Source organism: Onychostruthus taczanowskii, unplaced genomic scaffold (assembly GCF_017590055.1).
Source record: "Onychostruthus taczanowskii isolate IOZ18803 unplaced genomic scaffold, ASM1759005v1 scaffold12, whole genome shotgun sequence".
NCBI lineage: Eukaryota > Metazoa > Chordata > Aves > Passeriformes > Passeridae > Onychostruthus > Onychostruthus taczanowskii.
The window spans coordinates 15,046,441-15,322,884 of NW_024498351.1; the positions used below are offsets into that span (position 1 = coordinate 15,046,441).

Below are 276,444 nucleotides of genomic sequence, written 5' to 3' on the forward strand. Positions count from 1 at the left end.
GGGGCGGGCCGGGGCAGCCGCGCCGCGCCCCGAGCGGCCCGGCGGGAGCCCGGCTTCGGATGCGCCGGGAGCCGATCCCGCTGACGCCACGGGCTGCTGTGAGCCTCCGCGACACTATAAACCACTCACGTGAACGTCTGTTCAGTTTTCTGACAGATGTTGTTTCTAATGTTATGCTTTGACATAAGCATGCGGGTTTTTGCCCTGCTCGTGCTCTCGAGATAAATGCTGTTTATTAAAGCTTGACATTAACATATTAAAACGTGGAAAAATTGGAGTTTCTATTTGTTCTCTGGATATAAAATTGATGTGGAAATTGAGTTATGGTTTATTTATTATGGTTTATACACCTCCAGCTGCTGCTAGGTTTGTAGAAGTCTCCCAGGATGCACAGGTAGCTGAACACACACACACATCCATCTATCTATCTATCTATCTATCTATCTATCTATCTATCTATCTATCTATATCCCATTACAGTGCAAAATAAGAGGTATGATAATAATTATTAAATGTTGGTATGGTGTTCTTGTTCCTCGTGTGAGAAGCTGCCTGCCTTGGCTGGCTGGCTGCCACGAGGGCATTCCTTTGCAGAAGCACTCAAATGGGAGCAAGGTACACATGTTCGCTCCACGGGGCTGCGAGGCATCAAGTGAAGACTGCCCAAACCCAGCCGAACGTGACCAATTCTGTTCCCACTGGAGGCAGTGACAGGGGCAGCGAACTCAGTGATGGACAAAAAGGAAAACACTTGCCTTTGAGAGCATCCCCAAGAGGGGTTTGTGTGTGAAGCCATGGGTTCGCACTGCATGTGAGCTGCACCACTGATCTGAATGCGGTCAGCTAACATGGCTGAGAGAATGGTTTCCTGCAGCCTGGTCAAAAATCTGCCTCTTCATCCATGAGGATGCTTCAGGTTGGAAAACATAATTTTTGGGAAACTGGGTACACAGCATCTCAGAGCTATCTTTATAGTTCCCCCTTCCTGACTATATGCACAGCAAATTGCACAAGTGGGTACCTCACTACACCAACATGAGTGCAAGAAGATGGCTAAGCCAAGGAACTGGCCATGCTCATAGTTATTCTTGAAGCTATGCCAAATCAGAGAGATCCTGCAGTGATCAACACAGAGGAGCATATTGCTAATATGTTTTCATATAAAGATTGCTGTATCAGTTAGCTTTTTTTTAGTCAACTGACAAACTATCAAATATGAAAATGTTACTTAATTTCACAGATATTCCTATTCAGTTGTAACCAGAAAACTTGGCAAAAGCAACCTGTTATATTTCAACTGAACTTTTCCAGCCCTCAGAGTAGGAAAAGATAGCTATTTCAGTCTGCGAGACTTCTACTGGCATAATTTCATATGGACAACAAATGTTCCTATATGGTTTGTTAATGAATGAAAAGGAACTATTTAAATGCAAGAAAAAGAAAACAAATTTAATGAAAGTAGCATTCCTAAGGAAATCATGAGCCTGAAGGTGAAATCAAAGTCCTGATGACGGTTGATCATGAAGACAGTTAAAGAGTGCTCAATTAATCTGGAGAGAAAAAAAAAAAAAAAAAAAAAGAAAACAAAAAACCAAGCTTCAAGAAAGTACAAAAAGTTCTCTACTGTCTATGTATCTGTTTCCGCACTCCTGAAGTATGAATTAAAATTGTAGCACTACAATTGTCCATGCCAAATTTGTTATTTTTCGTAATTAGGATTCTGAGGATAAACCCATAACATCTACTAACTACTACTTATAATACAGTAGTGATATATGGCCTGAGGAGGAAAACTTCTGATGGAGTTTTACTTAGTAGACTCCTGTAATGTTGCTAAGTGACACATCTTCTGGAAACCTTGTTACATTTTTATTTCCCCTATGTTTTTTCAAAGAGTTATACTGAAAACTTCTCTTGTGGCCAAGTTGTGACTGTTCTTCTGACAATGTACTATTGTATCTGATGTAACAGCCTCTTTCTTTAAGCACACATGGGAAGAAGGGTACACCTGGACTAGGCAAGGTTTAGGCCAGGATCCTGTGTTCTAAACACAGTGTTGTGCTGAGGGTAGAGAGCTTGACTTACTGCAGGTGTGGGGCAAAATCATGCTGCTGGCAGATTCCACAAGACTTCTCTGGCTGTTGCCTGCTTTTCAGAAGCAGGGGCCACCCTGGATCAGCTGTCTGAATCCTCCTCATTAAGTATGAGATCCAGAAGTTTATTTGCACCTTTCATCTGCCTCAGAAGCAGTCACATCTCTGTGACAGAACTAGAGGGCTCTAACTCAAAGCCTTTGTTAAGTCAGACATGCATTCAAATAGGCCAAATTTCTTTTAAATTTATGTCTGAACTCTAGTCCTGTCCTTGCACATTTCTCTCTTGTTCCATAGAAGAAGGATGTGTGTCAAAAAGTTTCAAGTATCTCAGGTAATCTTTCATAAGTTATTTTTGTCTTGTCTCATTTCCTAACAAGGTCCCTAGTGTGGACTATCATGACTTTGCTGGATAGATGTCAATAAACAATCTGAGCTGATTACAAATACTTTAGATGCTCTTATTAACGAAAAGTGATACAAGTTTCAAAGACATGCTAAATATATAACCATCTGTCAAGCTGCTTGTATTTTTAGCTTACTTCTTATAAAACATTCACATCTACCTTTTGTCAATTCTGATAAAAGCAAACATAGTTGAGTTTGGGGAACCCCCAGTTTACAGACTCCCCTCCCCACTTTCTTGCTGCTTGCCAACAGACTCTTTTAACTTTGCTGGCAAGCAAGATCTCTCCCCAAATGCACCATATGTATAACTTGTTGCTCAGAGAGTAGTGTTTGCTATTTGGCAGAATATGGAGCATGCAATTTGGTAGTCCACCCTGAAATCAATCTCAAAACTAAAGGGAAAAGTAAAGAGAAATTGCTAATAAGCTGTTGTCTTTCTCTCTAATAGAATGAATTTTTCAGGAACTAATTACTAAGTTTGAAGAGAAAGACAAATAAATATGACAGTATGTCTTTATATCTTTGTCTTATAGAGAAGAAATTGCTCTTGGAGAGAATAATTTTCATAGCTAGAGAACATTATTTTTTTAGGCAAGACTCATCTTCTAAATGTTTTCCCAAATAGGAATTTCTACCTGAGTTAAACCTTTCCATTCATACTTGCTTACAGTTTGAGGAGCACATAAAATACAAATGCTGGTGTACACTGCAGTTCTGAATTTCTATACATAATCTGTTGAGGATTCCCCATGTGTGGAGACACGAGGCTTGACTCCATTTCTCAGAAGGCTGATTTATTATCTTATGATACATATTATATTAAAATACTACATAAAAACTACACTAAAAGAACAGAGAGAAAAGAATGATCAGAAGGCTTGAAAGAACAAGAATAGAACAGAATGTATAACAAAATCTTGTGGCTCTCAGAGTCCCATGAGGCTGCATCTGTGATTGGCTCTTAATTAGCAACAACCAACATGCTCCAATCACAGATGCACCTGTTGCATTCTACCACAGCAGATAGTTATTGTTTACATCTCTTTCCTGAGGCCCTCAGCTTCTCAGGAGGGGAAAATCCTAACAAAGAATTTTTCATAAAATATCATGGCTACAATAATCTCATAAAGAATATGAAGTTGTGGCTTCCTCACTGCTCAAATAACATTTATTGCAATGTCAGGCTTTGTACTGTGAACAAAGTCCTATTTTGGAACCCCCTTGCTGGAAGACCTAAACAGGGCTAGCTGCAGAAGCTTGTTAGCAAACCAGCCCATTAATAGACTGCAATAAACTGTTAGATTTTTATATTGTAGCATTTTCTGTAGGGAGCATAAGTATGTCAGAATTACTGTAGGATTTTCATCTTTAGCATATAATTCTTTATACTATGAATTTTTTGGAACTACTTATTCATAAAGATGGTAAGAAATGCCACTTATTACCAGCCTTTGATTAAAACCAAATAGGTTGATATCATGGTAATTATGGTGCTGATGGAAGCCTGTTGCAAAATCAGTATTTTCAAACTCAGGTGCCAAAATTCAGGACATTGAAATCTGTGTTTAGATGCCTACTTTTTTTACAGATTTATAAGCAGTGAATGCCAGAGATTCTTGTCTATGGTGAGTATCTGTCACAATCAGTTAAGCCAATATTAAGGTATTTTTATGGTTTCTTATGTCCTAATAGGAAATCATTACTCTTCTCTATTCTTAGATTTTGATGGCTTGTTTTTTAGGTTACCTTTCCATAGCATCTGTTCCTTAAAAACTGGAGTATAGTGTTAGATTTAAGTTTTCTTTCTGTCCAAGTGAGATACCATTTTGAGTATCACATTCTCAGTCTTACAGAGAAAATTCTGCAAAATTTCCTAAATCCAGAACTTTTGTGCTTTATTCTCTCTGGGGTCAGAAATGAGTACATAAATTATACTCTTTAAACAGTCGTCTGATCAATTTTTAAAAGAACACAATTTTTCATGTCACATAAAAATTTTATGGACATACAGCAATTTCCGAATTTTGACTGTTTTCTTGTTTTATTCATACTTATGGTTCTAGTTATAGGTAAATATTGTCTTTGCAGTACCTTGAACACCTCACTTTTTCTTTGGTATCAGTATATTCTCCAGCTAGATTTGCTCTTTCTGTATGCTGTGTGTTATTTGCTGATGTTTTCTCTGTTTTTTTTTTCCCTGATGTTTGTATCTATCTCTGACCAGTCCTCTAATTTTGAAACACCTTTTCCATTCATACTCGCCCTTGCATTCAATTCCCCTTTTTATGCAATGTCATACAATTTCATACCAAATCCAAAAGACAGCACTGTACCAGCTACTAAGAAAAAATGTAACTTCATCCCAGCTAAAACCAGGACAACAGAACACAGGTGCTAGAAAAATGGAAGATATTGCTCATGATCTTTTTTCCTATCTCCATCCACAACTGGAAATCACAGATAATCTTGCTAAATTGTACTTTGGAAAGTAAACTGAGACACAAAGTCTCAGACTGCAAGTCATCTGGCAATCCTAGTGATTCCTTCCAAAACATGAATTACCTTCTTTGCCCACCCATACAAGTCTCAATCACAGATACTCCCTAGTTAGAAGTGAGAAATTAATTTTCTGCTTTCAGTATAAAATTTCACTTTTTTGGCATGCTGCTTCTGGACTCAGCAGCTGCCTACATACTTCACAGCTTTTTATTTCTTCTGTTACCTTCCCTTTATTTTTCAAGGCTATTTTTAATTTCTAAGAAGATTATCTTCTATTTCTGTCCCTTATGATTTGGCAAGATTTTCCTGTGATGATGTAGTAGCTTTTCACACTGCATTCATGAATTTTCCCCAAGTTCCCAAATCTCTTGCAGTGTATCAGCTTGCAAAAACTCCAACTGGAAAATAACATTATCTGTAATCATTATATCAGATACATTCTGAAGGCAGAAATTTTTACTCTTCCATACAAATGATATTAAATACACATATCCCTTCATATTTGGGCAAACTAGTTTGTTGTTAGTAATTTTTTCTTTTCTTCTCCTGACACAAATTCCACTTATACTTGTCTTTTTTAATTCAGTGGAACTTCTGTCCAACCTTCTTTTTGTTTATGATAAGCTTTAGATTTTGGCTATAGAGAATTTTCCTATTTTTATGTATAATTTCCTGTCATTTATCTTAACTGTATCTTTAGATTTCATTATTACAGCGTGTTAACCTTCATATAAGAGCTGCTATACAGAATCATTTTCTTATGTCTTTATATGGGATTCAGCACAGAAGGTTTTCAGTCAATGTGCTAAATCCTTTCTGTGATAAGAGATGAATTACCCCTTCAGCTAACCTGTGGATTGGGGGGGGTGGGGGGAGAGGGGGGGGAGAAGACAATATCTTGGTATTCTTAGGTACACTGGCTAATTAAACTAAGTTAAAAAAATTAAAATTAACTGGGTTTGTCCTGTGTCACACCTCAGCACGCTGAAATCCGTTCAACCTACTTGCCTTTCCCACTGCCAATACACCCAGCTCCCCAAATTAGCATCAAACACATTTTCTTTCCTCAGTGGGAGGATAACTGCTCTGTGCCCAGGACATAACACAAGGAGAACAGTGAGACACAAGGCACAATGCCTTCATTTTGTAACATCCTGAGAGTTAGCTTGGCATCAGGGCAGAGGAAGCTCAGGTGGCACTGTCATATTTTATGTGACTACTTTTCATCTCTTCTGCATTCTGGCTGTTTCCTAACCTCATTGAACTAATTACACAAGAGCAGCTAACAGCCACACTGCTCTAACGTATCAATAATGAAAAGTGAGCTGGAGCTGTCAGGAAATACATTTGACATCCTAACTTGGAAGAACAGGAACTCTATGCTCTCTCTGTAGATATGAGGGGAAATATAACCATTAGTAAACTTAATTTATTTCATAAGCAGAGTTGACAGCATGATTCCTCTTCAATATTTCCTGGCACTTTCCTATTATGAGATTCTGCTTTTAGTTGTCTACATCAGACAAACATGATTTGTTCAGACTGAAATAGCCCAAGCTGAGCACTTGCTACTACTAAGATTATTTTTTTATCTTTTAGTTTGTATCCATACTTTTTATGCTATTGTAACTTTAAAACCATTATAAATAAAAACATATTCACATTAAGAAGACATTCAGCCAGATGGCAAAGACAGTATATAGTAAATGAGGAGTTTTAGCATGGAGGCACAGCAGCTCTGAGCTATACAAAAGAGACGATTAGGTAAAGAAGGCAAAGAGCAGGATGTGATCTTTGAAGTAGGGATCATTAAGGAATTCAAAAGTGGAGGGGCTATAGACTGTGGAAAGGGAAGACAGACATTAGTTAAGATTTATCCAATTCTTATTTCTCAGAATACAACAGAATGTTTTTAGGGTTCAAAGTACTGAAGAAAAACTGTCTTTTGAAGCCAGCCTTCACAGCAGCCTAGGGAGATAAAAAAATTAAATAACAGATGTGCTTATTTTTTTTTCAAAACTGAGGAAGCAAAAGGGAACTGATATGCAATACTCCTCCTTTACAGGAAAGTAAACTAAAAAACTCTCTGTTAGTTCTACAAAACTTCAATAGGTTCTATAGGGACAGTAAGAAGGAAAACTCCAAATCACTCTGCTGGTATATAAGTCCTCTGGGGTAAGCATTTTTCTGCAGAAGATGAATGTCCTAAACAGGCAAAAATAAGAATCAGGCAGAAAATCTTAAGAATTTTATGAACTTTGTGAAAACTGGCTACTCTTGTTAGGACAACTTTTTAGAGTAAAAATGGTTTTTATGCAGTGTCTGTTAAATTGACTTTAGTGGTCTTTTAAAGGATTAGGGAACAGAGGATTCTTTGTGGAAGATATTCTATGGGTCAATTTCTTTGTGCATTTTGTGTTAGAAAATTCTTCAGTGTTTTGAACAGCACTTCAGCTGATTTGCAATACAAGAACCTAAAATTAGCACACTGGGATCAATACTGAGCAATATTTTGTCTCCGAAAGAAATTCACTCTGACAGAGAAGAGTAAGAGCAGTATAAGGAAATGGAGACTCTGGCTAAAAAGCTGGATACAGAGATCTCCTACAAAGCAGTACAAATTAGTTGATGTCACCAGAGCAAGAAAACCATAGTGACAGAACAAAATGTTATCCAGGTTCCAGAATACTTTATTATCACCACCCTAGGTCAGTAAGCCTCACAAGCTATATCCATCAAATTTGATAGCAGTATATATACTCACAGCTGAAGCTAGAAGGTGCAGTGCTTTAATGTACTAATGATATACATTAAGACACCTGGGTTCAAAGTCAGTTTATGACAGGAACAAAATGAGTTTGTTGGTCTCAGCCTGCACTCTAGTGGACAATTGCACATAAACCCAACCCTGAGAAGAATCCCAAGAATTACATTTGTTGGCCAAAACATATGATGAAATTCATATTCTTGGTACATTATTAAAAACAAAATATTTTTGCATTTTGTGCTATTCTGAAACAGTGCAAGATGAGACATTTCCATCAGCATGTCTTTATTACTGTGTTCAGTATTCTTGTTACCAGGATTTGAAAGAACACAACAGAAGGTGAAACACTACCATGGAAGGCAGCAAAGGCAACAAGATGCTTCCATGTTAGGGGGAAAATAGAGATATGAGGACATACTGCCATAGCAGACATATGTAATGTTTATGAGTAGGTAAAATATTTATCTTTATTTACCTTTTTTATAATAAAGGACACTGCAAAACAAAACAAAACAAAAAAATACACACATAACAATGATTAAAAAATATTTTCTTGATTAGCTGGTAAACTCAGGTCTGAAAGGCATCTTCGAGGCAAGACCTAAACAGAATTTAAAAAAAAATTATGCTGTTACGTGAAGCAAGGCAAGATAGTATTAAAGGGACTCAATACTAATATGAGGGACTCAAACTCTCATGATTCAAGATATATAACAGATTGCCTTAAGCATGGGTAGAAACTATACCCACAGATGTTTTATTTCTTTAGTGTATTCCATACAAAGTTTGTACATATTTCAGTGGGCAGCCAGTAGAATGCTGGAGTCTCAGATTTGTGTAGTCTGTGCTATTTCCTATTTGAAGAAATTAGCTGCAAACTGTTGTCTGGAACTCTAAGCCCACTTCAGGTTATTGCCCTTTATATTATTTAACTTCTTATCAATCAAGTGAACAATATTGATACCCAAGCACTTACAATTACAGTCATAGGTCAACTACAGAGGCAATGTAAAAAGAATTATTGAGTTATCCTGTCTTTTCAAAATTTTATTTAAATATAAAAAAGGTTAATTATCACTAGCTTAAAATTGACCATTACATATTTTATATATTATATTAACATAAATACATATTATGTTAACACAGTTTTTTAGAGTCTTGTGATCTGTCCTAGTCCAAGCTGACCTTTCCCTCATTTTTCATCATGTCATCTACCGCATTCATTTTCTGGAGTGTTTGAACATTTATAAGCCTACATTTAAAAATCAAGATAAATTGAAAATTCATTTTTTAATACAAATAACATTCACCTTACGGTGTGGCTACTGTTTAGCATGTCTAGAATGTTATATTTATAGCTTTTTCATAACTAAAAAGCAGTCGTTGTCAGTCTTTTAATGACAGAGCAGTCTCTCTGACAGTATTCTGATTCCAAATTTAGAAAGTCATCAATTTTTGTAAAAAAAAAAAAATATTGCCCTCAATTTTGTGAAGAAAAGCACCTCCAGATAAATTTTAAAGTGCAATTTATTAAATATTAATTTCCTAGGTCCCCTCAGTTACTATTATACCATTTGTTCATCAAAACCCTTTCTTCCATGTTGCTTTCATAATTACTACTTCTGATTATTTTATTCCCATTCTTCTGATAGTTCATGGTTTTCCAAAAGGTTGAGCCAATAAATGTTAGTGTGAAAATATGAGTAATCATTTACAAAGCCCCCACTTTTTTTTCTAGATTTTGTAGCTAAAAAGTGAATTTTAACTACTTTTTAAAAGTGAACTAAGTGAATCTGAAAGCTTCTAAAATCACAAAGCAAACAAAGAAATTTTAATCTCTTGTTGAAAGGAGCTAAACTCATAAATTCTGCTTATGCAAAGACAACAATATGCTTCTATGAGTAAAATCTTGCTCCAAAACTATATTTTAATGGAATAGCTTGACAAGAATAATTTCTTTGAAGATTAAAAAAAAAAATAATTAGAAATGTTAAATAGGACCCAAATTTGTCAAGCGTAACACAGAGGAATGAAACCGCTAATGCTCATATAACTTCAAAAGAATTTGAATTATGCACTTAAATTCAGACTTGTGGCATGAACTAAGATAATTACCACAAAACCAGAAGCTTTTGCAGTCAATAACAGTCATTGGATTGAGTTTGTCAATTTTTCTGAGCTGACAAATGAAAGGTGATAGCTGCTGAAATGAGCTGTGCATTATATGAGAAGAGCTAATGCTTTTATTCTCAGAGCCCGAAGCTGAAAAAATATGAATAAAACCATTTATATCTAGCTAGTTTTAGTGCATCAGGTACCCAGGAAAGAAAGGTTTCTTGATAGAGGTAGTCTTTGTTTATACTTGGCATCAAACACAGCTTTCTAAAAATGTTTTTCTGCTCTATTCTCCTGATAATTCAACAGCAGTAGGACCAAGAAAACCTTGTCAGAAGTACCAGCTGCTTGCACAGAATTTCTGTTGTGCTCATGACCACCCGCTGGCAAATACTAATGCACAGAACAAAAATAAGTAAGATAGCTATAGCTCAAAATGGATAGTGCAGGATGTGGGATATAGCAGGTGTACAGACAGAGGAGAAATCCCACCCATATACTAGTGGTGCCTCTCTGCTAGAGAATAAATAAATAAAACCGAGTATTTATGCTATGCAAGATCTTAATCTTTATTTGTGATCTTACAAAAGAGCTTAAAGTCCTTTCCTTTCTGCAGAGCAGAGATCTGTGCATACTGAAGGAGGAACATACTGTAACCATGACTATATATTCCAGGGATATAAACCACTGAATGACAGCTCAGGATCAGTCAAAGCTGATCAAAGCCTCAGGAATTTTATCTCCCAAAATTCTGTGGCAGCCCACTGTGACAAGCTTATCTCTTTGATCCCAAATTTAGAATATGTCAAAATAGGTTAATCCTACATGTTTATTTTCACACTTGACAATATTTTTTAAATTAAAATGGTAGGCAGGACCCCAGCTTTCAATTTTCAATTTTCTCACTGGTTTCTCACTTTTGCTTGGAAAGTGCCATGGCAAAGAGCAAAGCTCTAACTTTTGAATTTCACTTTTTGGCTGAAGCATTTTAATCTTTTCCTAAGGTCTTCAAAAGGTTTCTGAATTGGTTTGCAGAGAAACACGAGTGTTAAAAAACCTTAGAACAAAAGTCTTAAAAAGTGCCATGGAAAAGAAGAACCCCTGGCTGTTACTATTTTTACACCTCATTATTTTGAGAAGTTGTTGATTTTTTAATGCTGTAATTGAATTTTTTCAGCCATGGTACAGATATGGTACAGATTTCCCAGACCAGGCAGTCAGTTCCCTGTACCCAAAGGTAAGGTGCATCCAGACAAGCAGGTCATCACCCTGAGCAATGGATCTTCTCACGAGCCTGACTGGCAGCTGAGTTACCCAAGGCTGATCGTCCCTTACAAGAGGCTGAGGAGAGGGGAACCCGACACTTGCCTTCTGCTCAGTCTCGCAATCATTCCCTGCAGCCTCACAGTTACTTCTGCACAGAGGCCCCGATACTGAGCCATTCCCTTTGGCTCCGCTGGTCCTGGGTGTGCCAGACTCGGGACACATCTGGGTCACTGAACACCCACATGAAGGGTTGTCTCTGGTGCTTTAGCAGGGAAGCTCAAAGCACAGCTACAACCTGACTGTGCACAGCATCACTTTCATTACAACTGTCATTCCAGATGTGATGCCAGTAAGACTGCCACAAAAATACAAACTGGGACAACTGTTCTCTAAAACTGATAGAGCTACGAGAGAGGGAAGCACAGGGTGGCTGCATGAATTTTTCCCCTAGTCCTATCCATAGGACTAGGGGAAAAAAGCAAGGGCAAGTAAGCACACAGGAAGTCCTAGAACAGCACATATTCCCCCATATCTCCCTACATTTTTATTTCTTTGTTCTTTACAGACCCAGCTCTGAGGAAAGGAACCCTGTCAGGAATCTCCTTGAAAAACCTCTAGACTAGATCATGGTCAAGGAACAGCTAGGGGGTTACATGCAGGCACTTCTTCCCTACAGCTCTGTTGTAATTCAGGAAAAAGAGTAACAAAGTAAGAATGAGGAAGTTTGCCAAATGAAGAGAAGGGCAGCTCAGAGTCTCAACTCTGTACAGGCACCAAGGAACCTATTTAAAGATATTGTAGTTGAAGTACGTACTTTCTCTTAAGAAAGACTTCAGAAAGGGCAAAGGAAGCTGGTATAACTAACCAGCAGGGTAAGTAAAGCTGTTCGAAGCAAAAAATCTGTCTTTGAAAATGCTGAAGTCCTGTTCAAATGACACAAGAACAAAGAGTTACAAACTCTGCAAGGTTAAATGTGAAAACATAATAAGGCAGACAAAAAGGATCTGAAGAATACCTAACAAAGGAATCAAAACTAATAATCCTTTTCACCACAAAACACATCAGGAGCAGGAGGTTTGCCAGAATCTGTAAGGCTAGTTTGTTTTCACAGCATAAAAGAGTACTCAGAGAAGTCAAGGTTATTGCAGAGAAGCTAAATGAACCCTTTGCACTGGTGGTCGCTGTGGAAGGAACTGGGAAGATTCCAAAATCAGAACCCTTCTTGGCAGGGAACTCATCTGAAGAGCAGTCTGAAATTGAAGAGATTATGTAACAAACAGATAAAGTGAAAATCACCAGGAATATATAGTATACGCTCCAAATTTCTAAAGGAACTCAAGGACAAAAGAGCTGAATTACTCACTGCAGGATCTAACCTATTGCTTAAAATTGCTTTGCTTCTGGAAGGCAGAAGATGCGAAATTGATTTTTTAAAATGGTCCCAGGGAAAATTTGGAAATAGTAGGAATCTAAGTCTGATGAGTACAGTGTTGAGGTGAACATTCCATGTGTGGAGACATGATGCTTGACTCCATTTTTTCAGAAGGTTGATTTATTACCTTATATATTATACTAAAATGCTACATTAAAACTATACTAAATGAACAGAGAGAAAAGATGATCATCAGAAGGCTACAAAGAACAGGAATAGAATAGAATGCATAACAAAATCTTGTGACTGCTCACAGCCTCGACACAGGTGGTTGTGATTGGTCATCAAGTGAAAACAATCCATATGGACCAATGGAAGATGCACCTGTTGCATTCCACAGCATCAGTTAGTTATTGTTTACATTTCTTTCCTGAGGCCCTCAGCTCCTCAGGAGGGGAAAAATCCTTAGGAAAGGATTTTGCATAAAATATCATAGCTACAGTACAGGACAAATTACTAGAAACTTTGATAAGAAACAGAATCAGGAGACACCTGGATAGATCTGATTTATTTGGGAAGAGTTAGCGTTCTGTTGAAGACACTGCTTTACAATACCGATAGTTCTTCAAAGGACCCAAAAAGGACGTGGATTATATAGGAATGATGATACTGATACAGCATACTTTGATTTTCAAAATACATGAGTTCAGGTAAGAATTAGGGTTTTCTAAACCCAAATGTCTACAAGGGTGGCAAGACTGAAGGCAGAAAAAAAGACCACCAAGACAGGCCTTGGGGATGCTGGTTTATAGGGAGCACATTATGTGAGAGCATCCTAAGCAAGTTCAGCATGGTCTGGCATAGGCCTAGGGGCAAAACTAAGGAACAATTGCTCTAGAGTGTGACTCTTGTTCTCAAATAGAGGAGAAGGCACAGAAAAGCAAAGGCAATGAGAAACTATTCCCTGTGTTGTTATTTTCAGTGCTTTCAGATGTAGCTCAGCAAATAGGATTTTGTCAATACAAGTAAAAGGCTGGACACTGATAGCGACCAGATAGTGCTAGGTTTCAGGAGCTGTCTGGGCTTGTCTTAACATAGGCTGTTTTAATTTGGGGTTTTCTTTTGTGTGTGTGTGTGTGTGTGTGTGTGTGTGTGTGTGTGTCTACGACAATCACCTAGTGGCCAAGAGGGGTATTGCCTACCTGGGTTGACAACAGTCTGTGTATACTTCATATGGTAAAAGCATAACTATCCTGTTGCAACAGTGGCTTTTTACATTGAAAGGAGCCGTGGGGAAAATTTCAGACTTGAGAATCATCCGATCATCCAATGAGAAGGATGCAGACTGCTGTTAAGAAAACCCAAGCAGATCCCAAATCAGAGGGGTAAGAGACTCCTACTGTGAACATCAAAGTCTTTCCATCAAAGGACCCAGGAGGCCAATGACACGTCCATTTCTGAAGCAATCTTTTTAAGGATGATGGAAGTTGTTAACCTTAGGACCCACTGGGACACGCAGAAGGTGAGTACAGCCTCACAGAAAGTGGGAAAAACAAAGTTTATAGGAACAATTTCAGCTGTATTGCTAATGTATTTTTTCTGCATTAATGGGGTAAATTGTACCACTAGATTATTAAAACATTAGCAGGATTAACACTATATTTGTACCTGCTCTTTTAAGGCATGGTCCTTTTAGCCCACAGGATTTGAAAGTAACATGAGTACAGCCTCAAGTTAGGGCAAGTCATAAGGTCTAGGTTTAAAGTTTGAAAAACTAGAAAGCTTACAAAGGGTGATGAGTCTGAGGGTAGAAAAGGGACTCCAAGGAAATGCAGGACAGGTGTCCAGGAGATTCCTAGGTAGAACATTATTCAAGGGACCTTAAGCATGCTAGGAGGTTTTAGCCTAAGCTCAGTGTTAGCTTTTGACAAAGTTCAGAAAGGTGGTTGAAAAGAGTGTGCTTCTTGATTCAACATAGAAGAAAATGTCTGGGAAAAAAAAAGACCTATCACAAGTTATGAAATGTATGTATTTATCTCAGAAGCAATATCTTCTGTATTGCTCTTCATAGATTCATGGAATCATAGAATCATTTAGGTAAGAAAAGACCTTCAAAATCATGAAGCACAGCCATAGGCCACTTTCAGGTTCACTCTTTGAACCTGAGCTCTGGCTAGGTTATGATTAAGGTTTGTTTCAATACAATGCTCACAGGGATGTTGGGACTAAGTAAGAACTAGAACCCCCTGGGAGTAGAGGACAGGCTAAAAGATCCTGCATCTACCTAAACAGTAACAGCTTAAAAAGGGAGGCTTCCTACATGGATAAGTGGATGGTTAAAAGATAAAAGTGAGACCATCAGAGTAAATGGTCAGTATTCATAGTAAAAGAGGTCAAAAGTGGTATTTCACAGTGATCTGTCTAAGATATGTTTTCCAGTATATTTATAGATTATTTTGAAATTAAAGCCAATAATGAGATGGCAGTGTGTGCTGGTGATAATACCATAAAATTAATACTTAGTGGGACAAAAGTTTGTTGTGAAGAATTGCTGCAGTCCCAGAGACCAATGAAGCTCCTAAACATACAATACAAACTGTGTCTCCTCTTTGAAGGGAGTGAAAGAGAATATGCCAGGAGGGACATCGACTGGTCCAAGATTATGTAGAGGGAGATGCCAGCTCTGTCACTTCATTATTTGGCCCCCAGTTACAACTCCATCTAGTAATGGTTCAAGGGGCTTGGGCTTGCATAGTCCAAGAGATCAATTGTCACTATGGAAGTGCCCAGGGGCCACAGACCCTCCAGAAACAACATTGGGATGTATCAGTCAGTGTGGTAAAAGCATTAAGTCACATGAATGGCTGGAGAATCAGCCCTCTAAGGCTCTACCAATATTTATGAAACCATACTTTGCATAGAGAACACAACTATCTCTGCATGGAGAGTCACGAATTCAGGCTGTGTTTTTCAGATTTCAGGATGCCAACAATGAAGATGCTTACATTTTCCTCTTTATTTTTGTCATTATTTAAAATCTGTATCCACTAATAAATCACAAAGAACAGAAATACAAACTATGCAAGGAAAAAATTTTGTTGCAAACAAAGTTCTACATTACCTTTAACATGTCCACAAAATTTTCAGTGAAGTAAAAAACAGGATATGGCAAAAGTCTCAAATCAGACTTCTTTTCACCATGAATCACTGTGGAAATCATTGGAGTTTCAGTGGCAAGACTTTTAAAAGGAATTCCAGTTTTAAATATATAACAGCCTAATAGGTTGGAACAGTAATTCTTCCATCAAATTTAATGGGTATTTTTTAGATTTCATGTGTTTGTGATGTTTTTGCAGACTCATATTTCTTTTGCTGTTTTCACATTGTAATAGAGCTGCACCCCCAGGTACTCACTGAAACTGTAACTGATGTAAAACTTGACTGGCAGACTTTTGTGCAGAAAAGATATGTTTCAGGAATTTTTAAAATATTTCTTGATGGAATCTACTTTGTTCTCTATGAGGCTGTAATTCATTTCTGTTATGTGAAAACATATTTTTGCATTGGGTACAGTACCAAACACATTGCTTTATGTACTGTCTGTAAAATGTTAAGTATTGCTTATGGCAGTATGACAGGTATCTAAAAATACAATAGGAACATTTATATTTTGGTAAACTGCCCAGATATTCCACACAAATAGAATATTTAATAGTTTGGTGTGAAGATTACCAAAATGGAAATCATGCATAACAAACTAGCTTTGTTTCTTTGGGAAAATTACAACAAAAGCAGACAAAAGTAAAGAAGCATATATTATTCACTTGGATTCCAAGGAAGCTTTTAATCCAGTACCAAATACATTATTAATGAACAGGGTAAGAAGGTAAGGAAGTAATTCTCAACTGAACAAAAAAACTGGCTTGCTTTCAAAGTGAAGGAATGGCCATAAATGTGAAAGGAAGATGACAAATGCAGAGAGCTTAGCATTAGATTCACATCTTCATCACACTAAAGAACTGGACAACTGACAGCTTCAAGGTGCACAATTTCATGTGTGAGGAATACAGGTAACAGCTGATCATGAACAGAAACAAGGACAATATAGATCAAACTCAGTGGGGGAAAAAAGGTGGATATTTACATGCCATAAAAATGGCAATTTATAATGTATAAAAGTAAGTATGTTAAAAAAAAATAACAGCGATAATGTCCTAAATTATGGGTTGTACTGAGCATGTCAAAAACCTTATGGTGTTCAATAAAATCAGATAATTAGATAAATTATTATATTAAATTCTGTTTAAACTATTTGGTAAAAATGTACAATACCATTAGTCATTCAAAATCTGGCAGCAGGTAGAAAGGACAAATACTATGTACAGAAGATGGAGAATGCTAGATCCATACTCACAGTACAAAGGAGCATGGCAAGAAAACTACAATATTAGTTTGAATCTATTTCAGGAAGACAAAGATTAACACTTCTTTCACTCAGTTTACTTGTTTGTCTGTGTAGTGTACTGGTAATTAAGCCAGCAGGCACATCAGTGACTAATGGAATTGCAAAATGAATTTTACTCTGAGAATTTTCCAGTTACTGCCAAAAAATCAGAAAGAGTAACAGAGGTAGAGGACAGCCCCTATTGGAAGACTGCTGTGATATTTCTGGGAATAAAGAGAGATTTAGTGCACTGTAATTCAAAAGTGTACATATTAAGCACTAAGTGATGTTCTTTTTTCCTATACCCTCTAACCAGTACAGCATGTGCTAAACTCATGACTGGTGTATATATCCTTGCACTTTGAGTGCTGCAGTGTGAATTCAAAAGTGTGTACTCAAAGTGTGTACTCAAGAACAGGGAGTGGAAGCAGAGCTATTGCTACCAAATCCTCATTTTCCATAAGTCACATGGGGATTTTGTCTCCCATCTGCCTTTTCAGTTTTCACATGCAGAAGAACAATGAGTTAGACAAGATGGTCATAAACTAAAACACATGAAGTTCCACCTAAACATGGGGAAGAACTTCATTATATTGAGGGTAGCAGAGCACTGCCCAGGTAGGTTGTAGAGTCTCCTCTGGAGAGGTTCAACCCACCTGGATACATTCCTGTATAACCTGCTCCAGGTGACCCTGCCTGGGCAGTGGGCTCACACCAGATGGTCTCCAGAGGTCCCTTCCAGCCCAGACAGTTCTGTGATTCTGTGAAGATAAGGCAACAGCAAGCGTAAAGCACACTTCACATATAACCATACTCATTAGAATTAAGATGTTTTATTCTTTTGACAACAGCTCCTAAAGAAACATTTGACTGAAGCTGAAGCAAAGAAATAAGTGATGCTACTTGAAGAGCTCACATAGTCACTAAGTCTACTCTGAACACAAAAAGCAGTAAGTGGACTGAGTGGCCAACTCAGTCCATAATTATGGATGGTTTGTGGGTCCTTGCATCTTTGCATCTGGGATTAATGCTTGCTTTCAGGTAGATCTATTTGTTGAACTGCACTAAATAATAATCTTGCTTTGTTATTCTAACTTCTGTTAAGTAGATACAGCAAACCAGAGTGAAACCTGCACCTTTCCAGACGTTTTAGCCTGTTTCTCATCTTCTGAAATTCAGAGTCAATTCTGGTCACATAAAACTCATTCTGCACTCTTCACACTGCTTTTTCATTGATTTGTAATCTGAAGAGTTTAGATCCCTGTATTCTGCAGCCTCAGTCTAAGCTAACTGAAATCTAGAGGATGACGAATGTGAGATTATGGCTTGAAAGAGATGTGTCATTGCCAGCCTCTATCAAAATAACATCTCCCTGTATGACAGACAAAATTCTGGAAGGAGAGACATAGGAAAAAGAAACAAAAATAGAATCAATTATGGCAGAAAAAAAAGACAATCACACCTGGTCACTACCTTCTGCTTCATCTGCAAGACAAGCTAGACCATAAAACAGACCCTTCCTCAATGACACAAACCAAAATGATGCATACATATATCCCCAGTATTTTTAGGGCAGAGGTTAAATGATACCATACCTCATTATTGAAAGAATTTAAATACCAAGATACTAAATGCAGCATAAGAAAATGAATAGAATAGAATAGAAAAAAAAAGAAAGAAAAGAAAAGAAAAGAAAAGAAAAGAAAAGAAAAGAAAAGAAAAGAAAAGAAAAGAAAAGAAAAGGTCTTTTTTTCACAGTGAGTTCTAACCTTCACTACATACAGCAATGTCTTGCTACTGATGTCAGATGCCTATGGAGAAAATTGGATTGAAAGCAGTGATTGTGAGGGATCCTTCCTGACAGGATTTTTTTGCTGGAGATCAAGGTACTGAAAAGAAAATAAACATTATACTTGTCCCATCTGAATCCTTCTCACAGCAAGGGTATGAACTAATCTCTGCCATGCTGACCTATTATGTGTTGGCCTTCTTTAGCTCCTCTATGTTGTTAAACCTACCTAAGTGGATATAGACAATGCTCATGGTTTTCTTTTATGATTCTTTTGAATTAGCCTGTGTCTGCTCTTGCTTAACTCTTAACATATCTTAGATATTTTCATCATCTTACTGGGTGATGGTAATATAAAGGTGCTGTCAAATGTTCTGATGAATCTTAGATTTATACTTAATATCTAATATTTTCATAAGGAATTTTTCCTCAAAAACTTTTAGATATCCACCTTCAGAAGGTTTCCAGATTTTGTATCCACACATTATGATGCAAACGATCCCTCCTTAAAGCAACCTCCTAATGCTTATTTTCATAATATTTTCAGCTTCTAACTTTTGAATGCTCATTTTGTAATACTAATAATCTTTTTTTTTGGTAGAATATGTAAAATAGAGCAATCTGCAGTTAGCACAATTGGCATTGGTGGCATTATTCCTATTCTTGATGAATACAATGATGAATACGAATAGGCCCAATGCATTTGAGAATAGTTTCTTGGGATCCTGTTCTGGACAATTTTCCACTTAATTGTTTGCTTTATGAAGCTTTCAAGACATCCAGAAATTTTTTATAAGTCTTTCTAATAAGTTGGAAGAAATACAATAATATATTTAATAGGAATGTACTGAATGAAGCTATGAAAATGAAATGAGAGTAGAAGCAGAAATGGAAGTAATCTCACCACTGTACTATTAAAAAAAAAGGACTTACTATGAGTTCTTTGCTTTATGTTATTATATTGAAAATAATTAATATATTATGTGTACTTACTGGTAGCTCATTTATGAGTAAATGGTCATCAGCTATGGTCTATATGGTGGTCTTACATTACTTATTAGCTCCTGCTTCACATCATCCAAATGTAAGCCTTAATCAATACCTCACTTCTTTATTCTATGGGATCTAAATTATGTAGCTTTATATGTATATATATATGCACATACATATACATACATACATACATGTAAAATGCCCAGCCTTTGCAAACCCAACAGAAGTAAACTTATTTCTAATCAGTAAAGACACATGTATCACTTGGGAGCTGTGACTAGTTCTCCATAAAGAGTAAGAAATTTCAATAGCATAAGATAAAATGGCAGAAGTTTGAACTTTGCATTTGAACTTTGCAGCCTTAGAGCTTCAAAGGTGAATGGAACTGGGTCACATGTTTAGGCAATGGTTTTATTTTATTGGGAATTGTGTTCGTGCCATGAGAATAGAGAATGCTCAAGATGTCAAATTTTAGAAGCGAAGAGAAACGGTATAAGTTAAGTCTCACTGAGGTGTAAGTTGGTTTTCTCTGAATTCCTGCAGTAATTTTAAAAGGATAGAATTATGGAATGTGTTGCTACCACAAAGTATCTTTTCCTTCTTGAGTTTGTAAGATTTGAAGTGATTAAAAGGAATGTTAAAACTTAATAAAAACAGGGTTTTTTAAAAATAAACTTCTTCCTTCAGGAAAGTGAGATGGTAAATGACAACAGTAAATGCTGAACGTACAGCTTGACATACTTTCTGTTGTGGAAATCATGTTGGGCTTGTAGTAGGCCTTAGGCTGAATGTTTTAAGTACATTCTTAAGGCAGAAAAAAAGCAAGCCATACTTCACCCACAGGCTTGAATGGAAGTTCAGTTTACTTAGGAATTTAACTTTATTTCAAACCACAGGGAAAAAACCCACAACCTTTAAAACTTCTTACTTTTACCCCTAAACTTATTTTAAAGGTGTCTTTTGAGAAGAAAATCTAACCCATTAATCTGAATGACAATTATTACTGTTCTCAAAATGAAACCACTTAAAGAATTCTTATGGAAAAGTTTAAAACTATTATACTTCAAATTAAATTTGAATGTATTACATATTGAGTTGCCTTTTTCTTTCTCCCAACGATTTTAATTACTAGTACATTTGCATGAAAATAGGATCTTTATTTCTTGAAAGCTCATCAGCTCCTGCTGCTTATTCTTCATTGTAGATATCACATGCAAAGGGTTAGATCTTTAGGTGAGGTAGAAGCAAGAGCAGATGTGCTTAGAAGAAAGGTAGTTTTTTTATGCAAATACTATTTTTAATAAAACAGAAGAGGATAAAAAGTGAAAATACATGCTCTGAAAGCCAAATTCCAATATCTCTTCCAGGATACAGACATCCCTCCAAACAAAAGTAATTTTAAATTTTAAAACTGAATAATAAATGAAAATACAATATGAAACCCTAAAGAATTTTACACCATTGCTTCCTCAAATTTCCCTTCTTGATAATCATGCCTTTATTGTACAAAAAGGAAACATGACACCCAGGCACTCAGGTTCATTTAAACCCTTAAAATAAGATTTTTCCTTCAAAAACTTTCTAATTTTTGATGGTCCTTTCTGAAACAAATGACTGATTTCTACCTTCATACTGTAGAAACCAACAGCCAAATGCTTATGTGAAGAAACTGTGAGCAGCCAATACTGAATGAACACAAACTATGAAGTAATTATTGGCTTCTCCATGTGCAGATCCAGTTGTAATGCAGTGGGGCAACTCTTTTTTAGAGAGTCTGCACCACCACATATTTGTGCTTTCAAAGAAAACTGAAGGCATTTAACAGCATATTTAATATAAGACTCCTGTTTTTGCATCTTGATTATGTAGCTTGATTCCAGCTACCAACAAAACTGAGTATGTGAAAAGAGTAATGAGAGTCTGAGCTGTATTTGCGCTACAGGAAAAGCCATCAAAGGCTCACACACTGCTCTGCTTTAAAAGTGCCATTGTGCTCTACTAAATTTTATTGAATATTAACTGGTCTTCAGATAGCTCTGGCTATTGAGATAATAAATGTGGCAGTTATGTTTGACAATCATTGCAACTGCCTGCAGCCTATCTGGGAAGCACCCTGAGGTTCATCACACTCCAGGCACCAGACTGGTGATGACAGTAAATGAGCTGTTATTCATCAGGTATTCCAAAGCTGTGCACAAAAATTTGGCTCTGTAAATGTTTTGGAATGACAAAAGGACACTAATGACTGTCATGGTCAGATCCCCAGCCTGTGTAGGTAAACTATGGGCAGTACCGCCTCTCTGATGAAAGAGGGCACCACCGGGAAGGGGAAGGGAAAAGGAAAGGGGAAGGGGAAGGGGAAGCGGAAAGGGGAAGGAAAAAAGAAAAGGAAAAGGAAACAGGGTTGGGTTTATAACATGAGTTCTGCTAAGAAAAATACATCTCTGTCAAAGCTCTGGAAGAGGTATTTAGCCTCATTTCTTCTGGTACAGCAAATGGCAAAGAGGCAGAGGTAAGGCCCAGAGAGTATTTCACCTGCAGGCAGGAAATATTGACAGTGCACTCAGATACTTGGATTCAAATCTGCAAAACAAATGTATCGCTATTAATAAAAACAAAGCACAGATTCCCTTTTACATTGTTTTATCCTGTTTAAAAGACAAACATTTGCACGCTGCAAGCCTCAAATGGATAAATGCTACCATGAGAACTTACAAGCCATCTGCTAGCTTCCTAATGAAGCCAGTAACTATTATTGTTTACAGTTGAACACCGGGGGTCATGTGTATTTGCTGTAATGAAAGAATCAATGCATCACTGCAGATGCTAAAAGAGAACTTTTTTTTTTCCAGACGGCTAATTATAAATACAATAAAGTAGCAAATTAAAAAAAAAATCTGTTCATTTCCATAGAGAAATAGTGCTTGGCACACCAATTGCAAAACACAGCACTGCTCTGTTTTCCAGTAGTCTCCACTTGACAGGCTCAGTGTACAGAAACAGAATCACAAAAAGTTACAATTCAATACTTAACAAATAGCCGATCACCAAGGGGTTCTTAGCCCCTATTGCTCTAATCTTTACAAACCTCCTACATTATTTAATTGTATTGTTTATGTGAATGTAATGATGCACCCTGCCAATCCTGCACACCACCCCCTCCCTGCTCCCAGCCTCACATGCCTGCTTGGCTGGATGTCACTGACCATGGGAGGTGCAGGGGCTGGGAACCCCAAGGAGAGAGCCCACTGCAAGCCCTTGCTGAGGTCCCTCCTTGTCCAATGGTCGCACCCTGGGCCCAGTACATGTGGGCAAACCTCTTGTGTGAACTGCCACGTGTTTTCCTGAGGAATGCACATACCACCAGCAAGTGGCCTGAGATGCTGGGTTAAGAGGAGATGGAGGGGCCTCCTTAGTACCCAAAGCTTTGCTTCACTTTGCACTGGCTTATTTTGCCTTGCCCGACTTTGCCTTGCTTTGCTGAGCTTTGCTTTGGCAGACCTCACTGAACCCTCCCAGACAAAATCAGTAGAAAGAGCTCAGTGAGTGGAGCAGAGAAGAGGATGAACACAATAATTGCCCTAGTTTCAGCTGGGATACAGTCAATTTTCTTCCTAGTAGCTGGTACAGTGCTGTCTTTTGATTTAGGGTGAGAATATTGTTGGTAACACGCTGATGTTTTAGTTGTGGCTGAGCAGGGTTTACACTAAGCCATGGAATTTTCAGCTTCTCACCACACCCCAAAGCAGTGAGCAAACTGGGAACAAGAAGCCATGAGGGGACACAGCTGGTACAACTGACCCAAACTGGCCAAGGACATGTCATCATGCTCAGTATATAAACTAGACTTAATTCCTATCAGAGCTGTTGCACTTGTTCTCAGGGTTGTGTTATGTAACGCTTTATTTGCTGTGTATGTTCCCTGTTGTGCTGTTTATTACCTCTGGGGCCTGGATTAAGGGTATAATTTTGTTGTACTTTGTAACACTGGCTTATGATAGGATAAAATTACTGGCCATGAAACTAATCTAGTATTTTTACTCAGCATTACCATCATCTCAGTACTTTGGGAGCCATCTCAGAACTATTAATTATTAATAATTACACTCTTTACCTCTTCAACTCAGAGTGCTAATTTGTGGGGAACACAAGGGAGGACACTTTCCCCTGCTCTTCCACCTTCGCTTTCTCCTTCACCTTCCCATTCTCCTCCAGGCTAGTTAAACCAGCTCTTGAAAATTTTTTATATCCTCAGGATGTTCAAACCAGCACATTCATGTTGATATGTCACCTACTCCTGAATATGTTTCAGGTCATGTTTAAACAACTATTTAAGAATACCTCCCAGAGATCTACCCCAAGGCTGAACAGTTATGGCAGGGTGTGGGGGATAGTAAGAGCAAGTACCTTGGACAGTGCAAACCTCAATGATTCAGAACTTCATTTCTGAACAAGTGGAGAATACTGAATAATTAGTACAGTATTTGGAAAAATTATGCCATCACCCTGACCATTCCAGAGAGACACAAATCACTGCAACATGCTGGGGACTGGCCCAGGCCAACCAAGCCCTGCTCAACACTACTCAGCACCTGCAAGGGGAAAAGAAAGTGTTTGGATCTGATGAGAAAACAACAGGTATTGCAGCTACTCCAACACCTGCAACGTGCACAAGCCCCCTGACAGGCTTGAGCAGACACAGGCACATGGCTACTCCAACCTCCATGACAAGCACTGCAGCTGAACTATTGAACCAATCCTGGCCATTATCAGTTGCCCAATACACAAGTAGAAATGTTGGACGCAAAAGTCAGCTCATCTGGAAAAGGAAGAAACTCTTCCCTTACTAAGGGAAGAAGTGACAAGCAGATTACTCCAGAGCAGGACCATCAGGAGAACATGAGAAAGAGGATGCAGGACTCATAAAGGAGAGGGTAACTTATCCCCAAGTGAGGAGTGAGATATGTGAAAAGATTTCAGCCATCATCCAGGTGAGTACATTGTCACCTCACAGCTTTGCTGCTGAGACAATCCTGAAATTAGAGGGTAGGAAAGCCAAATAGCTGGGATCCTTTTCTAGGGAAGAGGGCATTGAAAATGCAGTAGGAAAAGGGACACAAGTATCCAGCTTCTGAAGCTGACAACTGTTAGGCCCTAGAGAAAGGTATCCATTCAAGAAAGCTGTTATATATCACCCAGACAAATGGAGAAAGGTATGTGTGGAGGTTCATACCGAGCTCAACACCATCGTATGCCAACTCATTGTCAGTAGTTACCTAGAGAGAGACAGAGAGGGACAAACAGTGGGTGAATTGGCTGTCCAGCTCTGGCAATATGAAGAAAGTATCTCTGCCTCATTATGGACCTATGACTCAGCTGTGGAGAAACTGCTCAAAAAACTGTCCTGTGAATTCCAGCAATTCATATATTCTATTCTCCACCACTACAGACCAGTATCTCAGCTATGAGGACTCTGCTCAAGAGAGAGGACAGAGTGACTACACACCATGGGTCACCCTGTGGCTTTATCTGCATGAATTCAGAGAAGACACGAGGAAAACCAACCTCAATCCTAGAGGGATAGGTATGTGAATTGCCAGAGTGCTCAGTATATAAACTAGGGGGAAAGCTGGCCAGGGGGCCACTGCTGGGAACTGGCTGGACATCTGTCAGTGGGTGGTGAGCAATTGCATTGTGCACCACTTGTTTTATATATACCAATTCTCCTCCTATTAATTATTATTATTATTATTATCATCATCATCATCATCACCATAATTATAACCATTATTATTCCTTTCTTTTCTGTTCTATTAAATTGTCTTTCTCTCAACCCATTAATTTTACCTTTTTTTCCCCCCAGTTTTCTTCACTATTCCTGTGGCAGGGGGACAGTGAGCAAACAGCTGTGTGGTGTTCAGCTGCCTGCCAGATTAAACCACAACAATAATTTAATTTCACATCCTACTCTGATAGCGTTTCCATCTTCGTGAACTTAGGTGAATAACTTAATTTATATGTCTTAAGTCTCTATTTCATAACGTGTCTGAAATAATACTTTCTTCCCCTTACCATAGGCAAATGTCTATGAACATACTTGCTTCCCCAAATTACAGGAGAGTCAGTTGCAAGAATTAATTAGTTAATGTTTGCAAAGTGCTCTGAAGGCAGAAAGCACTCTATAAATGCTAATTATTAAATCAAAGGTTTATATTACTTTATTACCAAACAACTAATAAAATAAGTTACATAGCTGTTGCAGGTTGGAAAAAGCACTTTTACTGTCTAAAAGATATAAAGGTTTTAATTAGCAAATATTTTGAAGGCGCTTTGCTGAGGAAAAAAAATGCTAACTGTTAATACAGGTTTTCCCTAATGTAAATGGCTACAAAATATGAACTCCTGGATGCTACTGTAACTTCTGCATATATTATCTAAAGTTTTGTCCCATGGCAACAATATTTTTATTTAAGACCCAATTTTTGTAATATTTATGAAAAAAATCGTGCTTATGTTTGTCAAATAAATGTTTGGATGCAGCAAGAGATTAAAGGTATCATTCTTAGCAGAGAATAGCAAAACCTAATGTATTGTCAAATTATACATATATACACTTACCATTATTTTTGCCATTTAACTTAAAATCATATTTTGCTAAGTTTCCAAGCTTCTGCTGATTCACAAGGCTCAGCTCTTCCAAACACTGTACTGTATCTGCATATATGTGGCCTGTTATCTACATGTGATCACAGCACAAAAAAAATCTAATTGTTTTAGCTTAAAATCTAAGCATGCAAACAGATTTGAAAACTCTTTTGTGCAGGCAGTTAGACTGAATTCTGTGCCTCAAACCTTCTGGAACACTGTAGATCTCTAGCTCCACACAGTTTGATCCTGCCAGGAGAAACCTTTTGCTCACCTGCTTGTGTCACTTGTTTCCCTTCTGGATGTAATAATATAACTTGGGCATAATAATAATAATAATAATAATAATAATAATAATAATAATTTGATTCATTTAGTCTAAAAATTAATGTACTAATATAACTGGTTCTGACGCATCCCCTTCCTACATACATTTTTAATATACACTTTCTTGTAGAGCTTTCCAAATTACTATTATTATTATTATTATTTCTTCAACATTATCAGGCAGTGAGCAGTATTTCTCAAGTACCTGGACTAGTGGCTTGAAAAGAAATTTGAAAGTAGATCATGATAATCTTATTCCTTGTTGTAAAGTCTGCCTGTGACTGCAGAAAATCAGAAACCTTGAGCCATAAAAGTCCTATAAGTCTGCTTTGCTGAAAGAGAAGAAGTGTGACAAAATCCTCCCTCCTTAAAGCTCTGCTGATTGCGGGAGGATAAGGATGCAGCCAGCCAGGCTCATTCAGTGAAGCAATTTGTCTCCTGGTCTGTTTCTGCAGTCCAGGAGACAAAAAAACTCCTGCTGCTCCCAGTGCTCCCAGCAGGAAAGAGAGGTCCAGGTGTTGCTCCTACTGAAATCAAGGGTCTGCACCTTTCCAATGCCACAGACTGGTGGCTCCAAAACACCCAAACACCCCTGGGGAAGGCGGGAGTATGTGTTCATTAATTTGAGCCATAAATCACAACTTCATATGGCAGAAAAATGTCCAGAAAATGATATGCTGCAGGAAAGGGTTATGTCCATTTCTGTGCTCTTACTATAGCTCTTCCAGGCAGATGGGGAGTCGGAGCAGGGATGCCAAACCTTTATTTTGCATCGATTTGTCAAGATGTTCCTGAAGGAAAGGTGACAGATTTTCTGGAAAGGAGGCAGGGTTCAAGGCTGAGGACAGGAAGACCCATCTAGGAATAGATGGGAAATGAAAACTGTCTAGGAGATTTGTCAAAATGTTAAAGGGGCCCTCAGCAAAAGAAACTTAAGATTACTGAACTTCTCTGAGCCCAGGGTTTTTTGATTGTGTTTTCTTGGGTTGCAAATTTACTTTATAAGCCAAAAATTATTATATCTTTACAGAACAATTCTAGACTACCTAATAAAAAGTTCAAATTATTTTGTGGTCAGTCAAAAATTACACATTGTGAAATAAATTGTCAATGACATAAAGCAAGACCAGTAGGGCTGAAGTAAGGTCTTAATGATATTTTTGCTGTTATTGCTATAACTATTAGCCCTTATTTTTAAAAAATCACAGAAAATTGCGGGACCATTCTGGAGAAAGTTTATGGATTTTAAGATTAACTTAATTTATGATATTAACTTAATTTATGGTATTAAGATTGTACTAAATTTTGTGAAAAAAAAAGAATTCCTTTTAAAAATTATTTTTAATACTACATGAATGAAATCTAAATGGTTTAAAATAAAATAAGGGTATATACAAATCCTTGCTTGGAAAACCTTAAAATACATATCAGCTTCCTCAGAATAATTCTGATGACATCAGAGCTCAAAAATAGGGGTCTGCTTTGAGTCCTGTATTTTGAGTTTGTGTAGTTTAGTTTTTCACATTCTGGCAGCACAAGAGATTTTGTTCCATTCATGGATAGCAACAACATAATTAGACATAATGTAGAGGAAAAAAAGGCAGACATGGTGAAGAAATACTTCTGTCTTGTAGCTGGGCAAAAGGCACATTAAATATTAATAAATGATGCAAATAAAATACTGTCTGACAACAAATTATGAAAAAGTGGGAGATGGCACTGGAATGGGCTGAACTTTGGAATATGATGTCAAAAGTAAACAATAGGAATTCAATGGGAAAAAAAAATAGTGTTATTTAGGGAAGAAGTATGCAGGTTATCAGTAGAGGAGGGTGACCTTTGTCCTGGGAATCCTTCTCAGAATAGGAGCTTCAGTCACAGCAGCAATTCTCAGACACAAGCTCATCCCAATGAGGTGGTGTAACAGAAGGAATTTATCCAGTCTATGGCAAAATAAAATGGAAACTGCAGCAAAGGGGGATAGATTCTTCCTATCTCTGTATCTGGTATTAGTGTGACTACTGATGGGGTGTTAGTTCTATTTCTGATATTTCAAAGAGAAAAGAGCTCCTTTAACTGGAGTGGAGTCAGAAGAGAAAAATGAAAATTATTAAGTGATTGGGAAGTGGGCTTTACAGGGAAAACTTACCAAAGAAGAGATTAAGAAGTTATTTGATCATATAATGTACACTTGTAAAATAGAAATATTAATTTCCACTTTTTCAGGAGGAGATTTAAACACGTTTGATAAAATACAAGAGTGAAGAATTCTGTGATGGAAGTGGTATAGCTATGCTTAATTCTGGTATACACAAATTAAAATCTATGGAGGTTTTAGGATGCAAAAATCCCCTGCTTGATTGTTTCAATTAAAAATTCAACAGTTACTAACATTCAGCTCTTTGGGTTTCTTGGAATCATTTGAAGGCAATCCTCCTATTTGGTTTGGTATTCCATTAACCCTTGCTTAGTTTAGCAATGTAGTTTGCTTCCTACTGGTTACATGTCTGCTTTCAAAAAAGTCTGCTCCTGTGACTTGTCCCAGAACAATTTGCTTATACAGGTCCTCATTAAAAATATCAATAGCCTAACTACACATTGAGATAATCTCAGATTTTAGAAATCATCCATGTAACAATTCAAACAGATTATATCCCAGCGTTGCGCAGGAAAAGCAAGGCTTTCCAGAGATGAAGAAGCTCTGTCATGTCCTGGAATTGACACTGTTTGTGCTGCATCCAGGCTGGAAGCCATTTGGAATATGGGATCATGTTTAGAATTGAAATTACTGGACTAGCAGGACTTTGCTTGGTGCTGCAGAAGTATCAACTCTCAGGTACTGCAGCAGAGAAAACAAAGTTTTGATGGGCTCATTACCCTTTGTCCTTCATCCATCATAGCTTGGCTTTGGTTTATTCATTTTTGCTATTTCTTAGTTTTCTGCAGGTCTTTCAGTTTAGTATTTGACATGGTTTCAAAAAATATGACATGAAAAAACCTCATAATTATTCTGTCATTATGGTTTTGTATATTTAAATATATGAATCCTCTGTAAATAAGTAAAAGGTTATGAAAAAGAATTTTAGCTCTGCAGTCTGTTTTTTTATTTTACTTTGATTTGGAAATGTCATGGTTCACTGCAAGCTCACCAGAGTGAGTTTAATGGATTAGAATATATTATTAAAATGAGACTGCTAGAGAAGTATATTGCACAGATGTGGAATTCTGTGAACGTGTTACTGTAAATTCTGCTGCATTCAAAGGCAGCGTACCATTATCTTCTCTTTATTGCCTTATAGGATTATGGGCAAGAACCCCACTGCAAGTTCACTACAGTGGGAATGTTTTATCTATTTTCAGTTTTTCTTCATTTATGTTGATACATCAAAAAAGAGCTCTTAAAGATAAATATATAAAAGCATTGCTCTTTCATGTGGTATTATGGACACAAAATGTGCATATATGTGCTTTTGAGATTTTTATGCTATTTTTTTGTTTTCTGAAACATGATTTAAGGATTTACTTCATTCAAGAAAATCTCTTTTCATACACAACTCATTATCTTCTTCTTCCTTGCCTCAGGGTATTTCCTTGCCTCTTCTATCCAAAATAAAACAAAACAATCTTGTGTTAGATTGCCCATGATCTATGAAAACCATCTAAAATTTTAAAAATCTGGTTTTAATTGGACAGATCTTTGTTTTCTGTAACAGCATCTTGGCACCCGTGATTAGCAATGTTATATGTAGCTTGAGAACAGCTTATTCCCTGAAAATCGTGTAGAAGGCACACCAACGGGAAAGGCGTCAACAGCCCTCAGTCTCCAGTTGCTGCTTCTTACAGTCATAGAATAAGTGAGTTGGAAGGGACTCACAAGGATCATTGACTCCAGCAGCTGGCCCTGCACAGGACAACCCCAAGAATCACATTATGCATCTGGGAGTGTTGTCCAAACGCTTTTTTAACTCTATGGAACCACCGAGTCTTCTTCCAGCTCTCACTGCCAGAGTGGCCATTGGCGCTGCTCTGAGGCCACTGCAGGATGTGCAGCATATTGCCCTTCACTCAGCGCCCTTCCCGAGCAGAGCCCAGGCTAAGAACTCCTGTTTTGGCTTTGACTCTGTTTTTCTGGCTGAGTGGAATGGTTTAAATGACAACCCCAGTTACTGACTCGAACAGCAGATGTCACTGTTGGCAGCATGGTCCTTTGCCGCCTGTGCACAGCAACCAGTACAGAGGGACCACAGCCACTTACAAGACTCTTTCAAGAAGTGGGGGTGTGGGGATGCTCCAGAGAAGGGAGCAGTAAGGTTGGTATAGGTATGACAGTACTCACTGGGAGGCCCAGTGACCATCAGTGATAAATCAAAAATCACCATGAATCCTGGTTTAAGTAGAGGGGGTGAAACTAGGTGGAAGTTGTACCTTGTTCAGTATTTTGAAGATATCCTCCACTTTATTTCCTTGGGTGGAAGACCTAATTATGCAATCTAAAAGAAATACCCAAACTTATTGTTTCTGTGTTCCTGGAGCAGAAAGCACACTGCTGCATAAGAGTATTGCACTTCTTTCACATTTATGTTTGAGGGAAAAAGGTGCCCATGTTAAGTGATCAGAGAATTTCTGAACCAGTATTTGAAAACGCCATTTTTCTTCTTTATATTAACCCCCTCACACTTCAATTTGTTCCAATTACTGAACATGGCATATTGAGTTGTACAGTCACGTAGAAGAACCAAGGTCTTTTACGAGTGATGATGTCCACAACGCTACTGACAGCTGCAGAGACAACAATCTTGAGACAGTTTATCACTTTTCCTGATTGTCTAGAGAGACTAAAAGCAAAGCACCACTGATTCCAAACATCCAGTTGCTTGCTTGCCAGGGCACCTTTGGCCTACAGTTCAAGAAGCTAGTTTGCAGTTCAGCAGATTCTTTGATTTGGTATGTTTGATTTAAAAGGCAATCTTTAAAATCTTTAAACCCTTTAAAGATGTGGAGAAATGAGCAAACAGGAATCTCATAAAGTTCACCAAAAAAAAAAAAAAAAAAAAAAAAAAAAAAAAAAAAAAAAAAAAAGCAAGCAAGGTCCTGTACCTGAGGAGGAATAACTTCATGCACCAGTACACACTCCAGGCCAAGGTGATCCTTGGTGACACAAGGTGACTGAGGAAGGTGATCCTTGTCCTCTGCTCAGCACTGGTCACATCTGGCAGGCTGGGTATAATTATGGGCTTCCCTGTGCAAGAGTTCAGCAAAGCACCACACGAGTATGATTAAGGGACTGGAGTACCTTGCACATGAGTAAAGACTGAGTGAGTAGGAATCTTGAGCCTGGTGAAGAAAAGGCTCTGTTGTATCTCATGAATGTACAGAAATGCGTGAAGAGAGGATGCAAAGAAGATGGAGCAAGGCTCTTTTCAGTAGTACTCAGTGACAGGATCACAGGAAATAGTCATAAACTGAGACAAGGAGCTTCCCTCTGAACATCATGAGACACCTTTTTCCTGTTGGGTGACCAAGCAGTGGAGCATGTTGACTTGAGAGGCTGGGGAATCTCCATTCTTGGAGATACTAAAAAGAATGCCTGGACATAATCCTGGGCAATTGTCTCTAGGGAGCCCTGTGTAATCAGATTGAACAGGATGGCCTCCAGGTGACAGCCTTCCAACCTCCATCATCCCATAATCCTGTGACTCCTTTGGTATAAGCATCAACTACATATCCTTTTGCTTTCACCTTTACAGAACATATGATAATCAGCAACAGTTCTGACATTTCATACCCCAAGGATTATATATTATTTAATACTTAAATTTTGCAGACTTTGACTAGATTCAAAATATTTTTTTAAATTCTTGCTCAGTGTAATCTTTTTATGGTGTGGGAAGCTGTTTCTTTATTAGTGTGTTTCATTTATGAAAACACAAGTGCAGCTAACTAGAATTTATGCTTTTGTTATGTTTTCCACAAAGAAATTCAAAGGAGAGAACTTGAAATATCGTCATGTGTCTTATATGTGGACACAAACATTTCATAACACATGCTTGATCATATGAAATTGATAACTTTTTAACATATTTTACCTGGGAATAAGATACCAAAAAAAGGAATTTTTGTGTGAATTATTTATTTTCTAGTGATAATAAAGCTTATCCCAAGGATTTGTGAGACCACGTACTGAAATCATAAAATTGACATAATTCAGTTCAATAGATTCAGTTCAGGAGCTGAAAGCACCCAACATTCTGATACCTATTCTATTTCATATAGGTATTTTTTACTCCATCATGTCACTTAACACAATTCTTTTTTTGATGCTCACTGAAAAGTGGACATAATAATATCATGCTGTGTTCTTCAAATAGTTTAAATCCTCCAAAAAGTGCAAACATTGGGATTCTGGGTTTTGGATAACCAGACTAGAATGAAAATTGCCATGGAATGATTCATACAATTCAGCAACATCTCTAGCAGTCTAGAAGTGCTAAATCATAGTATTGATGGATCAGTTCCATTTTTGTTATAAATTTGCACAGATTGATTTTATTCTTGCAGCATGGTTTTTAGCCTCACTTAGCAATAAGATAGCATCAAGGTTCCTTTGTTATTGGCTAGTTCAGACATCAAAATACTTCAGATTCATGCAAAGAAACTGCATTTTTGAGGGGAAAGAAGAGATAAAAAGTGTGTAAAAGGGGAAAAGTTCCTGAAAGTGCACGGATAATACAGAGAAGAAATGTGCTTCAGGATGCTACTGCTAAAACATGACATTTCATGTTTTGTCTGCTCCCCCCCCCCCCCCCCCCCCCCAGATACAACACAGCAAATGTACACTAAGTGCTTTCTTCTGGCTGAGGTGGGAACACTTAACTCCTTGCAACAGAAGAGAGGGACTGTTAAAAGCATTAGCTCTGTAAACCTGTGAACTTGAATAATAGTTCATAAAACACCTTAAATACTTCAAGGAATTCACTGCCAAAGGAGCTGTTATTGAGAAGTTCCTCCATCCTTCCCTTCATGCCAATGAGCAGTAATCCTCTATTGCTGGCCAGCTTCTTTCTTACATGAAGCCAAAAGAGAAGACCAGGCTCTTGGGACCCTTCCTGGCTAACCAGACATGCTTTGTGGTTTTCCAAAGCCATTATGCAGCAGTGAATACACAGAGTAATTCCACAGATATGACAAAACATAGGAAACCTAAATGTGTGTACAAGTATCAGAAATACACAAAAGATACAGTGAGACTGTTACTATGGGAGGTTTAATACCAAGACTGCATCAAGAATTTTTTGGGAATATTCATCAGACACTAATTTGGACCTCATCAGTCCTAGGGGTTTTGGAACAACCAAAATTCTCCATCTTCTCCTCTCTTTGTCCACAAAAATTTCAGCAGTATGAATTATGAATCAGAGTTAACAGAATTGAATGCTAAGTCAGTTTAATGAGTGGCTTGGAGTGAGTTTGAGAAGATTTTACCATTAAGTCATTGCTCACATTTCCACAGCTAACTTTGAGGAAAAGCTCATATCACATAATTTCCATTCTAAACTTTTCATTTTCTACTCTAAACTTTTAATCAAACTAACACTAATTTAAAATCATTCTCTGTGCTTACTTTCAGATTCATAGTATGTCTTGACTGAAAACAAGTAATTGCTCAGTACTTTCTCCTATGCATGCCTGAAAGCAAAAAAAAAAAAAAAAAAAGGCCAAAATTCTGGGGAAAAAAGGGCTAGTATATTAATTTGAAGCAGAACCTGGCATAGTCTTTTTTCACTGATACTCTGGGAAATCTTTGTAGAACTGTCTAAGCAGCAAGCTGTTCAAATGTATGTAAGTGGATAGAGCAGGCTTTGGAATAACAAGAAAAGCTGGATGAGCATAAACATTATCTGGCTCCATCGATTCTGCAGACCTTCATCATAAATTCAACCAGAAACAAAGACCTTTTACTGTCAGATATATACATGCATCAGAAGCTGACAACAGGAAAAGCAGCACTCCTCCTCCTTTCCTCCCTCATGCATGTATACAGTTTTTCTCTGCAGGACTTTTAAAACACTTTTTAAAACTAAAAATCTCACTGCATACGGGAGAATTTTTTGGTGCGTGCTTTTTTTCTCTGAAGACATAGCTGTCAGATAAAATTCACCCTTATTAAATTAACAAATATTTATAATGCTGAAAATACTGATTACTTTTTAGAGTTCTACAGTATCTACATGTGACAGAAGTCAGACTCACTGAACATATTTGGTGGTTTAAGTGTTCAAAAAAACCCCAGTGTAACCAATATATATTTTCAAATATTTTTGTCAGATGCTTCTAGAAATTAATTCTGTTGCCATACTTCACAATTCATTCTATACTCAAAATCTGTGTGCAAGCAGTGAAAGCTGAACTATGGAAATTTTCAGGGAAACTGCTGCAGCTCCTGCTTCAGAGCCATTTGTGAATAGTAGAAGTTAGAGCTGTAACAGCTGTACATTTCATCAGGGATGACACTCCAGTGGATCATCAAATTAAGGGAGTCTCCTATTAAGGAAGGACAAGGTACAAACACAGGTTTATTTGATCACAGTCCATTCCAGAGACAGCCTTATTATGAAAGAAGAAGCAAGCGGAGAGTATCAGGAGATTAACTACATTAGCAAAGACTGGAGTGGGTATGTTTCTTGTTATGTGACAGGATACAAGTATAGAGCTTTGAAGACCTCCTTTGGATACAGCCATTTCCATACTTGTGTTCTCAATTTTCACATAGACATTTTTTCTTCTAGTTAACACAAAACAGTTATGATTCTAACTTCCTTTAGCTCAGTTCTTTATGCACTACTTACCACGGGAATTTCTTCAAGCCACTTAAACACGCATATGCAAAGCAAAAGATAGGAATGATTAGCTCTTTCACATTGACTAACTCTTTTTATTTATCATATTTTCTGACAGATACTTAAATCATGCCATAGCTGGATTGTTCTGTGCTTTTGGACACCTCATTCATAGGAACCCTTCTGTGTTTTGAATAAAGCATGCTTACATCTTCTGAACTATGCTGGCTTATGTAATTAAGGCAAACAATCTGTGGTATGCTGTCAGCTGACAATGTCAGCACAACATGCTAGGCAGGTTATCAGTTGAAATACAGGAGGTATACTTCAAAAAATACCTTCAAAAAGCCATATGTTCTCACTGGCAATATTAAAGGTCTGTTTACACAAATAACACCTACTTTTTGTCCATCTGATGTCAAGCACTGTCATGCTTAAGTAGTCCTAAACTGGCATTTTGGACTGTAGACTCTACCAATGGATGGAAACACAGTGAAGTACTCAAATAATGGAAAATAGAGGGAGGAAAGGGAGAGCCTAACACCATGCAACAATTTATACTTCAGTGTAAGCACATCTGTATATAGACACACAAGCATATACATAAAAATTAGACAATTATGCAATGACTTCAGTGTATTCATTTCCATTTATTTAAGAACTACAATTTCCATTTATTTATGAGAATTAAAATATTGCTGTCTTCTTATGAGAAGTATTACATAGGTAGAGATGGTTATAACTCAGATCCACATCCATGTGGATCTCATCTGACCAATAATCAAAGATGTGGGTCTGCTTGCCTTGGGGGTGACAGGGAGTAGGAACTGAGCATTCCCTCAGGTGTTGTGACCACCTTCAGAGGAAGTATTGACACAAATGATGTTCCAGTTTTGTCTTGGTATTACAGATTTTCTACTTTTATTCTTCCTTTTGTGTGAATTATTGAGGGACTAGGAGTACAGGAGTGCTGCTGTATAACAGGCCTATTTTTTCAAGATGAAAAAGGCTATATTGTTATAAAAGCTCCTGGTTAATGCCAAATATAACTGGCAGTTGGTTTCAGAAAGAAATGTATATCCTCTATAGATTTGTATCAACTTACGTAATGAAATGTCTTACTGATAATGCAAAATGAACTTTAAAACAGAAAAAGAAATTCAGTTTATCCTGTCCCGCAACTGCCATATGTAATTTCTCACTATAGGGCAACTCCTATAAACAAATTATAAAATTGAGTAGACTGTTTAAAAGGACACAAACTAAATGCTTGGTAAATGTGGGGATGGTTTTTTACTGATGGACAAGAAAACAAGCCCTTACAAGCCAAAAAGCTCATTGAAACAATATTCTCAATGAAAAGAAATGCACCTGTCTCTTTAATAGGCAATAATCCTGCTGCATTCCCTAAGCAGCTCAACTCTTATGGATATCTAGAAGTTAGCACAGCTCAGTTTTTCTCCACTGGTAACTACCAGGACCTGACTTCACGTACAAAGTACAGTTTCACTGCACATTACCTTAGACGTCAAAATCTTCAAAAAAGTCTGGAGGAGGGAGGCATATGGGTCATTTGGAGACAAGACTGCAGAATAAAATAAGTAGAATGACTAAAATAATGCAGATCTTATCTGTACCAGACTGGCAATTAGCTAAATTTAAAAAATATCTTGCTGGTACATTTTTCTATTTAGGAGCAGACCCAACAGTAGATAGCTGCAAATGAGTTACTTCAGTGCTTGTCAGATATGTGGCCTCTGAAGTGGAATCCAAAAACTTGCTATGCACAGAATAAGTCCAGTACTTAATAAGTGTGTATTGCCCCAGAAGAATAATTTATAGAGCTGAATACTAGAAAGCTATAATGGAGAAGATAAACAGACATTAAAAAAACCCCAAAAACAAACAAATAAAAAACCTAAAAAAACAACAACAATAACAAAAAAAAAAAAAAAAAAAAAAAACCAAAACCAAAACAAACCCCAAAAAACAAAACAAAAAGCCAACAAAAAAACAAGCAAACAAAAAAAAACCACCACAAAACCAGCTCTGGGTTTGAGACTCCCTCTCCCAGGAAAATCTTGTTACTTAAAACCAGTAACTTTAAATAAAAAGAAATAAAACATTCTAGGAAACAGGGACTTAAGTTACCTAGGAGTTCCAGCTGCCAACCTAAAGAGTCATATTCCCCCACTGATGCTCTACTTCTGGTGCCAGATCTTGGAATCAGATACACATGCAAATTAATAGAGCTCATTAAATTACCTTCTATCAGCTGAACCATGGTAACCAGCTTGGGGTACTCTTCTCCTATGGCAAATGAGAGATAAACACTCAGTAACTCACACCTGGCGTCTATACTTAATGCGACTTAGCTGCTTGTTTTTCAGGCCACAAGTCCAGGGCACCCACGGCGCACACATATGCTTCACTGGTGGTTCTGTTAAAAAAAACCCCAAACCAACAAACACAAAAACAAAATTAAAGACACTTAGTTTAGGTACTTCCATGGTGAAAGAGGGGTTCCTATTTGTATTTAAATTTTTAACTCAGTTATTTTAAATATCAAGGTCCTTTTCAGGAACCCTTGAACTTTACTGGACTTTAGCAAGAGTTCACAAGGATGCGAAGGGAGGTTGGCGGAACCTGAACGGCTGGGAGAGGGAACTCGACACCGTCCCGACTTCGGGCATGGAGGCAGCGGCAAAGCTGCCTTTTCCCGGGGCACGTTCCCCGCGCTCCGAGGGCCAGGACGTGCCCCGCGACAAAGCCTCCTGCGCCACCCGATGCAGGGCCGCAGCAAGTTGGCAGACAAAGAATGGGACGCGCGGTGTGTCCCTCATGCCGGGCCGCTGCTGTTCCCCGCGGGGCGGCGGTGACCGCGGGGCCGGGGCTGCGGGGACGCGGCCGGAGCGCCCGGAACCGCCCGTCCCCAGCGGGGGGCTGTCTCCTGCCCCCACGCCGGCCGAGCCCCCGAGCAAAGCTCGATGGAAACAGGCGGGCCCCTCTCGCAGCCTTTCCCCCGTTCCTGCCCGCCGTCCGGCCCTACGCGCTGCCCCGCCGGACGCTTCCGCGCCGGATCCGCGGCCGGGCCTGCCCGGCCCAGCCCGGCGGGCAGCGCGGCCAGGGTTAACCCTGAGGAATGCGGCGGGAGGAATGTGCATGCAGATGAGATGGATGCTAATCTCATGCTAATGAGCGGCGGCCGCGGCCGCCCGGGGCTCAGCCGGGCTCCCCGCGCCCAGACGGCAGCTGGGCTCCGCCGGCAGCCCTGACCCGCCGGCAGCCCGGGCATGGTGGACTGAGACCCGGCAGAGGGCTTCCCTGGGCTCCCGCGAGCCCCCGCTCCCGGCCCCTTCCCCGGCCCGGGTCGGGGCTTTTCCCGCTTCCCGTCTTTCTTTCTGTCCCTATGGAGCAGCTACCCCCGCCGACCGACCATGCCTAGGAAAGCGGGGAATGGGCAGCTTCCCTTACCCGATGGCTGGGAGGAGGCGAGGGATTACGACGGCAAAGTCTTCTACATCGACCACAACACCAAGCAGACCAGCTGGATCGACCCCCGGGACAGGTGGAGCGCGGGCAGGGAGGCGGCGAGGCCCGGGCGGGCGGTGGGCTCGGAGCGCGCCAGAGGATCCCCTCTCGGGACGGGGAGCGGGGGGGCAGGAGAAGCCCTTGCTTGCAGCCGGGCACACCGTGCCCTCCTTCCCGCAGGCACGGGCACAGGCTTGTTTCTAAGCCTGTGGAGTGAATTGGTGTTGGGGCGGGTAGGGAGGGAGAAGCCGGTAGAGTTCCTCTGGGAGCGGCCGGGGGTTGCTGGCATTTGGGGAGTTCCCGACAGGTACCAAAGTTTGCGAGTTCCTCCCAAACCGGAGGCGCTGGCTCCTCGCCCTCCCTCTCCCCCGGGCGCTGCGGAGCGGGGCCGCCTCCCCCCTCCTGGCTGGCGGAGCATCCCGGGCGCGGGGCCCTCCCGTATGCCCCCGCTCCCCGGAGCGGTGTGCGGGGCTGCCGGGGAAGGAGCCGGGGCTGCCGGAGGCCTCGCGTGCTCGCTAGGCCTCAGCGAGCCCAAATCCGCTCAGCCCCCGCCGGCCGCAGCTCGCCGTGTTCGCTGCCCCTGCCGGGGCTGAGCTCTGCAAGACTCAGCCTGTGCAAGTGCTTCAGCCAGTGAAGCAGCCTGCGCGAAGGCTGCTCGTCCCGGAGTGCCCGGGGCAGCTCTGCCGGCTGGACACGGATGCTGGCTCTGTGCCTCGGCTTCAATGACTGTTTTTAATAGCTGGATCACAGGCGCGCAGGATACCTAGTGCAAACCGTATCTTTTGTCCGAAGTGGTGCTGAAAAGTAATTAAACCCCAAAACTTTGTGCATATTATGAAATACGGTGTTGCAATTGGAAACAGTACAGTCTTACTAGGTAAAAAAACAAAAGCAAACCAACTTCTAAAAGACACTATCAATTTATGAAACAAGCAGCACTGAATTATAAATGAAGGCCTTGGTTTATATTTCTCAGGTCGACTTAGAAAAGGTGGTTGTGGCGAAGCTTGCTGGCTGCAAGTTGCAGGGGAAAGTTTTGACGAGCATCATGTGCTGTGTAAGGCCTGCTGCTCAGTCTTACTTGCTATAACAGCACATTCCAGTGGCGGCAAACTTCATGCTTAAATTCCTCTGTACTTCACAACTTGTTAATTACCCTGCAAATATCAGTGAGGTGATAAGGTATACAGGACAATGTTATTTATTACACCTGGCATTCTTGGGTGATTTTTTTTTCTACAGGCAGTATAAAACTTCTGTCTTTACTGTCTCTAGAGATAGTGGATATGTTTTTGTTCAGTTTTAGACCTTAAATGTGTGTTTTCAAAGCAGAATAGAAGATAGTATGATTGAGGTAAAATGTGATATGGAATGAACTTGTAATACTGCCTCAATTAGTATACTACTAATTTAATTTAATACCTTCTGTATTAATAGTTCAAGACTATTCATATTTGATGGTAAAATTTGATGGTAAAATTTGAGTCTTCACTCTCATTAACAGAGCAGACAGTGACATAACAGTTGTGTGTTTGCCATCCTATAGGAATAGGATAAATATTGTTTCATTAATACCTTATAGGTGAAAGGGAAACCAAGTCCTGAGAGCTTACTCCCTTAGTTCTCATTACAGATTATAAAGACCTTTTCAGAAGAGTAGTGTTTGAAATAATTGTTAACCTGCGTCAGTCATGCAAAACAAACAAAAAGGGATTTTGCCCTAGGTACTTAAGAGAATCCATGCTTTAGTGTACATGGCTCAGCTGTGAAGCTGAATTCCCTGCATGGAGGAGAGACTGACAAGCTCATCTGATGTGCAGCTTGCAGTATTTGTATTTATATTGGTGACTTGTTTTGGAAAAGCTAATAAGAAATTCGTGAAAGTCTTGTGATGATTTTGCTTTAGATTCAGTTTTATCTTCCGTCTATTTAGAGAATATGCATTTGGAAACTATACAGAACATTATTTCGGCTTGGTGTCAGAAAAGTTGAAAAGTGGTTTTCCAAGTTTGTCAATACAATAAAATCTGGATTAATGTAGTTTCTAAAACTTATAATAAATTGTCAAAATGAAGGTAATGAATTATAAAGACTGAAAGCATATTGACTTGTCTGGTGATACTTTAGGACTTTCTTCTTCCCCAACTATTTTATCTCATAGAGATCATAAAGTTTTCATGATGTACCTGTGGAATATTATCGTACACAGGCTTCTAAAATATTTCATTGGTAAAGCAAGTGTAAAATAGACAAGTTTTTACTGACAGTATTCCTTCTGCTGTTGTTACACTGCATTCCCTGGATTATTACATAGAAAAGTCATGTTTGATGTTCTAAAATAATTTTTATCCTCTTTGATTTAGAAGATACAAATACTGAAGACTAGTGCTCTGAGACATTAGCCATATGTTTGTAAATTGCCAGGTGTATTTGAGCACAGTTAGGAACTTGTTACTGGTTTAAAATATTCACATTTAGAAATAAGAGGGCAGTTGAAAATGCCATATTTGAAAGCATCTTGGAAAATTGTGTTTGTGGTTCTTGTGTTTTCAAATATTTTTTCTCATGTTCTTTTCTAGAACATATATTTGTTTCTGCTTAGGTGGTGCAGGTCTGTTAATACAATTATAGCCTTGTGTACAACTGTGGAAAAAAACATCACCTTCAAGCTTGGGACTCAGTTTTCGGTTTTGCCCACTTTATGCATCTGAATAGTCCCACTGATGTTAGAGAATCTCACACTTTCAAGGGCAATAGTGACTTAGCTTGTGTTTTTGGGAGTGTTGTGGAAGCTCAGGGGTTTTTAATGTTTTGCAATGTTCACCAGTGATTTTTCTCTTCAAACACTCTTCTGTGCTGATTTGTTTTAGAGGTTAGTGGCCCAAAAGAGAGGGCCACTTGAACTTGAACTTTAAGATCTATAATTGAGATAGACAGAAAGACATAAAGGCAAGAATGTGAGAGTTGTAGCAACATTTTCAGTCATTAAATATATAGATTTAATTTCTCTGTTCATGACTCTCTCAAGCTACAACAAGCTGAGAACTTGCTGGTCATGACAGTTCTTCTGGAACTGGCTTATTGTAAGCAGAGAAATAGCCCAAAGTATGAATTTTATCCTCCTACTACTTGACAAAAATATTAAAAGACAACTATGGACTGAAGAGGTTGAAGCAGATGAAAAGGCGAGAAAGGGTTAGAGGAATGAATACTGTTTTTTGAAGTTCCCTTGAAACTCTTTCATGTTCTTGGAATACTGAGTAATTGTAAAGTATTGCTTTGGGGTTTTTTTCTGATAATTAATAGGGGCTTGGGTGGGACAGGAATTTGAGAAGGAGAATTCTTTTTTTCCATCATTCAACACATTTTAAGTAGGCCTCATGTTTGTTATATTCCTTAGTGGAACCAACAGAGTAACACACCAAGGAGGAATGAAATGGGAGATAGGAATCTCAGTAATCTGAATTTTTCAGAAGTTGGATGATGCTTGGTTTTCTTACTGTGAATTCAGGTCTTTTCTTATCTTGATTTCTACATAATAAATAGTCCAGTGCACACTGCTGATCACCATTGACTAAAAACAGATGTTTTTTTATAGCTTGCCTATAATGAGTTCTGCATCACAAATTCTGAAGCTGCAAGTGATCTTCATTTAAATCTTTATCTGCACTCCTGTCAGTGGTAAGGAATGAGTTGCTATGAAAACAAAATTGCCCTTTCTGTTCTCACTTCACTTTCCACTGAGGTCTAAAATCTTTTAAAAATACATTTGTACATTTGAAATAGTTTATAGTATACTTCTGCTGAAATGTTTCGAGAGTACTTGCTAACTGTATAACTAAGAAAGTGCTTGAGAAGTATTGGATGTCAGAAAACCAGAGAACTTTACAAGTTAAGAGATTGTGAAAGAGGTTGCTTTGTGAGTAGGCAATGCAGTTTCCATTGCTGCTCTCATCTTTTGGGGAGGTGAAAACACTACAAGTTTTAGCATGGGATTTTGTAACTTGTTCTGGATTTGTCTGAATTGGGAAATTTACTAGGTTTCAGCAATTAAGTGTCATTTGCCCTTTTTCCATAGAAAAGAAGGGCAGTTTGTTCCTTACCTTTTCACTGGAACTTGCTTTCTCTTGTCTTGTGGACAGCAGAGACTGTGAGGACTGAAGATAGTGAAGTTGAAGTTATTTAGGCAGGGGGACTTTCATCCTATCTCTTTCCTGGACATTGCTGTAGCTCAGGGGTGCATGGTAGAAGACTTTCAGTCACAGCAGAAACAGGAGTCATATAAGACACAGGGCTCATTAAAGATAGCAAATAAGAGGCAAGCAGAAATGAAATAACATGGTGAGAGGCATCATCAGAGACTCGAAAATACATTTGGATTGATTCTTTAATGCATGTAAGAAAGCTGTGCTGTGGCAGATGAATAAAATAATAAGTGTTAGTTATTACGGTTTGCAAGGGATTGATCTTAATTCTGTTTTAAGTGCTGACCTCAACACTGATCATTTACCACTGCAGCAACTACCTGATAATGGCCTTTCTTTAGGCTGCTGCTTGCTAAGAATGAATTTAATGGCAAAACATCACTGGTTTCTCATATAATTTCTCATTCCCTTTCTATCTTCGCTTCCCTTGTTTGCTAATAACTCAGGAGGGAATGAGGCTTTCATGTTCTGATGGTGTGGAGCTTCTAAATTATTGTTTCAATATACTTTATGACATTTGAGCCTTAATAAGCAATGGTCAACTTGCTCTTTTGAAAAATTAGTTGAGAATCCTTTGATGGCACTCCAAGATGTACAGATTGAAATGATCCTGTAGTGAGATAGGGCAACATTTTTTTCCCCCAAATATCTTTTTCTTCCCTGTTTCATCCTGTAGTACCATTTGCTGTTTTTTATCCCAATTCCACCTAATTTATTTCTGCCTCCTTGGCTGCTCAGGAATGTGCATGCTCCCTGTGAAACTGTCTAGTATCTCATTCTGATTTCAGTGACAGGTTGAGGACTGCTTTTACTTAATTGATCTATATTTATTCAAAATAAAATCCATCATGCAAGTACTGAACATGTAATGAGAGACTAGCTGTGTCTGAAGTTCTGACATCTTCATTTGTTTATCCAGTGTAAAGCAGAATTCTAATACTGCAGTGCTACTGTAACTGTGATAGCATCACACAGTGTTAAAATACAAAGTGATTGTGTATGTGAGTTTTTTAACCAGTCTGTCATTTGCATGGGGCTGTGTGTTGTTGATTTTAGCATTAGTGAAAATGGCTATGGTAACTCCGAGATAACGCTTTTATTCTTTATTTCTCTGGAAGTGATAGACCTGCACTGTGTCTTTCATCTCAGGGCATGTGAAGTTAAGAAGTCAGGAAATGCTGTGGACTATTTGCTTATGTGTGCAAAGTATGTACTGCTGGTCACAGCCAAGAACTGTGACCTGGTATGTGAAGTGGGACAAGTGCTATAGGCTGTGCTTTATCCAGACCTGTGTCTGTAGCGCTTGCCTACTGGAACTATTTTGATTAAAACCTATCTTGACTTACAAAATAGTGTTACAATATGCACAATATAAGACTTAATGAGAAGTTGTACACGTGAAGGAAAATAGCGAGAGTCAATATATAAATCAAATATGAAAAATTATTTATGACTTTAGAGATCTGTACAGATTGCATTAGGAGTTTTTGACTTTTTTTCCAGTTAAATAACCAGTCATCAACTCTTTGGTTAAAATTCTGTGCTTTGAGCATGATACTAAGGTTATTGTAATAAGATAAGAGGATTTCTCTACTTCTACTTACTAATGTTTGTAACATCAACAGATAAGTTGAATTTTGTGAAAAGTGCTTTATTTTGGTTTTTTGCTACCTTCTTCTTTTTAGCCTAAAAAAGTGTTACTGGTATCTGTAATTTAACAATTTATGCATCACACAGGTGACTGAAAACTGGACTAGTAGTCCTGGAAGTAATGAAAATATTGAAAATGGACAAACAAAAATTTACATACAGTAATATTTCCATGGTGATACACTTTCAGAAAGGCATGAATAGAAACTATGCTAAGATTCCACAACTGTTATGCTGTGGTGTTTAAGCTCTTACGGATTTAAGCTACCTGGAAGGAGAGTAGAAAAGTATTCCAGGAGGATAATGCAGCCTCCAAACTGGCATGGTTCTGCTTACGTGTCCTCCTTCTGCCAGCAAAACTGAGCCCAGGAGACGATTTGGCTAAAATGAACCCCATTGTTTTTTAGGGTTGTTTTCCAGCAGAATCAGCGTGTTGTGTTGCTGACTGGGTACTAATGCTAGTGTGAGGCAGGAGGCATGTCCAGAGCTGGGAGCAGAAGGGGAGAATGGTGCTGTAGAAATCAAGATGAAGATCAATCCTAGTTGCCATGGAACTATAGTCTTAGGTGTCCATTTCTGTTGTTGGGCGTTTCCTTTGTTTTCTTGTGCATGTCTTTGTGTTCATCTTTGCTGGGTGAGCCAGCAGAAAAACTGTCACACATGTCCTCATCCTAAATATGTTTTCTATAACCAGGAAACATTTATGATGTTGCAGAATTTTTTACTGACCTTTTAAAAGTTTGTTGCTGTGAAGCTTGTGTTGAAGAGAAATGTTGTCATTGTGTGGTTGCAGAATTAGAAGCTGTTTTTTGAGAATGTGCTGCTGTTGACAGTATGCTTATGAATAGCTAATTTCTGCTGTTTATGAAAGAGATAAGAAAATCTTTTACTTTGATGCATTTAGTTCCTAATTTTTCATAAAATGTGTTTTGTGCTCTGGTGCAAAGTGTCTCACCAGAATGATGGTGTAATTCCAGATTTTTAATGTCTTATTGTGTGAAGCAAAGTGGAGCCATTTGTCTTCATGCATTTGAGATCATCATCTGTATGCACAGTTTGACTTGTCCTTCATTTGGAAGGGGCAGCTAGTGGCTGAAAAGGGAAGTTAGACCTTGGTTACTGTTTTCCTTTTGTGTTTCTTCAGTAATTTGAAGGGATTTGCATTGTGGATGTAGGTTTTGGGTCTTTTAAATAGCACATATTTAGAATTGATGAAGACTGTTGCTCTTCCCAGTGACTTTTTCCTGTGCAAAACCGTTAATGATGGTGAAGTTCCTACCTGATGAAGTCAATCTCTGACTCTTGTTTTTAAAAGAACTTCTTGGGGGAGAGATTGCTTTCCCCCTTTGTTTAAGTGTACTTTTTAAAAGCTAATTTGCTTTTGGATTTTTTTTGTTGGTTAGGACTTGTGGGCTAGAAGCAGTCTGTCAGTTTATTCTGTTGACTGAAACAATCATTTGCATCTTATAGAACAAGATCAGATGCTGTCCTTTGAACTTGGATACTGTTTGTACTTGAAGAAAAGCAACTTTATCTCATCAACTCTGAATACATATTGTATTCAAAGTAATTGTGTGGGTATGGAAAGACACATTATCTTGGGATTGCAAACTTGAACTTCTGTATACTCTTGCTGTGTGCAATACAATGTTTCAAGTTGGACCAGCTTTGATGTCTGTGCTATTTTTCTCAATTCATGAAATAAAACTTAAATCTTTATTTGAAAAGCAAAAAAGAACAACCTACTGGAATGCCTTCCATAATATGCTGATTGATTTGGTAATCATGCTTTCAGTATATCTAGAAATATAAGTATTTTTTGACTATTGGTACAGGGGGAAAGATCTAGGAGAATCTGTATTTTAACTAAGCTCTGTGAGGACACACCAACTTTCTCCTTGTTAATAAAGGAATAGTACTTTACACACCTATTGTTTATTTTTAAAATACTTCTAAGTGCTAAACTGTAGTCTTGTCCAGATAAGCTTATTTTAAGTCTTACAGATCTGACCGGTGAAGAATTCCTACTCTGATTCAATGCCTGGCCCTTCAGCCATAGGAGCTTACCTCCCTCATAGAGCTGGGAATGTCTGCCTGGGAATGGGGCTGGTTTTAATCATATGGCAGATGAACTTTTGATAGTCTGCAAATGTGTACAAGCACATCATGCCATATGGCAGAAAATATGTCCAATGCATGATGAATGTCGCCTGCCTTTTAGCTAAGTGGCAGGCGTATGTCTTAGTACCATCTTGCCGAGATGGGTTTGACCAAAGCACAGGTGTCCCCTGTCGTATAGCTGCATGGCAGTGTTTTTATTGGGATCACACTGTGGAGGAGCAATTCTGGTCTCTTCTGCCTGTCACTCGCTAGGACACTTCTGGGCAGGGTATTTGATGTATTGTTCCCATAGAGCTTCCAAAAGAAGACATATGACCCACTTTGGCTGAAAATGTGGGCATCTTAACTTTACTCGCTGTCTGTGATGGACTGCAGAAAATTGTCAAGGAAAGACATTTATTTATTCTTGATAGAGAAACAATGGGATGGGTTTTTTCCTTTGTCTAGTACTGTCAGTGGTTAAACTGCAGTGTAGCCCAGAAATGTCTGTCTCATGAGAGGCCATGATGATCTGATCTGCAATGAGTGCTCTTACTCAAAACCTAGCCCTTCATTCTTAATGCATATGTTATTGACTATGCAAAAAATGTCTATTTAGAGTTAAACGTTTTGCCTCTTCACCAATGTTAACAAAATGTTTCTGTGAAAACTCTTAATTAATCTTAGAAAACCAATTAAAAACAGTTTGCATCAGAGATGTGATTCAGATTTGTGTGGTAGATTTTTTAAATGCTGTTATTAGACAAATAACTGTATTTTTAAAGTGCTGTTATTTAGCAAGTGATTACAGTGTCATCCTGTGATTTGATTCATGTTTTTTGAGCCATTCTGACTGTAGCCTGACTCTTGCAGAGCCTGACCAAGGGGTTGCTGGTTTTGGCTTCTGTTCCACAAAGTACACAGCAGAGACCAATTGTCAGTGGAGAATGATTTATAGTGCAGGAAGGCTGAAACAGCTGGGAGATGAACTACACAGGGAATATTTGGATGTTATTCTTAGTTTTGGGAAGGCAATGGGAAAAGTAGAACATCTAGAGATACCTAATGGACTTTGTTTCTGTGGAATGGACTGTGGTCACTACTGCTTATGAGGGTTCTTTGACTATGATTTAGTTAGTCTTTGGTGGGTTCATAAGAGATGCTAGTGATACCAAGTTTCCTTGTGAAATAAGTGACATTTTTGTTTCATAGATTATCCACCACTCAAGTGTACTTCAATTGTCATACATGTGTGGTGACGTATACTTGGGACGTGATTTAAATTTTAAGACATTTTGTCTGTCCTGCTTTGCACTGTGAATACCCAGCTTGAGGTATCTCTGTATACGTTATTACTTGGTAGAGCATGAAATAATCTACTTTTATTTTTAAATTATTTTTGAAGAGAGATGGTAAAAATAGTCTTCCCTGAGAATCTCAGGAGACTTCAGAAGTTCAGGAGCTCAAATTTCATATAGGAAGCGTTTTCTCAGTAGAAATGTATTAACACACTACTTGTGTTCTTAATTTATTATTAAAACTGTGACAGAAGTCATGGTCTGCCTAAGGGCTCTATGAGACGTGATAGTGGTTTTGCGTACTCTTGGGAGTGTACTCCTGTGTGTACCTAAGCCCACTGTCCATCCAAATTTGATCCCCCTATTCCCAAGACCCAGTGTATATTCAGTGTAGTCACATGTTACAGAAAAGAAAAATCAGGTGTTTTTCAGTTCATTCTGTTAGTGCTGTCTTAACATGTCCTCATCTTGTACAGTAATTTGTAATAAATTCTAAATTATGAGCTTGAAAATGTTATTTGTGACTGTATTTTTTCTGAGGTTTATTTTAGTTACATTCCCAGTAATGGAAAATTTTATTGTGTGCAGGGTCTGACTCAAATGGTATTTTGGGTGTTTTGTAGCTTGAGACTGTAAGTGTGAATGCAATGACTTGCATGTAGCCCTCCTTTTTAGTTTGGATGGAATGGTACAGTGGAAATAAGTTCTAGTTTGGAATGCTATGGACTTTTCTCAGAAAGATTTACAAAATAAGTTATGGTATGAGTTTAAGACACAAAACTATTTACTATTACATTCAAGAATGAGGTGACAAGCTGACAAAACTGGCATCAGAATGTCCACAGGGTTGGAGTACGATTAAGAAAACAACATAGTCCTCAGATGATGTGATCTCTGAGGGTCTGACTTGAATTTCACCAATTTCACCCTTCTGAAGTAAGTTACAGTGTTCCCTTTAATTTATGGATTAGTTAATTAATTGGTTTGAAATGTAGACATGTTGAGAAACCCCAGAAATCCATGTCTTCTCTCCAGTATTTTTGTGTCTTAATGATGCTGGCCAGTAGGAGTTTTGTCAAAGTTTTTCATATTTCCCACCTTCTTGCAGCTATGTTTTATGCAGAAGTGGCCGGCTGAGGTGGTGCTTTAATGGGCAACAGTGTGAGGAAGGATCATTTGGAATGGAAGTATAAAATATTTAAAATATATTTGGCTTAAGCATTGAGGAGTAAATGGGCATACATAAGAGAATGCAATTCAAGGCAGCAATCTGACAGGGAATTGACATGACCTCTTTCTGTCATGTTGCAATGTTTGAAACGAGCTGCTAACACATTTACAGTCATTCTAATGAGTAGTAGAATGCTATGGATGTGAATAATCATCTGAAGCCTCTACAGGACATTCCTGGAATAGTGTTTAAATGACTAGAGATATTATGGGATGCAGGAAAGTATACAAATACCATAAGCCTTTTAGTCAGGCTAGCCTGGTCAGTGGTTCACGACTGCAGCAAGTAAGGCTGACTATGCAGGATTATTTAGTACACAGCAAGCAGATGCTCTTTCAAGTTTCTGAACTCTGCATATTATTTTCTGGAATTTTTTTTGTTTTGTTTGTTTGTTTTCCTCTGTTATTGATAATCGCTAGGCTCTCATTTTATATCTGCTCTTGGAGAGAAAGTTAGTGAACTGAAGTTTGAAGTTTGCTAAGGGGTTGTTGGTTAAGCAGCTGTTAGCTAAATTAACGATGCTATGGTCTAGAAGATGAATAAATTGTTGATAAGTAAAAGAAATTATTATGGTGATATGAATTATGGGGTTTTGTTCTTGCTTTTGTTCCTGTTTGCTTATGTGGTTGTTCTGGCTCGCTTGCTAGCTTGACTTAGAATGATGTAAAATGAGCCACAGGCTTCTGTGCTGTAGCAGGTTGCTGATTTGCATTCAGGACCTGGCTGGCCTGTTGGCTTATACATGAGAGACATCAAAACTCTATTTTTCCAGGCAAGATTTTGGCAAGAAAGTGAGCTTGGAGGACAAATGTAGAACAGTTAGGGATTTTTAATGCAAAATCCTTAGAACCTCCTAGATTTGATATTTCCTGGTTGGTGGCTTTGTGGGTTTTTTTGTTTGTTTGTTTGTAGGGGTTTTTTTGGTGGTTTTTTTTTTGTTTTGTTTTTTTTTGTTTGTTTTGGGTTTTTTTGTTTGTTTGTTTAGGGTGGGGTTTTGGGGGTTTTTTGCCCTTCTTCAGCCAGGTTTTGATGAAAAATTGTTATGCATCTTCTTTCTGGCTGAAGTTGTGGTGCCTAGTATTTTAAAAAATGTATGCAGAGTACTTTAAAAAAAGAAACAGCAACAACAACAAAACCAATTCAAAAAATGCCCTGAAGTAATGTTCCCATAATCAACACTTAAGATTAATCATTTAATCAATTAAATTATTTTTTATTTTATTCTGAATTTGGCTGGTGTCCTAGTTAGTTAAGCAGCTTCATCCAGCTGCTTGAAATTGCTGAAACACTTTCACTGCAGGTGTCTGATGTCAAGGGATGACAGTATTTAAAGAACCCTTCTTGTGGTAGAACTTATTGAGATAGTAGGTCATTGCTTATTAAGGTAATAGGTTTCTAACAGATCTCTTGAGAATAACCTCTCATAAATAGCTATTTTGTAGTACTGTATTTGAATTTTTTTAAATGGCCAGCATTAGAACTTTGTCCAAATGACCTCTTTTTACTTAGGTGTGGTAAGTACCCATCTGTTTAAGACCTGCAGAAATGTTTAAAGCTGATGTTGCACTGATGATGAACACAGTAACATTCAGATACCATGAAAGGTCTCATGTGGCTTTGATGGTGGTGATGTCCTGATGAGGATTTTGATTTTATTTTTGATAATAACTTAGTACTTGACTTTATGCATGCAATCATTGGATACTTGTAAAAATTTTTGATGTGCAAGAAGCTTAAAGGGTCCTGACTCAAGAATGGTTGCACCTAAACAGAAGTATGAGCACATACCCTGGAAATCTAGTCCCATGGTTACCTGAACTGTAGTTCATGAACTATGACAGGTCATAGGTCTCTTTTGGACCAGCTGATCCAGACGTCAGCCTTGAGAGCTGGGAGCAGCACTTCAGCAAGTTTCACTTCATTGTAGTGTCCGGCAGCCCAGGAGGCTGGAAGCACTCTGAAACCACACTTCTCCCAGTTGAGATGTATCCAAAGAGCATTACCTCTTTATTTGTCCTTGGGCTATCTCCTTTGGCTGTGAATCAGCCTGACGTCACTTGGTGATGAAGGGAAAAAGGAATATTGGGATGGTAAAGTCTTTCAAAGTGCCCATTCTTATACCGTGCGATCTATTGTCTTTTCAAGACACTGATCTAGAGTAATCACTGATCTAAAGTAATCACTGATCAGTGATTACTTTACACTGAAGTAATAGAATTCTGAGCTAATCAAGGAGCATAAATAATCTTTTTACTGCTGTGTACAAACTCATCAAGGTCCAAGTGAGGCAATTTAGGGACAAATTTTTCCTCTAATGTTAAGACCTTTGGCTCTGCTGTAGAACTATCCTAAGAATATACCCAGTAATAGAAATCAGATATTAAGTTGGAAGGCAGGAGATTGGGCAGACAGTCTGTATGATGAATAACAATCTTTATTTTAAATTATTTTTTAAAATAAAAAAAAGCCAGCACAAACTTTTACAAAATCCATGTTTACTCTCCTATTTCAGAGAAAATGTATTAGTGCATTACCATATTTCACTTCTACCTGTTTTCTTGAGACACATTTGATTTTCATGTGAACATATTTATATGTTTCTTTCAGACAATAAAATCGTTCATGGGGCAGTATTTAACTGACAGTTGTCAGTTTGGGAGGTCTGATGAATTCCTGAAAGAGAGAACAGAGGCTAGCAGACTCTGAAGTTTTGAGTTTGTGAGTAAAATTTTGTGCTAGTAAAGGCTGAAGGTATTTCCCTTTCTATGTGTTGCTTCTGTTTGATGCCCATCTTCAGTCATACTACAGATCTGTTTGTGGAAATTTGTTGTGCATCAGAGTAGAAGGGTTTAAAATCAGCATGAACAAAGATGAAAAGATCCCATTAAAGATCATAGCACAACAAAAGCTTATAGTACTTCTGCATCAGTGACAAGTAACCTTTTAACCTTTTTTTATAAAGGTTATTATTATTTTGAAAAGTTTGATCACCTGAACACAATCCCTGCACATTGTGGTGACAAAGGATAAATTAGATATAGAATGTGTACCACATGAGTACTGATTTTGGTCTTCCATACAAATGTTAAAGAAACAGCAGGCAACTGATGAAATTTTTTTTCAATAGAAACCACAATTTTAACATGGAAATACAATTAATACTGTTCATTGTATTGAAACTGATGGGCCAATATATAATCTAATCTGCATCCCAGAAGAGCTTTAAAAATTTTTGCAAATGGAATTGCAATTATTTACTGCATCAGAAAAAAAATTGGCAGTGCAGCCTGAGATTTGTGGGCAAACACTAGAGTAGGTTGCCTTGAATGCTTGTGGGCATGACTCAGAGCACCCTGGTCTGGTTTCAGAATTCTCCTGCATTGGGCAGTATGTTGGACCAGAGAACCTCCAGATGTGCCTTCCCTTCATTTTTTAGCAGGCGTACATAGGTAAATGTGGCTTTATTAGTGTTAGATCATCTGATTAACTAGACATCATATTTTAGAAAAAAACCCTAGTTTTAGCAAGGTGAAGTGTTGATGTAATCTGTTTAAATGCAAGTGAAGTAATTCTTACCCTACCCAACATGAAGTCCTTAATCCCAAACACCTGTGCCTTTAAAGCACAAATTACATAATCATGTAGCTGTGGGACAAGGAGACTAAAATGTGCTGTATTGGAATGGGAATTAGGAGGGTGGTTGGAGGTTTTAAGTGCTGTTTAGCAGTGTAATGGAAGTAACTCAACCACTGTTCACTTCAGTAGTGTCTAAAAAGATTTAAATCTGCAATTTGCTGTAGCTGTCAATTCTGCAAGCAAAAATATAGTAATTAAATTTGTCACTTTCAAAACCAACTCTGCTCTGTTTGTTATCAGTGTAGGTCTCTAACATCCTGAAGTTTCCGTATACTTGTAATAATTTGAATTTTGGAATTTGGTGATGAAAATATGTATTACATCTAATAACTGGCTTATTAAAGAGACCTCTGTGTGGGCTATATTATTTGCAGTGTAATGTTAAAGTTACTACTAAATGTACTAGAAACATCTTGTTACAATTTTTATTTTCCTTGTTCCTTCAAATGTGACTTTGCAAGAGACGGCCTTTTAAAGTTTGTTCCAGAAGGCACTTTGAGAGATGGATGATTGAAAACAACTCTCCTGAATGGCACCTTGCTGTACTTCATAGATCATAACAGCTTTTATTCACCACTGTGATTGTCTTTTAAATTACTACCTGTGGATGAATACTTGAAAGAATTGGTCTGCTGGCTACATATTTGGTTTGATTGAGGGCTATCTTGAAGTTGCCTTTAAATTACATGGGGTTCTTGATGATCCTAGCATTTTCTAATCTTTTTTGTACTACGTGGTCTGTTTTGTTTCTTAAATTCTTGCAATTTTAGGAAGAATAGTAATTCTATCTTTAATTTATTTTTCGTTTTTAAAAAATGTCATTTCAAGACAAGATGTACAGAAAATCTTTCGCAAATGACAGTTGCTGCTTATTTTGCATCATTCTTTCAATGGAATTCATAAATTATGTAATGAATAATTATTATACTAATAGCTGCTGATGGACTGGAAACTGTTTAATTTATAGGAGATACATTGGTTATAGGGATATCTCCAAGTGATATCCGTAACAGTGGTGTACAGAAGCAAAACTGCTTTTTTAGTTTATTGAGAGTATCAATAAGGTAGTAGCTTGCTGTATGGATATTTCATTGAGATGTCACTAATAAACCAGGCAGGAGGAAAAGAAAAAAATTAATGTCTGAAGACAAACTGACAGTTAAAGTTGGTTAAAATATTGAAATAAACGTACCTTTTTTCATTTTTCAGAAGGTACAGTGTTGATAAAACTGTATAAAAAGTTCTATTCTTCAGTTTTGATGAAAAATTTGTGTCAGAGGCTCTTTTGGGAGTGTAAAAACTGGGAATATTTTTTTCTTGTCAGCCAGTGTAGTGGTCAAGACTGCGAAAAAGACAGATTCCAATCTCTTTCTTGACTCTCAATGGCTTGGTGCTATTGAAAAGCCACCTTCCCTGAATGAATGAGGTGGAAAAGGTACCGCAGCATCCCAGTTCTGTTTCCTGAGCTGCCATAACCCAAGGCAACAGGAAAATCCAGTTTTCAGTTTTGAAAATGGATCAGTTTGAAAAACTTGAGGGGGGAAAAGCAGACAAATAAATAAAAAGAAACAATGCTGTTGAAATTCCTTTGAAATGTAATTGTTGACCCCTAGATAGCATTGAGAGGTGTGCCTCTCACTAGAAGCATTTAGCCAATCTAGGACTGTCTGTGATCTATGTAAATTCCTCTCAGATTTTTATCAGCTGCAGTTCCCAACTTCAGCTGCCACATCCTGAGTGCCCTCTGTTCCTAATATTTGATCTTTTCTCTTCACATTCAGAAAATAGCTTAACTGAATAAGCAGAAGATAGGAGTGTGATGAAAAGAGTGGGTCTTAGCCTGTTTGAAGATATCACTCACTCTGTGTGAATAGTATGGAATAAATAAAAGGTAGGTTAGGCTGATGGCAGCTGGAGAATGCAACGTTTTTCAGTGCTCTGGAATCCACAGTACATTTTAGCTTGCTGACAGCTTAACAACACTACTAAGATTGGTAGTGACTGGCAAAAGGAGTATGGTTTGTACTGTATGGTTCTTGTTAGTTCTGCTTTTTGGACCACAACAGCAAAACAGAAGGAAACAAAAACATAAAGGTCAGGGCTGGGGTGTTTAGGTCTTTATATTGTCTTAGTGGGGATTTTGCAGGCTACAAACATCTCCCCTAACCTCAGCTGAGAGATTTCCCTGACCCCTCTCTACCTCATTCTGCACCTAGTGACTGCAAATCATGCTCTCAAAAAACACTCAGTGCCACTTTGCTCTTCTGAGAGATGGACTGAGCAGCCTTTCTGCCTAGTGTGTGTATCATACGAGCAGCACACCACATGCATGTTCTTGCCTGTGTCCCTCCTGTCCCTGCAGTTATCTGTTCTGTGGCACACTCAGCCATTCAAAAGTATTTGGGCCATTTATAAAGGAGTTTGGTTATAGCTTAAGCATAGGAAATGTCAGTACAGTAAAGGCCCTTTGGTCATCAATTAAGCTTCCTAGTCAGGTCTGTGAAAGGAAGAGATTTTGTCTTCCCAAAGCCCAGTGAAAGAATCAAAAAATGCCAGAGCCAGCTTTTTTCAGCTGGCACAGTGGATTGCCATGCTCCGTGAACCAGACTAATTCTTTGGCTTCCAGTGAGGGTCACCAAGCACTGCTGCTTCCTTGTGTATCTCCCAGCAGCTGGTTTTAAGGGTCAACAGGAAGAATAATCCAGGCATGGAAAAACAAGGAGATAAGGCTAGTTACTTTGCTAATTCTATTTGTCTCCGTTGCACGAGGCCATATATTTCTTCTGCAGATTCTTGTCCAAGAATGTTGGTTTCATTATCAGAAGTTACATATGGTAGTGTTTGGGTGGGCTTTTTTTGTATTTATTGGGATTCCAAATAAAAGATGTCTGTTGGAATGAATGGATTATTGAAAACAGCAACGACTCTGAGACACAATGTCTTGTATGTGTAGATGCAGAAATGCTAATAATTACTGAAATACTGTAATGTTAAGAAATTATCAGTTCTGTTTCTCCCCTGGTACCTTGAGACTGCTCTGGTACCATTTGGAAGAGGTCTCTAGTTCTTGTTGCTAGTTATGTAAGTTTATGTAAACCAAACCAGAGATCTTCTTACAATCTGTTTATGGCATATGCAAATGATAGACGTACAATGACTTTAATATAGAGAAAGCAGTACAGTGAAGGAGAGAAAATCTGATGGGCAAAATGAAATCTTTTTTGTATCTGTGGCATAAGCAGTGAAGTCAGCAAAAAAGACAGGACTTGGACTCTTTCACTTGGATTTCTAGTAAAGACCAGAGTTTTCCACTATTTCTTCAGGGTAAAAAACTGATGAAACACAGAAGTTGGGTTGGGAGAGAATGAATTACCATATACTGAAAATGTCAGTGAAGAGCTATGCAGATTGCATTTAAGAAGGAGTGCAAGTGCTTTATTTTATTACAAACCCTGCCTTGCTTCCTTATTGTTTTTACCTGCAAAAATTCGGTTCTTCATAGTATGGCACAGAAAAAGGTGCTTGTTATACTGACAGCTCAAAGCATGATTTGATCAACTCGTAAGTGGATTAAAAATATTTTGAACCAAATTTAAAAGAATGGGGTTTTCTTTAAGCAAGCATGTAGTGCTGATGATTAACTTCTACCTTTTCAAGAACTTGACAGAAGATCAGATCTCTCTTTTTATGGCTGATTTAAATCCATCATTATTCTGTCCAGCAAAATTCCAAGTCCACCTTTGAAAGCTCTTTTGAGAATTATATTTCCCTACCCTAGGTTATATCTGCCAGATCAGGAAATTCCAACTTCTCTTAAATTTACTGGGAAATTCCTGGAGTCTAAAACTCAGAAAACAGATTTTTGCTGGACTGTGAATAATCACAGTCCTCTCTTTCTTCCCTAGCCTTCCCTAACCACATACTTTCTAAATTACAACTTTAGCCATGCTGAGTGCCTGCAGATAAACTAAAAAAGAATTGCATGGACTGTCATGAGCTTGGAAATCTGTCCTCTTGTTAGTCAAACTCCATGCTCATACACATTCTGACTGAATGTTCATTTTCCTTGTGTTTGTTTTCTGTACATAGCATACTGAAAAGCATTAAAATGCATACAGACACCCAGTGGTATTTTCAACAGATGAGAAGTTTGACTCCTACTTAATTACAATGTGCCAACTTTTAAACTTTCCAGTTACTTCTGGAAATTGTTTTAGATGACTGATGTTTATAGGATGAGAGTCAGAAGCCTGGCCTCCAAGAAGATACATTTTATTTTAAAAGCTTGAATGATACATGAAGTAATTTCCTAAAGGAACCTAAGGATATTATGTAGAATTGCAGGAAAAATAGTAGCTCAAAGCATTAATATTTATGTTAAAGATTTTTCACAAAAGCAACTGATGTAGGTTGATTTATGAGAGATAGTAAGAGCCTTCCATTGAGAAATTGAAAGAGAGTACGTAAGTAATTGGATAATAGAGATTTGTATCTGGACTATCTCTTAAGAGCAATCTTCTCTATTCAGTTTAAAAGAATAATAAATGGAAAATGGAGATGTAATGGTTATCTTGGCAAGGAGTGACCATATTTCCACTGTATGAACTAATGCTGAGGTTTTTTCATTACTCAAACTGTATAAAAACTTTACATCTAACAAAATACTGAAAGTGATTTTTATGAAGTATTCATTTAAAAATACTGTGTCTAAGAAATTCCAGAAGTCTGTAAAATTGCAGCTTCCTAGTTCAGCTGAATTTATTGAAGCATTGCTTATATGGCAGCTTGCCTCTTACAGTACAAAAGATTCATACAGTGTGGGAGATTACCATTAAATCAATTGTTTATGCTTAGGTGTTGTTTTTCTATAAAAGTGCCTCTGCTCAATATTTGAGACAGCATTGTAGTTTTTAGTGTCATTGGCAATTATTTTTTAACTCTCTCCTTATGAGCGCCTCATTAACTTTAAAAAAAAAAAAGGCCAAAATGCCTAAGGTAAAGGCTCTCAGAGATGGATGAAATATTTTTTTGGTTTTGCTTTGACAAGCATGACAAAAGTATTAATCACATACAAAGTTTTCTTCTAGCCTTGTCCAAGGCAAGGCTGCCTTTGTCTTCAGTGTAGATATTTCCTTGGTTTGTTCTGTGAAGTTTTGTATCAGGACTGGGCAATTAAGTGATTTACATTATTCTAATTTGAAATTCAAATAGCCAGTAGATCAAAATATTAGAATAAATAGAAATTTTCCTAACTGCCCAAGCATTTGCATTTCATAATCCAATAGCAACCAGTTAGGATTTGTTGTTAGTCAAAAAAACCCCTCAACCCACCAAAATCAGCCTCCTAACATTCCCCACATTAAAACTTTGCAAAGTAGGTAAGCATTTCTCAGTTTTGCTTGCTTAGTCCTGTTTGTCTTGTTCTAATAGCTAAATCATGAGGAGGAGGAGGTGGGATCATGTAGGTTGCAGCACTGCCTATGATCGCCATCACGAACCAGGGTTTCAGTGTCTTTTAGGAACTCTGTTGTTTCATGACCAATTCACACCAAACTGAATTCAGACTGCAAATGGTTCCACCCTTTTTATTATATTGGCATTTTTACTGGTAGTGAACTGGTTAGGCAGCTAAATTGGTTTTAAAAAATTAAAACCTCAAATTTTCCTCCCAGTTTTTTTTCTTTGAACTGATGTACTATGGAGTCATAAGAATGCCAGAGAAGAGGTATGAACATGTAGCGCGGAGAAAAAGCAGAACTCTGACAGCCAGGTTAGGTCAGCTTAAATTGTTATGGAACTGCAGTATTTGGTGTGGCATTAGGATGGTCCAAAAATCATTTTTCTCTACTCAAGTTACACAATTATGAAGTTTCAAGCTCCAAGAAACAAAGGGAAGGCAGGTGTGAGTACACAACTGTTTATATGTGTGCATGTGGTTGTAAGTGTGGCAATAGCCAAGATTTAAAAATTATATGCAAAACACATGGTCAGGCGTGAGATCAGAGTTACTCTCGTACAACTACTCTATTTAGTTTGTCCTACCACATGCCTCATGGTGATTTTTTTTTCATTGTATTCAACTTAAACTTGTTTCAACTCATGTCTGTTTTCTCTCATCTTCCACATTAACCCTTACAAAGAGCTTGAGAGTCATCTCAAAAACTTGCTTGTAGGTAGGGGCAGGCTGCTGCTCCATCCCTCTGAAGCTGCCTCTTCTCCAGGCTGAGCACCCCTCAGTCTCAAGGCTTTCCCTTGGACTTGCACCGGTTAGGTTTGTTGATGTTTTTCTTGCTGTAGAAGATCAGAATTGGGTGCAGTAATTGAGATGCAATCTAGTGAGTGCAGAATAGAGGAGATAATCACTTTCCTTGATCTGCTGGCCACACCCTTGCTGGTAGGGTAGGTTGTTTGCCTTCTCTGCATCCAGGGCACTGGTTCGCTGACAGCTCACCGCTCACCCGGGCCCAGAGTTGTTCCCCAGACAGTCCCAGCCTCTACTGCTGTAAGGGGCATTTGCTTCCTGGATGCAGGACTTTGCATTTGTTGATTCTGAGTCTCTGAAGGTTCCTGTCAGGCCATTCCTGTAGCCCAGCTCCATCTGAATGATGTTCATGTCTTGACTATGTTGATTGTTCCCACCTAGCATGGTGTCATATTCAAGTCTGATGCCTTTTCCAAATCATTAATACAGATGTTAAACAGGACAGGTCCCTCCAATAGTCCACTTTTTACTGGCTTGCAGATAGAATACAATCCAGACCACCAGTCTGAAGAAAGTCAATCATAATGTGCAGGCTGCTGTTGCAAAACTAGGACAGATTAAGAGAATCGGGACTGTGTTTTTAATCAAAAGTTGAGACTAGCTGTGACTTCTTTCTTGCTCAAGATGTAGCTTAAACTTGTTAGTCTCTTGACTAAGTTCACTTTCCATTGTTAGTAAAATTCAATTTTAACCATGTATTATTTGCCAGAAATGGGATTCATGTAAATCTAAGAAATATCAACTTGAAGAAATATGTCTTAAAAAAAATCGTTTGTGACTTTAATTCAACACAAGCAAAAAAAAAAAGTTAGGCAAAACTCTAGTGATTCATTATAAATGGGTTCAATAACTAAATGGTTATTAAATAAGAATGCATTGAAGGATATTTTTGCTTATGAGTTATGATGCTCACAATGTTCTCTGTAGTAAGACATTTATGAGAATACTTTCTAATAAGGTCCAGTTTCAAGTATGTGTCTTGAAGCAGAAGACCTAACTCCAGTAGGAAAATGGTTGTGTCTGGAATATCATAATTACATATTTACTGTGAATCTGTGCTTTGTAATTTTTGTCAAATCTGTTTTTGAAAGCAGTTTTGATTTTGAACTCAACAAAATGCAGTGGCAGTGTGGTCCAGCTGTGATTGTGCATTGTGCAGAACTTTGTTTTGAGCCTACTCTTCTGTACTTTCTGCATCTGTTTCTTGTAGCATGAGAAACAGTAAATGCTGTCTGTGCCTTTCATGTGTTTGGTATTTGCATTCTGTAAGCAATTACCAAGATGAATGACATTAACCTGTTCAGTTACATTATATTCTATACCCTGATTGCCACTGCCCACTTTCCTCTGTATGTTGATCTGTAGTTTTACTTTCAGCATGTTGTCATGGTACAGGGGCTACCAGAGCTGAATGCAGTATTTAATCACAGAACAGTTTTATATAAGTTGTGTGGTGGTGTTTTCTTGTTTGTTTTATATTTGTTTCCTCATAACTTGGAAGTAAGCTGTTTGGTATTTTGAGTTCTGCTAAATGTTCAGCTGATTCAAAGAGCCATCCATAAGGAGTTGAATGACTTCCTCAGTGGTGTCGGCAAAAATAATTGATATCTTTTAGTCTAGTACAGTGGTACAAAATCTCCTCACAGATTTTTGTAAAAAACCTACTTATTTTTTAATTTTAAGTGTTGGCTTAAGAAATTGAGTTTGAAAATGTGCAGAATAGCCTCATTGTGTTACTCTCATCTTCTTTCCCCTTCTCACATGCTTATACCTTGAAAGAGGGGACTTGTAATACATGATTGTTACCTACTCATAGACATCTTTTGAAAATTGTTTTGATGTTTGTATGCTTATTTGAAGAAATGGTATTTTACTCTGTGCTATTAGCAACCACAAATAGGGATGAGGTTTTAATATGTACTGTATTCTTGGAAGTAATAATTTAACCTGGTTTAGAATAATCTTTTTAAATCAGTAATGCAAACTGCTAATAAAACTGAAGGGAGCGCATTTTCATTTTTGGGAAAGGTAGGCAGCTTTATTCGAGTCAGTAAGTAGAGTATTAATTCATCTTGAAACTCCAGGTTCCCTTTTACAGTGTCTCAGATAATTCCTCAGCAATCTTTGCAAATTACTGCCTTGGAAGTATTTCCCCTGCTCTAAACAACTTGTGCCAGCCACACTTGGTAAAGAGGGATGTGTGACAAGCAATGATATGCTAGGGTAGAGGAAAGGCTTGTAAGTGTTCAGGGAAAGGGAACCAAAAAGGATAGATGACCTGAAAGGGGTTTAGTCAGTTTGATGTGAGAAGCAGAAGCTGATTTTGGTTTTTTTTATTTCCTTTCCTTCCAGTAGAAGGCCATAGTTCAGTAAACTGTGTTTGTGCTGTTTCTGCTAGGAACTGCTAGAAAATTTGTTTCTCCATTAAGGTTTTGGGGTGGTTTTTTTCAGGCAGTTTCTGGGAGTGGGTGTGTGCGAAGGAAGTCACAGCAAACTTAGGCATTTCCTGTTGGCTAATTGTTACATATTTCCCATTCCTCAAACCCTGCTGCCACTGGGAATAAATTTGATCTAAATCTTGAAGTCAATATTGTGAATAAAAAAATGTAAAAACAGTAGAGAAGCTGAAGGAACTTTGCATTGATTTGGAGTATACAAAGAAAGGCAGTTGAAAAAAAAGCATTACGAACTAGAGTTCTTTGCATTAGTGGGAGGGATTAAATGTAGGCCAGAACATATACCTGAAATCATCTTATAATTACAATTTTACATTGCTGTAATCTTAAAGTACTCATTATCTTGAACTTTTAAGTTCAATGTTACATTTGTGTGAACAAACGTTTGCTACAGCCCTTACTTGTTAGTTCAGTTTTGTGCAGTTTTACTAATATATGTTAGCCCTTGACTTCCATCACTCTGCTCTCAAGAATGATTTTTCTAGAGTCTCTTGTCTGTGGAAATAGCTGAGATTGAGGGATCTTTTTGAACCATTTGCACCAAGGGTTGGCAGACTTTTTAATGATCTTTTACTAATATTAAAATACAAATATATTGTCCTTTTTTTCTTTAGTATTATGTTGCTTGCGGTTTTATAAAATCAGTGCTGTTCATTTTCCATGTAAAAAATTGTTGACAGATTTTTAAAGATTTCTCTTATAGCATCTGGAAACAGTTTACCAGAGATTAGAGATACACCTAGTGATTGTGTGCCATTTGAGCTCTGATCTAGCTCAGTCTTTTTGCAACAGGAGCTGCATTGTACTGAAAACACAGAATGTTTAATGAAGTATGCACTGAAAATTGTTACAAGTGGTTGGGTGAGAGGCTGGAATCAAGATATGAAGAACTCAGTATTGAGAATAACAGAGTAGGGTGCTGTCTCCTGTTGGGTGCAGTTTGTGGGTCTGTAACCAAACTGCAGAGACATTGGACATATTAACTTCAGTTCCCTTTTCCCTGCTTCTGGAATGGTTGGTATACTTGGCTGAAGGGCTTCACAGCACTGAAGTCGAACGTATGTGAGGTTTTCTGAGATGTTCAGATGGGTAGTACTTTTTGAAAGTATTAGATTTAGGTTTCCTGCTACTGAAATTGGTAATGCTCCTGCTGACTTCAGTGGGAGCAGACTTAGGTGAGGAGAGTCTTTAAATATCCTCTCTATAAATCCAAAGGTCACTTACAATGCAAGGGTTTGTTTACAGGAGAAGTGGAGTTTACAGAACAAATTTTTTTTCTAAATAATTTTCTGTAGCTGATGAGGTGGATAGTGGGGTGATTTGGACTAGTGTGTGTATGAAATTACAGAAAGGAGGAAGGGGAAAAGAGATTGGGAAGATCTTTTAATGCTGATATTAAATATGATAATTTTCTGGGGTTTGACTGTGTTTTTTCTTTGAAATACATTTATTTCTCATATTTAATTATCACAATACAGAAATGTCCTAAATTTAACCCTAACAATATGCCATGAAAACTGTTTTTGGTGCTTTGTGCCTGACAGCCAAGATGACAAATCATTAAAATTACCAGAATGTTTTAATCCTCTATCTTAAGTCTATCTGTTTTGATTAATTCCTCATAAAGTATTCTAGTCTATAGACATTTTCTGCCTGTAGTTTGTTGTGTCATACTTCTATCAAACAGTAAGGATTGGTTGCTCCTATTTGTATGTGGAAATGCCTGCACAGTTTGTGCCATTTTTTGTCTTTCATGAAGCAATTCTTGACTGGATTTGTTGTGGTTTGTTTGGTTTTGGTTTGGCTTTTTTTTTTCTTTTATTACCTTGAGTATTCTTAAGAGTACATCTTCCTATTGTAGGAAGGATATTTGCTAGTAAATATGTAAAATGAAGAGCAGAGTGGTACAAGACAGTAAAGGAAAACATTTCAAAGTCAAGTTTGTACGCAGAGATAGGAGGCTCAGGAACACTTAAAATTGCTCAGGAAACAGGATAGCATTTATGTAATTAAATTAAAACTAATAGCTAAGTTTCTTAACAGTGCTGTCAATTGATGATAACATTTTCCCTCTAAGAACAGTGTACAGTCATGTATATATAAATAACCTATAGCAACATTGCACATAATAGCCTTTTCATAATGTCACTGCATTTGAGCTTTCCAGGGGAATGGCAAAGGTCATATCATTGGTTTCTGGCTGTAGAATTATCCGTGTGCTAGGGTATGGTTATCAGACATTCCTCACATTTCAGGTGTCTAATATTATAGTGCTTACAGGCCAGTGCAGGACCAACTGCTGTGTCAAAGGAAAACGCTGGAGAAAATATTCATGGTATCACCCATTTCCATTTCTCTGTGGTCCCCTTTTCCCCCTAACCTTTCAAAATGTCATCTTTGCATTGAACTTGGCTATGTTAAACAGATAAATGAATTACAAATAGTGATTTGGTTGGAGGCTTTGCCCTACAGAAACAAATACCTGTTATGCTGAGCTGCAAAATATTGGTTCTCCTTTTCACTTTTATGACCTTCAATGATGAAATTATGTGGTAAAATGTGTAACTGAGTTCAGCATGGAGTTTTTTCTTCATTTATAGCAATTGTGACATTGAAAGCCAAAACAGTTTATCATAATCAAAAGGAAAGGGAAACAAAAAGCCAAGCCAGCAGGCAGTTTGACCTGATCCTGCAACCAGAGGGTGTAGGTCCCTTCCTTCCCAAATGCATTCTTCCCTTTCTGGATCTCGGCTATTCAGTTCATGTGCCTTTTCACAGAAGCACCTGTGAGGGGACAGAGGGAGCTGACATTGAGCTAATGCCACCTCTTTGTAACTGGGAGGAGGCAGTTATGCTCGGCTTGCTTGCTGGTAGCATATTTTTATGGCAGTCATTAACATGCACACAGCATCTCATGGCGAGCTGGGAGGCAGAGCACTCCCTCTGCACTCACCTCCCCATGTCTGCTGCCTGCTGGACTGAAAGCTTAACTTGTATGTTCTCTGTTTCCTTCCTTTTGAGTGTGTGTGTGAGAACAACATCAGTTGCCCATTTTGTGTGGGTTTTTTTCTGAGGAGGAAGCAGGCAAGGTCTTTGGATGACCTGAAGATTTTCATCCTTAGCTTTTCTGTGTTGCATAAAGTCTAGGGAGTTTGGGGATGTGTAGAACTTTTGAACATTGAAAACAAGTCTTTTAAAATAAAGAAATAAAAAATGTATTAATTTTTATTAATATATTGCAAGCACTTAATTTCTGATGTTTTTAAATTACACTTGCAAAACTGCTAAATGAAATAGAAAGGTGTTTTTTTTGGAAAATGGACCTTAGGGACCTTAAAGATCATCCAGTTCTAACTCCCCTGTAATGGATTGGGACATCTGTCACTAAACCAGATTGCTCAGATCTCTGTTCATCCTGGCCTTGAACACTTCTAGGAATGAGGCATGCACTGTTTCCCACAGCAACCCGTTCCAATGCCTCACAACCCTCACAGTGAAGAATTTTTTTCCCAATATCTAACCAAAACCTACTTTCTTTCACTTTGAATATGTCCTGTAATCGTCTAGAGCTATAGCATTCATTCTGTAGGGGTTTTGTTGTTCAGTTATTTTTGCTATCAGGTTTTACTTTAGAATACTTGCGCTGCTGTTAAAATAAGTGGACTCAAAAACTTAGCAGTTATATTTTTGTTTCAAAGAACTTCCTCTCTATGTACAATACAATTTTTGTAGTAAAAATTCATAGCTGTATTGACATAACCATAGCTGGTTATGTTCATAATAGATACTGGAAACGAAGAACTATTGTCAAGATTCCTGGGTTTGCCTATGTTGTACAAGTTTAGTGAGTTATGTATAAATATAGTGAATTTAAGACTTTTTGTTGTAGTGTCGTTGCAACAAGGTTTGTTGGTTTGTTTTCATCCTTGCCCTGGCAGTTTAATGTTTAACTAAATCAAGAAGAGCTGGAAAACATTTGAGGAAATGAGTACAGTTTGCTACTGTAGTTAGTGTATGTCTCCAAACCCCATCATTGCTGAGGTGCCGACTTGTTATTTCTAAGCAGGACTTGCTGAATAGGTTGAACAGTTCGTGCTGTGCTGCAGCACAGAGAACATAGGAGACTCTGAGTTGGACTGCAGGAAGGCAGCAACCAGAACTGATGATGGGCTGATATTGCCATTTCATGTGGTAGTGGTAGTGCAGTTGTCTCTCTGGAGGGCTGACTGGAAACTAACTGAGACAATCTTCAGCACACTGCCCTTTTCAGCAAAGCATTTCAAAAAGACCTTGAGTACTCTGTCTAAATTACAGAGAAGAAACCACTTATTCAGTACTCCTAAAAGGTTTTTTAAAATCCCAAACCTTATGAGGACAGAAAAATATTAGATTTTAGTTTCTACTTGATCCTTGTGTGCTTCCTGAATATAATATTGTGTTTACCTGGGTTGCTGGCTAGCTAGACAAGAGTCTTTTAATGGAAAGTGTATTTTTCAAAGTCTTAGATACTCTCTGAAACATCATTGAATGTGGTATATCTGCGTAAACCCACAGCTCACTTATAAATGGGAGTTATAGTAAATCACTGTCAGTGCTGGAAAACAAGTTTTTGAGCTTGTTAAATAGTTGCAAGAGCCTGTTATCTGAGTAGTAAGTACTCAAATAATGTCCCTCCTTCTGGGTTGCTGTGAGGCAGAGAAATAATGTATGTCTCTTAGTATAATTCTCCATCTGCATGTTTGTACATTTTTCTTTACCAAGGAAATTCTGTAAAACCAAAAAATATATTTCTTTAAGGCCTGCTGTCTGTTGTAAGTATTCAAGGTCTTAAAAGAATCACAGGAAAGAAATTACAAGCTATTAAAACTAGTACTATACCTGTATATTTTTTTTTAGAAAACCAGAGTAAGTGCTTATTTCAAGTTTCTATTCTTATACAAATTTGAGTGTTTTACCTCTCTTTGTATTACAAGGAGCAAAATTATCTGAAATCTGGAAAACAAGTGAAAATTCATGACATGTATCCAGGAAACACTTGCTGCTGGAGCTAATAAATCTTTGTCTCCAGAAAGTGCATAACTGCTGTGAGTTCACTTTCTGCAATTAGTTTTTGAGTATCCAGTGGTGCAAAAAGGTGAAGGTGTGGTACTGTTGACTGTTACATATCCATTCTAGCCAGGAGTGTAGCTGTGAACATTTGACTATAAAGCCATACTGTTGTGTGCACGTGTGTGTAATACAAAGCAAACACATTAGTGGTGCACATGCTAGTGTCTGCAGGCATACATTTAGTGCTATTAAGAAGTTTGATTTAATGTTATTGAGAATATCTCATCATTAAGGAATGGGTTACATTTAGTTTGAGCTATTAGTGGTTCTGTTTTGGCACAGAAAAGGTAACATGCATGTTTGCTGTCTTTTGAGCATGGGCATTTGTTGACATTTAGTTGCACACATCTTGTGAACAAGGCAAATATGCATGACCTTACCATATTTGTTTATTTTGCACCACTGTTTCAAGCTGGGATTGCGACCATGCTGCTCCTTGTTTGATCTGTTCTACTCTGGTACTGATGTCCACTTAGTTACTCTTTCAAAATAATACCTGTACTAAAGTGGCAGTAAATCTTAATAGTACCCTTATTAAAAGAGAATGTACCTAAACAATTCAAAGTTTGTACATAACGTCTTGGCCTGATATCTGAATGGGAGGCACTACTTTGTTAAGAACATGGTGAAACATTTAGCAGCAGAAGGCCTGTCTCATGAATGAGCTTTTTCAAGAGGGAGATTTTGTGTGGGATTTGCTAGTTCATAACTTACAGAATTGAATGAACAAAGAATATGGCAGAAGGGTGTTTTGTAGGCCAGTTCTGCCCCATTTGACAGGTAAACAGCCTGCTTACCACTTTTTAAAGTTAGGAAAGAGACAGCAATATAATTAATACAAAGTAAATGCATTTTGTTACAGCTTCAGCCACTGTAATTTGTAGAAGACAAAATTGTGTTCCCTATGCAATGTAATTTTCATACTGTTAGTGACCTCGGCCATAGGGAGCAGCAATGCCTCTCTAACTCTGACCTGCAACGTGGAGCAGCAGCTGGGTCACTTTTGCCATTCTGTGTGCACTCTGCAGCCTGCTACAGAATTCATCCCTCTTAAACTTAGTTACCCTTGCACACGCTAAGGATTCTTGCATTCAGAATCCTGTACTCACTAGGGAAAGAGGGAAATCTTCAGATATGAAATAGATGTGCTGAATCAGCCTCTCTAGAGAACCTAAAAGATTACTTCAGGTTTGGTAACTGGCTTTTTGAAGTTAATGGGATTAATTGCACCCCTGAGTTTTATATAAGAAATTTGTCTTGAATGCCTGAAATGAGTAAAACCTATGTTTGTAAGCATATTTATATGGGATTAGAATGCATATTTGTACAACCTTCAAAGCAATAATGCCTATAGCATTAGAAATTTGGGTAAGAATTGAATTGATTTTGAGATCCAAGCTGAGCACTAAATTCAGGAGGTTTGAAGAAGAATTGAGAACATTTTTCTTCTTCTGTTTGTCCATTTCTTTCATTGATTAAAATTTTACATTTGCTTCTCTCAAGCTATGGATCAAAATAAGAATTAAATACTTTCACTTATCCTTTTGCAAAAAAAAAAATTGATGCTGATTTTATGTTACTATTCTGTGTAATTGTGCTAACTGAAAGTGATTGAAGGCAACTTTTTGTAAACTGTTGTATTGGTGGGTATTACTGTGGATAAACCATCTGTACACCCTTCTGTAATGGTGTATGGATTCCAGATTAATGTGCATGCAATTCTTCCATCACTGGATTTCTTCTCTTACATTTTAATAGATTGCCCATTACTGCACATCTGAATAGCAGCTTTTGTTTTGTCTTCCTTGGAGTTTGGAGAAGAGGTATATTTTTCAGAAAAAATTCTGTCAAGAAAAAGTGCTAACAAGTACTGCACTGTAAAAGAATTAATGTGTAATATACATCATTATACATGAAAAACTAATGAAATTGAATCTGTGCAACATTTCGTATAAGTGTCACATAGGATCTTGTTACTCAACAAAGCACATGGGTTCATTTTGGGTATTTGGAGAAAGTTTTCAAATGCACATTGAAATTGCTATAGAAGTTGAGCATTGACACTAGTTACAACTGAATTCCAAACTACAAATCTTGACTGTAGGCCAAGCACCACACAGCAAAGGAGATTTCTTGGAAGTAATTTTGAAAGGCATTAAGATGAACCTGTTAATAATTCTCAGGTATTTGTGTACCTCTTACAAACCTGTGATTTCTTCCTTTCTAACTGAGGAAAAGTAATTTCAGGTTTGAGCGAGGTGGGGGTATTTTTCATGTATATGTCTCCTTCCCCCTGCCTCCTGCTGTGATTTTCTAAGATCTGCCTACTGTAACCTCCTTCTTTTTTCTATTGATAGAGTACTAATCATAATATGTATAATTTATGTTTCATTTTTACAGTTTATTTAATCCTGAATGGGTTTTGGAGAAAAAAGGAGTCAGAGAAGGAATGCAGCAGAATCCAGCATTTCTCTTGCATAGAACAATTTGTTCAAAGTTGTGTGTCTATCTCCGTGTATACATGTATGTGCATACACATTTTTAAGAACACACCTCTTCATATTCTCAGATCATAGAAATGGGAAATATCATGGGCTGTCTGTATCTTGACAGAAAGATAGTTGTACTGCTATATGTAATAAATGTCTCATTTTTGTGTACCCCCATCTTGGAAAGAAGCCTGTCTTCTATGTGCTTTTGTGTTCTGGGGACTTCAAAATGTGATTTACATCAATTAAGAAAGTTGTCCAAATGATCCAGTATTTCTGCACTGACAATCCATCAGTCTGTAGTTATGGTTCCATTTTCCAGTGTCTTCACCCTCATTTTTTTTAGAGCATGGTGCTCATAACACAAGGTTGTGGGTTCCATCCCCATGTGGGCCATTCCCTTTAGAGTTGAATCAATGATTCTCGTTGAGTCCCTTCCAACTCAGAATATGCTGTGGTTCTGTGATTCATTATTAACTTTAGCTGCATATACAGACTTATGCTTACAGGTATGGCTGTAGAAGCAAGAACATCTGTTAATGATAACATGTATATCATTGCAGAATCTGCATTTTAAGAGCTTAGCTAGCTAACTCTGTACTTTGAAAACTTTAAAGAAAAATGTGAATTTGATATGATAATAGAGGCCGTCAATTTGTAAACTGTGTTTGTCTTCTAAGTCTCCCCAAGCACCTGTAAAGTGATTAACATAATCATGCATTGTTTACTTAATGGAATTGCAGAATGCTTCCTGGTTTTCCTTAAAATAGCCACTTCTCATTACACACACCTGCCTCTTGTTCACTAAGGCAAAAAAAAAAAAAAAAAAGGCGCCCCTAGATGAGAATACTTAAGCTTAATGATATGCATTAAAGAAATCCAATCTTTTATTAACTAATTGAACTTCATTGGATACTAAATGTGGAGTTTGAAGTAATCTTTAGATGATTCTTTTAAGATCATCTAAATATATGGCTACAAACTGGAACTTAAGTTTTATGGACTAAGTATTATGAACTAGCCTTAGAATATCAGTGCCCAAGACATGCAGCATTTTATCCTCTATTATAGTGCAATAAACCTCATTTTTCTTGGATGATGTTTAATGAATGGAATGGCAGTCCCTCTATCATAGGTTATAATATGTCACAGATAATGATCTTCTCACAGACAAGATTCCTTCAGTCCTTGTTCCTAGATATTATTTCCTGTCCAATTACATCTTGTAACTCTCTGCTTTCAACTTTTGTCTAGCAAATTTTCCTTTGCTTCATGTTGTGTTAATTTCCTCCATTTGTCATATGTATTTTGAAAGTAAATAGTGGTTATGTTGAGTTCTGAGGGCCATATACAATCAGGTATCAATCACCTTGTGCTGATTGCTGTTCAGTAAAATGGTGGATCAGGCTTTAAAATTGTGTGCTATTAAAAGACTCTGGAACAAAAAAGGGAGTCATGGAAATGTTGCCCTTTTAAGCAATTGTGATCTTATTATGTACAGATCTTCTCATATTTTAAAAATCTCCTCTGGAACAGTTCTGACATAGTTCAGATCCTAAGGATGCAATGTCCAAGCATGATCCAGCAGAGCAGTATTTATAAAACAAATTGTCCTGTACTGCCTGTCTTTTTGGATCTCTGTCTCACTCTTCTCAATTTTGTTTAAGGCCCAGTGTGGGTCACTCAAATACTTTTCCAAAGTGTTTTAGTGTCTCTTTAATTTACAGAGTGTCTGGGATGAAAGAATGGCTGTTATTCAGTTCTATCATACCTGGTTTCAGACAGGTGAGAACACTGGACAGAACATTTGCATGATCAGAGTCAACTGCAGTCTAACCTAGAGAATGTGCTATTTATAGTAAGAAGGGAATTTGATTAAAAATGAAATTGGTGTAGAGTGCAGATGAAAAGTCAGGGTTGTACTGGGCTTATATCCCTCCTGTAGAGGTGATCTGAAAATCACATCATGACTGTTGCTAGCTCTGGTGTGTAACTTTAGTGAACTATTGAATGTGGCTGTGTTCATATGAATTTGAGTTCATACTGAGATTTCTATGTTGCTGTATGGCATTTCAAATATTTTTCCTACTAGAACTACATGAATTGAGTTTTGACTTAATGTTATAACGTTGAGGCAAGGATGACACTGAACTTTGTTATTCAGTTTGTTTCATGAACATCTACACTTGTAATCAAATTTGAGACAGGACTTTTTCACAGGTAGGTGTGCCCTTGAAGTTGGCACATCTTGTTCACATGACTAACCAGACTCACCAAAGCACTGTTGCTTTTATGTGATTGATGCTTCCTCTGAGCATTAGTGGCCTGGGAACTCTTTGACATGGATGCCTGCTGCATGCTGCCTGCCTGGAATTGTGCTTGTGTTTATCCTGGATTTGAAAGGCTTCTCCTGCTTCCCTAAGGGCCATCCCTTTCTCTCTAGCAATTACAATTTACGACAGAACAGTAATCTTTGAAGTGGTGCTGGTAATTATAAGTAGGCAGCATTTGGGCAGGTGTGCTTGGTAGGGCAGCACTAGGCCAGCTGTTAGCCTGTTGAGCTGCACAGCTGGATCCTGGCCATGCCAGCACTGCTTCTGCTGCCCAGAGAGGAGGAGCAAGGTGGCAGGTCAGAGCTGGGGTTTCTGGAGAGTCCTTGGAGCAGCCCCTTGCAGAGCTGTGCCAGGGTCTGGATTTACAGACGCAGGTCAGCAGTGTGAGAGGATACAGTACATAGGCTTGGCTTGCTACAGACCTCCTCTGGCCCTGGAAATCACTGGCGAGTTGACAGCCTACTTGTGCTGCTTATAATTGTATTTTTGTATCCTGGTGATCCAAGTGGAATTCCACGTTGGTAATTCCATCTGTATTTTATAATAGTTTCTGGTGTGTCTAGTGGTTAACATAGCAGTTTTTAAGTGGCAATGGATTAGCGAATTTGTGTTATACTTGCAAATTTGTTCAGAACCTCAAAGTGTTACTAACCTTCACAGGATTATGATGTAAACATTGGAGAAGTATGAGGAAGTGGATTCATGCTTGCTATTTAAAAAACATAAATTGAAAAAGAATCAATATTCAAAACATTATGAATCCTGAGAGCCTTATTTTTTGTGATTTCTGCACCCGTATCTTGGAGGAATACTGTTCAACTTAAAGAATTGGCAGGAGATCCATTGAAAATGATGATGATAATAATAAAGATAATAGTGGGGAAATGATTTCTAAATCAAATTTGTCCTTAAATTTGCTTTTACAGCTGCATAAAGAATTAAATATTTTTGTCAAGTACTTTCTATCTAGTGTTTTGTACACAAAATCCAATTCAGTTTGTAAAAGGTAAAATGTGCTATTGTTTTCTTTTTCTTTTCTCACAAAAGTGTCAATAAACCTGTTTGTTTTGGTCAGGAGTTAATAAAGAAAAAATCCTGAAACATAAGAATTAGCTTTTTGTACAAATAGAATTTTAATGGTGAAATGAAAAAACAGTCTTAGGTGCTGAAACTTAATCAGCAGTGAGCAAAGGAGTGCTGCTTGTGTGTCCCACAAATTTCTCTTCTTCATTTCACTCTGTGGATTTTTTTTAAACTCTAGATATCTACTTAATCTTACTGTCACTGTGGCAACAATAAAAACTTAAATCTCGTTCTTTCTATTAAATATATCACTATGTTAGAGATGGCATTTACTTGTGGATTTATCAATAGGAAACTCAATACTAATTTTTTTTTTTTTTAATGGACCAAAAGATGATCATGTAAAGCTTTGCTCAGCCTTATTTGGAAAAAAGCCCATGTATTATATTTATCGGTCTAGTTCTTATAACAAATAGGTACTCTATTATTAAAGTGAAAAACTTTAATAGTCTGTCTTCCTGCAAAAGCAGCATGTGAACATCTAAGGCCCATTAAATGTTACTTGTAAAATGTCTACTGTGTGCACACTGCTGCTTGTTTTATTCAAGTGCAGGGATTGATAAGTGCTGCTAACTGCATCTTAAGTGGCTGTATTCTCTTTTCTGACTTTTTGTGGTCATTAGAAACAGTGATCTTGAAATCTTGTGCTCTCTTCACTGACTCGAGGTTGAAGTGTCCAGTTTTCCTGGGGACAAATAGGAATACAGATAATTTTTTTTTAAAAGCTTTGGTTGTTGTTGAGTTTTAGACTGTCAGATGTGAAGGGTGTTGCATTGGATTTTCACTTGAGTTCCTGTACTGAAAAATGTTTGCAATAATATGTTCTACTTTAAGAGGGAAAAAAACCTACTTTCTCCCTATTGTGTTTCTTCAGCTTCTGTCATAATAGAATTAGGAATTAATATGAATAACAGATATATGGAAGAGAGAAAAGTTATATCATTGAATTGTTTCCTTGCTGTAGGTTAACAAAGCCCTTGTCATTTGCGGATTGTGTTGGGGATGAATTGCCGTGGGGATGGGAAGCCGCGTATGATCCTCAGATTGGTGTATACTACATTGACCACATAAACCGTAAGTACTTTTTGGTTTGCCACGTTGGTTATAAAAGACAACTCATCTTGATTAGACTCAGAATTCTTGATTAAAATCAAAATGCTGGGGAGAATTTTCCCTTTGGTGTAACATTATTGGTTTATAAATGCTTACAAGAAAATCTGCTGGTACAAAATGGTGACATCTGTTTCTACATGTATTTCTAATTGAATGGTAATTATGTCTAAACCACGTAAAACCAGCAAAATGTGAAATACAATGCTATTTTGGCCTGCTGAAATGAATATATTCCTGAAAGAATTTCTATTTTTTCTTTATACATTTATTACTCCATATTGATATGTTTTTCTATTTTCCCAGAAATAGTCTTTAACAGCACAATAGCAAAGGTTTTATTTGAGATAAACACCTGAATCTAGGTAAATGCATCTGTGCTAGCAGTACCTATACTTACCTAAAAATTAGCAGTTATCTACAGCCATTTCAGATGCTTGAAGTTAGCAGAGGCAACTGCACCAGGTCAGTAGATGGCATGGGCAGTAAGAAACCAGTGGCCTTCTGAATGGCATCTCAAATGTATGGGCAAGTGAATCCACCCTGCCTTGTCTAAGCCACTTTTGCAGTCACAAGATCTCTAGTCAGTACAGTTAGTGTAATGTAAAATGTGATGTAGCTGACTGGTTGGCTGCTTTGCTGATGAGATGATTTAACCTCCTGTGGTTGGGTTGGACTAGAACTCTGATAACTAGAATGGGACATTAGATATTAGCTGTGCTTGTTAAGCACCTGCAGATAGACACCTAATATTGAACTTTCTCCCACGCAATAACCTCATTTGTGCTCTTAATTACAAAGCCTTGCTTTGCAATGAGAGTCCTCTGATCTTACATACAGTGTTAGACACTCATGAACTTTTAAACATGCAAGCATCCTTGGCTGAATTCAAAAGGTGAAGAAAGTAAAGGGTTTTCTTCTGAATCTAAATGCAATTATCAGCATAAACTTGTCTCTGACTTCTGCTTTGGCCAAAATTATAGGGCATACACCCATAAATTTTGAGAGCCAAGTTGTGTTTCTGGGTGTTTTGAGAGTGCTTTCAGATCACTGTGCTCTGATTGTGCTCTTTTTATTTCATGCATGTTCAAAATTTTTAATCAGTTCTAAAAACCTCTTGTAGTTTTGTTGCCTGTTTTTTTTTAAGAAAAAAAATTTAACTGCTTTCTTTACTCTTAAATGTTATTCCTGTGCATTGAAAGTGAATTCCTGAATATCAGGAGCTATTCATGGTTTGAAATTTTGATACACTTAAAGGTAGTTTCCATCCCTTATTTGTTCAGTAGTGCTCTTGATTCCTCTTATATTAATATATGTATTCCTTTGTGGCAACTTCTGCAAAACTTATTTTGTAAAGTGGTGTATTTTAGTTTTGTACACTGTATTTTGCACAGTGATTTGGTGAGAGTACTCTTCAGTTGCTGGGTGGTTAACTGCCTAAGAATCTTACAAGCAGGTGATTTGTTTGATGCACCACATAAGGAGATTATGACTTCTATTTCATCTGACCAGGGCACATGCAATGTTTTGATGCTATTGAAATCTCTGGTATGGAAGTCACTTGAAATGAGTGGAGAAAAGCCTTTCTAGAAAACAGGTTTTGTGTCTGCTTAGTACTTTATTAGTTTTGTAACAAGTCAGATGTGCTGAGTATGCTTTTGGATTTGAACTGTTAAAATTCCCTGTCAGGACAGTGGCTATGTTAGAACAAGGAAGACTCTTTTACTCTTTTGAAAGTGGTTTTGTTAATTCTCTCTGCTACTGGACAAAGAAGCCAAATGAGGGAGAAAAACTGTACCTACTGCTAGGAGGAAGAACAAATAGATAGATGCCTCAAAAACAGGTTGGATAAAGTAGAATTTCAGGACTCATAAATAGCAGCTTGAGGGATAGCACCTTGGGAAGAAATCTGCTCCCGTGTGTTAGGTAGGGAGAGGTGACTAATGATGCTTCATGTTCACTGCCGTCTGGCTGAATTTATTTCAGCAAAATGTTTGAGGGAAGGCCCACTGAGTCTCTCTTTTTGCATCCCATAATTAATTATTCTAAGCAACTTCTCTCTTGACTGTCCTTTTTCTCATTTGTTTTTCTGGTGTTGTTCCTACTGTGTGCCTCTCTACAAAGCTACATTTGATCCAATTGTGAAGTTTCAGGTTGTTCACAGGACTTGGATCAGTTTCATTGTGATGGCTCCAATTTTGTTATATTTCTCAAGCCAGCCTACTGAGCTATGGAGGAGCAAGTTGTTACTCATGGTTGTTCCCTCCTTTTCTGTAAAAATTTGGCGTTGATGTTAAGGGTGGAGTTTCCATTAATGAACAGATAGGTACTTGCTTCAGTGGATATTGAGAAAACTCCCCAGTAATTTAGAGAAAGCAATTGCACCTTTCAAAGTTCTAAAACTTCTACTGAATTTCTATTAAGTAATTTTTTTCAAAAATTATATAAATCAATAGGCATATTATTTTTTTCAAAATATTTTCCTCATCTGTGCAATTATTTGTCTTGATCTTTTTCCTTCCCTTCTTTCACATAAACCTGAGAAAAGTCTACTCTTCTGCAGAGGGCTAAGAGTTGTTTATGAGCAATCTGCAAATGTAGAACCATACCTCAGATTCTTCTAGTGTCAATATGTTTAAGGATAGTTTAGTTTTATTATAATCTCACATTTTCTATATTTAATTCTTTTTTTCGCCCCCAAATACAGTTTGGGTTTTTCAATAGCCTTAGAGCTTTCTCATGATCCTTTTGGATGATGTAACCCACTTTGAGAAGCACTGACTGAGGTCATTACTTTATGAATATATTACCCCAATTAGGAGTTTTAATGTGGTGCTTTCAGCTTCAAGGGAGACCAAATTACAGGCCATCTGGCAAGGCAGAACATGCATATGATCTGGGTAGCTAATACTGTAAGAACTTAAATACTTACCCTGTGCTTCAGCAGCACCCTTTGTTAGAGGATGACTGAAAGGGTATTATTTGGTGGGCAGGGCCTGAGGAATTTGTTTTCTGCAAGATCCTTATTACTGTGGTTTGGGAGAGCCCAAAGATTTTATGACTTATGCTGTTGACTCCTATAATCATTATAGCATACTTGTTCTCATGTGTTCATCTACTTCAGCTAATTTGCTAACATTTACTGATTTTGCTAAACAAGAGGGTTAGGAAAAGGCCATACTAAAAATAACACAACTATTGCTCCACTTTATTTCATATATCTGCAGGTGAAGTTATCACTTTCAAATTTTTTCCAATTCTTCTGTAGGGTTTTCCATATCAAGCATTAAGTGTCTGAGATGTAAACATTTATGTTCTTAGAGCTTGGATTTGCAAACAACTTTAAGCTGATATAATCTTTGAAAGTATTGGTCCTGCTCTATTGCTACCTCTGGCCTTTTGTTCTGTCTCTGCAATGTTTTTGCTTATACTGCCATGAACATTTGCATGGCCAGACAGTGAATCGGATCAGGGAGCTGATCCAAGTTAAAACTGATCTGGTATGGGGAAAAAAAAAAAAAAAAAGTTGCTATTTGTTCTCCTTTCCACACCTCTATTTATGCAAGCAAGAAAAGGAAGGTGACCTGGGATATGAATGAACAGTCAGGTGGAAGAGGTGGAGGATAGATACTTTTGATAGTAGCAGTGGTTAAAGGCATTTTGAAATTACACCCTTGAATTTTCATCTGTTCTCTGCCAGAAAGCAGTTTTGACTCTGAGGCTGTGACTTCCAGGTGCACTTCTCAGGTGGTGGTGGCAGCTGAAGTAGCAGCCATTGCTGTCAGTTCCTGTCCCCACATTGTGTCCACATGAGGATATGCAGTAAACATGGACAACAGGGAAGTGCTCTGCTTCCTGAGGTATGAGTTGTTTTCCACCTCCTCTCCCTTCCCCCAGCTTGCTCAGGTTTTCTGATCTGGATCAATCTATGCTATGTTTAGATGAACAGTTGTGGAAGTAATGGCAGAAAGAAAAGGAAACTGCTGGTTTGATGTGCATGGTCTAAAGGGATCCCCTACTGCGACAAGTTCTGCCTTGCCTTCAGCACCCTATCTCTTCCTAAATAACTTACCCCATTTACTTTCAATTCTTATCTTCTCAGATAAGTCTCAGGAATAACAAGGCAAATGGTTGTTTTCTTCATTGCATTGATCTAGTTAACTCATAAAACAAATACTCTGCTGTTAGTAATGTTTACTGGCAAAGGTAGCAGAATGGCAATGAGTGACGGCGTTTAAAAGACAATGATAAGAAGGAGTAGTTTTTCCTAGCCCTGCACCATTTCAGACCATCATATCGCTTTCTTTTTGCCAGTTTATACTTTGTATCCAATATGATGATTCTTCTTCCTGAACTCAACCCAGCACTTTTCTTCAAAATGGAGTTGGACAACTCTGCTTCTACACCTCCTCCCTACTTAATTTTAACAGTCCCTTTTGAAAGCATGAATATATCTTTCCCAGAAACATCCTTCTATCACTGTTTCATCCACAATGAAAAGGAAAATTGAGTCAGTGATGCTAAAAAAAAAAAAAAAAGGTGAAGAGGAAAGGCTAGCTGTTTACACTGTTTCACACAGTATGATGTTTTAACTATAAGAGTTCTATTTCTTGTTGTAATCTTAAAGGTTTTCATGCTAGTTTATGCTTGTACAACTGTTTTATCTAACATAGGGACTTCTGTGGACAGACTGCTCCAGCCTGGAAGTCTAGTACATCTGCATCTATGAAAGTAGGCCAGATTGATTTTCAGAAAAGGAAGAATCTGAAAATCCCACCATGAGTCTGTAATTACCGATAGCTTGAGGGAGTCAAATGGTGTATCATCACAAATGTGCCCTGTTTGTTCCCATGACATACCACCATCTTCTAAGCAAGTGGTAGCATGCAATCAGTTGTGAAGACTCTTTGCTGTCAGCAAATGCACATGGCAGAAACCCAAGTGTGATATGTCTTACCCTAAATCTTTTTTGTAGGTATTTTCTCTGCATTCTGGCTGTAGGAACAGATTAGAGTAATCTGGTGCATGCTGGCCACAGAAGGAGGGCTCAAGTAACAAAGGCTCTGGATACAAAATGGTTTTACCTGCTGGCATTTATGTAAAGATCATACTTGCATCTTTTTCTTATGTCTTTGTTCTGCTAGCCTTAGCAGCAGAACATTACCTGCTTGCTTGATAATGTAGAACAAACTCCTCAGAGTTTCTACTGCATTTCACTGTGAAATATATCAACATATTCTGCCCCATATCTAGAGGAAACTAATAGGAAAAATCTTTGAATTAATCTTTTTCAGAAAACTGCTCATACTTGGAGAGTATAGCTGGAAAAAGTTCTAATTTTCTCTCATTGCCCAAATTCAAACACAAAATTATTTAATGGAAAAGTGAAGAAAATGTTTGGAAGAGAGGGGTCACTTGTTGTGTGAATGTTTGATGGCAAGAAACAAACTGTATAGAGGTCAGTTTTGAACATAGTCTAAATAATCTAGTTTTCATCTATGTCTCTCTTTAGAACCCATATTCCATTTAATTATATGATAGAATGTGATTTTCTTTGGGTATCCAGCATGTGTTAGATCATTTTTAATACGTCATCTTTTTGGCTTGCATGGTCTCACTGAAACTGCTGTCTCTGTAATGTGCAATTCTTTATTTTAATGTACCTATTGAACAAAAATGTCAGTATGAAATGACACAATATTTACTTGTGAAACCTTCCACAAATTTTTGAGCACAAATTGCTTTTATTGTTGTTTGAGTTTGAATTGCAAGTATTTTAAAAAGCAGGGGGGAAAGAAAGGAATAAGGAAAAAATTCAGAAAGCATTTGCCATGCAAACAATAAAGTACATTTCTTAAGACAGTCTAGTAACACTTGGTTATTCTCCCTGAAACTAGCAAACGTACTGGAGGATTGAAAGCCAGTTTGTTTATTAAGTAATGTGGGATATACCTAATGTTGTTGATAAAATTGCTTTCATCAACCACCACTTAGCCAACTTGTACTATCCTGTGGTAGCTGGTATCCAACAACATTTTTCCTCTTCTGATATTGTATGTCAAAGGGTTGTTCTTGGTTTTGTTGTGCTGTCTTGAGACATTTTTGTGCAAGTTAGCGTTAAAATCTTGATTCTCTTTTGCTGTGCCCGGCCCTAATTTGGTTTTCCTGCAGTCCTTAACCAAGGGCTTGCCCTCAGCGTGCAGTAGGATGCTTTGAAGGCATCTCCTTCTCAAACCACCATGGAATAGGATGTAATCCTGCCAAAGCAAAGTTATTGAGGACTGTTGAAAACCCAATCTGTATTTAGCTTGTACGCTTTCTTCAGCAGCTGGGTTCAGCAGCAGTTCCAGTGATGAGGGATCCTGAATGTAGTCAGCTGTTGGGTTTAGCGGTTTGAGGTCTGGACAACTCCCTTGAAGGTGGGGTTTCTTTGGCTGGAAGGGATAGTCCTGCAATTAATTATGAAAGATAAAGTCAGGTGTAGTGGAGTTATCTTTCCATCACTTACTGTTTCAGGCAGGGAAATTGCCACCTTGACACAGGGTATCGAGCTGAACCATGACATGGAGCAGTAGTTCTGCACCAGTCACAGCTGCCCTTTTCAGGGCTCAGCCACTGCAGTTCTGTTGCCTCCTGTCTGGCAGTCCAGGTTTCCAGGTTTGGGAATATTCCTGTAAGTTATTATATGAGGGAGAAGGTACACAGTATTGATGAGCAGACCCATATTTAAGAATGCAGTGTATTACTAGATCTGTAAGTAGGCTTACTGTTACCTGAAAAAGATCTTTCCCCAGCTGGGTTGTTCTTCCTGCTTTGTACTGGCTCACTGGACCTTTGATACCATGTCACAACTCACCTAACATGCTAGCACATGATGTGTCTCCCTTTGTGTCATCTTCTAGAGACAGGTAGTGTTTGGGTGGGCTTATTACATCAGATTGACTGTGCTGGATTGAGTACCAGACTGCGTAGAGAGAACATGTGAATGTCTAATGGTGGGGACTGTGGTTTGAGGTGACATGGTAGAAACCATCACTGACAAAAAAGAGAGCTATTACACAGCTCCAGCTGTGGCATGCAACTCTACCCTGTTCTTCTTCCTACAGATCTTAGGTCTCTGGTCCTCATTTCTTCCAGGTCAGCTAATTTCCCTTGGGATAGCCTCCTTTCTGAGATGGTGATTCTGCAACAGTTACAAACTGAAATAATATGGGCATATGTTTAAACATCTGAGAGTTCTCTCTTCAGAGTGAAAAGTCTCCTCTTGGTGTGTATGTGCCCTCCTCAAGTAGCAATCTAGCATATCTGGCTTGTTTTTTTAGAGGGACCTCTGGAGTGTATTTGTTCTCTAACTGTGTTGCCTGAATGCAAATGTCTCTTACTGAACACAACTTACATGTGAGTTGTTCAAGAGCCAGTCAATGCTATTATTTTGTTTGGCAAGAGGAGATGTTGGAAAACTATTGCTTCCACATATTGTTAATCCTGTAGTAAAATGTCCAATTCTCTTATGTCTAGCAGTGGGGCGTCAGGGAGCCATTCCCTTCCCAGTGGGATTTTCTAGTGGGATTGTAATTCCATTTATTTTAGGGAAATAAGATCTACTGCTGATAAAGTAATAGTTTCCTTCTGTATAAGTAGACTGTAAAAATTTGGCAGTACTTCTTGCTAGCAGACAAGAATGTAACGTGAAAATACCTAATTAAAAAAAAAATTGGCATGCCCGACTCTCAACTGTATCCAATGTATAATATATGTCCTATGTATAATTACAAAGACATGCATAACATTGCTGCCCTTGAACCATGCTCTTGCCAAAAGAACAAACAAAACTTCCAAGACATAAAGTCAGTGATGACATTTTGATTTGAATTATTGTTCTGGCCAGATTTTTTTTTTCCCTGGGTTTAAGTGCATCAAACTTTGCTGGCAGTGAGCCAGGAAGAGTACATTTCATGAACAGCAGTGATTAAAGCCAGCACAGCTTCCTCTTCTATGTTACAGGGCTGTGATCATTTCAGTGACAGGAACATCCTTGGGTGGAGCGTGCCATCCTGCCATTTGTGTGGTTCCACTGGGTGAGACCACAGAATTTCCCCCAGAGTGTGTAATCACTCAGATCTTTAAAAATAGGAGAAAATAAACTGCTTGTTTATTGGGGTATTTTAATAAATTTCTTAACTATGCACTTGCAGTAATTTGTTTCAAGTTTAATTAATCTGTTTTAAATTAAACTATCTTAATAGAATTGAGTAATTTTGCTTTGCAAGAATCTTTGCTCACGTGATGCTGAATCCAGGTCAAATTAGGAATAAGTAACCTAAGTATTATGCACACTGCCATCCTCTTCATTCTGTTACTATGGATTGTTATTTTTGTATTGTGATTGGACAGAGGAAGTTGATATACACAATTGTTTTTTTAGTCAGGTTGTGGTCTTCATAGAGCCTGATGAAGTCTACTTGTTTAAAGATCCATTTGAAGTAGATTCCTTTAGTTCATGCCTAAGTTTATTCAGAAAATGTTTGAGAGGCCCTGCCAAGCGGAGGTGGTTTGTTCATTTTCCACTGTTGATAATTGAAGTCCAGTATGCATTTTCTAGAACATTTTCAGATGCAGCTCTACAGCTCTGTCTAGTGTTCATCACCAATCCTTACTCCTCACCTGAGGAGCAGAAATAACATCTCCCCATCTGCCCAGCTGGCATTATTTGTATCTGCTGCAGACAGGGTTATAGGGCATCCTGTTGCAGTCTCCAGTGGGAGCATTTATCTGCCTTAGAAAAGAAATGAGATCTCCCTACTTTATTTTACATTAGCTATTGAATAATAAGGGAAGAAAAAAGTTTAGATGTTCTTTGTGGTTTAAATCTCACTCTGGTGAGCATGAAAGGCTTCACAGCTCATTTTCAAATGTTCAGGAAACTTTTCCCTCAGTTACTTGCATGTAACTATCCCAATAATATTCTTGTGTGTACAAGTTTGACCTTAGCAGCAGGTGCTTGAAAAATTCTTGTTCAAGGAAAAAAATCCTTATCTTTTCTGAGGCTTTACTCTGAGAAGTATAAATATTTGTTTTTGAAAGAGCGCTCCTTTAAAAAAAATTATCGGCTCTTGGAAGGTATATGTGCTCAAATGGACATACTTTTCAGTGCTACATTTCAAAATGTAGTGCTACAGAAACAGAAATATCATCCATAGTTCTGTTTTGGGGTTTTTTTTCCACTATGGAGTAAGCCTACTGATGAAAATAGAGATAACTGAAAAGTATGGATAACAAACATATGGTGCTGTTACACAGGCACATGTTTTTAGAAATGTGTATACATACATATATATATATATATATATATATAGATATGTTTATGAACAACTTGCCAGAAAAGAGATATGCTTTTTTGGGTTTTCTAATTTATACTATTTTAGAAGAGTACAGAGTAAAATTCTTCAGAGTCTTCTCTGTTTGGTAAAAGTTGAGTAACAATTCTAGGATAATCATTCCATACTGCTTTGCTTTTTCCATGGTAATGTATTTTCACAACTGAGCATTTGTTCCAGAATAAATACATGCAGTTAGAATTGAATGACAGTAATTTGACCAGCCAATGTACTTACACATACAAATATCCAAACGTTGGTATGCTGAAGTTAGTGTGCAGTTTTTTAAATGCAGGGTCACCTTTAACTCATTTATGACTGTCAGTATAAAATTTGCTAGCTCATATCATCACAGTATTGTTTTGTACTTGCAGCTTGGAGATGCAAAAAGGAAATGTTTGTATTTGTCAGCAATAGAAAATAATGTGCTGTTGATCAGCTTTGTCCTTCTCTTGCAGTCACAAGGACAGGGCATCTGTAGGCCACGTTTTAGAACTCTGCGGGTTACATTTGGTCTTTGGGCTGCATGTTGAGCAATCCTCACTTAAAACCTACAAAGCAATTACCTACAACATGCTCAAAGATGAGACCTTCCAATCTTGTAAGATTATTTGGTGTCTGCTGGTTGCACTCTTAAAACACAATCACATCATTACATTCATCTAAAAAACCACCATAACTGCATTTATCGTATTTGATCATTGACCCGTGAGAATTCTGCTTCATGCTCTTCAACCTGCTTCACAAAAAAGGACAACTCTGGAAACCAGCACTTCTTATCTTGTGTAAATAACTGTGAATGTGCAGTGTGTTAAAGCACAACAACAATAAGTGGGCACAGATAGGAACATGTGTTGACCATTTGGGAGAGAAAAGGTATTGATTTGCTTCTTTGTGTGCCCAGTATCTTTGTGTAAAAGAGCAGGTGGCTATAAACACGGATGTGTGTGTATGTGTGTCTGTAGCTGTAGTTAGATTTTTTTGAGAGAGTGTTCCTGTTGGGGTTATTGGAAAACCAACTGGGTATAAAGCTTTTCTGCTTTAATCTTTTATGCACCACACTTGGGTTTATGTGGGTTATTCTCTCTATGTATTCATTGTGCACATCCAAGAAATGCCTTTCCCAAGTAGAGATGTCACATTTGTAAATGGTAGAGGGAGTGTGTTTATGTATTTAATTGTTTTTAAATGCATCAGTGGTTCCATAGAGATTGTCAGTTTAGGATTCCATGGGGTTTGTTTTATGGGATGCTGCTTTTTCTTTGTATGTCTTTCTGTTATTGCAATGTTAACAAGAGAAAATGCTTTTGAAAAACTGGTAGTTAGTCACTATTAGAAATTGTTATTAACCACATCATGTCTTTATCAGCTTTTGCTGTTACAAAATATGTTTTCTTACATGGAGTTGAAAGAGTCCCTTCTCCCAAGAGTGCACTTCAGCCACAGTTTAGAGCAATCACGTTGGTTCGACTGCAGTTCTTTTTTCTCTCCACATCTTCAGCCATTTGTTCCCATTTTCCCCCCTGCATTGATTCCCACAGAAAAGCAATTCAGAGGACTAAAGTGGCAGAAATCTAACCCAGAGAACAAATGTACCTCCTAATTTTGCAGAAAAATTCTGAAGCGAATACTTTGCACTTAAATTTTTTGGTACTGAATGTTACTTTTTGTCTCTGTAAATCTATGCAGATTTACAGTATGTAACTTAGGAAGAGTGGTGCACATTTGCATTTAGATTTCAGACTTTTCATGGCTATGTCTTATGAGAATATTTTTGTACTTAGTACAGCTTTAAAGGAAGAATATTCATCATACAGCTTCAAAAAGTGCTGACCTAAGTCAGGAAGTATTGATAAGTTTGAACATTTAACCATATATAATCTTTGTATGTTTGCATTAGAAATAAAATCTTAAAATCTTCAGTTAGATTGATCTTATGTCACATCTCTGTTATGTCTGATCCTCTTGTCTATGTCTCATATGCAAGTCTGTGTTGTGTGTGGCTGCTGGACTTAAAATGTTACCTGAAGCCCTTTGTAAATTCAAGGCCTGTTCCAGCCTACTCATTTTTGTTACCTGAGGAGTCAGTGAAAAGGAGGCACCTGAAAAAAATGGTTTGGTCCCACATATCTTGGACACCTGTCTTTGAGAGACAGAAGTGCCCTCTGAGGGCAGCCCTGTCTGTCTGTCTGCTGGTCATAAAAGACAGTTGTGTGTTGGATCAGATGTCTAGCAGGCATAGGGATAGACTTAGGTGAGGTGAGCTGGAGAGTTAATGATCTATTAGTTCAGTTACAGGGGGAAAGATAAAATTGTTTTTATAGAGCAAAAGAAGAGAGATAACCACTAAAAGCATGAATAACATATGGCTGTAAAAAATAATGAAGTGGGGAGGAAGAGAGTTGAAAAATTGTAATAGCTAAGATTGCTTTTTGCTTTTGTTCAGAAATGCATTGTTTAAGATGTCATTGAAAGACTTTGTTGATGCTATTATTTCCAAATACTCTGATGCAAAAGATATTTTCTTTTTGAGTTTTAGGATGTTGCTAATACAAGGTTGACAACGTGAATGATCTGCATAAGCATTTGTCTATTTTTCTCTAATTTCTAATTTTGCAACTGATCCCTTGAATTTTGTTTCTTACACTGTGGTGGCAGAGGAAGTGAAGCATCTGCATAGTAACCAAAGGCAAACTGTGGTTTAGACTGCTTTAACTGTGAGTTACAGGCAAAGAAGCAACTTTAGTTGTCAGTGGGTTTCAGCAGAGGTCTCTTTAAATCGTTTCTTTTTCTCCTATAAGAAACAACACAAATAGAAGATCCCAGGAAACAATGGCGGCAAGAACAAGAGAGAATGTTAAAAGATTACCTTACAATAGCCCAGGATGCTCTCACTACCCAGAAGGAACTGTACCAGGTGAAGGAACAGAGACTAGCACTTGCACTGGATGAGTATGTACGGTTGAATGGTGCCTACAAAGAAAAATCAAGCTCTCGTACAAGCTGTAAGTACAGAGTAGAATACAGTGTAACTTCTTTGATCTCTGCCTTGCAGGGGATCCTGTTTCTCTTTAGGATAAGTTTTCAAGGTTTGCTAGGACCACCTTGTACCCTGGCATTTTTAGAGTTAGCATCCCTACGTTATTTATTTATTTAAGATACAGATATTCTGCTGGAGAGAATCCTCTCTGATACAATTGAACTCCATTGAGCCATGATTTACAGCAGTTGGCTCTGAAATGTATTTTGTCATGCAGTTTTGTCATGCAGACAAAATTTTGCCAAATCTGCATTCAGGGTGAGTAGGATCTCTTGCCTTCCTGGCTGCCTGCTGAAGTGACCCTTCATTGACAGGCACTTTCAGTAGACCAAGAAGGGAATGTGTTGCTGATTTATAGGAAGAGCAGACAGTAATTTTGTAGTCTGTGTGCTGTGACCAGGGGTGCAGTATAGATACAGGCTGTTGTCCTGGGCAGGGAATCAGACATGGAAAAGCACTGTCAGAGGCCAAACACCTCTGTTAGCAGTAGTGTGTGAAAGGAGCATGTACATCTGTGGAAGAACTGAGTGCCAGATCTCTGAGACTTCTAAATAAATATTCTGCTTTCCTGAGATCTCCTTAGAAATTACAGCTTTCAGGAAGAAAGTGATTACAGGATGGCTCAGGTAGAAGAATACAAACAGGGAGCAAGAAATAGGAAGTCAGGGAGAATGAGGATAAGTATTAAGGATCCTGGGATAAGTAAAAGAAGACAAATACCATATAGTGGTGGAGGGGAAAAAGGGGAGATTTTTGATTATTCGGTAGTTATTTCCATGCTGCAATGATGACTACTCTCTAAAAGGCTAGCTTTTAAAGCATTTATGGTTTTGAGCACATTGTAGGGTTTTGATCAATGTGGATTCATCAAGGAAGGAACTAATCAGTGATCTAAAAGTACTTAAATATTTGTCTTTTTTATCTTTTTTTAAAAAGTGTTTTCAGGCTCTTCATCAAGCACAAAGTATGACCCTGACATTCTGAAGGCTGAAATCTCCACTACAAGATTAAGGGTGAGAGTCCTTAACTTATGTTCATTTGGATTCAGTATGCGAAGTTTATGATTATAGAATAAGCATAGCTTGAACTAGCAGATGTATCTTCTACCTTGGTACTGAAACCTCCTAATTTTCTAATTAGATACCATTCAGACATTTAAAATTAATTTTAAAAGCTGTCTCTGGTACTTTCAGATAACACTTTTTTGGGAAATGTTGACAGATATTCTAATTAGATGTAGGTTTAAATAAATATGATAATTATTATCAATTTTATGCCTTTGTTTTCTAAAGGAAGAGTAAAAATAGGAAAGTAGTAGGCTAAGGTGAGCTGCAGCTAGACGACTGTTTTTACACAATCTTTCTTCTCTGAGAAATGCATCATTAGCTGCTTGAACTGCCTCAGAAATTTGTTGTTTTGAAAAATTCTTTTCAATAATGGTGCGAAACCCCTCTGTTATGTCAAAATGGAACAGTTCAGATCAAGGATGAAAGTCAGTGTTTGGATTTTGAAATTGTTAATGAACACAAATCCATTATTTGGTCAGCTGTGTTCAGTACAGTCAGTAACAAACTCCATATAAAGAACTTCCATTCACAGGTTAGTCCGTAGTGAATTTATCTTGAATAGGGAAGAAATGGTGTGGAAGACATTTAAAATATCTATATGGATTTCATTTATTTCAGCTGTGGCATATAATGCTTTATGCATAGCCTAAACTTTCTGTAGTTAATAGTGAAAAAAATTACACCAAAGCCTGAGTGTTAAGAAGATAGCTCCTTACAGCACAGTTCTTCCATGCGGGCTGAAATGCAGACTCCATGGGAGCAGAAGCAGCACAAGACAGCATTTACTCAGCTCTTCTTTTGCCCTCTCCTGGTTTGGGCACAGAGCAGCACTCACAGAAGCCTCAGAGAATAACATCCTCCTTCACCTGCAGTAAGAGTTGTGATTAGGAATCTAAACAATTTATGTCTGAAAGAAACTGTGGAATAGCTCATTAAACTTTTAAAACCCAGTATAAATCAGTGATGGAGTGCACTCTAAAACTCATGTTTGGATGTTGCCCTTCTGACTACACCTGTTTATCCTTACCAATCTCAATTTGTAGTCCCTTATCCATTAAGGAAAAGGGATGGTGATCAGTAAGAGAACTTATTCAAATGCTGGAGGTGAGAAGGAAAATTGTGTAAGCTTAGTAGGGGGAATCAAAGGCAGTAAGGACCTTTTCAGGAACAAGAAAGAAGAAACAAGGCAATAGCTTCATTCCAAAATGAGTGGAGCAGTAACAGGTGTTTCCTTTGGCAAGGCAATCACCAGTATATTTAGGAAATGGACAGTGTTGTTGAAGAACTAAACATGACAAAATTTAAATATAGTCATCTACTTGTCATGAGGGGAAAATTCAGGCATGGTCCTGTGCTCACTTTTTGCCATTAGCATTGACTGCAGATCTACAAATTGCTCACCAAGGTGAGAGTCAGATATGTTTATCACTCTTTAGAGGTGCTTTCCTCTCTTCATTGTTTCTTGGAGCCAAGCAGCCTAATATCCTTCTGGTTCCTGATTTATTGGCATTGCATAGTCCTCATATGTGCCTAAAATAGGTGACCTGAATCTTGTCTGCAGAGTTTAGAAAGGTGCAGTCCAAGAGTATCTGTATCAGCATAAAGTGTGTGGTCACCCAAAGCCACTGGAGATGAAAATTGAGATAAGAAAATGTGGAACCCTGTGATGCTAGGGCTGGAAAGTGGTTGTCATGGAAGATGGCAAGAGAGGTATGGCTGTTACCACAGTTTACCCTTATTTGACTGTTTGAAGATGCTTGCTAATATGCCAGCTTCGGGCATTTCGCAGTATATGCATGCATGGACTTAATGAGAAACAAAGTCATTAGTAATCTGCCAGCCAGCTACTTAGATTTTGCACTTGGTTAGATCAGTTGTACTAAACCTATTTCTCTGTCTGAATGTATCTGAGGCTTACTGGTATCATCAGGTTAGCGGTGGCTGGAGGGGGAAACAGCATTTGATGAAGTTCTGAATTGGCCTTTGGCCTTTTCCTTGTTAGCTGTGTGTAATAGAAATGTGTGGAGCCTTCTGGATACATGAACTGCCTGTTGTGCAGCAGGTCATGGAGAAAATATGACCAAAATCAGACACCTGTTAAATTAAATAAGAAGGAGAAAAAATGTTTTTCTCACCAGACTAAAATTGAGGGATCACATCTTCCAGTAGACTTTTTGAGTGGGGCCATTTGGGGTCCTAATTAGCAATCAGCAAGATAACTCAAACAGCACAAAGCATATGTGATCACAGTAAGTTTTATGCACATGCAGCATGTGAGTAGGAAATGCAACTTTATAAAATAACAAGGGGTGGAGGGGCTGGGGAAGGTGGCCATGTTGTTCCATTAGGACTTGAGTGCTGGGAATAGAAAACGGTCAGCACAGGAGCCTGCTTGAAGATGTGGTTAGGAGTGCAAAAGAGAGACCTGTCAGGTGACTGAAGATGATGTACAGAAGCAGTAGGAAGGGGGTGAATGTTAGAAGTGAAGAGTTGTGAAAAAGCAGGAATTACATGAAAGTTTTGAAGGAGAAGACAAGGAGCCTAAGAATAGTTTAATGCAGGGATGTGCAGTAAACACAGAGGCTATATTACGATGTAGGTCACATCCTTCTAGGATAATGCACCCAACTCACATTTCTTGATAATGAAATGATGATGAAGTACAGCAGAGGACACTCAGAAGATGATCTTGAGGAAAAATGTAAGAGTTTATGAGAGATGCAATTCTCTGAGTTGAAATCAAGTATGCCTTCTGTTATTAATATAAATACATGTTTCTGATTTTGAAAGGGAAAGGTTTAGCTATTCTGTATTTTTCAGAAAAATTCACACTTGTTTCATATTTTACACATCACTTTAGCTGGAACACAGAGGTGATATCTGTTCATTTTCCTTAACCTTGATCAGAACACTTGAGAAATTATTCTTGGAGTTTTCGTACTAGTCAAGGAGAAAATAGCTGGGGAGCATTGAATGTATACTTGGAGAAATTTATCATGCTGACTATTCAGTGTGGTCAAAATAAAAACAGTTTTCTGTCAAGTAAAGCAACTAGTGATGATAGTATGATAGTTTCCAAAAGCCTGAACATAACCCCTCATCCAGAGAACAGATTTTGCTTTGAAGAAAATGGAGATTAAAAGCATTTTATTTTTGTCACAGAAAATATATTAGCCAGAAACTGCAAGCTGGAATGTCTAAGTATCATTCACAACCCCCTACAAAGACTGAGTAAATCACTAGTTATTTTAGAAATGTAAGGCATTTTAAGTCTTTTGGAGAGCTGTAGCAGCTGCTGATGCTGAGCACTTAGTTACCTGGCATGCTGGGAATCATACTTTTTTTTTTATTCTTTTAAATTATTTTTATTTGAAGAATATCAGCAATTAGGAAGTCTAAGGGGGTATGGATACAAAATATCTTGAAGGCATGTTTTGAAATTAATTTCAGTTAAAGTGGTCTACATTTATATTAGTATAATAAAATTTTCAAGAGTTGAATATCTGAGTAGCTTATAAAAAACAGCAATAATTTTACGGAGGTAGGTGACAGCAGTGGACTTTAGTTTTTCCTGTTTTCACCTTAATGATTGGAAAATTAGAAAGCCTAACAATATCTAGCTAGTATGTAGAGTGCAAACTAGCCAGCTGTAGGTGTATAAATACCAAAATCTTGGACTCCACACTTGAAGGAGGCATTTGTGTTTAAGTACATTCATTTTTAGGTGGTTCCTAAAACTTTGTTTCATACATTTGGGAAATAAGACATTGAAAATTAAATCGAGGATTTTTAAATTTAATCTTGATTCATAAATATTTTGTAGTGTACTCATATCTGCTGACATCTCAAATAGCAGCATTAAGGTTAAGAAGCAATTGACTGTGCAGATTTAGGGAGACTAGGGAATATTTTTCCAAAGACATTTTTATTAAATATACACCTATATTTGTGATTTGCGTGTCTTTCGTGATTGTTGTCTTTGGACTAAATAAGTGTGAATTATATATTTAGGGATCCAGTGGCTGTAAAGCTTTAAAAGAATGGATGGTTCCTAGGGAAAAAAAGAGTCCATTTTGTCTTTTACAGTGCAACTGACTGAACAGCTTCCAGGAATTATAAAGTGAAAATATAATAAAACTAAAAGTAAACAGGCATGTCCCTGTAGGACAGCTGGAATGCATGCTTAACAAGTGAGAAGTAAATTACTTGTTAAAGTTCTCTCAGGTTTAATAACACAGTGTGGTATCAATACAAATAAGGAATGTGATTTAATCTGCTTGTGTCCCTTTAATACTAAAGCATGTTGCCCATAGACTTCAGGAAGAGATAAGATCTTTTTTTTTTTTAATGTGTGTCAGTAGAGCAATTTACTCTTCTTCTCTCATCTGATGTAGTGCATACTTTAATTGTTTAAAGCCATGTGTTACATCGTTTAACAAGAGGAATTTTCTAACTCTTGCTTTGATTTAACACACAAGGTTAAGAAGCTGAAGAGAGAACTCTCTCAGATGAAGCAAGAGCTGCTGTACAAGGAGCAGGGCTTTGAAACACTGCAACAGTGAGTAAATGAAAATAGTAGAAACGAACTTAATTCAGTCACCTGATTTCTTTTCTTTGGCATGGAATTGAATCTGTTTTATCTGAGAGAATTATTGTGGAGAAAAAGGAGACGCTAATAACTCTGTTATAAAATGGGAAATCTGTGGAAATGGCAGCCCTTTTGTGCAAGTGTTAACATAAGAAATTTGTCTCCCCTCTTTTTTTTTTTTTTTTTTTCCCCACAGGGTAGCTTGTGTTGCAAAGAGGCAGAAAAAAGGGCAGTAGTCAGGGGACCCCAGGACAAAATTAGCTGCTTTGTGTGTCCAATTTAAATTTTTTTTTTTTAATTTTTGAAAAGGTACTTGGGTCTTTCTTTCCTCTTTCCCCACCTATGAGCTCAAAAGAAAGAGAAAGGTGCTGCTCTTGGAGGTACAAATGGTACACAACTCTGCAGGGTTGGAAATTAGTCACAATTTGAGGATTAGAGACCCGCCTTTCTTTGTTTCAGTTGCTGGGATGTCTGGTGTCCAAAGGGCTGATGCTGAACCGGATGAGCTTTCTGGGTATTTTACCAGTTAGATTACTAGGGAATTATTTTTTTTCAGTCTAAGAACTCCCTGCTACTCCTGCCTTACAACATTAGGACCTAAAATATTAAACATTACTGGAACTGTCACCATAAAGAACTTGCTGCACAGAAAACCTTGCTAACAAGTGTGTTTTCTTGAGTAAAGTGAAGAGGAATTTATTAATGCTTGCTGTTTTCCACATTGTGGTATGTACCCATACATTAAGGATACATTGCCACAGTAAAATGCTGAGCTGCTTGCCCTAGTACACTAGTTCCAGTAGCAGAAACAATCCTCAACACATTAGGAAGATGCCAGTTAAGTCTCTACCCTCCTTCATTTTGACTAAAACAGAAATGTAAGATTTGTCTCTAACTTAAATATATACAGAACAGCAAGGATAGTTGATTGAATTTAACCATGAATCAGATCTCATTTGTAGTAAAATTTAAAAGAAGAAAGACATATTGATTCTAAAGCTTAAGGTAATAAAAACTCATGCTGCTGTCCCAGGATTAAAGGTTAGCCAATCATGCTGGTTTTATTATATTAATTCAACAATGAAGTATTGTTTTAAAGCAGCTTGCTCACAAGCCATTTTGATAGGAATCCAAAGCATGTTTCAGAAACTGTCAACAGCATTCCACAGAAACACAATGGACGTTTGTTTTTAAAATTCAGTCAGCCACTTTCAAACAGTACTAATCCCATTAATTTAAAACAGGATGATGGAATATCTTATATATCAGAGATCCTTCTTGTCTATCTTAATTATATACAGAATAAAGCAGTAGCGATTTGAATGTGGCACGTCATCTTACTAGACAGCATGTGTTGTATTACCCAAACGTTCACTCATGATCCCAATTGTTGGTGTATCCTGTATCTATTTGACCTTAGCAACCTGGTAAGTTACCAGAAATTGAGAGTTGTCAGACAGTAAGTGCTTGCCTATGAAAGAGTTTGAGGAACTTTCAAACTAAAATAAACATATCCTTGAATAGGAATGATTGCCAAGTCACAGAGGTAATTTCCTTACAATAAGGCAGTTTAGTTTTCACAAAAACTGGAATGTAGAGAAAAGAGAACAGATATGCTCACAGCTTTACAGACTACTTTAGAACTTTGATATTTTTGTGGCCAAAACTTTAAGAAAAATAGAATACAGTTACAGGTGTTTTGTGCAAGTTGCTATTCTTGCTGGGGACACTCATGATCACTTCTGGTTTGTTCACTCCTCACTGACAAGGCTGTTAACTTCCAGCAAAGATGATGGATGATGATAAAAACCAGAAAACCAATTGTATTATACAAGAATTTATTCATTACTAAATGCTGGATTTCTATCAAGATGGCTTTTGGTTGGTTTTAATTTTTGAAGCACAGCTGCAGTAATTTCCATGATGCTATGAAATACTCTGTTAAACCAGAGACCAGAGAAATGTGTTTACAAACTGTAGTTCTTGAAGGAAATGTGGAAATACTAAAATGAATCATCTTTTAAACTCCAAGTTTAGGGTAGCCTTTTTTTATTTTCAGGTTACAGTTTCTGAAATCATTGGTAGTCCAGGAATTTAATGAATTGTCCAATCTATGACATATGGTATTAATTATCCAGAGATTTTGTGAATAAAGAGAGCCTGGTGACTGGCTTAGCAGAACAGCTGTTCCAGACAGTTAATGCCCAGGATTAGGGTAAACCGGAGGGAAGCTGAGACAAGAATGGTGCTGGTTATGTTCCTGCTCAGAAAGGCTGATTAGGACCAAGAAGCCCGCCTGTCTGCCTCTGTCCCATTGTGGGTTTGGGTGGAAGGACACAACTTGAAACAAATTCTGCTCTGCAAGGAGCACAAACAGTTATTAATATGAAAGGTGCATCCAAAAGCTGCCTTATGCTGCAGAGAGTTATGGTGGGAATAGGAATTTGACAGTATTGTCAGCAATAACTCTGTGCTTCTTGAGGTTTTTGCCAAGGATTAAATTGTATTTGAATGGAGATTTCCATGTCATTTTTCCTTTCCATGTCTGTTGAAAGAAACAGTGTCTCACCTCCTTCTCTTCTGTTCTCTAACTCTGCTTCTGCCTGAAGTAGAACAGCAGAGACATTAACATGATTTTCTCTATCTGCTATTAATATTCTCTCTTTCCACAGAATTGACCAAAAAATGTCTGGAGGCCAGAGCGGGTATGAGCTGTGTGAGGCCAAAGCCATCCTGAAGGAGCTGAAGTCCATCCGAAAGGCGATCACTTCAGGCGAGAGAGAAAAACAGGATTTAATGAAGGTATTTTGGTTGGGTAATGGAAGTTTTGTGGATTTTTTTAAAGTTTTTGTGGATTTGTTTTAATATGACTCACTTCCCTGATGATAAATATCTCATATTTTATGCTTTTAAGAGATTCTCAAAACTCTTTGGGCCAAACTAGTATTAAAATTAATTTTCAGATGCAGAAACTGAAGCCTGTGACATTCTTACTTCAAAAAGCTGCTCTGTGTCAGAGAATATAGATTTTATTGGAACTTGAATGTAAGGTACCATGCATATGTTACCTCTAAAGCAGAATTTAGAATATTAAGTGGACAGAATTGATATATTCTGAGATGCCTGACCATTTTGTAAATCAGTGAAAGTTTTCCTAATCTAAATTGTCCTATTTCCATTTTTGAAAGCAGATTTCCTTTTTGGGTTTTTTTGGTTGTTTTTTTTTTTTTTCCAGCAAAATTCATAATTGGTTGACAAATTAAAAAACACAAACAAAGTCCCAAAACAGACATAAACCCAAATGAGTACCTTTTACATTTTCACAGGTGTTGGTCACCCTTAGTGTCACCTATGAATGGCTTGATTAAAAGAACGGGTTGCTTAATATGAAATGAACCCAAAATTTTTATCATGCAGTCTTTTATATAAATATCTTTTGGAGATAAACTGGTATAAACATGGTAAAGTGCAAAGGAACTTTAATGCCACTTCCTTCTCTAATTCCTTGACAGAGTCTTGCAAAGCTGAGGGAAAAATTCAATGCTGACCAAACCACTGAAACATGTGAGCCAGACTTGAGTTCCAGCTCTGTAAACTCACGGCTGTGTTTTCCTAGACAAACTCTGGATACAGGGTCTCAGACTGACATTTCTGGTGAGGTGAGCTTTTCTCTATTTTGTCCAGTGTAAAGAGAAATTGAAGAAGAATGCTACTGTTAATGGAATTGGAATCAAATGGCTGTTCGCTGCTGCAGATACCATATATATGTATCCTTGCTTCACAGAATTACTTAGAATCACTCACACTAGAATTACTTTTCTGATTTTTTGCCCTTGAATTTTATATCAAGATTCAGATGAACTTTATACATTTGACATGAAGCATTTATGAAAATCTGATTTAGTCAAATAGTTCCAGTACAGTGAAGATCAGGAGAAGTGGATAGTATTTTTTATCTGTCTACAGGATATGTTTCACATTACAGACCTATTAACTATGAAGATGATTTTTTTTGGTTTTTTTTTAAATTTTCAGGAAAAAAGATCTCAGAATTTAAATGCACAATTGCATTTCACACAGCTGAAAATCTTCATGGAACTATTTGTTCAGTGATTTAGTAAAACCTTGTTTCACCAATATTATATTTTATATACATAGAAGGCTGTTTAATTTTGATACCTTCTTTGAAGTTCTGCAAGCTAAGTTTGTAAGAAAAAGAATGTACAAGGTTTTCCAAAGAGTTTTGTAACAAATTTATTAAAATCTAACTTTGAAATGCACTGACATAGTTCTAAATTCTGAGTTCAACAAAATTCATAGTAGATGAGAATTTTCAGTGCAGTCGCTGCAAGAATTCTTTGAAAATGCTCTGGTTTTACTGTGATAGAATATTGACACTTGGTAGTACAGTAGCTAAAAATGTGTAAAGTGGCTCAGAAGAAAGCAGCACTGTTTTGTACAGCTGAGTAGATGAGAATTAGGCATTTAACAGCAAGTGTGGGCCTGGCTGCAGGGGCAGGGGCAGGGTGGTAGTTTTATTTTTCTTTAACTAGTACTTTTTCTAGCCTCTGCCGGGGTTTTGTTGGTTCGTTTAAAAGCTTTGCATGGTAACGAGGCTACTTTTTTTATTCCGTTGGTTTTGTTCCCTCAGCAGATCGGTGCAAGAAGTAGATCGAATTTAGCAGAGAAGGTCAGACTCAGTCTGCAGTATGAAGAGGCCAAGCGAAGGTAACGGGGTCGGTGGGAGCGTGCGGCCGCAGCGCGGGGCCGGGACGCTGCCGGTGCCCGGGACGCTGCCATTGCCCGGGACGCTGCCGGTGCCCGGGACGCTGCCGGTGCCCGGGACGCTGCCATTGCCCGGGACGCTGCCGGTGCCCGGGACGCTGCCGGTGCCCGGGACGCTGCCGGTGCCCGGGACGCTGCCATTGCCCGGGACGCTGCCGGTGCCCGGGACGCTGCCGGTGCCCGGGACGCTGCCGGTGCCGCGGCTCCAAGGCCGGGCTCGCAGCGACATCCAGCGGGCGGCACCGCCGCGCTCCCTGCCGGGGACTGCAGCGCTCGGGAGCGCTGCGGCTGTTCCCTAGTGCTAAACTGGATGTGTTGTGAAACAAAATTAAAACACTGACAAATTACTGGCTGTTCCAGGATTAAGGGAATAGAGTGAGCTGGCTTTCTGAGGAGAGCAGTTGCCAGGTTATTTAGGTCCATTATATCCTTCTTCAGGATCATAATTTCACTTTACTATACCACTGAAGGCTCATCAGTTTTAGAGTTGCTTCAGACTTCCAGTACAGATTTAGTAGGCTTCATTATTTCTATTTTCCCTTGGGACTTTAGATAATTTAAAAACTTGATATCACTATGGGTTGGCTTTTTTCTCATTAGTTTAACTTGAGGAGAAAAGAAGTCAGGAACTGCTTCGCTGATGAATGTGGAATGCCTTTCAAATAAAGTTCTGTGGTGCTTGCCCGTGCGAGTGGTGCCATCTTGATAAATTGCCACAGCACTGAAAAATGGGCATCAGAAAGCAGAACATTCAGGGTTCGAATGACATCTGGTGCACCAGAAGTGCTGCATAATACTGGGTCAGGATTTACTGTTGGGATAGTACTCTTGTGTGATATTATTTTCTAATACTTGTCAGCAAATTATTTGTCAGCTATTCAGAAGCCTTATTGCTTTTGTTGTGGAGGTTCTTTGTAATTTAAGGGAAATAGGAATCTAAGCATTAATCCACACCCAAAATTTTGGGGTTTTTTTTACTATGAAGAACTAAACAAAGCAACAAAGCAAAGCAATAACGTTTTTCCCCAGATGAAAACTGTGCCTAGAATGCCATTTAATCTGAGATTTAAATATTATTTCAGTTGGAAAACTGTGGCATGATCATTTAAAAAACTACAAAAATAAATTTGCAACTTAGAAGTACCAAATAATGGCTTAGTTGTTTTTAGGTTTTAAAGGCAGGAGTATGCCTGACTGTTTCTTGCCTAATTTCAAAAGTACACTTCCTCCTACAGGGTAGTAGCTACTATCCTTACCAGTAACAACAGTAATCCTTTATATGCTCATCATGGATCATAAAACCTCGTTGTATAATCAACGCATTCATCAAAGAACACCAAGGCTATTGTGTTTGTTCAGTATTGAACATGTATGATTTTGGCTCAGAATCATCATGTACATAATGGTAATTGTCAGGTGGTCACTTAGATGGAGATAGGTGGCTTTGTTTCTCAGGCATAATTGATCCAAAACCTGATCACCCTCTGTTTTGGTAATGTTTTGATACCAAGAAGTCCCAGCATTGCATTTTATCTTTCTTTTGTAGGAGTAAAAAACTTCCTTGAAGTAGGTCAGTTTGCCACATCTATCTTGGGGCATGGGGAAAAGAGAAAAAAAAGGAGAAACAGTGCAGTGCTCAGAGTATGGAGTACTGCAGCACAGGATCTTTCTTTCTCACAAATTACTTAGCCAAGAACATGGGTTGAAATTTCAATGTATGTAACTTGGAATAATGAAGATACGCAGCAGTTTGTACATGAAGTTCAGTACCTAATTATACTCCTCCCCCAAGTATTGTGGCCAGTGTAAGCATCACTGTAATTTAATAAGTGTTGACCATCTTCTCTGGAATACTAAATGTGAAAATTCTCAATTATTTAGTGGTAAAATAGCTAAGATGAAGAGAGGATCTTGTAAAGAGGATCTTGTAAGTGAACATCTCTACTTGAAAATTGCCAGATAATTTTGTGCATTGCAGATTTGACGTTGCTTAGCCATCAGAATGTCTTGAAGAGGTGGAGCGTTCATAACTATGCTGAATTCAGTTGCAATTGTTATTCAAAAGGATCTGACACAGCATGCTGGCAATCCTATCCTGATGTAGTGAAGATCTGGCTAATATTCCTGTCTGGCCTGTTGTGTCATCCGACCCTTAAGGGGAAAGGAGCACTCAAGATTCATAGATGCCCATGGTCAAAAAGGAATGACAAAAGTCAAAGGGTCAGCAAAAACTTATGAACTTGTATTAGTAAATTATACACATGGCCTGGAAATTGGGATGTCAGTCCCTGACCTCCTAGTATAAACAAGTGGTGATGGATTTTGAATAGGGGGTAGGATGATATTGAAAAGGGAGAGGAAATAAGAAACAGAGCAAGGAAACAAACAAACATCACTGGCCCTGGTCCCAGCATTAATCCATCTGATGGGGTGTCCAAGGTCCTGGGGTGCCTCTGGGGGTACCTGTTTGTAGCCAAGCTGTCCCTGCCCTGCAGTTACAGGTCTCACTTTCTATGCAAATTAGCTGTCGTGGGCAGTCTGTTCTTCCAGACCTTTCTGGAAATGGGTTGAGGGCTCCAGGAGCTTTGGTGGTCTTGATGCCCCCCACTACTGCAATGGGAAGAGCAGTGGCACGAACTCAAACTGATGAGTTCATCTCTTTTCTCTTTAGGTAGCTACTGTTGTATTGCATTTTTCTTTAATTGCATAGGAGAGCAATACTTTTGTCTTAAGATTTGCTGAAGTGAGCACCTTGCTGTGGTGCACATTCTTTCACCATGGCCATGTCTGTTTTTGAGGAGCTGTCAGCCTCCCACAGTGTAGGAGAAATCCATCATACTCTTGAATGAGTAAAGTATGGTGCCACTGCTACGTTACCAGACAGATTGCTTTCAATAAAGCTTTTAATAACATTGCGACTTCTACTTGAACTGGAATAGGATCAACTAATTTTTAATATGCATGTTGCTGCTGGTCTCGGTATGTGACCTGATTCTCTAGCGTAGTCTGTGTTCTTGTGAAACAAAACTAAAAGTAGGGCCGTTAGTATAAAATGTTGTTATATCCTGATATGTTTCAAAATATTCTATCACTTCTCTCTTTCCTGGGCTTTGTGTGCTGTGCTGGACTCAATTAAATCTCCTTTGTTTTATTTTAGCATGGCTAATTTGAAGATTGAACTCTCTAAGCTAGACAGTGAAGCCTGGCCTGGAGCACTGGATGTGGAAAAGGAAAAACTGATGTTAATCAATGAAAAAGAAGAGCTTTTAAAGGAGCTTCAGTTTATTACACCACGCAAACGTACTCCAGATGAGCTAGAGCAGCTAGAAGCAGAAAGGAAGAGGCTTGAGGAAGAGCTGGTGTCTGTGAAAAGCACACCCAGTCAAGCACTTGCTGAAAGGTAAGTGGTTGCCTTTTGCTAATATTATATGCTGCTTTCTGCAATCTAACCTTTGTACTCATTGCAGAACCTGAACTATGCCTTGATGGGCTGTTTTCCTTCAGTGACTCTTCTATGTAGGTCTTAATTAAATTTGTTATTAGCCCAATAGGCAGAAAAACAAAGAAGTCTTCAGTACTGTGAGAGAATCTGAACACCCTGTATCTGCTCTGCAGTATCAGTTGCTCTGCATTTGTTACCAGCATGAAAATGCCTGTGACAGATGTTAAATAACTGAGGAATGTCAACACACCAGCGGGAAGGCAATACATCATTCACTCATTTCTGATAATAGCTGTAAACTGTTTGAACTCAGGTTACAAAGATTATCTTGATTGTTACAACATCTGAAGCCTTTCATTGTGAGTTTTATTACACACAAAAATGCAACCAAAATGGGAGAAAACCCCAAAAAGTTCAGATGAGAAGGGTAATTGCTGGAAAACTTTCTGAACTTGCTGCTTCCTAACTAGTAAGGGGAGCTACTCTCACAATAAATTGTTTTTAGTCACATTCACATTTTGCAGAAAATCAAAGCTGACTGTCACAGATAGACTTTTCATCAGCTCTAAGTGGAAATAAATTTCGGGGCACCTCTAGCCCACATAAAATGCAATAAACGCAAAATGTCATTGTGTGTATCAGTGTAGTATGCCTTACTGAACAGCATTGTGTGGCTTTCTTACTTCCCTCTATTAGGAAACACCTTCAGTGTGCTGTATTGCCAAATTCCTGTTTTAGGATTAGAAGCTGCATCCTAAATTGTAGCTGAGTAACAAGAAAGTTTTTTGCTTACGAAGTACAAATGTGTGTGTTACACAAGATTTTTAAAGCATTTGTACCATTTATAATAGTTTAAACTGCACTATAATAATAATCCAAATGTGTTTTAGAAGAGGGGAGCTATATTTTCACAGGAGAATACCTGTCTAAGGTAGATTGAATCTAAGATTTTGATAATATGCTGTTGTATAGCTAAATCTTGACTTGAGCTATAAATAGGTAGCTGGTGTCTGAATCTTGTGGTTAGGATTTGCTTTAGTGCCAGAGTAAGTTCTGCACCTGTTTTCCCATACATGTCAGGTGCCCAACTTGGAGTACCAAGGGCAAGTAAAATTGTCCCTTCTTGTCAAGAAGAAATGAATTTTCCATGTGTATTGACAGAATGAGTTGTTAGAGCTTCCTTTTTCCCCCTCTCTTTTCCTCAAACTTTTTTCCTTTGATTTTTAATCCTGAAAATATGGAGTGTTTGGGCTTTATGTCCTGAAGTTAATGTATGGTATGTTGTGCACTGCTGGTTGAAGTAGCACTTATAGTGGCTTCTGGGTTGTTTTTTTGTTATTCCGGTGAATCTCCAGTGAATTTCTAGCTTCAACTGTTTATATTAAAACTGTCTCCTTTGATGACTTCAGAGCACAAAAATTCTTTCACACGAGGCTATTTTGAGGATTATTTCTGGTTTGTCTACTATAAACATAAAATAAATCTTTTTCAGAAGGATTCAGATGATGAAACTTTCTGAAATGTTAATTTTAAAAGAATACATTTAATTGTACCAGATCGATCAGCAGGATTTTGTTTCTTGGAGTTGAGGGAGACTCTCCCCTCCCTTATCAGTGGAGGAGCCATGCCATCTTCAAAATATTGCACTATTGTTGCATTACCATTTTCTTCTATGAGGTTTCATGAATGCCTTCAGTTTGCTGTGTTTTCACAGCTACTGATAATGAAGCAGCAGCATAAGAAGCTGTGGATTGTACCAGAGCTTAATGCAATGAGGGTTCTTTCATTTGGTTTAGTGGTTTGAATTTTTTCATTTCTAAAGGGAAAAGAAACAGGAGACGTGCTCTGACTTAAAACAAAAACATTATAGCATAGCCCTGGGTTATTTTGGAGCAGGATGCTGAAGTTGCCACTAGTAGATGTATGTGGATTCAATTTACAGAAGGAGGGTGTAGATCATAACATATCGACTTCAAAAAGACAGAGACAGGGCATACTCTGGCTGCTTTAAGAAGCCTTAAAGCAACTGTGTAGGAATAACTGGATTGTGGAACTGTTGAGAATTACTTGCTACTTTCTTGCCTCTGAGTTCCTTTATAGCTTTAGTCCTTGGCAGTATCTCCCAAGTAAACACAGCCATTTGAACAGATCCATGATTTAAGTACTTGATTGTGCTGTTGCCTACAAAATGGGCACCTGCTCTTGTGCCTGTCACAAACATGTCCACCTAAGTTTGCATTGAAAGGTTAGGTATGTGCACTTTAAATTTTATGTATTTTCTTTAAAGATTCTCTGCCCCTCTCAGTGATGTTACAATCTAAGATCAAAAGAGAATGTCTCACTAACACAGAAGTCCCTCCTGCAAGGAGGAATAGGTTAATTTAAATAGAAGTGGTGCAAACAGGAGAGACCGAGACAGGCCCGTGTCAGAACAGAAAACACAGTGGTTGTTTAGGTGTTTACACAGGGGTTTTTGGATATTATAGTTCCTGCTTGTGCTATAAAGAGGGAAGGTTCATTGTCTGACAGTTTTGGAGGTGGGGTTGTTTGGTTTCTTTTCCATTTGGCTGGATGTAGAATGAAAAAAACTTTCTCTGAATCTCCATTTGTTGTGAGATATAAAATTACTTCCTGCATTTCCTCAAACTTCCACAAGTGATTCATCACTTGGCTTGTGTTTGTGATTTGTGATTAGCATCTTTCTGACATTAGCCTGCAAGTGTTAACAATTGTATTTAATTATTAGTAGATCAAATTACTTCCAGGAAAGGAATTTTTTTCAGCTGCTAAATTATAAGGGATAAATTATGTTTATCAACCTCCTTAAGACAGTAACAGAAAACAAACTGTTAATTGTGCTTTTGAGGCAAAAACCAATGAAACCTTTTAGTTCAGTAGTACAAATTCAGTTGCTATTCAGTCTCTCTTGAGGTGGCTGTAGGTGTGTCTTTTGAGGACTTCAGTCAGAGAAATTCCTAAGCGGGTTGGTTTTTTTTTGTCTTCTACCATTAGTAGTTGAACACCGAGCAATTTTTATGCCTCTTCCTTGAGAAAAAAAATCACAGTTCACTACTGAAAAGCCACAAAAGAGCTAGTGAAGAGCACTCTTGCTTGGGAAAAGCAGGATAGATTAGACTTTAAAATAAGACAGAAAAATAAAATCTATGAATAGGAAAATTATTGGAAAGAGTGATACGATAGATGAACATAATTCTTGGTTTGGAAACCTGTGTGTATGTCTTTCTGAGTGAAGAATGAAATACTGTGTATGCTTTTAACAGCCTTAGCAGGTATTGGCAGATGAACACATCACTGCAGTGTGAGAGCACGTGTGGCATGGGCAGTGGAGTGGAAGTCACACCCTGGCTGACCTCGGGGTAACTTATTCACCTTTGCATAACCCAGATTTGCTCCCTGAATAAGCATGGGTGTAAGCAAGTGCTTTTCATGCTTTGCTGAATCAGGGACTTAATGTCTTTTTGCTGGTATCTGATGTTCAAAGAGAGTGAATTCTGAGCAGTCTTGAGTATCTAATTCAGTTAATTCACTTTGTGTAAGAAAGCAATGGTTGATATTTCTTGTTTCTCAGATTAGTTGCTGGAGAACTTGCGATGTATCAGTTGACTGAGCAAGGCCTAGAGGAGAATACAGTAATCCACAACTACAGGAGGATTTTAGCTGAATCCACTGAAAGAAAGCAATTTATTTAGTGTAAATGGAGTGATAAAAGGGAATTAAAAGAAGGGGGGGAAATCTCTCTAAAGGTTAGTGAATCATTTCTCCTAGCCAAGAGGAATAGGAGAGTTCCCCATTTTGTGGCTTTAGAGCTGTTCTAGATAACAAAGCAGGAGGCAATAAATCCTGCTTTCTCATAAAGGTGAACTTGATGATGAGCATTGCAATGCTGTGTGGCTCTGAGGTGCTGACAAAGCTGCTGGGAATGTAGAAATCTTTACCAAGGACTCCTAAATATGGTCTGTAATCTCAGAACCTTTCACTGAATGCTGCTTTGATTTGCTGTGCTTTATCCTATATAAAGATTCTGAAATTAAAGGGAGTGCTTTGATCTTAAATTTCAAATTATCAAAACTAATACTGGTATTACTTATTACTGGTATTGGTGTTCTTTTGGTTTTCCTAGTTTTGTTGGTTGGTGTTTTTTTTGGTTTCTTTTTTGTTTGTTTGTTTGTTTGTTTTCCCCTGGAACTACATTAAGTGAGGAGGGAGTCTTCAGTATGGTTTTTAAAAACTGTATGAGTGCAGATCTTATTATCCTGAAGTTTCAGCTATTTTCCTAGTGCTCATTTGTTACTCTTTTATTGGGTGCATGTTCCCCTTGGTACAGTGTGAATGTCCCAACCCTGTGCTTGCTTGTACACTCAGCAGGTTTGTTACAGTGCTTGGTATTCTGCAGGTAAAGTCACTCTGCTGAAGCAGTTGGGGTTTTATGATCAGACCGAGAGCTAACACAGTATTTTGGATTTTAGTCGCTGGCAACCTGATAAAAAAATGAGGGATCTTCACTGTGTTTCTTTTTTATCTATAAAATTTTCTAACCTGTTCTGTAATGCTTTCCTGAACTAATATGTACATATTTTTGCAGATTAAAATTGGAGGAGAGAAGAAAAGAGTTGGTACAGAAACTTGAAGAAACTACAAAGTTAACTACTTATTTGCATTCACAACTTAGAAGGTGAGACTGTACTGCATGATGTGAAACCTGCTTTGTAGTAGACCTGGATGTCCCAACTTCGTTCTTAGGTTTATCTCTTAGCTGGAAGCTCAGCAAAATATATTAAAGTAAGAAAATGCAAATGTAATAGCTTCAAGCATTTAGTCACCATGCAAATGTGGTGTACTTTTATAATTTCAGCAAATTTTCTAAGTTGATGGTTCTGTTATTGTTCAGTAAATATATTTTAAGTGTTTAGAAGGCCTGTTTGAATTATTTTTCCTGACATTTTTTTCCCAGCAATCTTCCAGAACCAAGGCAGTGACACTCAAGTTTCTCTGGCCCAGCAGGACTTCCTATCTCCTGTTATTAACAGGACAAGATTGCATGTTACAGCTTTGCCATAATTTACATTGTTGGATTTTTACTGTGCACGTGGAGTGCATGTTGTCATGCAGATGGGAAGCAGTTCTGCTAGAAGTTGTCTATCTGGCATCTTTCCCAGGTGCTTGGGCATAGAGTAGGCTGCATGAATTGCTCTAGAGGTGGCAACACTCCTGTGCTATCATAAGCTCCATCCTGGGGATCCCTGTGCCGTCACATTGACCACATGAGCACCCACATCAGAGTAGGGCAGGTTTCCAATGGATATAACAGCTGAGAAGGTTGCTGTTACTGTCAGACCAGTTTGTCAAATCTGCAGCCTTCTCCAGAAGAAAAGGGGTTTAGGCAGGTGGCCAAAGGCTGGGTAAATTGCCTTGGTAGTGTGCAGGTTGGGCACACTGAGCTAAGCCAGGTATAGGTGCTTCAAAAACATAATGTCCCAAGCAGCTTTTGGTTGTAATCTGTTACAAGGCAGTTTCAGTCAAGCTTCCCTCTCTTTGTTGTGTTTTGTGCTGGTTTAGTGTAGTAACGTCAGCATGTGTTTGTGCTTTCTTTGCAGCCTCTCAGCTAGTACGTTATCTGTGTCTTCAGGGAGCAGTTTGGGATCGCTGGCATCCAGCCGGGGATCTCTGAACACATCCAGTAGAGGGTCGCTAAACTCGCTCAGCTCCACGGATCTCTACTATAACCAAGGCGATCAATTTACAGATTTGGACTATCAGTACAAACTTGATTTCATATTGCAAGAAAAAACTGGTTACATTCCTTCGGGACCCATCACTACTATTCATGAAAATGAAGTGGTCAGTTCCCATGGGAGACTTGGTTACAGTGACTCTCCTTCAGCTGCAGACCATCCCAAATTGACTGAACCTCCTAAATCTGTGGCATCGCTGTCTTCCAGATCCTCACTCTCCTCCTTGTCCCCCCCAGGCTCCCCTTTGGTTTTAGAAGCTGCATTTTCAGTGTCAGCTCAAAATTCCCCTCTGCATCACCTCACTACGGACTTCGAAGACTCTGACCTTTCAGGTGATTTTGCAGGCATTAGCTTCTGCGAGAACCAAATATTATTGGACTCTGAAGCCAGAGCAGGATCTCGGACTCCTACAGATGATAAAGATCTAAATGTTAGGCAGCCTGTGCCTTCTCTACATGAAGGAAGTTCAGGTAATTAAAACAAAAAATCTAATGTCAAATGTATGTGCAACATGAAAATTAACAGCTGGCTCTTGAAATGAGGAGGCACCTTGTGTAACTGAAGAGTATCTTGGTCAGCATGCACTTGCATGTTCTGAGGAATGTTACCTGACTTCTAGTTTTGGCTGCAGAGAGCTGCGATCACCCTGAGTCTGTTCACATTTTTCAATAGCTATTTTAAAAAGTAAGTTCATGTATTGCAAGCTGTCACGAAAACAATAACACAAAAACCTGAAGCTGAATTTTGAAAGCATGGAGGATGCATGGTGTTTCTAGATTTTACAAGGATGTGTGGATGTAGAGCAAATACACTCTGCTGGCTTTTTGGTAATTTGAAATCAGAGACTTTGTTTCTCATTGAAGAAAAGTAAGTTACAAACTGACATTCTCAGTAAAAATGACTTCTGGACTGTAAATTATGTGTTATGTGTATCTAATGATTTGAGCCTGCTGTCACTGAAAGATCTGCAGTTCATTTTGAATTATGAAAGACAGGTGACTACATGCCATGTAAGTTACAGTGAGAGTTTCCCCATTTTTAACATGAATTTCACAGCTTTTAGCTTTTTATCCAAGTTAGAACAGAACTCCTACGTGAGTCTAGTCTAGTCTCCCTAACTGTGAGTTATCAAGGTATCCTTAGTGACTAGTTAACTTTAACTTTGAGGTGGCTAAATTAGGTGTGATGAACTCCACTTCTGGTCTGTATCAAAAGCCATACAGCATACTTAATCATCTTATGTTGTCAAAACCTTCGGAAGGTTTCAAAAATCCCAGCTGTCAAGGTGGCTCATGCTCAGTCTTAGAGTGCTCGCTTTGCTGCCTCTTGTTCGGGCTGACAGTATGTTGTGCTCTCTCTGCACATTTATTCTTCTCTAGTGTCATTCTGTGTCATTGTCTTCAAGTATGTTGCAAACCATTCATGTTTATGTTGCACTCTGTTTTCTCAAGGAAGAACTGAGTGAGACAGATTTCCAGTAGTGCTGAGCACTGGCAGCCCTATTTGAAACCTGGTCAGTACCTGGCATTTCCAACTGTATTTCTGAGCTGGTAGGGAAGCAGCTAACTAAGGAGTTTGGTGTTTTAGGGAATAAACATGGCCTAGCTCTTGAGTATTGTCCAGATTTGTTACCAACTTTGAAACCTTATGCTTGGAGTTTTTCAATTTTTAATAAAAGTACCTTGTCATATTCATACAGTTATATATTTTAATGAGAAATTTGCTTTTATTTTTTTCATTCTCTCAAGGAGCTGTTGTAATATCTGTTGTCTAATTAGATTAGCTTACTGCAGTACTGTGCTGATTTCAATGGTGGCCAGAGCAATGTGGCGTCAGAATAGAAAAGCATGGTGTGCTTAGTACAAGCTGGGAGGCTCCACCAAGTTTCACTGTGCAGAAAGAAAACAAGGAATTGACTGATGTCCTAATGGTCTGAGCCTGTAAAATGCAAAGTTGAAAAAGCAGGGAAAGGGAACTGGGGGGAATGGGTCTTTTTGTCCTTTGTCTTTTCAGGATAGTGTAGCACAGTGGTTATTTTACTTTAGAGCCATATTATGAAAGATTGAAACAATAATTAATTTTCCTGCCTGTATTTCAGCAGCATATCCTTTCCAAATTAACAACCATTTTCAGTCTGTCTTTGCAATCTGGCTGCAGCTCACTGTCAGAGTCAGAGAACTGAATTCAAAATGGCTTGGAATTTGGGAACTTTGGGCTATGTGAAATAAGATTTTTTTTTGAAAATTTATTTCTATAGATCATTATTTTCAAAGTCACTGTGTGATTCTCTAACATTTTTTCACTTTTTGAGGACCTCTTATTCTGGATATTGTCAGCTTGCCTTTTAAGTCTATATAAGTAGTTATGATTTTAAAATGTAAATTCATTCTGTGATTCTTCATGCTGATACTTCCTCATGTAGCACCACGTGCATAATACAGTTTGTCTTTAAACTTGTATTAAGGCTGCCAAAACAAGTATTTGAATTTTGAATAGCCAGGTATTAACTAATTACACTTCAATACCTCTGGTTTCCACAGTAAAATGGGCCTCAATGTGAGACTTCGGTAATTAACAGTGAGACACAGATCTGGGGTTTGTTCAGTGTTTCTACTCCAGTTTCATCCTTGGAACTGCTGTGATGCTGAATGGGAAGGTTTGAATAAATTCAGCCAGAGGGACTAAACCTGCATTGAAAATTTCAGCCCACACACTTAGGTTTTTACAGGACTACAAATCTGAATACTGCTGAATCTTAACTTGGGCATAGACAAACACTCAAAGGTAATACAGCTCCTAATGTCATGTAATCTGCACTGGCTCTCTAGATGCAGCGTTCACCTGCTTCTCTGGCTGTCTCTGACTTTTCTGTACAGGTGAACCATAGAGATATTTGCTCCTCTGCACATGTCCCTGCTGTCAGAAACCAAGTTGGAATATCTTGTAGTTCTTCCACAGTCAGTCTCTGTCATTGTCAAAGTCAATTCAGGCTGCTGTGGTAATTCCTAAGGGTAATCAATAAATCATGTCATCACCTTCACCCCTCACATGGTGAGGGGGAAGGGAAAGAGCACTTCATCATCAAGGAAAAAGCATTCCTACTGCCATAAATAAAAGCACAAATGCAACAATCAATCATCTAATCTAAAGCCTTAAATTTTAACATCTTAACAGGATGTAAAGTCATGATTCTGATGGGGATGATAATGCATACCAATATCCTCACTCCCTGGCAGATAAAAGGACTGCATAGACCCTCAGCTTGCTGTGCTGCAGAATGTGGCTTCGTGGCATGACACTCGCATATGAATGCAAGTTGAAGATTAAAGCTAAGTAGTTATTGAGAGCCTGTAGCAGAGAAAGTTTTTGATGACAGTAAACCAGAGAGGATTTTATTTCTAGCAGTTATATCACTGGGGAGAGGATGTCTGTCTGACTTTTGAATATTTAATAAACAGTAGGCAAGCACTTGGCATGTAGCTGCAGTGTTACCACAGTGCTGAATGCGGACGTGGCAAATACTGGTTTAAAGATCAGGGAAATGAGGGCTGATAATGAAGGATAATAACTAGCTCAGTGCATAAGGGTGATCACAGGAGTCTGTGTCTCTGGGAAGAAATAATAGTACATTTTCAAGTTCATCAGTCTGGTTATATCTGTAGCCAGAATATGTAGCAACAGCAGTACAGGCTCAGAATGTTTAATGATATGGAACAAAACTACTCTGTGATACTCAGCTAAGGGTCACCGCTTTCAACGTGACAACTTCCTAAGCTATGCTCATCTCTCTTTCTGACTATTAATCTCTTGGACTAGTTTTCATTCTTTTTCCCTTTTGTAGGTGGTGATTTACCAAGAAGAACAGCTGGTCGTCTGCTTGAGGAGAAAACAGCTTGTGTATCTGCTGCTGTGTCTGATGAGTCTGTAGCTGGAGATAGTGGTGTATATGAAGCTTCTGTGAAACAGTAGGTTTGAGAAATCATGCAAGTCTTTCCACCAAAAATTTAAATATATCTATGATCAGTTACACAGTACCTGCAGAAGTTGTCAACCAGCCCTGCCTTTTTTAGAAATAATTTGTATTTTCAGATGAAAGGAAGGCATATTTGCCAAACAATGAAGTTTGATCTGAGGGTTATTTTTTGTGCTTGTATAATTGCTTGAATAGCATTAATATACTTCTTTATAATCTTGGGGATTTTTTTTTTTGCTAGAAGCGTTCCCAAGAGAAAAGTTTGATTTAAACTATGCAGGTTCTGCCATGTGACTCTATTGACAATACTCAGGGCTACTGTTCTTACTTCTTGTTTTGCTAAGGATTTTTAAGATTGCATAGCCATTTTTTGGATTGTTTTTATTTTTAAAAAGAGGTTATAGAAAAGACATGAAACAACTCTGTTGTAATGTTGGTATTAAAATAATCCAGGTTGAGGCTTAATGTTCTCTGCAGTGATCAGGATATAAGGAACATATTTGCTGTTATTTTTTGACTAGACAACTTCTATAGGATTCTTCATACTAGTTTATATAGTATTGCCTGTAATTTTCAGTAATCAGCCTCAGGCCTTTCTGAATCATTGCTGCAGTTGTCAAACTATTCCAGCAGCAACTGTCCCTAAAACAAGCACTGTTGTTGTGTAGGCTCTGAAATTCTTATTTGGAGTGCATATTTAGGAGAATGGATATATGTTCTGTGTATGCATATCTTAATAATTGTTGAAAGCTAACTATAAATTTCCAACATTTGAGTATTTGCCTGGTTTTCCTAGACCAAATGAAACTGAGGACACTGCATATAGTGAAGATGATGCAACAACTCTAGAGCCTGCTCAGGTACAAATAGGACTCAGGTGAGTGACCAGCCAAGGGAATATTTCTGTTGATCCAGAAATGTGAATAGTAAACTTCCCTTGTGTTGTCCTTTCTTTAACAGATATGACCACAGCAATTCAAGTTTTGTGATAATCATAGTACGGCTTAGAAACCTTCCAGCGTTTCCTGTCCCCCTTGGCTCTAAGGTGTAAGTCAAACAATCACTGAGAGGTAGTTTTGAAAGATAAGAGTATAATAATAAATTCTAAAAATTCTCTAAAGGAATTGGTTGATTTATGGCTCAAGAGCACTGAAATATCTACAAAACTTTTCAAACTGTTGTAGTATTTAGCATTGTAGTATTTATGTAATATGTAGTATTTAGTATTTGCGTATTCCAGCAATGCAGCAAGAATAAATGTTATCAGAAAATTTGCATATTCCACTAAACTGGAATAAAAAATTATTTTGAAATGGTGTTTTATCTACTGCTTCTAAACATTCCAGCTTTGTGAGTGCAAAATATGCTGTATTTGCTAAAACCTTTCTTTTGATACTTTGGCATCCTTTCAGCTCAGAATGTTATCTTCTTACATTTATGTGTCTTTTTGATGTAAAATGATATTTAGAGCAGTATTTGTCTTTCAAGTGAGCTTTTAAAGGAAAGGGGTAATTTAATAAATTGCAAGTGGACAAGCACAGTCACATTGAGATACACCATCCCTAATTACTAGAGCTTGGAGGTCTGTTAAGAATTAGTTCTCAAGTCAAATTGGACCAACAAAGTCTAAAATGGACATGCAAAGTCTAAAAGAAAATTGCAGTTTAAATTGTATGTAGAAAATGAACAGAAAATCCTGAATATGTTACCACTGAGTTTCTAATCCAAAATTCTCATCTACACGTTGCCTTGGGGACACTTGTACTTGAGCAAGATTTTTGAGACTGTAAGATTTCCTTAAACTGTTGAAAAGCTTAATAAGATTGGAGAAGGATATAATCAACCCTTGAAAAATTTAGTTTTCTTGCTGGTTCTTTTCCCTTCGTATCCCATTGCCTTGAATTTGATTGGCAGGAAGCCACTGGATATGGAAAGGATGCATTAAGGATAGAGGCCTGGGTGCTTGCTGGATTTTTCCTCTTTGTTTTTGTTAATAACAAATGGTTATTCTACTGCTGTCCTTCCTTCCTTGGACTACACTTTCCTCTACTGGCCTTCCAAGTCCACTAACATTTAGCATAAGGAAACAGAAAAACTATAGAAGAATAAATTGACACAGGTGAGAAGAAAAGTAGATAATGTAGAATGGCAAAAAGATGTTCAGTAACATAAAGCTAAGTCAGAGCAGGCATCTTTTCAGGAATTAAAGTGTGAAGTTGTAATTAATAGTCAAGAAGTCCTGACCTGCTGCTGCTAAAAGAGATTTGATAAAATTAAAGCTACACAAAACAAGGAGGAAGAAGGGGAAGGGAAAGGCAGGATCTTGCAAATAGCATTTTTTCTGTCACTTGCACTTGTGTGCATATATGTATAATCTGTACCAATACATACAATAATAAAAATAGGGTCTGGAAAAAGATGCTACATTATAACTGCGTTTCCTAGAACACCAGTTGGATAAATCAGGTCTTTAGTGATGGAAGAATGGATTTGACATGAGGTGTTACTGATACTGTAAAAACTGCTCACTTTTAGCCCAGCTACAGCACAGTTGAAGAGTTACTGTGTCAGGGTCACTTCTTCATCTGTTGAGAAGTCATAGGTTTGTCACAGTAAAATCTGATTCATCGATTAACTCTTTTAAGTTTTTTAATTAAAATTAAAGTAACCACTCCTGTACAACTAAGTGAGAGAACAATTTCTTTCACTACTTTGTTTACCCTTCATTTGGCCTGATGCCAATAAATCAGCAAACAGTTATTAAAAGAAAGTTTCAATGAACCACCTTTTAAACATACCTTTGATACACTTTATCTTATATTCCTACATCTTTTATAAATGTTTTTAATTGCTCAGTCTATTGAAATGGCTGTTTTCTGTAGACTGACAATTGCTCACCTACAGTTATAGGAATACAGCAGCAGCATTACTGGAGTTACAATATGCTACCACTCCACCTCAGGACTGGCATGTCAAAATGCTGGATACCTGCTATCCTGGCTATACATGTGAACCAAACAACCTAGATTTTGCTCTTTATTCCAAGAAGTTTGGCATAACTGGGAAATAAAGACTATGTCCAAATTTAAGTAAAGAAATCATGTTTCTCACAGACCTAATTTCTTTTAACTAATGTGAAATTAAGTTTTTAATAAAATTAACAAAACTCTTCATGAAGTCAGAAAATACAGTAGTAGTGCTATAAATTTTGAGAGAAAGAGTGGGTCAATGTAAGTAATTCTGGAAAAAACTCTTTCTCCTTGCTTTAGCCAGCTTCACTGCATTCTATTCTCTAGTGAATGCCATTTATATTTAAAGCCAGTACCAGAAACAGACTAACAGATAGGCACAGAAAAGATGTAAAACTATTACTATGCTTATTCATGTGTATGAAAGACTGTGCAATAGGTAAATAGCACATACAAATTGCATTAAAAATGTCTGTACTGTGTCAAGCTGCTGCTAAAGTGAGACCTGCAAGTTAGCTAGTACAACTTTTATCCACATAATATCCATTCCTACTGGTTGTATGAAATGAATGCAGCCTTGTAACAATTTCGAGTTACTCTCTGTGCTTCAATTCAGGCTTGCAAGATGAATTCTTCCAAGTTTCACTTAATATGTTATGAATTGATCTTAAGCAGCTATGGCCCTAGCTATTTTATTGCTTGCTTTCCTTAGTTTCCTGCTTTCTTTGGAAATTTTGTTTGATCTGTTTCCTTAAAAGATTAAAAGACATCACTGCTTTTCAGTGCTGCTTGCATTATTCTAAGAATTTAATTTTTACATCCACCCCAGTTCTTCTCATTTTTTAAAATTAACCTTAAGAACATGTTTCCTCCCACCTGACATGATCTTCATTGTTTACAGTACTAAACTTGGATAGAGTCAGAAACTGCTACCTCTCTTGCTACTACTACCTTACCAGGCACAAAATGCCTTCATGGGAAATGTTTCTGCAAGGGACAGGAGGAGTTCCTCACTCATCTTTGTCACCTCATTTCCATTCCGCTGATAAGTTACTGTTCCATTTTGTTGCTATGCAGTCCTTAAGTTGATGGGGTGAACTTCTCTCATGCATCACCAGCAAGTGCCAGTTTAAACAGAGGTAAAGATGTTGTTTTGTTTCTGGCAGGTATATCAGAGTAGCAGTCCTTCCATCCTCCACTGATATCAGCTGTCTGTTCCGCACTAAAGTTCATCCTGCCATGGAAACCATTTTATTCAACGAGATATTCAGAGTAGCCATTTCTCAAGTAGCACTGCTACAGAAGACACTGAGAGTAGATGTTTGTGCTGGCAGTAGAAGTCCGCGGGAAGAATGCCTGGTATGTGGTTTTACTTCTGGTGCTTTTTTGGCATGCATTTGTTTATAGCGTCCCCTCTTATTTTGATGGTCAAGGCTGCTAAAATTCCACAGCACTTGGAGACAACGTCTGAAGCATAACTTAGCTGTTGCTATAGTACCTAGAATACTGCCTTTCTCTGAAACTCCTGGTACAGAATCTAATCTTGGATGGAAGGTGTTTTGATAATTCTAAGACTACTTTAACCGTTTAATTACAGATTTATATTCCATCTTTGCCATTTTATAAAACCCCTGTAAACTTCAATGCAACATTACTTCAATGCTAGGTTTTAAAGTAAAAACTGAAGAAGAGCCACAGTAAAAAATAATGAGAGCACACCCTCATTGTCACCACTTGTCACAAAGAACAAACTAAATTACATTTTGGACATTATTTTAAATTATACGATGGACACCTTCTTGGTCTTTATGATCTGTTGAAATAAAAAAAGGATGACATTTACAGATCAGCCCATTGGAAGCTGTCACTTTAAGTGTTGTTGTTAATCGTAGTCATCACTGAATCAGTGATGCTTCATTTACTTTCAAATTGCTTTTGCATGGTCTGGTACAACTCAAGTCTAGCTTTTCACCATGAGAGGGATTTTAGTAGCACAGTGAGATTTTTGCAGTTACCCCCCACACTGAAGAGATGCTGGAATCTGCTGGGGTTCATTGGCTCTAATTACTGTGAAACAGCCTCACTTTCAGAATGTGGAAGTTAACTTAATTCCTGGGGAACGTGTTGGCCTTTTTCAGTATGTAAAAATTTTCCCCTGAGGAAAGGGAAGGGCAGCAGAACAAAAACACAACCTCCAGCAGGATACAAAGGTGAAGAAAGGACTCAACAATAACAAAAAACCCCAACGAAGACAAGAGTTATTCCAATGATCAAATTAAAGAGTTGGGAGTACCATCCCCAGCAGAATGCCCTGGACAACATGACCAGAATCTTGGCAAGAGCTATGTGTGCAGCCCAGTAGCTGTGGAGATAATATGCTTTGCCAAAGAACAAAGGATTTTAATCTCCAAGGCACAGCCCAAACATGAGTACTTCAGAAGTTTTCCCAGAGTACCAACTCAGTGGATGCCAGCGTTTGTCCAAATGAAAGGTTTTCTTAATCTCTATTACTGGCTTTTCATCTCCTTCTTCCCTGGTTAGAGCAAGCAAGGTCATCCATTATTTGCCATATGCATGATTTTTGTGGTAGGATAATTGAAAAATCCTGTGGCACTTGCTGTCCCACAAGCTGGTGCTGCACAGGTTTTCATTACTGAATGCACTAGAGCAGGAGTGTGCAATGGTATGGTGTGGGGAGACATTTCTGCAGACTGAAATAAGAGATGGCAGAATGGACAATATGAAGGACATTTCCATGTACTTCTATTTGTCTACTTTAACTGGAAGTAGAGGGAAACAGAAAACTATACAGTTAGAAAGGAAATTAAAGTTCATGTCAAATTTTTGCTGCCTGTTGTGCATGATGAGTACAGTAGAAATATTTTGTAGGAAACAGAACAAATTTAAATAATTTTTTCCCTTATTTTGTACAGGCTGGGACTCAGATCAGCCTGGCAGATTTATCACTTTCTGATGAGACCTATACTCTGTGGTACAACCTGTTGCCTTGCAAGCAGAGTCCTGGCAAAAAACCCAAGGAACAAAATGACGAATACATGTTTCTGTTAAGCAAGCAATCACAGTCATTGGACTCACTGGACTTGGTGAGTGATGAGTTGGCTATTACTGTGACAGCAAGAAAAAAGCCAGAGACTCCAATTGTGTCATTGCATTGTAGCTATTTGAATGTGTGAACTGCCATCCCCTGAAGGTCCAAGGCCCTGTTTTGCAGGCACTTTTGTCTAGAGTGACTTTGTGTGAGTAGGGCCTTCAGCTCTGTTTCTTTTTAGAAAGAATGTTATTGAAGAGCTTCCTTAAGTGTGCCATTTATTTTCATATGCATACATTAAAAATTGCTATTTATTAACTATTTGAAAATTGCTATTGCCATTGCACTGAACATGCTGTTTATGCAAAACATACTAACTCTTCTGGTTAAATAAGCTTTTCTGCTTTAATCCCTTCTTAAGAGAACTGCACAGAAAATGTAACTTTGAAAAGCAACCTTTTTCACCTAAGAACAGTACGAGAGGGAAGATGAGAAAATACATTGAAGGATGACAGGAGTATATTTGATTGCATTGTCATTTTAAAACCAATTGTTTTTCATTGGAATTTACTGTGCATAAAAGTAATCATGCGATGTGCTGTACATGGACAATTCAAACCCCTTATCCTCATGATCTGGGGGTCATTGTGTCTGCTGACATCAGGGAGCAGTAGGGTAAAGCAAGCTCTTGCAAGAGTTGTCATTTTCCTACCTGTTATGTATCATTCAACTCTGGTTTCATATTTTTCTTTGAGCAGGATGCTGTGTCAGCTCTGCTGGAGAGGACATCTGCTGAGCTGGAAGCAGTAGAACAAGAGCTGGCTGAAGATGAGGAGAAGGAACAAGAGCAAAGGGCCACTGAGGAAGACTGGTAAAGACACTTTTCCTCCCTCACTGTTTATGCCTGAATGATTCAGCTCATTCTTCCTTTTCTTAGACAAACAAAAGGGCTGTACTTTTGGAGAACATAGATTCATAGAATGGTATGGGTTGGAAGGGATCTTTAGAGATCATCCAGTCTAATACTGCTCCCATGGGCAGGGACACCTTCCACTAGAACAGGTGGTCAACACCCCATCCAACCTGACCTTGAAAATTTCCAAGGACAGGACATCTATGGCTTCTCTGGACAACCTGTTCCAGTGCCTCACCACCAGTGGAATTGGAGTAAAGTCTTGTTCCCTTGTATGGTCAATTTATTTACATTCTTTTAGGTTTACAGTCTCTTGACTGCCTCTATGAACTCCTGCTGCCAGTGCTACTCCATTCCGTGTACATCTTCCTGTGAAGCCACTGGGAGTGTAGCAAAATATCAAAAAGTTGCATTAACTGTAACAGGCAAGCAGTTAGATTTGAAAAGAGAGCTGCTGTCTGGCAAAGTCAGTGTGGGTGTGCTTCCATTGATGGTCTTGTTTTTGAAGAAAATTTGAGCTTTCCCAAGAACAGATTTCTTGCCTAAATTGCTATTTCAGTTCTGTTGTTGTGCAATTTCTTAGCTGCAGTGTAGAAGAAAATACATGCTTTATTGGGGAGAAGGGGGGAGTAGCTTTTTGTTTTATGAACTCATAACGAAAGTCATTCAACATTATCAACATTACAGCTATTGAATATAGTGCAGTGCTGTCATAACGACCTTCAAGGTGAACTGTAGTAGTGCTGGGTTTTGCTGGAGGCAGCAAAGAAACGGGCCTTCACATGAACTTTGCGGAAACATTTGGATGATAGTTGTTTTCCCTGTCAGGAAAATGCATGCCTTACACATTAGTGCAGGTCTGGGATTTCTGGTATCTCTCTCTGTTGAGCTTTTTCAGTTTCATAATAAGCCTGGGCTACTTCTGTTCATACAGGCTAGAGATGCTCGCAGAGGCCTCTGATGAAATTGTGGATGAAGAGGAAGATGGCATTAGGCTGGAAGTAGAAGGTGACTGTAATGATGACATGGGGTTACTCATGGATGCACCAGAAATGAATGAAGATGAAGACAAGAACAGAAAGAACAGTGATGAGACCCAGGAAAGCCAGCAAGCTGCTGTAGTTCTAACGCTGGTGAATATCTTAAAATTCACATTCCTGCAGTATCTTACTATGCCAAAAAATCTATTTCTGAGCAATTAATATAGAAGTCTGCTGCATCTATGCATTTACAATTTGATGTGGCCTTTGCTGTAGCGCTTGTCAGTATGTACGTGTAACAAAATTGGTGTGGTCACTTCTGAACTATGAAGAGGACATTGGACAGACATGCTAAACAGGACTTCTAAGTCCAGGACAATTAACCAAGACTCTCTATCTTCACTTTTTTTGTTGTATATGGAGGACATTAAAAATACAAGAGTAGTTCAGTAGCTTCATCTTGTGCATATTTAAAATATTTCTGCACATCTGTTTCATTGTTTCTTTTTTTTTTTTTTCTGATTCGTCTGCTAGACAGGGAAAAACACATGACAATGGTCAAGATCTTTAAGCCAGTTCAGGGATTTCCTTATTTTTTCCCTAATTTTTGGGCGTGAAACACAAGAACTGTCTTAGCAGGAAAAAGAACAAAAGATTAATGAACAGAAAATTCCAAAATGTGTCTTAAAACTGTGTATACTTTTGAACAATTGAGGGTACTGTTGTACCCGCACACTGCATAAAGCAAATTCTAATTCCATGTTCTTGGTAACTGTTGTTTTTTAAATTATATTCCACTTTCCTGAAAGCACTTTTAGTAAATGTTTAGTAAACATATCTCTGATATGGTAGCACACTCTCAGAAATGAAATTTTTAGAAGCTTTCTGCAGCTTAATAAAAACACTGTTGCATGTTTTAAACCCACAAGTTTTATAAAATAACTGAAGTAAAAAGACGAAGAGTGACATCTCGTTCTTTCAACTTTGTCACAATACAAAAGTTTAACATCTCAGTGGACTTGCTGGAAACTGTAATTAACTTCCAATTAATGTGGCAAGATGCCAAATGAGCTAAGGCTGCAGTATTAAAAGGACTGACAGTCTGCTGGGTAGCAAGTAAATATAGATCAAAGCCCTAACTCAGCAAGAGGAGATGGCAAGGACGACATGTGAAGGTTAGACACGCACTCAAGTGCTTTGCTAAGCCTGGGCTGGGGAGACCCAGACAAGGAGTGAAAGACAGCAGTCTCCACTGCAGAGCCAGACACAGCATGGATCTCTGTATGCCACATGCTCTCGGGGTTGCTGCTGTGCTATTTAGGTCACTGTATTTATCTCCTGCACTGTGAAAACCATGGACCTCATTAAATTACACAAGTTGAAGAAAAAGCCCCATTGCTCATCAATGACATTGGATGTTCCAGCTGCTGCAGAGCTTGGTCTAGCCTAGCAGCCAGGATGAACGCAGCATGGAAGTAAGCACAGGCTGTGCCACCCACAGGGATGGGGCCACTTGAGGGTCCCTCTGGCACACGTGGGACAACTCTCGTAGGCAGCAGGCTGTGCTGAGGGACAGCAGCCAGCAGTGTCTTTTCCCTGGGTTCACAAGGCTGGTGAAGCTCTAGAGATTGCATACAGCAGCCCTGCTGCTGAGGCTTGGGGATGTATGGCAGTATGTCTGGAAGGACCCAGGCAGTGTAACTTTGCCAGCTGCCCCCTTTCAGTGTGCACAGGCACCATCTCTGATCTCTGGCATGGCAGAACCTTGCTCTTCTGCAAATACCAAACACAGTAAATATAAATGTGCAATAATCATAAGGTCTGTGAATGGCAAAGCAAAACATTACTTGCACTGTGTTTGCATCAAATCATCTGCCAAGCAGCAAAGGCCTTTCTGCAAAAGCTTTGGCTTTACTGGCTACAAAGAGTACCTTCAAAACCTCTCCACACACTCTTAAGCCTCTTGGGAATTTTGTATTTCTTTACTTGGAATAGCTTCTCTGTGAATGCACTGTGCTTTTTGCCGCTGGTCTTTTTCCATCCACCACACCGCAAGGTAATGAGAATGCTTGTGAAGTCTTGAAGGCACAGAAACTATGTGGAGGTATCTGTCTGGTTATAGTAAGTGTTATCCATTCAATTCCTGTTCCCAGGTTGATAAAGAGACTAACACTGAGGAGCTGGTAGGCGAGAACACAGCAGTCCGGCCCAAGGACAGAGCCAGCTGGAGCTCCAGACAGCGTCCCTTTGTCAGGAGCAGCATGATAGTGCGCTCCCAAACCTTCTCTCCAGGCGAGCGGAACCAATACATCTGCAGGGTAAGAGCAAAACCACTTGGAATGAAGAGCTATTAACCAAAGAGTCATTTAACTTCTTGGGAATGAAGCATTAATGACACTGAGTCATGTACTGATTTTCCCTTCAAGAGGCAGAGCCAGTGCTTTCTCTAGAGTCCTTCCCTATCTGAGCTGATGTATAGTAGAATTGACTTTCAGCAGAGTTGCATACTCTTGCAAAACACCTCTGCTAGGGCAAAAATACATCCTATTGGAGAGAAATAACACAGATGCCTGTGCTGGCTCTCTGCAAAAAGTGTTTCCCTGCATGTCAGCAACTCCAACACTCTCGCAGCAAAACAATTTGTTACAACATGAAATAGAATTCACTGTAAAATGCCATTGCATTACCATATTTTAATAATGCAACCATTTAAGGGTAACAGTGTGGAAAGAGCTCAGTCATCAATTTTCAATCTCGCTTTGCATCTCAACTGGTTTTAAACCTAGGCAGCCCAAATCCTGCTGTAATTGCATCTTTGAAAGATGTGCAAGCGCTGCCTCGGGGCTGGGTTTTAAACATGGCTTTGGCAGCTAAGTTCTCCAGTCTCTAGATCTATGGTAGCATGGAAAAAGAAAAAAAATATTTAAATTGTGAGTCATGCTGCTGCTAAACTAACTATGAAAATAATGTGTTTAAAGATTTAAGCGTGGACTGCCAGCTCTATAGATTTTAATCACAGATACCCTACAAAAGGCAGTTTATTTTGATCTTTAGTTTCTACAGGTTATTTATACAAGTATGTTTTTTTTTTAAAGTAATACTTATGCTTTAATTCCCCTGTTCAGTTAGAGGCATTTGCCTTAATCATATGGGAACATTAATGTTCATCACTTTTCTGTGATTCTCATAGGCCTAAAAAAAAAAAAAAGTCTTTAGTCAATACCTACGTACTTAAATAACGATTCTGTATACCCTCCAGAATGAAATATAGCAGATTGTTTTCTAACAGTTTTTACACAATTTGGATACATTATTGGCTGAATTCAGAAGCTAGCCTTCCTCTTAATTCCTGTGCTGGAATTTAATTCCTAAATGGAAATTAGTAGTATTAGCAAAAAATATCGCCTTAGCCTTCTGCCTATGTAAGTCTTCAACAGGAAGTAAAACTAGTTGTTTTAGTGGTTTAGTTAGTGTAAACTTCTGAGGCTTTAGTATCTGATAAAGTATTGGGTTTTTGAACATTGCTACAGACCTGCTGCCAAGAGCCAGCATTAAAAAAAAACCCCTTACCTTGAATAAACCATTCTGTTTCTCAGTGTGTATGGTATTGCCTGGAAGCAAAGTACCCTTTGAAAGGAACATGTTTGCAGATCTATATTTTGCAGTGTCAGAAGCACTCATTGCCCACTGCAGGGGGCTCCAGAGTGGGCACTGTAGCTGCATCCCTGTTCACAAAGAGGGCTGAAGAGCTGGAGTGTCCCCAGTCCCAGTCCCCAGCTTGTACCACGGGCATATCCAGCCTTCCTTGCATTGTGGTGCTGTACGAGAGGAAAGCGCCTGTTGGATACACTCTGGTGAAGTGCCAGCTGCTCTCAAATCAGAAGAGATGGCCTGGCTTTAAGAAAGCACCTCTGATGTTACAGAGAACAGAGATCTTTGAGGCCTGATGGACAGAACCAAAGTCTGTTCATGCTTTGGAAAATGTCCCTTAAAAAGTGCCTAAAGAACATTAGTGACAATAGCGGCCTCTCTGTATCAAGGAGTGAGCTCCCACTAATGGCTCATGGTGAAAAGACAGATTTGTCTCTCAAGAGATGTACTGTGTATTGCAAGTGATTGTATTTCTGACCCCCAGCTCCCAGTCAGCCCTGTGTAAGCACACTTTAGGGCCCTGCCTTTGCTTACTGAAATGTTAGCAGAACAATTCCTTTTCTTGTCTTTCCTGAAGAGCTGAAATACATACTCTGCAGAGAGATGCTTCTGACCACCTCTTGATGCTGATGCACCTAACAATCATTCTGCACTGATGTGTATGAAATAATGCTAAAGTTATGCCACTGCCGAGCTGTGGCACATAATTTTAAGAAGCAGAAAGTGCTTCTGAAGGAAGCTGTGGGCACACCTTTGCTTGTTACAATTAACAACAACACAAAAATTGTTGGACAGGTGCATGCTACAGTAATTCACATTTCCTGTAGTAAATTTGTTAAAAGCCTGCCCCAGGTAAGCAAAATCCATAGTTTGTATCTGCAGCCAGACAATGATTTGTCAGTACTTAATAACCTTAGTTACCTTCCTTGCATTCCTAAAGAGTCTTACTGTTGTCTTGGTGTAGGATTATAATTTTAGAGTAGATATTTATTCTAGTTGCAAACTTGTTAACTTTATACTAAGAATATGACCTACATGTTTATAAAGGCTGAGGTTCCCTGACTGGTTCTACCAGTGCAGGTGTATTTGCATATGGAGGTGCTTTATGTCTGTTTGTTATGTACATTTTGGCAGTTGAATCGCAGTGACAGCGACAGCTCCACGCTAGCCAAGAAGTCTCTCTTTGTGAGAAACGCCACGGAACGACGGAGCCTGAGAGTTAAACGGGTATGTGCTGTTACCTGGACAGGGTTTAAAAGCAACTATGGGGCACTGGGAATAAATACGCTTTATTTCAAGTATTTCAGCAAAACCAACACTAGTACCATAATTCTGTCCTGTAGTTTCATGTTGAAATATCAATGTAGTGGTCTCAGTCCAATGTCAGCTCCCCTCCAACAAAGCCTGTGTTTTAGTCGTGGCTGAAGCCAGCAGTGAGACACTGATGCTCAGCATCGTGACATTTCTTGTTGAACTTGAGTTACTGTCAAGGGGATCTGTGTTAAAGAACGTGACACAAGGTGGCCTGTGCTGCACAAAAGTCAACACCAGCAATATACATCTTGAGCAAATTTTGGTGAAGATTGCAAGGATTTAGATGTCCTTTTAAAGGGAATTGACTCTCCACCTAAAGTATTCAAGTAGCAAAAGGATTGAAGGACAAGAGAGTAAGAGTCTCTTGCATGGAATTCATTCTTACATTAATTTAGAGAGTTATATTTTAATCTTAATTGTAACTAGAAAAATAGTCCTTTGGAAGCCTTGTTACCAGGAAGCAGGATACATTTTGCATAAGAAAGAAAAGTCTGGGATACTGAATAGTCTGAGGTGGCTTCTCTTTTCCTGCCTTACTTATGCAAAAAGTCACTGTGAAAGGACAGTAAATAATGTGAAATATGCTGAAGAATGTGCATGTTTACAGAGTTTGTAACATTATGTGTTAGGCCTTGAAAAGCAAATATTTACAAAAATAAATAATGTAGTTGATATCTGTGGGGAATTCTGTGTAGTGTTGTGTCTTCTGGCAGTGTCATCCCAGGGATCAGAATGGGTTTTTGTTTTTAACTTTAAATATATCATTGTGCACTTGGTTGGAGCATTTATTTTTAGCCAATGACTAAAGAAAAATTCCAAGATGGGTGAATTTTTTCACTTCAGAAAAAAAGCCTGGTAAACCCCCACCTCCCCCAGAATATTTGAGCTTTTCTGACTGCAGTATGTCAAATTCTCCACCACCCTCTCTAGGTGTTAATTTTTACTGTTGTGTCTCCCAAACGACTCAGCCTGTTTGCCAGCCCATCATGCAAAGAGCTGCGCAGGAGTGCCCCGTGCGCACTTCCCTGGACTTGGAGCTGGACCTCCAGGTGTCGCGCACAAGACAGAACCGTCTGAACGACGAGCTCCAGGCCTTGCGGGACCTTAAACAAAAGCTTGAGGAAATGAAAGGCAGAGGAGAGGCAGACCTTCCTCTGTGTGTGCTAGAGGATGAACGTTTCCAGAAACTCTTGAAACAAGCTGAAAAACAGGTATGAATGAGCAGCATTCACAAATGTGTGAGCATGCCCCTACCTTTGATATAAATTTGTTAAAGAATTTGCTCAATGGTGTTAAAAGCTTTTTACAGAAGCTCACATTTGACTAATTATATCTCTGAATTACATAGTGTAAACTGTGTCTTTATTTTATATGTGTATATATATATATATATATCAATACTGCAACATTAAACGTAGAATTTGAAGTAGCATTTTCTTCACACCCTCTAAATACTTTGATAAGTCATATTAGAAACTCTGTTATTGGGAGTAGTAGTTGTAGTTGGTGTAGTAAAATAGCAATTACTTAAAAATTAATTTAGAATTCTCACATCCCAGCCATGCTTTTACAGACTGGCATGTGCTTCCTGTCCCTCAGCATCAGTTGCTTTGCACTCTGCACAGAACTTGTAGCCAAAAGATTATTGTAACAGGTAGAAGGAGCAATTACCACTACCTAGAGTGGCAGGTGCAAGGGGAAGAGGTAGTGGATTATTTCTTCATGCAGGACATACTCGTTTTGGCAAAGGAAAGCCAAATTCTGTTCTCTATGTGATGGTTTCTTGAACAGTACAAGTATATATGCACTGCCATAAGGTGGCATGTCCCCACATAATTAAAAGACAAGAAACAGGATAGAAGAATCAGATGCAACAGTGAGAAGTTGGAATATGGAAAAGTCCAACAAGATACATTAATAAGTTAGATGTTGTGGGGCTTTTATTATGTTTTTGGGCGATTGTTTGGTTTTTTTAATCATTATGGAGATCATCGACTGGAATAGGGCCTTGGAGAGGTTGTTGGAGGAATTAAAAACCCAACCAAGTAAAAAAAATTAAACCCACACAACCTGCACAGTTGGAGGTATTCTAAACCTAAGTGGTCAAGACCCTGACTACTCAGCTCTGGCATCATCTGCTGTGAGCAGGAGGCTGGAGTAGACACCTTCTGGAGCCCCCTTCCCATCCAAGTCTGTCAATGTACATCAGCTTTCAGTGAGGGGAGGTTGTGAGTGACAGCCAGGAGGGATCTGTGCTCCTTAGCTCTTTATGGTTGATAGAGACCGGTGTTTTGATACACCAGCTTATTCAGAGTTGTAAAAATGGAAAGTTCTAACAAGGTGCAGAGGCCCTTCTTGTATGTAAGCAATAGTTGTTTGTTTTGTTGTTTTGGTTTTTTTTAAGCTAAATGTCAGTAAATAGCCTTGTGTAGAAGAGGAAAGGATGATCCTAATATTTACATTCAGAAAGCTGAGCTTTTGTTAGGAAATGTTAGGAATGAGGTACTCCACACATGAGACACAAAACATAAACAAAAACATCGCAGGATCAGCAGATGTCAAAAAGCAAATAAGACAGGAATTGCTAAGAAAAATACTTGGAACAAAACATTTCATTGCCTTAAGGTCTAAATATTATTATGCTTGTACCATAAACATAGTCCATTTTTGGTTTCCCTTTTCAAAGTGGATGATAAAATTACAGAGTCAACAAGGGTGGTCAAGGGAGGAAACAGCTTCTGTGTAAGGAACAGCTAAGTAGCTACAACTGAAATACATACAGCCATGAGTGAGCTGGAAGAGAGCAATGAATCTTGGTCTTGTATTCTCCAAGAAGGGGAAAATCAAACAGATGGCAGGTTAAATGCAAGCAAACATAGCATGACATTCAGAAACTGTAAAAATGTTTGCAATAAAACATTGAGTGCTGCAAGTTTGCATAGGTTCAAAAAATTATTAATTTATTAATTGGCTAAATTCGTGGTAGAAAAATGCATGTAATGGCACCACATATTTCAAGAAGTCCTTGACTTAGGAAATAAGACTTCTCCCCAGCATGCTCTGCCAATTCTACATTTATGTCCTGTTGTGTCTTCTGGTCTGTCTTTTGGCATCTATTGTTGGATATAGTTAGTGGAGTGCTAAAATGACTATAAAACACTAGCAGAGTTTAGGGTGAACATTGATGAGTGTTCTGAAAAACACTGGGCAAAATGGGGGAAGATAGTGTAACTGGTTCACATGGTTTTTACCATGTGAATTCATTATATTAATTTGATCCAAGTTTTAACCCATAAAAATAGTAACTTATAGAAAAGAAGCATAGCTGAATTTATGTGGAATTTAATAGTTTATATCCAATACTGGATGCAGGATAGAAATTATATTTTCTGAGTGTTTAATTTAAAACTACTCCCATTCTAAAACTGTTCCCTCTAGAACAGAGTATGCCTCTGCAACATTTCATATTATGAATCCTTTGGATTTGTGTTTTATCTCAGCTGGCTCTTCCAAGGCAGGAGGTAGGTTTATCACATTTTTTATAGTGTCAGTGATTAACACCATTACACACACTGGTGAACAGTAAGAGTAATAATACACATTCCTAAAATCTATGCGCAGCATTTAAGTCCTCCTTCCTAAGGTAAAAGTCAGAACAATGATCACAGTCACTTCACCTCTTTGAAGAATGCTTACAAAGTTTCTAGAACTATTTCTACTCTTAAAATCACTGCAGCCTTCCCCTGCGGAGCAAAACAACCCTGAGAGCACTGTACTGTGTTGTCAGTGTTTCCCCTTGGGTTAGCAAAACACAGCAGCCTAGAGAACATCGTCATAGATTATTTCTTAGAGCCTGCAGGCATTGTAATGGCACAGACTAATGCAGCAGCTGGAAACGCCAGAGAAATTGAGAGAGTCTCAAGTGAAAAATGAAACCGCAGATGCGGGGGATGTTAAAAATCAGTGGCTGCTTGCTAGCACGCAGTTAGTTCCTCTGCTTGAAGCCAGATCCACAGCCTCCATACCTTCCCTCTCATTCCTTCCACACCTTCCTAAGTACAGCAAGTATGTAATGCCCACTAATACTTGCAGATCAGAAAACAGAGATAATTCTGTGCACCAGAAGTGCATTTTCTCTTGTTTAGATTGGATGTTTGTGAGAAATCATACAATGTTTCAAAGTCTGATTCTTAAATCCTCATACAGGTAAGTTTTCAGACACCTAATGTACTCTAAAGTACTACTGCTGTTTATATCTGAAAAATTCCTGTAAATATCTTCTTTATTTCTTCTTTATTTCTTTTTAGTACATAATTTATGTTGAGGTAATGTGTAACTATGTCATTAATACCAGTAAGTATGTCCTTGTCCCAATGATTTGGTGTTCAGCACAGTTAGTTTTTCTTTGGATTCAGTTTTTTCTATACAAAACCCATGGAAGAGCAAGACAGGAAATAGCATTTCAGCTCTAATTTTGATAGTATTTCTTCTTTGTCATCTTAAACTATCTTAAGCTTAAGCTAAGCCCAGATAGAGAGATTCCTATCTGACACTTATATTTGGTAGATAAGTGTCATGAATGAGTGTTTTCAGGTTGTTTAAAGAATCTGAGATCATACTTTTGCCGGGGGCGGGGGGGTACATCACCACAAAATGTGCCAGATTTTGGGACTTACTGAATGTCTGTCCCTTGTGTTAGTGTGATTTTCTGTATTTTTTATAAAGCACTCAAAAACCATAATGCAAATATAAACGTACATACCTTCTAATACACATATTACTAGAGACATTGGGCTGAAATCCAGGGACGCTCTCTCAGAGCGTCCTGAAAAAATAAATGGATTCAAAAATGAAAAAAGGATACATTGTAATAGAGAGTATGAAAACAAGTCATCTATGCTCTTAAACCTGAAATGCAGTCATCACAAGAATCTCATGTATAGTTAGGGAAAGGATAAATTAGAAAATTTTGTAATATTGTATGTTTAGTACTTTGATGGTAAATATTAATTAGGGGAGCTGGTAAAACATATGATCAGTGACATAGGTAAAATTAATTAAGACATTACCAGCTGTAGATTGCAAATTTATGTTCATTAACTAATAAAGGAAACAATATTTATAGATTAATTTAGTTTTAAAATCATAGCTATTTTGGAGTTGGGGACTGAAGAAGTTAACAGCAGTGCAAGCTGACTGGATTTTGAGTGAGTTTTTTGAAAGGGTGATTCTCTTTCATGTAAAACACTTTCATATAGAAACCAGAGTACGTTTCAACAGACAGAGGGTACCACTATCCTGCTGTGAGCAGCTTTCTTATAACTACCCAGTATGAAACTGATAGTATGGAGTAGCTCTTTTGAATTAGTTGGTTTTGTTGTTTAGCAGTCTACTGGGTTGAATTCAGAACTGGGATGTGAACTTCTAAGTCACAAACTAGCTTTGAAAATTGCTGTTTCAGCCTTGTATGTATTTTAATTTGAGGTAATGAACAGCATTTTCAAGTCTCTAAAGAATCAAAAATTAAAGTCTCAACAACTTTATAGTTGTTTAAGAATGTGAGCTGCTTCTATTGAATTTTGATGGCTGACAAAATTCAAAATACAATAAATAACATTTGTCTGACAGCCTCTGCACTCTAGAAAAGCACTGTCCACACCATGCACCCCACATATGATGTGGGCAACAATGCATTTGTTACAGAACTCACCTGTGTAGAAATGGGGGTCATTTATATGAGAATTTCAGGTGACTGCCCACCTAAAAAGAGTTACTGTTCAAATTGCTGGATATTCAGAAACCCTTGCTAAGTTTTTAAAGTTTTTAAAGCCAAAGCACAGGTATTAATAGCAGTCTTGTTGCTGAAATTGTGGATGGCATAGCTGCAGCTGTCCTGTTGATGCTTAGTAAAGACATAAGTAATAGAGCTGGCAATACCGAGATACGGAAATTCAGTCACTTTACTGTGGGGTATGTAGCTGCTCAGCAGTGCTCACAAAGTACCTTTGATCTCTTGTTACCACTGGTGTTCCATTCACTTGCCTTGGCTTTTATGCCTCTACAATGCAAATGAAAGAAGTGAGTCTCGTGCAACATAGATACTATGTCATGAATAAAGTCACAAAAGTTCATGTTCCTTGCTAACATGGTCAACAAAACCTGAAAAGGTTGAGAGCATGCCTTCCCTACTGTTTCTGTTAGTCTCTTTAGAGTAGGTATAGACACCTTTCCTGAGAGCTTTTGTCAGGAAATAGAAGTATTTTATATCGAAAGAGAACCAGTAGCTCGCAGTTCTAAAAAGATGCTTGGATAGACAACATGTGTTCATACAATGTTAGGTATTGTCTAACTACAGCTCCAAGAAATATCAGAATTTACAAGCCCACCTGTGACATCACAGAATTTGCCCTATTTATTTATTTAGGAAAAGCCCCATTAGCTTATTTCGCAGCCATGGCTTAGGCTTATGATGTCAGTCTTTTATCTTGCTGACCTTTTATATAGAGATTATCATAGATTCATTTAGGCTGGAACAGACCTTTAATATCACTGAGCCCAACAGTAAACCTGACACTGCCAAGTGTTTTGCTTGACACAAAGCATCTCTCACTTCTTTGAAATGAGTAGTTGTTCATTATCAGCAAAATACAGTTGTTTTTCTTGATACAGGCAGAACAGTCAAAAGAAGAGCAGAAACAAGGTTTAAGTGCTGAGAAATTGATGAGGAAGGCTTCTAAGGATGTGTGCCGGCTACGGGAGCAGAGCCAGAAAGTGCCACTGCAGGTGCAGTCATTCAGGTATGGCCTGTTCTGATTTTCATGCTCTTTTTAATGTAGTGAAGTAACATGAACTGTTTCTAGGTATAATCAGACATGCTCTGTAGTATTAGTAAAAATCCAGATGGCTTTGACTTGCCAGAACATCACAGATTTCTAACATGGCTCTGAGTTGGAGTTTCAGAGGGCCGGGCCTCGATGACCTGCTCATGTGGCAGTTCAGAGGTGGTGAGGAAGCTGAGTGGAGTGTCACACCCTGTGTGACATCTGCTCTAGGCAGGCACGTGTGTGACTCTTGCTGTAGCTCACCTCACCCACAGCAGGTTGACAGCGGGCTTTAAGTCCTGGGAGCTCTTCCAGTGATGGCAAGGGCCTGAAACAAATGGCCACTCAAGGAGAAGTAGGGCAGGATACAGCTCATCGGGAAACTCATTAACCACTACTTGTGCCTTGCTCAAGACTTAGTATTTAAGAAAGATCTTGAATCCCTCCTCTTGTTTTGTTTCCCTTCTCTTTTTGGTTGTGAAGCAACCAATTATTTGAAGCAATTAATGAAGTGTTCTTGCTTAGCACAAGACAGAATGAACACTATTTATCTTAAACCTTAATTCTCACTGATCTAAATTCCTAAAAGACTGGCCAGTAAGTGGCAGGGCTTGCAGCCTGGAGGCCACATTTCTATATAAAAGTAAATACAAATCTATTGATTGAAAAATGCAGTGCTTGCTCTTGCACATAGAAACAGTACTGCAAGTTAATTTGGTTTGTTTTGTCAGTTACCACACATTTTTCAAGTTTGAATTTTGGATTCCTTTATGAGAAATTTAAGTCAGCTGCTGAGACTTTTTTTCTTTTTTTTTTTAACCTTCTTTTGTGAGCAGTTGGAGAAATCCATAAGCAAATAGGGGCCTGTGAGGCAGCGTGTATTGCAAACTGTAAGTAAGTGTTGCAGAGTCAAAGCAAGAGAGAAAGGAAAGAGTTTCCTCAGTTAAGATGTGTTACAGCTGAGTTATTTATCTTCAGTTTGAAATTCAGAGCATCCTGAAGATTTCACTTTTTGTGCATGTCTTGAGAAAGGGTTATGGTCAGTGCTGGTCATTTAAGCATCATCACAGACAGACTGCTGCCTAAATCTACAGGAATGTGTAATAGTGCCTAAAACCCCATTCCCCTGCAAGAAGGGTATCAAAAGGCTCTATTTTCCCTTATTTTCTAGTCACCACACAACTAGGAAGAGAAAGCCAGTTTAGGATGATTTTGCTCTGAGCTACTGTTTTTTATGGGAGCTCAGGCCTCTCCAGTGGAAAACATGGTTTAGTCTTCTGGATAAATACTTACCTCTGGAGGCTGAATTGTGCATGCCCTGCTAGTTGGACTTGTTACAGTGCTGTGGCCTCAGACTAATCACAGTGAGACATTTTTAAAGCTCTCAAGAAGCATGACTCTTCTGAGCTTTAATTTTTAAGCCCCCATACTTCTCTTCTGCTTTCTAGCCTGCTGCTAGGCAACGTGTGTAAACCTGTTATGCTTCAGTAATGTCTCGGTTCATAGGTGACAGAAATGGTAACAGCACAGGGGAAGCAGCTGGAGAATGGCTTGACAATTCTGCTTCTCTGAGTCTTGCCCAGACATGACTATTCCCCCCTTGGCCTTTTCCCATGTCAGGATAAAATGATTTATTTTGCCTTCTCATCCCCCTACTGAAATTATCATCATTGGAAATTCAGTGACTGGAACAATATTTCAGTCTTATCTTTGCAGTTATTAATGAAATACTGGTATTTTTTCTCTTTCAAAATTGGAACTGCTTTTTACATAAATCTGCATAAGAAGTTAATTGTGTCAGAATGCCACATTCGTTGTAAATAAATTTTCTGTGTATTTTCCAAACCTGTGTTTTAAAGAACTATCCTCTAATGTTAGCAATGCTACAGCAGATGACATTGGAGTCATGCCACAAATGGTAAAAAAAATCCCTTGTTTTCTTTTCTAATTTCAGGGAGAAGATAGCATACTTCACAAGAGCAAAGATCAGTATACCAGCCCTTCCAGCTGATGATGTATAATTATGCAGTTTCTTTGAAGTGTTTTTTCCACTTGTTCATCTCTTTTCAGATGAGCTTTGTAGTTCCAGTGATGTGCTTTCAAAGATCTTCTATTTTACATTCACTATTGATATGTTTATTTGTAAAATATAGTGAACTGAATTGTTGTAAGCTTAAGAAATGGCAAAAAAACCCAACAAACAGAAAACCAAAGTAGATTAATTTTGGTATGCTGATTTTGTACAGTTTGTGTGTATTGCATCTGTGTTTTTATTTTGTAAAGATGGAACAAAGGAACAAAGGCAGTACTAAGCATGTCTCCTGTTGAACTGCACTGTGTTGAGAATAATTATGTTCAACAGACAATTGTTTATCTTTTCACTATTTTCATGTGAGCAGACTGTGAAAATGGCCATTCTGCCATGCAATACTTTTGTACAAGAGTGTAACTTTTACAGTTTAAAGTTAACCACAAGTGTAAGCTCCTTTCCAAAACATCCAGGCTGCCTCACTACAGCTGCTGATTAGATTCGTCATCCACGATGTAATTTTGTTTCTGAAAACAAATTTCTTCTGTTTTTTTTTTTTTTTTTTTTTTTTTTTTTTTTTTTTTTTTTTTTTTTTTTTTTTTTTTTTTTTTTTTTTTTTTTTTAATACTTTGTAGGAAGACACGGAGTTCAGAGTTTAGTTTTGTGAATGTACAGTACTTTAACATGCACTAAAAGGTTTCTTGCGTCTGCGGGAGAGTGAGAAAGGCAAGGCAGACAAGTAACCCTAAAAACTTCCTTTGAGACTACCAAAAGGGGCAGCTGCTTTCAGAAGAGGATGAATCAAATTCATAATACCACTATTGAAATACCCACTGTGCTCTTAAAACAGAGTTTTTCTCTGTTGTTTGTCCTAGGGGGCTGTCTGATTGCCAGCTAGGAATAATGAAGGAGTATGCTAGGTTTGCAGATCTGAAGATGCATCATGAAAGTATTTATACCAGAAAAAATCTCTGACATGCTAACACAGACAACAAAAGTCCTGTTGGTAAGGTAAACAATTTTCTGAAAAAGCTCCTTACTAGAAGTCTGCACAAACTTTGGTACAATGAATAACAATTTTTAAAATATACAATTGACCCTGTATGCAGTTAAGGGTGCACATGTTTAATGAATAGATGTGAACAGCTTGTTTCAAATGTCTTACATGCTTCTGCCTAGCAGGCTGCTTCATCAGAAGGCAACTTGGATGCCTTCTGTTAGAAGTTCAGAACATTGGATGTAGGTGTTCAAACAGTCCTGTCTTGGTAAAGCAGTTGGGGTCATCTTCTGTGGATACTGTGTAAGTAGGTGGACATTGCAGAGACCAGAAATATTTTATTTTCTACTTAGTATGTTGCACTCAGATGTGTTTCATTCACTGGCTGCAGTTTTGTTCCCCAAGCAACAAGCCACACTGCATGAACTTCATCTTTCAGAAATGTTATAATTACTTGCTGAGCAAATGGAAACAATATAACTACAATATGGTAGCAGCTGTCTTAGATTTAAAGTGACAATTCTGTAATGACAGGTCTGTGTAACACCCAAGGGTTTTCTTATGCACAAATACATCAGTTCACTGAAATATAAAGCCAAACATGCTATTTTGAGCAAGATGACTGATTGAACATCCTTTATGAATGCCCCGTTTGTTTTTTGTGTCTTGGGTTTGAGATAACATTCATGTTTGAAAGGTCAATTAAAAAAAATCTGGAATTATTTAATGTAGAGGTGAAATGAAGGTTGACAGTTTCAACTTCTCAATTTGATTATATAAGGTGTTTGTAAAATGATGTTTAGAGGTCTACTTTATGATTTTTCTTTTATTTATTTACAGTCTTATTTATGTTCTGTTTAATATAGTTCAGTTCTGGCCATACAAGTATTTGTCATTAAGGATGCTATTGTGAAAAATACTTAAAGGTGTCTAAATTCTTGCTCAGTTAGCTGGTTTTTCTCAAATGTTGAATAATTTTCCAAAAAAAAGTATTATTGTCTGATTTGTAAGCATAATGTGAAGTCAAAACTTAAGTATTGCTAGCTTCAGCTTACAAAACTCCTTTAAAAATGAGAGACAGACATATTCATGCTCTTCATTTTCCAGATTGGTAAAGTTGAACATATTTATAGGCAGCTTTTAACAATTCTGGGTTTGGAGTTTGGGGGTTTTTTACTAATTCAGCGTGTCACACTTGAAACACTCAATAGAATAAGCTAAAATATTACATACAAATAAACTCCCATCAGTGTAAAGTGATAAATATTACTCTTGAAGTGAAATTTATCCTGCACAGCAGGGTATAACGAATGTAATTAGTTCTATTGCCAGGTACCAATGTCAGTGCAGTTGAATATATCAAAAAGTAAATATTACTGGTACAAGAATATTTAGCCAAATGAGCAAAGTTTAGCAGAAATTGTAATAGAACACAAATAATTTTAAAATTATTTTTCTTTTTACTTTGCTATGTTTATACTGTATTAAATATCAAATGCTCAGGACTGAACTAAATATTTAATCAGGTTATATTCTGAATGTGTTTCTGTTCTAATTTTGTCTGTAAGAGTATGCAAGTACATTACATAGATTAACTTGTCTCTGCACTTTTCATGTGTTTCAGTGATTGGAAAATACATTTTTTAACAAAGCTGTTTTCCAGACCAGTGTTTTATTTAATTCTTTAATTGCTCTTCTGTCTCTCTCTATGGTCTTTGCAGAAACAGATGGCTGCTACAGCTTTGTCAATGTAAAATCATGGCAATTTATAGAAAGTTCACATCAATCACTCACAGTTGTAAGGATAAGTTACATGGAAACTGATTCATATACTTGAAGTTAGTTCTTTACATTCATGAAGTGAAAACTGCACCTGCAATGAATATGGTTGAGTCTCCTCCAGACAACAGCTCATTATTGCCCAGAAATACTGGCTTTCCTTGGAGAGAAAGATTGGGCAGAGACAGAGGTGGTCATATTCTCTCTCATGATGCAGAATCTTGCATTACATTACACAATATCTGAGAACATTTAGTTTACTGTAAATAATACAGGCTCAGCAAACTTCATTTAAGGTTGTACTGCATTAGGTTTTTGTAGTGAACTGGTGATACAAACTCTTTCAGATTTCAACTAATATTCTTTTGTAAAAGATACATAAAGCAGCCCCAGTTGGAGTTCTGCCATTTAAAATATGGTCAAGTCTCCATGCAGGCCTAGAGATTAAAAATTTTATACTCACTCCCCCAAGTCATACCACAAAAACAAAATCTGCCATTTATCAGACTTGGGAGAAATACAGTGGTGAATTAAATTGCCATAGCTCATCAATTCATGTAATTAAAAGTGGAAGTAAGTAGTGATTGAAGGAACTACTCGTTAAGAAAGAATCCCGCCCCCGCTCTTGTAAACAGTAACCTGTCTGTTCAGCAGGTCTCTGACTCTTACTGTCATGCAAGCAAGATGTTAGAAAACCTGATACGTGCTCTTTTTTAAGTCTTCATTTCCAATTTCCAGATGCTGATGGGTATCTTGTATATCTGCCATTGGATACTGCTCTTGTAAGTGATGGTCAGATGATAAACACATTGTGGAGAGGAGTAGAGATTCCCCTAGAATTAGAATAAATCCACCAAACTGAGCACTGAACAGTGCATCCCCTAATTTCTGTCTGGGCAGAATCTCTGGGATGCTGCCATTCCAAATCTCCTGGATTACAGTGTAAGCAAGGGAAGGTCTCCAGATATCACCTGGAGTATTCTTCCAAGTAGTAACAGCTTTTCTTATCTTCTGCACTGTATCCTCCATCTTTAGACAGTCCAAACCAGGACTGGACATCACAAGGCTCAGAAGTCCTAGTCCATTTTATGTAGCTACTAAAATCATGGAAATCTTGAATTCTAGGAAAGAATAAAACTCTTTACACTGTGTTCCTACATCATTTGCCAGAGTCCCATGCTCCAAAGCTCAGGTGCATTTATAACTACATTGAGATTTTTCCAGCCTGGTAAGTAGTTACAGGTATCAGTGAAAATCCTTCCTAGCACAGACAACAGAAATCCAGCTAACAGTAGCCTGTGTCTGCTTGCCAAGTTCATTTTTTGTAATCACAGAAGCACCAAACCATTGGCTTCTGCAGGCACTGTTCAGCTCAGTTCTTTGTCATACTCTGTCATACATAAGCACAAGTTGGTATGAAATACTATGGTGCATGAAATACTTCTCCCCTCCCTCCTGCTTTGCTTTGCATGGTTCCATGTGCAGTGTTTGGGGGAGTGGTGGTGTGGTAAAGCAGTAGCAGAATGGTGTGGCCCCAGCTGGGCTAACTTTTCATTAGCTTTTGGTTTGTTTTTTTAAGAAAAGCATATACTTGGTTTTCTATCAGTCAGCTAAAGCATAACAGCAGTTTTGCTGATTTGGCAGCTCACAGTTTGTTTTTAAGTTCTAATATACATTGATGCACTTCCACTTAGAGTAAATTATACCATCTGCTTTGTGGCCAGTTAAATGTCATATGTTTAATGTCAAATATACAGCAACATGTTCCAAACATGAGTGAATGGAACTTTAGGGACCTTGGATAGGATGCATAAGGACTCAAGACCTGGTCAGAGGAAGATAGCTACACTGGTTTTTAAAGCAGCATTTCTCAGCCTATATTTGGTGCATAAAGCATGCAGGTGTTAGAATAACTTGTATGGGCAGTTTAATGTGGCAGACTGGAAAAACACAGCTTGCTGGATCTAAGCACCCACACCATCACACGCCATGCACAAAAAGACAGTTGCAAAGCTTGCTATAATTTCAGAAACCTACTATTTCCAAATACACAGAAAAACCATTTGATGCAATGCAGGTATTCAGACTGCTTAGGATCAAACATCTCTAAGTTCATACATCACTGCATCAGTCAAGTGGAAAATTGTAACAGGGAGTCAAAATTTGGGGCTTACTTTACTGGTTACATTAAAAAGGAAGCACATTTTGGTTAAAATCCAAGCTGTAAGAAACATGCATATTCATTTTCAGGATTTTACAGTGCAGTTAAGGAAGCAAAAGCACCTTTTCTGTGCAGTCTGTGAATGCCTCAGCATTTTGCTGTGAAACAGTTTTAAGCAGTTCCACTGGTGAGAAAACACACCACCTTCCAATACCAGTTTATGGAGAAAACGCACATAAATTTAGGAAATCAGCTGGATAACAAAGAGTCCTTTGAATTACTACCGGAACAAGCTTCTGGCTTGCACTAGGGTTTGGAAAAGATAGGGCAGTATTGCTGTACTGCTTAAAACCTCCCATTTTAAGGCCTTGTTTCAGTTTCCAAGCATTGACACTGATCCTGCTGTTCTGCTACTGCATAATGGACCGAAGACGGATGGGCTTCAGTAGAACAGATTGTGCAATTAAGTAGGGATCCTCCTAATATAAGACAAAATCCAGCAAGCCAGCCAACAAACAACGCTTCCCCAAAATCCCACCTGGGAACAATATCTGGTATATTCTCATCCCAAAATTCCTGGACTGTGGCATGGGCAACCCAGGAAACTGGGACAATAGCTGTAATCCCCGATATCCAGAAGAGCATTCCTCCAAACAGCAACAACCGTTTCTTTTGTTCCTGTTGTCTTTCACCAATTTTCAAACAGTCCAACCCAAATCCTGACAGCAAAAGGCCCAAAAGCCCTGATCCATTGGAAAAAAACATCAAAATCCTAGAAATCCTGAGCTCTGGAGGTAAAGCTAGGAAAGAATCGAAGTCCTTGCATTGCATTCCTCCTTCTTCCTGGACAACACAAGCTTGCCAGAGTCCCATGGTCCAGATCTCCAGTTCATTTAGTTCCAAGTTAAGGTTTTTCCACTGGGGTAGATAGGTGGTGAGACAGGACAGGACCCATCCCAACAGAGAGACCAATATGCCACTTAATTGCATCACTGGTTGATAGACTAAGGCCATTGTAAGAGCAGAGTCCTGAAAGCTTGAGGAGAAAGGTCTCCCCAGCAATTCTGTACCAACTGCTACCTTGAGTGATGGTGGAAGCTGTGATGATTTTAGGTCTCTGCTGCCCCAAATATAAGCCCTTGCTATTAACCCTTTGCAAGCTCTGAAACACTTTTTTGTTCTTCATGAATATAAAGTTTCACATAAAGGACGAAGGACTTCACTAAACCATGAGTTAGGCTTTCCGATAAGGATTTGATCTGTTACCTTCCAATTTGCTTGGTAAAATTATATCCCAATGCCTGATGATTACAAGCCTGAGGATGAACAAAGAGGGCTCTATGACCCCTCACCCTAAAACACAACAGAAATCTTTGTGCTTCAATACGGATTAATTAGATTTTAAGTGGTGATAAAAAGGCAGCTCTGTGTGCAACAGGACTTCATTGTAATAGCTAAATTTGAGATTACAGGGATGTAAATCAAGGCCTTGTAAAGAAAGGTAGACTGTTTGCCTATAATCTTTATTCTTAGGCTTCCTCAACATACATAGTGGCTTATCTTCCACTGCCCTGTTTTATGTACCCAGCACTGTAAAAGACACTTTGTAAAAGATCCTTATGTTTCACATTTTCTACATTCATTTCTTTTAAAATGGGCTTTGTTTTGACGGACTCTTAAGGGGAAAAGGAGACGGGTATGGTGAAAGTACCGTAGAAAATGAAATCCTAGACATGCCCTCCACCATAATGAACCCGGGCAGATCATCAGCCAGCGTAAACTTTACCTGCCCCAGGACTTCAGCAACGCCACGGTAGCAGCTTACAGCAGCTCAGTGTCCCCTTTCCTAAAGCCCATGTCCCAGATGGCACACAGAGTATTCACTTAGTATCTAACAACATTTGGCACTCAATGCTCCCAGGGCCAGGAATGCCTAGCACACCTTTCTGATCAAAGCAAGATACCATTATGCCATTACCCCATTAGGAAACTCTGCTTTTTCCTGCTCTCATGTCAGCTAACCTTGTGCTTGTCTACAGGGTCAGAAGGAGAACATCTGTTTGCCGTTTCCCTTCTCACATGTAACAGCAAAGCCTGTCTGGAAGGAGCTGAGCAGCATGAACTCCTCTACAAGAGTATGGCCCAGACATGTTTTCCAGTCTTTCTTGATTTCATTTCCTAGATGTGATAATGTATTTATCTGTATATTTTAATTCTCAGTTGCTTAAAATGGGTTATGTGATGGGAAAACATAACACTGATTTTGAAGGTTTCCAAAATCCTGAATCATTATCATGGGTATCATTAAGGGTATCATTAAGAACTGCCACTGTGAGATGATCTCTTCTTCCTCATTTTTATAGAGAGTCTTAATTTCAAACCCTTGGTTTTTTCCTGTCACAAGCTGTGAAGAACCAACCAAAAAAAATCCCAGAAAGATGATCCATCTCTGTTTTTCTTGTGTACCAACCCCTTAGTTTGACAGCTTATACTTTATCAAAAAATTACTGTGCACAAAACCAGAAATCACCAAGGATGTAACTGACAACACTGGGAACAAAGTATTGCAAGCTAGCCTGTAACTTTGGCCATCCACAGGGCAAAAGAAAAGTAAGACAGATCAATCCATGCATTCATTCATTCATTCATTCATTCATTCATTCATTCCCCAGACTGTATTTTCATATTTGGCAGTGTTGTTTCTATTCCCCTTTCTCTGTTCAGAGGAAGCAATGCTAGTTCTGGAAATCCTCGTGACTCTCAATGAGAACCTCCATAACACCATTTAAATAATTTTAAGATAAACAACCATGATTTAGGAGTGATTCTGCTCCTTCAGGGGCTGCATGCTTATCTGACTTTAAAATCACACTTACTGAAAGACTATTATGGAAGCCTGTTGCGCTTCTCTTGATTGTGAACATTTAATATTTTCTTCTCTGCTCCTAATTACAACAGTCAATATAATCTGAGAACAGCATCCAGTCTGTGAAGTCCATCCATTTTGCAAATGTTGACTATGACAGGCACAGTATACCAACATTTAAATTATAGCCATCAGAAGCACTGGAACTGCTGCATTAGTAGGATCTTCCAATTAAATTCTGCAACTTGCTATTAATGATGCACTAACTTGGAGCAAGAAAAGCTTCCTTACACTATTCTGGATAAGATTATATGCAATTCTTGTTCTTTTGAAGGGGAGGAGAAGGTAGCACTTGCCTTGGCAGCAGGATTGTATCAAGATCTGAAATGCTTTACTTTGGAACTTACTGATCCTATGAAAAACCACAGCTGGACTATGTACATTCTTAGGTCAGTCACTGCCTTAGTCTTATCTCCCTTGTTCTTCTTTCACACTTTTCCTCCTCACTGTTACTTCTTTTCTCTGTATCTAAAAATGTCTCATTCTCAGAATTAATTGTATTTGGTGGACTTGTTCCTACACAGAAGTGTCAGAGTTACTACAAAGCCTAAAGGGCTAGAATTGGGCTCCCATCAGTTTCTGTCGTACTGCTCCGAGCAATTGCAAAAATAAGCCCAGGATTTACTGTTACACTGCCATGACAACAAACACCTGCCAGCATTTGCACAGCCTGAAACGACAGACCATCTCAGGGGGTTTCAGTGGAGATGGCCACTGAAAGATGGCTCCCAGGCCAGCAGGGCAGGGAAGGTGCCTGCCAGGAACTTCTGCAGCCAGTGGCAGCGGGCCCATGCACAAAAGAGCTGCTCCAGGACAACTCTGCCCCTGCTCCACTTATCAAGCTCTGCAGCAAGCACTGTGCTTGTGCAACACAGGCTTGTCAAGAAGAAAAGAGCAGCTATAGCTGTCACTGACCAGTGTGCTTTCAGGTAAGGAAGGTGAGGATGGATTTAGAGGGACTTTTGACTGTGTTTAGAGCATTTTTTCCCCATTCCTTTTTCTGTATAGACTTTAAAGTCTGAGGTATGTAACATACAGGGATACCAGCCTATGGAGGCCTATGCAGGTTAAATAATGCCTGTGAAGTATATAGCACAGGTCATGATCAGGTTCCTACAGGTTCAGTAATACTTGTCAAGTACTGGAGATCTCATCATTCAGTCAAACTAGCTTCAAGCATCATTTTGCAAATGGATTTTGGCTAGACTAAAGCAGAATCAGGGTAGTCATTGTGCATATAATGTTATGTAGTTAAGTGCATTAAATTTTTACTCCCCATAAAACCATTTCAGGCTGAACACAAGGATTCTGAATCTCACTGCAAGTGATACACGCTCTCTTTAAAAACTGCACTAATCCTTCTGGGAACCTCCACGGCCAGGGATGGATACACTAACACTTTAGCCCCTGCAAAGACTAGTAGAGAATTGTTGTCTTTACACAGCTCTGGAGCTGATACAATTATCCCAATGTTTAATGGTCAGCGTAAGTGAAAAGAAATACGAGGTTTACCACTTTGTAATCTGATTAGGCAATTTAAGCCCCCAAAAGCAGAATTATGAGACTGGTTCTTTCCTACAGTTTCAGTTCCTTTGTAAAGCATGTTCCTGTTGTGGGCTTGTTTATTCTTCTCTAGTTGTCCAAAAAGTGCGTTCATCTGAAGTACAATTGTACCCAGCAGCATTGCCCAGACAGTGCTGTTGTTTTGCTAATTTGAAGATAGTCCTGGAGTTCCCTAATTTGTTGTTGTTGCTCACTTAAATATCAAGTATTTTCATGAATCATTCACAGGTCTCTCAATTTTAAATTCCCATCTTATAGACATATGTGCAAAAGATGGAAATAAGAGTTAGTGTATAGATTTTCTATGGCAGAATCTTAGCTACAGCCAGTAAAACAGCTGCTGTCAGAAGCTGGTGAGGTAGTGTCTTCAGCATCTTACTGCTAGTGGCTTAATTTATTCAGCTTGGCAATCTTTTGCTTTTCACCTTATTGCTTGATCTGGAAGTCAGGAAAGTTAACATTTCCTTACCCAACTAGGAATCCATTTCTTTGTGAAGCTGGAGCATCTTTTGGGTTTGCATAACCAATGTGCTCTTCAGAGCACTGTGAAATCACAGAAACATCAAGCAAAGAACACAACCCATACTGCCATCCATATGGACTTGCTCTCGTCTGCATTTAAGTGAGATTTGACAAAAATATTATTTGTATTGGTAGAGCTTAAGGTTTCAGGGTGCTTCAGAGAGCATCACAGTACAGAAGTTGACTTCTCCCTGAGTATCTAACTGCATGTCTCCAAATCTTGAGAGTCATAAACTTCACAAGAGAGTGATAGCAGGTATCTTTTGACTTCCTAGTGATGTGGACTAATCTAAATTCTATTTATTAATTCCTAAAGTTAGTATGGTGGTTCTTCTGTTTGAGTTCCTCTGTTTCCCCCATTGGAATTGCAGTACCAAGTTGGACACAGCCTCACACAGAGCTGGAAGGGTAAATGTAGTAATGTGAGAAGTTCAGTGAATCAAAGCCACACAATGTCCACTAGTATTCCCCACTCCAATGTATGAGTGGCACTTGTTATACTTCTTCTTGAACCTTAGTGCAATCCACAACAGCAGCCTTTAATTATGGGCACTTAGAAGCCATTGTGAAAGCAGGTAAGAGGCAATAGGCAGAGGGGTATACCAGTTATGAAGATAATGACAATTTCTATCTTGAAAAGGGAAAAGAGAGTAACTTCAAGCACACACAGTTAGCTCACGGTGTCATTACACTTTCACTAAAAACTGAACTCAATATTTAGAGGTGATGATTTATAAGACCACATTATTTGTTTCTGTATTACATCTGAAGACACTGCCACTCAGTGAATGCTAGGACACTGCTAGAGCAAAGTCATAAACCCAAACAACTGAATGTTTTGTGGACAATTTAGAGCAGAATGGGACAGTCCAGCAGAGACAAAGAAAATCATCACAAAGGCCACAACACCTCTTCTGATCCATCCCCCATCCCCAGTGTAGGCAGTGAGGACACCCCAGCAGTGCAGCTCCTGCAGATGGTTCCGCACTGCTGGTTCCACACTGCCAAGGCCAGCACAGAGACAGCCAGGCAGGGCTGGGCACAGCAGGAGAAGGTGAGGACTCAGCACCTTCAGGAGAGCCAGGAAGGGGCTGCAGAACCCTCTCATGTGGGAAAAGGGTACAGCCATCACTGTCCTGACTTCAAAAGGGCATATTCCCTGCTTTTCAGTATTGCAGGGACTTCCCAAGCCTGCATACCTTCCCTCTTCAAACACTGGTTGTAATTCATTAAGCAACTTTAGCAAGAGCCTGTTATGCATGCAAAAGAAATGTACTGCTGTGATTGAAAGACCTTGCTAACAGTTTCACTTCTGTAAGATCAATCAAAAGCTTGAAATAGGATGTCATGTAGAACTAATGGTACTTGCACAAAATCTAGAAGGGAAAGGCACTGAAAGAGTCAAGCACAGCAACATGAAACTACTGATTTCTGCTTTAGGGACTTATTAAAAACATTGAAATGATAGAGGGTAGATTTGCCATCATTACACTGGAAGAATAAAGAATGCTTTAAGGCTCAGTATTTCAACCTTTGCAAAACTTTTCCATTACCATCCCAATCCAAACTTCAAAGTGAGGGTTGACTGGGTTAGAAAATTAGCCTTATTCTTCAGGGAATTATTTTTGATATACTGTCAATACAGGAGATTACTGTAAGTATGAAAACTCATGTCAGTTGAGCAGTGATTGGAATGTGATTTCCTTGAATGATGGAAGTCTAAGAAACTAATTTCTGAGCTGTGAAATGTATGGGCTTATTTATCACCATGCATCCCTCATTGGGAGATTCTGGTTTAATAGAGTGTTACAGATATATATTTCTATAATGCTTTTCATTTCACATCTGCAGACAATTATTATAATAAGCTTTCTCTCATTCTTTAAGATAGGTTTCTTATTATCAGTAAACTTATGAGAAATTACTTATAGTTCCCAGTTGAACCTACATAGGAATTGTTATTGCATGACAGTTGGGATTACAAAGGTGATGCAGACTTGCTAACCATAAATTAGAAGAATGCACACACCTTTTAACAGCAATCCATAACAGAATGTAACATAAACTGCAAGTCAAGGAAGTGTGGGGCACCTACAGCATTTTGCTCATCTGCCATATTGAGATTTGAGGGGAAGGGAGGAAAGAACCTGAACAAATTTATGGTTGTTTGAAATATGATTGATCCTTAGATTCTAGTGGATTAAATTGGTTTTGCTCTTTACCTTTTAAGGTTCAGAGAGCTAGGAAATACAAAAGGGAAGATCTTTCCTAGCAAGCAATTGTTCTGTCTCATACTACAATATCTTTTTGGTTAAAATAACCACCAAAAAACAAACAACGCCAAAAAAACTCAACCAACTAAAAAAAAACCCCAAAAAACAAACAAACCAGCTTTTCTTCCCTGTCTTCCCTCACAGGATTTCATTAGAATTTAAGTATCCCCTCAGTAACGAAATCTATCTAAGCAAACCTATTGTTTAAAGAGTTCACGACATCCTGTCATTAACAAATTAAAGTACTAACATTTTCAGTATTAGTTAAAGCTTAAATATACATTTTACTGTTGTCCTCTGCCACATTCATCCTCACCCCCTTCTCTCTACTCCCTCCCACCTTCCCTACTTTACATCAAGAAAAGCTGAAAGGCCACTGTCTCTTCAGGTTCCTTCAGCAGGGAGTGAGGAGGGAGTCAAGCCAAGGTGCCCATGGCTGCTCTGGTGGAAAGAATTGATACATGGAAGGAGGGAAGGCAGGACAGCAGTTTCCTCCCTTCACTTCCCCAATTGCAGCCACCCAGCAGCACCCTCAGAGTCAAACACTGCCCACAGAGGTGAAAGGGGTGATGCACAGAATCCACCAGCATGAGTAATGCCCCATGTACAGCAAAACTTGGTATAGCTGAGACAAACAAGCATGCAGGAGTTCCAATGAATGCTGCTAGAGAGATTGAGACAATGTCTGCCCACGTTTCACATCAGCCCAGAGAGGGAGAAATCCTGCAGACTGCTAATATCGTGCCTCTGCAAGGGTTATGGGATAGTTGTTTCTACTGTTACTAATTGATGATGACTGTATCTTGGAAAGGTACTAAGCATCTGCTGCAAAGTATCACACATTTTCCAAACATGTTTGCATAGAGGTGATGGCTCCTTCCATCCAGGGACTCAAACAGAGAATGCTGCATCCTAAATGAAAGTCAGTGAAGAAGCTCAGGTCCTGACTGCAGGAACACAATTATGAAGATGATTAAAATTGGTATTCCCCAGTATGAAGATAACCTGTGTTCATAGGCTGAGCAGGCATTGCTTTTGATTCTTTGGCCTATCACAAGAGTCTACTTTTAATTTACATGATACCCAGGAAGAGATACTGAGGAAGTGACTATTTTGAAATATACTCAAGTTTTTGTATTACTTGTACAAAATTCCATTAGAAAAAGGAAGTAGCTGCATGAGTTATAGGACTGCACAAAAACATGTTACTGAGCTTGGTATACTCCATTCACTCATACAGGAACAGCAGTAGTATGCAAGGACAAGCCAAAACTTTATCCAGCCCAGCAGGAAAAGAATATAAAAACATGGTAAGGACAGATTGCTGTTGTCTCCATCCTCCAGTGTAAAAATCTCTGAGTCTGGAATTTAAATCTAACTTTAGGACAGAAGTTTTGTTAAAATCTTCCCTGAAGCTGAAAATATTGTGAACAACACCATCTTACTGGTATATTGGCATTTTGGTGTCTGCATTTTGGCATCTACATTTTGGCAATAAGACTCTAGCCCTAGAAATAAAATGGAAAAAAGTGATTCATCTCAACAGTGGTCTGCTTGAAATCTAGTATCTTTCCTGTAAGATATGATCTAAAAATCACTTGTTTTTTTTTTTTTTTTTTTTTCTTAATGAGAAGGATACACTCCCAAGTGAAAGTACAAATGAGTTTCCTGTAATATACTGCCAGATGCACAGATGGCATGAGATGAGGAGACGAGGAAAGTGCTCCTTGCATCAAGTGTGTGATAATTTTCATAAAGTACAGGTTCAGTGGTTAGGAGCAATGCATCTGTACTCATTTAAAACCCCTTTATACTGCAGCATATTATCATGCTTCTCTTTATCTAATTATCACTTCTCCACAGGACAATGATCACAGAATTTTCTGCTATTGTGATAAATGCAAAAATGGGGCATTATATCCCTCCAAGAGTGCAAGTGAATTTCTATCTGACCCATATATCCAGTTATACAGACTGTAACCCACAGGAACACAACTGATAGCAGGTTGCTGAAATGCTTTTAACCAGGAGAGTTTCCCCAAAAATGTAAATTAAATCATATCTAGGTTCCATACAAATTCAAAGAATCAGTAAAGGTCACTTTTGTCCATTTCTGTCTTACAAGACAAAACGAAGAAAAGGACAACTAATAGACAGTTACTTAGCTTTCCTTTAAAAAAAAATTCAGCTGACAGAATAAACACAGCATTCCTAAGAAACCTGTTCTAATGAAGCACTGGATTATGGATTGTATTTCCTAAGGTCATGTTCATGTTCTCATATTTGGTCCTCCCTTTATAAGCAACACTGAGAATCAAAGGGATGTGCACTGTCAGAGGGATGGACACTGTCTGCTCTCTTACAAACAACTTTCCTCTTGTTGCAATCCCTTAAAGGAAATAGCAATTTTTGGTTGTTGTCATCATTAAATCATATTCAGTTTATGATTTGCTGTAATTTTTAATTCTGGTCTAATATTCACATTTCTTGCAGCACACATGCATCCTGTGATGATGTTGATAAGACAAAGCCCTTTCCCAGCTCCTACCAGATGTATGGAAGATGGGGACTGACAATCATGACCATTCCTCTACTCCCTGCTAGTATCCCTCCATGCACCATGACAGAAAAGCCTTTGTCTCTCACCTCTGCAAGTGGTCCTGCTTTTAGAAATGTTCACCGAGCCTCCTGTTAAACTCTTATTTCATCTCCACAAATGCCAGCCTTTTTGAGATTTCTGAATCAGAACTAAACTATGCCCAAATTGTGAAAGGCTGGAAGTGAGGTGGGTTGAGGAAAGAGCTGGGAAAAGATATGGGAACATCTGATTAAAGATCTGGAGCTGAGTTCCTAAATACTGTGCCCATGTGAAGCATAGTGCATATGAGAAGAAAAGATGTGTTGGTATGTAGCTGTGGCACTTTTCCCCACTTAATAAAAGTGCAGTCACATATCTTTGATTATTTTCTAGAGCACAGAAAACATTAATGTGCTCAAATGATCTCACAGGTACCACACAGAACATTTACCTTCGATGTGGTCACACTGCGTTTCACAAAATACAGCAAATAAACTTCTCAGGCTTGTACAGGAAAACATGGTTTTACCTCCAGCTGATCTGGGGCAGCCCAAGCTGCAAAGCCAGCAATCCTCACGGGACTGAGGAGAGCAGCAGCAATGAAACTAGTCAGAGGAGGCAACAGCTTTTATCAGAGTAGGGCAATCGTGATGGACACAGCCTGAACTCCCAGTGCAACAGGATCTTCTGACACACTGCTGACTACAAAGCTACATGTGTTGTGCAAGACTAGAAGCAGACCATGGAAAAGTTTTCATGTTCCCATGGCAAAAAGATAACAAAAACAAATGTCTCCTTTGTCTTTCATATGATTTAGCTTTCTATCAGAGAACAGCAGGACTGAAAATACACTGATAGAGCCTGCTAAGTGACCTAAACAAGCAGTAACAGAAAAAGATCTTTGTGATTGAAGGTACTCAAGTTTCAGTAGATGGATCTACAGTGTCAGGTACTGCAGCACAGCCTGGAACTGCCACAATCCCCACTGCCAGTTGGAACAGGAATTAAAGGCAGAAATGAATTACTCTTGCAAATGAAACAGAAGCGACAAATGCATAATTTGGGAGTTCCCAACTGCTCAGGGAAGAAGCAATAACTGACAGAAAGCTAAGGGCTGCTGAGAGCAGCCTAACATTTCATCAGTAAAGGAAGATTTACAGTCAGCTGGGCAAACTGGGACAAGAAACTGTCTTTGGGAATGTGCCTCACAGAAATGCTGCAAACTAAAGCATAAAAAACATCTTTGAAATGCTATGTATATGAAGCATTAGACAATTAATACAGAAAACTTCAGACTCTGCAATGCCATGAGCATCTGAAACAGATAAAAACCTAATTTATAGAGACATATCTAGGGCCCTGGAGGCAAAAAATAAAATAATTTAGATCATAAAGCAAAGAAACACTGGTGTTAGACTTTGCTATGAGAAGCAGTTACAGAAGGGGGTTGTCACAGGATTCATAATGCAGTTTGTATGTACATAAATCTTGAACTGCCTTTGACTCCCTTGCTATATTTTGGTTTGAAATGGGGGCCAAGGGTGTGGGTTGGAGAACCAAAAGCTCAAAGAGTTTCAACTGAAAACATACTGACAGCCCCAAGCATTAAGAAAAGTCTTCTTTTACCCAGACACACCCAGGTGGGGCCAAATCCAAGAAGGAGCATTAAGAGCGGACATTACAGCCATACTCCAAAGCACTGCTTAGCCAGCATCCTATTTCTGTCAAGGACTGGCAGAACAACAGGGTAAGGAGATAATGCTATATCATACCCTCAATACCTTTGCCAACTTTCACATAAATGCAGGTCAGGGGCTTCCTAAGTCTAGAGGTTGTGCCTTTGCATTTAATGGCTTGCTCATCAATTATCCAAGCACTTACTGAAATTGTTTAACTACAAAAAAACGTATCTCAGGCTAACACTACAAAAAACTCTTGCCTGTATAAGTGTTAGCAAATGGTGAAAGATGCTCTCTTCCCCCTCTTTTAATATCAGCACCTAAATAAGTTTTTCTGCTTATTTTCCTTCGAGGGACTAAAATATATTAGACAACAAGACACAATAGGAGGGCTTTCTAGTTCAGATATCTTAGCAAGACTATTCAAGCTTTCACAAAAAATAGCCAGATGACAGAAATACATATTTAAATAATGCCCACAGAAATTAAACATTTAAATATAAACAAGCATATTCCTTCTGGTAAATTCATTTATAAAACCAAAAAAAAAAAAAAAACAACAACAAAAAAAAAAATTCAAAAGCTTTTCCAAATTTCCTTTTTTTTTTTTTTTCTCCCCTTTTTTTTTTTTTTTGGTGAATCTAGGCATTTGCCTTACTTTCTGAAATTGAATGTTGTTTCCACTAGCCTCATCTATTCTTGAAGCATATAACTTACACTACAAACTATTTCTTGGCATTCTAAATAGTGCCTTGTGCCTCCTCTTTGTTTCTTTATGTGCAAAGTAAACACTAATCCCCCTCCAGGCAAAAAAGACAGACTTACTGCTTCTATCAAAGTGACAAGAAACTCAAAGATAGCCTAAAGTTATTGTATAATAGAAATCAGAACCATAAAGTCAAGTCAGTCTTAATCCTTGGGAAAAAATATATACATATATATAGGTAAAGAAATAAATAAAAGTATGAACAAGTAGAGTTTACACAACTGGAAATGAGAAGTCCTGAGGTTAAGTTTGGACCTCCACACAAACAGGACCACTGAGAAATCATCGCAATTCACAGTCTGTATTCCGTGGCTCTATAGACCAAGGAAAGCAATATGTAATGCACACAACATGGAAGATGACCAATGGCTGGAAGACAAACTCCAGCTTTTTTCTTAACTCTGATAATGGACATACTTTTAAGAAGCAATTTAACTACATTTTCTGCAAGTACAAGAAACAAGAAAACTAATTACGCATATTTATAAGGCAAATTGTTTCACTTTCAAAAAAAAGGCTATATTGGATGAACATTTTAGTGCACAGTACATTTAGCAATAAGCCTAGCAGTGTCAGTATTCTGATGAGGAAAGTGGTCCTAAGGGTAGATACATCTAATGACTATAGGAGAACTGATAGTAGAAGAGAATTCTTTGATGTTTTATTTAAAAGTTTTGCTCAATAATTGAATAAAGAGATCCACTATAAATCAGGAAAGAGTAAGAACATGCCACAAGTACAATCCAGTAATGAATAAAAATCAAACGTACACAAGGATAGCAAGTATCAGTAATTTAGGCAGCATATAATTCACTACTTAACCCTACCAAATTAAGTTATCTGGGGTATAAACCAAGATAGATCTATATAGTGCCCCTGCTGTAACTGCAAGAGTGAATGATGAAAAGTACACAGCAGCTCCAATATTTTCCTTAACAGACATACAGTGGTCTAGTTTTTTTGATCACCTATTGATGCCAGATTTTTTTTTCAGGATTCCAGATGAGGCAAATACAAAAAGGAAAAACAAGGGGTATGTGTTTTGGTTTTTATGTCTTTTTCACTCATCTCTGAACAAGCACTGGCAGCTCAAATAGGTATCCAATGCCTATTAATAAATAAAAACTATGTTGTGCACGAATTTCCAAAACATGATTCAACAGGATTCATCCCAAAAAGGGGATATGCCTTTACTTTGTAGAAAAATATATTGCTTTATTGCTCCTAAGTCTCAAAAAGAACATGCTGCATAATAGGTTTGGATTTCTAGAATCTCTGGTGGACACACTTCCAAGGACAACTCATTTTCCCCTCATGTTGCCTGTGTTTAGTCTCACATATAGAAGATTAAAAATACTAAACTCTTCCATTCCAACAGATCTAGACATTCTGTACTTTCTAGAGGGAACTACAAAATTATTTTGCATAACCTCACAAGGAATTTGTGAGCATCAAAGAAACCAAACCAAATTAGGAAATTAATTTCCACAGAGTTTTCCATCAAAACACTGCAAATATGTATATTTCCAACAACTCAGCATGTTGCTACATTGCCATTTGCCCATAAATTCCAATAATACATAGCTCTGGGATCCCACTAGCATCCTAGAGAGTAAATAACAAGTGAGCTATGAATCTCAAGCTCCATAATCACAGTCATTGTTACCTATCCCCTATCTTTGAATCCCAAAGATTTTTTTTAAATTGCATTAGCTATTTTTATTTTCTTTTTGTGCCAAAATAAGCAATTCTGAATGAAATTACACGTTTTGGTGTCAACTTCAGCTGTAACCCTGTTATCAAACATCACTCTGTAAACAAGACCTCCAGGTAGGGGGGGAAAATGAAAATAAATTAAAAAAAAACCCCAACTTCAGGATCTCCTATTACAGCAGCAACATTTCAACTAGATATAGAGAGCTAAGCACTCTGTCCCTCCTTCCTTCCCATGAAGTAATATTGCCAATATTTATTCTATTCCAGATAGTCCTGATTGTCCCTTTAGAATACATCATAATTGCTCCCAGATGCTCATCTGTAGGCATTGATTAATAGTAATAACAGCCATCTTTCTTTCTGACCCCGGTACCACTGAAGCACCCAAGGTCAATATCAACACAAACCAGAACTTAGAAGGACATGACAGCGGTAGCATTTGCAGGGATACAAGATTTTGCTTTAATCAATCTCCTACTACTTTATATTCCTAATCTGAAGACAAATGCCACTAGGTTGATATGTCTTCAGGTAAAGAATAGCTGCCTTCGTTTTATTATCCTAACAGGATTGTGGGAAAAAAAATCAATTAAGAAAATCCACGTCTCTAAAAGATTACTTAGGAACAAGCTCTGAGAATTGTATAAACCTTCCTTATGTTACAATGTCAGGCATTAACTCAGAAGCCAGCTAAAATGAGAAACATAAGCCTGAAGAACTAAATGCAAGTGAAGCAAAATTAAACCACCTCCTGCTAAGTCTCTATTTCCTCTTACTTTTGTAAAGTTGTAGTAGAATCATGTTCTGCTTACATATATGGCAATGGAAGCTAGAATTTGTTATACTTGCCATTACCTAAATTCCTAAAAGTCAGATCTGACAGTCATCTAAATTATGTTAGAAGTACAAAAATAAAAAGTTTGTGTTGTAAAGGGTTGTGGTAACATCTTTGAGCTTATTATAACTGTAGCATTGGGGGTTTATGCTAATGTTGTTATCGTATCCAGATATTCATTTTCAGGAAGGCTGGAATAATTTACTGTACCATGAACTAGCTCTGACTTGCCAGATTTACTTCTTCTCAAGTAGAGCTTGTTCTTTTAAACAAATCACGTAAAAACATCATTCACATACACAATGTCTTCTGTTGCTACATATTTGAATAAGCAAAGTGTAAAGGCATATTTCTGCATAACCATGATCAATCAGTAGTAAAGTAATGAACAACCATTCCAGGTGGTTTGCCCACAAATAAGTTTCCTCTCCACTTAAATAAGAGACAGTTAGGAGGTTATTTCCAGCTACAGTTTATGTGTATTCATAAACAAAACCAAATGGTTACATACCTCAGAGAAAGTTACAACTGATATTAACACTATACTTACCTCTCCTACATTACAATTTCTCTTATGTCATGACCTGAGCTGAGTGTTTTCAAAGATTTTCAATTACATGCAGCTTGACTTCTTCAGTATGTGAGAGACCAGCATCTGAACACCTTTATTATGTAGTTTACAAACACTTTATTGCTAGTGTAATAGTGTGCCATGAGCTGATGGTTAGAGCTCTAACATGAGAAGGGGCATACGGCTCCTGTCAGACTATTCAGTTTATTTCATCCTTACAGCTGTTATGGAAGCAAACAGAAATTTTAGGTAGAACTCTCAAAACTTGAATTAGTTTCTGTATGCATAGGTATTTATGCTAAAAGCTTTCATTTAAACAAATACCTTAGTGCAGTTGGCACAACCAAAAGCAATTGAGAGTTTGTTTTCCCTTTCAGGATATGACTGCTGAGTGATCCTTCACACAAATGCAGCAGTGCTTTGAGACATGTTATGACAACATACGAAGTGTTAGAGTGCCTGATCCTCAGGACTTTCAAAAAGAAAATATTCAAATCTTCTGTAACAGTTTCCCTGAGCGCCTGATGAGAAAGCCACGTTTAATATTATCGCCAAAGTTCACTGGGGCTCCAACCAGTGCACAATAAAAGTAGATGTTGTGCTAAGTAACAATACTTGCCTCAGCTTTCTCTGTTCTTAAGCTGGGTCCCCATTCCTACCAGGAGCACAGCCCACAATCAGATGGGAAGCCTGAGGCTACTTAAAGAAAACATTCATTCTTGTCAGCTTTCTGACAGCTTTTAAACAAGCAGATTAAAACCGCTTCCAACTTTTGAACATTAGAAATGGTCTCAGCAAAAACAGATCTGCAAGGCACAGAAGGCTGCTGGCAGCGAGAAATAAGTTGAATCAATGAAATTTACTGCCTCGCCATCTGATGGAAGAAAACACATCTCTTCAGACTGTAGCAAATAGATGCAAATATGTTTTATTCTAGCAAAATATTTGTTTCATCACATCTGGAAAGATTATAGCATTGTTCCTTTCCTTACCAGCAAATAAAAGCAGAAGCTTGGTGTACAGGCAGAGAAGATTCATGCCTGGAGTACCAGCGTATGGAATCCTGCAATTTCTTCCAAATCTGTGCTTCCAGTTTTTGATCACCAAACACAGTAATGCATGCCCAAATGTGCAGAAAGCCTCATTTAACTGCTTGGACAAACACATATCTCTTCTTCTCCGTACCTGCATTGTAACCTCAGGCCCACAGGACATGCATGCCTTCCAAAATGGAGCTGTACACATTCCATGGGCTCAACCAACACTGCTGCTCTTCAATCCATGCACTTTGTTTATCTACAGTAATAGATAAACTGCTTGCTATTGCCCCCAACACCATTCTACAGGGGCATTTGGAAATGTAGGAGGGCTTCACAGCTTGGTGTACAATCAAGCTTTTAGGACAGAATGCTCTTATGAACTGAGAGTGCCCAGCAAGATTCTGGGTGCACTTGTTATCAGCACATATCTAGCAACCAAACACATCCTATGACAACACATCTGTGCCCAGACAGGAGTATTAATAACCAGAAGGAATAAGTGTGCTTCACATTTCTATTAGCAAGGTATTAACTTGCTGTAAATATTAACTTTGCTGTAGTTTAGACAGCTAAATGCAAATTAATGGAAAGCTTATGGGAACATAAAGAGACTATGCTCTTAATGATATTCTTAATACTATCTTTCAGCATACCAGTGGGAATTACAGAGAGGTGCATTGTGAGATATTATTTCTAGTGCCATTAGAGCCTTAAGACACACAGATAAAAGTATAAGATGACATAAGTATGTATAAGAAGGATTTTAGTAATTCTTAATAACTTCTTAATTATAAAAGTGTTTCTAATACAATTGTTTCCAGCATGTAATTTAAATTTAATGTTTAAAAGGAATAGAAGTAATGAGCCAGTTTTATTAGGATTCCTTATTAGAATATGTCAGTTCTGCAAATTAGCAGAAGTTAATATTTCGGTATTTGCCATGGTAGAAGACAAATGGTTAGAAGACAAATAGCAATGATTCTTTGTTCAGCTATGTTCTGTGAGAGGAATCAAGCACCTTTTCTAATATATGCCACTTAAAAGCATTGAAAGTGAAGGAAGAAGAAAATTCCCATTTATAAATTAGTAGGGGAAAAGCAGCTGAATAACTTTATATGGTAAGACAAAATATGTATCCTAGCTATAAGGGAGATCATTTTGGTGTTGCAAAAGAGATAATTGTTCTAGACAAGAGTGGGATAGATCTTCTCTAAGAAAATTATATGTTTCCTTTTAAAGTTACTTCTAAATGGAACCAGAACAATCTGGCAAAGTTCCACCTGATAACGTGCAATCTGAAAACAGTTGCTGGTGCAATTACTACATTGCCTAAATTTAGACCAGTCCCATGCAAGAGTTTTTTGACAAGGTTCAGCCCTTACACCACAAAAGTATGATGAAAGACATGCTCTGTGCCATGGGCAATAAACTCTACAGCTACAGAAAGGCCCCAGGTAACCAACAGACTTCCTCACAATGCCATTATAGAAGCAATTCACTAGCTTAAAAGAGAAAACCTTACATAATTTTTGTCTCCTTTTGAGAGTTGAAGCTAGTTAGAAGTGTGTGGAAAAAAAAACCCCAGCTCCCTTACTTGCACCGTCTGGTGAGGTACATGGGGAATATACCAACAGATCTTTTAAGTCACATATTCCAGGTTCAGTTAGGCCTATGAAGCAAACAAGTCAAAAGTTCCCTGTGGTAATGACTAGTCTGTCAGCTCTGCTTCTTGTATCTCTTCTGGAAAGCAGAGTTTCAAAGGCCTCTATCTCAGGCATTAGAAAAAATCCATAAGCACTCATTCCACATACCTGGGTGGGGACAGAGAGTACACTGCTTATGAATGCCAAGAAAAAAGCAAAAAAGAACTGTCTTAAAAACATGAATACCAAAGCTATATAGCATCTACTGCCCTGCCATAGGCATGCATGGACCTTGCTACATTTATTTTTTTTTTTTCAGGAAGGAAAAAAGCTTAATGCTATTTGTGGAGCAAGTGATCAAAGGTATCAACCTCTTTCCAAGAAACCACTCAACTTTTCCCTTTGTTCAATCTAATCTCTGTGTGCAAACAACAACTTTCCACACCAGTGCTGCCATACAAATCCTGCTGGACTGTGCAAGCTGGAGACTCAGTCAGGATTTAAGTGCAAGCATCACAAAAAAAGTGAGCCTCCTTCTGGCTGCCCACTAAGGCCTTGCTGCAACACTTCTCAGAGGGGAGCACAGACTTCTCAACTCTCGTATTCCTTGGCAAACACCACAGCAGATCAAGTAGGTCTGCCCCTCTTATGGCACAGTTCTCTGCAGACCTCCCATTTGAGCCCAGCCTTTCCTTACTCAAAGCACAAACCGTAAAATTCCGGCTCTCAGTTTGGTTCCTTCAGCTCCCGTTTTTTTCTCAGTTCATGAGGACTGTGATTTTCTTGCAGCTAAGCACTATCACTAACTCCACTACATGAGTTTCCTTCTATCATAGGTCTTTCCTGCCCACCTCCTCAGCTGCCTCCACAGGTTCCTCAAACGCCCAGGCACAGCTGAGAGCTAACTAGGTCCTCAGGCTCCATTAAGCTTCCTTCCTGTTAATTAAGGGTTATACCTCTGCAGTGAGCCAATCCCAGAACAACTTGCCATCTGTATTGTGAAAATTGGGCAGGCCGCTGTAATGTGTACAGAAGACATTAAGAAATTTTTAGGTTTCATTTCACATAGAAGAAGGCAGAAAAGAGACTGCTTTCTGTAATCGCAAAAAATTTGCAGTGGTTTCAGAGATACAAGGGGTTTTTTTGCTTTGAGATGGATTCTTATGCTTTAAAACCCTACTGGAATAAAATCAGATAGACCTGTTCATTCCAGAAGAATAAATCGTTTTGGTTGTTCAGCTGGGATCAAAGAGACTCTATTCAAACTAATTTTGACCTCTGTCCCTTAGATTTCAAGTGAGTGTCCCAGTTGCCTGTGTATGCTTACACACATCACATGTACTCACTTTTGACTAGGAATGCCATTTACACTGGAGAAGTTTCCAGTGAATAGGTATGTTCTTGTGGAAACTGCTGAGTTACCATACTAGCCCTCCGAACAGCAAACAAAACCACTTCTCTCCTCAGCAAAACATAAGATTTTTGTCTTAAATGCTGCAAAACTCAACACAAAGTACTCTTGCCATCACATGTCACCAAGTTCAGGAACAGCAGTGAGGAGCTGCTCCTCAACTCAGTATGGAAGTACACAATTGGGCAGCCCAGTTCTTAGTTTTTGCTTGTAAAGGAAGTAACCTCTACAGCCTGGTGGTTAGATCTGCTCAAGGGGGGGCACATGGATTTCAGTCCTTTTTTTGGCAACTATTCCTATTTGGAAGAACCAAGCTCCCTCACCTTCCCTTTTCTTTGGGAGTCCTCTCATCAGCAAGTGACACACTCACTCTTCCTGATCCAAAGCATATTTAATCATTCCATGCAAAATTTCAGTAAAGAGAATTCAGTAAGCAGAATACTTGAACATTTTATAGCCTCACAATTAAGGCATGGCATTTGGAATTCCTGCAGGCAGTAAATTAAATGGACTTTGTGCACCTACTGTGTGCATTAATGCTCTAATCATTAAGCCCTTGCATAAACAAGGAGAGGGTACAGGCCACTCTTCCATTTTCACTACTCTAATAAGTAAAATTTTTCTATGTCAACTTCATTTTAAACACAAACAAAAAATATGTGAAGCAAGTCAACCCAGCAAGCAGCAAAATATTTTTTCTACCCTTTCTCTACCCGACCCTTCAGACCACTATGTAGGAATGCATTTGTGTCACAGAGGGTCACCAGGATACCCACACCCTCTGAACATCTTCCCTTCCAGAGACACTTGTCTTTAGACCACCCACTTCTCTTTCTAGACTGGTATCCAAATTACAGAGTAAAGTATGAATCAGATACCCACAGACTGGTTTATTAAGTATTGTGGGTGTTGTCCCAAGCCTACAGAATACCCCTTGCTCCATATTTCCTCCACTAAAAAGTACCACTGTTCCTGAGCTACTGTGTTTTACCTGGACCATGAGCTCGTTAAGTCCAGAATGGTGACAGGATTAATTTCCAGTTATGAAGGAGTTGTCTCATTGTTGAACATCATTGGGACCTATATAGACGAAAGAGCTCTCCAGCACCACCAAGTCTGAGACACCCAAGGCATGGCACGGGGTCTGTTGGAACTTTATTTTCAGACAAACAGCACCTCTGGGTTACTGATCCTTCAGTGCAAAATTTCAGTTGAGTGCAGATTTTAACATCACATACATAAATACTACTTAAATCCAACCTTTGGACCTTTAACAAAAACCCCAAAACTTAACCTCAGCATGTATATTTCTCTTTTTGCTATGTTTCTCTTTCCCATCTCACCTGGGAATTAAAAGAGTCAACAAATTTACCACAGGTCTGCAAACCAAAGTTTGGAAATTAAAAACACAGAAGACCAATTTGCTTAATACCTACCCCACTGGAATGAACCCCAAATTTCTTCAGCATTTATCCTTAAAGCAAGCTTGACAATGGGGCTGAAATGCTCAAAGGCAAAATTGTTCTGAGATAATCGGTTTATGCTCATCGCCAGAGTGTGCCAGGCATTGTGTGCCCAGCACAAACTCCCTGCCCGTGCTAAAGGACAGCAGGGCTCTGGGGGTTCCCTGGTCATGGCTGGAAATCTCACTCTATATCCCGATACAAGCTAGCAAATCTGTAATGAATCCATGCCAGTGCATTACAGTGCAGGACAAAATAAAAAACAATGCAGACTATAAATTCAGAGGATAGCAGCTTCCAAGATACTGAAAAAATCTAAGGAAATGCTAGGTTCAAATCTGTGCAGCAGGCTCCTTGACTAACACTTGGCACTCAATAAAGAGATTACTGCAGATTAAGCCTTACCTTGGGAGGTAGAAAAGAAACAAATCTCTAATTATCTCTACTCTTGCACTCTGGCTATGATTTATCTTTCTCTGGGGAAAAATAAGCTTTGTACTCTCTAAAGTTTAATGTGTGTATACTTTCATTTTATTTTAATATATTTTAAACTATTAATAAGTTCATTTGTAACTTTTATCTTCTAGTTTTTACATGTACTTTCTAATAGGAATAATTTTTGTGATTTTTCTTGCAGCATATACACATGTCCATGCTAAAAAGCCCTTTTATAAATATTTTACTCTGTAACCTGAAATTCCCTTTTATGTATGGCCTAAACCACTTGAACCACTGCAGAAGAAGGAATTTCAGAGTTGCAATCACACAGTTTACTTTTTGTTACTATTTAACCAAATTATTGACAAATATTTGCGAGGCAAACTGTCTGTTAATGACTAAACACCACCAAAAACAGAAATAACCTTACTCATATAGAGAAGAATGCCATCCAAGAGGCAAAACTGCTATCTTGTTCTTCCTCCTAGGGGCAAAGTTGAAGCCAGAAGAAAAATAACTGAGGAAAAAACCCACAGAAGTCTTGATCTAGAAAACTAAAATCATGGCTATGCTGAGTGAAGAGGGAAAGAAACTGAAGGACCTGCTTTCTAATAATGTGAGAGAAGATCCACTATGTAATTTTGAGATAGAAAATGAGAAGTTAACATCAGGCTGGAATTGCAGTTTTAAATAACGTTAGAAAAACACATGAGAGAGTGCTTTTGGTTGATTTGATGAAGAGGAAAGAGAAATACAGAGAAATGAAGAGAAAAAAAAGTAGAGAAATGAGGAAAACTAACAAGGCATCACATGGAGGTGTAGGAAGACAGTAAGGAAAAAGCATCATGAGGATGTGAGAGAGAAACATGGACTATTGCATCAGACAGATAACCAGATGCTGCACAAGTAGAAGAAAATAGCATCACCAGGAAAATTCACTCTACACTATTCAAAATACACTCTTCAAGCTACACTAAAGAACCAAGCTAGAAAAAGGAAAAAACCAATATATATGATACCAATATATGAAAAATAAAGAAAACCCTAAGTTATCTGTCAGTTTCCCATTTGTACTAAAGCTAATCTAAATTACACAGAATGTTGTTTGATTTAGAGGAAGTTGGGAAGGTTCTACAAAATGTTTTGCTTTGTATTTCCCTGGAAAACAAAGTGTCCAAATCACAGTTTTCCTGAACATTTCTATTCTGTTAGGAGAAGTAGAACAAAATCTATTATGTTGAGTTAAACTGAACTGATGTTTAGTTTGCCTAACCAATCAATCCCCTTATCTGGGGTTAATCTATAACTAAACTTCTCCTGGGTGAATTGTTGCAGAGTTTCTGGGAGTTATTGTTCAACTACCACGTTCTATTCAATGGATTAGCTGTTCCAAAGAGAATTGCAGCTTCCCATCTGCCAAAACTGTTACATTTTACAGCACTTGCAAGAAAATCCATATGTCATGGGACATATGACCTAAACAGACACCTAGTCTAGAGATGAAAATGGGAATAGGCCACATAGATGTCCCCATTTCCACTTGCAGTCATTATTTGCTTCCAGTCCACAGCCTCATAATGGTTTTCTATTTCCTACTCTCACATCCTTTCACATACAGAGATATTTTTCTAGGCTCCATGCTCTACACCTCTTTCCACATTTCTGCCACCTTCTCTCTGTTCCCTCCTTTACTTACTAGATACTGTCTGCTAGACAGCTTAGTATGTCTGCAGTGAAAATTAATATGCTCTCCTGGGCATTTTGGGCACATCAGCCTGTCCAGGAATCTTCATTCTCAAATGGCTGCCACTCAGACCCTTTTCATGAGCCCACAAAACAGGCCTCTTGGCTGATGCTAATTAAAGGTCAATAGAATATATGAGTAAAACATTAAGTTCTTGGTGTATGCTGGCACAGCATACATCTTCATAGGGTTTAAAAAATAAATAAATAATTTTTTTCAATGATGGGTCGTGATGCATATGCCCAGGAATGTAACATGCATGTATAACTGATAGGTATGTTGATGATAAGAAATGCTTTCAGCTTCCACTGATTTTTTTCCTTGTCCCTAGGACTTGCTACAGATGTAAACAGATTTCCAAAGATCTATTACAAAAAAATATAGCATGTACAAAATAAATTAGGTGTTGGATCACAGATCAATTGTAACTAGTTTCTTCTGTTTTAAGAGAGCAACTTAATGTATTTGATAAACTAAAGAAGCCTACATGTAAAACTAACTTCTATGTATTGCAAATATGTAAGTCATTTTAGCCCTTCCTTCTGGAATCAACAAACCTCACAGGAAAAACCTTTTCAAAGCTTCCCTCCAAAGAACATTTGTGTCTGAATTATGAGAGACCTAAAGGATGAACTAGTGAAATGTTTTCCAAATCCTGAGTAAATCAGCTTTGTGTTGGGGAGAGGTTGTCTTCCACCCCCACAAAGGAATTTCAAAGGTGTGAGTTACTCAATGTACTTGTATTTTTCAACAGAAATAACAGATGTTCCCAAGTTTCTCCAAGCTGTGACTCCAACTGTTGTGCTGTAAAAAGTCATGACCTAGCTCCTACAAACATATTAAAACTGATTTTTTTCACTTTTAATTTTATTAGCCAGTTGCTTTGCCTATTTATACCTTTAAACATGATGATTTCAACGACAAAGGGACACATCACACAGTAATTGAAACCAATGTCAGCACTCCAACTGAGTGTCAGAGTCCTTTACAAACATTGGCAAGCATACTCAATGAACTTGTGTTTTAAAAAAAGTCCAATATTTGCATCAATTCTAATGTCTCATGGTATTCAGAATACCAAAACAACAGGTATAACAACCACCAAACTTCATCAAGGATCTGTCCTTTTCTAATTACACCTCAAAACTGCAAGATTAGACCTGCTTTATTTTTATTTTATAAAAGAAGTATTATTAGATTATATTGTTTGAATAAAACACACAGGAACCAGTGATGCAACATGGTAGAAATCTCATTAACTGCTAATTTAGGACTGGACTAAATCAAGAGCACAGTGGATAAAAGCACTCTTATAAACTGACAGCTATCATTTCATGTGCATTTTAGTTCACCATGTCCCCTACCTCTGAGCATGGCAAGGCACAGCAAATGATGTGTAATTTCTGAGTTAGACCTATACGACTGGTGACCTAGTGTATCTAAGGAAAATGGCAATAGCTGAGCCCCTTCCAAAACCTTTGCACCATGGGAACCCCCATGTGAGCTTCTCTCTACCCACCTCTCCATAATCACAAAACTTGCAGGATTCCAAGGTTTTGATATTCAAAAAACTATTTTCTTCTCAAACTTGACATGTAAAATCGGTAGCAACAGAGCAGAAAAAGACTGTTACTCAACATCTTCAATGTCTTCAATGGAACCTCTTTTCCTACACCTCTGGAGTGGATGGACAGCCAGATGAGGACTAGGGGAGCAAAGTCCCTCTGATTGCAAAGATCAAGTTCCTTCTAAGGAACCTGAATGTACATAAGCCTGTGGGACCCAATGAGGTACATCCCAGAGTCCTGAGGGAATTGGCTGATGTAGTTGCCAAGAACTCTCCATGACATTTAAAAAGTCATGGCAGTCAGGTGAAGTCCCAGGTGACTAGAAAAAGGGAAACAATAGTGCCCATCTTTAGAAAGGGTAGAAAGAACCCTGGGAATGACCACCTCTGTGTCTGGGAAGGTCATGGAAGAGATTGCCATAAAAGCTGTGCTACAGGCACATGGAAGACAGGAAGCTGATTGAGACACCTAGCACGGACTGACTAGCCTAGTGGGTTCTTTGATGGGGTGGCTACATCAGTGGACAAGGGAAGCTACACAAATGTCATTTATCTGGAGTTTTTTAAAGCCTTTTACAGTGCCCCTCACAACATCATTCCCTTTAAACTGGAGAGAGAGGGATTTGATGGGTGGATTGGGAATTAGTTGGATGGCAGAAGGAGTCCCTCAGGAGTCCATAATTGGACCAGTGCCATTTAATATCTTCATTAATGACACAAATGAAGGGATCAAGTGCACTCTCAGCAAATTTGCAAATGACCCCAAGCTGAGTGGTGCTGTTGACACACCTGAGGGATGGGATGTTATCCAGAGGGACCTGGACAAGCTCCAGAAGCTGGGCCATGGGAATGTCATAAGGTTTACAAAACCAAGTGCAAGGTGCTGCACTTGGGTTGGGGCTGTCCCTGATATCAAAACAGGCTGGGGGACGAAAGGATCAAGAGCAGCCCTGCCAAGAAGGACTTAGGAGATGTTGGTGGATAAAAAGCTGGATATGAGCTGGCAATGTACTCTCAAAGCTCAGAAAGCCAAACGTGTCTTGGGCTGCATCAAAAGCAGCATGGCCAGCAGAGCAAGAGAGGTGATTCTGACGCTCTCCTCTGCTCTGGTGAGATCCCAAGACTCCGCCTGGAATGCCGCATCCAGCCCTGGGGTCCCCAGCATAGGAAGGACATAAACCTGTTGGAGTGAGTTCAGAAGACAGACGCCAAGATGATCAGAGGAATGGAACACATCTCCTATAAGGCAAGACTGAGAGAATTGAGATTTCTCAGCCTGGAGAAAAGAAGACTCTGAGGACACTTACTTGCAGCCTTCCAATACCTGAAGGGGGCCTACAGGAAAGCCAGAGACCTTTTATATGGACATGTAATGATAGGACAAGGGGGAATGGATTTAAACTGAGAGAGAGTAGGTTTAGATTACATATTAGGAAAAAAATCTTTACAGTGAGGGTGGTGAGACACTGGAACAGGTTGCCCTGAGCAATTGCAGATGCCCCATTCCTGGAAGTGTTCAAGGTCACATTGGATGAGGTTTGGAGCAGAAGGTGTCACTGCCCATGGCAGGGGGGTTGGAACTAAATTATATTTAAGGTCCCTTGCAACCCAAACCATTCTAGGATTCTATGGTAAATTGGTCCATGTATTCAGAACTTGTTATGGACAGGCTGATAGACAAGTAGCATGAAACCAGGTAAAACAGTAATGTTGCACAAAATTGATGCAGCCCATTCTGCATACATTAAAACTGCCTGACTGACAGACTCTAGAAAGTAATTACCGTGGTGAAATCATTAACTAGTACTGTGTTAACTCTGGGGAGCTCTGCAAACAAAGATTCTCTTTTAGTTTGTCAGAGACACAAGAGAATAGTATCTTTCTGTTCAGGATTTATGGGCTGAAATACTAAAAGAGTTTGTTATCCAAGTCAGACAAGCCTACAACAGTAAAGCCTTCACTTAAAAGCTCTGTTGATAACACTAGTCACTTGTTACAGCCATACTCACAATCCCAAGAAACTTTCTTTAACACAATTCAGGTTGCACTTTGTTAGTTTAGGAGATACCAGCTTGATTACAAGCCACTAAAAAGTGTATTTAATTTTGTCTCTCTCATAGCAAATAGCATAATTTTTAATTTAATAACATTAAATACACAATGCCTATTCTTACAGTATTGTCTCAATCAAAATATACTTTTGAAGAAAATGAAATGTTTTGACTGCTGTCGCATGAAGAGATCTTAGAAAAAGTAATTTCTGTACTAGCTTGTTTCCTACACTCACCAACCAAATATTCAGGGTCCCAGCTCTCTACACATTCATGACTAAAAAGACAATAATGTGTACCCTTTGAGACTTTTTCAGATAAAGAAGGAGAGAGCCTTCCTCATCTGTAGTCAGAGATGTTGTCCGTGTGATTTACTCACAGAGTGTGTATGTCATTCGAATTACTTAGGTCAAAGACCTTTTCACCACATACCTGGTAGAATCAACACTTAATACCCAGATGAATAATAGGGTTTGCAGCTTGGGAATCAAGTCTTCCTGAATACTAGAGTCAGCTGTCTATAGGTGATTACTGGGTGTATACTCCACCTTTTAAAAGCATAAATACTCTGAAACTTCATGGCCCATCACCTTCATTACCCAGACTAGTAGACAAGTAAAGAGACATTTTATTATCAGTGCTATTTGTTCCTGAGTGCTAGGGGGGAAAAAAATGGTTTCGCCTTTCATTGCCTGCATGGAGAAATTACTAAAACATCTGCTGAGAATTGTGTTGAGAATTGTACTGACATCACTGAGATTAAACTTTGTATAACTTAGTATCAGTGAATGGCATCAGGGACTCATCAAGACCACAGAGGAACTGAAGCTCTCTCTTCTCATCTGGCACATGTGTTCACACTACTGAGGGCTCACTCTTACTGGGAGCTTTGAGAGTAGTTTTCACCCTTTCACTATTCAGTCCACAGATTCTCTTGTGATTAGTCCAACAGCATGAAAATGATAGCTGGATATTTTTAAAGGTATATTTATCCACTGTGCACTGGATGGAGTCATGCCCTGCACTGGGCTCAGCAGTTTATGAGCTTTATTGCAGGGCTGCATCACTGATTCATTCAATTAGGAACCTGATAATACTTATTTTATAAAATACAGAAGACGTGACTACCTTAGAGTTTTGAGGTGTACGTAGAAAAGGACAAATCCTTGACAAACTGGTTTAGTTCCTGTGCCCATTGTTTGGTATTCTGAATACTTCAAGATGCTAGACATTATGCAAAGACTTGGCATTTTTAAACTAGAGGCATTATAAGGCAATAAAGTAAAAACACAGAAAGGAGCCAGGAACATTGCAGGGAGCTGTGACATGGCAAAAAACCATACAGAAAAACACTTTTTAAATTTTTTGTTTCCCACACATCTCTTTAATGTAGGCTGCCACACAGAATAAAACAAATGCCCTACATAAACTAGTGTATTATGTCAATAGAGTAATCTTTATCAAATGTACTTGTAATCTTGCCAAAGAACGATATGAAAGCTATTTGACAAGACTCATTTTTCCTGAATAAAACAGACGCTTTGTGGTCATGAATGAAAATGTGATCTTCTAGCTGCTAAATACTGAAAGCATCTAGCTTTTTGTCCACCTCTCAGTGATACTTTAAGTCTCTAAGAATCTTAAATTGCATACCCTGACTATTATTCTAATTTCTGCTCCTGTCTTAAGCCTTTTAATTGGTTTTTTAAAAGTATAACTCATAATAGAATATACATTACTCTATATTATTCACTTTACCTATACAGAAGATGAAAAAACAACAGAATTTCCAAAGAAAATGAGGAGCAATTGGGGGGGGGGGGGGGGGGAGGGCAATTTCTTGTCCTGAAGAAAAAAAAGGATGGAAGGGGGGGGGGGGGGGGGGGGGGGGAATGCCGTTTTATATTATCTCTCCATAAAACAGAATTTTGCAGAAGCACTCATAGTTCCATGCTAAAAGAAATGTGGCCAGATGTTTGTCCAGTCAGCACTGTGGGTGAATTTGGCTATGATCCTGGTAAGGGACCTGTAAAACACATCACCATGCCCCCATCGCTCCGTGCTGAGCATGGTTCTCACTGAGTGAATCAAACAGAGTGACTACAGCCCCTCAGGGTGCATTCTGGTAATTCTACTAAGCCAGTAACAGTCATCTGTCAGAAAAGGCACAGTTCCAGTCCCCCTCTTTCTCTCTTAGTCCCTGCGGCAAATTTATGCCCGGAATCCACAGATTTAAGCAACTTTGGTATGGCAAATTAAACAGCCTATGTTGGAACTACTTCCTGAAAGTATCTTACAAACTTAGAAACAAGACAAATAATTTGGTTTACTGTATTTTTATTGTTAATACTACTCTTAAAATTACACCTAAACCCATCCACACTGTAGCTTGCACTGTACAGACAAAAAAACCCAAACTGTTTTGCCTTTTAAGTGCCTTATAGAGAGAAGATGAGCTGAAAGAGGTTATAACTGGTTCATATGAACCATATAACTGGCTCATACATAACTCCAGCAAAAGAGTTATGCAGCTATGCTCAGACTCTGACAAAGCTCGAGGCAGAGACTTGATGCTTGAAAAAGAAGAGAAAGAAGGGTTTAGGGCTATTACACAGATTTTGTGCTATGCATAATCAGCAGCATGGGTGAAAGCATGAAAGTGAATGTACAAGACTGCCTTAAAATACTAGTATCATTTGTATAATGGCAATGAGGGATACTTCTTGGTGATGTAGATTAGACATGGCTTGAAAAGTAAAGAGAAGTCATTTGTATTTCATGCAGTGAAGAAAGAGAGACAATGGCATTGTGCAAAAAAAACCAGGGGTGACAGGACTGGGACAATAAGCTGAGAAAATGACCTTTGCAATCGGACAGAAAGACAATGAAAGTGTTGTTAAGTGCATATATGTTATGCATATAGCTCGTGGCAGCTGGTTTTCTGGGGGGAGTAGAGAGACCATGGGAGCTGAGAAGGTAAGCCAAGCATACCTGAAAAAGATAAAAAGCAGTAACAGGACAGACATCAACTGTTGAATCAAAGCACAGCCCACAGATTAACAGCTTGAACAGCTGTTTTGGATGAGAACAGAGACAGCACAAGTGCATCTACCATTAAGTGAACTGTAATTAAAGGTTAGAAATACTGGTAAGAAATTTATACAAATCTGAGACTGTAGTCTGGAAAGCAGCAGTAATGAAGACTATCTCAAAAACAGTATCAGTCCTGAAACACTTAAGCACAACTAAATTCAAGGTAACCCAGACAGCTCTTGGTGTTTGCTTTCTTAAAACAGAGGTGAATCTCAATTGAGTTTAAAGGAATTACAATATATTTTCTGTCTTTCTCCCACTGTCTCTACAGTTTTCCCACTGGGATTTAAAAACTGTGAGCAAGCAGGGATGAAGGGCAAGTCTTAAGAAAAGGCCTGTCTTCTGCCAGAACTCTTGAGCACTGATTTGGGGAAACAAAGAAGATGTGGATTTGGATTAGCAGGCTACCCATCGATTCTCCCAGCATACTGAATCATCCTGGACTGTAAGGGCCTGGATATAATACAAAGAGTAAAGGAATTCCTGCTTTGTCCAAGAAAAGAACTTTTATTTTCTCATTCTGTCCAGGTGGTGTTCTGCCATGGAAAAGGGATTTGCTGTAAGCCTTTAAGTGTTGTACACTGACCAAATTTTCTATTAAAAAGTTCCATGTGGACAAATCAGACTACAGCACACATTTAGGAAGACTCAGGAGACTTACAGGAGTACTTTCATGCAGTGATAGCAACAAATACTATGACAGCTAGCAAAATTCAGCGGTGAGCTGCTAATTATTGTGTGCTCCAAACGTCTTTCACAGACTAAAACCCTCTGCAGTTGGAACTCTGAAGGCTCTGAAAGGTTTATATGGAGTTTGTCCTCTGGAGACTGTGGGGAGAAAGGGAATGATCCTTCCCTGACTAATTATGCAGCTTTATCTGCCTTCTCAGATAGAAGATGGAATGTCAGTTTTGTGAGCTTTTATATTTTGGGGTTTTTTTCTTTTTCGTATTTAAAAAAATAGTTCCTTTGTTTTGCACTTAAAAAAAAAAAAAAAAAGCTTTTTGACATATAGGGCTCTAAGAAATGATCCACCATTCTTTTCTCAGGAGGAGGAAAAGTTGCCTGTGGGATAATGAATGCCTCTTTCTGTGCTTGCATACAGCCTGGTGGTGTGAGCACAAGCTGTATCGAACCTGTGAAGAAATTATACCACTCCAAGGCTGCCTTATAGTGGGGAGAGGTGCCATCTTTCTAGCATGGCCTGTAAGGAATCAAAGACAGGATTAATACCCTGTGATACTAACTCACAGCACCAGTAAGAGGAAATAGTCCTGTAAATCTTTAATACATACTATACCTTGTTAGAGTTTTCCTCCTTTTCTTTTCTAGGACTAGAATCAATTTGTGTTTCATTCTGATCCTCAAGTTGTGAACTTCTAAATACACGACCATCAGGTCTTGCAATCAGACAGCTCTTCATGGCACGCTGTCTGTGTTGTCTGGCAGGCTTTCACATGACACTGTCTTCTCAGCATAATAATGTTCATCTGGTTTTGGTGGATCACAGTTACTTGTAATATCTTTGCTTTCTACCTGCTAAATTCATTTACTGACCAACACTTCTCACCTAAATAATAGCATAGCTCTACATTTGGCCTTCGCTTCTTGCCAACAGATTCCCTTCCACTGAGTTATGGAATTGTTACATTGTTTTAATTCTCTCTATACTGTTTTCAAATATAATGTTTTTCTTTAGGAAAGGGGGTTTGCTTCCACCATCTTGTCTAGGTTAAATTTCATAATTTTTAAGCCACAGTTCTGCATTTAAATAGGAGAACAAGAAAATAAGGTCCCCTTCTACAAACTCATCAGGAGTTTTTATCTTAGACATGTTTTATGGTTTTACCGTATTCAGAAAATAGAAAACCAAAAGCTTGGGTATCAGCAGTCAAGTCTGTAGCTTATAAATGGATTTAATAACATCATAGCCATAAGTTTAATATTCCTTGTGTTTTCCTTGTGTTGTTGCCAGCTCCCTGATCTCTGTGCACTCACTGTAGAAACAAACCTCTTGTGCTGGTCCAGAATAAGAATGTATTTGGGTTTTGCCCCAGTGTTAGGTTTTGAGTTCCTGTCTGCAATAATTAATTATAAACCACTGCTCCCAGGCTTTCCTCTCTATTACTGTTTTCTAAAGAGCAGCTCCTGATTTTGTATATAGGATGATTATTATTTCTTCCCAGGTGTATTACCTTACATTTATCTATATTAAATCTCATTTCTCTTTCCTCTGTCCATCTCTCAAAAGTTTTCCCTAACTTTATTCTCCAGTGAGGAGAGATCCTTTCTCAGAGCTGCTTTGTTTATGTGATGCATTGCTAGAAGTGCATAATAGCTAAAATAATTGTGTATCACTTTTAGACTTTTCATTTCCTCTTTTCTGCATTCCAGTTCTCCTCCCTCTGATGTAGTCATTGACTTCAATTCAATCAAGAACAAGCATTTAAAGAGCTGGCTCATTGTTTTGATAATGGCAGTAGTCCAGTTATTGAAATTTCTTAATCCTTTGTTTGGATTAAATTTCTTGTTCTCTTCTGAAACAAGCATGGGGAATGAGAGAAGAGATTAAACTATATTACACTGCATCCCAAGCCTACAAAAAGTAGTTCATAAAAGTGATTTGTAAATAATCTCAGTGTCTGCTGGTATTCTGCACCTGAAGGAAGTTGTGTAATTTCATGCCAGCACTTTCATCTTGGCATGTTTGGATTCATTTTTGTCTCTGCTGTATCCAAGTTTGACTTTTAGCTGACAGATACTTGGTTCTGGGCTAGCTTTTGGCACAGCAGCTCCAGTACTGTATATCACCATTGATTTGTACCCTGATGTCTCTCAAGTCTTCTATAATTCTCTCTATATATCAGCAAAATTAAGATGAACTAGCTGAGAGCAACCCTTTGGGTTTTAGATAGCCTTTGACAAAATCTTGCCTGGGAAGTAGATTTGCCTGGTCCCAGCCAGCAGTCTAACTGAATCTGAGCAAGGCCTTCCTACAGATGAGAAAGTGAATCTTTTCTACCAGTGTCACTTGAAATGTTCTTGAAATGCTCTATAGATGACAAGAGTTGCTGCAGTAGTTTCTCAGGGGTTTGGGAGTTCATGCTCCCTTCCTGGTTTTGGCACTAATGATCACGCAGTCCCGCAGGGAGCCGGCTCAGCAATGGAGCTAATTAATTACTGCAGACAGGAGCTCAAAATCTAACATTGTTGAAAAATCAACTGCCTGTGCTGTTTTGTCTGCAGCTGGTCTCTAATGGCTGCATTTGGGGAAAATCTTTAGCATAACTAAGAGCAAAAATGATCTCTTTCTCTCTCACTCTGCTGTTAAACTAACACAGCAGTGAAGGATGGAATAGCACCAAATGCAACAAATCAGAAAGTGGCTAACTAATGTCAAATTAAGAAAAATGAGTTCTTAACAGTTTTAACACTAGGATACTCTTAGCAAAGGTACAGCTAAAAATGTAAGACTGGAAGAGACCATCTCAGTCACTGAGTCAGAACCTGTAAACACAAGCTGTCATTCAATTATCACGACGTCCAGAATGATCCACAGAATATTGACCCTGCATGTTTACAAACAAGACAGGTCTCTTTCATCATTTTACAATAATCCTAAGACCAGTTGTGAACACAAAAAGTCACATCAATTGTTCGTTTCAGGAAACGAACAAATTGAAATCATGGACATTGTTCATGTCTGAGGCCACAGATTCTCAATCCAGCCTTTCTCCCTTCCCCTTCCTACCACATGTACCAGCACACTAGCATCAGGTCAGGTCACAAGTTTAAAACTCACTGTATAAAGGAGTGATTCATTTTCAGATACATCAACTCCCTGAAATCAGTGGAGAACAAGCAGGATTCTTTGGGGTTTAGTTCAAGCTTAGTTCTTGGCTGCAAAGCTCCCTGGTCCAGCCCCCTGCTCAGCTGCAAAAATACCAGGACAGACTACGATAGCTCTGACTTAGATAGGGATAAACTGCTATGGAACTGTACTTCAGAGAAGAAATTTCTCATTGCAGCAAAGCCAACTAAATGGTTAGCTGCTACTGAAAAGAGCAGCTCCATACAAGTCTGTCCCAACTGGCACTGCTATTCAATAAGCTATTCAGCAATTACTTAGTTTTTATGGTGAGGTTTGTTTTCTTCTAGTTCAGCTTGCCATGGTCACCAGAAAAATGGAAATGCATGGCCAAGGAGGAGAACCAGAATGATCTCACTTTTTTTGTACTGGCAAACTGCAAGCATTGTTACATTAGAAAGCTGTGCTGCGTAAGCACTTCCTCTTGAATGCTCCTATCTGCTCTTTTACCATTTGTGCACCAGCATGCACAGTCATATAGCCTACATTAGACAGGATCAATGCCTAGCTAAACTCAAGAAACTTGGAGAAGTAAAAGAACAGGTTTTTTCCTTCCTGACGGTGATGTTCCCTGATTGAGTTCATATTAGAGCTGAGTAAGAATTGCCTGTCTGATAGCACAATGAGAAAAAAGTGTGGTAGATAAGCAGTTGGAAGAGCTATGGACAAAATTTTCAGATTCACCAAGGAGGTCCATTCCTAAGTGAATGTTGGCAACAGCCTGCATCAAGCACAGAGCAGGACTAGATGATTTGCACATCCCAAACATTTCTGTGATTTCATATAATTCTCTACCACAGGAATTAAAGTCATACACCTGTACTCAGACCATTTTTTGTACATGTGCCAAATGAGATAAACAAATAAGTAAGTGCATTTCAAACTCACACAAACTATTAATGACAATGTTTTTCTTACCAGTTTTGTATGTGTCCAGACATAAGCCAGCCAGCTCTACTAAATCTCTGCTTTTCTTGGGTAAAACTCCTAACAGGGTGCTATTTCCACTCTCCTGCTGCCCAGAAAAACAGTCACTCAGAGCTTTCACCGAAGTCTACCACTGTGTTCTCTCAGTGCTTCTTCACCCTTATTCCTCTCTTATTTCTTCTGCTTTGAGTACAGCAATAGGATAGCTCTCTTCCTAATGTAGGGCCTCTCCTACAGGAAGAACAAAATAAACTCCTCACAATATATATATCCTTTCCATCTTTATTTAGCAAAGGGGAATTGCAATTTCTATGTATTAGTGGGATTTATGGATCATCATAAGTAGCGAAAAGGAACTTTGTATGCAGAAGATCTGATGGACATTGTCCTTTAATCCAGAGTATGCATTAGGTACTGTGAGCACTCATTGAGAATGCAGGCCCAGGCACCTTATCTACCAATCTATTGACATATGCAATGTATCAGCAAATGTCAGCTGTAATACATAATAACTGATTTTCCTCTGTATGAAAAAGGGAGTAACTATTAGGATGTGACCTTGCTTTACACACAGCATCAGAAAAAGCAGTGCCCTTGATTCAAGAACGATACATAAGCACTAGAAAAAAAATTCAAAGGGCAGAAAAAATGATCCAGAGGTTGAAAAATAACACCGAAGGTATAAGGTTTGAGACATCTATTAAATCTGTCAGAGAGGAGTGGTGACTGGATCACTGCACCCAGATATACACACACAGAAAAGGTACTTGATTGTAGGGTGAGCTTTTCAGTCTTGCAGACAGAAACATAAAAAGACATAATGAATGGAAACTGGAGTCAGACAAATTCAGGATTGAAATTATGCGATTTCTTAGCAGTGGGGGTAACTAGACATAGGAACAACTTACCTGAGGAGGTGGTAAATCACCATTGCTTGGAGTCTTTCAGGCAAAACGAGGTATTTTCCCAGGAGACATATTCCAGTCCAGCCTCTAGGAAATCTCCTGAAGGAGATTAGGCAAAATGATCACTTGTTTACAGCCTACCAGACAGGAAGCTTTTTCATACAAGTCTATAAATGTACCCCAACAAAGTGCCTGCTATGCTGCTTGAGCTGGGGAACTAAGGCTGGGCCTACAGTATCAAATTTATTATGTCCCTTCAGGAAGAAACAGTGCCCTTGTATCCCAGGCACAAATTTGATTTAAATATTTATCATCTGGTAGCAACAGATGGATTTTTAAAATAAATAAATAATTTTTTTAAAGAACAGAAATCAAACATATACTGCTTATAAATATTTACATAGTTTTCATGGATAATGTTGGCTTTTGTGTTTCTCTCTTTAAAAGCATTTTGCCAAGTGCCATGACTTTAAAAGTCAGAGATATCTAGCTGTGCATGCATATATTTTTCTGGCAGGCACAGAAAAAAAAAAAACCCTAATTGAAGATAACATAAAAAAGAATTTAAAAAAATTTAAAATACCCAACTTTTGATAAGTTACTCTGTGTGTGTCTTTTTCTAAGCAATATAATTTTTAAAAATCTATGTTCGTTCCTGTTATGAAATGGTCACTATCACAGCCATACCTTGAAAAAGAAAAAATTGGTTGATGACATTATAAAGTTTACAATGATTGCTCAAACCTTCAGGGAACTGCATTCCCTGAACTCTGTGACATAAAACAATTTTAAAAGTGCCAGGAGAAACCATACCAATATCAACAAGCTATGAATTCTCATAATTTCCATAATTTCACAGGTGTCATATCTTAATCCATTGTGTCCAAGCATATTATGCAACACAGTTGCTTACTGACTTGCCACAGGTCAGTTATCATAGATTATAGCACTGTTTGGGTTGGAAGGGACCTTGAAGCTCAGCCAGTTCCAGCCCACGTGCCATGCAGAGAGACACCTTTCACTAGACCAGATTTCTCAGAGCCTCACCCAACCTGATCTTGAACACTTCCAGGGATGGGGCATCCACAACTGCTCAAAGCAACCTGTTCCAGTGCCTCACCACCCTCACAGTAAGGAACTTTTTCCTAATATCCAATCTAAACCTAACCCCTTTCAGTTCAAAGCCATTCTCCCTTGTCCTATCACTACATGCCCTTGTGAAAAGTCTCTCTCCAGCTCTCTTGCAGCCCCGCTCTGTGTTTAAAGGCCACAATCAGGTCTCCCCAGAGCTTCTCTTCTCCAGGCTGAACAACCCCAACTCCCTCAGTTTTTCCTCACAAGAGAGGTGCTCCCGCCTCCTGATCATCATGCTCTCCTCTGGACTCATTCCAACAGGTCCATATCCTTCTTATGTAGGGGACCCAGAGCTGGATGCAGCATTCCAAGTGGTGTCTCATGAGAGCAGAGTAGAGGGGCAGAATCCCCTCTCTCACTCTGCTGGCCATGCTGCTTTTGTTGCAGCCCAGGACACGTTTGGCTTTCTGGTCTGCAAGTGTACATTTTCAGCTCATGTCAATCTTCTCATCCACCTACCCCCCGCCAAAGTCCTTCTCCTCAGGCCTGCTCTCAATCCACTCCCGGCCCAGCCTGTATTCATGCCTGGGATTGCCCACACCCACACCGCCTTGCTCTTGGCTTTGTTGAACTTCATGAGGTTTGCACAGTCCCATATCTCAAGCCTGTCCAGATCCCCCTAGCACATCCCTTCCCTGCAGTGGGTCAACTGCACCACAGAGTTTGGTGTTGTCAGCAAACTTGCTAAAGGTGCCTTCTCTATGTCACCTTGCAAAGGTGTTAAACAGTGTCTGTCCCAATACCGACCTCTGAGGAGCACCACTTTTCACCCCTCCATTTGGACACTGGGCATTGAACACAACTCTTTTGAGTGTGACTACCCAGCCCTATCCTTATCTGCCAGCTGGTCCATCCATCAAATCTGTATTCCTCCAGTTTACAAACAGGGCTATTGTACAGGACAGTGTCAAATGCTTTACACCAGACCAGCTAGATGATGTCAGTTGCTTTTCCCTTATCCACCAATGCTGTTACCCCACTGCACAAGGCCAACAAATTTGTCAGATTTGCCCTTAGTGAAGTCATGCTGGCTGTCACCAATCACTTCCTTATTTTCCATGTGCCAAAAAATAGTTTCCAGTTGGATTTACTCTGTGATCTTGCAAGATACCACAGTGAGACTGACTGGCCTCCTGACATCTTCCTTTTCTCCATTTTTTAAAATGAGGACTACACTCCCTTTTTTCCATTCAGAGGAAATTTCACCAAACTGTCACAGCTTCTCAAATACAATAGATAGTGGCTTAGCCACTCTCTCTGCCACTTCCCTCAAAACTTGTGGATCTATCTCATCTGGTCCCATGAACTAGGGCACCTTCAGGTTCTCAAAACCTGATCTTGTAGAGCAGAACCCAATATTCTTTCTTCTCTGAGTCCCTGCCTTTGCCCTCTGTAACTTGGGCACTGTGGCTGGAGCACCCGTCAGTGAAGACTGAGGCAAAAAAGTTGTTGTGTACCTCAGCTTTCTCCATACACTGGATAACCATTTCCATATAGTGGATAACCCCACTTCCTTACAGACAGGGCTCACATTTTCACTAGTCTTTCCTAGTTATTACTGATAGCTCACGACGTTCTAATCAAACCTCTGTCTCATCTGTCCAATGGAAATGAAACAACAGAGAGAAGTTGCCAGAATGACTACCTGAGATCCTTTAAAAAATACAAAAAAAGGAGAAAGATCTTTAACCCACAGGTCATTCTGAACACTGCCTCTTGGACAACGCTTCTTCAGCTTACCTTGTTCTTACAAATAAGCACTAACCTTCCTACAAACATCAACTTGAATATCCAAATTTTGAAAGAATGCTACGGTTATATTAAACAGTTATTTAAAGACAGCAATTCTGCAGACAGTGCTTTGGGGATACATTTGCCATCCAGTTACATAGACACAGAATTTATGTTGTAGTCATGATTGTATCTCCAATCTGAAACATTGCTTTGTCTACTGGAGGGGGAAGGCAGGTCTCCTGATAAATGTACTGGAGGAGAATGTGCTTTGCTCTTTGTCATACTGCTGTCTGTCTCCATGACCTTGCAGCAGATATTCACAATTTCTATAAACTTCTGGTGACTGAAAAAATTACCATCTTCTTTCCTGCTCCTCCCAGTACTTATGGCCTTAATTAGGAAGTAAAACAGAATGGTTTTAAGAAGCAGGTATGTTGGATGCCCATTATTCCACAGCAACAACTCACAGCCTTAAAAGCACACTTAAAGTGCATCTTCTGTTTTTACCAAGAGGGAGGTAAACCCTGGAACAAAGCCACATCTGACACCTGTATGTGGCAAATGCATCTGCTACTGAAGATGAAACCTACAGGGGTAATGAACAAGAGGCCATGAGCAAACAATTTCTCTTTTTGGATGTACACATATGGGCTGATGCAGCAGTTTGTGCAGAATCCTCCAGCCAGGTCTGAGCCGGACTCACAAGCACTGTGTATTTGCATGACCACAATGTTGTATCTGACCTAATTAGCACCTTGTCCAACCTAATTAGCACCACCTACCACAGGTTAAGTACTTTGGGCGCAGCAGCACTCATACACAAGACTACAGATGCTGTCTCCTATTTCACAAGTAACTCAATGAATATATGCTAAGTCCTGTGCTCTGTTGCATGGTGCAGAGGTGCCCCCTGTCATGTTTGTGCTGCTTGTTTTTTTTTAAATAGCAAACACAGATAATTTTATTTCATTGCTTCCAAGGCAATATGCTGCTTTGCCCACTGCTGTTTTTCTATACTGCTTCTATTTAACTGAATGGGGAAAAGAATGCTTAGCACACCAATATACTAGGATGAAATATGTTTAGGATATGCTTCTACATGTATCTAAAAAGAAACAAAACAGTAAAAACAGCTAGGTGAAAAGAAATCCCTAAATCTCTATGCTCAGCTGCCCATGTAAGTGCTGACTCTCTGCTATCGTATCTCTGGGGCACTAATTTACAATTCTGTAAGATGTTACTGTAAACTGCTTAGTAGCAATGCTATGTCCATTTGCACAAGCATGAATGATGATCCAAGGTGTGAAAGCAACAGAGAATAATCCTCTGATATTTATATATGACCTTAAGGAAGTACATCTCCTCCAGGGCATAGGAATTTTTTCTCTAAAAAAAAAAAAAAGAAAAAATATTCTATTTAATCCCTTTTAGCTTATCAAATAAACTGATAGGCTGTGCCTGTTTCAAGATAACACATGGACACATTAAGTGTAGTAATGAAATCCAAAATTCCTACAAGCAACTAAACTGGACATTATCTGCTGGCATTTTATAGCATGTGTCATGGTAAGAGAAAATCTTGAGAGATTTTAAAGATGCAGCAATTGCTCCAGGGAATGTATTCCATATGTTGAGGGTGACCAAAAGGACATCATTAACACAGCTACGAGAAAAGCAGATGGAGTAGATATGGAGACTGAGAGAGAAGAGGGCAGGCAAGGACAGGAAAAGACAAAGTTGTGAAGTGCTGTGGTGCAATTGAGGCCCAAGCTGAGCTGACAGAGCACCCAGGTGCTGCTGAGTGGGTGGGCTCCATGGGCTCTTGACACAATAGCCAGGAAAGCCCTCAGAAGGAGTGAGCGCTTCTGTGCTGGGTTAGCTCCCACAGCTGGCTCACTTGGGTGAGATAAGCACCTGTGCTGGCACAAGGGAATGGAGAGAAAACAGCCCGTGCTGGGGGCTGAGGAAGGAGGTGCAGCACCACCCTGCCGGCAGCAGGCAGCTATTAGCGTGCCTTATCACCAGAATCAGGTCACAGCCCAACAGCTGGCAACAGCCCTACACAAACCAGCACAAGCCAGGCCGCTCTGCAACCCTGCATCTCTCACCACTTGTCCCTGCTGCAGACCCAACTGCCTCGTAGCCTTGTCTGGAGAAATAAGCTGGTTGTAAAAGGCTCCTCTCCTCCCTTCCCCGTGCTATTTTTCAGCCAAATCAGGTTCCTAATCTGATTTATCACACAGCTGAACAAAACAACTGTGCCAGGAAACCAGCAGGCATATCAAAGAGACAGGCATGGATGGCTGGGAGCAATAACTGTCTTAGGCCAGCACAGCTGCCAAAAAAATTGTCCAACTGCATTCTCACAGGGCTACAGGGTTTGCAGAGACAGGGAAATCTATGGAGATACACTAAAGAGGTAAGTACAAAAAGGAACCACAAAAATAGGCCAGGGAGATAAGCGCAAGAATAGTGTTTCAAGGGACCTTTTTGACAAGTCAGGTCAGGCCTGGGGAAAAAAAAAAAAAAAAAAAAAAAGCTGTCATAAGCAGGATGAGAGATAATAAAAACCTAAAAAAGCATATCTGTGACGTGAACAAAGGTAAGAAGATACTTTAGAGAAGAAAAGGAAATAAAATTCATATACATCAAGATAAACAGGTCAAAAAAGAGTGAAGTCAAAGACGACTCCTCCAGGTCTGATTGACAGAGTGTAATTGTGTACCTTCCAGACAGAATTGCAAACTCCTTATCCAGGAAAAAACAGTGGTCCTTGTGTAGGGACTGCACAAGGAGTCCTGCACTGCAGATGGAGTTTCAACTCAGGAGGTTCTCTGAAACAATATACTACATTTCCTCAATAGGTGGAAGCCTTTAATCCTGAATGCCTTGGTAAGCAGTTTTTTTCAAATTAGCTTGAAAACTAAAATACTTGTACTTGCTCATAAGGATAGGACAGTATCAACAGCATTGCTACAGAGGACAGGGGTCAAAATTTTTCAGGTGCTTTGTAAGCCTTTACTTTAGAATCCAGAATGGGCCAAAGCCACTTCTCTCAGCCTTTACCTTTGCTGGGGAAAAAGGGATATTCAGATTCAGAAGCCTTGACTCTGCCTCCACTGTAATTTTGCTACTGTCAAAACGTAGAACTGCAGCTAGGAGTGTTTAAGAGCTGATTTTGATGACAAATTATTACATCAGGATGGAAAATGGGTTCACATTTGTCTGTTTCAGTAATGGAATGAAAAAGTAAGCCACTCTCAATTTTGGGAATTATACCCAACTTCCAGAGATATTTCCAGGCAATCTTGTCTCCTTCAGTGCCATCCAGTGGAATTAATGTGAAATATCACTCATGCACAGGGAGGATATACAAAAATACAACAACACAGAGCACACAAAACAGCTCTACATTTTCAGGAGGTGCTGTTCATACCAGGTAAACTGCAGGTTGTCAGGGATATTGGTATAACAGTAATGAAAAACATAACCATGATTTCCAATAGCTATAATTCAAATTAGATCTGACATTGTTGCCTGTATTCTCAGGAAAGCTCCTTATATAATTTCTAAAATAGTTATTTGTGTCTGCAAAATATGTAGGACATACAAAAGTCATACTGGTACAGCATGGTATAATGATTTAACAGCATCTGTTTGTGTAATGCTCCTATCTGCAACTCAAGCCAGCAAAATATTATTTGTAATTTTGCTTCTCCTCTGAGGTATGAATAACTTGACTGAAGGAGCAGGGATATCTGGATTTACAGGCACTCACATTATCAATAACACAGTATTTTTAACACATATGTACATACATCTATATTGTATTACACAGGTGTGTGTATGCAGACATGCATACCTGCTGCATACATATATATGCACACACACAAATAAAATGTAGGTATGTTGCAGCCTCACAATAGATTCTCTTTTATATAAAACCTCCTTGTCCTTTTAGTACTTTCCTGAATCCTATTGAATTACAATGAACTCATGCCAATATTTGCATTAACATTCTTAAGGCCATTTTCTTGCTTTTTCCAAGTCCAGGCTACAGCTGCCTGCCAAAGGACTAAGCCTTCCTACCTAAAAACTCTTTACAGGTGGCTTTCAAGATGGGTTTCTGCAACCAAATGGAGTTCTACCTCTTTTGTTCCTTTACAGGGCACAGAAAAGACAAGAAAATATATTTTGCTAAATTAAAAAGTCAGAATATTTTCTTGGTTTTACTTACCCTAGCATATAACGATTGGAAATGGAAGAAAAAAAAAAAGTCATTGAAATGCTAATGTCTCTGTCCTTGTGAGTTTTAACTTTCCTTTCTCTAAGTCTCTGTTCAAATCCCAGTGGTTCCTCTGTCAATGCTCCCCTTCCCATCACAGCTTGTCCCTTTTCTCAGAGTCAAGATTTGATTCTGTTTGATTTTGTCTGCTCTACTAATGTGCTCTCATTCTTCTGGTTTCCTCACTGGCCTCCACGACTATTCTCTCACACAGATTCCTTGTCTATATGTACCTGTTCCATTGCCTTGAACTAATTCTCCTACATTTCTCCTTGAGGATTTAATTTCCTTCTTCGCCTAATCCCAGTGTCCTATCCCTGTGGCTCTCATGTTAAGGTTTTCCACTTCCAACAGTTTCAGTCTTGCCTCCATACTTACAGTTTCCTTCCCTTCAGTCAGGTCCTTGTTCTCTCACCATTCTAATAAGACACACTCAACCACTTGTGAAAAAGAGAAAACAGCAGCTTTTGGGGAGCACAGGGGAAGATTTCTGTAGTTTCACTCAGTCCACAGACCCACCCCAGCCCATGGTGGCAAACAGAGGTCTTTTTTGGGCCCACAACAGGGGAACACCTGCCTGCAATAGTAGTAAGGATGGCAGGGACATATGCTAATTCAGGAACATGAAAAATTAATTTCTTCAAGGCTCATATATTATGCTCCATGTAGTCAGAAGACCAGACACCCCAGTTCAGTTTTTTTCTGACAAATTCCAAGTTTGCTCTAGAGTATAAAGGCATTTAAGGACATCAAATATAAGCCCTCCACAATAATTTACCCTAGAAAAAGCCCTTTTTTCTTAGATCATATTTGGTAGTAGTAAAGACATCCTAAACTTCCATCCTCAGTAAGGAAAATGTCATGCCAAGCAGTGGACTTTTAGAAAGTGGCATGTTACCTAAGGCATAGTTTAGCAAGAAAAATTTAGCAATTGATACGCTACCTTTAGCTGTAGTTAAAGTTTAACAAACTTATTTAAAGAACAACAACTGACAACCCTATTGTAGGCAGTTATATATGTAAAGTATAATGTATTACTAAATGCAAAATAGTATTTAAGTTAGTAATAAGAGCATGTATGTGTAAAGGAAAATTATTATGATTTACCTTCATTTTCACCCTTAGTTTTTATACTTTGTAATTACTCAATACATTTTCCTCAGCTGAGCAATCTCAGGAGAGTGGATGATTTTGTAATCCAGAGCTGCTTACAGTAGTGTAAGAACAGCTGCATGACTGTAGTGAAACAAAAAACCAGATCTACTCTAGTTTCCATTGACAAGCCTAGATAGTAATTAATGCTCTTCTAGCAAATAATTTATTTTATTCCAAGGATTAATTTACTGAACAGTAATGACTGCTGGATACTTTGGCACGTACAGACACCTCTCTGTGGAAGTGCTGTCTGCTGCTTGGGTAGGAGAACTTCAATGACCTGCTCTAGCAGAACACGTAACATGATATCAGGAAATGGCAAAACTCTTCAACAACAGTTCTTCAAACTGCATTTCTAATGAGCTTAAGCCAGAGCTCTCCAGTAGTTTACTTATTACTTATAGCAGGGACCAACCAAAGATGGTGTTCAGGGGATTTACTGTGCCAGGCCAGTAAGACTGCACTGTTACTGCCTTTCTGTGGCAATAACTCCGAGCTCTCTTTGCTTTGTGTGATGTTAAGGGCACAGTTCACATATTAACTTGAGTAGGGAATGTCACTATATATTAAACTTAACTGCACAGAACATAATTGAACTCAATGGGAGATACTGCCCTCTATGTTTCAGTGGGACTTGACTTTGAAGAAATAATAATTCACTGGTTTATAAAGGCACAAATAAACTTATTATACAAGAAGTGCAGGTGCAACACTGTGATTTATAGACACTGGTATGATTCACCTTGAGATTTTTGTTGTATCTTGCCAAAAGCAGCTATTATCAAACCCCAAATGACTCTTAACAACACTGCTATCGACGTGGCATTTAGAAGTTCCTTCCCTAGTGGGAACAAAACCATCTCTTTTCTTCCAATGTTGAAAATTAAATGCACAGCATTAACACCATCAGTGAGGTGTTTAACTTCAAAATTGCCTTTCCTGGTGAGAATGAAAATAGTACCTGTTTTGTTTTTCAAAATTAACAGCAGTGTTTTTCTCTCTTTTCTAATACACACACTTATCAACCTGAGACAGTATATCTCTTAGTCCTCACAGAGTACTGCAGGTATACAGTACTTGTATGCTTGTCTGTGCACATCATCCCATACTCCAGGAGTAGGATTTTTCCTGTTTCCAGTGTGATTCAAACACACATTAATAAAGTAGAAAGAAAATGACTGGAAAAAAAAAAAAAACAGGTAGGGAAGACGAAAGGCTCATTTTCTTAAGTCATCTTTGTACTAGCAACAATACATTGATGCAGCAGTAACACCAGAGAAAACTAACCCAAAATTAAAGCATAAAGCTACAGAAAGGTATCAGACCAGAGAAGTTCACTACAACCAAAACTGTTGTGAGCCGTCCTACATGTGTGCAAAACTGTTCCTGATTTTTCTCCAGATGTCACCATTACTTGTGTTCACACATATAGTCAGTGGGCAAAGAGGTGAAATGGCTCTCAGTTAATTGGTCCTCTAAAACTGGGCAAGAGGAAGTTCTTTAATCAGTCCTTTAGCCACTCTAGGACCAGATAATGTGCTGATTCTCCAACACTTCCTAGAACAATTCTATTGTAGGAGCCCAGAACTCACAGGTGAGTCCATACAATCTTATGCACACGGGATGAGTGGAAGCACTCACAAAGCCCTGAGGTGTGGAGTCCTGTCTCTGTGGTTTGGCTGTCATTAACCCAGCAACACCAGAATATGACTTCTGGAGATCCCTCTGAGTGTATGAATGTTCCTATCACCATCCTGTGGAATCTAACCCTCCCCAGCTCCCACTCTTGACTAGTGTATGAGCAGCTCAACATGGACTAGTCCTTAGTCCACTTGGCAACTCAGATGCTTGTTGGAAGAGGATGGGACATTCTTGCCTGCACTGCTTTCTCCTCTTCCTCTGCAAGAGTACGGACAATTCTGCTGCAGCCGCTCAGGCTTGGTTGAATTCCTGCTGTCTCTGAGGGGCAGATCTCAACCAGCTTCATTAGAAAGCAAACTGGTTCACTGAAGAGCATAAACAAACAGGCTGGCAGAATGGATGATCTTGGCTGAGGTGCAAACTTAGACCTATGTTTGCCAAGGATTCCATTTACCCTTCCCTTCTAAGGTCTGTATGGACCATGAAGTCAAGAACTGTGGTTCACAGACTCAGAGGTCTAGGAGACAGGCCCACCTCACCTCTAAGCAGAAACCCTCATGTGACAGATCATGCCCTTTCTGTATTTGAGCCTATATTGCAAGATAACCACGCGTGGGACTGATACAACTAATGCCTGAAAACCAATGTGGTGACCACAGTTTCTAAACTTTCTGACACTGTTTTGTAACAAATCCATTCCTCCAAGACACCCACAGCAGAGAGGGTACAAATTTTCTGCCCTTCTCTTCCTGTCAGCCCCATCCTTTTCATTACTGTTCCCTTGCTCCCTGTCACTGAACTATTCTTGCCAATGCACAAGATAACATTGTGTGGCCTAACCAGGAAAGCAAGGAAAAACATTTCAATTCTAACAATGGATAAAGAGCAAAAGTGCATTGGACTTCTTTTTCTTTTCTGAGTTCATTTCCTTAATCCCTTAGTTTTTGCTCTGTAGAGGTACTCTTAGTTAAACCACTACATAATCATTTCCACAAAATAAGACCTCTAAGTCATTAAGGAGAAATACTCCTTCCTTCAATACAATCTATCCTGTAGTTCAGTTCAAGATGACATGTTAGGTGTTAAAAACTGAAAACTTAAGCAAACCCGGACTTTTAATTCAGGAGGAAAAATCAATACAGCTCCCCAGGGACAGCCCTTTGGAATTCAAAATTCTTTCCTCTTTTGCACTAATTCAGCAAGCCCTGTCTTGGCAGACTGAAGCTTGTGATATTTTCACAGTGTGCTTATTACTTTTTCACAGAGAATTGTTCAGATGGTCTTGGATCAAATTCTGGAGTAATATTTTGCAAACTAAAAACAACCTACAGAGCTGCAAGAGTAATTAGCTGAACCCTTTGTGCCAGCAGTCCTCATTTAATGCTTCTTCAAAAATGCTACAACAACCAATGTCCTTGTCACTACCTTTTTGTCACATGCCAATGTTGTAAAACTTGGAATATGTCAATATTATTTTAAGTCAGGATAAGTCTTTGGTGCAAGCCAGCAGGAAAGGACACCTAATCAGGGGAACAGGCAGCAGCTAGCATCCTTTGTACATCCATGTACACATTGCTAACTTGGCAAGTACTCAAGGTCCACATATCCTACACCTAAACTATCCTCATATAATATTAAAATTCATGCCTATAGGTCAAAATACCCCTGCCCAGGTGAAGACCCCTCCCCAGAGCACTGGATAAAAGTTAGCTGGGGTTACACAACTTGTATGGAAATTACTAACCAACCATAACAGAGGGGCTACCCTTGGAAAGTAACTAACTCCAAACTTCCGTGTAGCAATAACGGCACAGAAAGTCCAGAGGAGCATACTTGATTTGTGGAATACCACTGAGCACCCAGGCTTGTGCAACTCTGAAATAATCATTGTTTCTCTTGAGTATGCAATTACTATCCTGTTGCACACGAGGTAACAAATCCGATTGTATGGACAACACTGAGGAGGAAAGGGGGAAAGGACCTGAAGGTCCTTTTCCTTTCACCAGTGGAAGATGATCTGAGGGTACTGGTGGAACATGAATCAGCAGCACATAGCCAACAGTTTGCTCAGGTGGCCAAGAAGACCAGCGGCATTCTGGCCTGGTCCAGAAGCAGTGCAGCCAGCAGGAATAGGGAAAGGATTGCCCTTTTGTACTCAGCACTGGTGAAGCCACACCTCAACTGCTGTGTCCAGTTATGGCCACTCAATGCAGGAAGGACATTGAGGTGATGGAGCAAGGCCACAGAAGTGAAATGAAGCTGATGAAAGGTCTGGAGCACAAGAGGCGGCTGAAGGAGCAGGGGTTGTTTAGAAGAACAGAAGCTCAGGGGAAACCTTATGGCTCCAACAACTACCTATGTCTCCTACAGTTACCTGAAAGGAGGCTGTAGCCAGATGGGGATCAGCCTCTTCTCCCAGGCAACCAGTGACAGGATTAAAAGACACAGTCTTAAGCTGAATCAGGGGAGGTTTAGGTTGAACATTAGGAGGAATCTCTTCACAGAAAAGGTTGTGAAGCATTGGAACAGGCTGCCCAGGGAGGTGGAGGAGTCACCATCCCTGGGAGATGTATAAAAGAAGATGGACATGGCACTTATGCCGTGGTCTAAGTAACAAAGCGGTGTTCGGTCAGAGGTTGGAGTCCATGATTTCAGAGGACTTTTACAGCCTAAGGGATTCCGTGATTCTGAGGTAAAACACCAACTGGTCCCCCACGAACTCCGACCTCAGCAAGCTTGGAAGAAACCAACCCGTAAAGCAGAACTTTTGTTCACGCTTTCATCATCACAAAGTAGAGCCGGTAGCCAAGCCCAGAGGGCCCCTCTTTCCGCCGGCTCCCGGGGACGCGCGGGTCCGACGGGCCACAGCCGGTTCCGGTTCAAGGCCCAACCCGCCCGCTTCGCTTCCCTTCCCGCCCGGCCCGGCCCACGCGGATGTGAGCTCACGGCGCGCCGGGCGGAAGCAGCGGGGTGGGTGTTTCCGCGGGGCGGCGATGGCGGGGAAGGCGGCGGCGGGCGAGCCCCTGGGGCGGACGGCGGAGGAGGCGGCCTGGGCGGACACGCTGCGCGGGGCCTGCGAGCCTGAGCACCACTGGCGGTACCGCCGGGAGTTCCTGCTGCGCAACGTGGGGGAGCTGCCGGCGGCGGGCAGCGCCCAGCTGCAGCGGCTGGTGTCCCTCTCCATGGTGTGGGCCAACCACGTCTTCCTGGGATGCCGGTGAGTTCAGCGGGACGCGCCGGGGGACGGCGGGACGGCGCGGCGCGGCCGTCTGACGAGGCCCCTTCCCTCGTTTGCTCTTGTCGCCCCTCCAGGTACCCGCCGCAGGTCATGGAGAGGGCGATGGAAATGGCCGAAGGCATCCAAGTGACCAACGCGCCTGTCCGCACCACGAGAGACGAACTGGTTGCCAAGGTGAAGAAAAGAGGCATATCAAGTAGCAATGGTTAGCAGATCATAGCTGTGACAATACATAGGAGTCTAGAAAATGCTTGTTTCTGAATGTTCTCGGTTTGCCTCGGGCTTAGAAAGTAGTCAAAATAATTTACTTTTTAAACTCCCGCTATTAGTCTCCTCTCTCTGCTATTCTTTTTCTAATATAATGTCTCTAAAATGCACATAATGCGTACATAGTCATTTGGTAATGTAGAGTGGTTGTTTTGAATTTCTGCAGCTGGTGCACTTTAATCTGATAACTTGTGTGTTGTAATATGGGCTGCTGTGCTCCAGCTTAAATATGTTCTTGTTACTTTGCCTTTGTTGCCAGTCAGATGTTGTTGCTGTGTAAGAAAACTGAGTTTCTTAAAGTAATTCTCAGACTAATGTTTTAAAGATATTTTGTGATATTAGTAGACAAAATAAGCTTCCTTTATTTTTAGATCAGATAACCCATTTAATGTATGTTGGCCAGTTTTGGTTTGGACTTCAAGAATAGAAATATATACTTGGGTCCAAACCAACATCTGAAATCTCGCATGAGTATTGTCCGGATTTTATCCAAAAAACCTCAAAATTCTGAAATAGTGGGTTAATACTTGAAATGACGGTTCAAGGTGTATTGCTAATATATACCCTTTAAATTCACAGAGAATATTGCTAGAAGGTTTTAGTTGATTTTTCTCTACATGGTTATTTGATAGTGCAGAAATCAAAGAGGATCACATATTTTACCTGTTTTGCAGAAGGGGTAGAGGAGCCCTGCAAGAGACAAGCTGTGGAGAAAAGCAGAGACTCTAAGGATGTTGGAAAGGATGTGAAAACAACGAAGGCAGAAGGAGTGAAGGAAACAGAGAGCATCTTGCCCAAAAAGCAGGAAAAAGGTACTAGCAAAGATCCAGAAACTTCCCAGTCAACTTGCAGTTCAGATCAAGAAATGGTCATAGTCTTAGACAGAGAAACAGAAGGAAAACCTGCTAATGCTGAGAGTACTGCTGAGCAAAAGCCACCTTCATCTGAAAAAGAGCCAGGAAAGAAGCCTTGCTCAAGCCCACCTAAGGAAAGCAAGTGTGAAAGTGTGCCATCACCCGAAAAGAAAACTACAGTAAGTGTAGCACCACTGGCTGCCGAGGGCACCCCTCAGGCAGCAGCAGTGGAGGCAGCAGTGCCACCAGCTGCCAAGAGCACCCCACAGGCAGCAGCGGTGGCAGCAGCAGTGCCATCAACCTCCAAGAGCACCCCACAGGCAGCAGCGGTGGCAGCAGCAGTGCCAGTGACCACCAAGAGCACCCCACAGGCAGCAGCGGTGCCAGTGACCACCAAGAGCACCCCCCAAACAAGTGCTGCATTGCTGTCTTCCAAAACCCAGGTGGGTGCCCCAGCACCGGTGTCCAAGAACGGTGCTCAGATGAGCAGCTCGCTGCTTCTGGCCTCCAAGAGCGCTGCTCAGGTGGGCACCTCGCTGCTGCTGGCTTCCAAAGGCCCGGCTAAGGTGGGCTCCCCGCTGCTGGCCTCTAAGAGCAGCGCGGAGGTGGCCGCCTCGCTGCTGGCCGCTCGGAGTGGTGCGCAGCCGGGCTCCTCGCTGCTCGCTTCCAAGAGCAGCGCTCAGGTGGCGGCTTCGCTGCTGGCCGCTCGGAGCGGAGCTCAGCAGGGGCCCTCCCGGGGTGGAGCTCAGGCAGGTGCTTCCCTGCTGGCCTCCAAGAGTGGCTCGCAGGCAGCTGAAAGCCCTGCGAAGGCTTTGTGCAAACCCCTAACCAGCGAAGATGCAAAGGAAAGACAGCCTTTTTTCAACAGACTCTACAAAGCTGTAGCCTGGAAACTGGTTGCTGTTGGAGGCTTCAGTCCTAATGTAAATCATGCAGAACTTCTAAATTCATCTATTCAGTCTGTAAAAGCTACGTTAGATGTTGCTTTTGTTCCCCTGAAGGAACTTGCAGACTTGCCTCAAAATAAAAGCTCTCTAGAAAATATCGTTTGCGAACTGAGGTGCAAGTCTGTCTACTTGGGTACTGGCTGTGGTAAAAGTATGGAAAATGCCAAAGCAGTGGCTTCAAGAGAAGCTTTGAAATTATTCCTCAAGAAGAAAGTTATTGTGAAGATATGTAAAAGAAAATACAAAGGTAGTGAAATTGAAGATTTGGTGCTTCTGGATGAAGAGTCAAAACCTTCAAATTTGCCTCCAGCTTTAAGAAATCCTCGTGAGATCTTGTAGGGGAGAATCACTGTTTGTACTCTGTATAGTATTTCAACACAAGGACTGAAGGTTAATTTTGTACTTTGAAAATGTAGGCTTCCAGATATTTTGTATTTCTTTCTCAGTTTTGCAAGACAATGATAGTTCTTTCACTTGGTAGCAATTGTATAAAACTTGTTAGAGATGACAAGTGCGCATTTAAAGGTATTGCCTTAATATACAGCACGCTAGTGTGCTGTTGTATTTGCAAAATAGTCTACCTAACTCTTCTATTTTTAATTAAATATTAAGGTACAATTTGCTGTTTAAAACCTGACGTTTTTGTAATTCTTACAATTTGATGGTAGTGTGCTCAATTGTCTACCATATCTTTTCTAGGCTCGTAGAAGTGTGTACATAGGGACCATAATACTTGAATAATTGAAAGTTGTTTAAAAATTTCAATCAAATTTGAAATATGTGTTTCAGGCTTGTTGCTCATAATGTTCACTGTTGCTCATACTAGGAGAGAAAGTAGTTGGTTGACTATTTTTATGGGATGTTTTCATAACACTTGCAATATAAGTGAAGTCCTGATCCCATTTAACATTATGCTATCAGGTTAGAGCCCTTTTAATATCACATTGGCAAATTAGCAATTAGCAGTCAAGTCACAGCTATTTCGGCCACCAAAACTGTAAGGAGATTTAATTTATATGGTGAAGTATCATTTACAGTTTTGTTTGGTACTTTTTTTCCCAAATGAACATGGATCTCTATACTAAGTATATTTTGACTGCTACTAAAACAATAAAACCTCTGTGATAAGCATCTATAGTATTTTGGTTTTGGCTACTAAGTATTCCAGCCATTTCAATAACATTGCAACACCTTCAGTAAAGCTTTACATTGAGTAACTTCAAGGTGTAATCCCACAAGAATTAGTTGGTTTCTTTAGATGTGTAGCTGAAATACTGTAAAAGTAATAGAGGGGACCTGTAGAATATGAATTTCAACTTTTGTAACACCAAGGTAAGCAAAATGAAAATGTTGCTGTCTGCTGGAGGCAGCAAGCATACTGTAAAGCATTCATTCTAATCAAGCCCTTCCTTTGCTACATTTTTACTCCCTGTACAGAATAGTTTGAGGCAAAGTGGGAGATTACCTTTTATTTTCAATGTTGCTGAAATACCTGCACAAACTGCATGTTTTGGTATATTGGATAATGACATGTAATTGTAAAAACATAATGTCTTCAGTGCTATTTTGAATTAATCTTGTCCTATTACAGTAGTTAGCATCATTTAGTGGTGTCCTTACACTTGACTGACAGATCCATTGATCAAGTGCTAAAGGAATGAATAGGAGTTTCTGGGATCTCAGTAGTACATGCGTCCGTCCACTTTCAGTTCTTTTGTAAGTTTTGGGACTAAACCACAGTGGCGTTTACGCTGTGCCCTGTGTGCTTTTGAACAGCAGTGGCTGTCCAGTCCATAGCACCAGAAGCCTGCAAGGCGCTCGCACTTCCCGATGGCTGGTTGAGAACTTCCTCCTGACCCCTGTGCTTCTGTGCCCTCGGTCGCCCTTCGCCCTAGTTAGATTTCTCAGGAGTTCCCCCTTGGCATTCCTGGAGCACCACCTGGCGTTCGGAATGCAGTGTGCTAAATTGCGTCTTGGTGCACGAATTGGTGTCTGCTTCCAGCGCAGGGCAAGCTCCGTGCTGTGGTTAGGAGCTGTGGTAGTCAAGATGGGAAGTGTGAGATCTGTTTTCAAGTCCTTACCCTGTTCAGGTAGACACAGGTAAGGACTGTGCTTGTGAGCCGGGAGTTGCATCCTGTGCCCTCTGCTGTTAGTTCGGTCATCTCCGGATCTCTGGTTCAGAATTGCAGCACATGCTGTAATGTGAAAACCCGTGTTTCTCGTCTGTAAAGCAAAGCTCTCAGTATTCACTGACCTCAAGGGGCTGTTAGGGCAACTGTGTTAAAAGGCTGAGGTGCTAGATGCCTTTTTTTAAAAGACCTGACTTAGAATTACTTTTTAAAAAATTTTGAATGTTATTCCTCTTTGATGTTTGGTTGTGAATCATTAAAGAACAAGTCTGTAGCTACTCTTAACAGAAACTGAAAGCTGAAGCGTGTTATTTTTATTTCACATTCTGCATGGAAAGCAGCTAAACACACGGATTCACATACAAGTGAATAAGCACTATTCGAGTATTTGAATGAGAATTTATTAACATTTCATTAGCCCTAGAGGAAGAAAGAAATTGAAAGAAGTGGCTGTGGCAAGAGCTGTTTATGCAGTCCTGTCAGTTCTAAAATCCTGTGTCTCTCCTCCAGGTACTGTCCTGGTCTCTGGGGACTGGGATGCTGGTCTTTAGCTGTCAGACCCCGCTGACGGGCCAGGGAGAACACCTGCACTTAGAGTGTCGGTGTGCAGAGTTGTCTCAGGGGGACACGGCAAACCAACCAACCGAAAGGAAAACTGACCCCGTTTTTTCTACGGAAGTACGGGAAATCGCAGCCATCGGAGAGTGGCTCCCGTTTCCTCTGGGCACTGCTAGTTCAGCCTAAGCCCGTAGGGCAGGGTCCTTGCGGACAGCCGCCCGCTGGCTGCTGCTGGCCGCTGCCGCTGCGGACCCGCGCGGGCCGTGCCGCCGCTCCCCGCTGCAGCCTGCGGCCGCTCGGGCTGTGGCCACAAGGGGGGGCCGGCGCGCCCGCCCGGCTCGGGCGGGGCCGAGGCGCTCTATTTGCATAGCGCGTTCCCGGCGTCGCTCCGTTCCTCCGCGGTGGCTTTCCGCGGCCGTAGCGTCCTTCGGGGGACGGCCAGGCCATCTGACCGCTGTGCATCGCCTGGGGAGACCAACAGGGAGGCAAACACAATGTAAAACAAAAAAAAAAAAAAAAAAAAAAAGCTCACCCTGCCCTCGAAGTTGTCCTGCCTGCCGCGGTTTATATACGGGCATTGGCAGCTGAGAATGCTGGGATGTTCTGAAGACCTGCTCGCTAGGCCACGCACGGAGGACTTCCGTTCCTCATGGGCCCCGCGCCCGCCTAGGGGAAAGTCCCCGGACCGCAGGCAGAGAGTGCCGGGCGCTGCCGCGCCCCCGCCCGCCGCCGCCTCACACACTGCCGCCGAGACGCCCGCGGGCCGAGCGGATGAGCGCGGGGCGGGCTCTCGTCACGGCCACAGACACGCAGGTAGCGCGGCAAGCGCGCCAACAGAACGGGGCTCACTCTCAGGCCATCCTCTTTTGCCGCGCGGGGGCTGCAGCGGATGCCTCAGGGCGGGCTGGTGCCTTGCGTGGGCAGAAGGGTGTGGGGGACCCGCTGCTTCACCGCCAGAGGCGTGCAGGACAAGCGGGCCCGCGGCCCCATGCTGCTCATACCCGCTGGGCTTCAGGTGCCTCCTGGCGCGCAGCATTATTAAAGTTGGAAAAGACTTGAGATCATCGAGTCCAGCCGTTGACCGAACACCATCTTGTCAACCAGACCACGGCACCAAGTGCCGCGTCCAGTCTTTCCTTAAAAACCTCTAGGGACGGTGACTCCACCAGCTCCCTGCGCAGCCTGCTCCAATGCTTGGCAATCCTTTCTGCGAAGAAATGCCTCCTGTTGTCCAATCTGAGCACATTCTATTGGGGAGGCGCTTCGGGCGGAGCACTCACCTGCCTGAAAAGGCTTTCCCTCCTTCCCTGCTCCAGGAAGGAGCAAGAGGCCAGGTGGAAGTACTCTGCCGTGGGCACTCGCACCCGCAGAAGTTGGTGGCGCAGCGGCACGGGAGGGCTCGGTGGGTGTCTGAGCGTCGGCACAAACGCTGACACAAGCCACACTCTTCCACCACAGCGGCCGCTTGCCCAGGCTGTGCTGTGCGGGGCATACCTACCCCCGGGATCCCCTGCTCCACCTTCTCTGCAGAGAACGCCAGTGCATGCCACCAGTGTTATTTGCTCACTTTAATTAGATTCTCATGCTTAAACTCCCAGGTACTAACTCGCCAAGATGCTGCTGCCCTGCTGATAAACTGAATTAATTTCATAGGCAGTGCCGCTTTCGCCTTTAGTATGTCAAGTAAATAGCACATCATCATGTTCCACTGTGGAATAAAGTCCCCTGCTGCACTACAGTCATGTCTGGGTATAAAACATGACAGAAGAGCACCGGCAGAGATCCCCAAAATGACATAAAATTCGGGCATCTCAGACCCAAAATAAATTTTTATTACCTTACCCAAATTATCTTTGTTACTTTACCCTAAAAGCTCCCAAGTGTCCTAGAGACAATGCTTCCTTCCGGTTCATTCCATCTTGGTATTTTTGAAGTTCCTGTAGTGAGCCCAGGTCTGCTAAATGGTGTCTATTTCTCTTTGGCTGAGCCTGAGACATGGCCTATATGCAGACACAGTACAGTTTGTAAACCCTGTTGGTTTCCTACACCTGCTGTTCGTCTTCCAGCAATATCCTCATGGTGACCTCTTTCCAGCCATGTCAGAGCCCCCACCAGACCAGCGTGCAGAGCAGAGAGCACCTCTGCAGAGCTGGCGGTGGCAGCTCTGACTGCCTCACATGAGAGCCCTGAAAGGGTGCACAAGAAACCACCTGGCTTGAGCTGTTACTTTGGTTGCTGTCATAGCCACTTGAACTACTCCAATGCCTTTCTTTTCTCCTGTGATCCTGCATGTGATCACCTATATGTATGTGGGGAAAGAAAGATTTCAAATTAAAACACTATCAAAGAACCCATCCCCAAAGAAACAACTAAACTGGGGCACAGCTCTATGAAGTCTTGTTTTTTTGGCCAAAAAACTGTGATGAAATCTCAGTGTCCCAGTTTCATCTACTAAAAGGATATATCTAAAGCTGTATGAAGCACCTGCTATACAGGCTAAAGACCAAAGTCAAACTTGTGGAGACAAGCTGAAGCTTTTGCAGTGACTGATGCGTGCTTGTTTTTTCTTTTTTGGCCCTAAAATTGCACCATAGCACCTTAATGACTTGAACTGGTTCTGTGCATGTATGAACAAAATGGTCTCACTTGTAGGTTATGGCAAATGTTGGTTTTCAAATTTGTTAGCAGGAGAGAATATGTCAAACATCAAACTTCTCTAGCCTATAGGTTAAACTAAGCTGACATGACATGGTCTAGTGGTCCAGAGACTGAGGGAAAAAAGCAGACATTGAAAGAATTTTGATGCTGTCTCTCTTTCACTGGGCAAATCCGTCCCCGAGCTTGTAAGTTGCGAAATACAGAGAAAATAAAAGGAATATCTGTATTTTTTAAGTGTTTCTTTCAGCTAGATTTTAATTTTTGCAATGTTTTTGCATAATGTATAATATGCCATGCTCTTTGTCCAGGTAACAACAATTAAATTGTGTTTGTATATGTGCCTTCTAGATGGTTCTGTTAGTTGCCACTGCCACAGCAAAGACACTGTCATTAGGTAAGTTAAGCATTTTTAAGAAAATGATGTCATTAAATCTGCTGTCAGGATGCATCAGTTTCTAGTCTGTGATTAACTCACAGATGAGCATTTAGGAAAACAGGTTTTATGTTGATACCTGGTAACAGTTTCAGATATGTTGTAGGCTAATTATGGAAATGGTGCATGATAATTTCTGAGCACTACTGCCTGTTCCTAAGGTAATGGAATATTGAGTTACAGTGGTTACCAGCTGTGTATCTTCCTCCTCTAGTAACATTCCTGCAACTGAAAAAGCATTGTTCAGCTCCAACATGTGATTCTGCAGCCCTTTAAAGTTTTCATTGCCACTGGTGGTCAAGTAACATCAACTGTTAAGCCCAAGTGCAAAAGGACTTCTTCTCAATATGAATGTAGAGATGAATCACATTGGGCAAAAGATATTTTGTCACTAGTAAGAAAACTGATCTAACCAATGGCTTTTAAAAAATCCTCTGATGTTTTACATTTTACATTTCAAGTCTTCTGGTATCTAGCCTGGAGAAGAGACAGCTGAGAGAGGATCTTATCAATGTCTTATCAGTGTCCAAAGGGAGGGTGTCAAGAGGATGGAGCCAGGCTCTGCCAGGTGTTACCAAGAAATAGGACAAGAGGCAATGTGCAGAAATGGATATATAGGAAGTTCCACCTGAATACGAGGAAGGACTTCTTTACTGTGCAGGTAACCAAACACTGGAACAGATTGCCCAGAGAAGTTATGGAGTCTCAATCTCCAGGGAGGTTCAAAAGCTGTCTGGACAACCTGTGCAATGTGTGCTAGGGGACCCAGCCTGAGTAGGGAAATTGGACCAGGTGACTCCCTGTGGTCTCTTCCAGCCTCACCTGTTCTGTTATTTTGTGATTTTAACTGCAGCTAAGTTCTATGTTCAGTCAGATGCTGCCTATATTTGACAGCAGTCTTCCAGCCTAAAGCCTCCTTTAGTTTAGCATAAATGCCACATTTCTCATTATTTTGGGGAAGATGTTTGAGAGGTAGGAATTTATTAATCTTGTTTAATCATTATTTTTTCTCAAATTACAACTGAGTAATAAAGCAAATGTAAACTCTGTCTGTTCTTGGGAAAAAAACCCTGTACATTGGTCATATCCTACTAGTAAAGGATAATACCACTTTTTGGTAACTTGGAGTAAGTGATGGCACTGAAAAATTTGCCCTAATGTGGGTGATTTGTTGCTACAGGTGCTAGAGGTGCTGTATTACTCTCTGGTGCTATTTGTGGTTACTTTTCAGTTGCACTAGAAATTAATCACTTTTACTAGGTGAGGATAAGTGGATTCCAAAGGAGAAAAAAATCCACACTAGGAGGGAAATAAAATGAGGCTTCCTCACGGTTGTTGCAGAGTTTTAATGACATATGCCAAAACTCTCTCCAAGTTTTCAGGGGAACTCTGAAATTCATAAATGGTAATCATAGGCATGTAATTACCCCATTTTCACATACAGAGTGGAATTCATTTCAGTGACTTCTGTCACAAGAGACCTGGGCTCCCCTTACAGTCAATGGAGACATTTTTAGAGCAAGACCTATTTATCCTAAGATTCTCATTCCACATATTTAGCTGGATGACTCCCACCTTTATTTCCTGAGCTGGACAGAAAAATGAACATCTGCATATGAATATTATGAATGTCTTAAACTATCACCTACTTTCTTTTCTTAAACTTTCTGCAGGTGTGCTGCCCACCCTCATTTAATAATCTTGATTACAAAGTGTAAATATGTTCTTCAGAAAAGGAAGAAGTAAGAATGTGTTTTTCACGTGACGTGCTGAGAAACAAAATCACAGAAATGCAGCATCCATGTCAGTGGGTACCTCAGGTAGGAACACACAAAAATCCTTTCTTTATTGTGTGCAAAAGGGTCTTGGTTCTTTTCCCTTAAATTCATGTGGATTCTTCCACTTATTAGAATGAAAGAGGGTCAGGTTTCAGGGCTGAGGTGAGACAAGAAAGATGGCTGTAAATGCAGTAAGGATACCTTGTTACCATTTCTAACTTGGCTTCCCTAAACATCATTTGCACACCTCCTGAGGTTTTTCATGTGGTGATTGGTTCTAGAGCTGGAAACCAAGTCCACAGATCATTTCTGCTTTATAACAGTAGCTAAGGAAGAGGAGTTACTGTCTGAAAGCAGTTCCTGGAGAGAAATATAGGGAAGTGTTACTTGAGACACAAGTGGACAGATCCATGTTGTAAATGACAGGGAATGATCCATGTGGTGCTATCATTGCAGTGGCCAGATGCTGCCCCTCAGCTGATCAGCAATATTCCCCTCCTCTGAGGAGCTGCAGCTCCTATGCCAGCCAAGCATGTTCCATAGCACCTGTGAGAAGCTGGTGGTGTCCAGCTTGTACTGATTTCCAGAGGGTATTCCAAAAAGAGCTTATAGCCTCAAAAAGGAACAGTGTGGTTCTACTCAAAACAAAGTGACAATGTATCAGTATGCTCTGATGAAAACCTTGAAGTCATATATAAGTGGATTTCTCAACATGTCCTGCCTTGGGCCTACCAACTTCTCATAACTTTTTGCTGTGGTATTAGAGTATGGAAACTGAATGTGAAGAACCGTAATAAATAAATAAACAAACAGTTATTACAAAACAAAGCATAGAGTAAACTTAGTCTGCACTTTTTAGTCCCCTTTTCAGTCTGCTCATGGTGAAATTAGCAGAACCCATCTTTGCTTAAAGAAAAAATTGAGCAGGATAGTGTGGCTGCCCTCTTTCCCATGTTAATACAAGTCAACTGGTTACTAAGTCAGATTCAGGAAGAGATTTTATTTTATTGCATATTGGCAGAAAATAGGGTAGGTGTTGGAATCTCTGGGAATATTTTTATCATAGTAAAATCTGTAATATAATAAGATCATCTTTCACAAAAAGAAGGGGAATACTCTGGTTGGAACTTTAAAAACCTATACTGGTAGTTGTAAAGAAACAAAAACAGTTGGGATCTATTCTCCCTGAAAACTGGTATTAGTTTACAGATGTATAAATAAATCTAAATAAACTGGATATAGGAGCTCTTTGTATTGCTTACACTTTTAGACAACTACTGAGATATGTTTGATGCAGTACACCCTAATATCACATCCCTGTGTATGTCAGCCTCAAGCTGACAGTTTCCCACTTAGCAGAGAGGGTTGGTGTGATCACTCTGCCTGTCCATCTCTACAATTAGCCAGGTTTTGCTCTACCATGCCTGTTCCTATCTCCAGATTATTGTCACATACAGACAGTGAAAGAAGGGACACCGTTGGTTCTCAGAGCTATCAATCAACCTGCAAACTTGAGCCCAATACATCAAAATTCTCCTGTGCTTGCTCCTAGCCATTCTGAGGCATGAGCAAAGCAGAGAATTCAATCGGCTCTTCTTGCTTTCTTTTCCCCTGAGGCTTCAAACATGCAGCAAGCTAAGTCTTCTTTTTTCCTAGAGAAATCTGGTCTAGTGCCACTGCTGTGTTATTAAGGTACCCCAAAATTTAAATTTTTATTTTAGTGTTTGAAAGCAGCAGACAACACTTAAATTTAGAAGTCATTAGCTAATGTCTTCTGTACCTTAGATATGGTTTCCCCCATAGTGACAAACAGCAAGCTTTTAGCACAGAAACCACCTGTAACAAATGTTATGAATTATTTTCTTGGCTATTTCTTTACTGATAGTGCATGCACAGTTTCTTGTGAAAAAAAAAAAAAAAGCCAAAATGTTTGGTTTAAATTAATACTTAATAGTAATTAACATTTAATTTAAAATAACATGTTAATTTAGAATGAACATTTTTGCTTTATTTTTTTCTGCTCTGTAGGGGAATCTCTTATTTCTTAGCTCTATTTCTTCATGAGATGGCAGAATGTTACACCCATTCAAACTTACTATAAGCAGAAACACAACCCCTCAAAAGAACCAACACCTTTCTCAAGAATATTGTATCAATTATATTTATCCAGGTCCTTTTCACTGGCATACAGGTAGTGCTTTTTCCTGTACAGTGTTATCTGTTAATACTGTATACAAAAATTCAGGCTTCAGTTACTCAGAAGTGACAGCAATGAATGCTACACAGTAAAGTCTCAGTGAGTTAGTGCCCATGGAAGCCAAGGTAACCAGGTTATTGCCACTTTCTAAATCTATTAGTGCAAAAAGGAGACAAGTAGCAAGGCAGCTGGTTTTACAGGTGTTACACTGTAAATTCAAACTGCTCATTTTAAGATGAAGGTGCACTCTTAAGAACACGAACACAGAATTACAGACTTCCTGGTTTTTTGGCCAGTGACATCAGTATAGTAAAGGATGTTTTGAAAGTACTATCCACAACTTTGTTTTCATTCATTTTTATGACCTTGCCAACACATTGCTAACTTGGGCAAAGCTGACTGATTGCAGCTACAATTACTCAACAGCTTGGACGCAGACTTATAAAAATGCCTGCCATGTAGAACACCTGCCTAGCAGCTGCGAGACTTGGAAGTTAGGAATGTTTAAATAGTTCTGTGAACTAGGGTCTTAAGAAAATAACACTTGCAGACTGACATCATGTGAGACACTCATTTTCCTGTAGGAGTAGCCACGGAGCTATTTGGCGCGGGCCACATAGGGACAGAATCCCAGGAAAAAGGAGTCGGGATGGGAACCTTGGGGGGGCCACCAAAGCAGAGCCAGCTTCACAGCCGGATCAGGTTGTGTCAGGCCTCATCCAGGGAGGCTCGAAAAATATCCAAGGATGGAGATGATGCAACTTCTCTGTGCAACTGTGCTGCTGCTTCACCACTACTCCGGATCATGCCATTCTGAAATGCTACCTACAAGATTAGTGTGGGTACTCTGTTAGTGCTGCCTGCTCAACTAGAGGTAGGAATGGAAGACAGAAGGGAGTCTGGGGATTTGAATTCACTTCTTCTCTTCAATTTTATCCCTAAATCAGTCATCTCTGATTGCTTTTTGTTTGGTTGTTTTTTTGTTACATTTACCATATGCATTTACCCCAGATATCTTTTTTGATGCCTAAAATATATAGGAAACAATGCAAAATATGCAGGTCTTCTCAGGGTGTTTCAAGACTCGACAAAATAATTTTCTTTTCCTCATGCTTACCAATTATTATTCATGTAGTAAAGACCTGAAAAATGTCTCAAAGAGAAGTGGAGATGAAATCTCAACATTTTAGTATATAGTTAAAAAGTATAATTTAACTTTTGGTTCCTACTATAATTGTTGTGGCCAAGATTTGATACAAATTCTGCAACGGGCATGGGAAAGACAGGCTACTCTGTCAAATTTTTGAGATTTGCTATTTGGCGAGTGGCGTTTAAAAGGCCAAAATTCGTTGATACCTTATTTAAAATACTCTTGAAATGATTTCTCAGGATAAACATGTAACTCAGCCTCCCTAACTAATAGCTCACCCCAAATCCTCTGTGCTCTTCTTTAAGTTAAGACAGATCAGGCGGCTCGTACCGCGGGCAGGAGCAGCGATGCCCTCGCCGTGGCGGCTCCGCGGGGCGCGGAAGCGCCGCAGCCGCCGGGCGCCTTTATGGGAGGCTCCGCCCCCCGCGCGCGCTCCCGCCCCTCGCCGCGCGCCGGGCCAATGGGAGCGCGCGCCTGGGGAAGGCGGGAGAATGCGAACCCCTGGCAGCGCCGCCGGCCGCGCCTTATAAGGGCAGGGCCTCGCGCATGCGCGCTGCGGGTAGGGGCGGGGGCGCCGAGCGGGGGTTTTGCTCCGGCGGCGGTACCGCGGGAAGGGGCGCGCGACCCGCGGGACCCCGCGGCGGGGCGGTCACACCCGCCCGGCCCGGCCCGGCCAGCGCCCACCGCCCACCGCCCCCCGGGCGCGGCCGCCCCAGGGCAACGGGGCGGCGGCAGGAGGAGGAGGAGGAGAAGAAGACGGAGAAGGGAGCGGGGCCGCCGCAAGGACCCCGCGCCCGGTGCGGGCGGCGCGGCGGCGGCGGATGTGCTGCTGGCGCGGGGGGATGATGCTGGCGGGGCCACAGCTGGTGGCGGGGCCGGCGGCGCCGGGCGGGGAGCGGGCCCGGCTGCTCTCGCTCTACGTGCAGGACTACCTGGAGTGCGTGGAGTCTCTGCCGCTGGACATCCAGCGCAACGCCTCGCTGCTGCGGGAGATGGACACGCAGTGCCAAGGTGGGCGCCGCCGCGGGGCACCGGGCGGCGGGGAAAGAGGGGAAAGGGGACGGCCTCCAGCACATGCGCCCGGCGCGGAGGAGCCGGAGCCGGAGTGAAACCCTGCTGGGGCCCCGCGGGGCTGAGCTTGCGGGGGCACGGGGCTCCCGGCGGCCGGTCGGTGCCGGGGAAGGCCGCCCCGCCTCGGGGCCGGCGGGGCCGCGCTGCCCGGCGCTAGGCCCCGGCTCCGCCGTGTGGGGTCGCTTCCGCCCCGCCGGGCAGCCCTGCCGCCCGAACCGGCGGCGCTGCCGCTGGAGGTGGGGTCCGGAAATCGGCCTCCCCGCAGCTCCTCCCGCCGTGCGGAGCCGGGGGGCGGTGTCCCGGCGGAGCCCAGCGCCCGTCCCACGGTAGACCGCACGCACGGTGGGGGCGGGGATCCAGAAAGCGCCAGCAGCGTTCCCTTGGGTCGTGGAGGGAGGCTGTGGAGCGGGAAGTTGCCCAAAACCTCATCCAGAGGCTCCTTCGGGAGGCAAGTTCAGTGCCGATTCAAGACCTTGCGCCCCGCGGTGTTTGCGGGGCACAGCGGTGGCGGGCAGTGCCAGCCGGCCCCTGCCAGGAGGCAGGAATTTGATCCCGAGGAGTCGGCACTGGAGCCGCATCTCCCTCCTCCGGCCTGGGCAGGAGGGGACCATGGGGACCGTCAGGGCCTCTTAGACGTTGAAGGACCACCTCAGGAGGCAGCTGTTGTGAAGGGATTCTTTCAATTATCTTTCTAATTACCCGAGAAAACACATAAGAACAGGCTTTTGTAAGTTGCCTGGGATTTTAAAGTTTAAATGGCATAGACTTGCCTGCAGCATTTAGAATTCCTAGTCAAGGCTGGCTCTTTACCTCCTGATCCATGGTGGCTAGCCAGCAATCCTCACAATTAAATAGATTAAATATTTTCATTAGACTGTTTATTGCTGTGTATTTACCTAGCCAGTACTGGGTCATATAAGCAATTTATTGCTAGTTTTAACCAAAGCCTTCAATTGTTAAAAAAATAAAAAAGGCAACAACAAAAAATCTTCAAAACGTAAAAGCAATGCTGTATTATTTCAGCTAATTTAAAAGGTAATGATGGTCTGTGGAGGAGGGAAAAAGTCACTTCTTGTGCTTAGAAAACAAATAATTTTAGCTTTTATTAGCTCCACCAAACTTAATCAGATTATCTGTAATGAACACTTGGCCCTGGTTTGGGTTGCAGTTTTTTGTTTGTGGGTTTTTGGGTTTTGTTTTGGTTTTTTTTTTTTTTTTAAACAGAGGTTTCAGAGCTGTGTATTAGGGTGTATGAATGCCTTGTCTAATCTTTGGAGATTTACAAGAAGTTTGGTAAACTTCCATCTCTGTCAGTCCAAAACTTCTTTGCTCTCTTTAGTGGATGTTAATCCATGTAAAGTTCAGCATATCTTCCCAGGCTGCATCCGGGCAGTAACCGATGTAGGGTGAATGTTATTCTCTGTCACAGCAGGAAGGAGCTACTGTTTGTGAATGGTTCTGGGTAGGGCATTCCCAATATAGGAAATCTATCTAATCTATCTGTACCTACACTCCTGCCTCCAAAAAAAGAAATCTGGGTGGGAGATAAGCATAACCAGAGTACAGTATTGTACAACCACACTTTCTTGTTCAACAGTGTATAAAGTACCCTACTCCATGCTTTTCAGGAGCCAACAGTAAGATTTTTTTAAAATTTTATTTCTCTTGTCAGGGCAACAGGCAAGTGATGCAGCTGAAGGCACATGGACACAAAGCTTATGGTTTAAAAGGTAGCTGGAATGCTGATATTAAAATACAGAAAATACAGGTTAAGTTACTGGACAGGTCAGAGAAGTGATTTTTATCTCACCTTAGTGAAAGTCTGGAACAGAACAAAATGCAGTGGGCTCCTGTTGTCATACAGGTTTCAGAATTTGTAGTAAAAAGCAGTTGTTCATGCTTAAACTACTGTTCTAAGATATCAACAGGAAAAAAAATCACTAGGAATGATGTTAACAAGCTTAAATAATTTCACAACAGTACAGACAAATTCTTTTAAAATGAAAGCAAATTATTTAAATGCAGGTCTTCCGGAAGAGGTAGATTGTAATGCATAACTTCTGCTTTAGAAGTAAATCATTTAGTACCATTTATAAACTCCCTTTCCTGTTCAAATAAAATCCTAAGTTCTGACTGAACCAATACTGTACCTAACACCGTACATCAAGTTTCACTGTCAGCTCTTCTAATTATTTTCTTCCCTGTTAGGAGTTTCTCTGTGCTTTATGTGTAGATCTATTGTAACATTTGGCTTGGAAAAAGTAATTTTAAAATCCAGCAATAAAGAACAGCAGAGTATAGACTAAGACTGGTTTATAAGACATTTTTGATCTCCTATTTGGGTTCATTCAACTTGCTTCTTAGAACTAAATTTAGTGAAAGATTCACAGCAACTCATGCAGTTATTTTGTGTGACGTGGAAGAGGGAAAGCTTGGGAAAACTGTGAGCCACTCATTTACTAGTTGCTTAAAAATATCCTATGATGCACTAAAGAGAAGGTCGCCTATTCTGAAAAGTTCAACCCTGATTTAAAATGCAGCTTGCTGTAATTTGTTTTGGCAATAGGGAAAGTGTTCTGAGGGGTGTAAGTTGTTTTTCATTCTGATTGTAAATTTGCTATTATATAACTTCAGTTGTCATATTCCTTTTTATAACTATGTCTACTTGAAAATGTAATGCCAAACCTTGAGATGAATAAGAGGGGAAGGCAGAAGACCTGGATAAACTAATTCTGCAGTGTTATATATCATGATACATGACAATTCTATGAATTTCAGGATCCTTCATGTGATAAAATAAGCGATTGCTTTGGTTTGCTGGCCGAGTTTTGGAATTATTGTGGTAAGAATTCTTAAGAGAAACTCCTTCTGTTTCAGATGGAAGGAGGATCTGGATGATCCATGCCTCAACAGCTATTGTGTCCCCTCTCTTGTGTTACCCTTTCTTTTTCCAATGGCTAAAATTAGCTTGCTCTTTCTTAGAACATGAGAATATTTTCTTTCAACAGATTGTTACCTTAAACACTGATTTGATGACCACATGCACTTGAATGATATATTCAATCTAACCCACTAGGGTATACTACAGTTAAGATTTGTACTATTTCTTATCAGTTAGAAATATATTTGTTTTCTTGAGCATGTTCCATCTTGTGTAATTATTCCTATGATTATTTTTATTTTATAGAAGCGTTAAAAGAAATAGATGACGTCTATGAAAAATACAAGTCTGAAAACGATCCTGTTCAGAAGAAACGCTTGCAGCAGCATCTTCAGCGTGCATTAATCAACAGTCAAGAACTTGGAGATGAAAAAATTCAAATAGTTACTCAGATGCTAGAACTGGTAGAGAACAGAGCCCGTCAAATGGAAACACACTCTCAGTGCTTTCAAGATCTGTCTGAGAACGAAAAGCCTCTAGAAAAGGCCAAGATGGAGTCCTGCCAGCCAGAGAGATCTTCCCGAAGACCTCGTCGCCAGCGAACCAGCGAAAGCCGCGACCTGTGCCACATAGCGAATGGTATCGACGACTGCGACGACCAGCCGCCTAAAGAGAAAAGATCAAAATCTTCCAAGAAGAAAAAACGCTCCAAAGCCAAACAGGAGAGAGAAGTTTCACCTGTAGAATTTGCAATCGATCCCAATGAACCAACTTACTGCTTATGCAACCAAGTGTCTTATGGCGAAATGATAGGATGTGACAACGAACAGTGCCCTATTGAGTGGTTCCACTTTTCGTGTGTTGGACTCACGTACAAACCAAAGGGGAAGTGGTATTGCCCCAAGTGCAGAGGAGACAATGAGAAAACAATGGACAAATGTACTGACAAATCAAAAAAAGATAGGAGATCGAGGTAGTGAAAACAATTTGTTTTAAAGAGTTGATCCTTTTATATTAAAATGTTTCATTTCCACAGAACATTGTCTTAGGAAATGCATAAGACTATGCAATAATTTTTAATCTATAATATTAATATTAAAAACTGTTATACCTTCTGTGATCTTTAACTTTCTGCACTGAATAACCAAATAATTGAAACAGGGTGGCTTCAGACCTTTCACAGAAGACATTACAAGCAGAGGGCGCTTGGTTTCAATTTACCCCATTCGTATTTTAAAGAACCTTGTGAATCCTGAAATAATGGTGGTGGGAAAGATACTGAAGAACTTCTTATGTTATGGTAAAGGGGTTGAAAGGCCTCGTATCTCTGCTAGCATCTTAACAACTGAGTTTGTTCTTTATCCCAGGTTTTACATTTTCAGTTTTTGTGTTAACATCATGCGTTTGGAGTTAGGGTTTTGAATTCAGCTGTAACTGTAAAAGTCTTCCGAGCTATAAGCAGACCTCTCCGGTGACTTTCATATGACCAGTATGTTATTGCAAGGAAGAAAATACCACTAACTTAAACTTTTCTTTTTTGCCAACATTAAACTCTTGTCTTTGTGACTATACTTGGGAGTCAGTTTTTGGGTATGATTTAATTATGGTGTATACTCCGTTTTTGATAATAGGTTTTGTCAAGCATCCTGATATGGTCTTTATCATTTAAAATGGTCTCTCTATCAGCCTTGAAATGGCAGAAGGATCCTTTGAGAGGAGGGGATATTAACATTTCAGGGAACAGGAACTGTAAATGTGATGGAATCTTTATTATAATCCATCTGTAGAGAGCTGAAACATGACTGGTATTCTCTGGGGTGTAAACTTTGCTCTTCCTTAAGCAGGATTTGTGTGTGCATGTGGCCAAACATGGGTTTAGGCACAGCACCAAAGTTCTTGGACTTGAGCCACTACCTCAAAAGCCTGAAGGCAAAAGCTTTCAATAAAAAGTTGATAGATAATTAAAAAAAAAAAACAAAAACAAAACAAAACCATAAGCATGCATGGCACAGAGCCAATAGACGAATCCCAGCAGGTCTCTGACAGGTGATGTAAGAGCATTGTCCTGAAGTATGCTAGTAATATCTAAACACTACTTGGGTGGTAGTTAAAAGTGAACTTCCTCACCCCCATGCCTTAAAGGAGTTGAAAAAACCATGAAAACAGCTGCTGCTGCTCCTTTGCAATGGGAGATGCTAATGGAGAAGTGAGTGGGGTACCAAAGCTCAGTCCTAGGGTTCCTGCTCAGCAGTGCTCTTGACACTGGAATTGGGGTGGGCTTGGCAAGGCAGGTAGCAGCCCTGCAGGGCTGGCTGTGGGCTTACCTGATTGTGGGCTGCAAGTGCTCAGAAGTCCCTGTAGGTCTCTGTCTCTTGCTGCTAAGGTTTCCCTTGACAGTACAAAGGGAAAAGTGGCACCAGCTCTGGCCAAGCCCGATGAGAAGGCAGCTATGCTGGGTTGAGAGCGGCCCAGAAGGCAGGCAGATGAGCAGAAGCGAGCTGGGATGGATGAATGCCATCAGAACTTCCTGCATCTCCACTAGAGGGCTGTGCCAGCTGGGGCTGGAGGGTGGAGTGTGCCGTGCAGGGCACAAAGCCTCGGTGCTGTCAGACCAGATGGCACAAACCAGTGCACAGCATGCTCAGTATTACAAGGTAAGTAACGTACCAAGCCTGTTTGCTCACGTATGATCTGATTCCATAGCAGGATTGAGCATTTGCAAATTGTTAACGTGTGCCAGAGGGGAGGGGAAAGGCAGAGGTTTGAATTTTTGCTCTAAAATTGTAGGTTTATGAAGTGGAGTAGTGCTCTAGTAGGGAGATCCAGACCACAGTAGGTAAACAGGAGACTTCTGTAAGGGCTCTGACCATCAGAAGGATAGGATAGAGGGTAAACCTTATCCCTACCTTGCTTTCCAGGCCCACTGGCTGGTCTCGGGTTGCAAAAATAGTCTTGAGGGGCTGGATCACGGCTATTGATGGAGAATTATCAGACCTACTGTTGGAGATAAGTGGCAGTAAGTTGTCTTCTGAACATTTGCCTCCTTTTTTTTTTATTTGTTATGGCTTAAGGATTCTCAAATTTCCTTCTTGAAAAGATTGATTGGAAACCTTGGGCTGAGGATTATATGAACATCTAACGTTTATCGAAAATGGACATGCTCCCTAGTATTAAAAAACAAACACTGCTTAAGTAAGCATTGAAGTTGCAGAACAAAGTACAAGTGAAATTTGAACTAATAATGTTACTGATTTATCTGGAAAAGTATTGCTTGAATTTGTACTGGATAAATCAAGAATACTTTCCAATGCAGAGAGGAAATCTGGGAGCCTTACATAATTCATCTGAAATAATTGCTGAAGTAGGAAGTGTATGTTGGGGTGTTACAGAAAGGAAATTTTAGATTTTGAAAGTGGTCCAGATAAATATCTTTAATGCAGGGATGCTTTCTTTTATGCTAATGACCCTTCTCATAGTGAATAGGAATTCTCAAGGCTTCCGCTGAAGATAGTGCTGGAGAAATGGCACTTGCTTGGCTGAATATATGAAATTGCTCAAATGTAGCAATGGTTCTGTTTATATTGCAAATTAGCAGCATGCCTCAAACATACTGGGTGCTTTTGCAATTAATTCTTTTAAATGCTCTAGCTAATTTGTTGTTAAGACGTACATGAGAAAAGATCTGATGTTATCTGGTATCTAGCCTTTCACCACTTTTTTTAACCAAGCCTACATTTTATGGGTTTCTATCCATTCCCATAGAAGGTCAATGATAATTGCTGAAGATGCATGTAAGATGCTAGTATGAAATCAGAAAGGTAAGTAGAGATGTTGCTTCTTGAGTTACTTTTCTTAAAGGGATGAACCTCACTAGTGAAGTCAAAATGAATAGTAAATACTGTTAAACCAGTTCATCTTCAATATACGTATTGAGTCTCATGAAGTAAGTCTATCTTCTTGCAAAAAAAAATTAATCAGGGCAATGCATACTTTGGAAGTTGATAGTAGTATATGTGACTATACAGTTTACTGCCTTCTCTTTTGAAAATCAATGCTGCATCCTAATTCAGCCTAGTTACACCTTTTTTTTCTTGTAGCTTTTGAAAAAATGGTGCACTTCTAAGTTCTTTCTTTTTGCCTTTCAGTTTTGAAGTAATACAAGGTCATCAGCAGCAAAAGGTCCCCATAAGCTATTTAAAAGAAATTATATTGGAGCAAGAATGTTTCTTGATCACTGTCCTGTGGACTGGTTGGATTAATTTTGATGAAATAAGCTTTAAAGCAAAACACAAATACACAAGAGAAAGCATAACAAGCAATTTAATACTTGCCATCTATATTGTAAGGCCATCTTGATATCTGCAGCACTATGATAATACTTCTTTATTTAAACTAGTTTTAACTGTGTTTCACTGCCAAGCTTTAACTAATCTACACATCCAGAAATGGTAATGTGATACTGACAGGTCTTGAAACTGGTTCAGAACAGAGGTAAGGGAAATGCCCCTTTCTTCCCTGAATTTATGTAAGGATTTTGTTTTGGATGCTTTTAGAACAGAGATGGGCCTTTATAAAGAAGATGGCATTTCATAACTTTGAAGACTCTTCATTTAAAAGTCTCTGACTTCACTTCAAGGAAACTGCTATGGTATGTCTGAATTCACATGAGCTGTTTGGCCACACCAGCAAGTTAAGGGCTTGGACTTCTTTCTCCCTCTTATCTGTATATATATTTCTTTTGTTAAGAGGTCTCATTTCCAGTAGCTCTGCAAGTCTTTGATACTGACACCTCAGACTGAAAAAATATACCACAGGTCTTTGCATTTGATCCTCTGAAGTTGATGAGCAGGGCTTTTGCTCAAACCCACAATTGTTTTTCTGTCCAATGCTAATTAGGTTTTTTTGCAGAGACATTTTGCTCTCAGTGGTGGAAACAAATGTTAATGTGCAAGTGTTCAAGTCCCACACTTACATACTGTAGAAGGGAAAAGATGGGGGTTTTTTTTCCTGTTATCATGCCTCTTTTATAATATATGCCATGAAAGAGTTGAAATTCTCTCCTGTGACAATTTTCTGATTACTCTGCAGTCTTTGGAACAGCTTGAGGATTATGCAGTGCAACTACAGCTGGGCAATAAACAGTTGTATTTAGTGAAAATTCTGGGAAATTTTTCATTAAGTGAAGCTGTCATTTGATTTTGAATCAAAGTTTCAAGGTCAATTAAGATTGCATCTGAATACTTTCTGTTTTTGTGGTGAATAAGAGTTCTAAAAGCTTATTTTAAAAAATTCTTCATTTCTTTCCATCTAGATCTGCATTCTTTTAATTTACCTGGTGTAGGGCAAGTTCAGTTTTAAGTGCATGTTTTAACTGCAAATATTAAACTGAATTGCATTTCTGTTCTGCTGCAGCTGTGTTCCAGCAAAGCATTATTGGCTATAGCATGGCCAATTTTGTACTGCTCAGAGAGGCACTTCATGCATTGTATGCTTTTGGGTTTTTTTTTTTTTAAATATACATCAAGGAAGTTATAAGTAGCACAGACACAGATTCAAACTGTAATTTCTGTTTCAAAGGCCTTTTTTCCAGTGTAGAGATTAGTGCTTAGTGTGTGCATAGAAAAAAAAATCCTCCCTAAAGCTTTGCTTTCATATACTTGCAGAATGCCTCCACTAAAAATGAAAGAACTGGTGAATGAATTTCACTACAGTGATTAGCTGTGCACATGAAGATTAGAAGAAAGTTACAGTTGATAGTTGAAGGAATAGAGGGGAAGCAACTCAGGTACTTTTTGGGTTGAATGTAGTGTGGTTTAAGAATCTCAAAAGAGAAGAAAATAGAATGAATTCTAGAACCTTTGATACTAATGTTCAGCAGAAAAATTAGGATTAAATCCTGCCCCAATTTGAATAAAATTCTATTGAGCAGGGTTCCACCCAGCATACTGATTTCCAGCTTCTTTTGACTAAAGCCTAAAAAAAGATTAAAGCTCCATGGCAACTACTATCTTAACTCCTGACAGCCATAGTATAAATTACATCTTGTGAAAACCTAATACTGAAAAGTTTTATTTAGGTCACCAGTCAGGCTAGGAAATGGAAGGCTTGTAGATGCCACCCCAAACTTCATTTTGTGCCTTTATGGTATCAGTGAGGCAGAGATTTTTGTGGGTGGCAAATTGGATGCATATCTGGTATGAATAAAAAATCTGACAAGTTTTAGGTGTGTAAACTTTTTTCATACTTCTGGGGAAAGACTGCAATTCACTTGTGACTGTAACCTTCCAGTAAGGGATACAGCAAGGTTCAGCTGGGAGACAACAACCCAGATAGGGACAACATGAGGTTGTCACGATAGTTGCATTTGCTGGCAATGGAGGAACAGTACTGGGCTGGGATTTTTTGTGTTTGAGGGTTTTCTTGTTTGCTTGGTTGCTCTTGGGTTTTGGTCTTTTTGGGTTTTTTTTTTCTTGAGTGGTTGGTTGGTTGGTTTTTTGGGGGTTTTTTATTTGGGGTTTTTTTGTTGGTTTGGGGTTTTCGTGTGTGTATTTTGGTTGGTTTAGGTTGGTTTTTTCTCATTTGTTTTTAATGAAGAGGGGAGGGAAATGGATGGAGGTTGTGAATTCATTTGCCCACAGATACTTCAGTTTTGCTACAGAAGCCAGGTCTCAGACTTGTGTGGAGATACTGCTTTCTTGTTGTTTAAGGTTAACAATGTATAGGTTATCAGTGGTGGAAATGAATATAAATGGGCATTAAAATTCTAGAGTAAACACAACTGTGGTAAACAACAACTGTCACAGACATGTTTTATGAAAAATCCTTTTGCCAGGATCTTTTCTCCTGAGAAGCTGGGAAGCTTCAGCTTCTCCATGTTTTGCTGCTTTGGAATGTGATTTGGAGAATTGTTTACCCAGCATGTGAAATTGTTTTTACTTGATGACCAATGACAGCCACCTGTGTCGAGGCTGTGAGCAGTCACAAGATTTGATTATCATTCCTTTCTATTCTCTTCTAGCTTTCTGATGGATCCTTTCTTTCTATTCTTTTTAGTATAGTTTTAGTATAGCATTTTAATATCATATAATATCGCAATATAATAAATCAGCCTTCTGAAACATGGAGTCAAGATTCTCATCTCTTCCCTCATCCTGGGACCCTTGAACACCACCATACAACAACAATGCAAGTCTCCAAATTTCTATTTGCATGAAGAATATCTGGTACTGCTATTTATTTCCATTTTCTTGTTCTTTGTCTGTTTTTGACCCTATCCTCTCTGGGCTATGTGTTTTTCAGGTCTTGAAGAAGGACTTTGTCTGAGGAATGCTTTATTGCATCCATTAAATAGCCTGGATAGCCTGGTGGATACACAGGGAAGGACTGGTACCAGGATCATCGATCCTGCCCTGCTTGCAGGCACAAAGCAGGGCAGAGGGAGTGGTTTGTATACTCCCAGCCTATCAGCTGCTGCTGGGCAGACAGAATTATTCCAAGGCTCTTTTAGACCTCATCAGATAGCAAAGGTCAAGTCTTCAGTATTCTATTTAAAAGGAATAAACCACCCTTGATTTATCAAACAAAACCAAGAAAATATCAAAATTAGATATGTACTACTCCCATTAAAAATGTACCAGAGTTGCAGCCCACTGCATTCCTACATTACTGCCTATGTAGAAACTTTGCATTGAAAATGTTTAGTGGTAACAAGCCACCTATTACTGGAGAAAGCAGTGCCAGTATAATCAGTTTTACATGCCTGCAAATAGGATTGCTTTGCCTTTTCCTCCAGCAGCTGGAGTTTGATCACAGTATAATGTACTTCTTTATAAACTGGATAAATTGTATGCTGATGTTCAAATAGATCACAAGCTTTTATCCTGTGACAGATAACAAGAGCATACTCAAATACAGATAGGTAGTAAAGTCTATTAAAAAAAAACAATTTTTTTCCCCCCAAGGGTGTAATATTGAGATAACAAACAATTATTGTCAGTTGAACACAGTGAGTTGTATAAGTTAACTAGGAGAGCTGGGACACAGGAGATGATGTCACAAGTACATGTCCTTTTGGGAGGGCTTTAAAGTAGGGTAAATGATTTTGTATTTCTGAGTGTAAGATCATCAGAATTTCTGCAACAGTGAAGAAGTATTAATTTCATAAAACTTGGAAATGTTGAATAATAGATGAAGTGATATGGAAACAGACAACTGAGATTTTCTAAATAAAAATACATACTTTGGCTATGATTTTCAGTGCAGTAATCTGCAATCTAATGACAGTATGCACCAGCATGGCAAATTCATCTACAGCATGATTACATTTTATGTAGTAATAAAAGGTAGGAATAACTTTGAGTCTTTCCCCTCTTACACAATTCAAATATTTGTAGTAAACTGTAGCGGTTCTTCTGGATGATTTTGTGTAAAGAACATGTGATAGATTTAGTGGTTATCATACCAGAGTATTCTAGACTTGTCTTCAGAAGTTGGACTTGCCCCTTCCCAAAGCACTGCCAGGCCAGGTGAGTTAACAGAGATGTGTCCACCCTTATGCTGTGCAACTTTTGGCTGTGCCCACTGTGGGGAGGGTCTTTAATGCATTACCTGATGAAGCTTTGCAGCCACAAGACTTGTTTTCCTGTAAACATGCTCTGCACTTTTGAAACCTGCTTAAGAATAAAAGATTATGTTTTTTTGAAAAGTGACATTTTAAGTATATAAATTTTTTTTTTAGAAAAATCCCAAATGTTTTGTCACACCTGTGGCTGTTGCCACAGAGACAAAATTGGTATGGGGGAAGCAGAAGCAGGTCAGACTTAAGTCTCATATTTAAAAAAATATTTTTTGCTCACAACCCTCTGTCTTGTATTTAATGACTTTTCATCTATACTTGCTGGCATGAGGTGCAGTAGCAGAGAAAAAACATCCATAGATTTCAAAGGCTTGACTTTGTGAAGTGTACTAGAGTAGCTGGAACTGCAGCTTCAGTAACTGCTAACTGTAAAAGGCTGTTAAAACTTACGAGAATTAACTGAAAAGAAATTTAAAACTTATAATAATTCAAATCTTGCAGGTTCCTCAGAAGAGGAATGGCCTGACAGTACCCAGAAACATTCCTGCATCAATTCTGTTGCTGGATGAAGGATTTTTTTTTTTTTTTTAAATCTCCTGCTATTTTTGGAATACAGCTTTGAGACAGAAGTTTATTTCAAAAACTCAGTAAGAAAAAGTTATTATTGAGTTAGGGTCATGTTAGTATGCTTGCCATTTAGTAAAGCTCCTCCTTGAGCTTTACAGCCAAAGTAAATCTGCATATAAAGATATACAAAATGTGCTGCAAATCTAGATCTAGTTTTCCTTTTTACTAAATTAGGCACAGATTTTAAATGGAATTATGTGATGAATATAAAAATTACCTTCTTCCATTCAATTTTTTATAGCTGAAACTAAGTTCCTTAGGCTGACTGTGCTTTCAAACACGTATTACCTTCCCACTTATGTTAACTGGTATTATTTTCTAAGAGCTTGTGCCTCTTCACTCTGCCCCTTTCTCCGACGGTGGTATGCAGCCATATTCTTCATCAGGTGCTTTATCTCCTATTCAATAGCCTGTAACAGATAAGAATGAGGTGAAATTTTAAATCGTGGCTTTGGCTTTAAAATGGAATCTGCACCTAGCGGCTTCTGTCTCTGTTCAAAGACTGCCTCTATTAAAAAAAAACCAAAAAAACAAAAAAACAAACAAACAAAAAAACCCCAGGTCCATTAAAAGCCATGAATGCATAAGATGTTGAAACTGTGGGTTTTTTTGCCTTGAATAGCACAAACAAGGAGAGATACTGGCTGCAAGCTCCTGAAGTAAAGCCCGAGTACACAAATACTGAGTAATGAGAGGGCAGTAAGTTTAAGTTCATTCCTGTAAGAAACTGCTTGTGTTTTCAGCAGAATGGTGAAGTTTCTACTGAAGGCTTGGCTGCATCCTGACTGAGGTATTCTAATTGAATTCATCTAACTCAAGGCTCTAAAACATGGCTGACAGAATCCATTAGGTATCATGGGTCACTCCATAGGAAGTATCTGAAGCAGTAACTGTGGTACTGCAATTTCTGCCATGCTTTTGAATGATGTAGGCAGATATTTAATGGAATATTATGAGTTTCAGTTGAAGTTGGTGCTGATATAAACAACTCAATTAAAACAGACTATATAATAGTTTTGCCACAGTTTTATTTCAGTGTATCATTTCAAGCAGTTTCTCTGTTTAAACCCTAAATAAAACCCATCTGAAATCACCATGTGAGCTGTTACGCTTGGCAAGATCATGAGATGGTTAACTGGTCTTCCAATAACTCTAAATAAATGGCATGCATTACTTCTTTCAGCTGCCTCTCATTACTGTTCATACATTAAAAATACTACATTTCTTCCTAAATCTTATTGTGATATGAGTAGAGCCACTGGAATCATGTTACCTTCTACTGGAATCACACTGGGAGCTGGGGATGGCTGGCTGCATTTATTGCTAAATTTCACTAGAGCCTGTCTTCAGTCCAGAGTCTCCCTGTACTGTTTGTGCCACAATGATTAGATTTTTAGTACAGAGTGGAATGAGCATCATCTATTTCAGCTGGGAAAACGGGGTCATTCACAAACAGTTGTACCTAAAACCAAAGTCCCACGCACTGCTTACTAAAGATGCACAAAAAAAAGCCTAATTTCATATAAATCATGCAACTTCTTATCAATGAGAGCCCAACATTCCTGCTCATTTCCAGTTTAGAAGATGAGAACATATAAGTAGAAACTAATATATTTGTGTCATTACTTAAAGTAGCAAAAACCTGGCAAAATGACTGACCATGGCTTTATCACAGTGAAAGGAGGCAAGTGAGTGGATGAAAATTACATGGGAGTAATTTTGTTTAAAAAGAGAAGTTGAAGTATTTTTACAAACATTTACAATCCTTGACTTATCAGCAGAAGCACAAAATCTATTAACTTATTCTTTGCATTTCATGAGGTTACCTTATCAGCATTAGCCAGCTTCCTCATTTTTCCTTTTCAACCAAGTCACATGGTGGAAGATTTTGATGGTTTTGGAGTGTACCATTCATGTAAGAAAAAAGAGGAACATATTCAGGAGTTTACCCGTTTTCCATAATGACTCCAAACCCAGTTCTCCTAGTGTCATATGTAATTGTCAAGCGGTACAAATCTGGCTCATTCTTCAGTAATTTTTTAACTCTAAAATTTAGAAAAAATAGTAATTTTAAATGTCTGTCAGATAAACATACCTAATATTAATTTTACACTAGTGTTATAGAACAATACTTCAATGATTATTTAATATAGTACAATAATAAATGATAAAAAGCCCTAGGATGTGAAGAGATTAAGATCAGCATGTTGCTAATTTTGCCATAGCAAAAAGAAAGCTGCAAAAACCCAACAAATCTTGTGAGATTAATAAATAGGATTTCTGTTTTCAGATGTTGAGTAATTATATGCTATTTAGGTTCAGAAACCACACTTAAAGGTGGAGAGAGTTCAAACAAACAAGATAAAGAAAAGATATAGAAGACAATGACTACTAATGATAGAACAGAGCCTAGAAATGAGAGGACTGAGGTCAGGAATCCTCAGTAATGTGAAAGTTTGCTTTCAAGAGGAAAGGGACAATCTGTCCAAGTGAAAAGGACAATAATTAATGTCCCTTGGATGGAGCACTGGAAGTTTAAATAAGACACTAGGGAGAAAACAAAACAAAAAAATGAGCTGTCCAACCATAGTGGCAGTGAAGCACTGGATATATTACTTTGGAAAGTAAAGATCTCCAGTGACAAAGATGCTACAAGGCAGAGTAGACAATTATGCTGACATCAGTTTAATTGTAACTGATCCTGCTGGCAGGGGAAATGGATTGGATCAGGAGTTCTTGAGCTGTGGGAAGACAGTGACATGTCCTTGGAGGCCCAGGTAAAGCTCCAGAAGAATTTAATTTGGTATTTCTCTTTCTTCCGACCTTTTCCCTTTGAAGTTCTCTCTGAAAGTCATTTGAAGAATGTTGTACTTACTCTCAGTCAGCAGGAGGGGAAGAGAGCAGAGCCATCAGACTCTCCCTACCTAGGGCACATTTTGGCATTGCCAGTGGCCATCTGGGGGGACACTTGTTCCATGTTCATTGCATTGCCTTGGCAAGAGTGAACTGAACTGTGGTGAAGGTTATGCTGCCACCCCAGCAGCAGAAAGTCCATGAGGGCTGACCCTTCCCTCTCTAATGAAATTCAGATCCACTACTGAGGAGCATTTAGAGGCATAGGATGTGAGGAATGGTGTAATTTCCCTCGGGCATCAGAACTTGGGTCAGGGAGAGGAAGTTTCTATTGATACCTGGCAATTCAGGCAGCAGCTGCAGAAAACAACTACCCAGGGACAAGACTCTAGCTATGGTACAGAAGTAACCTCTACTTGCTGGAAATAGGGATATGTGTGTGTGTGTCCAGGACTGCCTTGTCAGTGAAGAAAACATGGATGGCAGATGGAAAAAAAATTGGAAACTACCAGTTTAGACTGATATCTAAAGAGACAGTAATGCTACTGAAATAATATTTAAGTGAGGTCAGTCAAAATCCCTCCTTCCCACTTCTCAGGCAGCTTGAGTCACTAATTCTTGCAGTTGAAGGAATATAATAATTGCACATCAGTCTGGTCTTCATCTCTTTGATCTCCCTGCTTCAAGACAAGGACAGTCTGACTTTAAGAAAGGTTACAATGACCTCATTTAGTTATTCCAGTAATTCATATTTCAGTGTAAATCCATGGCCTGGACAACTGATGTTTCAATTTCAGCTGTGCAGTGTTACAGAAGTTAAAATTGTCACTTGTCTCTCTTTTGCTCATTGTCCTACTGGGTGGAGCCTGCTGGTGCAGCTCCCTGGAGGTCTTTGACTGAAGATGGCCTGCCAGAATAGGTTGCTCAAGAGTTTTCTTTGTATTGCAGCTCAGCCAACTCTTTGCAAGCCCAGCCTCTAAATTCCCAATGACAAAAAGATCCCTGGCAAAACATCAGGATTCTTTGATACCACATGAACCATGTTCTGGGAACGGCACCAAAAGATCTTATCCAAACATTTCTCACAGACTTCACAAACACTAGGGAAAACCAACTCAGTCCAACAGGCACAGGGAAGAATGAGTTGCATCTTTCTGCTCCAATGAGGTCTTTATTACTATTAAAGGGTTTTATCTCCAGGAAGCGACTTCTTTTGTCTCCCTCTATTTCTGGAAAATGGGGCCTTAGCTCCCATTTCAGATCCCACAGAAGCCTTGTAACTAAGAAGTAAAGCTGACCTTAACCAGACTTAAAGTTTCTACTCAGTTTCACAATACACCATAAAGAATTGCTTATTTTCAGATCTGAACTTTGTTTAGAGACTTCCATGAGTATCTGATGAATTTTTTAACCCTTTATACTAATAACTATTGTGACTCAAGAAAACAAAAATAAGATGGTTGACTGAACAATCATTCTAATTGAAAGTGTTTAGCAGTTAGTTGTATGGAGAGTGAACATATGGTTTGTTCTATATATAAAGCTTTGTGGATGCTGCAGTCAGTGCCAGAGACAAACTCCTACCTATTCTCAGAGAGGCCAAGCAGTAGTCCTCCCTCAAGGATCCGGTACTCTTTACTTTGGCAAGGAACGATGTAATGACCTGATTGTTTCTTCACATACTTTTTCAAAAGGTCATAAGTTAACAGAGTCTAGGAAAAAACAAATTTGTCTTGCTTACTTTGTGCAATTAATTATCTAAAGACATGTATTATTTAGTTAAGTTCTATAGAAATGTAAAAAAAAAAGGTCCATAAGCATGCACATCCCCTAAACTTACTTTCTGAGTAAATTTGTGTTTAGTACCTGAAAAATGAGTGTTAGAGAATCTGGAAGAGAGACAAATCCCTTGTTTGTAAAGACAAAGAGTTTTGTATCCCTCATCAGCACAATTTCAAAGCTTTCTACTTTTTCCATTCTAACAGCATGGCATTCTGATTTCCCTGTGTTTAACACTGTAACCTCTGCAGCAATGAGATTCTTGCATACATCTCTGAGGCAAAAAATCCCCCAAACATTCATAATTTATGACAAGTAATTATTTTGCCCACAGAGTTGTTACCATTGTGTTTTAAAGTTTGATGTGGCTTGGTTTATGAAACTCCTGAACAATTCTATGACAGTGATTTCCAATTCCCCAGCACAGACGTAAATGTATCCAGTTGCAACAGGGCTGAAATTCTGGCCTCACTGAAACCAGTGAGAATCAGGAGTTAACCTTTGGAGTTCTGAGCTTTCCTAATTAAGGAAAAAAAACCCTGTTTTTTTGCTGTAATTTGGTTGAGACTTGGCCTAAAAAAGTCTCCACATCAAAGTATTGCAAGGATGAGTGTTTGGCTAATGCTTTATGTTCAACTTGCTTTCAAAGGAGATGATTTCAGCAATGCTTGGCATTGTTAATCTATGTAAATTCTGAATCCAGTCATTTGCAGTGTGAAAACAGGCAAGGCAATTCAGGCACAAATTGCAGAAAGTAGTACCTTTTTTATGTCCTTTTTGGCAAATCCATCCTTTAAAGGTTTCAGTCACGTTTTCAAAGGCAATACCATGCTTTTCATGTTATCTTGTCAGCTACCTGTCCTCATCTGAAAGGAAGGCAATGTTTAAACATCAAATACCTGTGTATATTGAACTTGCCTGGAACAATTTAGTACAGTCACAATTTCTCAAATTCCATTTGTGTTTTTTGCCTGGTTATTGATCTTTGCAGCCAAATTCCATTTATAGGTAGTCTTTCCATCACAAAAAGCTAAACAAAGAAGTTCAAGAGAAACACCTACATATTTGAGGTTAAACTGAAAAAACCCCATTTGTAGCACAGCAATAGAATACTCTGCATTTAATATGTGTCTGTGGTTGTTCTACTGGGACTACCTTGGGAGTTTGCTGAACAGTCTGCTTGAATTTTGCTGTCCACCTTTTTGGTAAGTACACAAAAGCCAGGTACTCCAATGTTTGCAGTGGTGAACACTTCACTTTCTAGGTGAAATACAGGGTGCTGATCACTATGTGTAAAGCCTGGTGTAATCTGCTTTATAGAGAAAGCAGAAATCAGCAAAACTTTCTCTCTTCAACTGTCTTACCACAACAGCTGTGCTCAGAAGGAATGTTTCCAGGTATCTTTTTCAGAGCCAAGCTGCACAGGACATTTTTTAAAACATGTCATGGTTTTATGATTTTAATGCCATCAGATACATGTATTAACTTCTGATTATTTATAAGACGATCTAAAATATATATTCAATTATAGATCTTTGATGTCAGTATTCCATTTACTGGTAAACTATTGAGATAAAAACAGAAGCTTGAAGTCAGCACTGCAAATCAGACCTTGGTTTCCAGAATGTGGAGGTTTTTAGGATTAGAATACATTTCATTGATAAGGAGCATTTGTAACATTTGGAACTTAATTTAAATTATCTTAAAATTCCACGAAAAATCCACATTAAATTTGGTTCATATCTCTTGTATTCTCACAAGCATGAATACACTTATTCACAACTTAAGCCCATCTCCTTTGTCCCATGATTTATTCAGGTCACTTGGTATTAATTTCATTAACCAAATGGCATGCTGGTTTTCATTGCAACTTTGTTACAGATGTTCATGTGACACAGTAGGAAATGAAATAATATACCATGGTAAAGTAGAAGAGATTATTGAAATAGAATATGGAGCAACGATAGCAATAGTTTGAAATTTCCATTTGCATGATCCTTTCAGAAATTAATCAAACCCAAAGAAACAATTCTTTTTTAAGAAATGGCAACTGAAATGAAACCACTCACCTCCAGGGTGAACTGAAAGTAACTGAGCCATATGCCTGTGGTCTGTACATTCAAGAGTATTATCTCAGCAGTGTCTGCAACATGGATGAATGCCATGAGATGATAGCTCAGACAATTAATGAAGCAAATGTGCAAATAAAGTCATTGCAGCAATCCTCATCAGTGTGAATGCAGACAAAGGTGCTAACACTGAAGGCTCTACTTGCTGCTCCATAAGGAACAGCAGAGCTGTTCATAGCAGGAGGGAGGCACTTCCTAACAGTAATTGGTTTAAACTGTCTAAGATTATATGAAAAGAAAACATGCTCTATCAAGAATATTTTAGGGTCAAACTTACATCAGAGAAAAGTCAAGCTGACCCTTCTGAAAATAATGGAGTAATACAGGATTTGCTCTTGGAGCAACTGCTGGGCATGACAGGATGCAGGTACCAGAATCTGAAGTTGAAAGGAGGTGTAAAAGAGCTGAAACCTCTTGCCTTCAGACAAAACACAGCTGGATGAAAAACTGTGGGGGAAAGCCCAACAACATAAAGCTGTTGAAAGGCTTCCAGTGTGATTTTCAAAAACTACAGAAGAATTTAGAAAAGATGCCCTTGAAGACCTCATGGGCCACTGCCAAAATAGTTTTTAAAATTGCACACGACTTCCTTTTCTGAAGAAGCACGAATAAAGTCTCTAAACATTTATTAGCTAAAGATCACAGGGAATTAGTCATTAGTTACAGCTTCTCCCTGAACAACGTCCATAGAATCCCAACATATCAATTCAACAACCACATCTCCTTTGCTAGCACTGAAAACCCTGGCTTCTTTTCTATTTCTGTACAAAAGAAGAGTGAATTAAAACGAAAAAAAACATACCTGCAGCATGAATGTATCATACTACTAAATAAAACCTGGAGACTCTAGTGCAAGCACAAGGAAGAATGAAGTGTTTCCATATGTGTATGCTCATCCCAGTGCCAGAGGTGTATGACAATGTCAGGTTTATACTGTCAGAATCAACCAAATGAGCAAGGTACAGAATAAGTCCCACATGCTCTGATGCAGCCAGATTTGGACTTTTCATACCAACTATGACATGACTGGGAAGGGGAGGACTGCTCTGACAGTGACAGCTCAGGAATAAAAACTATCACATTGCTAAATACTCTAGTTAACTGCACATTTTAATGCTAAAAGATTATCATGTATGGTAGTTGGGATTTTTAATGTGGTTTGATTTTGCTATTTTTAAATTACTTTGCCCCATCCCCTGTCTCTGCCTGCACTGAATCTAGATGTAGTGTTCATTATGATTTGCTGTCCTTTCAGTGTCATCACCATCTGCAAATCTAGTTTTATATACTTCAGATGTTCCAATGATAAAAACCAGGACTGAATTAGGACACCAGCAGAGACTTTGGATGGTTCCCTCACCAATCTCTTGTATGTATGGTCTATTGCTTCCTTCCTTTTTCATCCATTTTCTTTCTAACACTTTGTCTTAACTCCTAGCAATTAACTCCTGATTTTACCTTTGCAAATTACTTCTGTCTTTGATGTAGAGTATTGCCAGTGGCATTTGAAAAATCAAATTAATGTGAGTGGCAGGCATTTGTCCTAAACCTCATCATTCAAGTCCTGTCAAACATACTGCGTTAGTAATTATGAGTATCCTAGCATCATATGCTATGGAAGTGGTCACCCTTAGGAAACCCATCATTTTTTACATGACTACAATATTTACACAGCAAAGATTTATAATGAACCCTGAGCTGACACTGGGAATATGACACCAACTGAGAGAACACTCTGCACTGCATTAGCACAAATCCAGTTCTCAGAAAATTCAGTTTGACAATCTCAACAAACCTAAAGCTGCATGCCAGACTGGTGTATCAAACCAGGAAAGAATGACCTTCAAATTATGTTTGGAAGAAGTACTTGAGTAGCAGTTTGTTAGTGGAAGATATAGAAGGTTTCTGAAGAGACAAGAGAACTCAAACCTACAAAATTTATCCTTGGAATCCCTTATAAATTTGGATTTGGTTTATATAATGACAATATATCAATTATACAACAATATAAATAAATTATTAACAGACCTGACTTCTTCTAAAGATATGATGGAAGGCTGATATTCAGTTGGGTTATGAAGAGGAACATTTTAATCCTGAATTCTCAGTGATCTATAAACTGGTCTATGAACACATAGAATATAATCTTTCACTGAATTTCCTAATGTAAGTATGGAGAAATTCCTGTGTATAGTAGTATCTGCTGAAGAAATGAGTATTTCATGCAGCAAGTGGCATGAGTCCATCAGATCAAAACCTTGAAATAATAAAAAAAAAAGATACAGAGCTGAGTATATTTCCTGAGTTTGTAGCTGGCATGTATTCCTTTCCCTTTCCTGACCTCAGAATGAAGTATGAGGCAATAAAACTCTAAGGGGAAGGAAAGTCAAATAAGAAACAGAGAATGTGAAAATATAACCCACATAAAAAGCAAAAGAGAAAAATAAATCCAAACAAGAGAGAGAATTGAAACAGAGATTGAAATGACAGCAGGAATGAAGTGCAGAGAGAGAAGTAAAAAGACGTCAGAAATAATTAGGAGAAGCATAAAAAGTAATAAGAAAACCCCTAAAAAAAGAGTGAAGGGTCATTTTGTAGCTAATTAACTTCTGAAAGAAATTATAATAGAACATATCTTCCAAAAGAGTTGGGGAATTTTCTGCCATTCTATTTTTTCAATTAAGAAAATCCTTAAGTGGACATATAAAGTGTGCATAATTTATCCAACAGCTACTGCTGAGATTCACAACTGTAAACTGCATAATTGAAGGTTTGTTTTGGTTTTAAAATTATAGAATCTCCTGCTAATATTTTCTACATTTGACAGATTAATTTCCATTGAAATGTTGGAAAATACCCATTAAAAGTCCTGACAAGTTATCCTCTTATCAACTAAATTCATAAGCAAAATAAATACAGTAACAAGTCCTTCTCTCTGAAATGCTGGGGGAAAAAAAAGGATAATGAACCCTTCATAAGTTAGACATTTAAAAAAAAGGATATTAAAACCTCTAATTGAGGAAGCCATTAAGCAAGGTCCATTAGACAGCAATTTGATATAAACTGTCTTCTACCTTCCTTTGAAGGACATGACAAACTACTGTCAAGGAACAGAAACCTGAGCTGAAACTGAGGTTACTTGATGAGACTGCTACCATTTTTGCAAGACAAGATTTTGAAACTGAAAAAAAATGCCATAGGAAGTCTAGGAGGCTGTTAAGGCATAATTGGTGGTGTAGAAAGGAAATTTAACTACTACCTAGGGAAGTTTCTGTCTCCTGTCAGTCAAAATTCTCATGACCAAAAGACTGACCACTTTGCAGAAGTCAAAGGATGCCATGGCACTGAAAATTACAAATGACTTGAGCAAATAGCAGAGAGGCAGTAGGGACCAGCTTTGTACATAATTGCTCAGCTGTAATTAGCTATGTGAGCTTTCCTGCCTTTTGTAGAATAAAGAAGTCAACTCCACTTCTTTCTAAAGACTGTTTTTGTTTGTATGGTTAGCTACAACTCAGAAATGGTATAAGAAGGTGGTCTTGACCACCTCTCAGCTGTCAATCTCTGTGTCTCAACATCTACTTATTTCTCTGCGGATGACTTATTCCAAGTGCAGAAGGAAATAAGATAGAAGTAAATCCATTTGTCCACAAGGAACCATCATAAAACCATGGCACTCTTCCCATACTCTTAAATCAAGAGTAGATTTTTTTTTTTTTATGAAATACAAATTGATCTTATGATTTAACAAACTAGATCTAGAACAATAAATCCTGTTTCTCCTTGACCAATTGTTTCCAAAAAAGAAACGCCCCAAGGAGTTCCTGGTCCATTGCCTATGTCAGTACTGGCATACGGTTTGTAGCCAAGAATTTTGAGAGATTTCCTTTTAAAGACTGAGAACTTATTCACACTTGTTTCTACCTGGCCTAATTTTCTTAGGGATTACTAATTTATTCTCAGTTATTCTTATTTTGTACAATTCTAGTGTCTTATTCATGTTACAAGAAGAACAGCATACATAAAAAACAAAGAATGATGACATTTACATCACAAGATTTTGCTTTGCCTGCTTTGACACTGAATTGAGGGGTCCCAAAAGAGGTAATAATTTATCATAGGGAGGCAAAATTATTTCCTACCTGGTCACCATCCAGCCCCAAGCTAGCTTGAGGACAAATGCCCAAATCCAAAGCTCTGTGAAGTGTAAAAGATGACTTTCACCTGGCAACCTCCTGGGTATTAAAAGTTGCTCCAGAAGATGGCAGATTGGATTTTAGGAAAAATTTTTTCACAAAAAGGGTTGCCAAGAATTGGAACAGGCTGCCCAAGGAAGAGGTTGAGTCATCATCCCTGGAGTTATTTAAAAGACATGTAGCTGTGACACTTAGGGACACACCTTAATGAAGGACTTGGGTTAATGATTGGACTCTGTGATCTTACAGGTCTTTTCCAACCAAAATGATTGTATGATTCTATGAAAATCAGACTGCTCTTGGCTTCAGCTCCCTCTGGTGGGTAATGCATACTGCAAAGACCAGCAACTACTGCTAAAGGTGACCACCAAAAAATGAAAGAAGCTGCAGGTTTCTATTATTTTTCTTAAAATACAGCTAAATACACTGGATGAGCAATGATTACAACAGAGATCAGAGTTAAAGCTACATCTTCACACATTTTCTGCTGAGAAGTAGAAGACACAAAGTTCCTGCCAGAACAGAACTCCTTTGGAATTCAGAGAAAAGAGGGGGGTTTTAGTCCAGGCAGAAACTGATTTTCAACATCTAATACTGATTAAAACGAAGAACTAGTTAAACACAGTCTGTTTTTATGAGAACATTCACTTGGATTTCTGTTCTTGACTGATATTTGGAGCTGTCCTGGTTTCAGCTAGGATGGAGTTAATTTGTTTCCTGGTAGCTGGTGCAGTGCTGTGTGTTGGATTCTGTGTGAGGATGATGTTGGTTACACACCGATATTTGGTAAGCAGTTCTTACCCCAAGCCAAGGACTTTTCAGTGTCCCAGCTCTGCCAGTGACAAAGTGCACAAAGAGCTGTGAGGGAGCATGGCCAGGACAGCTGGCCTGAACTGGCCAAAGGGATATTCCGTACCATGGAATGTCATGCTCAGGACATAAATTTGGGCAAAGTCGGTCAAGGGGCACTGATGGCTGGTCAGGGACAGGCTGGGCATTGGTCAGCAGGTGGTGAGCAACTGGACTGTGCACCTCTTGTCCTTCTTGGGGTTTATTACTCCCTCTCATTTGCATTACAATTATTATTACTATTATTAGTAGTATATTTCATTCTTTTTCAATTAATCAACTGTTCTTATCTCAGCCTGTGAGTTTTGGGGGTTTTTTTTATGATTCTTTTCCTTGGCATGGGGAATGGGTGGAGTGATAGAACATCTGTGTGACACTTAGTTACTAGCTAGGATTAAAGCTCAGCAAAGGCATAAAGGTCGATGCCCTTTCTAAAAAGCATTCTGTTGGCAGGATTCAGAAAATATTAATTATTTGGCAAATCTCACACCCCAGAGAGTCTTCATTTGTTAAAATTAATTTAGTTTCAGTGAAAAAGAAAACGATGCTTTTAAATCTGTGATTATCTTACCTACAAAACATTTATGCCCACCTATTTATCTGCTGAAATAACTGAAACTTACAGCATATTTTATAATTATATACTTGGGAACAAATCTAAGTCCTTCCACAAGGACAATGTGCAGACTGTATGGCAGGATCCCAAATACGTCGGTTATGATAATGGCAACTTGTGATAATTCTTATGTTAACATAAAATCAGTAATCTCTCCTCTACAAAATAGTACTTAAATTTTGATTACCTCATAAAAATGCATGGAAATGTTGCCGGCATCAGCGATCTGATAGAAGAGGCTTAGAATGAATTGTACTTTTCTGCTCTCACAAGTGGCACCAATAAATCAAACATTAGTTTTTTGCACCTCTGTGTTGGTTTTTCTTTCATTCATAAGCTTGCTTGTTGGTCTGAATCACATACTGACAGTTGTTTTGGAAAAAAAAACAACCCAATATTCCCATCAGAAAACTGCAATTGAGTATGAGAACATTTGGGACAAGAATGGTCAAGTAAATTCAGGTTCTTCAATGGACCATGACCCTACTGTTCAGGCTGAGGTCCTACTTAAGCAACTGTATAGCCTATTCATTAAATGGCTCATGGAATTACATTACATTTAAAGACAACTCAGTGAATGAGAGGCTGGACATGACACCTGGCAATGTGTGCTGGCAGCCCAGAAAGCCAAACATGTCCTGGGCTGCACCCAAAGCAGCGTGAGCAGCAGGACAAGGAAGGGGGTTCTGCTCCTCTGCTCTGCTCTCATGAGACACCACTGGGAATGCTGCATCCAGCTGAGGCTCCCAGCACAAGAAAGACATGGACCTGTTGGAGCAAGTCTAGGGGAGGGCCACAGAAATGCTCAGAGGGCTAGAGCACATCTCCTATGAAGAAAAAGGGTTGGGATTGTTCAGCCTAGAGAGGAGAAAGTGGAGACCGGACTCTGGCCTGTCATTACTTACAGGGGGCTTCTAATAAAGATGGGGGCAAATATTTTAGCAGGGCCTATTGTCCTAGGACAAAAGGTAATGGTTTCAAATTTAAAGAGCATAGATTCAGACTGAATATAAGGAAGAAGATTTTTACAATGGGGTTGGTGAAACATAGGAACAGATTGCTCAGAGAGGTGGTGGATGTCCAGTCCCTGGAAACATTCAAAGCAAATTGGATGGGGCTCTGTTAAAGATGTCATTGAAGGGGAGTTGAACTAGATGACCCTTAAAGGTTCCTCCCAACCATTTTATGAATCCTTGATAACTACACTGCAGGCATGTGTTTTACATCAGAACTTTCATTCTGAAAGAAGCTGTAGAACTTACAACAGACATTAACAGAAGCTCTTCACAAGATATGTAATTTTAATTGGAATTCTAAGCAATGGATAAAATACCCTAGAAACCTCTTCCAGAATTATTTTAATTAGCTCTTCTCCCCTTATGCTGCTTCATATGTTTGCACTTATATTAAGTAACATAAGGCTTTTATGAGGTGAGGGGCTTACATGCAAGTCATATACAGTTCAGACAAACATGTTTGTAGGACCGAATCCCCCATGTGGTGGAGGACTGGGGACAAAGCACATTTGTATGAACATGCTTACCATACTCATAGTTCTGTGCTAAGAAAGAAGTACTAAGTGACTTCATTAGCCCTGATGTACAACCCCTTTGAGCCCCAGAGAAAATATCTGATTTTCCTTTGTTCTTAATATTAAACCCAGAAAAGATCTGTTTGTAAGAGGCTCGTGAAATCTGTGGCTTTGCTGTTAAATTATTATTGTGTTATTAAGCCTACTCTGCAGTAGTCATTTTATTCTCTGCAGTTAAATAGCATTTCACAGCATGTGTTTTATTTTGTTTGGCTAAATTCCAGGCTTTCTGGTCCTCTAGTAGAGCCTAAAGAGTTGCCTGCAGACTGTAAAAAGAGTTACCTATGTTTAAGTGGATTAAAAAACAAACTGAACTTGGAAAAGGCATTTAGGGTTATTGCAAAATAATGTCTATTTTACATATTTATTACAGTGGTAACCCTCTCACTAAGGTATTGCTTGTCCTACCACAAGATTCTGAGGAATGCCAAAACTGATGACGTCTTCTATCTTATTTTATTACCAAAACTAATCTGTCCCCCTCTTTTAGGAAATAATGTATTACTGATCATTCTGGCTGAATGCTCTTCTCCTGACTTTGGGTTTCTAGTCTCACCTGTCTCCAGAAGCTCAGTGGATGCTTCCTCTCTGAGAGCAAGCGGAGCATACTCTTGAAATATGTTATGCAGTTTCTGGAAAGTGCTCAGCCGTTTGCTCGTAGCTTGCTGCCTGTGTGCAGATCCCTGCTGAAAATATCCCTGAAAAATGTGTTACAAACATGACTAAAAGACAAGCTGTGAGAACATACTGGAAAGTTAAGAAGCTGCTCTAGCCATAAAACATGATTAAAGAACACCATTACTTCAGGTAGGTGCAGCTCTAGCCTACCAGATTGCTGCACAATTTGGCAGATGGACAGATGTGGATTTGAGACTTACTATCTCTGTTTTAACAAGTAGATATCTCAACTGGGAAAATTACACCATCTCTAAGATGGGGATAAAATCTCATATATCTATTTGATGACAGTGTAACCAGCATCATCAATAAAGGCTCAGGGAGTATTTTCCTTCAGATAATATCTTTCAGTGCTGTACTTCATGATATAATGAGCAAAGCACTGCTGCTCATTTAAATATACAATTCATTTGCACGATAAAATGTTGAAGGAAACTCTTCAGACTCGGTATTTTTTAATGTAAGTGCTTAGCAATCAGATTTCCATTGATTAAAGGAGTGAATCACCTTCAGATTAATGAAGAATAAATTAATCTCCTTAACAGATTGGAAAGAAATCCATTCCTTTACTGAGCAACTTCTGAACAGAAAGAATTCACCACTCACCTGGTAGGCTGCAGTTTGTAAGTACTTGCAACAAAATGGACATGAGAAAAGCAGATTTCAGGTTACTCAGGGAACTAGTAAGTGAAATCTTCTAGGAAAATGTTTTTGCTGGTGCTGGGGTCCATCAATGCTGGTCATTTTTTAAACATCACCTCCTAAGAGCACAGGAGCAATTCCCAAATGTCAGAAGTCAGACAACGCAAAAGGATATTTCGGCTGAACAGGGACCCTCTCTTGAAAATAAGGTGAAAAAAGGGAAGGTTTATGCCCAGTGGAAGCATGGTCAGGTGACATGGGAAGAATACAGAGATGCTTCTTGCCACTGTAGGTAGAAAATTTGTGGGGCCAAAGCTCAGTTGGAGATGAAGTTGACCAGAACTGCTGGGGACAATAAAAGGTTTTTGTCAAATATATTAATGGCAATGGGCAGTGAAAAATAACATTGGCCTGTTACAGGATGAGGATGGTCACCTCACAAACAGGATCAGGGACCAGGCAGAGGTGTTTAATGCATTCTTTGCCTCTTGGCTGGAGTTGATGGACCAAGGGGGTTTCAGTGCCATGAGATGGAAGACCAGGGCTCATCTCGAGACTGTTCAACTCCCAGTTGACCCTGAAGTTGAGCAGGATCTGCTGCTTCAGCTGGATCCCTAAAAATCTATGGGGCCTGATGGGATTCATCTGAGAATCCTCAAGGAGCTGGCTGATGTCATTGATCCTGATTTTTTTTGAGTGGTCTTCAGAATCCAGAGAAATCCCAGTGGACTGGAAGCTAGGTGACACTGTCCTGATTTTCCAGAAGGGCAAGAGGGAGGACCCTGGAAGTAACAGGCTTGTCAATCTCATTTCAGTGCCAGGTAAAATCATGGAAAAAACTATTCTGGAAGATACTGAAAAACATCTGGAGGACAATGCAGTCATCAGTCCCAGGCAGCACAGCTTCATGAGAGGGAAGTCCTGCTTGTCAAATCTGATTTCCTTCTATTTCGGCTTCCTTCTGGGAATGAGGATGACACATTAAACAGATCCTGCTCATCTGAAATGTCTGAGTCCAATTCTCTGTTAGAATGAACTCCATTTATACTTTTGATGATTTGCCAGTTCCCAAAAAGTGTTGAGTAACACCTGCTTGATTACAATCTGTCTGCACTGCTCTTTTGGTCAGAATTATCTCTTTTGATACTCCATGAGACACAACAGTGTCTGCTTTTACATTACTTCAGTTAGGTTAATTCTTCCAATTATACCTTTAACTAATTATAAGATTTTCTTTCATAATATTCCTGAGATGATGGGATTATCAGGATTTTGCCCCATAAAACCTGAAAACAATGGAAAAAACCCACATATTCAAGGGTACAAATAAAAACCTAATCTACATACAGCACAAACCTACCAGGATTCTTATGGTGTGCATCAGTCAAGACTTTGCATTACTGTCCCTTCCTCTTTTGCCTTCCAGATTTACAATATGCCCTTTTTTTACATACCAAAACCAATAATGCACTTAAGTAATGCACTTACTGTACCCTAAAAGTATCAGTTCAATATAATTCCAGAATTAAAAACAAATATCTTACAACAAATCTTTGATATCTCATCTCTGATAGTTCCTCAAAATTTCCAGATGTGAAACATGTGAAATAGTGAAACATGATAGTGATAATTTCTTCCACCTGGAAGCCCCCACATCAGGTCCATCAACTGGAGTTACAACCTCTTTCTTCACAGTAGTTGTATAATTGAGAAAAGCATTCTTCCACTAATGCATTTCTTTCTGCCTCTGATTCTAGCACAAATAAGCATAGTGAGATCAGGTTGTTATAACTTAAAAAAAAAAAAAAAAATCATTGCAGTTTTGATTATTTTGTTGTGTTTGATGGCAGAAGCTTTGAATGAGTCAGAGGATAATTGTTTCTCAAATAAGACAGATAGTCTTACAGATAATCTTTGCACATTGATACCTGAAGTGATATGATGTAATGAGGTACCCCACCAAGATTGTGTTCACAAGCACATGCATAGCAAATCACATTTTAACCATTCTGCTTACAAGACACACATTTAACTGGAGATTTAAATACTGGTGAGCTGGATTTAAATTTGCAAAATGTACATCTAAATCCAAATTTTGTGCACTCCCCTTCCTCCCAGCAGATAAAATTCTGAGCTTGCAACACTCAAAATATTAAACTACTCAGAATCTTGCAGAAAAGAGGAAGCGAGACTTTAGGGTTGTCTCCACTTCTTCACGTAACAGAAATTGCATTTGCTTGATATACAAGAATCCCACAGCCTCAAACCAAAATGTCTAGATTTGTTCCTGTGTAAAACTTTTTTCTGGTGACAGTCCTTCCTCCCCTCATAGGGTTTACTATTAACACTTTATAAAATATTTTATCATCTTTTAAAGTACCTTAAGAGATATGTTAACATACAGAGAAACAACATATGTTTATCAACTGTAATTTTTAGAAGACTAACCAACCATGTTCTTAAGACTCCAAACACAAGATCCTTCTTCCTTCTTCCACTCCTCACTTCTACTTTTCTCCCTAAACAGATATCCAAAGAAGCTGAGTATTTGCTTTTCATATTGAGCATGTGTGTCCTCATAGAATATCTTTCCCATTTCCTGACCTTGCAAGACAGTGACCTGCCTTGCTTCCTCTGTGTTCCTCAGTACAGCACCTAACAGAGCAGAGCTTGTGTCTGTGAAACAAAGATTGTTGTGATGATCACAAAGAGATTCTGCCCAATTTTCACCAGTCAGAATTGTAGCAGAGGTCTCAAGTGCATACATTCAAACCAGGAGAAAATAAACCAGGAGTGACACATTGTAGCTTGTGCATTATATTATATGTGACATGACACAGATGATCTTAACTCATTCCAGGTGTGAGGCATAAATACCACTCAGTAGTTTATATTTTCTTCCTCCCCCACCCAATACATCTTTCTGTATAAAAGCTAAAATTATTCATAAGCATGTATAACTCAAAAATCCACCACATGAAGATAGACTCTGAAGCAGACTAAACCACTCAGATCCAGTACATTTTATTAAAGCAAATTAATTTGCCTCAATACCTGGCCATCCTGTTCAAAGGTGCACTTTGTTCCAGAGACAGTTCTGTTACTTTATTTGCTTTCACTAAGTGAAAACTTTTTTTTTTTCTTTTCAGCCTTAGGAGAGTACTAAAACTCAGTTTTTGTATTGCTTTCCCACTAACAGGGACACTAGGAAGAAAAGCACCAACCATCTGTTTGGACTCTACTGGGGGAAAAAAAAACAACCCACAAACAAACCCTAAAAACCACATAGTCACAGAAAGAAAATCTTCCCATGAATTCTTTTTTATATAAACATCACATAACCAGCTTTAATTTTGGCACATCCTTACTTCTGAGTAGGATTATTTCCTTTCCTTTAGCACTATTTTAATTTTGGAAATAAATTTCTATATGACATCCTGTACTTTTATCATCTAAAGACATATGGCATGAGGAGGGGAAAGGAAAATCATAATTATGCAATATACCAGTTAACTAAAACCTGGTAATACTCTAGTACTAATCTTCACATAAAAATATAAAACTGATAAAGCTGGGCAAAATTTGTTAAGAGTTTGTTACAGAGGCTGTCTACTTTTTATTGATGGGCTGCTACTTTTCCCTGAGCTATTATAAAATCTGTGTCTTCAAGGTCAATTGAAGCATCATTTTCACTATAGGTAGAGATCAAATGGTTCTCTACAGTGGAACAGCAGCTCTTCACATAACAATGCTTTGTTCACGTTTGTTTTACCTGCAGGAAATCACAGAATGCATCACTGACAGAGATACTGGACTTAAAGTAAGGTTTAGCTCTGAAGAGTAAATCCAGTCAAGGCTGTGTTTATTGTCTTTCAACAATAGCACTATAGCAGGTGATTGTTTGAGAAAAAGATTTCTTTCTTCCTTCTATATTGCTTCTTGAATGGTATGTTCCAAACTCCGACTAGGCTAATTTCCCTTGCTGACCATCAGCAGCAATACAGACACTGCAGCAGCAGCTCTGCCCCCAGAGACACCACACAACCTCACTCCTCTCCAGTAAGGCTCTGGAGTTACAGCTTGGCTTTCCCTCTCACTGCCAGACCTTATCCCATCTCACAACATACACAACTTGTAGTAGCTAACCACAGTAAGAATTTTCAAATTTCTGCCCTATTTTTAACATGAATACTTCAAATACAACATCTGTAGGAAGCACAGGCACGAATGCTCAGACACAGACGCAAGGGATAGCAATGTAACATTTTCAGTCTGACACAGAACACCAGTGCCTGGATGAAGATATTCATGTCTTGTGTAACTAAGACATTTGGAGTCACTCCTCACTCTGCTCTGAATGAAGGAGAGGACAAACAGTTAATGATTTTCAAGTGCCTAGTCAATATGTTCGTCTTAAGTTATTTCTGAGAGTACGCCAGGCTTTCAGAGGCTGCTTACATGGGCTCAGAAAGAGAGCAACAGGAAACATAGCAGTCAGGCAAACAAACTCTTCTCACAGCCACAAAACAGACCCATTCTGAGATGAAGCCAAATCCATTTTGGTGAAAGAAACCACAGCAACAGAAAGAAAAATCTACAATCCTATTGTCCTTTACCATACCCCAAGCTCATGCCAGAATTTAGCTTTTGTTTTGTTATATTGTCCTGCAGCAACGAAAATTTATCCCCTATGCTCTTCTAGTTTTGCATATGAGGATGTTTTCCCCCACTCACTTCCTGCTCCAATCCACCCAGAATTCTCACACTTCTGCTATTTTCTCTGTTGAATGAACATCTCCTCCCCACTTCGTTCTGCTGTTAACTGCAAGAGCTTAGGGTGCCATACTGTTGAAGGAAACAATTTCCAAATGGAAATTCATTCACATTTTTCAGACCAGTTCAAGGATTTTCACAGCACAAATTTCATAGTAAAATAACCCAAAATAATTTGTATTGCCTCAGATGTGAAGAGGATAGCACCCTCACATATGCACTTATGTCACAGGTCCTCTGTGAAGAAATGCTGGCTGTTTTCCTGCTGGTCTTTTACTCACCAAAATGTAATTGCTCATCAGTCGGGCACTCTTTATCTATGCACTCACATACAACCAGTCAGAGCAAGACTGCAGAAATTACCAGCCTTGATTTCAGAGTATCTGTGTCAGGCTGACCAAGGGGGTGAGCAGGATATGCTAGGCACACACTGCTGACTAATCACAGCTGTCATCTCTCTATTCAACATATTTAAAGGCAGTCTGCATCACTCCCTGCAATTTGATGCATTAGAGAGCAATGGTACCCACAGCATTCTGGGCATCTGCTACCTTTAATTCACTGTAACTGGTATTGACACTTGTCTTCTCAGGCCAAACAAAGCTCTACTGCAAAACTCAGGAATTTAAATACGTGGTGTAGCCATACAATCAAGAGACTCTCATCCTACTGAGTAATCACTGATTTTCCACTGCCAGTAGGTCTCTGTAAAAAAAAAAAAGAAAGAAGGTGGCAGTAGATTTTTCAACAGTGCTTAGAATTCCTTCAGAAGTCATGATCTTATTTACAATTGTGCCTTGCTTCATGATCATTAGATTTTTCCTTACCCTCATTTATCACTGCTCAGGCCTCTGCATAATGTCAAGTACCCAGATTCTTTAAATGATCCTGTTCCAGCCATCACATTGTATCAGAAAATGGCTTGAACGACACAAACTACCTTTCACAACTTACACAGAAGCAAAAAACGGGTATAAAAATTTCTAATGCAAAACATTTCCTGTGAAATTAAGACTTCAAAGTACATACATTTACTAACAGAACCAGAATGACTCTCAGGTATCTTCATGAGAGCATGTGATTTACAGGCAGACTTGGAGCTGAAAAATCATGCATTTCACAAGGTTACCATGTTACACACAGTAACTATAACTATAGAAGGCAAGAGATGTGGTTCTTATTTGTCCTTCCCCCACCCTCTCATAACTAATCTATTCAGATAAATTGTCATAGCAACTTGATTTATACAGCAAGGATACCAGCAAAAACATGTCAATTCCCCTTGGAGAACTCATGAATAGAGTCCAGCCTGTCCTGGTGCTGGCAGAGACTAAAACTAAATGCCCTTTCCTGCTACAGGTTCACCGTGTACTGCCAGAGCAACTTCTGGCACTGGCACTCCATGGCGGGCACTCCTGCTCAGACTGCGGCCATGAACCTCCAGTTTGTGCCAAAGGCAAGGCTGCACTGTTCAGAAAAGGTCCTCCCTCCGCACTTTACAACTTGACTGCATGAGAGTAGAGCTCAAACAGAAAGCAGACTTTCGAAGTGATGGATGCTGTACATAGTGGAGCAGACTCTTCCAAAGGGACGCTGGACTTGCTCTGTGTGTACTGAAGGCAACGGACACTGTCCTGTGCTCCTGGTAAAGTGACTGACCCTCCTATCAATAACAAACACAGCCACCCTGAAGATCATGTGAATATATATCACAACAGGGAAGACAGAATTCTTCCAGCAATTTTTAAGAATGCTTTCTTTGGAACTGAATCCTTTCAATTTCAAATTTGCAAAGTGAAAAGTGCAGTAGGCAATAAGGAATTTAATACAATAAACAAATACCACAGCAGATAAATAGGCATTTATTAAAGTTCATCTCAAAACAAACAACAATAATAAAAGACATTAAGGCATCTTGTATTCAATAACAGTTCATACAGTAAAGATGATTTCTCCTTCTTATACAAGAGAGCAGATTAGGAAAAAAAAAAGAGAAGAGCTCTCGCAAAGAAGTTCTCCCAAAACTGATGGATTACTGATTTCCACTGTCCCACCACTTAGTCAGCAAATCCCTCCAAAGAATGCCTATTTCTCCAATGAAGCAGCTACAAAATCCCAACGCCCATTGAGACGTGCAAGAAAGCACTTTTGCCTCTCCTCAGACATCCCACTGTCTGTAAACATGCACACTGGAGAAAGACCAACAGATGGGATATTGTGGAGAATAAAGAAGCTGCACTCCTGCTACAACCATTCATTTTTGAGCAGACTAGAATATTTGGCCTTGCTTTCACTAGTATTTACTGCTTCAACCAGTAACTAGTGAAAATAAGACCACAAGCTCTAGCCTGTTCTGCAATGCAACAATTTGTATGTATTTTCTCCTTCTGGTTAATACTAGATAAACAAATGACAAAGGTCTTATTTCCATGGAACAATTTATTTTGACGAATTAAGCCATCAAGCCACCAATCACTGTTATAGTGTTTTTTTCTTCAACTGGAATAAGAACATCAGGAAATGTTTACAGTATCATTGGGCTCACTATAACAGGATTTTACTACAGACTAAATATAAATTAATAAACACTTCAGCACTATTCACCACACTGGCTCTCTATACCCTTTGTCACATTCTAACCTTCATTTAAGGCAAGTTTGTTGATTTTCTGAAGATGACCACATGGTCTCTAGATAAGCTTGTGTGACTAGATTTACAAGTTAGGAAATCGAGCTTTATAAAATGTTTACTTCAACAAATATGAAAGTTATTAATAGAGAGATGGTGACCCAGAATTGCACTGTATTAAAAGGTGGAGTTTCCTTGTACCAAAGTCCTTTACTCATCATCTTTAGAACCAGTTTTGCTTAACTATAAAAGAGACACAAAAAGAAAGTATTCAAAGTTTAGACTGTCATTCCATTTATTAGGAAACAAGAACATTATTTCCATCTCACACTGAACATGCATATACTTAATTAACAATACAGACTGATTGTGCTACTGTATCAAAAGACTGAAAAGCATCAAAAATTAATTCTTAAGCTTAAACACTAAATGAGCTTATTTCCTGATCGTGAAAGTTGAATTTAAAAAAAACCAAACAAACGACAAACCCCAGAAAAACCTAAGGGCACTGTTTCTATTTAATTTGAAGGTTATATCACCAGCTCTCCAAAAAGAAAAAAAAAAAGATGAAGTAATGAACTTTATCTTCACACATCTCTGAGAGAATTCCCATATAGAAATTTAGACAACATAAAAACAGACATTAACTTAGTATATCTGACCTTTTAAAGCTAGGCTTATAATTATAAAAAGTAGCACGCCTATCATGAAATTTATCCAAAAACCAAGACATCCACTATAAATAGCCACTTTTAACTCAGAAGGACTCTGCCCAAAACAACCTTCATCATTTACTTGCTCTTATTTAACAGCTGGAACTGGTGTTAGGTCTTACAGCAAAAATTACCTCAATTGCATAAAATAAAATAGTTTGCTTTCAAAGTTGTAAAACAGTGATTTTCACTGAATCAGCAAAGACAAGAGGGTGGAAGAAATCAATACTAAGGGAGCAAGTAGAAAAGAATTATTCACTGGAGGAGCTGCAGCAGAGAATGAGGCTTGCAGGAGACAGCAAGGTGCTCCCACTTGGGACAGCTCCCTTTTATTTCTTACTTATGCACTGCTCTCCAGAACCTGGCAGCACTACTAATTTTATTTTAAATCTTCTTGTCATATGAAGACAGAATATTTGCAGCGCATTTTGTTAGCAAAGCCCTCTCATCATAAAATTAAGGTCTAATTGCTCAGTAAATAAAGAAAGAAACCAATGAAGTTCAAAGAGTGAACTCCTCCAGACTAATATTCAGAAGAACTAGCATTTTAAAGCTTTTTAGAAATTTGTAAATTAGAATTCAAAATAAGAAGCAGCTCTTACTCTCCTACAAATCTTTTTAACAGTAAAAAAAGAGAACTTGAAAATACTTACATGCTGGACACATATAGAAGTTAATCAGACATCATAGTCAAATCCAAACATAGTTAGGAAGAAAAGCAAGAAAAAAATATATCAGATCAGTTTTCTTCAGATATAAGTACAAATAATTTTTAATTTACATACACAGCATGTTCACAATACTGTATATAATACACTCACTTTACCTTAATTACATCAACCCAGTTCCATCCTCGTGGAAGCTCTCCTTTGTTATCTGCAGAAGAAGGTTTTAATTTCAGCACAAAAGCTAAGGGGAATATTTATCTTTCTTCAAAATCGACCCACAAAATTCTAAATATCCAAACCCCTCAATTTCTGCACTCTGAAGCCAGGAGGACAGAAACAGATTTTAATGTCTTAAACACAGTGTGTTCCTCAACCAACCTCAAAGCGAAGCTGTGCCAGGAGAGGTTCAGATTAGATTTCAAAAAAACATTTTTCACTAAAAGAGTAGTCAGGTATTGGAATAAGTGGCCTAGGGGAGTGGTGCAGTCACTGTCTCTGGAAGTGCTCCAGAAGGGTCTGGATGTGGCACCTGGGGATAGGCTTAGGGGTGAATTATTTATGAGGGCCCATCAACAAACTGCATTTTTTGCTGGAAGTGATTTTTCAGAGGTCCCAAATCCTTTCCTTCCACAAGTGTTTTTTGAAAATTTAATTTTTGTCAACAACTGAAACAAAACAACACAAAAAGATGTCATTAAAATCACGACTCTAAAGAAAGTTGCTGTGACCAGAACTAACATCTCAGGCAAGAATAATTCATCTAAAACAAATAAAATGGAGACCACAGACTTAAAGTAGTTCATCTTATAAACAAATTACTAGTTACTCTTTCTGTAGCCAGGTGTCCTTGCTATAAAGTTTGGATTTTCATACTGATCAAAGCGAAGATGAGTATAGCGAACAAACCTGTTTTATCGGCTAGTTTTCGTTTCTGGGTTTTGGATAACTGCTCCTTTTTCTCTTTTTTCTTACTTGGTGGCACTTCAGGAGTTCCAATTGAAATACTATTGCTTACTGAAGTCTGAGAAGGATAAAAGTGGTTGTAAACATTTTGCATATTAGGTCCATGGATATCCCTGTGTGATGTGATCACTGAACCCGACATACTGAAATACCCTGACTGCCAGAAAGAAGGAATGCTGTCAGCAGCCTGCAGCTTTTAACCACACATAATCAGGGCTGTACTTTTAAAAACATGTGTTAGGGGCTGGAATTATTCCAGCTGCAAAGGGTACGGTTTTCACTTTTAAAATTTAAGCATGGAGTGTGATTTAGTCTGAATGGATTCAGACTTCTCAAACATAACAATCATTGCTTCCTCCTCACAGCAGATCTGCTGCACCATCATGGCAAACTGTGCTTACACAACCCAAAAACCACAAATGGACCCAGCCTGACTACTTGAAGACCCTTGAGGTGCACTTTAACAATCCCAGGAAGGTTGCAGTAAATTGCCACCCCTCCAATATTCAGCAGACAAATCTCTGTTTCAGCTTCCTTTGGTTTTGCTTCTGCTCAAAGTCTCTATTTTAATGTTATCCTGTGGGACATAACAGCAGGCTGCAAACATTTTGGTGTAACAGCAAAATAACTATCAAACAGAACAATTATGACCACAGAGCGTTGTGGCACCATACTTTATCACTTTCAGCCACAAACATGTATAACCAACGAACTGATTTACAGCTTAGAGAGAACTCTATAATAATCAATATTTTTTTTCAGTTTTAAAGGCACAAAATTAAAATCAGAGTTTATCTACATACCACAGTGTTAACAGGTTGATTTTCCATGAACACCTCCTTATTGTCTTTGGCATATTCAAAAAGTGTGTATGTCATTGCAGTTCCAAGATTTGCTTCAACTTCTACCATTAACTTATCCAATATACTTTGCTTAATAGCTGAAGATCTAAAAGAAATCATTAAACTCAAGTGTAATCTAGACAGATAATAAAAAGCTTTTCAAACAAAGAGTCCCCACCACAAGGCCAGGGAGTGGAGCTGTCACAAATACTTACATGGTGTTGTTGAAGAAAGCATCCATCGATATGACTGGTGCTGTTTGTGGATATGTTTCTGGCCAAGAAACTTCTATTAGAAAGGCTTTGGGATCTCCACTTTCACCTATCTGAAGAGGGAAAAAACCCCCAACTTTATAAATCAACAGTTTCCAGTCACTTTCTGAGGATTACAAAGCCAATAAGAAGTCTACTACTACTTTCAGACCATCAAAATTCCCTGAGACAACTATTTTGAAAGTTATCAGTTAGAAAATAAAGCTGTTATCTAGAAAGAACATTAAATTTAGGACATCATTATTAACATTTACCCTGCAGTTTTCATTCTAGAAGGAGCAGCAGAAACTCTCAAATCACTTTTTATGGTTAGGGTTTTTTAATTCCTTTGTTTAAAAGCTACTTTGTAATATCTTCAAGCCAAATATTATAGTGTCACATATGAGAACAGAAAATATGAAGCCTTTTCTCCCCCTCACACACCTAAGCACAGAGCAATATGAAAAGAAGCCACAAGACGGAGTTCAAATAAGGATGATAATAAACTAGAAAGCTAAGATAGCAAACATAACAGGTAAGAACATCAATATTTATGTCTCATAGCTACAGATATTTTGTTTCCCTGTATGAAAGAATGAGTAGTAAAAGATTTAAGAAGTCAGTAGAATGAGCCTGGATTTAAAAAAAAAACCCAAAAAATTACAGCCTATTACTGACATACGATCAGAAATAACTGTTTTACACAAGGATTTGGAAGACTAGCACAGTAAGGTTTCTAAAACCACCCAAAATTTTCCCTTATTTGCCTCATTATAAAAATCAGCCTTTCTCTAACTATGTAGAATAAAGTGTGTCCGCAAGGGAAGTCCTAATCAAAGTAGGGCTATGGTTCTTCAAAATTAAAAAAATTAAGAAAAAATTGCTGCTTTCCTATTTACAATATCTGCTTCAGCAGACTGGACTAACTGACATTCAAAACCACTTATTTAGTGGTGAAATAAATAAGACTTTAAATCAAGAATCTGCAACATTTTTTCAAGGCAGCATTTACAGTTCATGTCCCACTGCTGCCAAGAGCAGAAGTGGCTGCATGGTTCACAGGGTTCTCTCAGGAAAGCACTGTCTGTGTGCAGAGCAAATCCTACAAAGCCATACAAATTCTATCTTCTCAATTACTTGCATTATGACTTCTCAAAACACAATTTTTTCTTCACGGGAAAGATGTATTATTGCTTTTGTATGACACTAAGTTTTACTGTAGTTGAGTTATCCTAACTTTTGACAATTATTTTTTGTCTAATAAAAATCAGCAACAACCAAAGCTAGTGAAAAGTAAAATGACACACTTTAGGCTTGTAGGCATGTCATATTTCCCCTTTCAAATAAATTAATTTTATTAAGAATGATCCAATCAGTGAAGAAAGGCTGGGATTTTACATGGCTGGGATTCCAACTGCTATAATTAATTGAGCTGTTTCTCATTACAATTAATGACATTATTCTTAAGTTATTTGAGAAGTCACAGAAAGGTGATTTTAGATGGTTTCTCCCTGAAACAGGCATATGGCATTTTCAGAAGTCTCCCTTCTGTGCCATGGGTCCCTAAGTAAACTTTCCTGGCCATCAAAAGATCTGCCTCAGTCTGTGCCCAGAAGAACATCCAGGTTATTAAATTTGAGAAAGCTGGTGAGAATTTCATGCCAGAATCTAGTTGTGCTCAGCACCCCCTGTATGTCTCTTCTGACCAGACTGTGTCAGTGCATATGCCCAAAGCACTTTGTGGATTTTCTCTTTAGCAGGCAAACAAGACATGATCAACAGTCTTTGGACAAGAGACAGGAATCTTCTAACTAAGCAGTTAACAAAGGCTCCAAATTTTACATAGAAACAGCTCTATAAATCTCTCCATTTCTGACCAGTTAGGGTAAATATTACACAGCAGGCTGGCTCCTTCAGAGGACTGGACAGTTCTGGCTGCCCAGAGCACACACATAGGTGGGATGCCTAGCTCAGGGATAACTGCCTTGTGGTGCCAAGCAATAGGGCAAGAGGTAACCGGCAGAAACTGACAGACAGGAAGCTCCACCTGAGGATAAGCAAGGATTTCTTTACTGTGCAGTGACTGAGCACTGGAAAAGATAGTCCAAAAAGGTTCTGGGGTCTCCCTCACTGTAGATTTTCAGGAACCGACTGGACACAGTCCTGTGCCACGTGCTCTAGGATGACCCTGCTTGAGCAGGGAGCTTGGACCAGATGATGCACTGTGGTCCCTTCCAACCTCATCCGCTCTGCGATTCTGTAATAAAGCCATGATGGGGGCAGGTTCATATACATGACACTCTGTGCTATGAAGCACTGTCATACTGTCATACCAAACAGCCTGAAAAAACGCCCTGTGGATCTATCCTTTACTGCACATCGGATACCTCTGTGGCTTAGAACCCCCTGGTATGGCACTACAAGGCAGCAAAGTAACTGCAAGTAACTTACCCTGTACTGGAAGGACACCGGGCTGAGCTCCCTGAAGCACACGTCTCCCTCGTAGATGGAGCGCAGCGCTTCCAGCTCCATCTGCAGCCAGGGCCAGAGCAGGGGTTACCGACCGCGCTCCCTGCGCCGCGCCGCGCCCGGCCCCGCCGCCGCCCAGCTGCGCTCTCCCGCCGCCCGCCCGCGCCAGCGGCCGCCGCTTCCCTCCCGCCCCTCTCCCCGCACGGCTCTATCCCGCCCTCCCAGCCCCGGTTCCGCTCTCCCTCAGGCAGCGGGGCCCGGAACTCACCTCCTGGTCCTCGTTGGCCGCCATGGCCGGAGCTCTCGGCCCCGCTACCCTGCGGCCCGGCCCGGCCCCGCTGCCGCCGGGGCTGGGCGGGCCTGCCTGGCGCGGCCCCGCCGGACTCGCACGGACGCGGCTCTGCCGAGGGCAGCGCGGGGCACCCGAGGCACCGCCCCCCGCCCTGCCATTGGCCCTCTGCGCGTCCCCCCGCGCTTCCTCCTTCCGCTCACTGGCTCCTTCGCAGTGACGTCCCCGCGCGGGCGCTGCTGATTGGTCCGAGGGGTGCAGCGGAGACGCCGATTGGCCGCTCGCGCTGCCCTTCTGACGCTGCCCGGCGCTCGCTTCCTGAGGCGGCGGCCCGCCCGCGCCGCCTCCCGTGACCCGCGGCCGCTCCCAGCTGGCGCTTCCCGGCTCCATCCCGCCGCAGTGAGCGGTGCTACGGGGAGCACGGGCCCGGGACAGCGGGGCGCTCTTGCGGCCGGCCTGGGCCGCCCTACCCGCCGCCGTCCCGCCGCCTCGCAGGCCGCCGTCCCGGCTGCAGGATGACCCCTCCGTCTCACTGGGATTTCCCGGTGGAGCTGTGCTGCCGGCCCATGGCGTTCGTCACGCTCACCGGCCTGGACGTGGTGTACAACGCCGTGCACCGCGCCGTGTGGGACGCCTTCTGCGCCAACCGCAGAGCCGACCGCGTCCCCATCTCCTTCAAAGTGCTGCCCGGCGACCACGAGTACCCCAAGTGCAGGACGAAGGTAGCGAGCGGCGCCGGCCCCGGCTGCGCCCCGTCCCGGCGGGGTCCCAGCCCGCCGCCCCGGCAGCGGAGCGGCCCCGGGAGCGGGGATGCGGGACTTCCTTTCCCTGCGGGAAGGGCCATGCTCCCGGCTGCCCGGGCCGCGGCCGGCTGGCACCGCGCTCTGCCGGACCTCGGCCGCCTCTTCCCCCCGTGCTGGAGGGGAAGTGTGGGAGCTTCGGGTCGGGGGAGCCTGTGAGGGCGTTGTGATGGAGCGCTGTGCGTGCGTAGGGAGGCTAGGGGTGCCTTAGCTCATGAGCCACCAGCATAGAAAGCCCGTATGGTTTACTGTTTTGAGTACTTGCTACTCTTCTACATAGCATTAAGGTGCCTTGTAAAATTTGAGCTTTAATGAAACCCAAAATTTAACTTTGGAGAAATGAGATACTTAATGTATTCTGAAAAAAAACCCCTAACCTAACCTATAAAGTTTTTTTTACTAAACATTTCACTTTAACTGAGTGAAACACAGCAGAAGGAATATCTCTGCTATTCTTTCTGCTTTGCAAAGTCAATGAGTTTAACTGTTATAAAACTACATAATTCCATTATGCTGACAAAGACTCTAAACTGGTGTGTCCTTGCACTGTTTTGAAACCATGGTTTTCAACTGAGCCTAGTATTTCGCAGCAGTGTATGAGACTTGCTCCTGAACGTGACCCTCTTCTACAGCCTCCCTGCAATTCTGGTGTTCTTGCTGCTAATAGGGCATCGGGCCCTGATATTAAGCTGCATCCCTGAGCTGTTGTGGGATATGGCTTAATAGGAAGCAAAGGCTTGAGGGGAACAATGTTAAAGGCAAGATGACAAACATGTCAAGTGACAAGAATGTAGAGGATATGCTCTTTCTCCTGCTGTAAATGTTTGTGAGTGGATTTTGTAGCTTGCTTCAATATCCTCAATATTTTCAGAGGACATCCTATGAGTGGTATATTCCAAAAGGAATCCTGAAGACTGGTTGGATGAACAAACACCTGAATTTGGTTCCAGCACTTGTGGTGGTATTCTATGAACTGGACTGGGATGAGCCACAGTGGAAGGAAAAACAGTTGGAGTGTGCTACTCGAGTTGAAATTGTCAGGTAGATTTTTTTTCACTTGCTTCATAATGTACTGCAAACTAATGCAGGTGTGAATTGCAGAATCTGTTTGCATTCTAGAACATACAGGGTTTTTTTCTTAAATATAAATTTAGGGGAACTTGAACTTTGCTTTATAATATACAATGCACAGTAAAGAACTCTTTTTTAATGGGTTATTTGTAAAACCATTACTTATTTTACTTAAGTAAAAATAGCCCCTGAAATTTTTACTTGCTAAACTCAGCACAATTGTTTGGTCCCAAAAGAAGGAAGACAGCATTTTCTGAATGATGGAGCATATTGTGTTGTTTGGGTTTTTGACCTTTGTAGCATTCTTCCAGTGCTTCCACCTAGACTGATATTTTTTTTCCTGGTTATTCAGAAATAAGAAGTGAAACCTTGACGCCGTGCTGTGTTGTCTTTATTTTAGGCAAAGTTTGCAGGGAAGAAATACCAAAGTTGCTGTGGTTTTGATTCAGAAAAAAACACCATTGCCTCCAGGTACTTGAAAACTCTGTGCACAGTTGTGGAGTTCTCATTTTTCAGAAGGCTCAGTGGACTGAGCTGACTTTGGTTTGTCACATCTGTGGTTCTTCATATGCATTCATTAAACGCACTGTGACTGCAGGAAGGTGTAAGGATAAAAAGAGCATTCAGGACTGTTGACCCTAAACATTTGTTACTTTTATTTCTAACTTCTTCCTCTTAAGTCCAAGTGCATTTTTTGATACACAGTATCAGAGATGGCTTATATGGTAATACAGCTGACCTGCTTTCTTGTAGGCAAGTTGCATTTGAAACATTGCTTGAGATCAGGAAAACCAGTAAAAGCATTGACAACTTAGAAGAAAAGTATTTGGTACCTACAGAGGTCTTCTGTCTTAATTTGGTTTTAATCAATAAAATTTTGGAGCCACATGGAACTGTCAAATGTGATACACTTTACATTGCTGTAGAGCTCCTGTGTACTTTCTAGTGTCTAGCAAAACGTTTTTTGCTCTACCTGCTGTATGTATGTGTTTGTCTTTCCTGGATGCTATTGTATTTCTCAAGACACAGGATATTTAGTTCTGTGACAGATGAAAAACTTACATCATACTTGTAATTTTTTGCTAAAAACTGCTAGAAAGTTTCTGCATGTGTTCTGCTGGATGAAGCACATAGTACTCTGAAAGAAGTAAGAAAGAATGTGCTCTTGGTTTTATCTTTATTAGATTTTTCAATACTGTTTAGACCTTTTGGTCTACCTAAGGTTCATAACCTGACCTTTAAGCTTTTAGAAGTAGTTTGACATTGCAGCACCACATCCCTCTTACTTGTGCTTTCCTTGACTTTACTAGGGGAAGATGTTATTGCATCAGAGAGGGCTGCAGCTTTGTGTAATGCTTGTGACCTTTCTGGAAAATCACTGTTTGTACTTCCCCACACTGATCACCTCGTTGGCTATATTATAAGGTAAGTGACTATAAACCCCTGTCTTGCTCTGTTTGCAGACTGTGGGTTGGCTGACACGGCCCCTGGCCTGCTGGCAGCAGATGGTGAGCACTTGTCTCAAGAGTTAGCAGAGCTTACTGAAGGGGCTTTAAACTAGATGTGAAGTTGGAAAGGGATAAAACCAGTTTCACTAAAAATAAGCCTGGGGTCAGCATGCCAGTATTGCCCTATTGGTGTGCTAGTGAGGGCTTTCATTCTGCTGGCTCAGTGGAGATGGTGGATGGAAATCCATGAGTGCTGTGTCCAGTTCCGGACACCTCAGTGCAAGAAAGACATTGAGGTGCTAGAGTGTGTCCAGCTGGTGAAGGGTTGGGAGCAAAAGCCTTATGAGGAGCTGCTGAGGGAACTGGGGGTCTTTAGTCTGGAGAAAAGGAGGCTTGGGGAAGACTTTATTGCTCTCTACAGCTTCCTGAAAGGAGGCTGTAGTGGACAGGTTGGTCTCTTCCCCATGGCTTCCTCTCAAGTCATAGGGTGAGAAGAAATGGCTTAAGTTGCTGTAGAGGAGATTTTGATTGGATATTAGGAAAAATTTCGTCACCAAAGGGGTTATCAAGCATTGGAACAAGATGCCTAGGTAAGAAGTTGAGTCACCATTGAAGGTGTGTTTAAAAGACACATATACTGTGCTTAGAGACAGTAGGATGGGCTTAGTGGTGGACTTGGTAACAGGTTGGTGGTTACATTTGCTGATCTTAAAGGTTCTTTTCCAATCTAAACAATTCCATGGTTCTAACAGAGAATTTGAGAGGTCGTAGGTTGAGATGAATGCTATGTGGGGCATTGATTGTAGACCAGCAGTGAATGTTTTACCCGCTTGCTTGGAATTCCACGCAATTTCATTTCTCTGTGAGGTTGAGTAATGACAGTCAGATGTTGCTTTTAAAGAAATATTAGTAGATATCCCAAGATGTTCCCTAGGTAGAGGTAAAGTGGGCTTTTCTATTTCTACAGTGGTTTTGACTCTGCTGGTTTGAAATTCTTTTCCATACAAATATGTTTTTAGTTTATCTCTTAACAGGCTTTTGGTTTTTCCCCTGCTTCCACTCCCTGTCCATGTAGTTCTCCCCTTCTGTTTAAGTTAAGTGACATCTATCTGGTTGCAAATATTATGTCTGTCATTTTATACATTTCTTGTGCCTTCTGTTTTATTGTTTACATGGACTACAACTTCAAATAATTTAGGAAGGCCTTTCAAAAGCAAATTGAGGAAAGGTAAACACTTTTGTGTAGCTCTAAAAAGAAGGGCTCAAACTAAGGAAATAATGTTTTACAATAATTAGTTCTAATTTTCCATATATTCTCAGGGAGAGGAGGGGTCAGAATCTGAGGTTAACTCTGCTCTCACCCTCATATTTATATATAAACAGTGTAATTCTCAACATAAATTAGAGCTACTATTGTATCCATGCTGCTCACAAACTGCCACTGGAATTGATCAAAGTAAGGTAACCATTACTTCTAGCTTTTCACATTTTTTAGGTGCTAAATTGATTAACAGAACTGGTACTTCACCCTTTATTTCCTGCATGTGTCAGTGCTGTTGCATGTATTCCTCTCCTGGATTCTGATGTTGTTCTAGCTGATTTTACTCCTTACAGCTTGTCCATACAACATATGCTCCTTAGATCCTCCTCAGTCTCATGTTGCCTTTGGTGTGCTTGTCCTCTTTGTCCTCTCCCCCTGTGAGTTGCTGTGGACTATTTCCCTTGCTGACAAATTTCACTCTTACCTCTGCAGCCAAGGTAGCTGTTGATGTTTGGACAGAATGATGAGACTTAGTCTGTACCCTCAAAATTTTATTTACTGCTGTTTTTTCCTTTCACTCCTACCTCCACAGTAAAGCAAAAAGATGGAGTTCAGACATATTCTGTGAGCCTCAGCAGGGTTTTCTTGTTTTGACTTAAGGGCATCTCTCATCTTTCTATTACCCTGCAAAATCAGAACAGCTTATCCTGAGACTATCTTAAATTAAATACTAGAGTTTGTTGTATGAGAAGTTAGTATATAAAGGTCTCAACTTACTTGTTCTAGTTATTGCTACCCTTTTGGTGAAAGATTTTTGTCTGCAGACTCTTATCCTGTGTGATAACTTGGAGGAGTTTAGTCATACCACAAGGTCCTTTGCCAACGCTAAAATAAACATGATTAAAAGTAACTTATTTTCAAGAACTTAAGAATTTCTTTGTATGTGGGAGAAACTTTGTGAAACTTATGAGCAACTTTGTTGCAGGTTGGAAAATGCTTTCTATGAGCACGCACAGACTTACTATTATACGGAAATAAGAAGAGTTAAATCTCATAAGGAGTTCTTGAACAAAACCACTCACCAGGTAACGTTACCCTATTTGTGAAATACTGTGTGAGGTATATTGCATGTTAAAACATGAAAATGTTTGTTACTTAAATGTTTTTTTTCCTCCCTTCCAATTTGAAATGTTCTCTCTTAGTATGGGAAGTAAAGCTGGTTCTATTTTCTGCAATTTAAACTTTTATTTTGATTGGTTTTGTTCTTACATTTGCCTTTCTCACATCTGCCTTAGAAGAGCTGCAGGGCAAAGTAAAGTTCTCGGATAAAAAAAGAAAATCTTCTCATTTATCTACATGGTTTAACATATTTGAGTGTAGGATCTTAAGTTGTGGGATGTGTTTCCCTTAGATATTTTGTACTCAGAGTTGCACTTGATTTCAGTTTTTAACTTTTGCTTTTCAAATCCTCTCAGGCACATTGTGTTCTGTTGCGATTGCCAGCTTTGCTCTCTTGGAAGCTGGAATCCAAGTGGTGAACTCCAAACCACAATAAGCTCTGTTGACATAGAGATTTTGGGGTGTTACAGAGCCTCTCCCTTGTGCCAGGGTAACAGGCTTTGAATAGATTAAATCTATTGAAAGATCACTGCTGCATTGTAGTGAACTGTAGACAGAACTGTTAGGAAACAGTTGCACAGGCACTTTTTAAAGTCAAGTGCTGTATTATGTAAACCTCTGAAGTTACCACCTGTATCTCTGTGTAGGTAGCAAGGTATGTTTGGATGCTTGTGAATGATGTACACTGGTTGTGTTTTGCAGCTTTTGTTTGTTAGACACCAGTTCAAAATAGCCTTCTTCAGTGAGCTGAAACAGGATACACAGAATGCTCTCAAGTAAGACTCATGTTATCTTCCCCCACCCTCTCTACCCCAAATTACTGCTAAGGCATAAACTGACAAATATTTTCCTGAATGCAAAATTACTTAAACGTGTATGTAAGGGGCAAGTTCTTCACTGGGAAGAATGCTCTGGTTGGAAGGCTGTTTTTCCACTGTTGGCAGTCCTGTTCTAGAACTTTATTATCATGCGTGTTTTAACTCTATTTATTTCTGCTTAGGAATTACAGAACTGCATATAATCTTGTGCATGAATTGAGGGCTCATGAAACAAACATGCTGGAAATCAAGACCATGGCAGGATTTATAAATTACAAGGTAAAAACTGTACTTCTAGTCTTTGACAACTGTTACTTAAAAGAAAAAAGTTGATGTACCTTTAATGGGGAAAGGTTGTAAAGTTCAGTTTTATATTGCTTTTACAGAGATGGATTAGAAAGAGTTATCATTGGAACACCAATTATGCTCAGACTTGCACAGACTTCTGAATTCCACACAAAAGAAAGATCCTTAGCTGAAGTTTGGGATTATCTTGAAGGATTTAAGTTCTTTTGAGGTGCAGTCTTCTGGCTCTGAGCAGGGAGAATGAACAACAGGGCTTCTTGTTCCTTGAATATTTTTGTCTTCTTGCAAAGCTTAGGCCAATTTAGTTCAGTTACTGCTTATTAGGGGGAAGAAGGTAACTCTCTAAGAATCAGTCCATACTTTTGTGGTATTTTGAGGGCTTTTAGGTAAAGCAAAACTATCCAACCACTTACAAGAATCTTGGAGTTGAATTCCATCAGATTCCATTTGCAGACTGCAGGCTTCAAAATAATGATCTTTCTAGAGGCTCTGAAGTTTCCTGTTATATTTGGCAGTGAGTTATGCATTCTTCTGTTGATGTCTTGGGCAAGTAGGGGATGATAAATAGGATTAGATGAAATAGAGAACCACATGGTTTCAGGTGTAGTACGTTATAGTTTACAGATGTGAACCATAAACTTTTCTTGCTTTGTTTTTTATGCAATTTTTGCCCTTCAGAATTATGTGGAATTAGTTGGGGGTCTGGCGGAGTTGACTGCTAATCCTTAACAGCCTAACAGTGATTTTTCGTTTTACTTTTATCTTTTCCTAGATCTGTCGCCTCTGTTTTCAACATAATACTCCACTGGATGCTATTGCACAGTTCAGGAAGCATATTGACCTATGCAAGAAAAAAATAGGAAGTGCAGAACTGGCTTTTGAGCATGCTGCCTGGATGTCTAAACAGTATGTTTTTGCTTAGTAGTGTTTTAGATAAACAGTGAACTTCAAAAGGTTTACTTGTCTAGACAATAGACAAATTTCCAGTTTTTTAGCTAAGAGATACACAAGAACATAAAATACATTATTGTTCTGTTTTGCATCGATCATTGACTGCTTTTCTCTTTGAATGAACATAGTATGAACAAGGCACCCATAGAACTTAGATGCAAAAGTTCAGAGAAATACCATGTCTCTTGAGTAACCAGGACTTTTATTTGTAGGGTGCCTTTCAGTTCATATTGCTGTTCTATACATAGTCTTGGTTATAAATGTTTTTTTTTAACAGGTTTCAGGCTTTTGGGGACTTGTTTGATGAAGCAATTAAGCTGGGATTGACAGCAATTCAAACTCAGAATCCAGGTTTCTATTACCAGCAGGCAGCCTACTATGCACAGGAACGGAAACAGCTAGCAAGTATGCTTTGTAACCATGATGTAAGTTGGGAGGGGAAAAATGCTTTGCAATTAACCAGATAGTGAATTCCCTAACATAGTCTTAAATGGAGGTGGAACAATCTATGATATGTGTAAATGAAATCCGAGGAAAGAATATGTGTCTTTGTGATGCTTGTTAGCATTGCATGTATTTGTAACGTATGGAAAAAGTTGCCCCAGAGCAAATACATTAGTATTTATTTATTTACAAATAATTCTGACATGTTTTTAATTTTTTTAATATATTTTTGCATCTCTGGATACTTGAAAACTCACTTTGTTTTTCCAGTATATTTATACGTGCACTGTGTCTGGTGACTTACAGGAAGCAGAAGAACAAGAGCATTGGTACTAGGACATGGGGGGTATTGTTTTAGTATTTTTCTAACACTTGTCTGGCAGAATACGAAACAGGAACCATTTTAATTACTGTATTTGAATTTCCAGTCCTCTGTGACATATCCCAATCCAGATCCCCTGGAAACACAAACTGGAGTGCTTGACTTCTATGGGCAAAGACCATGGCGGCAAGGAATATTAAGTATGTTTCTCTATTGCTACAGAAATATGAGCTTGAATCCTTATTTGAGATCAGATTAGAAAAGGACTGATTTGTCTTAACATACACACTTTAAATGTTAAAATAGGCAGTATAAGGACTAGGTGGTTTTACAGTAATTTACTGATTTTGGGTAGATTATTAAAAGCATGGGGAAAGATAGTTGTAGGCTAGAATTTCTCTTCTAGGGAGATATAGCTGCCTGTGAGGTAATAGAATATGTGAGTGTGTTTGAGTTGAAGCTTGCACTGCATATTGCTCATGGTATAAATTGTTCCCTTTGGGTCTGGACAGAATTCCATTTTCATGAATTTTTTCATTGTCTTATGCAGGCTTTGATCTTTCTGATCCTGAAAAGGAGAAGATGGGGATTTTATCCCTACAGCTAAAAGAGAAAAATGTTCTTCACTCAGTAAGTTTTATTTAAAAAAAAATAAAAATCTGTTGTTTTAACATGACCCTATATTTGCATGTATAATGATATCGGTAATGGTTTTGTCCACTAGGAGCTAATAATCACTTTGTTGAGTAATGCTGTTGCACAGTTCAAGAAATACAAATGTCCAAGGATGAAAAGTCATTTGAGTGAGTACAGATAATCAGATGAATTTTTTTAAATTTACTTTTGCAAAGGTTTTCAATAGTGATCTGGATTTTTTTTTTCAGTGGTTCAAATGGGAGAAGAATATTACTATGCTAAAGATTATGCCAAAGCTTTGAAGTGAGTATCATTCATGATTGCTTCTTCTACGTGCTGCCTTCTCACTAGGACCCCATGTCTTATTGCTATGGAATAATGTAGGAAGCTTGTGTGAGATGGTCCTTGTATCTGGCTGTGATTGAAGCACAACCTTTTGAGTCTATGAACCCCCTTTATATTAAAGAAACTAAAACAGATGAGTCAGTTATTAGAGCATAAAAAACTTACTGCTCTGAGCTGTTGTTGGAATTTGCCATATTGGGCAAATTATCTATTTCTAACTCACTGATTGAGTTCTGTGTGTCTCTTGTTTGAAGTAGGAGAGATGTATTTGCTTGTTAGTAGGTGACTGGACTTTACATGGAAGAGAAGATAGGCTAGGATAAGCAGATCAATTTGTGTCAAGTCTGATTGTTCTATGAGCAAGCATTTTTTGTTTATGTTAGGTAGATTTTTCTGAAGTAGGCAGAAATTCTTGTCTTAAATAGTTGAGAAGGGTTTAAAAAATTACTTCTCTCATTTGCTAGTAACAGCAAACAGTGGTCAGTATTAGGAACATATTAAGGTGTATGGTTTTGCCTGAAAAAGATTGATGCATATGTTGTGGACCTTTGAAACCCTTGAAGGGGGTTAGGAAATAGGAAAGAAAAGAAACATCTTGGCTTAAGGAATATTAAATTTCTTTAGTTCGGAAGGGGACTTTATTGTGGGGGTTTGGTTTGTTTTTCTAAATACTTACTGCATATTCAATAGTAAGGCATATATTTAATGCAGTATTGGACTAAGACACTTCTGTCCAGTTGCTGTTTTGCTGGTTCTTTATGTGAAGACAGATGAGTTTTCTTGTTGTTCTCTTGTGAAAATATTTGTGACCGTGATTTGTTTCCTCTCAACTTTGTTGTGTTGCAGACTGTTGGATTATGTTATGTGTGATTATCGCAGTGAAGGATGGTGGACCCTCCTCACTTCCATACTGACAACAGCACTCAAATGTTCATATCTGATGGCCCAGCTGAAAGATTACATCACATACTCTTTAGAGCTACTGGGCAGAGGTATTCTTCTCTGAATATTTTGAAATATGACAAATCATTGTCAGACACAGTGCTTACAGTACTTCAGATTATTTGACTACAAAGTAACCGTGTACTTGTGCTGGATTTTCACTACTTTCTGTGCTACACTGGGAGTTGAGTTGTCTTTCTTCTATTATAAAATTCATTGCGTTCAAATAGAGTGTGTCAGGATATCTGAGATGCAGAGCTTCATTTGAGACTGTTCAAACAATGTAACAGGAACCTCTGAGCTTTGGGATGGCAAAGAACAGTAGCAGAGCTAAAAGAGAAACTTTTTCCTAGTAACATGGATTTTTGAAAGCTAACACAGTTTTCCTGGTCTTTAATATCCCAAATGTGCTTCTCCAAGACTCTTTATAGAACTCTGCTGATGAAATATGTATGTGGGATGTTTTAGGGGAAAAATGTGGCATAGGGTGGCTCCACAGTAAAAATGCAAGCACTCTGATCTGTGTATTGCCTGCTCCTTGACATTGCAGAAATAATCCTTTGGGGCCCTAAATTGCTAATACTACTATTAGTGCCAGTGGCAATGGGTTTGCATCTTCTTAGAGCTAGCCAGACTACTCTGCTTTGTATTGAAGAATAGAAAATGATGCAAAACCACCTTTCTTCAAGAAAAGAATGCTTATGTTCAGTAGTCCTTGTTTCTTCCTGTCACCTTCTGTGAAAGGAAGGTGACAGGAAGAAGTTTTTTTGAAGTTGTTTTGACCAGTATTATCTGAGCTGGCCTCTTTGTGTTTTCCAGACTTGTCTATCCTTTCTTCTGTTTTTAAACATAAACAACAAGATGGTATAAGCATTATTCTTCTGAGGCTTTGCTCCAATAAATTACAAAATGCTTATCTAATCAAAAAATATTTTACTTGGTTCCAGTGAAAGTAAGAGGAAACATTAAAAATGGGAATGTCCTTTGTTATGGTAGATGGATGTTAGAATTTTTTGTCCTCTGGAATGTGTTATTTGAAAGATGCAATCTGAGGGGAAGATTTTACTGTTAAATTAAAAAAAAAGTGGAGACCCTTTCTTCTGTCTTGTAATCTTTGTTTTATTCTCTTTATTAGCATCTACTCTTAAAGAAGATCAGAAATCTCGAATAGAAAAAAATCTCATAAAAGTTCTGATGGTAAGTGGCAGAACTCCTGTTACCCTTTCAAATAATCCTAGGAATGGTCAGTGTCTGCTAACCTTCTTTTATTGTTCTTTGTAATCCTTTGCCTGCATACAGAATGAAAGCCCTGATCCTGAGCCTGATTGTGACACTGCTGCTGTGAAATCATCACAGAAATTGTGGGCTGACCGTGTTTCTTTGGCAGGCAGTAATATTTTTACGATAGAAGTCCAAGATTTTATACCATTTGGTAAGTAAGAAAGCAAATTTACACCAGATCTTAAATTTCGATGCAGTTGTACCTTGAATAAACTAATTAGTATGAAAATATGAAGGCTGTATTAAAACTAACAACAGTGTTCCAGCCTTGCTCTGTTCCTTGTCTATATCAACAAGAGAAGAAAAAATGAGAGAAATTGGTGATCTCTTATCCCCGATATGGATTACTAAAGAATTCCCTGTTTTTTGAAAGACTTCTGATATTCAGGTGTGCTGTGAAGTAGGATTCTGAGGAAAGAGGGCAGAATGTGTGAAAAGTAATACTTGCCATTGAAAAGGGGGCATGCATGACATCCAAGTGTTCAGGACTATCTATTTTCTGCTGGACATCTGCATCTCCTCTACTGTGCAAAGGTTTTGGCCAAGTGCTGAAAGGTTTTCCTGCAACAGTGTTAGTTGCCAAATTTGTCCACTTGCAAAACAGAGTTGTAAGAGTGTACACAGAACAATTCTTGCCACAATGATTTCAGGAGTGTGCTTCTGGAATTTAATGTTATAGTTTATGTTTAACACCTACTTCTTGTTTCTTTTTGCTTTTTCTTTTCTTTTTTAATTCCAGTACAGTGCAAAGCAAAATTTCTTGCTCCTAGTTTTCATGTTGATGTTCCTGTGCAGTTTGATGTGTACTTGAGAGCTGATTGTCCTCATCCTATCAGGTTTTCAAAGCTCTGCATCAGTTTCAACAATCAGGTACCTGTGTTCTAGTTATCTCTGACCTACTGACAGAAACTGATAATAAGAATGGAACAACGTTTTATTTGTTTTAAACATTAAAAAAAATTAAAAGTTTTTGCCAAAAAATATGTTAATACTTTAGCTGAAAGATGTTTGGATTTTTAATGCATTATCTATTGCTTTTGACTAATATATTGATACTGGATTAAAACTCTGTTTGATTAGTTCATATCTCATATCTATGAAGCTTGCTAAAGTTTCAGAAGGATCATTTTAATGTCTTATTTCTTCTGATTCATGAAATGATATTAATATAATGGATATCTTGTGCCAAATAATTGCAGTGTGATTACTTGCTAGTTTAACTTTGATATTGTGAAAAGTCAGAAAAACCCGTACAGTTTGATCCAGTGACACAGAGCCTTAATATTTGCTACACTGCCATTACTCTCTAAAGATGTCTTCTGTCTGAATGTATCAACTTTTTTCCCCACTTCTCCATTGTAGGATTACAACCAATACTGTGTTGTAGAAGAAGCCTATCAGAAAAGTGATATTCTAGAACAGTCACCACAAGGAACAATGTGCTTAGTACCTGGCAAAACAAGAAAGTTCTCTTTCAAATTTGTTGCAAAAACTGAAGATGTAGGAAAGAAGATTGAGGTTTGTCCATTTGTTTTGTACCCTTCTTACTGTTACATGCAACAAACTCAATCTACAATGTGCCCCTAATCTAGCACCAGTTAAAAAGTCACTGCATGAATGTCTGAATTCTTGAAACAGAGTATCAAAAGTGAGTGAAACTATTAACAATGACAAAACATGAAGAAAACCATGAAAATTGAAGAATTGTTTCAAGAAAGTTTTATATATATTTTTAAAATATGTGCAATACTTAAAAAGTTATGGTATAGTACTATGGGAGGGTAGGAAATTGCAACTTATCACACTGCTTGCACCTGAACATGGATACTTTTTCCACTGCTGTTACATTAAATGAAATCCTGGGTTGGTGAGGTCCTCAGTCTCCAAGCTGTCAGAAGCTTTTTGATGGTACATATATTTATTATGTCTGTCTATGCTGGAAAGCTACATTCCTATAGCAGGTGATCAGAAGACTCACCAATAGGTGTTTAAACTTGTGTCTGTCAGATCACTTCTGTGGATTTGATCCTGGGAAGTGAATCTGGCCGCTGTGTGATTCTGAACTGGCGAGGAGGAGGAGGAGATGCTTCCTCATCTCAAGAAGCATTGCAGGCAGCACGGTCCTTCAAGCGCAGACCTAAGCTTCCAGACAATGAGGTGCACTGGGACACTTTGACAATTCAGGCAAGCACAATGTGAGTAACTGGGGTTCCACACTGGTCTTTTTTTATTGAGTTGTTCCCATCATGTTGTTTTTCAGGAGTCTCACATCTCTTAGTTTAATAGGCCATCAGTTATGGGAATTTTCTTATACAATAGGGTGTTTTAGCTTCCTTTAAACTAGGCTTAAAAGCAAGTTATTATTTAAGAAAGATACAATAACGGAGTCTTTTATCTTAAAGGATTATTTCTAGAGTGCCGAACATTTCCGTTCAGCTCCGTCATGAACCTCCTGCCCTGACTAATGAAATGTATTGTTTGATTGTGACAGTCCAGTCACATGAGGAGATGGTGGCCAAAGATGTCAAGCTAACAGCAGGTTTAAAGCCAGGTATTTGGGGTTATTTTCTTTGAATCCAGCAGTCTCATAATTGACTCCTTTTTGTGGATGTAATGCAGAGAAATACTGCAAACTGTTTTCTCGCAGTAATTAAAAGCCAAACCAAAGTGAAAGTTGGGAATGATGAAATACCGGTGGTAAGAACAACAGCTAACAGACTCATTCAGTTATGATTAACCACTGCTTGTCTGTGGTGCTTACATGGGTATTTTCAGAATATAAATCTTTACAGGTTTGAAAGAAAACATGAAAGCTTTTATATTATTTTCTGACTTTTTATTCTGTTTGCTTGTAACTAAAGTTTTCTTTTCCCCAGACAGATCTTTTTCTTGCTGAGCTGAAAGCACTAGGCAGTGCTAGATAAATGTTTTCTAAGTATAGACTTTGTGGGTTTTCTCTCATACCCACCCTGCTTTTTTTGTTTTGCCTGCTCTGGACAACATGGTTTGGTTTTTAAACTGCTTGAAATTTGGAGAACAGTGGAGCACTGAAGCAGTATTTCTTAGAAAGCAATGATAAAAAATGCAAATACTGTATGTCTGAGTCCTAGCTATCTCTGTGTAGATATTACTGACAGTTTTCATGTGTGAAGCCCAAATATTATACTCAGTATTCATCTTTGTAGCAATTATCCTGAAAGACAAAAGTATTTTTTAAGTCACTAGCATATAGGATGCCATATGTTCTGTGTATTCTGAAATAGAACCTTGTTTTCTATAGAGTTGTATGGTTCATTAAATACTGGAGTATTCTTGAAACTTGTTTTAATTGGATGTTTGGGCTTGGCTCCTGAAGCACTGTTTAATAGATGGTCTGTGTTTTTCTTAGTTTTATTTTTTTTTCCTTGCTTGATCTAATCTCTTTAACATGGGATATGCAAGGTCAGTGTGGGTTTGCTGATTGCATTAAAAGAACAATTGAAATCTGACATTTCACTTATAGGGAAGGTGATGTATTTTCCACAGTAGTAACTCTTTGGCAAGATGTGGCTTGTTTTGCTTTGAAAATTATCCCGTGTAATTGCAGTAATGCCATTATTCTAGTTAAGCTCTGACTGAAGAATGGTGTCATTTAACATCTGTACATTTCTTTTTATGTACTTTCAACACTGACTTGAAAGAAAAGGTTTTAAAATATGTGAAATCATTAAACCATGTTCTTGAAAACAAAAGAATCACAGAACAGTGAAACTTCCTTTCTACTTCATTATAGACTATCAAGAAACACTTGGATCACGTAATACTGTTGTATTACATAGATGGTAGGGAGTATCTAGATAGGATTTCTGATTTTTGAGATTTTTTTTCCTGGCCAAAAGAGATGAAACAATGAACTTGCAAGGGTAAAAATGCTTCAACTAGGAAAATTTTGTGGTGTCAAATCTATCTTCTGCTGGTACTTTTGAAAGATTCTCTTGACAAAATGAACTGTGTTAATTCCTCATGCATTGCTTTTAGAGGATTTTTTTTGTTTGTTTTAGTTATTGTTTTCATGTTTTAGTGATGTAAGCCTCTGTGGATATGAACACTGTTTTTAATCCTAGGACAAGATGCTAACCTGACTCAGAAAACTCAGGTGACTCTTCACGGAACAGATGCATGTGATGACTCTTTTCCTGCACTGCTTCCTGATATCCCTGTAGGAGACTTGCAACCAGGGGAAAAGGTCAAGGCTTAAAACCTTACTTCTATATCACACTCAAGAAAATAGGGACCAACTGATAAAGACTCCCTTAGACAGACTTCAGTTTACTTTCTGGTATCTGAACCAATAAATTAAATGCTTACGGAATATTTTGCCTACTGCTTACATGTAGTTTAGTATTCCTTTAATTAGACCATCTTTTGGACTAAATTGGAGAATAAGGTATGTTCTGGCTTTGATGGTACAGCTGGGAGATATGAAATAAAGAGGCTAACTTCAACTGCTAATGAAATGCACTGCTTAATGGACAGTAGATAATAGTCAGCAAGTGTGATCCAAGATGGTAGAGGATCAAATATGCACTAAACTGAAGTTGTGACTAGTAAGTTAGAAGCTGCTTATGTCCTGTATTATAGTTATGGTTCTTTTTTTATATTGTTAAGTAACAGAGGAGCATCTGGAACAAATCCAGTGAAGCAGCTGGAGTTGTGCTGCTCTGGTTAAAATCATTAGCTGCATGATCCAGATTGTGCATTCTAGGAGATACATTATGGTCACAATAATTCCCATTCTGGTTGCCCTGTTGGACCAAGTCAGATGATTAACAACTTTTGGACAGCTCTAGACCTAATTAATGTAGTTTAGATTAGCTCACACAGTCTCCTTTATTTTGCAGCTGGAAAAACCAATATACATCCGTTGTGGAACAGTTGGTGCAAGAATGTTTCTGTTTTACATTTCTTACTTAATCAACACTGTTGTTGAGGGGAAAGAAATCCTCTGCAGGTGTCACCGGGTAGGTTTGAAAGACACGCTATTTGCATTTTATATGGATAAATTTGTCAAATACAAGAAATATTCTAAAAGCTATAATTTTGAGTATCTTAGAACCCTTTCCAGGAGATAGAATAAATGTCAAGTCAGCAGTATGGTAGCCCTTTTTAGCATGAGCAGTTCTATAACTATTAGCAGAAGACAAGTTTTCTATATTTGTTCGTAAATATCTTTAAAGATATGTTCTTCCCTGGGGAGGACTTGATTAAAATAACAATTAAAAGTAACTTTATATTAATAATCTTTGACATCAATAGGCAGGCCTTAAGCTGAATATAACTTTTTTTCCTCTATTCTTCCCATCCCTTTTGTTGCCTCTAAAGGATGAAACTGTAACCATAGACACAGTATTTCCTTTTGATGTTGCCGTCAAGTTTGTCTCCACAAAGGTATGTGTTTGCAAAATTGTTCATGTTTTAGAATCACAGCACTTTGGAGTCACACACTGTTTAGTTAGAAATAGTCAGAGCTTGTGTGTGTCTTGACAGCTGGAACACTTGGACAGAGTATTTGCAGATATACCATTTTTACTGATGACGGACATCCTGAGTGCCTCTCCTTGGCCTCTCACTATTGTAACAAGCAAGTTACAGCTGTCAGCTTCCATGACCCCAGTAGATCAACTGGAATCTTATGTGGAGAATGGTAAGTTCTCTTAGAGTGTGTTCTCTATCAGGAGGATACTTTTTGCATAAATTGGGAGTAATAAAGGGGGACACTTTAAATAATGTTTGTTTATTGAATTGTAAGTGGAAGAAAGCTGCTTAGTACTTTAGTTGCTTGCCAGAATACAACTTGGACAGCAGCATGCTTTGGCATGTAGTTCTGCTTCACTAGGTCAACTAAATAGACTTGGATGATGGATGGTAAATAAAATTCTAAATACAATAGACATGAGGGAAAGCACCTGAAATACTTCTGAAATGCAACTTTTTAGATATCCATATCAAAAGCTACTCAATATTTCCAATGTTTCTGGGCCATATATAATTCCTGGAATGCACTTTACCATGTGATAGAGGCAGTATCTAAAGGCCAGTGATCCATGTCCATGATTGCAGTCACAAAACTGAAAAATGTGAAGCTAGAAAGGGTAGGTTATAAAGAACAACAGGTAGTAACCATCTTTTTTTTCTTTCAGTATTACCACAGTTTAGTAACGTATTATTAGCATTTTCAAAAGTTATCTTGAAGATCTCAGCCATTAAAACTGCAGTGTGTTAGCTTTGAAGTTAAATAAGTGGAGTACTTAAAAGTAGAGCTGATCCAAAATCTTCAGACAAAACACTGTCTTTGCATTTGTGGCTTCAGGGATGTGAATCATGTGTTCTGTCAGAACTGTGGATGCAGTGAGGTGTTCGGAGTGGCTGCCTGACTATGGGACAGCTGTCCACTCATGTAATCAAGGACTTGCAAGGCTCTACTTCATCTGTTGATTCAAGGATTGCCTGGCAAAAAGCAATTTTTTTCCCAGATCCTTTAGTCTTCAAACTACGATATTTCATCTTCAGCTCTGGCACCTTGTGCTTCATGGCTTCTGGCTGATGCTCAGAAAGAGCTAAGTGCCAGGACATATGAACCCTGTAGGTATCAGATGTTCAGCTGTCCATCTTTTGGTTGATGGGGTTTTTTTTAAATATTAATGATAAATTTTGAAAGACCAAAACATATTTTCTTAATACTTTTAAAAAATCACTCTCTGCATGTAAAGGCACTCTTTTTTTCTAGTTTATTTGAGTGGAGAAAAAAGAAGAAAAAGTGAGAACTCGGTTTCACTGAAAGGCCAGTAGGTTTTTCTTGCATTCCTTCTCTTCCCCTGCCCTCATCCATTTCAGAGAGAGAGGGGATGTGTCTAAGTTCATTTTAATTTTCAAGCATCAGAGGCATCTTATGCTGATGTCTTGGAATTTGCTGTAGAAGTGTAGAATTTGAATTGGCATTTATTTTGCTTTTTGTGTGTGGTTATGAACTCTAAATTTGCAATGATTCATTCTGTGTGTACATTAAAGATATTATAATGCTGTTCATGAAGTAAGTGACATAATTGTATATGTTACCCTTTCATGTATTAGAATACTTCCCAATCTATTGGATTTATACATTATGTAGGTATACTTTGCAAAGCACTTCAAAGGCCTTTCTAGCTGAATGTTTGTTTTTGTGTCATATTGCATTTCTAGGCTTGGTGGCTTAGGCTGTTATTATGCTTTGATTTTAAACAAAATCTTGCTGATAGTTGTTTTACAGACAGGTGAGAGTGCCAGTGAGTGCTTTTGCCTTCGATGTCCTCCAGTTACTAATGCTAGTGGAGTGGCAACTGGATGTTATATAATTTCCTGGAAGAGGTAAGCATCTCTTGCCCTTGATGAGGAGAGGAAGTAAGCTGATTTGTTTTAGGAATGATAGTGAGATGTTTGGTTTGGGTTTTTTTGGGAGTGGGGAGGAGTGCAAAAAATGAACAAAAAAGTTCTGTATGTTCCTGTAAGAAGCACTGTTTAGAATTTGGACTTTACTAACTAATTACTACTTAGTTTGTACACTTACTTGATACTTTTTGTAGTATAATATTCAACATGGTCTGCATTTGACTTTTTCCTGCAGAAGTTCACCTGTGGAAAGTGTACCTGTTGTTAACACAGTCATCACTCTGCCACATGTGATTGTAGAGAGCATTCCCCTCCATGTTAATGCAGGTAATATTACTTGGGCAACATACATGTCCTAATTAGAATTTCAAAGACTGCCAAAATTTTTACAACACCAAAAGCTTCAATTTACTGTAGCAAAATACAGAAAAGTGGTGCTGAATATTATGGAGCTAGAGAAAGAAACTGCCTCAAGGCTTGCTCTTCTTTCCGTCCTTGAAGGGAAGAGGAGGTAGGTAGTTAGACAAATGTGTTCTCCTAAAAGCTGTCAGTGGAGCTGACATAATTCTCAACATGTGTTATGTGGCAGCACAGAGACTGGAGTTAGCTTTGCTGATGCTGCCTTCCCAGTTGGTTTCTCTAGATGCTTATGTCAACAGTTGTTCCATCCACCCACATTCTGTGTGCATCCCAGGAAGAAACAGACTGGAGAGCTGGAGATGCTTGTTGGCAGGTGAAATGTTTCTCTTATAGCACTTCACCTGCACAAGAGCAGAGGGGGGTTGAAATGCCCACCAAACACACATAATTTCAATGCTTTCCTTGGCTTGGTTTCATTTGTACTGAGATTCTTCCACTATCCTCCTATCCTGTTACACTTTGAAGGAGCTTCCTGACAGTAGCTGATTAGATTTTGGTAAGCTGAAAATAGTCAGCAGCAATGGAAGTGACTTCCTAGTTGGTATTCTTGGGCAGTGTTAACAGCTGGGAGGTTTGTAACTAGATGTTGAAACATGATATGAAAAACTGTAATGAAGCTGTGTTCTGTAGTTTAATCAGTTTCTAAAACATCTTGTCAGAAGGGCTTTAGATGCCTAGTTCTTGTATCTTGTTTTCTTAATGTTTGACTGCTTTTTGCAATATTGCAATAGATTTTTTTTTTTGAGTGGAACTTGAAGATGTATTTTGTATTTGAGATTACTTACTTTCTTTCCAAAGATCTGCCATCGTTTGGTCGAGTCCGAGAGTCCTTACCTGTGAGGTATCACCTGCAAAATAAGACCAATTTAGTCCAGGATGTGGAGGTGTCTGTGGAACCCAGTGATGCCTTCATGTTCTCTGGCCTCAAACAGGTACAGAATTGTCACATCCATTGATCCTGGTTTATCTGGTAGTGAAGAATATGTTGATTAGACTTAAACTGATGTACAGAGAGGATAAACTCAATTGTTTTTAGATGTTTAAAGTATGGTAAATTCTGTCCGGAAGAATATATGAATGCAGACTCCATTTTAAAAAGGGCTAGATGGAAGCCTGTCTAGGAGCTATTTGTCATGTTGTTGATGTGTAACACGTTGTTTTGGTATAGAACCAATAGTTTAACTAGAATTGGAAATTAGTTGCATTCTTTCCAGCTTCAGAAAGTAACCATTGCATAAATAGAAAGTAGGCAGAGCTTTTGGACACAGAACTTACCTATGGTTGTGGCTTTCTTTTTTTCTTTTTCTAAGATCCGGCTACGAATCCTTCCTGGCTCGCAGCAGGAAATGCTGTATAACTTCTATCCTCTGATGGCTGGCTATCAGCAGCTGCCTTCTCTTCACGTTAACCTGATGCGATTCCCAAATTTCACCAACCAGTTGCTCAGACGTTTCATACCGACACACATTTTTGTGAAGGTAAGGCTGTGAGGAGTCACTTGTGTTTCAAGGCTCCCCTTGGGGCTGCTCACATTCTGGGGGCAGCTACCCCAGCTGTGTTCAAAGCTGAGTGTCTCTAAGGAGACTGAGATGTCCAACTTGTAACAGGGTTAGTTGCTTTGGAAAATCTTGTGTTGTGCATTGGTGTTGACAGCCAAAATGTTTAGGAAATGTGTTTCAGTGCAGTATGTATTTGGTTACCACTAGGTGAATGAACTGAATGTGCTTGTCATGTCCCTGTTGTTCTGTTCCATGTCTGACTCTAAAAGGAGTTTTAAAATTGCCTCTATTTTGAGCATAGTAATCAAATGCTTTTAATACTATGATTCATAGCACTTCTGAAAAAAGTGTTGGAGCAACCTATATGACTAAGTTCAGAGACACTGTAGCATCCCACACCTCCCTAAATAACTTCTAAAAACACATTCTGTCAGTGAATCAGCCTAGATTTTTTTTTTTCATCGGTGGTATAACTCTGAAGACAGTTCAGTCATGCCATGAAAAACAGATCTTTTTACTTTTTAAGAATCATTTAAATCCATTTGCCCAAAACAGTGCTTTCTCATTCCACTGCTGCTGTCTCCAGAATATTTTGTTCACTTTTTATTCAGACTCTTAACAAGCAAGGAGCCCAAAGACTTGTTTATATGATTTGAGATGGACTTATTCAGAAATCTGTAATCATGTTTCTAGGAAACTGGCCTGGCGTTATTTCAATTCTGTTTTAACCAAAAGAGATAGGCAGAACTTACTTTTAAAGTGTGCTGGCAGTCACTGGCTCTTCAGGACTTCAGGGTGTCCTCCTAAGTAAATAGAAGAGGCAATTTTTCTCAAAAGTGTGGTGTTCATAAAACTTTTGTGGACTCTCAAGCTTCAGAATTCTTTGCTTTTGCTTTGGAGTTGTCAGAACATCAGAGAACCTTATTGTAAAGATGCCTTTTCTTCTTTAGAACTTCTTCCTTGCTCTCTTCTATCTCTAGTGATGTTGCTTAAAATTTCTCCAAGAAGCTGTCAGTCTAATTCCTGAGTTACACATTGATAATAATCAGCTCTCTACACTGCAGTAATGCTCAGAGCTCTGATCAGCCAGGCCTTGTCTAAGCTGTGCAGATGTGTGTGGAGAAGGCATTTACCAGGGCAGCTGAGGAGCTGAGGTCTCTAGGAGCCAAACCGAGATTTCAGTTGGATGTCCTGTGTGTTTGTGCCCCTACTGGAAACCTTCAGAAGTAGGATAAGCTTAATGCTGCACTTGGGTACCAGAGCTCGTTGACAACACAGTGTATTGCAGAGTTAGTTTCCTAGTAGTCTACCTTTTTTGTCTGGGTGTGGGTTTTTTGGTTGGGTTTGGATTTTTGAGGGGAGCTTGTTTGGGTAGCTTGTTTTGTTTTCAAAATTCTCTGTCTTTATTTTCTTAAAGCCTCAGGGTCGTCAAGCAGATGACAACTCAATTGCAGCTGCATAACTTTGAGACCTGTACCTCTGCACTTCAAGAAATGGATGTTGCACAGAATATGTAAAGCTCACTTTGGAAACAAGGCTTTGATCAAACCATAAGAATTAAATTTTATTTTGGAATTACAACTCTTAGCAGAACTAATGTTTAAAAAAAAGCTAGCGTTTCATAGACTTTCTTTAAGGAATAAACACGTGGGGAAATCTTGGTGCTTTATTTAACGGGAGCATTCTTTTGAAGTTAATTTTGAATGTCAAACTCTTAAAAGTATTATTGAGGCATATTAAGTGTCTTGAATATTTAAGAAATGCTAATTCATTTGACCAAAACTGAAAGATGTTTTCACAGTTAACAGTGCAAAGTGCGAAGTTTGTATTTACTGTTAGAGATTTACAGCATTGAAAATTATCATTTTTTACAGAAGTTTGTCCTGTGCCACTTGTGTTGAAGACAGAGCAGGTCGTGCAGTAGCACTGTAAATTACATTGTGCTATTGCAATTGAGCAGCTTACTTGTCCTTTAAAACCATAACTCTCAAAAGGCACTATTTCTCCTGGGTAAGCCATACATCCAGTTTTGAATTCAGCAGCTAGTCTAAAGAACAGAGATTCAGTCATACCAGTTGGACTATCCAACCTGGAGCCGGTGTGGTTTGGGGCTACTTTTACACAGTTTCCAGATTAAAGACATGTCTTGATATTCTCCTGCTGTGTGAATTTAAAAAATAAATATCCTACCATTGTACAGCTCTGGATGAAGTGGTGTGTAAAGTACAGTAAAATATGTATATATAAAAAATTGCATTGTGAAAATTTGCATTGTTTAACTTTCTAAATAATTACATTTTGATTGCTTGGAAAATACCTTATTTATTGTCAAAGTGAAGTTCTAATAAACTGCTTGTGACAGAGTACTTCTGAAACTGTCCCTAACTGCATTACTTTCACAGTTTTTTTGTGACTCTGATCTCACTTGTGGACTGATACATCCATCTGTGGCATTGAGGTCCAAAATAACAGCTGTGATACTTGAAGGAAAGCATAAGTGAAGTCCTGAAAAAACATGTTTGAGGATATACTGTTTTTCCATGGAGTGCAGAGGTAGTTGGACTATGAGGGTTTTTCCAATGTGTAAATGGGGATAAGAAGATGACTGACAAACTGTGCTGGGAAGAACAAATTAAACCTTCCTTGTTCTTTGCTTAAATGTACTGAACTAAGTGGCAGTCATGGAATAGGTATCTTATCTTTCTCTCTTTTGTTTTTTGTTTTTAGAGTGGAAAATGTATTTCTTTTCCAGATATTTTTTTCTCTTAAGTAATCACACAGGTTGCAGCAATGCTGGCACCTCTGTTACTGCTTCCTAAAAGACATGTTGATGCAAGTAGTGTAAGTGTTTGGTGGAGAATTGGGTGCCTTCCCCCACTCCCAAAACAGTCTTAACAGTGGTTTTTCTCCCTTTGAGAAAGGGGATGACATAAAATACTTTCATGCTTACAATAATGTTGAAGTCTTAAGGGAATTGTATAAATACATTCCTTCTTAAAATTGTTAGTAAGAATAATATCAAAAAACAGAAATGCAGGCATATATCCCACACTATGGCAAAAGCTTGCTACTTTGCCATAGTCACAATTCCTGTTCTCTCATTCACAGAGGGAATCCTTTCTTGTTTTTTAGGATCTTACTGTAGCTGTAAACACTACAAGGCAAATATTTTTGTGTTAATTGTCTCTAAAGTGCTAGGCACACCTTTTATGCTATGTAAATGACTGATGTGAATGAAAACACGCAGCAAGCAGGAGCCACCTTGTTAAAAAGGCTCGAGAAGTGATTAATGATGACTATCTTTCTGACTCATAAGATTCTAATGCTGAGGGGAATGTTTGTGATTCATTACCCAAATCCCTCTGGGAGTCTTAAGGAGATATATTCACATGTATATCAGTGTAAGTGCAATTTTTTTATTATTTACTATATTTTGATAAGCACCATCAACACTTTAATGTATACTACGTAAATGTAGTCTATTTTAATTGGAACTAATTAATGATAACAGAAAAGAGAAGCTATATATAGACAAGTTTAAAAATAGCTTTCAGGGAAAAAAGATTGAGATGAACATGTTCAAACTGCTACTGAGCTGGAGACCCAGCCCTAGCAATGTAGTTTCCTCCCCTTTTGTGCTACTTGGTCCATGAGAGGGGGAGAACTTCTCCCATCTCAGTGCTCAGGAGGGGAAGAACATTTCCCATCCTCTCTGATCTGGCCTACAGCAAAGTCTGGAGTGCAGAAAGTATTCTGTTCCTTCTTCATTGCTTCCAACCACTAAACTCTAGTTATAGGAAGTTAAGGAAAAGGGAAGGTTTCAGGGGAAGATCTTAATTTTAGATTAATTTTTAGGGTCTTACATGAAGTATTCTCAGATTGTTGATTTATAGAGGAGTTTGAGGTTCTACCAGCTTCCTTTTTGGATGTCCTAATGAACAAGTTGTTTATTTTCTTGCTTTCTCTGTCTTCACCTGGGAGATTGGAAGCCCCTTGCAAATTTCCTCTAAAATGGACTCTGATTTCTGCATTTAGTCAGGGAACTAACAAGTCTGTGCCTTTCCAGAGCCCCAGAACTCAACACCTTGGATGTCACATATGCCTTAGCTTTCTGCTTGTTCAGGGCAAAGTACTCCTGGGAAAACCCTTAGTTTGTTTCTACAGCAGATTGAGTTGGAACTTCTGGTGAGGTTGTGCCTGCGTATTTCTGTGATTAAAGCCTTCTGTGAGATAGCTCCCTCAGCCTCAGCCTAGGAGTGAATACTGCTTGGCGTTGTCCTACGTGGGAACATGCACGTGGGGCTGTGACTGTGCAGTGCAGCAGGATGAGGTATGGGGACAGCAACCTTTGTGAAGCTCAGTTTTAATTTGGGGTAGGTAAGGAATAAGTGCTGCAAATAATAATAGGAATGAATGAGATTTTAGGAAACTAGAACTCTACATGTCTTGGTGTTCTTCTGCCAAAGAGATGGCAAGTGTTGGAGAAGTAAACTCAGGAATTTATGTATTTGAATAAAAGTTTAAAATACCCAAAGATTTATTCACGGCAATGTTAATTCCCTTACCTGAACAAAATGTAAACATTTTATTTGAGTTAGTTTCAAGAAAATTATGTCAAATTTTCCATAGCAGATTTCTGTATAATTTGCTGAGGAACACGTTACTATGCAAAGGCAATCAAGTTTGTATGGCCGTTCTCGTAGGATGTGTTGTAGCAATGCAAAACTATGTTAACTATGCATGTTGGTTACCATTGTCTCAATTTGCCAGCGGGATGGGAAGATCTGAGACTCAGAAATTTACCCCTGGAAAGTAAATTAAAATTTGTAGGTGCCTTTTTGCCAAAATGTTATGCCTTCTTTTAGAAGTTGCTAAGAAGTATCTGATTCTGTTGGGATGTTCAAAGCTAACCTAAAGGCTGAAGTTTTAGTTAATCTTTCTAGAAGTCTAACTCTTCCTCCTCCAACAGTATTTTTCCTTTAGAACATGCACATACTTTCCCCACAAAAATAATTTTGCATACAGAGTTTAACTTTTCTGTACTCTTTAGCAATTACTTTAGAGTAGGTAAGGGTAAATCTTGAACTTGTAATTTTTTTTCCTTCTTTTTTTTTTTTTTTTTGCTAACAGTATTTAAACTACTAATTTCCCAAACTATTTTAGTAAGTAATTAGCTGAAATGTTGAATCCAGTTGGTTCTCATTATGTAGCTTTCATATGTGCATACATGTATATGTGCTCATACCTATGTATGCTAGTGAAATAAACAAATTCCAGTAAATAACAATGAATACCTAAATGAGGATAAAATCCCTTATATTTCAGTTCCATGTCCCACACAGAAGACATTCCAATAGCCTGCAGCTTGGGATAAATTTAGCCTGATTTTTCTTACGATGCCATAATAGAAATCTTCTTGGCAGCTGTTTTCATGAGCAGCAGAGTTGGGAATGGCTGTCTTGCACCCTCAGCCAGGGGCATTCCAAGTGCCTGCTCCAGCCCAAAAGGAAACAAAACCATGGACCTGCTTTACAGCAGCCAGTACTTTGTCCCTCCAGAGTCACCAGCTGTAAGCCTGACATAAGCACATAGGTACACATACATAGATAGATCTATAGATATATACATCCTCTGTTTTGTAACAGACATCAAAGTATCCCACCTCAGCATCTCCTGGAAGCTTGGTACTGGGACGTATGTGCTCAGTAATGGATTGTTTTCTCAAAATAGTCTACAAGTGACTGTGCAAACACTTGTAATGATAAATATCAAAACATATGATAATTACAGAGGGAAGGAAAATAGAAATGTACTCAAAGATATCAGAATGCTCCCTACTTGGTTTTCCATACAATGGTTTCTCTGTGCACCAACATTAGGAAGTTATAAAGCAAAATAATGTTATTTTAGTCCAGTTTTCAAGCATCAGCCTCTTTCTAACGGGAAAAATGCTAATTCTTCTCTACCTACTGCAAAATCACCTTATAAGATAAGATGTTTATAAGATATTTACCTGGCTAGGAGGTTGCACAGAGGTCAGACAAAAGTTATCTTTAGTAAAATCTCCCTCTCTCGTAGGGTCACTGCACTTCCACTGAAGGCTTTCATGTGGCTAACAACAGTTGCTTGCATTAATTTATGACCTCAAAGATACTCATCACTTAGAGTGGATTTGGACTTGAGAAACTTTTAGTTCAAGTATTCTTATAGCCCAGGAACAAAGGGATGCTGATAAGAATGATTAATGAATTAAGTGAAGGAGTTTTTAGGTAGTGAGAGAGGAATGCTCTTTTCCCCTCAGCCATGTACTACTGTGTACACCAGCTAATTTTAACAGAAATATTTTTTTTCCAATTCCTGGTTATTCCTGGAATTTCATTGCTAGAGAAAAACCAGCATTAGTTACATGCATGATCAGTTATGAGCTCTCCATGATGAGCAGAGGGCATAGTGTTTTCTGAAGGGAAATAGAGATGTACAGCTATGATTAAGCTGTGTGTTTGTTACTGTAATGCAAATCATTGTGGTGAACTTTGGCTTGTGATTGCTGTCCTATTTCTAGGTAAATTAATTTGATGTATTATTACTTTATCCATGTTAGGAGATCTACAAATGCAAGCTGTTTGAACTCTGCTGCATGACTTTACTGGAAGTAACCTGCTCTCTTAGGCTGGAAAACCAATGACTATCTCCTGAAAACCATGATCAGGATCTCTTGGAGTTTCCTCTACCCCATCCACAAAGGCTGGAAAGAAGATTGGTTTGATTGAAAGATTAATGCAGGGGAAAACTGAATGCTGTGGTCTGTAATGGTTAAACAGCATGAAAGAAAAACCCAACAGGCCATGGAAAGAGGACTAGGCAAGGAATCCTGAGAAACTGTAGACCAGGAGTAGTGATGACCCTGTGAAGTACTCTTGCCTGCTTTGGGCCTGAAGAAGCCTCAAGAAGAGGGCTGATCCAGCCATCCCCTCTCTACCCTGGCCTGGATGCCACCTCCCTCCTCCCCTTCTTACCCTTTGGTGATGAAGAAGAAGTTAATGAATGGAAGCCAAACTCCTAGGACTTATACCTAAGCCAGCACTGATGGAGCAGTGGGTCTGCCAGGACATTTTCAAATGAACTTCCATCCTTGGTTTTCAGTGCCTGCCGGGTGTCCCGATGATGTTCTGCTGTCAGCTGTACCCTTTTGTGCTTTCAGGTTTCTCCCAAGGCTACCCACAGCTGAGGATGAAGGGCAAGACACAGTGCTCTCTGCCTGAGCCCCACAGATGGCCACAGACTTCATGCACATTGCTCTGCATGTCAAAAAGATCAAGTTTGAAAAGAAAAGCTGCTGAGGCTCAGATTAGCAGCAAACCCAACTGTTCCTGCTCCCCTCTGTGCAGCACCATCCAGTGGCACCTGCTGAAGCAGGACTGCCACAGCCACCAGCCAGTCAGAGCAGGGTTACCTCCAGCTCTGCTCTCCACAGGAGGCTTCAGGTACACTGCCTCAAGTGTTTTGTACAATGAGTTAGTGTGAGCTAGAAAGGAAGCAAGGAAGCCCTAAGATTTCCTCTCTCCTTCCTCCCTTCCATTGCCTGGGTTGGTGTGATCCTCCTGGAAACCATCCAGCCTTTGAAAGCAGCAGTAGGTTGGCCTCAAAAGGGGTCAAAAAGTCAAGTATGGGTTGACCACAGCTGGTTGCTGCAGCGTCTCTGAATGTGCCCTTTCAGTGTGTGGAAGCAGCTAGTACAAAAGGTGGCTGTTGGGGTCTGTAACTTGCAAGCATTTCCTATGGCAAAGAGAAGGAAAACGAATGAGTTTTTTTTCTAAATTTAAGGCATACCCTGGCAAAGCTTTTCCCATAAAACCCATGATAAAAACTACTCATTCCCATCTCTTCCTTGCAAAAAAAAATGATCTGATTCTTGGCTACTAACATGTAACTCTCTTCTGCACAAATAGGAAGCAGTAATGTGTCCATTTTTATACAAGCAGGGAACCTCATTTCAAAACAAAGACAAAATTCTTTTATAGGCATCATCTTTTTTACCTTAGCAGGAAACTGTATTTTCTCCTGGGTCTGACATTTACCAATGGAGTGGACTCAGATTTAGTTGCTGAAATATGCATTGCCAAATAACCCAGGAGAGCTTACCTGATATGTCTTATGGTCCCACTGTAGAGCTCCTGAGCTTTTGGTGAACTTTCTGAACTCAACCTTCTTATCCTGGTGGGACTGAGATCTCTCCCCAGACCCACAGCACTGCTGCAGTGATTGAGGTCAGCCCCTGCTCTCTTCTTCCACAGTGGATCTCAGCTGCATTCTGGGAATGGCAGGGAAATGCATGGTGGTATTGCATAGAGGTCCCTAGGCAAAGCATGAAAATGGAGGGAGGGGAGAAGAAAGACATTGCCCACCATCCCTGGGATGTTTAAAACAGTAAGCTGATAATGGCTAATATAAGAACAAAAGCTAAACTTTCTGGTTTAGCCTGGTGTTGGGTCCATGGATAATCTTCAAAGAGGAGCTACGAAATTTAAAAGGAATTAAGCTCTGGGAAATGTTAAATCTGGCACATCTGGTTTACAAAGGGGTTTGTTGTTTTTTGTTGTTTTTTTTTTTCTGGATGCTGCTGTGTTTTCATTTTTTGTTGGAGTGCCAAAGGCAATTCTCTGTCAAATGTAGACTCTTGACCTTCTAGTCAGGATGACAAGAAAGTCATCCCAGGGTGTGTCCACACCTGTCAGACAATATTAGGCACAAAATAGAGCTGTCTGTCTTCTTTAGCTAAAATGGTTTCACAAATAGTTCATAAATGCCTGTCTTCACAGAGAAGTGCCTGTATTATCTTGGTGCACTCAATATCGAGATTGATGACAACAGGGGTCATTGGTTAAACTGTCTAATCTTGGCAAGCCAAGGCAAAGAGAAGAGGCAGGAGAGTAGCACAGCGACTGCTTGAAATTACCTGCAAGAGAGATCAGTCCTGAGAGCAGGCAGGGCTATTGAGGAAACTGGCAGGTCTTTGCTATGACTCACCCATTATTAGATCCTGCTGCATGGAGACACTGCCTCACAGACACGGCTGTACTTGAGGATCAACACTTGGGACACTGGGCAGGTTTACCTCGCCTCCCATAAAATAAAAGCAGAGCTTGCAACTGTAATTACAGCCATTATAGAAGGCCTAATACAAGGGAGCAATGTTCAGGAGATGGGAGCGAAATTGCTGTTTATGCAAAAGGCTTAGCTATAATGAAGGGCTATTAAACCAGGAATAAATTCTCTTACATCCACCCCACCACCCCTTTCACCAGTTCCTTGTTGCCGAAGGGGACCTGAAGGTGAGCATCTAGCCCATCAGCATTCACATTTGTCCCTTTGCTCTGAGTGAAATGAAAATGATGGAGGAGTGAAGGAGCTAGCTGATGGCTGACACCGTAACCTGAATGTGTGCCAGTTCTTGGCACTCACCCGACGGGCACAAAACCAGTGCTGGAAGAGCTGTGGCAGGTCCTGTTGGAGAAGGGATTTGTTACCTCCCTCTCTGTGCACATGAGCATTTGCTGGGCTATTCCGCCACCCTTCACCAGTTAAAAGAGCAAAAGGGTACGTTTCACAGCACAGTGTACCAGGTACTGGTCTGTTTTTAAAAGTAGTAGTCGTTTATTAGAGGCAGCTGCAAGGTGCCTGTTGCCCTCATATTTGTAAACCAAGCATGGCTTTGACTGAACTAGTTCATCAACAGAAAGCAGCTTAATGCCTGAAGTGAAAAGAGAATTGAGGTTGTTGAATACAGCAAACGGAATAAGAAATTTCTGTAAAGGAAAAAGAGGAGTAAAAAAAAGCCATGATGGCAATTTATTTCTCAGGGATACTTTGTCCCTTCCCAGAGGCATCGGTATCAAGTGAGGAAACACCAAAAATTGAATTGGTATCCTGATCAAGAAAAGACATAGATGAGTTAAAAGCACACTGGTGGGTTGGTAGTGGCTGGAGAAGCAGCAAGAAGAGCAGAGAATCAAAACCCGTGGTGTGCATGTTATCCAACATTTTTTGCTGCCTCCAGCCTTTCCCTACCTTCAATAGGTACTGTGATAGGGGTTAGTTTTGCTTCCCACAGGCATTTTCCTATGCCTGATTGTAGAAATCCTCTTCCTGCAAAGCTCTGTGGGTGGGAAAGACAAGCCCTTGGTTTAGGGAGGCCCGGAGGGAGGCTGTAAGGCTGGGTCACATTTTCTGAACTTGGTCACCATTGGTGGATCAGTACACGGGAAGTGGGAAGATGTCACAGGCTGGGTACAGAGAACAAGCCCATCATTCGGCCTGTGCTTCCCATCAGGAAGAGCAAGAATGCTGTGGCACAGGTAGAGCCTCCTTGTATCTTGATTATATTGTATCCCTGTGCTGCGTATCAGTATGGGTGTCTGCCTGTCTGTCTGAAGAGCAGGGTAAAATCTGAAGGAGCTTTTACCTGAAACCAGCAACACCGGTCGCTTTCCCTTTTTGCCCAGTCAGAAAGGAGAAGCTGCCATTCAAAAATTGGCAAGACAAATGATCATAGAGCTTTCCCACCCTGTGATCTGGGAAAGCCTCCCCATGTTTGTGCCACCACAGGATTTTCAGAGAAGCCAACATGCACCAACTTGTCCTTCGAGCACCTTGTGCCAGCTCCCCCCATGCCAGTGGGCACCAGTGAAAGTCCCTCAGCTCTGCCTGAGGGATGGACTGCATGGTTCCCAACAATGCAGTTCTTTACAGCTGCTGTTCAAGTTAGAGATGTGGTGTTCTAACCCTTTTCAAGCTCACATCAGAGCTGTTCAGCTCAGACCAATGTCTACTTGTCACCCACAGCTCTGCCACCAGGGCAGAGCAAAGGCTGCTTACAAAGCCATGCCCAGCTCTGGTTCTCTCACCCTGTGTGCTGATCAGCCTGCCTGCAGGGTGCCTTGTGGTGCAGAATCGTTTTAAATTTCATTTTTACTCCAGGTGAGCATAGTAATAGCAGCCCCTGATTAAATTCTTCCGGAAGGTAGAAGAGTTTAATTGTTCACTTAGAAGTGGTCAGCTCTACCTACCTTGCTTTCTTGCTTATGCACAAAATACACTTCCCAAATGAAAGTGTGGAGTCACAGGTTATCATTCTCTCATTTTGGCCCACAGTCTCATGGGCTTCCTACAGGAAAACTGAGCCAGTATGTGTTGGAGCTCTTGGCTGTGCATGTTACACGAACAAGAATTTCCCTTAATCTCACTTTGCCTATGTATGCCATTTACATTTGCAGTCTCTTAGGGTATAGGTATCTCACTGGAATTTTGTTCTCCTGCAGTTTTGCACTACCCCCAGCACCTACAGGACTTGCCTTGTACTACATGGGAAGGAAATGTAGGAGGAAAGCATTCTATTCAAAGCAGAGAAATTTCAGATTAAAATGCCAAGGCTGGGGAAGAACTTCTGATCTCCTTGGTCTGACTTTGGTGTCATTAATTTGGCAATATGAGATCTGCCAGGGAACAACCACATGCCTTTGCTAGGCTGGCTTGGGCCACAGGCTGTAAAAGGAAATATGAAAAATGGTGGAGAAATAGATTTTATTGCTCTTTCTTCCAAAGCACTCATGAAAATTAATGGCCATTTCATTCACAAGCTCTTTCTATTACTGGTAGGGGAATCATAAAAACAAACCCTAGTTCTTTTTGCATGTCAGTGCCTGAGCTGCCTCAATGTTTCAGTAGTTCTTCCAAGGCAACATGACAAGCACATATTTTTGAAGGCAAACTGTTGTGCCATTTCCATAATTAAAATTGTATGTTTCCTCCAAGTATTGAGTCCTTCATGGCTTCAGTAGAGTACAATTGCAGAGTTTGAAATAAATTATGTCTTGGTCAAATACATCACTTAAGCCCCCACCTTAGTGTCTGACTAATCTGGTCAAAAGCATTTATCAATACTGTAGCAGGTAAGAGACAAATATATGTTGGAAGATATATTAAAAACATCTCTAGAAAAATATTTAGAAAGTCAAGATATAAACAAACCCTTCTCTTGCCTCTATTATTTTAGAGTCAAGAATTTCCTGTGCAGAAAATCTATTCTGGCCCCTTTAACCCACGCTGCTGTTGTTAGCTGCACACCTTTTTTTTTTTTTTTTTTTTTTTCCTTCAAAAACATCTGCAAGTCATGTTTCCCTCTTTGCAAATTCATACATAAATAAAATTAAAGGGCTTTCCAATCCAGGTGTTTTAGTGCTGTATTATTTACATGTCTAAACATAGGCACCTCAGTTTCTATGTGAGAAACCTGTGCTCTGTATTGTGAGTAAAGTGGGAATTTGTTTTCAGTGTCTGCTGTGAAGTGATTTTCCTCCTAGTAAGTTGTAGCTTCCCCAGTATGTGTAGGCTATTGTTAAGCAGACAATAGATAATAGCCTACCTACCAGCTCACCTGTGCAAGCAGCACTCACCTAGCTGCAAAGGTTTAACACTGTTGCCAAAGACTTTCCTGAAGAAGGAGATAGACACGCCTGCCCATAACCTGGAATCTCCTCTCCTCCCTTGGGTCGCATCCTGCCCCCAGGATCCTTCTTAATGCCAGCGTGTCTGAGTCAGGTAAAAGCACAGAGCTTAAAAATGATGCAGTCAGCTATTTCCTGCTCTGTTTATTAGTTGGGTGTTTAGTTTGGACCCAGCTCATCACTCTTCACCAGGAAACTCCCATTGACTTCACTGGGAATACTGAGCAAGGATTCCTGAGCAGGACTTTCTGATGGAGGATGGCAGGACAGGGCTGAGCACAGAAGTACTTGGCCCCTAACAGAGCAGAGACAGTGAAACAGCCATTCCTGATTTTTAATAGCCAGGGACTCAAGGGACTTCACAAATATGAGAAGTATTATTATCCCTGTATTGCAAAAACTGGTTACCAAAACAAAAGGGTGAAGCTAAACATGGCATTGTTTTAGAAATTCATGGTGGCAAATAAGTGTCATCAAGTGATGACAGGTGAATGTAGAGCTTCAGTCACCTAAAAAGGATGCCACATTTCTGGGAAGAGTTTTAAGGAGCAACTACCAGTATGCCCCTTCCACGATTTTGCTTTCCTTAGGTGCAAGTCCCCACCACTGTTCATGATCTGCTGTTTTACAGCATTTACTCTTCTAAGATTTCTCCTGGTTTTTCTCACAGTATGACAAGAAGAGCAGCATCCAGCCCATGTGTTACCAGCAGACCTGCTGCTGGCCCTTCTCCTGCACACCTGCAGCAGCGCAGCCAGACCCAGTTCACATTGACTCCATGTCCAGGAAAGTCTAACCAGGCTCACGTGCATCTCAAATGGGGCAGGAGAAGGGCAGGACACTTCTCAAAATTTATTATTGACATCTGCATGCTCTGGTGTCATTAGGGCTGCAGTCAATGCCATTTCTGACAACTGCAGTTGCACTGAGCTGTGTGACTGCACCACCAGTGCGAGTCTCAAGCTTCAGTCAGCCTTCCACATGGGAATACATGCAGGTGTGTTCAAAAAAATATCCTGTCAGAAATATCTTAAAAGACCATCCTGTAGCTGGCAGTTTTGTGCCAAACACGTTTCAACCACCTGAAGACCCACACAATGATAAGAGAAACTTCTTCCCGGGAGTGAGACGACTGGGCTGGGAAGTATCCAGGACTGTCTTGACAGGTGGCAACAGTGGGAGGGAAGGTATAATTTCTATTTGTATAAAATGACTAGAGAGATTTAAAAAATATTTTTCTGATAGGAAATAGTCTTTCCAAACCTCTTCTGGAAGGCACTTGCTGATGTACTGCCTGAGTACTGCATCTGAAGCAGATCACTTGCTGACATACTGTGAAGGCTATGAAATTCTGTAACTTACCTCGTTATGTACAGTTCAGGGATGCACAATAACTATGTATTCCACCTCAGCCTGGCTTTTCCATTCTGTGGCCTTGGATGAATTCTGGGGGAATACCTTTTTCCCAAGAAGTTTTTAATGAGGCAGTGTTTGCAGCAGACAAATATGCCACTCCCGAGCTATGGGTCAGTACAGACAGCCAGAGAACACAGCTCTGTCAGGTTTGTTTGGCTTTCTGCTCCCACCCAGAGCAGACAATGCCATTTGCTGCAGAGCTCCTGCACTACTGACGCATTTCAAAGAGACACGTCTAAATCTTCAGGGGTTTTCTCCTGCTAGCAACATAAACTTCTATCTTCCCAAACACTTCAGCGGCACTTAGGGATTCCACTTCACCTGCTTTCATAATTTGGCCATAAGAAGATTGTAGGATGTCATCTCTCTTATATTTCTACTGGGAAATACCAGATGGGCTTTAGTCTGGCTATAGATGTTGCTATCTTGGAACAAGTCCCTTGAAGTGAGTGAATGAAAAGGGAAGAGGTGCTATTCAACACCAAACCCACAAGCAAAAAATGTAAATAAACAGAAATAAACCAAACACCCCAAATTCTGAGGATAAAAAATATTTGGAGATAAGGAGGTGGGAAGAAAAGGGAAGTAATGAATGATGGACTGTTTACTCAGTGACATATTTGTTTTCCACAGCCTATCCCCTGGCGCTGGGCGTTTCTTAACCAGGCCCTCAAGATCTTGCCTAGGCAATCCTGGCACTGGCTTCTGCGGGGACAGCACCTAACCCCCAGCACACAGTGAATTTTGGTTTGTGCCACAGCTTCATCTGACAAGTGTTGGACAAATTACTGCATGCCCTCTTTCATTGCCTTGTCATCACACTCGTGTGTGACACTACATGTGTGCAAACAGCAGAGGGGCATCATGCTGAAAAGGAGAGGGAGGGAGGGAGGGAGGGAGGG

The 276,444-nt window shown here is 39.3% G+C and overlaps 6 protein-coding genes and 1 pseudogene across 8 annotated transcripts; 4 read left to right on the top strand and 3 right to left on the bottom strand.

The window, feature by feature from the left end:
- Window positions 1–38,897: 38,897 nt before the first annotated feature.
- WWC2 (WW and C2 domain containing 2) lies at window positions 38,898–132,395 on the top strand. The gene is made up of 23 exons (XM_041395839.1): window positions 38,898–39,123; window positions 73,903–74,012; window positions 86,227–86,430; window positions 87,402–87,478; window positions 92,011–92,090; window positions 94,793–94,922; window positions 95,633–95,779; window positions 96,775–96,848; window positions 100,063–100,305; window positions 104,951–105,040; window positions 105,963–106,570; window positions 109,942–110,065; window positions 110,870–110,950; window positions 111,034–111,120; window positions 114,209–114,401; window positions 115,976–116,146; window positions 116,850–116,962; window positions 117,939–118,137; window positions 120,138–120,302; window positions 122,770–122,862; window positions 123,918–124,160; window positions 129,619–129,746; window positions 131,725–132,395. The coding sequence occupies exons 1-23, from the start codon at window positions 38,993–38,995 to the stop codon at window positions 131,789–131,791; spliced, it is 3,558 nt and encodes a 1,185-aa protein (XP_041251773.1). The 5' UTR covers window positions 38,898–38,992; the 3' UTR covers window positions 131,792–132,395.
- Window positions 132,396–135,262: 2,867 nt separating this feature from the next.
- LOC121348390 lies at window positions 135,263–135,894 on the bottom strand (annotated as a pseudogene).
- Window positions 135,895–137,096: 1,202 nt separating this feature from the next.
- Window positions 137,097–137,750, bottom strand: LOC121331435 (claudin-22-like). The gene has a single exon (XM_041395840.1). It carries the CDS (start codon window positions 137,748–137,750, stop codon window positions 137,097–137,099), a length of 654 nt encoding a protein of 217 aa, XP_041251774.1.
- Window positions 137,751–185,229: 47,479 nt separating this feature from the next.
- On the top strand, window positions 185,230–188,701 carry LOC121331391 (CDKN2A interacting protein). Of its 2 annotated transcripts, none has more exons than XM_041395764.1 (3): window positions 185,230–185,481; window positions 185,577–185,707; window positions 186,444–188,701. In XM_041395764.1, exons 1-3 carry the CDS (start codon window positions 185,258–185,260, stop codon window positions 187,907–187,909), a joined length of 1,821 nt encoding a protein of 606 aa, XP_041251698.1. In that variant the 5' UTR covers window positions 185,230–185,257; the 3' UTR covers window positions 187,910–188,701. The 2 variants fall into 2 exon arrangements, with proteins under 2 accessions (XP_041251698.1, XP_041251699.1); XM_041395765.1 differs by having other exon boundaries at window positions 185,340–185,481; window positions 185,577–185,676.
- Window positions 188,702–198,933: 10,232 nt separating this feature from the next.
- On the top strand, window positions 198,934–203,994 carry ING2 (inhibitor of growth family member 2). Its single transcript, XM_041395831.1, is given in 3 exon segments — window positions 198,934–199,152; window positions 199,154–199,484; window positions 202,732–203,994. Coding segments are annotated over 3 exon segments (1,221 nt in total). The 3' UTR covers window positions 203,403–203,994.
- Window positions 203,995–229,879: 25,885 nt separating this feature from the next.
- Window positions 229,880–240,701, bottom strand: RWDD4 (RWD domain containing 4). Of its 2 annotated transcripts, none has more exons than XM_041395724.1 (8): window positions 240,536–240,701; window positions 240,250–240,330; window positions 237,763–237,872; window positions 237,509–237,653; window positions 236,649–236,763; window positions 235,901–235,950; window positions 235,728–235,730; window positions 229,880–232,438 (listed from the first exon to the last, which is right to left on the bottom strand). In XM_041395724.1, the coding sequence occupies exons 1-8, from the start codon at window positions 240,557–240,559 to the stop codon at window positions 232,400–232,402; spliced, it is 567 nt and encodes a 188-aa protein (XP_041251658.1). In that variant the 5' UTR covers window positions 240,560–240,701; the 3' UTR covers window positions 229,880–232,399. The 2 variants fall into 2 exon arrangements, with proteins under 2 accessions (XP_041251658.1, XP_041251659.1); XM_041395725.1 differs by lacking the exon at window positions 229,880–232,438 and adding an exon at window positions 233,580–234,604.
- A 164-nt stretch (window positions 240,702–240,865) lies between these two features.
- Window positions 240,866–263,998, top strand: TRAPPC11 (trafficking protein particle complex subunit 11). The gene is made up of 29 exons (XM_041395723.1): window positions 240,866–241,278; window positions 242,228–242,397; window positions 242,828–242,898; window positions 243,738–243,852; window positions 246,122–246,221; window positions 246,958–247,031; window positions 247,256–247,352; window positions 248,152–248,285; window positions 248,608–248,755; window positions 249,203–249,296; window positions 249,647–249,726; window positions 249,821–249,899; window positions 249,981–250,035; window positions 250,924–251,069; window positions 252,155–252,216; window positions 252,319–252,451; window positions 253,040–253,170; window positions 253,663–253,818; window positions 254,308–254,495; window positions 254,703–254,851; window positions 256,404–256,525; window positions 257,181–257,300; window positions 257,662–257,727; window positions 257,827–257,983; window positions 259,575–259,683; window positions 259,940–260,031; window positions 260,923–261,056; window positions 261,435–261,602; window positions 263,041–263,998. Exons 1-29 carry the CDS (start codon window positions 241,072–241,074, stop codon window positions 263,083–263,085), a joined length of 3,402 nt encoding a protein of 1,133 aa, XP_041251657.1. The 5' UTR covers window positions 240,866–241,071; the 3' UTR covers window positions 263,086–263,998.
- The last annotated feature ends 12,446 nt before the right edge of the window (window positions 263,999–276,444 follow it).

What these genes read in the sequence shown, in the direction of transcription:
- WWC2 (XM_041395839.1), top strand. Translation starts at nt 38,993, where the DNA reads ATGCCTAGGAAAGCGGGGAATGGGCAGCTTCCCTTACCCGATGGCTGG. An exon ending in TATGAAGAGGCCAAGCGAAG is followed by an intron (nt 96,849 to 100,062) that starts GTAACGGGGTCG and finishes GTTTTATTTTAG; the next exon opens with CATGGCTAATTTGAAGATTG. An exon ending in TTGCATTCACAACTTAGAAG is followed by an intron (nt 105,041 to 105,962) that starts GTGAGACTGTAC and finishes CTTTCTTTGCAG; the next exon opens with CCTCTCAGCTAGTACGTTAT.
- LOC121331435 (XM_041395840.1), bottom strand. Translation starts at nt 137,750, where the DNA reads ATGGCCTTAGTCTATCAACCAGTGATGCAATTAAGTGGCATATTGGTC.
- LOC121331391 (XM_041395764.1), top strand. Translation starts at nt 185,258, where the DNA reads ATGGCGGGGAAGGCGGCGGCGGGCGAGCCCCTGGGGCGGACGGCGGAG. An exon ending in CACGTCTTCCTGGGATGCCG is followed by an intron (nt 185,482 to 185,576) that starts GTGAGTTCAGCG and finishes TCGCCCCTCCAG; the next exon opens with GTACCCGCCGCAGGTCATGG. An exon ending in AGGCATATCAAGTAGCAATG is followed by an intron (nt 185,708 to 186,443) that starts GTTAGCAGATCA and finishes CCTGTTTTGCAG; the next exon opens with AAGGGGTAGAGGAGCCCTGC.
- RWDD4 (XM_041395724.1), bottom strand. Translation starts at nt 240,559, where the DNA reads ATGGCGGCCAACGAGGACCAGGAG. An exon ending in CGGTGTCCTTCCAGTACAGG is followed by an intron (nt 237,873 to 240,249) that starts GTAAGTTACTTG and finishes TTCCCTCTTCAG; the next exon opens with ATAGGTGAAAGTGGAGATCC. An exon ending in ATCAACCTGTTAACACTGTG is followed by an intron (nt 236,764 to 237,508) that starts GTATGTAGATAA and finishes TATCCTTCTCAG; the next exon opens with ACTTCAGTAAGCAATAGTAT.
- TRAPPC11 (XM_041395723.1), top strand. Translation starts at nt 241,072, where the DNA reads ATGACCCCTCCGTCTCACTGGGATTTCCCGGTGGAGCTGTGCTGCCGG. An exon ending in GTATGCTTTGTAACCATGAT is followed by an intron (nt 248,756 to 249,202) that starts GTAAGTTGGGAG and finishes TTGAATTTCCAG; the next exon opens with TCCTCTGTGACATATCCCAA. An exon ending in GCATCAGTTTCAACAATCAG is followed by an intron (nt 253,171 to 253,662) that starts GTACCTGTGTTC and finishes TCTCCATTGTAG; the next exon opens with GATTACAACCAATACTGTGT.